Source organism: Ahaetulla prasina, chromosome 2 (assembly GCF_028640845.1).
Source record: "Ahaetulla prasina isolate Xishuangbanna chromosome 2, ASM2864084v1, whole genome shotgun sequence".
Classification (NCBI taxonomy): domain Eukaryota; kingdom Metazoa; phylum Chordata; class Lepidosauria; order Squamata; family Colubridae; genus Ahaetulla; species Ahaetulla prasina.
Window position 1 is genome coordinate 130,567,470 of NC_080540.1, and position 233,018 is coordinate 130,800,487.

At 39.0% G+C, this 233,018-nt stretch overlaps 11 protein-coding genes and 1 long non-coding RNA gene across 16 annotated transcripts; 9 read left to right on the top strand and 3 right to left on the bottom strand.

The window, feature by feature from the left end:
• Positions 1-4,225: 4,225 nt before the first annotated feature.
• On the top strand, positions 4,226-61,402 carry GRB2 (growth factor receptor bound protein 2). 2 transcript variants are annotated; one of them, XM_058169323.1, is made up of 6 exons: positions 4,226-4,333; positions 4,438-4,702; positions 46,452-46,549; positions 53,759-53,881; positions 55,124-55,292; positions 59,341-61,402. In XM_058169323.1, exons 1-6 carry the CDS (start codon positions 4,269-4,271, stop codon positions 59,524-59,526), a joined length of 906 nt encoding a protein of 301 aa, XP_058025306.1. In that variant the 5' UTR covers positions 4,226-4,268; the 3' UTR covers positions 59,527-61,402. The 2 variants fall into 2 exon arrangements, with proteins under 2 accessions (XP_058025306.1, XP_058025307.1); XM_058169324.1 differs by lacking the exon at positions 4,226-4,333 and adding an exon at positions 22,715-22,805 and having other exon boundaries at positions 4,340-4,702.
• Positions 61,403-65,316: 3,914 nt separating this feature from the next.
• SLC25A19 (solute carrier family 25 member 19) lies at positions 65,317-74,878 on the top strand. Its single transcript, XM_058167911.1, has 3 exons — positions 65,317-65,403; positions 73,695-73,895; positions 74,483-74,878. The coding sequence occupies exons 1-3, from the start codon at positions 65,317-65,319 to the stop codon at positions 74,666-74,668; spliced, it is 474 nt and encodes a 157-aa protein (XP_058023894.1). The 3' UTR covers positions 74,669-74,878.
• A 1,083-nt stretch (positions 74,879-75,961) lies between these two features.
• LOC131190573 (mitochondrial thiamine pyrophosphate carrier-like) lies at positions 75,962-94,332 on the top strand. The gene is made up of 7 exons (XM_058167912.1): positions 75,962-75,978; positions 76,931-77,120; positions 84,367-84,537; positions 86,505-86,688; positions 87,204-87,458; positions 88,963-89,032; positions 90,849-94,332. The coding sequence occupies exons 1-7, from the start codon at positions 75,962-75,964 to the stop codon at positions 90,958-90,960; spliced, it is 999 nt and encodes a 332-aa protein (XP_058023895.1). The 3' UTR covers positions 90,961-94,332.
• Positions 94,333-96,112: 1,780 nt separating this feature from the next.
• On the top strand, positions 96,113-99,978 carry LOC131191736 (uncharacterized). Its single transcript, XR_009153570.1, has 3 exons — positions 96,113-96,576; positions 97,064-97,190; positions 97,630-99,978. It is a non-coding gene; the product is annotated as an uncharacterized LOC131191736 (long non-coding RNA).
• A 499-nt stretch (positions 99,979-100,477) lies between these two features.
• Positions 100,478-108,288, top strand: MIF4GD (MIF4G domain containing). Its single transcript, XM_058170168.1, has 5 exons — positions 100,478-100,580; positions 101,050-101,159; positions 102,475-102,630; positions 105,716-105,808; positions 106,443-108,288. The coding sequence occupies exons 1-5, from the start codon at positions 100,499-100,501 to the stop codon at positions 106,668-106,670; spliced, it is 669 nt and encodes a 222-aa protein (XP_058026151.1). The 5' UTR covers positions 100,478-100,498; the 3' UTR covers positions 106,671-108,288.
• Positions 108,289-112,441: 4,153 nt separating this feature from the next.
• Positions 112,442-117,378, bottom strand: MRPS7 (mitochondrial ribosomal protein S7). The gene is made up of 5 exons (XM_058170167.1): positions 117,226-117,378; positions 116,486-116,677; positions 114,975-115,038; positions 114,017-114,184; positions 112,442-113,159 (listed from the first exon to the last, which is right to left on the bottom strand). Exons 1-5 carry the CDS (start codon positions 117,300-117,302, stop codon positions 112,938-112,940), a joined length of 723 nt encoding a protein of 240 aa, XP_058026150.1. The 5' UTR covers positions 117,303-117,378; the 3' UTR covers positions 112,442-112,937.
• Positions 117,379-120,042: 2,664 nt separating this feature from the next.
• Positions 120,043-154,701, top strand: GGA3 (golgi associated, gamma adaptin ear containing, ARF binding protein 3). Of its 4 annotated transcripts, none has more exons than XM_058167662.1 (17): positions 120,043-120,131; positions 128,025-128,109; positions 129,384-129,459; positions 130,834-130,932; positions 131,526-131,649; positions 132,797-132,900; positions 134,338-134,418; positions 135,517-135,654; positions 135,812-135,893; positions 141,111-141,227; positions 142,401-142,694; positions 145,294-145,361; positions 146,507-146,823; positions 148,388-148,614; positions 151,214-151,383; positions 151,816-151,926; positions 152,672-154,701. In XM_058167662.1, exons 1-17 carry the CDS (start codon positions 120,092-120,094, stop codon positions 152,780-152,782), a joined length of 2,244 nt encoding a protein of 747 aa, XP_058023645.1. In that variant the 5' UTR covers positions 120,043-120,091; the 3' UTR covers positions 152,783-154,701. The 4 variants fall into 4 exon arrangements, with proteins under 4 accessions (XP_058023645.1, XP_058023647.1, XP_058023646.1 ...); XM_058167665.1 differs by lacking the exon at positions 120,043-120,131 and adding an exon at positions 125,366-125,873; XM_058167664.1 differs by lacking the exon at positions 151,816-151,926.
• Positions 154,702-154,973: 272 nt separating this feature from the next.
• On the bottom strand, positions 154,974-175,285 carry NUP85 (nucleoporin 85). Its single transcript, XM_058167666.1, has 20 exons — positions 175,269-175,285; positions 174,350-174,724; positions 173,663-173,756; positions 171,761-171,923; positions 170,112-170,182; positions 169,695-169,738; positions 167,214-167,283; positions 166,085-166,206; positions 165,443-165,577; positions 164,719-164,841; positions 163,924-164,055; positions 163,366-163,472; positions 163,037-163,120; positions 162,594-162,659; positions 160,874-161,025; positions 160,673-160,790; positions 158,909-159,009; positions 158,060-158,211; positions 156,841-156,927; positions 154,974-155,283 (listed from the first exon to the last, which is right to left on the bottom strand). Exons 2-20 carry the CDS (start codon positions 174,380-174,382, stop codon positions 155,182-155,184), a joined length of 1,956 nt encoding a protein of 651 aa, XP_058023649.1. The 5' UTR covers positions 174,383-174,724; positions 175,269-175,285; the 3' UTR covers positions 154,974-155,181.
• Positions 175,286-187,783: 12,498 nt separating this feature from the next.
• On the top strand, positions 187,784-195,684 carry SUMO2 (small ubiquitin like modifier 2). The gene is made up of 4 exons (XM_058166974.1): positions 187,784-188,040; positions 190,277-190,408; positions 192,797-192,868; positions 193,780-195,684. The coding sequence occupies exons 1-4, from the start codon at positions 188,020-188,022 to the stop codon at positions 193,840-193,842; spliced, it is 288 nt and encodes a 95-aa protein (XP_058022957.1). The 5' UTR covers positions 187,784-188,019; the 3' UTR covers positions 193,843-195,684.
• Positions 195,685-197,763: 2,079 nt separating this feature from the next.
• On the top strand, positions 197,764-215,895 carry JPT1 (Jupiter microtubule associated homolog 1). Its single transcript, XM_058166973.1, has 5 exons — positions 197,764-197,919; positions 206,400-206,545; positions 207,689-207,783; positions 210,186-210,207; positions 214,853-215,895. Exons 1-5 carry the CDS (start codon positions 197,864-197,866, stop codon positions 215,017-215,019), a joined length of 486 nt encoding a protein of 161 aa, XP_058022956.1. The 5' UTR covers positions 197,764-197,863; the 3' UTR covers positions 215,020-215,895.
• A 3,291-nt stretch (positions 215,896-219,186) lies between these two features.
• Positions 219,187-225,665, top strand: NT5C (5', 3'-nucleotidase, cytosolic). The gene is made up of 5 exons (XM_058166971.1): positions 219,187-219,524; positions 222,210-222,310; positions 222,392-222,452; positions 225,074-225,188; positions 225,278-225,665. The coding sequence occupies exons 1-5, from the start codon at positions 219,339-219,341 to the stop codon at positions 225,418-225,420; spliced, it is 606 nt and encodes a 201-aa protein (XP_058022954.1). The 5' UTR covers positions 219,187-219,338; the 3' UTR covers positions 225,421-225,665.
• ARMC7 (armadillo repeat containing 7) lies at positions 225,648-230,200 on the bottom strand. The gene is given in 5 exon segments (XM_058166970.1): positions 225,648-226,066; positions 226,068-226,393; positions 228,249-228,392; positions 228,483-228,584; positions 229,832-230,200. Coding segments are annotated over 5 exon segments (717 nt in total). The 5' UTR covers positions 229,854-230,200; the 3' UTR covers positions 225,648-225,943.
• Positions 230,201-233,018: the final 2,818 nt, after the last annotated feature.

Sequence of the window (233,018 nt, forward strand, 5' to 3'; positions counted from 1 at the left end):
GCTTCACTTAGCAATATCTAATCAAATTCAGCGTCAGGGTGAAAAATGTCATACTAAATCATGTCAGCAATTTCCTGATAAGTCTAGCTTTCCTTACTATTGTTTTGTGTTTAATATGTTATGCCTCATTTATGCTTGTAAAGTGAAATGATATTGTAAAATATATATCCAAATAACACTAGAAGTTTTGTAAATTGTTTCGCTCAATAAACATTCTTGCCTTCATTCTTCTCCCATTGTTCTCTCAAGCTTGTTTTTATATGTCTGCTTACTGTTGTTTTTAGTGTAATGCTAAAATGTCTGAATAGTTTAATTCTTGGAAGCCCATTTAAGACAAAATAGTCAAGCTGTTCTTTATTGAAAGCATTTTGGCTCAGGTAGATAATGAACTGTCTTGGTATTGTATTATTGTTTGCAGAACAATAATAAAATTTAGATTTGTAGACCTGGTTTTCAAGCATTATACTATTGTAATTGATGTATTAATGCCAACAGGTAGCAGTCACAAATCCATCAAGCAACCACTAATGCATTTTGTGTAGTAGAAAGTGAAAAAAAGAATTATCACCTGAGTTTCTTCAAAGTTTTTAGAATATCAGAAAAAGAGGAGGATTCTGCCTTGCTAGAGAGGAAAAAAATCATAACCTTCTCCCAAGTTTTCTGTTATACAACAGAAGGGAAGAGAAAGAGCTGTACCTAACTTGGTATAAGGATTTTGATTGGATTCTCACATTGCATAATAAACCATAAAGTATTTTGGGTTAACTTGATGAGTGAATCCATTCAGAAGAAGCAGGATGATAGAATGGATATTTTATACAACACAATAAAGTATATTGGGGTTGGATCTAAGAATAATATCTGTGACTGAATTTCTTTCCACCTTATTTACAGTTTGTAGCTGTGACTTGTTTTAAGTTAGTTTCCCAGAGGCCAGTCTACAAATGGTGGGATTCAAAAATTTTTTACTACCGGTTCTGTGGGCATGGCTTGGTGGGTGCAGCTTGGTGGGCATGGCAGGGGAAGGATACTGTAAAATCTCCATTCCCACCCCACTCCAGGAAAAGGTTACTGCAAAATCCCATTTCCTCCCAATTAGCTGAGACTTGGGAGGCAGAGAATAGATGGGGGCGGGGCCAGTCAGAAATGGTATTTACCGGTTCTCTGAACTACTCAAAATTTCCGCTACCGGTTCTCCAGAACTGGTCAGAACCTGCTGAATACCACCTCTGCAGTCTACTCTGCAGTTTTTAATCAGGTAAGAAATAGCAGGAAAGTAGCAGGAACACTCTTAGAAGCTTTGCACATTGCATGAAACTATATATGTTCCTTGGTTTACTAAACTGTACTTCCAGCTACTGTGATTTAGAAACCATAGATTGTATTTTACTATTTGTGATTGATCATCATAGCTTGTTCAACAAACTATGGTTAAAACCATGGCTATTTATTTAGAAGAATGATTTCCAGGTAAAATGTGTGTTTGCATGAGTTGTAGTGGTGAAGAATAGTGTTGGGATTGTACAGTTTTCCCCAGTTCTGGTTTGGAAAAATACTGTATAGCTAATCACAATTTATATCCAATTTGTATCATATCTATAATCACGAACACATTTTTATTTTAGACATATTCCAGATTTTGTGTGCTTTTATATAGAATGACTGTTTACCAGTGGTGGGATTCAAGTAATTTAACAACTGGTTCTCTGCCCTAATGATTTCTTCCAACAACCAGTTTGCCAAATGGCTCAGAAAGTTAACAACCAGTTCTCCCGAAGTGGTGCAAACTGGCTAAATCCCACCACTGGCCCTCAATAATTTTAGACCAATCATTCTCTTTCAGCCTTGCGTACCTCACAGGGTGGTCATTGTGGGAAAAATAAGCAGGAACAATAGGTGTATTGCCTTTCTGAACAAAAGGCAAGTTATAAATAAAATTTATAAAATAAATACTGAAGAGAAAATGCTAGTACTGTAAAATGCCTGCTACTTGCAACTTTATCCTGAAAGACAACCCTTTTCTCTTTCTACACTTATTTGTTTGAACTTTGAACCAAGCGCTCTTTCTTCAAAGTTATTTTGTCTGTACTGAATGGAGATTAAAGCAATAAATACATTTAATACATACACAAATACATACATCCTATTTGTCATTGTGGAGAAACTATTGAAGCAGCAGTAATATTTCAGTTATAAAAATCCTATGAAATGTTTTGAAATGCTGTTTGACTTCCCTGCATTATAGTCTGGACTAGAGGACTTTGAACATCACTGAATGAGTAATGCCCACTGGATGTAGTATGACTTTATTCACAGTAAAGAGGGAAGTTAGTTGAATAGATCAGTCCTGAGACAGAGTTTGGCTGAGACAGATTTGGGATGGATTCATGCTACCTCATGAACAGTGGAGGTATGGATGAGAGTCACTAATCTGTGGCTTTAACTTTACATATGTTTATGGAAGGAACCAAGAAGCACATATTAAGAAAATCAGGATGGAGTATGCCATATTTCAAGAGCTAAGTATTATTAAAATGGTAGGAAGTAATGAAAAAAGCCTGCCTTTTTTCTATGAACTGCCTCACTCTGCCTCCTGTTTTTTAGCATTTGAGCTTAATTCTGCAAAGCTGGGAGAACTTCAGTGTTCCACTTAGTAAAACCAAAGTTGCTATGCTAGTACTGCTGAGATAGGTATTTCTCGTCACTCAGACCCAGCAGAGGATTTTATTGGCTTCAAATTTTGAATAGTAGTATAGCAATTAATGCAGGGGTGAAATCCAGCAGGTTCTGACAGGTTCTGGAGAACCAGTAGTGGAAATTTTGAGTAGTTAGGAGAACCAACAAATACCACGATTTTGCAATATCCTTCCCCTGGAGTTGGGAGGGAATGCGAATTTTGCAGTATCCTTCCCCTGGAGTGGGATGGGAATGGCAATTTTGCAGTAACTTTCCCCTGTCACGCCCACCAAGCCACACCCACCAAGAACACCACGCCCACCAGAACCAATAGTGAAAAAAATTGGATTTCACCACTGAATTAATGTAAAAAAACACTATGGCATAGTGTTTCAGAAAGAGCCTTACTTTTTACCTATGGAGTCAATTATGCATCCTTTAAAATAAACAATTTGTTTGAAGGGGGTGTGTCTGTAAAAGTTTATTCAGTAATAAATGGGTTAGTTTGTAAACTGCCGCAATATAGTTATGGTTTATGTTTATCATATTTGAATATTCTGTTTTTCATCCCATGCAATAAATCCAAGGATGTGTTTTTTTATTGTTTGAACATCAGATTTCAAACAGAAGTAAGCTAAAGGTTGTTTGGTAAATTGTTAAAAGTAACTGGGCAATTCGATCCATACTTCTCTTTTCAAAGTATCTTTTCATTTTTAAAGTTCTGGCACAGCTGTTCCTTTTTCTCAAAGAATACTTATGTGCAAGACCAGTTGCGGCTCTGGGAGGTTGGGAACAATATTTTTTCCGACCAGTGGAGGAATGGTGTGGTAGAGGAGGATAGCACGATAAAGTTTCGTTTCTCCTCTTTTTGAAAGCAAGCTTTCCCCCCCATTGTAGTTGACTGTGAAAACTGAGCACGATCCTGTGTTTCACTTGAAAATAAACGGATTCGACTGCCCCCCACCCCCAAATATTCCCAATCCTCAATTTAGACGATTCTATTCAGGACGTACCCTTGGCCTTTAAATAGCAAAAGGAACGCCATGTACTGGCGGGAGGGCAGGAATAAGACCATGGGAGGCGTTTTATATTTTAATTAATTCTGTAAAGCTAGACTTTTCGGTGGAGAGTTGGAATCTCTTCAGAACAGGAGAATACGTCTTGCTTTTGGGTCGGGTTGACTTCAGCGTTTCCCCTTAGAAACCTCTCTACATGTGTGTTGCATGTGTTTGTGTGTATAAAGTTAACATTTATCTCGTCAAAAGATAATTCTCTTCAAAGAGAACTTCCTGTTTCTGCATTCAAGGCAGGGAGTCGGGTTTTTTTGTTTGTTTTTTGGCTCCCTGCTCTAAAAGAAGCGTCCCTTCAGCAAGAGAAGCCGGGCTTTATGCGTCGGCTCCGCTTCGGAAGGCGAGCAGTACCAGCTGCTTGCAGAGCGAGGAGGAGGAGGAGGCGGGGCTTGAGCAGGCCCGATTTCTTTCCCTATCCTGTTCTGTGGCTGGAGGGAGGGGAGGGGAGAGGGGAGGGGAGGGGTGTAGTGGGGGGAAGTCTTGGGTCCGTCCTCTCGGAAGGGCTGCTATTGGCCGTAGCGAATGCCAGTCGACGCTTCCTGCCTGCGCCGGGAGCCGAAAAGAGAGGTTGCAAGAAAGAGGAAGCGGTAAAGCTGAGCTGAGCCGAGAGGAGGGAAGAGGTGCAGGGCGCGGTCCCTGTCATTGATCCGGGCTACTTCCCTCAATGTTCCCTCTCTTCCTTCCCTCTTAGGGCGGATTGGCCCTCGCTTGTTTCCCTTGTCTATGCGAAAGACCGAGCCGGAAGTTCGGGCAGAAAGGGCGGCGCGGACGAGAGGCAAAGCTTAAACCGGGCGTTCCCGGAGAAGGGCTTCGAGGGAGGGAAGAGAGCCGGAGAGAGCGCCTTTTCCTCTTCGTGGCCACCCGAGAGCGACCCCAGCATGGAAGCTGTCGCCAAATACGACTTCAAAGCCACCGCAGACGATGAGCTCAGTTTCAAACGGGGAGATATTCTTAAGGTAAGTAAGGTAAGGCAGGCGAGGGGAGGGTGGTTGCACAAAGAAGGCGAGGTTGCCCTCTTCAGGCTTTCTCCGAAATGGTTTTTGGTCTCCAGAAACTCCGTCACATCATTCCCGAGACCTTTGCTTGTGTCGCGCTCCCCGCCTCCCCACACGTTGAATTTGGCTTTGTTCAAAGTTGATGTAGAAAATTGCCTTTCAGGTGGTTGGCTTGGACTGTTGTTTCGTGTCAAGGTCGGGTGGGTGGTCGAGCCTGCGCTAAGGTTTTTTGTTGTTTTTTTTAAATATATAAATGCGACTCTGCTGTGCGATACTGCAGGTTTGGGTTAGTTGTCAGTTATTTCCTTCCCATTTTAAATGTCTTGTTTCCTCCTCGCTTTGGTAGTGTCAGATCCCCTGCTACTAAGCGAGAAAGAGTTCTTATGCTCCAGGGTGGGAGAAGAGCAGCAGTTTTTACTTTGTATCAGGACTGCTTGGAAATATTCTGCTGCTGCCCTGAGCTGTTTGTATTCTTCTGGGGATATTATTTTTTTTCTTGTGTGTGTGTGTGTGTGTGTATGTGCATCTATCAACCGGAGGTAACATTAATGCGTCTTGGAAAGAAAGCTTTGTGGGTGGACTTCAACTCCCAGAATTCCCCAGCAAGGGTTCTTGTAGTTAAGGGTTCTGAGCATTGAAGGCCGCCTGTAGACTGGGAAGTTGCCTTAGCTGGGAAACGCTGCCACAGTTCATGGAAAGTAATAGTGTCCTGTACTACTGCGCCTTTTACCCCATAAACACATTGCAGCTTTCTTTATATTTTTTTTCTTCTATTTCCTTAGAATTACTGAGGAAAGAAGGGATCTTGGAGATCTTTATTAAAAAAAAAGCTACTCTGTTTTTCTTCTGTGTTTCCTCAAAAAAAAATAAAAAATCAGACAGAATCAGGTTATAAGTTCAGTTAATAAAGTAAAGGAATGTGTTATTTGCTGTGCAAACTTCCAACTTCAATTTGAAGTCTTAGTATTTTGTTAAGCTTCTAATAAAACAATGATAGTTATTGAGCATCCAGGTACATTTAGAATATAGTATGTTTAACCTTTTCTGGAATATAGTTCATAGTTTTTATAAGTATGTAAAGTCTTGGAACAGCTTGTAGTTAACAAAATACAACTATTTTATTATGCAGCAGGACAATAAAGTAGTTTTAATTTAAAAATATGTGTATTCTATCTAGAGGCTATAAGGTGACTAAAAATAAATGGATATGTATTTGAAAAGTTAAATCAGGCCTGCTTAAGCTCTAGGATGGGAGATTTATAATGTCAAACTATAAATGTCTTTGGTCCTCCTTTGTATTAGCAAATGATAAAACTCAGATGCCATATTTGAGGAGCAAAAAAAGCTGGAGGGCTTAAAGAAATTAGATTAGCCTTATTTTTCCTGGGTGCATGTTGGATTGAATTGTAAATATTAATGTGAATAGTTTAGTCACTAATTATATTTGGAACCTCCTTATTTTTTTTTACCAATGACATATTTATTAATATATGATCCTGACATTAAGTGGTTTTCAATGTTAATAATTTGGTACATCTAATTCAGGTGAAGTGGGGAAGGGAAACTAATATCCATAGATTCTTTCCAATATGGTTAACATTTAGTAAGGGGATCAAATCATAGGGAAAACCCCCACGGTGCCTTGAAGAATGGTATTCCTTTCAAGTTCCTATTTAAAAATGATCCTTGCCTGCAATGTTGGATATAGCAGCACAGTTGTTGAATAATTTTTAAAGAATATGCACTGAAGCCTTACTTCATCTCATATTTCATTGCTCCCTTGGTTTCATGGAGGAAACACTTGGATCCAAAAATAGGTGTTATATGGTTTATAAAACTGGCATTGAAAATAATTAATTCTACTGAATTAATTCAATTTCAGATTCTAATTCAGCCATGATCTAATTTCACAATATATCTTGAGGGGATGCAATTTAAAAATAACCTGGTTCAAACTATCAAGTTAGTTTTATAGTCTGATAACTGAATTAGCAAAGTTCTATATTCATTAGTACTTCAAAAGAAAAATATTTTATAGGTGTTAGGTTTTGATGTGTTTCTGTATCACAATTGGAAAATATAAAATTCGTTCATCAGTACTAAATGGGAGCACAGTTGAAACCTAGATATTTTTGTCTGACGTGCATTCAAGGTTTTTTTTACTTTCATCAATTCTCAAAAAAAATGTTTTGAAATATGGATGGATAGATTTTGGTGAAAATCAATAAAATATTAATGAAACCCTTGTCTGAATTGGTTCTAAAGTTAGTTATACTTATTTCCTACTAGACTTAATATCTGTCAGTTTAATAATTTTGGCTGGATCCAACACATTTATCATTATGCTTCACAGTTCTTATTATGTAATTAATATACTTAATGTAAATTAATGAACCTTTCTGTTTCAGATCACGATTTAGGCAAGAAGTTTGGAATCTAGCAAGTAATTACATATGTTGTGATATTGTTCTCCACTCCATCAGTCTTTTATTAAACATGTCTTGGTGGGAACTGACAATAGGATACATTCCATTTCATTCTTATTATGCATATGAAATGATTTCCACGTAAACATATTTAGATTTTGGTATTTATTAAATTTATTTTAATATTAAGTATGCTGTATTTTTTTATCAATCTATTGTCTTTTTGCTTTTTTTTTTTTTTTACATTTATATCCCGCCCTTCTCCGAAGATTCAGGGCGGCTTACATTGTGTAAGGCAATAGTCTCATTCTATTTGTATATTTATATATAAAGTCAACTTATTGCCCCCCCCAACAATCTGGGTCCTCATTTTACCTACCTTATAAAGGATGGAAGGCTGAGTCAACCTTGGGCCTGGTGGGACTAGAACCTGCAGTAATTGCAGGCAGCTGTGTTTAATAACAGGCTTCTTACAGCCTGAGCCACACCGCGGCCCTAATAGTTTTCTATTAACTAATAAAATATATCTATAAAATATTGGAATTATAAAGAGAAAGGCATAGAAGTTAACATATTTGGATTTGCAATCTTGCTAAATTATCCTTTCATTTCTCATATAGCCACACTGAAGAATATTGATGAATATATACAGGTGGTCCTCAACTTACAACAGTTTATTTAGTGATCGTTCAAAGTTATAACAGCATTGAAAAAAGTGACTTATGACTTTTCACGCTTACGACCATTGCCGCATCCTCATGGTCACATGATTTACATTTGGATGCTTGACAACTGGATCATATTTATGACAGTTACAGTGTCCCAGAGTCGTGATCAGCTTTTGCAGACTTCTGGCAGGGAAAGTCAATGGGGAAGCCAGAATCACTTAACAACTGTGTTACTAATTTAACAATTGCATTGATTCACTTAACAAATGTGGCAAGAAAAGTAGAATGGGGAAAAACTCACTTAACAAATTTCTCACTTAGAAACATGAATTCTGGGCTCAGTTGTCATAAATTGAAGACTACCTGTATTAACTATATTCACATTATTTTAATTATAATGCGCCATTGTCAGTATGTCTCCAAAATGGTACCTTCAAAAGAAATAGGTTTGTATTGCTCTTCAACACTTGCATGAGTAAAAATGTCCTTCCATAGTCTTGGGGAAGAAAACAAAATGCATGTTCTTGGACAGATTTTCAGTAAGCCCTCTTTACAAATGTTATCTGTCACTGCAGGAAATGCACATATTCAGTTCTTGGCTGTTAGTTGAACTGCAACTGTTACCTACCTTGTGGTTATGTTCTGAAAGCAAATGTGCTTTTAGTTGAAAATTTGTAAATTTGTTCAGCTCTGTGTTTGTATGTGTGAGAGTATAGTGTGATCAATTTTGCTTCTCACTGAAAATAGGGAAATTTGTCTATTCTCAATCAACTGTCACAATATAGTGCTATCTGGCAAAGAAAATAGTTTTTTAATTTGCCTTACAAAAAGTTAGAGACTATTTTTGTATTGTTCAGATGGCATATTTTATACTTCTTCCAAGCAACATTAACCTAGGCATGCTGTTTTACATAATTTGTTGTATTTATAAACAACGTCTGCCAACTAGACAAATAGGTCAATACATAATAAAATCAAGAAAAATAAATTATACCATTTAATTTGAGAACAGCCTTAAAATGAGAGTGACAAAATTCATATATTAAAAGCCAGAGAGTAGGAACTCGGAACAAAACATCCTGTGTTTGTCTTATGTGGGAACTCGAAACTAGTAATTGTTCCTGTTTTTGTCCTTAGGCCACAAAATATATAACCAGTATGTTAAATTGAACAAAGGAACTGATGATCAATACTTTAATACTTTAAGTACTTTTGATTTATAAGAAGATGGGCTGCAACATTTTGTCACATCTAAAAGCTCAAGTATGTTCTGGATCATTTTCAAGACCCTAAAATGCATGGAATGTAGGTTGTGGATCATAACCTCTGTAGGATTGCGTTTAATCCCCAACTTGTCTGCCTTTAGAAGAGAAGGCAAGATACATATCAGATAACATGCTCCTAGTCACTTCCCTTTATATATTGCCACCTTATGGGAGCTAGAAAGCATGTCTTTTCCATGTCTGTTCCCTTGCCTATGGAACACCCTTGCTTCTACCCTCCTAACCTTCCAAAAATCAGTAAAGGCTTAGCTCTTCCCCTAAGCTCTGAGATAGGAGGAGGTGATTGCGTGTTGGAAACATAACGTGTTAGGTTTTTATTTTTAATATTTATGGTTTTAGTAGTTTTAGTATGGTTTTTATGTTGTTTCATTAGTGATGTTTTAATTCTTGATTGAAAGCTGCCCGGAGTTTGATCTCAGATGGGCAGCTATATAAATATTTCAAATAATAAATTTATTTTTTGCAAGATTTTTAATGTTAATATTTTAACTTTATAATGTTTCATTCTGTGGTCTATAAATGTTAACCTCTCTTCAATATTCTTTTGAGTAGAAAGCAGGATGTCAATTGAATTAAAAATAATTTAAAAATTTTGATATGTTAATATTATGCAAGTTCTGAGTTGCGGTGAGAAATGGTGAAACCTCCAAATTAGATATAAAACATGTTCATGACAACTTGTATCTGCAGATATAATGTTCAGTACAGGGAATTAAAAATTAGAAATACACTGTTTTTTTTAATCAGGGCAACCTGGTCTACCCAAATATGGGACGGAGTATAGTGATTCCTCTTTCGCCTTTCAGCCCCAATCCAGGAGCCTTCGCAGGCAGTCGCTTTCACGACAAACTATTTTTGTGTTAAATTTATATTTACTGACAAAGAAATAAAGGGAGACTAGTATAGATCTATTTTTATTCCTATATAGATCTAGTTCAAGCTATTTAGTTCTTATCAGCTAACTTGAAATAGATCTATATGCTATACTATTCTCCTATGGGGCTGAAAGGCAGAAGCAGAAGCAGTATGCTTCGTCCCATATTTGGGTAGACCAGGTTGCCCTGATAAAAAACAGTCTCCCCTGGTATAGGTGACAAAATGAAGAGAGCCCCTGGCTTAGAAGTTAATACATCTACCTAATATGTAAGTAGCTCAGGTTTGAATCCCAGAAGGGTATGGCTAGCTGACGAGAGCTAAATAGCTTGAAATACATCTGTACTAGTCTCCCTTTATTTCTTTGTCGGTAAATATAAATTTAACATAGAAATATACTGCTTTAGTACATGCAGATGAATACATCCATTTTAAAATGTGACGTTCATTTCCTGTGTATCTTGGATATTGTTGTATTTTAGAGATGAAAATAGTAGAATGCATATTCAGGTGTTTGTTGGGTCAATTTTTAACCATGCTGTCTTATTAGTTTGTAATTTGTATGTAGACTATTTTCATGATGCTTCTTTGGTAATATTTTAGCTTCTGTAGGCTGCAACTGAGAAGGCCAATAGGCTACCCGGTATTATTGCTTAAAACCTAATGTGCTTCTGGCAAATAAATTCTTACTCTGTTGGGATCTCTGCCAGCTGGCAACTGTTCAACTAAAAAGTGCATCGATATTGCTTATGGTTTGGCACATGGTGAAGAAAGGATAGATGTCCATATTTCCCCTTTCCCCTGGTTGATAAAATGAAGTCCAACCTTTATCTTGATTTAATATACTGTAGCACATCATAAGAATAGGCAACAGCTTATTTTCGAGGGATAAATGTCCTGTATTTTTACTACTTAGACAATATTGGCAGGGATGGAAAACATTGTGTAAAGTATTTAGTAGGCTGCTGATACTGGAGGTCTTGAAAATCCATGATTGTTACGTCGACAAACCTGAGCAAGAAGATGCATTGTTATCTAACTGAAGATATGTTGCTTTTTTTTTTAAAAAAAAAGTGGGGGGTTTGTGGTTTGGTTTTGTTTTTTGCATCCTTTTAGAAGGGGCATGTATATTAATGTTCACATTTTTAAATGGCATTCACATTATTTTTCAGTGTGCTTGTTCTGTTTCTTTTGAATCAGAAGTCAAATTGAATCGTATGTTTCCAAAGAATTGTTGCTGATCTTGCATTTTCAGTTCTCGCATAAAAACAATTTTGAAGTTCACTGTATAAGAAACATATTTGTGTAACATAAGATGAATGAGATCAGCAAGTAATAATATAGGGTTTTTTACCTAGGCTTCCTTTTCCATTTCACAGTGTGATTGTTGTTATTTGCTGCAGAGTCATGTTGAGGTTGGCAGTCTGATAAAAGCTCAGTTCTAAAAACAGCAAATTAAATACATCTCTTGTGTTTGCTAGATGGAAACCCTACACAGTAACTTGATTGTGGTGGATTCCTTAGTCATGTTTCTTAATGTCAAACATTCACTGTACCTGGGAAATTAACATCCTGGAGGTTAATTTAGCTTTTTCTCTGACATATTTTTGACCCAAAAGTTGCACTATATAATCCGCCTTATCATTTAAAATGTGGGAAAGAATATCTTAGAATCTTTTTTGAAAGTGCTTTCCCAACATAGCAATGGCATCTTTATTAATATTTAAGACTAATGAGCTGTGTTACACTAAACCATGATTTATTTAAGCACAGTTTATTGAATATATCATATTGGTTAAGCCAGAAGCCATGATTTACAACAAGTGAATAGGTTCCAACATTCTAAAATTATTTTTTATGGGAATGTTATATGAATAGATCACAATTATTTCTTGAATGCATATCTGTAGTTATTGATTATATGGTGAAGCATTTAGTTAAATGTATGGCTTGTTACAAATTTCACATCTCCATATTTCATAGTTTCCGTGGATTCATGTTTATATACTGTATATTGCTTAACATAGTGTAAGCCGCCCTGAGTCTTCGGAGAAGGGCGGGATATAAATGCAAATAAATAAATAAATAAATAAATATATTCATTTCTGAATCACAAAGTAATAAAAACTGAATTGTCATTAAAAGTTTCTGTAATGCCATATTGTTAAGTTGGAAATGAATAATGGAGTTAATAATTAGGGTTCTGCAGAGGTCTGGATTCAAAGAGCAAAACATGATTTGGAATGTGTAAGCATATTGCACTTCTCAGGAACACCTGAAAGCAGTTGTGTCTTTTCCTGAGATTGAGCACCTGCCGTGCAATCTGGGGACATAAGAATTTTATATAGTTAAAGGCCATTATGGCTGGTGTTACATGAATTCTGAATGACATTTCACCATTCAAATTCAGTTCATATTTTTGAAGGGTTTATGGAGTGACCACTCTAGGAAATAACAAAAACTGTATTAATTGGGGGTATAAGAGAGCCACTACTAATTGTAAGGAAGCATAAAATTAGTGAAAAATCTGCACCCATTTTCAAAAGAATTAACAGAATTTAATGTATAATTATTTAATGTATTTATAATAAAATTATTGGGAGGAAAAGATAATGTACTTACGTTATAGGACATTATTTCTCAACTTTGGTATTCATACCCTTGGTAGTATGCCAACATAAATGTAGGATTTGCTATCTCCCCAGAAAAGGGATGAAGATAGACAGATTACAACAGACAGATTACAATCGGACTGTTTCTGGGAGTCCAGAATTGTAGGAGAAGGATATTGCCAAGGGGAACAGATTGGCTTGTTGATCATAGGAATGACACTGACGAGAACAAAGGTGATGCCTTCCTGCTGTAGTCGTAATTAAAGCTACCATATGGGGCCTGCTGTCTCCTAGACTGGTTAATGTTGAAGGGAGAAGGACCAGAAGATGCAGTCATGTGGTTGGGTGCTTGTTAGCTAAGGGTCACTATGCTGTGTAGCTATTTTATTTTGGTTAAAACAATCTAGTGCAGAAAAATTACTTGATTTTGAATGAAACAATACTTTATTGCATTATTATTATTCCAAGTGCAGTATAGTATCTCTTTAAAAAAAAATTCAAATATGACATCAGATTCATTTGACTTTTAATTTTTTTAGGGACGTGATGACTCAGCTGTTAAAGACACTAAGCTTGTCAGCCGGAAAGCTGATAGCCCGGGTTCGAGACCTGAGTGCTGCGTGACATTACTCGCCCCAGCTCCAGCCCACCTATCAGTTTGAAAGCATGCAAATGCGAATAGATAAATAGGTACCACTTTGGTGGAAAGGTAACAGCGTTCTGTGCACCTTGGTGTATAGTCATGATGGCCGCATGACCATGTAAATGTCTTAGGATAATGCTGGCTCCCTCAGCTAAGAAACAGAAATGAACACCACCCCCTAGAGTCAGATACGACTGGACAAGGGAAACTTTGGATTAATTTGGGGAGCTTTGCATTATTTGCATATTTTGCAAGCTGGCATTATATGTGCGCAATTGTTGGGTTGGAGGAGCAGAACCGATAAGTATTAACTTAATGCCTGTGAATATGATCTCTATTCTTTGGTGATCCCCTATCCATATGCAGCTCAGCCCATCTCTGCCTCACTTTTGAAATGGTTTACTAGTGCTGACCTGTAGCTGAGCAGCATAGTTTATTGTAGTTTTTTCCCCCTCACATGATGCAGATGAAATGGATGGATGTTGTAAACATTCCTGCATGTTAGAATTCTTAATGTCTTTTTAACATGCTTCTCCTGGAGCTGATCAGTGACTGATCAGAGAGACAAAATACCATTCTTAACAAGTACACATCCTTTTAATAATGTTGTAAGCTGGTAACATCCCCCACCCGAATCTTGTGAGCCTAATAATTAGATATAGTCTCACTAGGCTTTTTTTTTTTTTGATCTTCCATCCCTTTTAATGTATTGCTCCAGGGATCAACATGATGATGCGGTACAACAGTGGTCCATGCATTTTATGGCATCTCTGCTTATAGTGGTATTTATTTTTTGGGGAGGGGGCTGTTTTGTAGCCATGCTCACAATGCCTCCTTGACCTGCCAAGAACACACCCCTCCCACTGGTCCTACTGCATCTGGCCTATTACATCCACTTGTATTTCAGATCACATTGCGGCCAAAGCAGCTCAATGATGCTTTATCATGCTTCCCCATTGAAAGCAGTGATTTCCATATGATCTTAACTCAAGAATCTGCATGCAAGTGATATAGGGCCCATTAGTGCACATGGGGGAGGTGGCCTGAGATGATAGCTTCTGACTCTTGTGAATATTGTGGTCCAATTGGCTGGTTTCCTGTGGGACCACTTCCTCCCTTCCTCCTCTTGCCTCTCCCACCCCTCAATCCTCTATAAGGAAGATTAGATTTCCAGGTTTCACAGTTACTTTTCTTTTCCTGTTGATTAATGGGGTGGCTATACAGGCAGCTGACTGGCTTGAAGTCATTGGAAATTGTAAATGAACTGAAGTGTAAGAACTTTGCTGTGTTCTGTGGCTGCCTGGTATTCTGTGACATTATGTCATGTCACGTCGTAAACTATTTTTTATTGCCCCAAACACGGAAGGGGCTGGATGCTGTTGCTTGCCTTATTATATTCATGAACATAACAGTTCAGTCTGAGAGGGGGTCAGTAGGTATGTCTGTAGGTATTCTGGTGATATGGCTATATGGCTATGTGGGTTTGAATGACCTGCCATCTTTTAGTCACTTTATGGTGGCATGATGCTTTATAAAATGGACAGTTGAAAGCAATAATGGGCTGCATGTTTTGCAATTGTTTTGCACTCAGTGCTTTAGGGATTGCAGTTCGTTTACAGAGGTTGTATGATTGACAGCCCTATGGAGAGAAAAAAAAAAGCAGAGCTATAGAGTGGCATTTGGTGGTGACTTTGCAAACAATCGGTTATATGAGCTGGAACTGGGCATTAAATTGCCAATTACCGACCTTGGATTTTGGGACAATAAAGCAGAGTAGGCAGTAATACACAGCAGATCCCTTCTGGCTATGTAACAAGAGCACACTTTGGGGGCAGTCTGATTTAAGGCCTCATGGTTTTCCACCAGCATCATCACAGGGTGAAATAAAGGTGTTGTGGTTTGTGTGGATTTGGCTTGTGGCTAGCAAGGTGAACAGTCAGATATAAACATAAAAGAAAGCCCTGGTTCTGCTAGTTGGCTTGGGGCACCAAAGGAGGAGCATCATCTTGGAGGTGGCTTATAGATTAATATCAGATCTCACCTCCCCCCATCTTGCTGCCATTCCCTCCATCTTTTAGCTATCGTATTTTGCATTTTTATAGCTTTGTAGCATTTTATTTACATAATTTTATTTTTTAGTATTTTAAGCCACCCTTTGGTAAAGATTGGCAGCCAATGAATTGGATGGATGGATGGATGGATGGATGGATGGATGGATGGATGGATAGATAGATCCTAAGTCAGATTCATTTACAGTTTCTTTTTAACAGCAACATGAAGAATTTCACTCAAAAACTATATTAATGATGAAGGTAATTATTTAGCTAGGAAGAACCTGCTGTATTATAAATGCACAAATGTAGCGTCTATATTTGGAAACACTGCTTCTTAAATTTTCAAATAACATCTCTGTTACCATAGCCCTTGTTTAATTTGCATGTATATTTAAAGTAGACTAAAATGACTCATAAAGTGCCTGTAGAACATTAGAATCATTACATAAAATCAAGCATCTTAAAATAATTGTAATTGCATTTCTTTTAGTATAGTGCTTCTCAGCCTTTCACATTTTATATTCCTGTAATCATTTCAACAAAGAACCTGGGTTTTACAGGATAGAAATAAACTGACACACAAAAAGTACAAAGTCCTATATTTACAGGCATTCTGAATCATATTTACCATTCAGTATTTTTTATTTGTCATATTTGTATAGCTGCACAAATCACATATGATTCTGGAGAGCATACAGCACTCAAATAAAATAAATCAATAAATACATTAAAAGGTCACAATTTTTAAAAAAAACTATCAAAAGACACACAAAATAGGAGATGATGATATTAACCACAGTATGGGAACCATCACAAAATCTCTCTGGTTTCCTGAGCCTCCAGGCCTGATAATATAGCCGTGTCTGGAGGGACTTGCACAAATTTTGAAGGGATGGAGCTAATCTCACTTCCAGTAGGGAAGAATCCACAACATGGATGCCATGGCAAAAAAGGCCCATCTCCAGTGATGCACCCAATACAATTTCCTGTAGCATGCCTTCTCTGCCAGACAAATGGGTTGGGCAGATGGTAATCCGGGAGAGGCAGAAAACTGTCCCGTGCCATAAAGAATTTTAAAGATAAAAACCGGCACCTTGAATTGGACCTGGAAGCAAACCAGCAACAAAGTAGAAGTATACCGCTTTAGGGCAGACATAACTTTACTTTTGCAGTTTGTACCATCTGAAGCTTCTGGATACTCTTCCATGGCAGCCCCATGTAGAGTCCTTACTCTATAATAATAAAGTAATAGCAGAGTAAGGCTTTACCTATGTATGCACTTGCAAGGCTGTAGGTTCCCCTAAAACCTGGGTTTATTTCTGAGAATGTATGTACTGAAACTTAGCTGGTTTCCAAGGGGCACTCTCCACCCCCACCTGTCTGCAGAGAAATAACTGAATGTCTTATTGCTTGAATAGGCCAAAACTAATACAAGAGGAAGGCTCTAAACAGGCAGAGGAGAAATCATATTGCTATCATATTTGTGGGTTTAGAAAGGGAGCTAAAAACTTGAAAGATATTATTCCTTTTATTTATCTTCCAGGCAGGTGATCCCCTGTGGTTTGGAGATTTGTAGACAAGAACTGCTTAAGAAAGGGGGAGGGGGGGAAGAAAGCACAAAAGCCCAGGAAGGAGGCAACTGACAGACCATCCACACTACCTGCCTTATGTTGTGGATTGCTAGGGAGTTGTAGTATTCTACCTGAATTGCCATGCTTGTGTGTATTGATGAAAATAAACCGTTTAATAGGGTTCCAGCAGTGCTGCTGGTCCTTAAAATGAACAGTGTGTTTATAGAGAAAAAACAAAGTATGCTGGAGTTATTGCAACAACTAATTGTAGAGAAAAGCTTTCAGCTGACTTACGTTATACTTGTATCATTATATTCACAGACATTTAATTAAATGTCTGTAGATTCAGTTTTGTGTGGATCTGCATGATACTTTTCTTAAATTTGTACCATAATGTTTCTAGATTGTATATAAGAGCTTGCCCACTCATGCAATTCACTTTGGGCGGTAAAAAATTACTCTGGAGTTATTGCTGAGTTAGCAGTTATAATAGACATCTAGTATGTCTGACAAAATCAACTTTAATTTTTCATGATAGCAGCAGTTTAATATTTAACAGTGTTAGTTTGAGAATTCAATTCTTACATTGTTCTCGGAAGTAGTATCAGTAAACTTGGGTAATAGAACACTAATGTGTTTTAAAATGTAGAATTCTAAAGGATCCTGCCATGTGCCTAGCATAAGGATAAACTCTTATGTGCTTAAAACAGGCAACTATTTCTAAATTGCTTGATTACCTTTTAGACCTTTTCAGGATTGTTAAGTATACCAGGAATTAATAAAGTAGTACATCTGGGTTACATAAAATTGGTTCTTTCTTTCTATATAGAGGTAGTTGATAAGCTAGGAGTTAGATAGGGCACCTAAGCAGTCAATACAGGTTAGGGTTCTGCAGCAATTCAGACTTGAATGCAAAAAAGAATTTCAGAGCATGCAGGAGAACACAGGTAATGCCTGTCAAACACACTTTTAAAGTGACTGTGTGGGGTTTGGGGGGAACAGATTGCAGATGCAGAAGGCAGCCACAAAATCAAAGGAAAATAGAGGCGTCTTTAAAGAGCTGCAGACAGGTTTTACATAAGTGGTTCCATGCACTCTGAAACACCTTCATGCACTTTAGTCCAAAGTACTGCCCAGCCCTCATACAAATAATGTCTGGTAGTTTGCCAATATAGCAGTAGCACAAACAAAATGGAAAGTATGAGGTAAGGTAGGCTAGGTACATAAACCTGGAACAGACGGTTAAGCAATTACAGCTACATTTTGAAAGACTGCAATTATTTTCAAGTTATTTTGTTTGTACTAAATACATCTGAGAGACTATTATTTTCCCCAGATTCTTACATCTAAATGAAGACTAGTATTTACTTAATTCTGTTGCATTATTAATTAACTGCATTTGTAATTTTCTGTGCAATATAAAAGGGGTACAAACATGTTGATCCAAAAATAGAAACATAACATCAAAACCAACACAAAGTAATTTTTTTATAATTTGATTTATATCCTGACTTTCTTCTAAAATGGTATGTACTCAGGACAGCATATATTGCATTCCCTACTCCATTTTTCCCCCCACAACAACAAAATTAGGTGGATTAGGCTAGGAAAGAGTGGTTAAGTCCAAAGTTAACCCAGTATGCTTTCATAATATTGATGGACCTGGAACATTGGTTTTTTCGGCTTTAATCACACATCTTATCTCGGCTTTTCAATCATTTTACTCTTGAAGAATCCTTAAAATAATTTTTGGATATTAGGGAAACTCTGCATAAAGACAGCAAAATATACAAAAACTACACTGTGCATAACTGTACAACGCAATCCACATGCAATGTTTACAGTTTACACCAATAGCAAAACAATAGGCTTGATGCGTAAAAATGTCCATCCTAGTATTAGCGGTGTGCAAAGTTAAAAATTTAATGGAACTCAGGTTGAGAAATCCTTATTTATTACAGGTACTCCTCGATTTATGACCACAATTGACCCCATAATTTCTGTTGTTAAGTGAGACATTTGTTAAGTGAGTTTTGCCCCATTTTATGATATTTCTTCCCTCAATTGTTAAATGAATCACTGAAGTTGTTAGTAACACAGTTGTTAAGTGAATCTGACTTCCCTATTGACTTTGCTGATCATAAGGTTGCAAAAGGGGATGTTTTGGGACACTGCAACCATCATAAATATGAACCAGTTGCCAAGCATCTACTGTATTTTCGGAGTATAAGACACACCGGAATGTAAGACGCACCTTAGTTTTTTGGGAGGAAAATAAAGGGGGGGGGTGGCATTCTGCCTACCAGGTATTCATTTGGCTAGCATCCTTAGCCTGGTCAGCTTCAGCACATTAGTTCACTGGTTTTGAATGCGAGCTTAAGTCCCTGGTTGGGACTTAAAATCAGCTTCTAATGCACAGCTGATCGTTGGAGGGATCAGCAATGTGAAAAGCAGGCGAAGCACGGAAGTTTGCTAGTGCCTCATTAGGGCTGGAAAAAAGTTTTGAAAGCACAGCTGATCGTCGGAGGGAACTCCAGTGAAGCTGGAAGTGGTAAGAGAAGCAGCAGTTGTTCTGGGTAGCCATTTTGGACACCGTGCATCACGTTTTAAGCCTCCAAACACATCGCGTTTTTAGGCGGCAATCGGCAGCAATGTGCTTTGGGGATCCCCACAGCCTTGAAGGACTCTCAAACGGAGCATTTGGAGGCGGAAAATGCGATGCATGGAGCCCAATAACACAATCTATTTTCGGTGGCAATCTCTGCAGGCAGAAAGTGGTCACATGGAGACTGAAGGGTGGGGGCCAGTGGATGGGCGGGGCTACATTTAGAGTATAAGATGCACCCAAATTTTCAGCCTCTTTTAGGGGGGGAAAGTGCATCTTATACGTCAAAAAATATGGTAGATTTTGATCATGTGACCATGGGAATGCTGCAACAGTCATAAGTGTGAAAAATGGCCATAATTCACTTTTTTCAGTGCTGTTAAAATTTTGAATGGTCACTAAATGAACTGTTGTAAGTTGAGGACTACCTATATTTCAATTTGGATCCACCACAACTATTAAAAGCATTGATTTTAACCCTTTGAGGCCTAATTACACACTTTACTGTAAACCAAAGACATTTCATTGAACGCTGGAAGGACCACATGACACCCAACACATATAAACTGGCTTCGAATGCAATCTCCTAAATCTTATATGTAATCTTTGATCTATCTTAAAATCATGAGTCATTTTCAGAAATACTTATAAATTTTCAGTCACAAATTCAATATTAAAATATTAAGAGAGTAAAATGAATGTGTTTATTGTATTTTTCAGTGGTAAGATCATTATCATATTGGAGAGTTATGTGCAACAATCTTAATTAAATTTAATTTTACACTTCAGCCTGTGAAAAAAGAAATTATATTCCCTCCTTAAGTCCCCTAATGCTGTATCAACCAGCTTTTAAAATTTTTGAAATTGACTTCTGTTTAAAAGTTACTTTTCCTTCTAGCCTGCCAACAAAGATCTTGCACTTCATATGAATTTTGAAATCAGTGAGGTGTATTACAAAACAGTTTTTAAAATGTATTTCCATCATTAGCTGTTTGTACACATTAGGACCTGCATAGAGATTTCAAGAACTGCCTCTTCTAAAATTTTTGGACATGGAGCATTATGTTAGATACAACTATGGATTGATATTACTAATATGTTTTTAAAATAATACATTTAAGCATGTTAGTAATGTCACTTCACTACTACATCTAACTCTATGTTCTGTCTTAAATCTTATTTTCCACATAATATAGTTATGAAAAAGAATTAAGGATGGTTTCATGAGAGTGACCAGTTTCCAAATATTTTTCCTCATTTGGTTTAACCAAATAGCTGTAATTTTGATGAGGTCTATAGTTTTGTTAGTAATGTTGCAGCTGCTTTGTTAGAGTCAGCTGCTATCTTGTGTATTAAATTGAGGATCAACATTTTAATTAAACTAAAAATTACAGAGGCATGATTTTTGCGTTCAAAATATACAAAGTTCTTATATTCACCTGTGACTTATTAGTATTTAAAATATTTAAATAGTATTTAAAATATTTCTAATAACATAGCAAATACAAATTTAAGTGAAATATATTTCATTTCTGTTGATTTTTGAGATTTATAGAAGCTTGTTGGCCATGCAATTATCATTTAGTGAATTAAGTTTAAGCAATAAAACCTTTGTTCCTTGCTTTTGTATTATTCACTTGTGAGTTAAGATTACATCTAATTTGTAAGAATCATAAGATTTCTAAGAAGCATCTATGACTATTTATTTGAACTACAATTTGCAGACCTTTTTGCTCTGTTTTATACCTCGGAGAAAATAAGAATGAGAAGATGTTCTTCCACTGGGCTTGTCTATTACAACAATAATGATGCTACTGGCCATAGGTGTTTGAATTGCATAGCTAGTTTTCAAAACTTGCTTAATCATCTGTAGGATTAAGTAGCCTTTTATTGATCTTGTGGGTTTAAGGTTTATAATTACGCTAGTCTACAAAGTTGGGGTACTACATTGCTGGCCCTTGAAAGTGCAACAAACCTGTTTGTAGAAAGGTGTTTCTAGAAAGGTGAAAAAATACTTACAGGTAGGCTTTTAATATATTTTTTCTTCATCTGTTTCTCTAACACTTTTGCAATATATTTTTCCAATTTCTAAATTATTTGTTTTACTGGCCCTTAAAATTGTATGGCATGGAAGTTGAATCTCTTGAAAATGTTTTTTTAAAATTTGCTTCTTAAAGCCTAAGTCATAATGTGTATTGATTTATGTAATTGCTGTCTGTAGTCATTGTTTTATGAAGATGAAATTCCTATTACATGGTTTGCCTATTTTTTCTCCAAAGTCTGCTGTAACAAAAAAGGACCTCTTCAGAAAATTTTTTTTTGTTTAATATGAGATGTGACCACTTCATAATATTCAAATAGTTTTCATAGAGGAGTTTTACATTGCGCACTCATTGTTTTGGAGAACGTTATCTCTAATCATAGCTGTTAAACAACTGAGCAACCGTATTGTAGGAAGAACTTTTCAAATTATTTTAGCATGAAATCTGCAGCAATTTTCTAAGTGATGGGCAGTCATTTTCCCTTTATCTGAATTATTCTTTGAAAATGAGTAAGAGCTTCATAAGTCTGATTGCCCAGACTCATTAGAAAAAGGGAGTACACATCTTTCTTTGCTCAAGGGCTCTACAGGGCTTTCTGTGGCATGCTGAGGCTACATTTCAAATGGGAATAAAGCCACTTTTTATTTATATATGTGTTTTATGTAGGCATTAATAGCAAAGCATCCTCCTAATGAAGTGTATTTTTTTTAATGGTGGAAATTTTTGAAAATCCTTCTTTCAATGTATGGAAATGAAGATTTAGCAATCTCTCCCAGATTCCTCAAAATCTTTGCAAGGATAACTTACAAAACGGGTAGTGATGTAAATCCAGAAGGGTGGTATGTGAAGAAATGCTAGCTGCAAAAGCAGTTTCTCAAGAATTAGTATCATTTACAAAAAAAAGTGTTTCTGATGAGTAATTTTTATAGATACTGACATGCCAAGAATTAACAGTTGAGCCTTTGTGAGATCCTAGATTATAAAAGCTTTTAAATGTTATGAAAACCAAGAGTGGAACAATATCTATTATCTGGCATTTGTTTCTGTTTGCCGTAATTTTGCATCTTCAAGCCATTTAGACTGCCTCTATATCTTGCCTAGATATTTTAACTAGATATGCTTTCGTTTGGCTCAGATTGTTTTGTTTTGCTTAGTTTAAATTGCTTTTTTTAATTGTTCCTTTCATCTTTCCTTAGCCATCTTGCAAACCTGAATCAGAATCAAAGTGATGTATCAGAATCAAACAATGTAGAATGTTTTTGCACACATATTCAGATGCTTTCATCGGTAAGCGAGCTATTAGGTAAGCAAACCTAATAGTTGTAAGGATGTGCTATATACTTTTTAGCAGCACAAACTTTTTCCTAACATTGACACCTTCCTATGATTTTCCAGAAAAGAGATGAAGGATTACTACTCTCATTTTTTAAATTCTGTAAGAAAGCATCAAAACATTTGTGAAAACTTAAACTTGTTGCATAAATATTTATGTATCATGAAAGTTTTTGCAGCAGGGGATGGCAAGGTGAGCTGCTATGCTTGAGAATTGGAAGTTTATATAGACAATTGTATGTGTATGTGCAGGATCTGTGGTGTTTTTGTGCGTGAAAGAGATTGTGGCTGTGAAAGATACATGTAGGCAGAGTGGGGGAAAATGAACAAACTCTTTAGAAGCACCTCGTGTTCTGCACATAAATAGACCAGAGATATGTAGGCAGAATAGAATGAGTTCCATAAAGGAGGGGTGTCTTTCAGATTCTGGAGGAGATGTAGGAGAGTTGTGTTAAATATGATCACAGAAAATGGGGATGAGTCTGGTAGCACTTTTCCCTATTACCCTGTTTCATCCAAAATAGGACATCCCCTGATAATAAGCCTAATCGGGCTTTTGAGTTGCATGGCAATAAGGCCAAGCACTTATTTCAGGGTTCAAAAAAATAGAAGACAGGGTCTTATTTCCGGGGAAACACGGTAATAAACTATACTAAAAAGCATGTGCTTTCATTAGCTGCAGCTCATTTCATTATAAAAGTATAGTTTTATAACTGATCACTTAATGATCACTCAAAATTGCAACAGACCCTGAAAATGGGATTTATGACCCAACTTAGAAGTTCTGCCGCACGTCCAGACAGTCATGTGACCACAATTTAGGCACTCGACTACTGGCCTGCATTTAAGGCTGGTTGACACATCCCACAGTCACGCAACTGTGATATACAACTCCCCTCTCCCCAGAAACTGACATTTACTTCTGGTTTCCTGCAAAAACCACTACACAACAAACAGTAAATTTCCTTAATGACTACCTCAGAAAAGGTCATAAAATCAGGTCCAGTCATGAGGCAATCCTCTTTACAACCGTCACAACTTATGACTGAAATTGTGGGCTCAGTTACGGTCATAGCCTGAGGACTACCTGTATGCACAGAGTGTGAGAAACAACCAGATTACACCCCATGAAGAAGACAGGTGACCAGACCAGAGGAACAGAAAACCTGGATGATCCATGACTTAGAGTATGAAGCAACTAAAGGGACACTGCACCAAATGGGGGAGAAAAGGAATGAAACCAGGATTGAAAAGGTAGCCTTGAACTGAGTAGCATTGCAAGGTGAAACCCAGATAGTTCAGTTAATTTGGGTGAAGTGGAAATAATTTCTCTTTGCTCTTTTGCAAGAGCACAAACCGACAAGGTAGCAAAGGAACACAATTAACTTTCCAAAAGTTATAAATAAGTAGTTGGAGGTGGTGGAAGGGAGTGGGTGGGTGAAAAAAGTTAGCTGGCAAAGAACTGTTAAGGTATTCTTGAAATGTCATTTTAGCATTTTGTATATAAACTCTGGTGGCTCAGCAGACTAAGTCTGTCTGTTATTAACACAGCTGTTTGCAATTACTGCAAGTTCAAGTCCCACCAGGCCCAAGGTTGACTCAGCCTTCCATCCTTTATAAGGTAGATAAAATGAGGACCTAGATTGTTGTTGGGGGCAATAAAAGTTGACTTTGTATATAATATGCAAATAGATGAAGACTATTGCTTAACACAGTGTAAGCCACCCTGAGTCTTCAGAGAAGGGCAGGATATAAATTCAAATTTTAAAAAAACCCTGTAAGCAGCTGTATATAAGGATAAATAGAAGTGATATTGAACTGCTGGCTCTATATGTGCCTGCATTGTTCTCTGTTCTCGCTTTCCTGCAACAGCAGATGAATGGAGTATAGTGTGAAAGGATTGTTGGGTGCAGTGTGTGTGAAAATAGAGAATTATAGGTAGTGAAAATTATCTAAAGAAAATGATTTCTAAGTAAATAATAATTATGCAGTTGTGTAAAAAGTACTCCCTCATAAGTATCTGATGAAGTTATTGTGAGCAGTGTTGCTTAAGTAATAATGAATTGGTTATTATATTGGTCAGGATTTGGAATTCATTGTACTTGGACAACAATATTGATCAGGTATTTTGCCTTATTTAAGTTTTGAATGTCATAAATGTTCTCTTAGAAATGCATAATTGGTCTTGAAGATTCAGATTTTGTGTTGGGTTGTTTGTTCAGTAAGAAAAACAATAAACAATAACAAGATAGAGAAAGCATGCAGAGCATGGTTTCTGAAATTCTTCTCAGCCCTTAAAAAATGGTATTGCTCTAGTCTACACATCATGACTGGGAATGATGAAGAAAGGGGGCTTATAATGGAGAGCTCCACAACTTCCAAACTTATAAAAAGCAGTAGCTTTATTGTACAATGTTTGTCAAGATTGGCATGTGGCTGTGCTTACTTTGATCCAGGCTTAATGGCATCCTTTTTTTTTGACTAACGCATTCTGTCTAATTTTCCTACAGCTGGTTGCATGCAGACCAGCTATGTTGATGGTGTAGACTGTAGACTTATAAAATAAAACTCCGCTAGATTTATGGAAAATGAAATAATAGTAGCAACTATTTTCGAGGAAAGATAAAACAGGGATTTATTTTTCCCAACAATTATTTCCTTGTTAAGTCTGCATGTTGGTCATTTAATTTAATTTCATCCATAAGCTACAGAGAATTATGATATGAAGTTATTGTGAAAAAAATGTGAATATGGTAATTGCACAACCGATCTCAGCATAACTCAGCTTTTAGGAGGGCTAGAAATTTCTTAAAATGTGAAAGTTGTAGTTTACTGTAAATACAATGTGTGGTAAGTTGATTAATACGTTGAAAAGCAGAGAAAATTGGGCCTGGGACTCTAAGCCTGCTGGTTCATCTCTGTTCGGGAATAATTGTCTTTTACTATATCTCACAAGGTGGCTCTGGGGTAAAAAAAAATCCTATAAAGTGGGACAAATCACATATATATCTTTGGAAGCAGGGAAGGGAGGTATACAAATTTGAACAAAATAATTGCTATGTTAAACATTCATCTACAGATTTATTTGCTATTCTATTTCTGTAACTTCCTCATGTTTGAAAGGCATTACCAAAAAAAAAAAAAAAGGGCCTAAATATAATTGTGGAATATATTTCTCCCCCATCTTCCTGCCTATGAATGAAAATGCAGTAACCAAAGACATGTGACCCTGATTTTTGACTACATGTTTAATTTCTATCAGAAAGTAAAAAATGATTGCATCAGTCTTTCTATGGCAAATAGATCACCAAACTTCCAAGTTAATGAAACTCGGGAATAGAAAGAAGCTGTTTACGTGGCAAGTTCTGACCCTTATTATTGGTAACAATTGTTTTATTTCTTAATTAAAATAAAAATATTTTTAATATGCCACTCTAATAGATACCATAAATCTCAGAGCACCAGTCAGTGCTAATAAAAGCAGTAACGTCAAATCTTTTTAAAGCTGAGCTCAAATTCTAATGGTTTCCTAAAAACATCCATATAGCTTTTTTGGCAGTATTACAGGAATGGTTTGCCATTTCCATTTTCCAGCCTAGAGCACTAAATTTTTAAAAAGAAAGAACATTGCAGAAGGCAAGCATAATGGCAAAAGCCAATGAATGGAATTTGGATTGGTGACAAAACTTGGATTGGATGGATAAAAGGGAATTGTGTGTGCAGAGATTATTACAAAGTTGGTAATGTCCATATCCATGAGATGTAATAAAATATATTTTAACTATTACATTAGATAACAAAAGAGTCAGGGTATTGGTGAAAAGAGACATGCTCTACTTAAACATCAAAGTATAAATGTTAATTTTATGTCAACATTTGGACTACATCTTGAATTTCCAGATTCTACCTGGTAGAAGGTAAAGTATGTATATCACCTCAGCAGAAGACATTTGTAATTTGTGGTTTACTTGTTTTTCTGTCTTCATACATATTGAAGCTGTGATAGCATGTAACTTCAAATTCTAAACAGGTGTAGACAAGTTGATGCTTCCAAATATTTTTAGCTATCATAGCCACAGTCCTTCTGGTCATGCGGCTTGGGGATTAGGTGTGTCATAATTCAAAGCATCTGGAAGCCTCTAGGTTGCCAACTTCTACTTCAGAAGAATAATTATGAATTTATTTAGGGGATTGATTTCTAATATCACTCAGCTATAGTGCTAAAATTGGCTGCAGAATCTTTGGACTATGATTTATGGTAGAGCCATTAAAACTCTTTACCAGGATTCATTTAGTTTGTAAACCAGGCCACTGTAGGGATAGCTAAAAAAAAAAAGTAGCAAGCTCATTTTTCTGCAATCTGCTTTACTCATATCATCTTTATCCTTGTCTCCCTTCTGTCTGAATTTTTATTATAGGTGTCTTAGGACAGGAGCCAGTGTTTATTGTTTATGCTAACTTTACTGTGCCGTCTACAGTGAAGACATGGTATAAAAATAATATTGTTCTGCAATGCAGACTTCGCTTGATAAAGCTACATGCTATAGTTCTTGTGTTGCTTCCTTTTAGCACATTTTGTTGCATCATTACTATCAATTTCATTGGTGATGCTCTCAGTTGATAAGAGCAGCCTATGTTGAAGCTGTAAAATCGTAAACCTGGAATCCAGCGTGGCCCTCATCCTAACAATAAGAGTATATGGCAATAACAATTTGAGTTCGAGAAGATGGACTGTAATTTAAGAAATGGACTTATGAAATTTGAAGGAATATACAAGTGGAAAAAATTTGAATTTGAGAAGATGGATTAATTTTAAAAATGGATTGTAAGAAGAAGTAATATGTGAAGTTGGTACTGTTTCTTTTCTTTTTTCTTTTTTATTATTCTTTCTTATTATTTATTATTTATTTTTATTGTGAGGGGATTTAAAGTTTTAATTTTTGAGGGTGGGAGTTTATGTATATTTTGTATACTTTAGCTTGTGATTGTTGGTCATAATACCCGGTATTTGCTCTGGGAAGTCCGGGAGGGGAGAGGGGGGGAAATGATACATGGATTGGTTATTAATGTACAGTAATGTTTGAAGATATGAAATTAAAATTTAAAATGATATTGGGGCTGCCCGACTGCCATTTCAGAAAGAAAAGGAGAGAGGAGTAGAAGGAGGGAAGAAAGTAGGTAAGAAAGAGTTGAGAAGGAGGAGGGGAATAAGAAGGTTAGATAGGGTGGAAGAAGGGAGGAGTGGAGAAGGAGGAGAGGAAGTAGTAAAGTGAAGGAGATGAAGGATGGGAAAATAGTAGAGGGTAGAGGGAGGTTGTGAAGAAAGGAAGTGGCAGTTGGGCAGGCCTGAATCAGTAATAAATAAAAATTAATGATTAATGATGGATAATAGTTTGTACATAAATACGATGTTGGAAAATGGAAATTAAAATTAAAAAAAAAGAGTATATGGCAATAACAATAGCACTTACATACTGCTTCACAGTGCTTTACAGCCCTTTCTACGCAGTTTACAGAGTCAGCATATTGCACCCAACAATCTGGGTCCTCATTTTGCCCACCTCAGAAGGATCAGTAATTTTGAAACTTGGGAGCTACAAGATGTGTGGACTTCAACTCCTGGAATTCTGAAAGTTGAAATCCATACCTCTTAAAGTTGCTGGGTTTGAAAAACAAACTGCTATGGATTTCTATGGAAAGTTGAGTTTTTCTTCCCTTGGGATTCCCTTGCCTTGCTGTATGACATGTAGGAGTGGGGGAAGAAAGTTGAGGAAATGACAAAAAGGGCACATCAAGATGGAAGATTGAAAACAAGTGTCTGGCCTCATCCAGGAGTATGTTATTATGACCCTTGCTTTCCTTGGCTTCAATCTCATTCATTTTTAGCATGCAGCAAGGTTGCCAACAAAATAATCTTTCAAGAATGTGGTGCTTGCCAAAAGATTATCCACATGTTATACCAGGGGTGAAATGCTCCCGGTTCGCACCAGCTCGCCCGATTAGGTAGCGATGGCAGCTGCTGGTTCGGAGGACCGGTAGCAAAAATCCCTGGCCCCGCCTCTGCTGAGCCGCACCATAAGCAGAGGTTGGATTTTTTTTACTTTTAAAAGTTTTTCTTCAGCCGAAACATGCCTTTAAAAGTAAAAAAAAAAAAAACCTCTGATGATCGCGGGGCTGAGCAGAGATCATCAAAACTCTTTAAAAGTTTTTTTTTAAAAACCCTCTCCAGCCGAAGGGGGGGAAAAAAAGAAAAAAACCCCAGGTTTTAAAAGGCTCCTCTGGCAATCCCAGAGGAGTTTCCTGATCCTCACAGGTTTTTAAACTCACTTTTTAACAGCCCCCACTTACAAGAGCCCCCACCCATGCCAAGCCAATTCCCCCTCCTCACTTACCTATAATTACTGCTCCTTTCCGGCTGCAACTGCATGCTTTCTTCAACTACTGAAGAAAAAAAAAAAGCTTGCTTTGACTTCCTGCTTTGCTGGCTGAGGAACTCTAGGATTTGAAGTCCACAATAAAATAAAATAAAATAAAATAATAAAATAAAATATTTGTGCAGCTTTCTGAGATTTGGTGTGTTTCTGTAGTGTTTCACTCTAACTACACAAACACACAAAATCTCAGAAAGCTGTATGTGGCATTTTGTGTGTGTGTGTGTGTGTGTGAGTTGTGTGTGTGTAAACTGTGAAAGTTGGTTTTTGAGCTTTTTGTGGCTGTGTGAAGTGTGAAGTGCAGCTGCTTTTAGATTGTGTGTGTGAGTCAGTTGTGTTGCGTTGTGTGTGTGTAAAGTGTGAAAGTTGGTTTTTGATACCTTATTGTTTTTTATACTTTATTATTTTTATTATTTATTGTTATTGGCCACGCCTACCCAGTCATCTGACCACCAAGCCACGCCCACCAATTAAGCCACGCCCACAGAACTGGTAGGGAAAATTTTTAGATTTCACCCCTGTGTTATACCCAGGGCGTTTTCAGTGGTTTGTCAAAACTACTCAACAGGCACCATGGAATGTTGTTGGAAACCACTGTGTAAACCAGAAACAAGCAGACTTGTATCTTTCATGTATTCTAAATTAATTTCCCCAAATCAGACTACAGATAGCCCTTATTTAGCGACCATAATTGGAACCAGCAACTTGGTCATTAAGCAAAGCAGTCACTAAGTGAAATCATGATTGTGCTTATGCTCTTACTTTACAGACTTGCAGAAGTCCCAAGTATGAGAACTGATCGCAAAGTTACTTTTTATCACTGTTTTAATTGAATGGCTGCTAAAGAAGGCAATTAAATGAAGACTATCTGTATTTTGTGGCTACAGCAGGGGGGGGTTGTAATCTTCCTCGCGTTGATGATGATGATTGCATTACTAGCCTAGTAATAAAATTACTGCAAGAAGAACAAAGTTTAAAAAACACCAAGAACCTAACAGAATAGACGATGTAAATGTTCTTCTGCAGTGGCAATATGCTAAATATTGCAACCTGGAAAGACATTTTCAGAAAGCTTTTTAGTCTGTGGCAATTTCCATGAACTGTAAAAAGTACTTCAAATTTTGCAAAAAAAATATAAATAAATAAATAAAAAACCGGAGTTCTCTTGGCTTCAGCGCATAGCCTACAAGATTGTTGGCGTCTATCATTTATAATCAATAATAAATTATTCATTTGAAGAATAATAAATTATTCATTAGGACTACTGATAGAAAAAGTCTAGAGAAAATCAGATCATCAGTAAGAGCAATGGGGAAAAGCCTGCCTGCTAATTGCTCCCTAGTTCTGCTTGCAATTTGCATTTGAAAAGCTGCATCTTAGATACAAATGTCCCTTCAATCTAAACCAGTGGTTCTCAACCTTTATAGTGCTGCGACCCCTTTAATACAATTCCCCACGATGTGGCAACCCCAACCATAAAATTATTTTCGTTTTGAATTTATCGTGCCTGAAGCCGTATTGGCTAGCGATCTGAACTGCTTGCAATTGCCTTGAGGACGGAGGCATTAAAGTGGAGACTCCTCCCCTATTAAGTTTATCGCGCCTGAAGCCAGATTAGGCTAGCGATTGGGAGTGATTGCCGCTGGCTTGAGAGGGAGACATCAGAGCAAAGATTTCTCTCTTTTTTAATTCATCGTGCCTGAAGCCGAATTCGGCTAGCGATTTGAAGAGTCTGCAGCTGGCTTGTGGAGTCAACCATTGGAGCGCGATTCTTCGACTCGCAAGTATACTTCCCATATTTCCGATGGTCTTAGGCGACCCCTGGCAAATCGTCAATCGACCCCCAACGGGGTTCCGATCCACAGGTTGAGAACTGCTGATCTAAACCATACTGGCTTGTTATATTGCTTGGATGGAGGACTGCCTTGAAGCCATACCTGAAATACAGAGATGGGGAGTTTCAAGCCATTTCCTGACTTCAGGGGTGAAATGCTCCTGGTTCTGACTGGATCTCGTGATCCAGTAGAGATCGCTGAACCACTGGTGACACCCGCTGCCCAGGTGTCATTACTTCCTGGTTTTAACCAGGAAGTAATGTGTTTTTTACCTTCTGCACATGCACAGAAGGTTTTGTGCATGTACAGAAGGCCTGCGCGCGGCGTGTAGACTTCCAAGCTGGTAAGGAAGGTAAGTAGATTTCACCCCGCGTGGCTTCCTCCGTGGCAGTGCAAGGCCTAAGGATGCTCTTAGCTGCATAGTTTTTCATACAATGGTGGCTAGAAAACATTATCTCCCATCTGCTGCCGCCAATGTTGATAGAAGAGGAGAAATCACGCCTGCAATTTTTCACTTCGGGATGCCTTAGGGCTCAACATTCCCACCGCTTTTGATTAACTTATACATAAAACTGGTGGATGAAGTCCTCCGTCAGTTGAAGTCCAGTATTATCAGTGTGCAGATGATCACCAATTACACATCTCAACCCTAGCCTGTGAAAGTGAAGCTACCAACGTAGAGTAGCTAGCAGGGGTTGGGTGGGGAGGAAGAAACTTTGGTCCAATCCTAGCAAGACTGAGTGGCTCTGGCTATTTGGGCTGTAGGTCTGGGTCACTTTTGGTCTTGGATGGGATTATGCTTTTCCAACTTTGAGAGCCCACTTCTCCATTCCCCCAGACTCTCAGCCACTGCTCAGAGAGCCCGTAGCAGCAGTGGCTGGGAGGACTTTCATTAGACCACCCTACATGGGGGTACCATTGAAAACTATCTGGAAGCTACAGCTGATCCGAAATGCAGTGGCAGGGACAGCAATAGGGATTCCTTGCTAGGCCCATGTTTTAATTTTACTGGTTACTATAATTTTCTAGGTGCAATTCAAACTGCTGATTGTCACCTATAAAACCCTTCACTATTCATTTGTTTGTTTTCTGAGGTTTTCGCGGGTGTTTGTATGTAGGTCTTTGGTTATTCGGGTTTTCTCCCGCGTAAAATTGGAAGTGTCTTGGCGACATTTCGACGAAGTCTCATTCGTCATCTTCAGGCTTCAGCTTCGTGCTTCTGGGAGCAATGTGTGATTGCAGCTGTTTCTTCCTTTTTAACTGCTAGAGGGGTGTGTCCTGTTTGGGTGGGGGCTTGGTTGTGCTCAGATTAGTCTGAGTTGCAGGGGGATTTGAGCTGGTGAGCTGAAACGAAATGACGAAACGTCGCCAGGACACTTCCAATTTTACGCGGGAGAAAACACGAATAACCAAAGACCTACACACACACACACACACACACACACATATTTTCAATATATATATATATATTCAATATATATATATATATATCCCTGCCCTGGTTATTTTAGGAACTTGCCTGTCTCCAACTGTTTCTGCCTATCTGGTATGCTTAGGCACAGAGGGTGTGCTTTAGGTCCCCTCACTTAACTGTTGCCATCTAGCAGGAGCAAAGAAACTTGCCTTTTCTATTGCAATTCCTGTCCTCTGAATGTTTTCCACACTTGTAAGCATTCTACAAGTATATTAAAATCTGGAACTGTTCCCAGACTAGAGGTTAAGATTTTTATGAAGACCCTCTTTTTTTCTGTGTGTGTGTGTGTGTAAGAGAGAGGGAGGGAGGGAGGGAGGGAATGGTCAAATTTCTTTAAATTGTGTGCTCCTAATTATTGTAAGCCTCAGCCTTTTTGATACTAAGCAGGCTCAAAATCCGAATAACTAAATACATACATGCACACAGAAAAAGTCACTCTGAGAAGTTAGGATCAACATGTTCTAGGAAGTATGTGTTTATAGGAATAAAATTGTAGCAAAGAAGCTTCTGTGTCAATCCTAAATCTTATTACTAGCAAAAACAGAGCTGTGTTGTTTCAGGCATAAACCAAGCACACAGTTGTTCCAGGCAGAAGTGTATTTGAGCACTCTTGTTTTAATTGCTGTGTCTTTTTCCTTGCATATTATCTTTCACATTCTCCTGTTTGGGCCAGTATAGTAGGAGAGGTCTTCACTGCTTTGACTGCTGTTTGTGCGATTTAAATGGCCTTTTGGAGGGAAGCACCAGGCTTATAGGAATACGTGGCGTGGCACCAAAGGATTCATTCTGGTCTAACTGCCTTAGAAAAATATGTGGAGAGGGAGCTTCATAGGAAGAAATTCCTGTGTGGGTCCATTGGACACAATCCTAAACACTTACTTTTACCGGAGATTGTGGTAAATAGTAAATAGTGATAAGTAGTGTTGTTTCAGTTTGTGGCAACTTCCATAGCCTTTTATTTTACTTTATAATTTGTTTCTACTAGGTATATTTGGGGGGAGGGGTTGAAAATTTGACAGAGAAAGAAATAATGATTCTTTTGCTCTTTCCTGTACCTTTACTTTCTAAGTTGAAAAGAACATTCTCCCCCCCCCCAATCCAAAAATGTCCTACCTTGAAATAAGGCCAATTTGGGAAGGATTAATCCTTCTGATTAGTTTTGCCTGTGTAAATTGGCACTGATAGCATTGCTGCCTCCTAGAAACATGTGCACAGAAATGTTTTTAAATGCTTTTTTTACTGCTTTAAAAAGAGGCTTGCCTTTAAGGCTCCTTGCACCACCACCCCCAGTCTACAATTTAGGGTTAGCTAGGCACATTAACCAAACTCTATCCCCCCTTGTCAAATTCCTACTGTATAAACTATGAATGGGCATGTTAGAGGGCCAGCCAGAGAGAAAATAGTCCTAGAGCTTGCTAATCTAGAAGGTAGAGATCTGATGTAAAGAGACTCGATTTAGGACTATGCCCACTCCTCTTGAAGGCAGCTGATGGGTTCAAATAAGAGTTTAATGCTGGAAGAGAAGCTTTCTTCCTCGTCCACTCCAATGCAGGTGGTGGTGGTGGTGATGCATGCCCCTCTATTAGCAAATATCTGGATGACCATTTGAGGGCAATGAAGAGTGATGTTTGCTGAGTCCGTGCCTGCTATCAAGTGGTTCAGATTTTAGCAGCCCACAGAGCTTGCTATAAATTGTAGTGTTCCTATAATGAAACCAAATGAAAGTCTCTCTCTTGTTCCTATTGAAGCAGAACAGGCAAATTGTTTGGGATTTTGTTCCTGGCAGCCCATGATCAACTTAGAAAAGATTGGCAGAATTTCTGAAACACAGCTGTTTCAAATTCAAAGCTAAACAACTTTCCTTTTCATGCAACATCCCTACTATTTATATACCATACAGAGGATAAAAAGAGATGGAATTTTGTTTTAGGAATTGCTGAAACGAAAGCATCATTAACTATAAATCTGTGGCATGTGTGCTTATTTTTAGCATAATGTAGACTGAATTACTCAACTACCCACTAAATTAGTCATCATTATTTCTATTTATTTGGGGGATTAAAAAATGACATATACATCTTATTGTATGTATAGCAGTTTTGTATTTTGTGAGTCATGGACTTCAACATTCTGAGCAAAAAAATAGTCACCTATAATGTTCATATGTATTTTAATGGTGAATCTGTCATTGATATAATATTTTAAGTAAAAATTGGCCACATTTGTTTTAAAGCTTCAAGCAAGGAGTGAAATGTTTTTCTTTACTTATATTCTTAGTTAATGTTGTCATGGTATTTGGTGTAGAGAATAAAAAAGGAACTCACTGGGGAAAATCATTGGAAAATAAGAGACTGAGCAAAAAGACCAGTTAACAGGATGAAGAATTTGTAAGCTTTGGCATCCTAGCTTTTAAAAATGAAATTATATTACTTTTTCATATATTTGACAGGATCAAAGCTTTTTAGGGATAAATGTAGAGAAAATAGAAGAAAATAGAAACAAAAGTACCGTATTTTTCGCACTATAAGATGCACCAGACCATAAGACGGACATTAGCTTTAGAGGAGGAAAACAAGAAAAAAAAATAGCCTCTGCCTCCCAACATCCCTCCTCCCAACGTTCATCTGGCTAGTATCCTTTCAGCAAACAGCCAACAGCCTGGTCAGCTTCAGCATGTTATCACAGCCCCAGCAGGTGGTTCGTCATGGCTCCTCTCTGTTGCGCCCACAATCGGTCAGCTGAGCTAAGCTGCTACCACTGGTGGGGAACGCTGGACACTTCACTGCTGAGCAGCTGATTGGCGGTTGGATTGGCCTCCCGGAATACCTCTGATCAGCTGTTCTAGGCGGTGGGGATCGCCTACTGCCACCGTTCGCCAACACATATCGCTGCCACCACCATGGTGATGGCAATTGGTAGGAATCCCTGTCGCCGAGAACAGCTGGTCAGTAGTATTCCGGGAGGCCCATCCAACCACCGATCAGCTGCTCAGCAGCAAAGGCTCCAGCGTTCCCGCCAGCAATGAATGGCAGCAGCAGTGACAGGCAGTGCTGCAATATTCGCTATATAAGACGCATAGACATTTCCACCCTCTTTTTTTGGGGAAAAAGTGCATCTTATAGTGCAAAAAATATGGTACATGTTATATAATATTAAAAACATGAGAGCAATTGAAACTAGTAAAAATGCTTTGAAGCATTTTTATTTTAAATAGTTTTTATTACATATATAGTAAGTACATTGAAAGAAAAAGATAAAGTAAACCAAGCATTATAGAATATATCTTTGTGTTGTCTACATTTCCAACATTTTTTTTTTTAAATCTGTGTCATTAAGGTTACAATTTACACTATTCGGTGTCCCTGCAATGTACTTTTCATTGGCATGATTTCTAGGGCTATGTGTACATAAATAAGAAAGCCTCATAGTTGAATTAAGAAGGACGAGTCATAGATTCCTCTAGAAAAATTCCTTCATTTACTTTTAGAATTAATTTGATTTGTAAATCACTTAATTGACTCTGGTAGCTCACAATAATTAAAGATCAACAACCAAATAGAAACAGTTTAAAAACAAATATATAAACATAAAAATATCAATAGAACCACATTAAAACAAAAAAAAATTGACCATAATCAGGAACCTTTGTAGAATCTCTCCATGGCTACCAGACCCCACCCAACGCGCACACACGCACACACACCAGCAAAGCCATGTCATCAAGGCCATTCTAAAACCAGGAGGATTCGGACCAATCTAAGGTTCAGGGGAATCATGTATCAAAGGGTGGGTATGATGGCTTCTTCTCCTGGATGGCTTCTTCTCCTTCTTCGCCGCCTCCTTCATGCCCCTCCTGCTGAATGGGACAGGTAGCTGTCATGGGAGAGGCAATCCCTTAGGTGAACTTTATCTTTTATTTGGATAAAGTCATCATGAATAAAAAAAAATTCACAGAAAGAGGTTAGTGATATAACAAAAAATGCACAAATATTTATTGCAGATATAATTGTTCTTAAAATACACTTTAAGATCTTTGGTGCCATTTGGATTGGTTGATCGGTACTACATCATATAATTAAGGACTTTGTTTTACAGGTCGCGATCTGTTCCTCCATAGTGTTATCCACATGAAATTATAGTCTGGCAGCTTGCAAAGTTAACTCTTTAATTAATTTAGTTCAGGTGATTGGCATTCGCTTAAGATTCATTTTCTCATGCTTATTTGATACATTTAGTTTTTACATTATGAAGGAATGGATTCTACTAGAAATTCTCCCAATTATTTTTTAGTAGTCTATATTTTCCAGTAGTATTGAACTGTAGCTTTAGTTATATTAACTGTTGTTTTAGATTTTGATCAGGAGTTAACGTCTAAGACCATGGAGCAAATGTTCAAAACACATCTGGCCTACTCAATGTCAATGTTTTCTTGGAATATTTTGAAACAATTCATCATGTCCTTCACATTATGTTCTAGCACTGTACTGTACTATCCTTAGAAAACATAACTCTTTTATCAAAGGGTGTTATCTTATTCATAGACAGTTAAAGGCATTTGACTTTCAGATTTGGGGGGCAATACATAATTTGGATATTCTATGTATGGTTATTTTGTGTAATCATATTTATTCTTACTTAAATACCTTTCTACAGTATTTGAATTGTTTTATATTTATACTACAGTCAGTATGATTGACTTTATGATAAGTGTTTAGATTGCTTTTAGCAGTAATTTCATAGTTGAACTTAATTGTAATAATAACAACATATTATCTCATACTTGGGTGCAAACCAGTGGTTTGTTGCCGGTTGCTTTTCTCTTTGTTTGATTTCAAAACAAAATATTGTATGTTCACTGAAATATATCATGTGGTGCATTTTTAGTGGCTCAGAAGAAACCAGTCTATTAAAAAAGAGGATGCTAATCTATGGGGGCTATGCTAATCTGGGGGGGGGAATCAAAAGGAGTCTGACATTGCATTTTTCAATTAGCACCTTTTATATAAAAAGGCACAAGCTTTTGTGAACTGCTGTTCACCATCAGATGCAATTCTATTTCTCAATAGCATTTCTGAGAAATAGTAATATGAGATCATCCATTTGCATCTGATGAAGTGAGCTGCAGCTCACAAGAACTTATGCCTTGTAATAACATCTGTTAGTCAGAAAAGATACTACCAGGCTCTTTTTGACTTACTACCTAGCTAGTGAAAGATTTCTCATTGTGTGCAATTGAAAACTTTCTAATTCATAATTTTGGACAGATCAGAATTGAAGGAGCTGGCAAAACAGGTTGACTGTTTTCAGTAATTATGGTGGGAGTAAACTTGCAATGCTGTTTTTTCTAAGAAATTGGCCCATTATCTGTGTTGTGCTTCTTTTGTCGTGAATGGAATGATTAGATAGAACTCTGGCTGTATATGGGTGAGGCAGATTGCAGTTATCTCATTATTCTGATCTCATTACGGTAATGACTGTTGGTTGGAAGAACTTCTTACAAAATCCTTTATTCGATGGGTCACAAAACTAGTTGCAGTGTAGAATATTCTTAGATTTTTTTTCTCTAAATGTTATTAAGTTTCGGCAAAGGATAAAATATGAAAAGCAAAAAAGGGGATAAAGAAAAAGAAAGATTAAAGAAAAAGAAAAATCAGGGGTGTAAAGAGAAAGAAAAAGGGAGAATTTCCAACATTGTTTGGTAAAATACAGATATACATTAACCTCTTACTCTAAAATCAATAATAATGTTATTTCTATAACCATAAACTGTTCTAACTGACAGATCCCAAAATTAAATGTTCATTTCGTTCCATTTCTAGTAAGAAGCCCAGGTTTGTTTCCAAATAGAAACAAAGTTAGACAAAGTCTTTTCTTTAACTATAGTGGAACTTTCTTAGATTTTAAATACATATACAGACACTTTGGTAATTTTCCTTCTGGATTTGCAAATTCATTTTTTGCTGCATATGGATTATTTGTGTTAACCATAAAACAGTTCATAGATAACATATATTTTCTATCTAGTCTTTGAATCTTTAATGCCCTTTGGAGCATTTTTAGACCATCACATCTTTTTAAACTTCATAAGTTTGTTATTTAAAATCAGATTTAAGGTTAACTTATTTTCCTGCTTTCTGAGCTATGAGTTTCATATCCTTGTAAAGCAAGATTACAAAAGGATTATAAACTTTGAATTTAATTGCAACAAGTAGCAAATAGTGGAGGATTACACAAAAGACCTATAATTAGTGGATCATTGACTTTCCCTCTGGTGACGATTGGTGGAAAGTACTGTTATGTAAAAGGCACTGAAGAGAGACAGAAGATAATGAATGTTTGTTACAATTGTGTCACAAAGGTTATCACTGGCTTATCCTGACATTCTGGGAAGTTGTACAAGTCTCAATGTCCACAGTGCACTTAAACGAATAGCATAGCATAGCATTGCATTGCATTGCATTGCATTGAATTTTTTTATTGGCCAAGTGTGATTGAACTCACAAGGAATTTGTCTTGGTGCATAGGCTAAGAAATGATAACATTAAAATTACTAGTTGCTAAACATTAAACTTAAACATTAATTTGCCAAAACTATTTCAACATTAAAATGAGGATTTGAAGTATATTATTGTAAGTATACAGTGTTGTAAGTGTATCAGTGTTGTAGTTACCGTAAGTACAGGTGGTGTACGCATATTCCTAATTTTTTAAATATAATCTTCATTATTCCTAGGAGAAAGAAGAGAGGACAGAAGTATTCTGACTTGCAGATTTTGACATAATATAAAATTAAAGAAATCTGTGCATTTGAAATTTAAAGACCAGTTTAAGAAACCCTAAAGCAAGAAAAAAAAATATGGGGTGGGGGGGAATTGTTTCAACACATAAAATGAGAAATTGACTTTTTGTTCACTTCCATCCACTTACTTGAAGGATTTTGCACTTAATGTAGTTGATAAACCAGGTATTCTATATTTTTAATATAGAATAGGAATTGAATTGAATTGAATTGAATTCTTTATTGGCCAAGTGTGATTGGACACATAAGGAATTTGTCTTTGGTGCATATGCTCTCAAGATATAAAATATCTTTTATATTAATTATGACTTCTTCCATGAAGGATTAGCTGACCAAAGCAATTTTTTAAAATTAACATTTAAAAAAAAATAAACCTGATGTAAAGCATAGAAGAAATTAAATCAATGGTATGTATGGGATATAACTAATTAGAGGTTTCTTTGCACTATTCCCTATATAAACACAGTATTCCTTGTTGCTGCTATTAAATGAAGATTGAGTTTGAAATAAGGAAGGATGTATTGTCTTCTGTTTCCGAGATAAAATCCCAAATGCTAGAGTTAGTTATAAACTGCTATTGCCTTAGGCTTCACTCAAAAAACCCACTTCTCTGTCAAAAAGATCTGTTTCCTCTTTTTAAGAAGCTGTTTATGGGGAAGTTCTTGGAATTTAACTTGCAGCTATGGGGAGGACTGAACTTTTAGAGTAAGCTTGCAGAAAAAAAAAACACAAAATAATACAGCTATGTATGAAAGGAGAGAAAAAAGGATATCCAATAAATGGCTTATTGGCTTTATTTGTAATACCCATAACAATTCAGGACTGTAGAAAAATAATTGAAAATAAACTAGTAGTCTTATTTTCCTTTTATAACAATTTCCAGTGCATAATCTGCTACTTGTTTGCGACAGACTTCATCTTGTTTTAAAGATCTGTACATCAATAAGAGAAGGTATGCTAAATGATTTTGTCTCTAGACTTGCCTCTGACTTCTTAAACTGTTGTGAAATAATGAAACTACTGATATAAATACAAGTCGTAATTCAGCTGTCAGGTTAAGTACTGTTATTATAGAAAGGAATTGCTTCCTGGCAGCTTTTAAGTTGTCTTATTATCAGCATTGGTGATATTTCCATTTAGGGTACTAATGAGAAGTGAGAGGGTCTCTTAACCCTCTAGAACAGGGGTGTCCAACTTGATCGCATCGCTGGCCAAATTATGACGTATCGCGATGCTTTTTGCCTTTGTAGAGCTGGGGTAGGCGTGGCCTGCTTTAGAGTAGAAAGATTTCCTTGTAGTTAATCGTGCCTGATAAAGAAATTCAAGTATCAGTTTAGTATGAGTGTGTGTATATACACACATGCATGCACACACGAATGCCTGTGGCAATGCAGGACAGTAGGAGCCAGGTTCAGAGTCCCATTCAACCAGGAAATGTCTTGATGTCTTAGGGTTGGCTGCAACAAATGGTTGCAAGGACAAAATTGGAGGATATGTTGCCCAGCTAGGTGGAACTCCTAGCCAACCTTGGTTGATCTTGAAAAGCTAAGCAGGTTCAGGTTTGGTTATGCCCAAAGGGATGATCACCAAAGAATAAACAACAATAAACATATAGAAGAGAGTCATAATGAAGTGCTTCCCTTCGCTGCCTCTCCAGGTATTCCACCCTGAAGTGGCACACAAAAGCAACAGATAAATAATGTTCCCTTGAACACTGAACTCTCAGATTTACAGCTGGTCTGTGTATTCAGGTCAAGAAGCTGAATCGACAGTCAGGAAACGTGCTTCCAAAAATCTATGATGAATAAAATGTAGAAAAAGAAATGTTCTGCCCATGAAAAACAGAAAGCTGTATTTGAAGTCATTCCAAAGCTCAACTCTGCGTTCATTTTGCATAAGGTAGTATTTAGTTCAAAGCATGTTGCAATTTGACATAGGAAGTATATCAATTTTGCTTTATTGTCTAAATCTGATATATTTTTTGTTGTAGCTGAATCTCTTACAGCATTGCTTGTGTTAAACTTTTGTTATGGTGTATATATAGAAGGCCTAGGTTTTCCTCAGGGAAGCATGTGCACCATTTCCAGCTTCAAAAAAGCATGGTCTCCTGGCGTCTTGGTTTCACCAGATGAGGAATGCCATTGCCTTTCCTGGCTGACTCTACCTTGCAAAAATCATGAAGCTTTTTTGGGAGATCTTAATCTAAGCATAGGGGACGCGGTGGCTCAGGGGCTAGGATGTTGAGCTTGTTGATCGAAAGATCGGTAGTTCAGCGGTTCGAATCCCTAGTGCTGCCATGTGACAGGGTGAGCTCCCGTTACTTGTCCCAGCTTCTGCCAACCTAGTAGTTTCGAAAGCACGTAAAAATGCAAGTAGAAAAAATAGGGACCACCTTTGGTGGGAAGGTAACAGCGTTCCGTGCGCCATTGGCGTTGAGTCATGCCGGCCACATGACCACGGAGACGTCTTCGGACAGCGGTGGCTCTTCGGCTTTGAAACGGAGATGAGCACCGCCCCCTAGAGTCAGCAACGACTAGCACGTATGTGTGAGGGGAACCTTTACCTTTTTAATCTAAGCATGTGATGATTCCTATTTATTTTAACATTCTCCTCCATTATTAGTTAGAAGACCACAGCATGGAAGAATAATGTACAGAAGCAAATATACAAAACCTATTGTGTCCAGAAATGGAATATTACTCCAATTATTCCTTTTCTGCCTCTGATCACACTGATCTGAATATTCTAACGATGGTCCTCAATTATTTGAAAATTAATCTTCTGAATTGGAAGCATTTTCTATTACTTCAGACAAAATTCTGTTTTTGCATTATTCCAGATTCAGAACACAATGTACCAGTTTGGTTTGAAGGATTAAGTTCTAAAAGTTTGCCTGACCACTCCCAGAATAAAATGTAGGCTGGGGAATTTTGGAAGGAAATATATAATGTTTCGTTAACATATACTTATCCAAACTACCTGAGAATATCCAACTGTGAGAGAAAGCCAAAGTGTAGTCTTTTGAAGTCTGGAGGGCATTCAAATTAGGGAAGGCTCCATTAAACTGCTCTTGTGTTGGGGCGAAGAATTCTTGGTCTTCGCTGTACAGTGGCTTGCTTATTTGAGATAATCTTCAGATTTCTTTTTCAGGAAAAGGAACATTTTCCAGAAACAATGAAAGGGATAAATATATTTTAAGTGACTACTGTAAATATAGAATGAAAGTAACTGAGCAGTGAATGATGGCATTTTCTCACTATATAAATGTGTGGAACAAATTCCATAGCTTATCCTTTTATTCGGTAACATCTTCCGAATGAATTGTATTGGCCATTCTTAGATCTTGGAAATTTCTGAAGTTCAGAGTCATTGGATAAATAGTTCTGGGAGGACATTGTCTAGGATCATAGATAGCTAACAGCCTTCCATCCACAAGATTCAAGAGCTTATTTACAGAAATCTCTCTCCCCCTCTCTGTGCAAGAGAGGGAGGGATCAAGTAAGAGACATTTGTGGAGAAGTAGAATGTGTTATATAAATCTGATGTAATTGCACATTGGATCATATAGCAGATAATGAGAGGTGGGGTTTGTAGATTTCATTCTTACAAGTTGAAATAATAAGAAGTGGGTAATTTCTAAATTCAGGATTACAAAACTGGGAAACTGCCTCTGTGACAAAGTTCATAAGCATCAGAAGTGATACACTGTATCAATATGTCTATCAAACCCATGTGAAATTTCCCATAGTTTGCTTTAATTCAGAGATATTGTGTATTGGCAATGATTATACCTGAAGGACTATATTAAAATTAAAATGAATGAGTTATTAGACCTTAGAGGATTAATGCTACAACTTAATATAAATATACTTGCAGAGGCCTGCAGAGAGTAGGGTAGTTTTTATTTACAGTTTTACAGTCTTAAATAATACAGACACAGAATAAAGTAATAATTGAAACAATACAATTATAGTCTTATAATTTAAAGTAAATCTTTGAACATGTGAACAGTGAGGAGTCTTCTTATACTCTTATATTTATGGAATGGTTTGTGCCAAAATAAGAAATACAAACCAGCCACTGTGGTTCAACAGAGCAGAATATTTGTAGCTCAGGATTGAACTGTGGGGTCCTTGGTGCTCTCTCAGCTTGGTTGTTTTCTTGCAAACGTTTCATTACCCAATTAGGTGACATCATCTTATTTTCTCCATGAAATAAAGAAAAGTTTAAGGAATTTCTACCAGGATTCTTGCTCAGTGATAAAGAACTGGTCCAAATGCAGTGATCAAAAGCTGTTGTTTTTAAAAGTAAAAATAAAAATCATTGATTGCACTCATATGTAGCATACCTATCAGAACAGCCACATTTCTTCAGGCAGTGATGATTAACCTTTTTTAGTGCCGAGTGCCCAAAGCGTGTGTGCAGCCAAACCCTCGAAATGCAATGCGAGTGCCCCCTGTGCATGCGCCTCACCCCCCACGCATGCATGCGCATCCCCTGTGCATATGCCCCACCCCCACACACCCCATTTTGATTTCCAGGTTGGTGCAGGAAGCTTTCCAGGCTCAAAACAGGGCATGTGGGGGCCTCACATGGTGCCCCCGTGCCCCGTTTTGGCTTCCAGGTTGGTTCAGGAGACCTTCTAGGCCCAAAATGGGGTACTGGGGGGGACGCGCGCATATCCCTAAAATACACAGCGAGTCCCCCCATGCACGCGCCCCATTCTGTGCATGCACGTGTGCGTCCGCCACATGTGCCGCCCCCCGCACATGTGCGGCAGAGACCCAAAAAACAGCTGGCTGGTGGGAGGTGAGCGTGCATGCACGGTGGGCTGGTGCAACGACTAGTGTGGCACACATGCCATAGGTTCGCCATCACGGTCTTAGGGCATTAATTTTAAAGGTTGCCGTTTCTTACTACCATGGGAAGAGAAAGACATGACTTGGTAAGAAATTTCTTCCCCAACTCAGAACCTGATGACTAGAGTCCTAAGCAATTTCATAATTGCTGTACATATAACTAAAGTGTAACTGCTAAAACTAGCCTAATTGGAGATCTTCCAACATAAAAGAAAGTGCTTCACTTCCCAATAATTTGTTTAGATTTACGGTAATTAGTGAGTTTTGCTCCATTAGAAGAGGTGTTGCTGACTTTCAGTGATAGCCATGCACCATCTTGCATATATGACACCCAAAGCATTCCTGAAATCCTGCAGCTGTGCATTTTTTAAAAAAGGACAAGTTTACTTTCTAGTATTCTAGTTTTACTTGTATGGGGCATGTCTATACTATATAAAAATTAATAGGAAATTGAAAGTATTAATAAGCAACTATAGGAAGCTATTTTGGGCACATTTTATAAGTGTCCTAAGTGGAGATAGAGATAAGAGTTCTGACCTATGACATGTTTAGAGCTTTTATCTTCATTGTTTATAGTCTCTCATTTTCCCTCAATACATTATAGAACTTTGTTCTACAAAGAACTCACGTTAAATTTTCAATCAAGTATTAATGCTCCATAAACCTATATTCTGTAGTTAGTAAGAGATTTTAATGAGAAAGAAAGACCCAGTATCTTTGGGACTGAGTACACATATAAGCGTTAATGTACCACTATACTACACTACAAACATTACTGTAGAACAGGGGTCCCCAACGCCCGGTCCATGGACCGGCACCGGTCCATGGCATGCCAGAAACCAGGTTGCACAAACAAGCAAAGCCCCATCCACGGGGTGCAGGCAGCACACGAAACCACGCCCCCTCCAGTCCATGGAAAAACCTTTCTCCACGGAACTGGTCCCTAATACCCAAAAGGTTGGGAGCCACTTCTGTACAAGAAGAGCAGGCAGAACTGGGGTGCAGAGTTAAGCATATCATAAGGTTAGAGTTTTTGCATTCCCACAAGTGCTCCAGGTCAAACCCCTCCTGAGTTCTGTTGATCCTTATTTAGCACCAATTTAGTATTGAACTTTAGTTGAACAGGTTCTTGTGTATGAGCTTGGATAAATGTTCTGTGCTTCATTGTCCTGATTATTTGCCTGTGACATTATCCTGGTTATTCAAACCTACACTTGACAGTATCTTTGAATTATTGTATGTGCTAGAACAGGGGTCTCCAACCTTGGTCCCTTTAAGACTTGTGGACTTCAACTCCCAGAAGTTGAAGTCCACAAGTCTTAAAGGGACCAAGGTTGTAGACCCCTGTGCTAGAATAAAAGTAAAGAACAAGACACATTCTCTATTTTACTTGTGTAATGATTTTTATATGGAGTATTATAATTTTTACATAATTACAAAATTCACATAATTTTGATTTCTGTATAAATTAACATCTTTTTTCTTCTTCTCAATGTTTAAAAGAAACTGTTAAAAAGTGTAACGGTTTGATGTAGACTTTTTATTGGTTTTAAAAAAAACATGGTGGGGGATAAGGACAATATTTGTGGGTGGAATTCTTACTTTTTTCAATTAGCAAGATATGCATTTACAACATCCCTTTGGGGCATGTAGTATAAGTGAATTGCTTTGTCATTTGAAAATACTCTGTGGACGTTTTAGGCTGGGGGAGAGGGAAGACTCTAGGCTTGAAAGAAGCATGTGTTTAAGACTGGAGCTGTGCAGCTTGATTGAGGGGTGACTATAACACAAATTTGTTCTACATCATAGATTCTTGGTATTAGAAACGCATATGTGTGTGATGTACTCAGTCTCTTATCCTCCTGGAATAATGAAACTGTGTTCTTATTAACTTGCTAATTCAGTGTTTCATGGTGAGTTTCAGAATAAAGGTTGACATTTAAACATCTGATTTATATTAACCAAACTCTTAAATGGTGAAACTGAAAGACTAAATATGGAACTGGCAAATTGGGTGTATACTTAATGATCCCATAAATACAATCTTAGAAAGTTATTTTCTCTCCTTTACTTCTGCCCATTTCAACAATTAGATTTTCTTTAAAACTAGCTGGCTATTAGGAAAATAAACCTGAAATGATGTGTATTGTTTGTTAGCATGTTATTCAGAAATAGAACCTCTCTTCTTTTCTCCTTTTTCCAGGTTTTGAATGAAGAATGCGATCAAAATTGGTACAAGGCAGAACTCAATGGCAAAGATGGCTTCATTCCCAAAAATTATATAGAAATGAAACCACATCCGTAAGTATTACTGTTTCCTCAATTATTTGGCACACTTACTGACTGAGCTGTCATGGGAGGAATAAAATTCTTTATTAAATTACAATGCAGAGAGCAATATAAAAGCATAGTAAATAAATGCATAGTTGCTTATAAATCTGAGACAAGGCTGACTAATGTACAGGTAGTCCTTGACTTACAACCACAATTGAGCCCAAAATTTATGTTGCTAAGTGAGACGTTTGTTGTGAGTTTTCCCCCATTTTATGAGCTTTTTGCCACAGGTGTTAAGTAAATTCACTGTAGTTTTTAAGTTAGTAACACGGCTGTTAAGTGAATCTGGCTTCCTCATTAACTTTGCTTGTCAGAAGGTTATAAAGTGGATCACATGATCCCAGGACACTGAATAAATATGAGTCAGTTGCCAAGCATCTGAATTTTGATCATGTGATCATGGGGATGCTGCAGTGGTCAAAAGTGTAAAAAAACAGTCATAAATTACTTTTCAGTTCAGTAACTTGGAATGGTCACTAAGTGAACTGTTTTAAGCTGAGGACTGCCTGTTATAATAATAATGAATAATTATTGTTTTATAAAACATATAGTTCAGTTACTTTGCCACAAACTTTGGATCTACCTTTAATTTAGATAAGCAACAGTGCCCTCAAAATATTTTGAACTCAATAACTGGTCACTTGATATGCTTGCTATGACTCATGGAAATTCTAGTCTAGGAGGGAATCTGATTTTCTACCATTAAAGCAGAAATTTTAGATGATAATTCCAGCCAAAAAATCATTTGAAAACACTTTTAAGTTAAAAAGGTGAGGATTGCATCTTCTGACTTGTATCTCTACATAAAAACATCTTCAGTCTCATGAGAAAAATTATGACCTAATGCATTACGCAATTTTTGAATAGAAGGTGCCATCAAGCTGAAGAGTGAAGCTAGTAACACAGTTGGTTGTTTACATTGCCAGCAGAGAAGTAGATCATGTGAAGCTGAGTTCCTTGTTAGTGCATTCATAGCTAGTATTGCAGAATCAGCAGTTAAGAGCAGGTTGTTTGCTTTTGCTGCAGTTATGGCTATTCATCCAGTACAATATTTGATTCTGGTCTAGTGACGGTGATGATGTAACTATTCAAAAGAAAGCCTGGCGGGGGGGACGACGACACATTTTTGTATTAAAATTCTTTCCTATGCTTATTTCTTTCCTTCATCAGTGACAACATTATTCTTGGTACGCCTACACAAAGCCTACAGAAAACCTTAGTTTCTCAGAAAGTTTGTGTGACACGTCAGCAGTAGCAAAAGCGTAGGGTGTGTTTTTGTCGTGATGTGAGTAGTGCAATGTAAGCATGCCCCTGGTCTCTGTATTCTGAAAAATACAGAATAATAGCAGCTTCACACTCATTAAACAATTAATAGAAATCACATTCATTATGGGGGGGGGGGAAATTAAACATATGGCCTGCCTAAAAAAATGATGCAGTAATCATTTCAAAGCTGTCAGTGAAAAATGATTCCAGGGGAGAATTAATATTGAGCTTTTTTTTTTTTTTGAGCTTTTCATTTTTGTTTTTACTGCTTATATTGCCTCCTTTGTTCCTTCTCATCTCTAATTCTCTTAGGTTTTAGGGTGCCCATTGTCCTGCTTTCCCTGCTACCGTTTTTCCACTCATTTCTGGCTGCCAGAAGTGTTGATTACTTTTAAGAAATACTGTACTATAACAACAACCCAGTAATTATCTGTTATTGAAGATGGAATAAATTGTAGAAATCGATATTTAAAATTTTTGTGATTAATATTTCTTATTTGTAGGAAGCTGTTTCTTAATTCATACGTAAAATGAAATCGAAACTGAATATTAAATTAGAACTAGGCATCTTTTTTTCTATACTTTTTCTTCAGAGGTAACATCAGAAAAATACAGAGCAATCAATGAAATCATCCTCTTTCCGTTTGTTTTTTTGCCACCTTCATCTTTTCATTCTCTACAATTCTCCTGAAATAATATTTTTTGGGAAGGGTTGCTTTCTAATTGACTCCTGGTGAGTGCCTGCAACTAATTCCTGCAATTATTTGGCAAGGTTTCTTTTGGGGGGGGGGAGACGGAGAGGTTTGCCATTGCATTCTTCCTAGGATGGGAAAGTGGGTGACTGGCCCAGGGTCACCCAGCTGGTTTCATACCTAAGGCAATACTACAATTTGGGGTCTCTGAGTTTCTAGCCTGGTGCCTTACACTCTCTAAATTATCTCTCCCCTTCCCTAAAAAACCTACTAATACCTCAATGATCCTAATAGCTCTACTGTAAAATCATATGACATCTAAATCCAAGTCTTCGCAAAGATAGAATAGCGTTTTGGCAGTGGAACAAAGAAGGTGGTAGACTCCATCCATTCATTGCACCTGCTCCAGCATCTATCTGGTTTAATTTGGATTACTTGTACTAAATGGAGAATGGGGATTGAGCGAACTAGCCCCTTCCAACTATTTGATTCAGTCCTACAGAAGAATAAGTCCAGAATAATATGCCCCCTCCTCAAAATATCTTTCAGTGTAACTCTAGAGCCTGAAAATCAATAAAGAAAGAAAAATGCTATCTTCAGAGAGCTTGAAAGAAACATGCACAGAAACATGAAGCAAATATTCCCTGGTTTTACAGGTAGTCCTCGACTTACGATCACAATTGAGCCCAAAATTTCTGTTGTTAATTGAAAAGTTAAGTGAATTTTGCCCCATTTTACAACTTTTCATGCCGCAGTCAGTCAGTGAATCACTGCCGCTGTTAAATCAGTAACACGGTTATTAAGTGAATCTGGCTTCTCCATTGACTTTGCTTGTCAGAAGGTCACGAAAGGGACACAGCAAGCATCATAAATATGAGTCAGTTGCCAAGCATCCGAATTTTGATCATGTGACCATAGGGATGCTGCAATGGTCATAAATATGAAAAGCGGTCGTAAGTCACTTTGTCCAGTGTTGCATAACTTTGAACGGTTACAACTAAATGAAACTGTAATAAGTCGAAGACTGCCTGTATTTTTTTTTTCTATCTTTCCCCTTTCAGATTAGTCCAACCACAGAAGAAGCTTTTGTAGGCTTAAGAATAAAGCTAGAGGTAGGGTCCTCCCTTCATTTCTGAAATTGGAACATGCTGGCTGGGGTTGATGGGAAATGAGAGTTCAGGAACACCCGAACAGCTACAAATTCTCTACCTCTGGGTTAGAATTTTGCTTCGCTTGTCAAGGAGAACAAGGGGTGAAGAAAGAGCAGATAGAAAAGGAAGGGAAATATTTTCCAGTCCTGTAGGAGACTCATGAACTATTCCACCGCACTCCAGAATGATTGTCTGCATCCCATATTCAGTAAACAATTGGAATGGCAGGGAATAGGAAAAGGAAACTGTAGCCACTTCTGCTTCTAAACATCTTGTCCCAGGCAATCTCTCAGGATCGTACACAAGCACATGCGCACATGCATGCTCACACATGCACGCACATTCTTCTATTATTAAAAGATTTTTCAGAAGCAACAGGCAGTTCTTGCAAAGCAGGGTCAGAGAGATTGCTCAGATTTGTTCCGTGGCCCAAGGAGGAAGGGACTATACTTGAAAGGAGACACTGGGCCAAATGAGAAATATAGATGGCCAAATGTGGCCAACATTGTCAGGTATCTGTTTTAGCTCTTTCTCAGATGATTCAGGAGGTGATTGCAAAGCACAAGAAATGGTGAAGTTAACAGAGGCAAACTACGTTGAAATTAGATTACAAAGGGACGGTATCTGTAGGGTGCCATGTTATCATTGTTAGCTAATTAAGCACTGTTAGCTAATTAAGCACTAATTAGTCAGTGGCTTTTCAGCCAAGGTTGAAAATGATTGCATGTGCATTAAAACCCCAAAAATATAAATATGTTCTTTATTTGCTTAATTCCAAAGTTCTAACAAAAAAGAAGAGCTCCCGAAAGGTAGACATTGCCTTCTTAATAAGCTTTGAGCAACTGGGTTAAAATTTGATATGAGGAAAAACAGATTTTAGGCACTACTATAAAAATGCTGAATGGATCATAAACTCAGCATCTTTTTATTTAACGCAATTAAATTGCAGTGAGTAATTCTTGGCTTTCAGTTAGTTTGCTTTGCTCATTGGTGAAATAGTGTGGTGTGGTTTTGAATTGGCTGACTCTAGTAATAAATAGCATGCCTAAAATTACATTCTATTGACATGCTTGACATGCTGAATGTGAAACAAATTGAGCCCTGCATAATGTGGCACCGTAGTGACTGACCACAAACAGATTCAGAGGTTCTTTGGTGGTGATTGGAATAAATAATAATTGCTACATTTTGGAGCCAAAAACTTAGGTCAGTGTGCATGCCGAGACATTTTTTTTTTGCCAGAGCTGTAAACACCCAATCTGTATATGCCCTTAGATTTGCTTAGACAACAGATCACACAATTAAGTTTATATATTTGCCAAATTATTTGATGGTTATTTGAAGGATCATCTCCTCCTGGTCACATCTACCAGAGTGGGGAAGCAAGAAATACTGTGGTTCCCCTCTCCTTCTTCTAGTGGGACAAAGAAGAAGAGCCTTCTCTCTGGTAGCTCCCTCCCTGTGATCCATAGATCATCCCTATGGAGATAAGATTGGCCCCCACTTTCATACTCTTTCACAATGCCCCATGACCTAGTTTTGTCAGCGGGCCAATGAACACAGAGTGGGATGGAGCCCATTAAGTGGCTTATTTGATTGACTTACTGTTGTTGGGGTGGTGGTGGTGGGTAGTTATCGCTTTTTATTGTTATTTCATATGAGATTTTTTTATCTTTGTAAGCTGCCTGGAGAGTGAGTCATGTAAACTTTTAAAATAAAATAAAGTAAAATAAAATAAACAATACAATTATTTATATGGGGGACCCGTAGATCGCAGTTCTTTTTTGTTTGTTATATATTTGCAAGAGATGAACTTTTTTTGCAAGGAAGTTTGTAAGAAAATTCAGTTTATTTCTGAAAAAAAGTAAACTATTACATGGAGCAGATATGAAAATAAACCCAGCTTTTTGGCAATTCCTACAGTTTGTAACTGTAAACAGAATGAACAAATGCAGTCCTCTTGATGACATAATGTTGGGAAGTAATCCACCAAACGTGTATTTTTGTTTATTTCCAATAAGATCCAGGTTTTTTGTAATTCTTAAATCTCTTCTGACAGACAGCAGCAGCATTTCCTATGGATATAATAACTTTTCAGCTATTAGGGTACAACACATATCTTCCCTAATTGTGGTCTCTAAAATAAACTTGCAAGCTAGTATTCATACCACCCTGTTAGAGATAGGAAGGGACAGAAGCTTCAGGCTGTAAAAAGTTCATGAAACAATTCATACTGCAGACTTTCTGATTTGTAGCTCAATCATTTTAATCAACATTGCCAACCCAATTTAGGTTAACCACTTATAGCTCAATACTGCAAGTGATGATTAGAGTCATTGAGCCATAGAGTTGGAAGGGACCGTTTAAACCATCAAGTCCAAACCTCTCCTCAGTTTGAGAATTCAGGTGAAAGCATCACAGGCAGATGGATATCTAACCTTTGCTTGTACGCATTAAGTGAAACAAACCACAGTCTCACTGGACCGTTGATCCCTAATCAAACTGCTCTTGCTGTTTGGGATTTTTCCCTAATAATCAGGATCCACTTTCCTATATTTTTAATGCCATTTCTTGTGCTCTTGATCTTTTTCTGTGGGATACCCCAAGTATTGAAAAAGTGCTGTCTGTGCGACTGCCCTCCTGGTAGTTTGAACTGGAAACAGTTAATCCCAAAACTAGCCTGTCAGAGCTCTTATTGTTAAAAGGAAGGTTATGTTGCAGTATAAGCATTTCAGTGAACGCTGTACTTTAATTGTTGATCTTAAAAAGCAGAAGCTATCTACCATTCCAATATCTTCACTGTTAATCCTAAGGCTGTTTGTTTTACCTGTTGTCATTGGTTTCATCACCTTTATACTTAATTTTGGATCCATTTTTTCATTTACTTTTATTGCTAGAGTTTTTAGATTCTTTGCATTTTTGGCAGTCCGTACTGTTATCAGCACAAAGCAGATTATTGATGTGTCTTCCTCCAGTTTTAAAGCCTCATTCATCCTTTTCCAATCCATCTTCCCTTGGTATAGTATACATAGAATACATAAATTGAATAAATAGGGGGGTAGTATACTGCTTGTCTCATTCCTTTGCCAACCTGGAGCCAACCTGTTTTGCCATGTTGGTCTATACTATGGGATCCTGATCAGTATACAGGTTTTACATAAAAACTGTGAAATGTTCTGAGATGTCCATTTTCCTAAGTACACTCAACATCTTGACATAATCAACACAACTAAATGAATCAATGAAACATATTCTAACTTCTTTTTGGTATTCTTTGCCTTTCTCAATTATCCAATGTGCATCAACCATAACATTTTGTCTTCCTTCACTTTTTCTAAAGCCAGAGTGAACATCTGTCATCTCCTTTTCCATATAAAGTCTAATCTGCATTGAATGAGTCTAACAATTATTTTGCTAGTGTTTCAATTAATATAATGTTACAATAGTTTGTACAATCAGTTAAGTCCCCTTTGTTTGTTTACTGCTATATAGATTGACCTCTTCCAATCTGTGCTCAACTGCATCATTCTTCAGATTTGCTGTCATTGCTCGGTTAGAACTTTTACTGATTCTTCTCCTTTTTCTTGCCACGTTTCTGTAGATTTTTCATTATTCCTTAAAATGCTGATTTGGTAATCACTGGACTCTTGATTATTACTTCATCAACAAAACTGATAAGATAGAGTTTATTGAAGAATTGAGAACATTTATTAAAACCAAGTATTATGCTGCAACTAGGCAAGAATCTTTTATATTCTTATAATTCAATTTTTCCTCAACTTTTAAAATATAGCTAAGGATTTTCTTTAACATTTTAAGGTTCCATTTGCATGCCATGCTGCCTCAGAATTTGTAAGGATACTAGATTATGAATTCTGAAAATGGCAGCGTATGCTTCTCAACCATTCCAACATTCTCAAATCAAACAGTTATGGCCTTTATAGCCATTCCAGAAAGAGTTTAGGTGGAGTCATTTGTCAGATTGCTGCTCTGGAACCAGCCTGTCCAAACTAGTTCTTTCCATGTAATTTGAATTGGGCTTAATGTTCAGTTCTGTGTTTGCGCAGGTGGTTTTTTGGGAAGATTCCTCGAGCAAGGGCTGAGGAGATGTTGGGTAAACAAAGACACGATGGTGCCTTCCTCATCAGGGAGAGTGAAAGTGCTCCTGGTGATTTCTCCCTCTCAGTCAAGTAAGTATTACTTTTGGATTGAATTTGATCTGATTTGATTGATGGCCTGGCTGCAGTCTTTGAAACGTCTGTTATTGGCTGGAACAAAGAAAGAGAGTGAGTTTTAAGAAGTTTCCTCCATTGCAAGGATGGCCGTATTAGGCTTTTATAGTCAAAAGCCTTCTAACTTACCGCAGTTCTGAAGATTTTTGGTTCGTGGTCCTCTTTGGATACTGACAAGCTAGACATTAGGAAGGGGAAAAAAGATGTCTCAGCTCACTGGCGATGAATTTAGTACTGTCAGCAACTCCCTAAAACTCCAGTGCTTTATAGGAGGCAGCCCTAGGATCCAAAGAAAATGCATTGTGTTAAAAAGTTGCAGATACATGCTACGTTTGCACCAGAGTATTCAGACTGTGTTTTGCCTTCAAGTCTAATGTGATCACTCGCACTGGAAATTTTAAAAAACTTAGCCATAGCTACATGCCTGTTTCTACCCTGTTTTCCCCAAAATGAGACATCATCCCCTGATAATAAGCCCGGTCGGGCTTTTGAGCGCAGGCAATAAGGCTAAGCGCTTATTTCAGGGTTCAAAAAAATATCAAACGGGATCTTATTTTTGGGGAAACATAGTAATTCAAGTGCCTTCACTACCAAAAGAGGCTTTCAGAATACGTTTTTTTGCTCCCAGTTTTGGGGCCTAACAGAAAAATAAAGTACTTTGATGAATCAACCTTCTGTCATGCAATGTTTTAAAATGTAAAAAGAAGGCATGAGGGGCTTTCTTTTAATATCCAAGCTTAATAGCCTGATCGCGCTTTTGTTTATCCACATTTAGAGATTGCCTGACTCCTTAGCCACTATGGATGGCTTAAAACAACACAAAGATAAAAAAAATTTTTTTAAAAAAAGGGGGACCTTGGCCAGCCAGACTGGACTCATTCTTGGATTTAACTGATTCAGCTTTTGCTGAATATTGAACACTGAACACAGATAATAAATGTGTGCTAGAAATGAGAATTTCAAGATTTGCAAAAAATAGAGCTTTCATTTCACACGATTTATACACTCTTATTTCCTTGACTTGTAACATTGACTGCTGGCTTGTACTGCCACCTCATGTTTAGAAATCCTCAAAACCCCAATGTGCATTTCCCTTGGTTGAAGATTAACCCTGTAGATGTGCAAGAAAAGAATATTGCTTTCCTGAGAGAAATGTTAAAGCAGTGAGTACATCTGGAATGTTCTTCCCCTTCTTTTTAGATTCGGAAATGATGTGCAGCACTTCAAGGTGCTTCGAGACGGTGCTGGCAAGTATTTCCTCTGGGTGGTAAAATTCAATTCTCTGAATGAGCTGGTAGACTATCACAGATCAACCTCTGTCTCCAGGAACCAACAGATATTCCTCCGAGACATTGAGCAAGTGCCTCAGGTAAGAATATTTTTGGAGTTTTCCTAATCACAATACTACTTTTATTCTTTATGAATACCTATAGGAAGGTCTTTTTTAGTGTGTGGAGATGTGTATGAAGGATAAGTAAAACCTTGGTGACTTACGAGGACAAATTGTGTTAGGCGCTATTCTGTTTTCAATAGTGACACTATTTTTAAAAGATATATAACCCATTCGTTAAACCAGACCCTCAAGGATTTCTAAAAATTATACAATGAAAAAGTACAACAGAACACCCTCTTTCTGAAATAGCTGATAAACTTTTGAGACATGCATGAAGCTGCCGAAGAGAAAAGTAGAAAGGAAATTCCCTTGCATGCACTATTTCTGTTGATGTTCACAGAGGATACAGCTCAACATGTTTGAATGGCTGGGCAATTTTTTTCAAAATTTGCCAAGTGCCAAGGAGATACTAAACTTGTCAATGTTTGTGGAGGAGAGCTTTCTACCTGGGGGTGCTGAGCAGTACCTGATTAGCAGAGCAAAGTTGGCTCCCAGAGTCCAGTCACAGAGGAGATGCAGGGAGGCAGCCACTTGGCTTCTGCCCTCTTGTCTGAGATTGCCCTGGGAAAATTGGAGGTTGAGGAGTCTGGGTAGTGTGGAAATGATGACAACGTGTAGGCAAGTGAGGCCCTTGGGATAGAGGACTTTGACAGCCAGTTGATTGCGGAGGCTGAAGCAAGTAAGCAGCTTTGTAGGAGAACCATCCAGTGTTTGGTGACTGCCCCATATCTGGTCAGTCTGCAGTACCAAAACCTGGTAGAGTATTGGGGAGGATGGGTTCACCCTCTGTAATGTGCCTCCCACGTACCAGCTGGGGCTTTAATCGCTGGCTAGAGAGACGCTTGGATGCAGGCAGGCTTCGGTCAGTGGCCGTGTGGCGTTTGGATAGGGTGGGCAGCGAGGTGCATGGATCGGGTGGGCAGCAGCTTGTGGCCGATCCAAGCACCACGCGGTCGCTGACAGAAGCCTGCCTGCATCCAAGCGTCTCTCTAGCCAGCAATTAAAGTGCGACCAGCGAGGAGCTTGGATCCAGTGGGCAGCGAAGCGTGTGTCAATCACCTCGGCCTGCTGCCCACCCAGCAGGACTGTCCGACCGCCTCCCACCCACTCTGAGTAGTTTCTATGCCCATAGCCAAGGCCACCCGGTCACATGAGCAGCTAGCCACGCTCACCCAGTCACATGAGCAGCTAGCCACGCCCACCCAGTCACATGACCACCAAGCCACACCCCAAAATAAGCCACGCCCACAGAACCGGTTGTTAAAAAATTTGAATCCCACCACTGATATAACCCAGTTCCTTCCCTCTTTTCCATTTCTTCCTTTATATAACATTAAAATCATTCATTTCCATTTCTCATTTCCCATTGTTTTTTAAAGTAAACCCAATTTTCCATTGCTTTTTCAGCTTAAATTTACATTTGTGTAGCAGATCTGTGGCCCTCCAGTTTCTGAATTATATTATCTAGTTGCTAGAGTTATCATAGCCAATGGTAACGGATGCAGGGACTTGCAATTCAATAACATTTAGTTTAGTTTACTTTATTGTCATTGCACCTCATACAATGAAATTAAATGCCATCATCAGTGTACATTATAACTATAAAAATAAAACACACACACACACTTCACATTCTATACAATTGAATTGAAAACCTGATATTGCATTAATATTGCACTATACAGTAGAATTCAATATAGCTACTGCCCTAGGATAGAAGCTATTTTTCAGCCTATTTGTCCTTGTTTTTATTATCCTGTACCATCTGCCAGATGGTAATAGTTCAAAATAAGGGTGCCCAGGATGAGATGGATCTTTAAGAATGTTTTGAAGGCAGCGGGAGCTATAAAGCTCTTCCAAAGAGGGGAGAAGGCAACCAGTGATCCTCTGGGCAATGACGTTACCCCTCTGGAACTCTGTCCTATCTGCCACTGGGCAATTGGCAAACTATACACAGGTGCAATAAGTTAAAATACTCTCTATGGTGCAGCGGTAGAAGGTCACCAGCAGTTTTCCATTCAGTTGTTGTTTCCTGAGAAGTCTCAGGTAGTATAATCTCTGCTGGGCCCTTTTGACCACTTCTGCAATGTCCCAGGTCAGGTCCTCTTTTATGATAACACCCAGAAACTTAAAACTAGCCACTTGCTCCATTGATAAGCAAGGACTGGATTACTGAACTATTTCTTCTATAACATCTGGAAAGTCATAGTTTTCTCATCTCTGGATTGCATGAATCCTCCTGATGCCATTAAAATTTTACTTGTACAGGTAGACTTCGACTTATTACCACAATTGGGACCAGAATTTAGATTGCTAAGAAGGCAGTTAAGTGAATCACACTGATTTTATTATCTTTTTTGCCACCATTTTTAACTGAATCACTGCAGTTGTTAAGTGAATCATACAGTTGTTAGGAAAATCCAACTTCATTGATTTTCCTTCTCAGAAGCAAACTGGGAAGGTTGCAAATGGTGATCACATGATTCTAGGATATTGCAATCATAAAAACATGTTGCCAAGCACCAGCGTTTTGATCATGTGACTGGAGATATTGCGACAGAATTGCGAGAATTACTCTTGCGTCACTTTTTTCAGTGCCACTGTAATTTCAAACCATCAATAAACAAATGGTTATAAGTTGAGGACTACTTATATAGATGTGTTTTTTTCAAAAAAAGGGTGCCCAGGATGAGATGGATCTTTAAGAATGTTTTGAAGGCAGCGGGAGCTATAAAGCTCTTCCAAAGAGGGGAGAAGGCAACCAGTGATCCTCTGGGCAATGACGTTACCCCTCTGGAACTCTGTCCTATCTGCCACTGGGCAATTGGCAAACTATACACAGGTGCAATAAGTTAAAATACTCTCTATGGTGCAGCGGTAGAAGGTCACCAGCAGTTTTCCATTCAGTTGTTGTTTCCTGAGAAGTCTCAGGTAGTATAATCTCTGCTGGGCCCTTTTGATCACTTCTGCAATGTCCCAGGTCAGGTCCTCTTTTATGATAACACCCAGAAACTTAAAACTAGCCACTTGCTCCATTGATAAGCAAGGACTGGATTACTGAACTATTCCTTCTATAACATCTGGAAAGTCATAGTTTTCTCATCTCTGGATTGCATGAATCCTCCTGATGCCATTAAAATTTTACTTGTACAGGTAGACTTCGACTTATTACCACAATTGGGACCAGAATTTAGATTGCTAAGAAGGCAGTTAAGTGAATCACACTGATTTTATTATCTTTTTTGCCACCATTTTTAACTGAATCACTGCAGTTGTTAAGTGAATCATACAGTTGTTAGGAAAATCCAACTTCATTGATTTTCCTTGTCAGAAGCAAACTGGGAAGGTTGCAAATGGTGATCACATGATTCTAGGATATTGCAATCGTCATAAAAACATGTCAGTTGCCAAGCACCAGCGTTTTGATCATGTGACTGGAGATATTGCGACAGAATTGCGAGAATTACTCTTGCGTCACTTTTTTCAGTGCCACTGTAATTTCAAACCATCAATAAACAAATGGTTATAAGTTGAGGACTACTTATATAGATGTGTTTTTTTCAAAAAAAAAAGGGTTCAATTAAATAGCCTTCATTGCTAAAGCAGCCTCATGCATATCAAAATCATATCTGCACAGTAAGATGATAAAGAGTTAATATTTCACTGCTCAATGTTTGTAGATGTATTTCATATTTTAGATACAACCTCAAGAATTCAAAAATGCTCACTTTTTATCATAAGACTTTTTAAAGCTGTAGTTGATTATAAAATTCAGTCTCGGCATTTTATGTATATCAGAATAAGCGCGGTATAGAAGTAAGACTTGATGGTGTTTCTATGACTGAATGAATTAACTCGCAAACCAAGACGCCATTTGTTGTCATCTCTCAGTATCAACAGCTTCAGATGTACTGACTGCAGGCTAGAGACCATAGTTTGTGTCACTAAATAAATAAATAAATAAATAAATAAACGAGCAATTTGGAGGCCTCAATAAATTAATCCCCTGTTCTCTTCTTTACAGCAACCCTCATACGTACAGGCTCTTTTTGATTTCGACCCTCAGGAGGAGGGAGAGCTGGGCTTTCGCCGTGGAGACTTTATCCAGGTCCTTGACAATTCTGACCCCAACTGGTGGAAAGGAGCCTGCCACGGACAAACAGGCATGTTTCCACGCAACTACGTTACCCCCGTGAACCGGAACATCTAGAGCAGATGGCTAAAGATTATTTAAGGAAAGAGGAAAAAACAGTACAGCCCGCATTCAGAATCTAACAGCAGCCAGAGATCTCCAGTCATCAGGCCATAAAACCGAGTCCCCTCAGGTCTGCATGAGGGGGAACACTTTTTTTCACTCAGAATGGAACTTTGTGGGGAGGGGACAGGAGAAGGGTCCAACTTATGCACCAAAACTTTTCTTTAAATTAAAATGGATATTAACAGATTTCTTTGGTTATTTCTGGGGTGGCCCTTTTTGTTCACTGGTCCTTTTTCCCCCCAACACCAGTGCATCAGTGTATGAAGTGTTACTGCTAAATGAAGTCCATGCTATGCCAGGAAGAGAGGAAGCTCTGATGGTATCTGCTATTCATGCATACAGTCTTCGGGAAGGGACTGAGAGAGGAAGCCAAATACATTAGCCAGTTTAAACACACACACACAAACACCAATTATGCTTCTACCTTCAGTGTTTTGCCTAAGATAAGGTCTTAATTTTTTTCCTCACTGCTTTTCAGTCTGAAAGTTGTTCAGCTGTGGAGCAGAGGGGAAGATGGTAAATAGGTTGTAGGATTTTTCTGAGAAAACCTGCATTACAACCAGATCGTGTTTTCATTAACCGTGACAGCTTTTAATTTTCTTTTTAATCGTGAATTTAAGCACGTTCTTCTGTTTTTTTAATTAGTGCCTTTTCCCTTGTTTAACAAAAAAATAGTTCACAATTTTCAGTTTGTTTCTGTTGTTATGTAAATACTTAAGGAATCAAAATGAGAGGAATGTAACTTTATTACATAAAAAGATCTCCATTTACCAGATGGAGCTTTAAAATATGTATAAGCATTTGATATTTTTCATACTAGTTGGGGAAAAAAGGCATATAATGTCCCAAAACTCACAGCCTGGGGTTCTTGAGCAAAAGAGAGAAAATAGCCCCAGTTTGGGGGGAGAAATGGCATATTTTACAAAACCTAGAGTGAAATTCCAAATTATTTTCCCCAAAGACAATAAGGCCTCAAGAAATTGGGCTTAATTCTAGCAAATGGTTGACCCTAATGCTTGGGGAGAAGCAGTCCACTCCCCTCTCAAGTTGGCTTGACTCATAGTTGCAATCGGTGACTATCTTTCAGCAGTTCCCCATTTTTCTACACCAGTATTACTGTAGCTGGAAGAATCATCTTTCTTACTCTCAAATCCCAGGAGGGAGATTGTATTCAACTTTTTATCCTGAGAAAACTCATAGGTGCCATGCATAATATTATGAATGACTTAGACTTTAAGACCAGGGATAGCAACCTGCAGAGCTCCTGTGCCAACCAGTTACCTTATTTCCTTTTGCTGAGCCGCATACCTGGAATTTCTCTACCTTAGTAACAGACCCCAAAACTACCACAGAGACCTTCCCTTACAAAAAAGCACTGTTCTGACCAGATCAGGGTAAGGGGGGACCCTGTGTTGGTGGGTGCCTTTTTATACTAAGTGTTACAGGTATTATTCCTGAAATGGACTCTGCCTTATATTTCCATTTCTCTCAGCAGGTGAAAAAAGAAAGAAAGCTACCCTGTAGCATATTAATTTCTCATGTTTTTCTTGCTAGCTGTCATTCTCTCCATTCTCCCCATCCCCACTTTCTTTTTTAAAATTATTGGAAAAGGAATTATGGCATTCTACATTTGGACCATTTGATTGTTTTTTCTTATTTTGGAATTGGTGTATATCATGCAGCCTTGCAGACATAATGTCTTGTGTGTATATATATATATTAAATCTGTGTTTAAATAAAACAGGCCTATGTACGTAATCCGTTAACGCAGCAGCAGCATTTGGTAGATAGTAATTAACTGTGAATAATAAATATACAACAAATTCTTCACTTGAATATCAGTGTCTTCTTTATTAACACTTACAATTAAATAACACATTTAAAGAATCGGTGGGGGTTTAATTATAGTAACATGCTGGAGATTATACTCTCAGAAATGGGAAGGACTAGATAAAAACTTAACTTTGATTTAAATTAAAATTATTGCTGTAGCTTCTCTTTGGAACCCATAAAGCAGGGAAAGCCGGTTGAGCATAACTCCTTGGTAAGCAAGAGTTGTTAAGTGAGTTTTGCTGCATTTTACGATTTTCTTGCCATAAGTGAATCACTCTTATAAGTTAGTAATACGGTTAAGTGAATTTGGCTTTCCCATTGACTTTGTCAGAAGGTCGTAAAAGGTGATGATATGACACCATGGCAGTCATCATAAATACATGCCAGTTGCCAAGCATCCGAATTTTAATCATGTGACCACGGGGATAAAACGGTCATAAATTGAAAAACAAAATCCTTTTTTTTAAAAGTGCCTTTGTAACTTCAAGCGTTCACTAAAAGAATGGTTGTAATCTGTGCACTTTCTCACCAGGGATAATTAGGGCCTGGGTGTATTTGTATGTTTATCTGTTGAAGGTACAAAATTAGTTTCTCTATTTGTTATCTTCTGCTTTTAGTGCTCAGATCCACAGCTCTATCTGCTTTCATCCAGAATGATTCCTTGCTGCACACAGCTATCCCTTGGTTTTTCATAGGTTTTCAAAGTGATTTTGCTAGAAAGAAGAGGCACTTTAGCAGTTTTATTGAATGCAGAGGACTTTCTATTCTGATAGAAATTTGTTATATCTAAGGACTAGTTTTGGAGGACAGAGGCATCATCTATTATGGACCTTTATGAAACCATGTACTGTTGTCATTCAGTCTGGGGACTTTTTTTTCTCAGTTAATCTTGTGGTTTAATCTCACTGCTACAATTTTAACAGAATGGCTCAGAAATTAAATGCATACCTTTTTTAAGGATTTTCCTATTTTTATCCAATTAAATTGTTTGTTCCTCAAATAATCAATTATTACACAGTATGTAATATGTTCTTTCAATATGTTTAATTCAACCAGTTTTCTGAATTTGCATAATATACCTAATCAGGCAAATAGGTTTTTTTAACACTTTGCACATCCATATAGATTGGTCTATTAGTGATTTTACCAGCTTTTTAGCTCTACTTTTTCCAGATTCAAAACAAAGACAATTTTGAGTTCAAAAAATCAGATTATAACCTTGGGTACAGTTTTCTGTAATTCCAAGGTAAAGGCTACAAATATTTTAGCTGGATGACCAAATGACTGTGTGAACATGACATGAATTTGTAAAATAGCCAATCACATTTTATCCAGTGTGTTTTGCACACTCAGCCCATGCACTTAATTTGTGGATCAGTTGCAATGATATATTAATTGAGTAAATCACACTCCAAAATTCAGATGGGCCTATCAGATAAAAACGTTGGAGAGGTTTTGAATTTAAATTTTGAATTTAAAAAGAAACTTTTAAATTTTGAATTTAAAAAGAAACTTTTAATTTGGCATCGTTACAGAATGGAATTTATACTTTTTTTTGTACTTTACCTCACCCCAATTCTAGATATGCTGCAGGCAAATTATAAGAGTAAAACTGTTTTGAAACAGTTCTTTCAGTTCACTTGATAACCTGCTACCGATGTGAACTTTGCTGAGTTCTGCTTGCAAATTATGTTCCATTCTGCATGCAAAATGTATTTTAGGCAAATATCACCTCTCTAGATGACATATTCATCCAAGCTTATATTTAAAAAGGAAAAACATGCACTTACCTGTTACTTAAATTGTTAGCTGTGCAGTAGAAAGCATATGGCTGACATTTAAATCTTGGCTGCTAGTGAGCCTGTGCTTCCACTACTCTAAATAGACACTAAGTAACCACAGCAACAACAAACTTGCAATATAGGCGTTCAGGCAGAGTCAGCCTTCTCCAGATCCCATCACTTAAATTTGTCGACTTACGGGACAATGGAAACGTGCCTTCTCAGTAGCAGCCTCAGCCATCTGGAACAGCATTCCCAGAGATACAAGGGCTCCCTCTCTCCTTGCTTTCTAGAAGTCTCTTAGGCTGGCTGTGGTCCCAGGTCTGGGATTGGGGTGGCTGTGGAGCAGGGTTAGGGAGTGTCATTTTAGTTCAGGCAGTCCTGAGGTTTTTAGTAGTGTTTTTAATATATGTATTAGACTGGTTGTATACTTCCAGAGTTGGATGGCCTTACTAAATCCAATTTTTTCAAAAAATCCTCATTCAACATTAGAAAAACATGAAGCGCTTTGATTAGATACATGTATGGGGACAATGATTGTAAGTCCCCAATCCTTGGGGATTCAGCCATGGGTACAGGTATACAGGTAAAGAGTGAGCCCAGAGTAGGAACCTAAAAGTTCAAGTTGTTATTAAATAATAATAACTTGAGATCAGGTCTTCTGCTGTGGCCTTTCCTGGTCTTTCTTAGTTGAGCAACAAGATTCTTGATCTCTCTCACTGTCACTGGTCCCTGCATTGCCCAGTTTTCTATAGTTTGGCTAGGACTTCCACTTTTCACAGAGTGTCCATGTATAGTTCCTGAAAATGTGCCTCCCAAGTCTGTGTGGGGATATGGTAGTCCACCATGGATGGACCATTGCTTTGGGAGCTTGATGTCATGTGATGGAATTGAGAGGGTTTGACTGCCTGAATGAGATCTCTCTGGTTGTTTCTCATGGCTTCCTTTTTCTTGCATGTCAGCAGTGGTTTATAGGGTCTCTTCTGTTGGAGGAGATCCTGTACAACTGGTGCTGTGTTGAATATACAAGCCTGGTGAGTGATACTGAGAGGGTTGTTGTTGTTGTTTGCCACTAAAACAGTCCTGTTCAAATCATGATTTGGAGTGGCATTATTGTTGTTTTGAGAGTGCATCATTACCAGGGGTGAAATATAAAATTTGTTTCTACCAGTTCTGTGGGCGTGGCTTGGGGGGGTAATGTGACTGGGTGAGCGTGGCCAACTTTTTTTAAAAAAACTTTTAAAAGCATTTTTTCTACAACCTCTTCGGCCGGAAAGGTTGTAAATGCTTTTAAAAGCCTCTGGTGATCCCAGCTGAGCTGCACACTTTGTTTTTACTTTTAAAAGCATTTTTTCAGCCGAAGAAAAAAATGCTTTTAAAAGTAAAAAAAACCCTCTGATGATCGCATGGCTCAGCTGGGCATGGAGGGGGGGCAGGGATTTTTGCTACCAGTTCTCTGAACCACCCGCCACCATTGCTACCGGATCGAGTGATCTGGTCCAAACTGGGAGCATTTCACCCCTGATCATTACCGTGGGTTAGATGTTGGTGGAGCTCTTAGATATGGGCGTTATAGTTTTCTAAAAGTGCATCAGGAGGCTCAGTTAATATCAGGACAGACTGTAGGCACCGTCAGTGATCTGAGGCCAATAGCTCAGTTATCATTTGGTTTAAATATGGGGCCATTTAGCTCGATGGTAACTTTTCCTGTTGGCATTACTAAGGGTTGGTAGCAACCCTCAGTATGTGTTCCTTGAGTGAAAATATTTAAATAAAGCAACATTGAGATATGATCACTATCAAACTTAGGAGTAACTCCTAGAGCTTTGACAAAAGGGAAAAGGTCCCTAGAAACAATTATATAGTAAATTGCACTCTTTCTTGAGCCAGATAGATAGGTTGGTTTGGCTAGATCAGGTGTCTGCAACCTGCGGCTCCGGAGCCGCATGCGGCTCCTTCATCCCCCTGCTGTGGCTCCCTGACGGCTGATCCACCACTGGCTGGCCCCACCCTTTGCTCTCTCCTCCCAGTCATTCCTCGCCTGGCCTGAGAAGGTAAGGGTGACGTGGGGGATGGAGACCAAGGTGTGTGCAGCACCAACAAGGGCTGGAAGAAGCGCCTGCGAGATATGGCAAGTACAGGGGTGCTTCGCTCCTGCTCTGGAATACGGAGCGAGTCTCCATCGCCCACCATCGCCTTTACCTTCTCAGGCCAGGTGAGGAGTGACTGGGAGGGGAGGGTGAGGGGTGGGGCCAGCTAGTGGTGGGTTCAGTGGACAGGAAGCCACAGCAGGGGAATGAAAGAGCTTCGTTTATCTGGGAACCTGAAATGACTCTTGATTTAAATATTGTAAAAAGCACCGAAAGAAGAAGAATATCAGCAAAAACAAAAACAAAAAAACCCACCAACCCTCGCCTGTTTTTGGAAATGGTTCAAGAGGGAACACACACACACACACACACACACACACGAGAGAGAGAGAGAGAGAGAGAGAGAGAGAGAGAGAGAGAGAGAGAGATGGAGGGAGGGAGGGAGATGAGAGAGGCATAGAGAGAGAGACAGACAGACAGACAGACAGACAGACAGACAGACACCTGTTTCCCACAGAAAACACCAGGAGCCACAAAACCTGGGTAAGCGTGGCTGGGGGGCGTCATGTGACTGGGTGGGAGGGAGTAGCCACATCCATCCATGTTTTGTTGTTCCTGGTGTTTTCTGTGGGAAACGGGCCCAAATGGCTCTTTGAGTGTTTAAGGTTGCAGACCCCTGGGCTAGATGGTCAAAGACCCCATTTAGAATGTGGTGGTTAACTTAAAGAATTTTTAAGCCACTCAGAGATCTGCAAGGTTCGATTGTTGATTCTCTGACCTATGTGTGAGGAGAAATCTGTTTTCTTCAGGATTGGGAGGGGTGACTTTCAGCTTTGTGTAGAGCAGGGGTGTCCAAACTTGGTCCCTTTAAGACTTTTGGACTTCAATTCCCAGAGTTCCTCAGCCAGCTTTGCTGGCTGAGGGACTCTGGGAGTTGAAGTCCAAAAGTCTTAAAGGGACCAAGTTTGGACACCCCTGGTGTAGAGGGTGTGACCATTAGAGCCCAATCATTAAGATTTTGTCCTAGGACTAGAAATGCATTTGGATACATCAATATTAGATCAGTAGCATATGTTTTCAGTTCAGTCCACAAGGCTTTGATCTGGGGTGTCTTGTCTCATTCGAAACGTATAAGCATTTATTATCTACAAGACACCATGATAAAATTGCATTAATACTGCCATGGCATATCTTGAATGGAAGGAAAGGCCTTGATATGGCACGAAGTGTAGTAGATACTAGGATGCTCAGCCCTCAGAGGATGCTGGAGATCTGAAGGGGAGGTTTAATAGAACTGATCCAGCATGAGTGCCCTTCTCCTCTGATGCAGCCTCCAGGGGTGTCCAATCACAAATATGCCAATAGAGGTAGTCCTCAACTTACAACAGTTCATTTAGTGATGGTTTAAAGTTACAATGGCACTGAAAAAAGCAACTTATGATCATTTTCCAGTTACAACCATTTGCCATATCTCAGGGGTGTCAAACTGGCCGGATGCATCACGCGCAGGCCATGCCCACCCCGACTACATGAAGGGAAAAAACATCACAAAATGTCATGTGACAGCAACATGACACTGCGAGTTTGACACCCGTGCCATGTCCCCATGGTCATGTCCCCATGGTCATGTGATCAAAATTCAGAAGGTTGGCAACTGACTCATATTTATGACCACTGCAGTGTCCAAAGAGCCTTTTGGGATCTTCTAACAAAGTCAATGGGGAAGCCAGATTCTCTTAACAACTGTGTTACTAACTTTAATGAAGTGATTCACTTAACCACCGTGGCAAGAAAGGTGATAAAATGAAGCAAAATTTACTTGGCAACCATCTCACCTAGTAACAGAGTTTTTGAGTTGAATTGTGGTCATAAATCGAGGACTACCCTATACTTTAATTCAAGCAATGCAAGCATCTTGCCTGAAGTCCTTCAGCTGATGTCACGGAGATACAGGGAATCGTACTTGCACTATTCTCTATCTTGGCTGGCTCAGCATGTATTCATCCGAACCCCTGGATTAAGTTAATAGTGTCAAGAAGGGATTTCTCAATCCAGTCTGGTCTGGAAAGATGAAGTTTCCCTTCACAAACAAAAACAAGGTTTGTGAATGGTGTTTAATCTAGGCTTGTGTTCAATGTTCAAGTTCAGGTGACTGTGGTAAACCATAAGGTGGTTTTTGGTTTTTGCCTTAGTGTACGCTATTATATAAAGCTAGCCACATTGTTCTGTATATCAGTTTATGGCTCAGTGGAGAAGATAGCAAAGTTTATATATTGGATTTTTTTGGCTTCTGAAGGCTTCAGGGATTTCTGGGTAGTGAGATAACTGAATAAGACATTTTTTGGGGGGGCCTCTCTATATAAGAGGACTCTAATGAGGAGTATATATGAGGACTATAATGCTGGGAAAGATTGAGGGCAAAAGAAGGGGACGACAGAGAATGAGGTGGCTGGATGGAGTCACTGAAGCAGTAGGTGTGAGCTTAAATGGACTCCAGAGGATGGTAGAGGACAGGAAGGCCTGGAGGAATGTTGTCCATGGGGTCGCGATGGGTCGGACATGACTTCACAACTAACAATAATATATGAGGACAGTGGGTAGATTTCTTCTTATAATGCTCACAATCATTGGGGGGTCAGCAGCACACAAATCACACACATACATTAACATACACCTCAGATTCTCTCTCCATCTCAGGGACTTTTCTCCCCATACATGATTCTGCCCATCCAATCTGAATTCCAAAGAAAGAGCTACTAAGAATGTTGCAGGAATAAAGTTGCCAGCCAGAAGGCAGACTTTTCCAAGAGAAGCCCCAACATTATGGAACTTGTTTCCTCAGGTAAGATGCCAGGCTCTACTCTCCTTGCATCCTGGAAAGCTCCTAAAAACATTTTGTTAAAGTGAACCTTTGGTTTATGATGTGATTATGGACAGGCATCTGAGCATGCTATGGTTTCTTTATTAAACTGATTGTTTATTATGAATATTTTTTCCCTGTTGTGCTTTGTCCACAGTCTTTTCTGATTGATATGGTTTACGAATATTGTATACTTCTGAAAAGAAATTTTACCTCCTCTCACAAATCTGTTTGCTATTTTATTTCATTGTTATCATGTGATGATACTTTGGGATCACCCCCTCCCCTCAATATGGCAGAGATTTATAGGCAAGTCACAGCTTCTCCCTTTCCCCTTCTTCAAAGCAGTCAATCCTTTGAAGCAGTACAACTTCTATACTATGTTCAGAGGTATGTTAGCTAGCTCAGGGGTCTCTGACCTTGGCCGCTTTAAGACTTGTGGACTTCAACTCCCAGAATTCCTCAGCCAGCTTTGCTTTGCTGGCTGAGGAATTCTGGAATTCTGGGAGTTGAAGTCCACGGGTCTTAAAGCGGCCAAGGTCGGAGACCCGAGCTAGATTGCCAAAATAGTTCACTGATTCCAGATCATCTATGAAGGATGTAGCTGCCACACCAGCATTACCTGGTAAAAGAGGCAGAGTTCATATATTACCCTGATTTATTTAATAATGGTTTGATGAGTGACACACAAAAATCTGGATTTCTAATTATTCTAAGATAGTTTGTTTAACCATACCTTGTGTCAACTTTGGAAGTCATACTAGGCCGTAGGCTTCCACGCTGCCACTTTCCCATGTGTGGGAAAATAGGAGGGGGGGATTTGGTAGAAGGGGCCATTAGACATAACATTCTTCCTGCCGGTCAAGGTCAGGCCAAGACTGCATCTGGAGGAGTGGTTGGAGTGATGTCTCGAGATGGGACGGTTGGTGATTGGAGCATGTGATCGGCAGAGGGGTCAAAGGGGTGGTGATTTTGGAGTTTGTCTTAATGAGGAAAAACCCGGATCCCCAGATTCGGAATTTATCCAGTTCTGCCAGTTTACCTATGCTAGTAAAAGAACTTTGAAAGATGTTTGCTTCGGAGTCTTTTCTGCAGGAGGGGGGTTTTCTGGAAATCTGACACCTTGTTGAATAATGTATTAATATAACACATTACTCCACAGACTGATAATTTTGAACTAGTTTAGTTTGATGTACGAATTCAGCAATGTGATTTTGATTTGCACTTTCCCCCAAACTTGGCATCTTCAGATGGCATTGGATTTCAACTCTTTCTTATAACATCAGATCTTATTAAAATCAAACACAGTTGAAGAGTACCAGGTTCAATTACACAAATTATGCATAGCTAAAAAATACTATTTTTTACCCAACCTGGAGTTACGAATAAAAACACAAACTCTGATAAGGTAGGATTGGGGCTGCTTGTTGAAGTAGCTTCACCGGGTAATACAAACGATGGAAAACGACAGAAAACGATGGACGTCGGTCCATCCTCTTGTAGGAATTTAGCACCCACCCCCCTCCTAGAAGAATGAAATATTTTAGAAAATATTTAAAAGGCAGAATATATTTCCCTGGATGAGAAATGGAGAAACATGTTTTAAAGACAAAGGAGCTTCCTGACTCCCCCCCACCTTTGTCAATGGGCCATTAAAAGCCTCAGCTAAGCTCACTCATTCTCCCCACCTTTGTCAATGGGCAATTAAGGCTTCAACCAAGCTCACTCAATCCCCCCATGATTTGCAACACAATACAACTGAAACTCACCACATGGCAAGGCTCAAGCAAGCTTGAGAGACAGCCAGCAAGGCTAGCTAAGACCCCCACCCCCTGGGAGTCTGACAACCAATCAGGATACTCTTCCTGTGCCCCAGAAAGGTCAAAGCTCAGAAAAATCATAAAACCAGGGAGCACACAGGATCTCAGCCCTTTTCTGTTCAGGAACTCAAGCCATGTGATCCTGACCACCATTAAACCATCTTTCCAAGCAGCCTCCATGTTTCCAGTGTCTTTGTCCCCACTTGGAACTGAACCCAGATGGATATTTCTTCCAACAATTGGCACCCCAGATGGGACTCCAAGCTAACCTAACCAATGGACCTGGCCCAGGTAAGCCTCCCTTGCTAGCAGCAGACCCATTGAGTCTGTGGGTAAGTTTTCCTGGACCTTGGCCATTTGGAACTAGGTTTTAAAGGGGTTTTGAGTGTTGAGCTCAAAGACTGCTTGGAAAGAAGGTGAGTACCTCTAAATTTTAATTTTAAAGCATGGAAAAGCATGGGAAATATGTGTATGCCTGCATGTGTGTGAATGAGAGAGCCCTTCTCCCAATCACAGCTGGATCTTGCTTCCTCTGTGCATTTCCTAACCGCAGAAAGACCAAAAGTCTGGAGAGCATGGGGGTTTTGCCAGAGCACAGGACCTTCTGTTAGGGAAGGAAGAAGTGTGTGTGTGGGATTCCACCTAAGGAAACAGTCTGATTCCACCTCTTTGAGCAACCTCTAGCCGCACCTCTGCCTACTGCTAGCTCCACCGAGCCGTGACCGGTAGGATAGAGAAAGCAAGGGGGGGAAGCCAAATGTGGAACTTTGTGTTTTCAAGGAATGGAAGCTGAGTGAAAGGAAAAGAAGTGTGAAGGGGGAAAAAGAAATATATAGGAACTATCGGTGTATCTAAAAAAGAAAGCAAAGCCTAAAGTGGTGCATGTAGAGTGAGAGGAGGTGCTCGTACCTGCTGTAGGGGCAGCAAGGTCCTCCGGGATCACTATTTTTTTTATTGGTGATCTTCAAATAAGAGTTCCCTTAAGGAAGGGGCCCATACTTCGACAGAAGGGAGTCGGAGTCCTTCGTGGATACCTTTTTTTCCCAAAACTGCGGGAGTACCTGGCTATGACAAAGTGAGCCTCACATTCCGAGGATCATGGGAAGCGTAAGCTCGAGGGTAGAGGGAAATCCCCTGAGAGACATGCTTGGGGCCTGGGACGCCAGGCAGGTGCCAGTGTTGACTGGCATGCGAGAAAAGAAATTGAAGAAATTGTGTAAAAAATGGGCTTTGCTAAGAGATAACACCAGGAAGACAAATTTGGCTAAATAAAGGTACTTAAAAGAAAAGGGAAATATATAAATAGGAATGTTTGGTTTTTTGTTTGTTTTGTTTGTTTGTCTGTTTCTTTCTTTGTCTTCTATGGAACCACGTGGTATGTCTGTTAAGATTTGTGCCTTCCCTAATTTTAACTGAGATTTATGGCGGGAATGATCAGTGTGTGTAAATCTCAGAGTTTTGTTTTCCTCTCTTTGTCCTCCTTGTTTTTTATGTGTGTATGTCTGTCTTTGTGGGCCCTCCAGGTAATTGTAACTAAAATGTATCTGATCTCTAGAGACAAGAATTTTAAATTGTTAGGGAAAAACAAAAACAAAAGGTTGAAACAATGAAAATGGGGAAAAGAGAGAGAGAGAAAAAAGAAAGAGCCTTTACCCTGTTTTCGTGTGGCCACCGGGAATAGGGTACAGAGAATTTTTTATTTCTGCTTTTGTCTCCTTCTCTCTCTTTATCTTAAAGTAACAACTCAAGTTTATAAGGAAACGTTTTAAGTTCACTTACAAGAGAGAGAAAAAAAAAATTCAGTCTTGCATTTACTGTGTGTTTAAATGATTTTACCTGTTCATCCTCTTCCTGAAGCATGTGAATCCAGTTTTTTCTTTCTCATCAGTTGTGTCTCCATTTTGTTGAAACTGCATTACCTTTTAGTAACTGCAATATTGATGTGTTGTTTCTTTTCAAACTCTGCCTGCAAGATATCTACCCCCCTCCTTTTTTAATCCTGTTACAATGCCTTTCCTGAGAAGATTACCCACAAAAGTGGGGAGGAGATCCTGTTCTAATGTCTTTCAGCCCTGAAAAGATGACTCTGCAACTGTGGAAGCAGAGCACATGGTTCCAGATGCTGCCCCCAGAGGAGACCTTCCATTTGTTGGAGCCAGGAATTGAGTTTGAATCCAGCCCCCACTGAAAGTCATCACAGCAACCAGAGTGGAGCAGACCTTCCAAGCCTGACTAACCAGCCTTATTACCAAGCATGCTACCCAGCAGACATGAAAAAAAGGACCCTGAGATGTACAAGTAAAGACTAAAAGACTCTTTTCAATTCCCAGAAGACAACTGGAAAGACTATGGGGGAGGTGGAAAATTCATTGTAAGGTTTTCTTTCTTGTCTCATTTACATTGTAATCAGTCTAAAGTACTCATGTAAGGATTGTATTTGAGTGGCTGCCACAGTTAGTTCTGAACACCTGAGATTTCTGTCTAATGGTAGGGAAATTTGTCCAGCATGTTTGTATTGTTTGTATTGCCTGTATTGTAAAAGTAGCTGCATACACAGGCACACACAGAGAGAAACACCATTCAGAATTAGACTGAAACTATTCCCTTCACTTACCTCCACACAAGACTTTTAGGTTGATTTTTGCTCTGTGGCACTAAAAGCCCAAGGAGTCAGATCTCCCTGCTAATTCCATAGGGGAGGGGCATCCCCCTCAGGCAATTCCTCTCTTGAAGAGATAGCAGAAAAAGTGATATCCAAAAACCAAGCCCTGACTATGACTCACAAATGATGCTGCCCAGTTGCCCAGTAAAGCAAGATATGTTGCACTGGTGGTCTCATGAGTAGAAGTCCCAGGGCTCATTGTGTGTCATTTAAAAAAAAAAGAAAGAAAGGAAAAAGCCTGGATTGCACACTGATTAACCTCAATTTGGACTGGAAAAAATCTTGGATAGACTAAAGTAAGCCAGATGAGGGTTGTTTGAAGGTTTGCTCCAGGATTTTTTTTAAAAAAATATGTTGGCCCCTTTAAAAGACAATTAATCTTTTCCTATTCTAAGCTTTTGGGAACATGTTGTAGTCTAATGTTTTCCCTTTCTAATTGGCACATCATTTGGGATGAGCCTTCTGAAATTCGAGGCAAGTATTGTGTGCGCGCGCGACCTTCCAGGTGATAGAAGTTGCTGGAAGGCTAGGTGGGGCCTATGCCTATTCTAAGGTAGCAAAGTAATTACAGGTCCTTAATTTACTACTTACAAGTGAGGCCAGAATTTAGGTTGCTAAGCGAGAAATTTGTGAGGTTTTGCCCCATTTTATGACTTTTCTTGTCACATTTGTTAAGTGAATTGCTGCAATTGTTAAATTAGTAACACGGTTAAGTGAATCTGGCTTCCCCATTGACCGCTTGTCAAAAGGTCACAAGAGGGGATCACATGACCCCGGGACACTGCGACAGTCATAAATATGAACCAGTTGTCAAGCATCCAAATGTAAATCATGTGACCATGGGGATGCTGCAGCGGTCATAAGTGTAAATAATGTCACTTTTTTCAATGCACTTGTAACTTTAAACAGTCTCTAAATGTACTGTTCTAAGTCGAGGACTATCTGTATTTACATATTTCCTGGAAATAGTGATTATTTCCAGGTAAGTAAGTGTATATCAGAGAATACCATGACCTAAGACATACTTTCTGATGATAAATATCATGGCCCTAAGATATTTTGGAGTCTTAAATTTTCCACATAAGTATTAGAAAGTTTACTCATGCTGTCATTTTTCAGCTTCAGATAGAGCAGCTTTCCTCTAGAAATCCACATGCGAAGTATCATGGTATCTGGCAGGCTGCTGGTAAGATTTTTCAGGAGGAAGGTATCACTGCATTTTGGAAAGGTCATGTCCCCGCTCAACTTCTTTCCATCACATATGGGGCTGTCCAGGTGAGAATCAAACAATAATTTATCTATTCAGCCTGAAAACTGATTATTTTCTTAACTTCCAGAGTGATCTGTTTAGCTGCCTTCTTGTGTTTCTTTTCAAAAACTGACTTTACTTTTTGTAGAATTAATATGACACAATTGAGTTGTTAACGTGGAATGTTATGACTCTGGGACTAAAGATTTATTCTTAGCAAAATTTGGGATTTCATATTAACTTTTCTTTGTGTACTTTCTGTTCAGGAACTCAAGCCATGTGATCCTGACCACCATTAAACCATAAACTAACTATATTAACTGAATCCACACAACCCATTGAGCCATAAATTAGACAACTATGCAACTCTACTGATACTTGCACACTTCCATTCTAAATCCTATATATAAAATAAGCGAAAAAATGAATCAGTTTAATAATTAGTAATTAATTAATTACTTCAGAGATGCAAAACCAGAATTGTTGGACTATGTGTATTAACAGAAATTATTCTTTTAATAATTTAATAATAAATTATTCTTTCCTTGTGTGATTGGTGGCTCTCCTAAATCAAATATGTACATTTCTGATTGTTTTGGTTTTCTTTTACAAGTTTGTCAGCTTTGAATTTCTGACAAAGCTGGTGCACCATGGCACGCCTTATGATGCCCGTGACTTCACTGTGCACTTTATCTGTGGCGGTCTGTCTGCTTGTGCTGCTACTGTGACAGTTCAGCCTCTTGACACGTTGCGCACTCGCTTGGCTGCCCAAGGAGAACCGAAGGTAAGAGATGGATGAAAGATTTTCCACCCCCCCCATCCCACCCCCTGCGCTTCCAGATCAATTCTGCTCTTGCTACCTGGAGAATAGTCTGGTTCCTTACTTTACATCAACAGTATTTATTTAATACTAGTTTATATGTTTAATCGGGAGAGGAGTTGAGGGTACAAAGGGTGAGGAGTGACTATAGATTATGACTTATGTTGTATTTTAATTTATGATTGTTAATTTTATACTCTGTACTTTGTTCTGGGAAATCTTGGGGGGGGGGAGAGAGGTGGGGGAGGGAGGGGGAGCGGGTGGAAGATGAAGGATTATTAATGTACAGGAATGATTGAAGATATGTAATCAAAAAATATAGATAATTTGAAATGAAATCGGGGCTGCTCAGCTGCCATTTCAGAAGGGAAGGGAGAGGGAGAGAGGAGCAGAGAGAGCAAAGAAAAAAGAAAAAAATAAAGAAAAAAAACAGTGTTTATTTAATGAAATGACACCATTCTGACTGGTTTCCAACTTGCTTAGAGTCTTAGGATGTCTTAGACATTAAAACATTTATTATGGCATAAGCTTTCATAGGAGGGACTGTCTTCTTTATGTGTCACAAGATTCTTGGTTGATCTGTCAGGGAATTGTCAGGCAAGGTTAGGAGGAGTGCTTGAGGCTGATGAAAAAATAACAGAGTCCCAAAAGCTGAGGGTCACGTGACAGGGACGAGTGAGGGGAAGACTTTGATAAACAGCTGCATCTTGAGAAAAGCTATAAACCTGATAGGGAAGCAACCTGACAAATAGGCAACCACCATCCATCAAGATTTATAGTATATGAGAATTAGATCAATATGACTTGTTTACCAAAACAGAATTCTTTTGCCTTAATATGTTTGAATCTAGCCATTTTAGTGTGCAGTATTCAGGTGCAAAGTAGAAGAGGTGTTTCAATCCCAGGATGATCACGGTCTCTTTCTCTATCAGCAGCTCTGTAAAAGAAATTGCTTCTTTTCCTGGTCTGTCACTGTTCACCCAGGAAAATATGTGTTTTAATTTAAGAAGCTCCTTATTCTGATACATGTTAAATTTCCCCTCAGATGTTAAGTTTCCTGTGGGAACAGTCTTTGCTTCTCTTACACAAATTTGAAATTCTGTGCTCAGAAATGCTTTCTTTTGCACAGAAAAATTATTATGCATGCAGAATAACCTATGCAAGTCTATATAGTATGGTGCATCATAGGCATCATAGAAACCGTACTTTGCATAATAGATCATTTTGCTTTTCATTTGAGAAGGCAGCTGTGTGGGAGGAGCAAAGAGTACCATGGTCATGACAAAAAGGTGCAGGGCCTCTGCTGCCAGAGATCTATGCCTGGCACATGGGAAAGGGGCTTCCCTGAAATCAGTCTTTAGGAAATCCGTAGAGATGCTTCTCTCTCTCCCTCCTCATTCTCTCTTTCTCTTTCTCTCTCTCTCATATCAAGCTTTTAACTGGTTAATTGCTTTTATTAATGATTTTATTGTGATGTGTTTTTGAAATTTTATATTCTTAAAAAAAAATCTTTGCCAACTTGAGTGCTCTTCAGAGCAGAAAAGTGAATAATAATAGCCATACTGCTAGGATCTTCCAAAATATTAAAACATCCTATGTTCTCAATGAGTATGAAGGCCAACAACAGCTAATGAACTGATAGCTGTGATTTCACATGTTGTGCCTATGATAATAACACCTTTGAGAACATCAAACAACAACATCTGCCTATCTCGGGTCCTTGGGAAGGATTCAATAGGTGAAGAAAAATGCCAAATCCAGTCTAAACATACAGTGATGACCAGAAGTGCTAAGGGACAGATAGATAGCCAGTTCGGGTAATTAGCAGGAGCTGCACCCCTTAATAGTTGGAGTTTTGTGACAGCATAGCTGAAATCTGGCTTTCCCATTGACCGCTTGTCAAAAGATCACAAGAGGGGATCACATGACCCGGGACACTGCGACAGTCATAAATATGAACCAGTTGTCAAGCATCCAAATGTAAATCATGTGACCATGGGGATGCTGCAGCGGTCATAAGTGTAAATAATGTCACTTTTTTCAATGCACTTGTAACTTTAAACAGTCTCTAAATGTACTGTTCTAAGTCGAGGACTATCTGTATTTACATATTTCCTGGAAATAGTGATTATTTCCAGGTAAGTAAGTGTATATCAGAGAATACCATGGCCTAAGACATACTTTCTGATGATAAATATCATGGCCCTAAGATATTTTGGAGTCTTAAATTTTCCACATAAGTATTAGAAAGTTTACTCATGCTGTCATTTTTCAGCTTCAGATAGAGCAGCTTTCCTCTAGAAATCCACATGCGAAGTATCATGGTATCTGGCAGGCTGCTGGTAAGATTTTTCAGGAGGAAGGTATCACTGCATTTTGGAAAGGTCATGTCCCCGCTCAACTTCTTTCCATCACATATGGGGCTGTCCAGGTGAGAATCAAACAATAATTTATCTATTCAGCCTGAAAACTGATGATTTTCTTAACTTCCAGAGTGATCTGTTTAGCTGCCTTCTTGTGTTTCTTTTCAAAAACTGACTTTACTTTTTGTAGAATTAATATGACACAATTGAGTTGTTAACGTGGAATGTTATGACTCTGGGACTAAAGATTTATTCTTAGCAAAATTTGGGATTTCATATTAACTTTTCTTTGTGTACTTTCTGTTCAGGTAATGAGTTAATTTAAGTAATTTGAAATATTAATTCAGAATCTCCATGCTTACACAAGAGTAATATCCTATTTTCTTTTGTCCAGACTTTGTACTCTGTCAATCCCTCTCTTAGAGGCCAAAAAACTCTTTGCTGTATTTTCTCTAATTTCACTTTCCTGCTACAACTTTTCACCCCACATCCTGAAATGCAAAATAAAATCTGTTAATTTTTGCCAAATGATGAGAAGCACATCAGATGCCTCTTCTTGTTTTGATTATTTAATGATAACCTATCTTGGATACTAGTTTGTAAACTGATGTAATTCTGAGGAGTCTAAATTGTTCTTTCTCAGATATTGGGTATGTTCACATAGAATGCTAATTCAGTATAAATTGAGGCAGGGTTTACTCAATTATTAAGGTTCAGCTATTGTAACATTAAACCATAAACTAACTATATTAACTGAATCCACACAACCCATTGAGAGCCTTTCATAAAGATAATCCTACCCCCATGCCTCATGCCTCTCCTATGTTGACCAGTCCAAGGCTTTGAAGGGCAGGATTAATTAGCTTTGGAGCAGGGGTGAAATCCAGCAGGTTCTGACAGGTTCCGGAGAACCGGTAGCAGAAATTTTGAGCAGTTCGGAGAACTGGTAAATACCACCTCTGGCTGGTTCCAGAGTGGGGTGGGAATGGGGATTTTGCAGTATCCTTTCCCCACAAGTGGGGAGGGAATGGGGATTTTGCAGTATCCTTCTGGAGCTGCACCATGCCCACAGAACTGGGTAGCAAAAAATTGGATTTCACCACTGCTTTGGAGTGCTTCCCTCCATTTCTAATCTCTTGGTTTTTCAGGTAATATTAGAAACTTAGTGTGTGGCAGCTGTGCTGGTGTCCTCAGCAAAACCCTGACCTATCCCTTTGACCTGTTCAAGAAGCGACTGCAAGTGGGTGGCTTTGAACAAGCCAGGGCGGCCTTTGGGCAGGTGAGAGGGGATTTGGCTTGTGGAGATCTGTCTTGTTCCTCTTTCCTCTCTTCCTCTTTTTCTATGCCAAATATATCAGGCAGTAGGGTGTATCTGCTGAAACAACCCCTTTTATGCAATATCTAAATGAAGAGTTCTGCCTCACCTGCTCTCCTACCCTTATTTTAGTGTTTCTCAACCATGGCAATTTCCAGATGTGTGGACTTCAACTCACAGAATTCTCCTCAATGGCCATGTGGGCTGTGGGATTCTGGGAGTTGGTCCACCCACCTGAAGTTGCTATGGTTGGGAAATACTGCCTTTGATGAAGACATTACTAGAAATATGTTCTGACCACCACTGAAATCTTGTAGCTTTGATGCTTGTAGCCTCCAAATGTATGCTGGATGCATTGCTTGTAATGGAGCCATTGCTGCCCCCCTCCCCCAGCTATTTCTAGATGAGAACCTGGAACCAATGCTTTCCCTCCTCCCCTTTGTTCCTGTTTCATGCAGAAGGATGGCGGTTTATCACATTGTGTTTTTGCTCAGCTTTTATTTATTTATTTATTTATTTGATTTCTATACCGCCCTTCTCCCGAAGGACTCAGGGCGGTGTACAGGCAAGAATAAAACAGACGGTACAATATACAAATTTAAAATGCAGTTAAAAAACTTATTTTAAAATTGGCCTGAGAAGTAAAATATATAATAAGCTAAAAAACCCCATTTAAAATTAATTTCTAAGAATTTAAAAATTTGTTAAAATCAATTTAAGCCAGCCCCGCGCGAATAAAAAGATGTGTCTTCAGTTCGCGACGGAATGTCCGAAGGTCAGGTATTTGGTGTAAACCCGGGGGAAGTTCGTTCCAGAGGGTGGGAGCCCCCACAGAGAAGGACCTTCCCCTGGGGGCCGCCAGCCGACATTGCTTGGCGGACGGCACCCTGAGAAGTCCCTCTCTGTGAGAGCGTACGGGTCGGAGAGCGTACGGGAGGCATGTGGTAACAGCAGGCAGTCCCGTAAGCTTGCAGTTGAATGAAGTACAGTTTGTGCAAACCACAGTTGCCTGTACTTTAAACAGAGATGGGTTTTGTTATAAACAGAGCCTAGTAGTTTTAAATTGTGTGTGAAGAAGAGAGGAAGGGGAAGTGGGAGGACCTGAACTCAAGGCTTCTCACATCTTGTTCATGTAATAATAAGGCACAACTTAGATTTGCCTCTAGTTGGTGCCCCCTTATTCTACCTTCTTCTTTCAAAGTATTGAACATACACCCTTTCACAATAAAACTGTGTTATAAACGTTTGTGCTGAGTTTCTTTTTTGTTCAACTAGCCAGTTTTTGGTGGCTTTTTTTCTAAATCTCAATCCATAGCTCTTAAGTATACCGTTCCTGATTCTTTTTCTCATTTTCTGTCTGGAGACCAATATGCATAATCTGGCTACATTTCAGGGTCAGTTTCCATGAGAGAGCACAAACATAAATACTTCTTTCCACGACTTTTCCCCATGATTACATGAGACTGAATCCAACGTCCTGTTATGTAGGAGAAAAGACTTTGTACCCAGCCTGAATCTCTGCTCTGGCTCACTCACTTCTTGTGTCTGCAGGTTCGAACGTACACTAGCATCATGGACTGTGCTCGACAAATAATCTTGGATGAGGGACCCAGGGGATTCTTCAAGGGTCTCTCCCCAAGCTTGTTGAAGGCTGCTTTCTCTACTGGCTTCACCTTTTTCTGGTATGAGCTCTTTTGCAATCTTCTGCTAACAATGCAAAACTCCAGTGGTTCCAAGAAGCAAGAAGGCTAATGTAAGCAAGAGTTGCTGCCTGCCTCCAGTGGATGTCCTTGGAATGTAATTCTGGCAGCTGCAGGCATCTTCGTTGGGGACTGAGGGGTGAGGCAGGGCATATGGGATTAGAGAGTCGAGATAAGTGACTCTTTGCCCAAGCCCAGGATGCACATTGCTCATTGATTTGGTTCAAAACAGAAAATGGTGGCTACCACAACACCTGCTCAGGTTGTCTCTTTAGTCTGCAGCTGCAGCATTTGTGAGTCTTGATGAGGTTCATCATCAAGGCCTCTGAAGATCTTTGTTGCAAAGGTGTGTCTACTTTTTCTATTGTTTCATAACAGAGGGTTTGAATCAGACCCCGCTTCACATATCAAAATCCCCTTTTGTGACCCTGGAAACTTGGTACCCTTAAACAGAACCATATATTGACTAGTGGATGGCCAGACTCCTCCAGCATGGCCATTTTGCAATGCCTGTGATAAACTGGAGATCCTGGTATTCAGTAGTGCCGATGGGACATTTGCTTAATAGACAACTACCTGCCTTGGCCATTCAACCCCGGTTGCTATTGTAAAAATGCAATAGCTGTTTTGTCAGCCATTCTCTTGCCTCTTGGCTGAGGTTCTTGCAGGCCTTGTGATTTTGCAGTGTTGCATTAGTGAGTCTGTGGAAATTGTCTGTTGCCAAAATCCTAAACAAAATAGAGGAAGCTCTGCATGCATATCTTTCCCTTCTGTGTTAGCAGGGCCATTAGTGTTCATGGTTCCTCTTGCCCTGTCCATACATACCGGTAAATATATTTTGCCACTACTCCAAATTAAAAATAGAGGGCAAGCATACAAGCGGCCTGTAAATTAGACACTTGTATTTTTGCACTATCAACTTCTTTCTTACTAAAACACACATGCTGGATCTAAATTCTTAAGAAGTTTTCATTTTAAACTTTTTCATTTTGAATCAAAGTGATGAAAAAATAGTGTTGACTATACAATTATTCAGTTTCATTTTGTGATAGGATACATCTTTTAAATTATTGTAATGATTTTTCTTAAACAATGTTATCCCCGATAGCTTTTTTTTTCCAAGAAAAAGCTCTGGAATAACAGTGGATACTTTTTTTCAGCAAACTCTTAACATTTAGTGAAAAAACAGTTGAAAAGGACCATTTGCCTGGCTGAATTTGGTCAATTTTACATATGATGAAAGCTATAGAGAAAATTAAACTATTGGTGCAATCTTGTCGAAGATTACTCAGAAATAAATCCCACTATGCACATTTAGAATTGCAGCCTTTACTTTCCAAGTCATGGATAGATTTCTCAATTTCCTGGTACATGCTCTGTATTTACAATTCAAAGTTCACAGTAATTGGGTAAGTAAGTTTGCTTTAAGGCTTTGTCCTCACGAGCTGAATATTCTTGGACTAATTCAGTTTTGCCTGATATAAAATACATGAGTTTTCATAGTCCCAGTTTCACACACAGAAAGAAGCTGATTCTCTGTTCCCTGCCCATTTTCTATGCACTTATCTGTAAAATGTAAATGTAAAAGCATAAAAATAATATATATATATTTATTTAGATATTTTTGTACTCTATAACCTTTGCATGGTATCTGGGGGAAAAACAATGACTGCAACCTGATAGGATAAGTACAGTTGGGAAATCACCAAATTTCTTACAACAATCAAGTTGATTTCCACTCCATTTCCACTCAGCATAGGACAGACAATCCACGTTCAGATACACTGTTAAGTTGAAGGTACTGTAGTAATACACAAGAACACTCCAGTTTGCTATATACCTGATAGATATATAAACAAAGCTTCTGAAAAGAGAGAGATTTTAAAAAAATAGATTTGTTTCCAGCAGTATCTGCAAATTCTTTTTATAAAACCTCCAGTACTGGCAGGATGGATTTTAATTCTTTTAGTATCAAATCATGCTGAATTAGTAGAACCAGAGCCATTGATGTTTGGAAGCACAGAGACTGCAAGCAGGAAAGTTTCAAGTTACTTTCTTTTGCTTACCTACTGGGTCAGGTTGTTCCTTGTACTCTTATCTGTATTTATTTTCATAAGAGCTGTGAAAGTCACATTCCAGCTACATTGCATACCCTTGGAAGGGCCCTGATTTGTGCAAACTTTGACTTATGTACCCTAAGAACAAAGGTTGCTTGTATTTCTATGAAATGTTTGTTTTGGACAGGTGGGTTCTCTTCCCAAAATATTCATAGGCCTTCTTTTGTTGTCTAAGATTGGAATTGCTGATTCAGATTCTTTCTAAAATGCACTTAGGGTAGGCTCCTTTCTCAAAAGGCAAACAACAGGTTCACCAGAAATGCAGCAACAACTGTCCTTGACAGTTTTTTTAATTATTATTTTATTTATCAAATTTTGACTCCTTAATGAATCTGGATAGATTACAGACAAAAAACAATAAATATGGATAAGAACACTACTGACTAGACCAGTGTTTCTCAACCTTGATAACTTTAAAATGGATGGACTTCAACTCCCATAATCCCCCAGCCAGCATACTCCCAGAATTTCACCTCTGCCCCAGCATGCTGGTTGAGGAATTCTGAGAGTTGAAGTCCACCCATCTTAAAATTGACAAGGTTGACAATCACTGGACTGGAACAACACCGGTTATGAATTAACCATAACTAAAAGGGGTTCCACAATCACTTTGCCCTCAAGGGCTCTTGTGTCTTTCCCCACCTATACAATAGAGGCATTACCTCATGAAACCTGTCTTTCTGTCAGAATTACCTTCTTTTTAAGCAATGCAAACTAGCAAGCTTAAAAGGCAAGCATGTAGTCACAGAAATCCAAAGAAAGAAGGAAGACTTCACATTTGTGGTCTCCAAATATAAGCTACTGTAGGTCACTTATCTTTCAGTTCTCCTCTATCCTTTAGTGCCTCCTTCAATCTGCTTCCTCAAATACATTAATTTTAAGATATTGTGCCTTATGACAGTGCCAAAAATCAGTGTACACTTTAATACTTCAGTGTTTACAAGGCAGCATAACATCAATAGGTCGTCAGTCTTTCCCCACACCTAAAAAATCGTTGATGGTTATTACCTGGGCACCTATGCCAATGAGAACTCAAGACAGATTTGTACTCCTAGTACTGTAATCTAAATGATCTTTGCTGACATCTAGGGTTGTGCAAGGTTTCAGAGTCCATTACTGAGATTTTTGTTCACTCCCTGTGTTTAACATGAATGCTTAATGTATAACACTGTATCTGTATTTTTCATATAAAGAGTTATTTTTTGTGGCTGAGACAGTTTGGACCATCCAGTTTTCTAGTCCATAGAACATGTGTCTATCTTGAAAGAAAAATAAATATATAAATATATTTGTCATAAATTTGTGGATTATTTTTTTTCTTTTTGCAATCACCACTCTTTGCTTCTGAGAATCCAATGGAGAAGTAGCATGTAAACATCCCTTTTCATTTTACTGCACCTAAACAGTACCTAAGAAGGACTTGGGAAAGGCAGCTGGTGTTTGGCAGGGAAATGATATTAATGCTTTTTATAAACAGTGCCCTTAATGTCTGATTATTGTATTTGGGAGTCCTACAAATAAAAAGATATCATTTGAGAGGCTGCAGGTGTTGGAAACCTGAAGGGGAGGAAGAGGTCAAGTTCAACATTGATAAGATTGGGTGGCTGTGTGGTTTTGTGCCCCTCCTCCAGAAATAGGGATTTTATCTTTAGTCCTGAACTAAGTTGCACTTGCTTATTCAGGGCTTGTGCATAGCTTTATGAATGCACAGCTTCTGCTTGTGGCTGAAAAATTTTCACACAAATCCATTCTGTCTCAATTGTACCTCTTTAGAAGCCACCCATGCTTTAGTCACCACGCCTAGGCTACTGCAACGTGATGTACATGGAGTTGCCATTCAACTCCAGCTGGATATGAATGCAGTGACACAGGCAATTATGGGCCTGCCTCATGTTGTTCATGTAGCACCTTTGCTCTATGAGCTGCACTGAATATTGGCAGGTTCCAGAGATATCCACCATTCTAAATCCTATATATAAAATAAGCGAAAAAATGAATCAGTTTAATAATTAGTAATTAATTAATTACTTCAGAGATGCAAAACCAGAATTGTTGGACTATGTGTATTAACAGAAATTATTCTTTTAATAATTTAATAATAAATTATTCTTTCCTTGTGTGATTGGTGGCTCTCCTAAATCAAATATGTACATTTCTGATTGTTTTGGTTTTCTTTTACAAGTTTGTCAGCTTTGAATTTCTGACAAAGCTGGTGCACCATGGCACGCCTTATGATGCCCGTGACTTCACTGTGCACTTTATCTGTGGCGGTCTGTCTGCTTGTGCTGCTACTGTGACAGTTCAGCCTCTTGACACGTTGCGCACTCGCTTGGCTGCCCAAGGAGAACCGAAGGTAAGAGATGGATGAAAGATTTTCCACCACCCCCCATCCCACCCCCTGCGCTTCCAGATTAATTCTGCTCTTGCTACCTGGAGAATAGTCTGGTTCCTTACTTTACATCAACAGTATTTATTTAATACTAGTTTATATGTTTAATCGGGAGAGGAGTTGAGGGTACAAAGGGTGAGGAGTGACTATAGATTATGACTTATGTTGTATTTTAATTTATGATTGTTAATTTTATACCCTGTACTTTGTTCTGGGAAGTCTTGGGGGGGGGAGAGAGGTGGGGGAGGGAGGGGGAGGGGGTGGAAGATGAAGGATTATTAATGTACAGGAATGATTGAAGATATGTAATCAAAAAATATAGATAATTTGAAATGAAATCGGGGCTGCTCAGCTGCCATTTCAGAAGGGAAGGGAGAGGGAGGGAGGAGCAGAGAGAGCAAAGAAAAAAGAAAAAAAATAAAGAAAAAAACCAGTGTTTATTTAATGAAATGACACCATTCTGACTGGTTTCCAACTTGCTTAGAGTCTTAGGGTGTCTTAGACATTAAAACATTTATTATGGCATAAGCTTTCATAGGAGGGACTGTCTTCTTTATGTGTCACAAGATTCTTGGTTGATCTGTCAGGGAATTGTCAGGCAAGGTTAGGAGGAGTGCTTGAGGCTGATGAAAAAATAACAGAGTCCCAAAAGCTGAGGGTCACGTGACAGGGACGAGTGAGGGGAAGACTTTGATAAACAGCTGCATCTTGAGAAAAGCTATAAACCTGATAGGGAAGCAACCTGACAAATAGGCAACCACCATCCATCAAGATTTATAGTATATGAGAATTAGATCAATATGACTTGTTTACCAAAACAGAGTTCTTTTGCCTTAATATGTTTGAATCTAGCCATTTTAGTGTGCAGTATTCAGGTGCAAAGTAGAAGAGGTGTTTCAATCCCAGGATGATCACGGTCTCTTTATCTGTCAGCAGCTCTGTAAAAGAAGTTGCTTCTTTTCCTGGTCTGTCACTGTTCACCCAGGAAAATATGTGTTTTAATTTAAGAAGCTCCTTATTCTGATACATGTTAAATTTCCCCTCAGATGTTAAGTTTCCTGTGGGAACAGTCTTTGCTTCTCTTACACAAATTTGAAATTCTGTGCTCAGAAATGCTTTCTTTTGCACAGAAAAATTATTATGCATGCAGAATAACCTATGCAAGTCTATATAGTATTGTGCATCATAGGCATCATAGAAACCGTACTTTGCATAATAGATCATTTTGCTTTTCATTTGAGAAGGCAGCTGTGTGGGAGGAGCAAAGAGTACCATGGTCATGACAAAAAGGTGCAGGGCCTCTGCTGCCAGAGATCTATGGGAAAGGGGCTTCCCTGAGATCAGTCTTTAGGAAATCCGTAGAGATGCTTCTCTGTCTCCCTCCTCATTCTCTCTTTCTCTTTCTCTCTCTCATATCAAGCTTTTAACTGGTTAATTGCTTTTATTAATGATTTTATTGTGATGTGTTTTTGAAATTTTATATTCTTAAAAAAAAATCTTTGCCAACTTGAGTGCTCTTCAGAGCAGAAAAGTGAATAATAATAGCCATACTGCTAGGATCTTCCAATATATTAAAACATCCTATGTTCTCAATGAGTATGAAGGCCAACAGCAGCTAATGAACTGATAGCTGTGATTTCACATGTTGTGCCTATGATAATAACACCTTTGAGAACATCAAACAACAACATCTGCCTATCTCGGGTCCTTGGGAAGGATTCAATAGGTGAAGAAAAATGCCAAATCCAGTCTAAACATACAGTGATGACCAGAAGTGCTAAGGGATAGATAGCCAGTTCGGGTAATTAGCAGGAGCTGCACCCCTTAATAGTTGGAGTTTTGTGACAGCATAGCTGAAATCTGGCTTCCATACTGAGAACAAAATTTGCATCATGGCTAAGGAAAGATGCTCCCCCCTTAAATTGTTTTAGATTTACAGGAACCTCCGCCACGCTGTAGTCAGCATGTACCAGAAGGAAGGGCTGCTGACTTTCTATAGGGGGCTGACCCCAACCATCATTGCCATTGTTCCTTATGCCGGCTTCCAGTTTTCCTTCTACAGTTTCCTGAAGAGGATGTACAACTGGATTGCTCCAAGTGATGAGATGAAAAAAGGTTGGTGCCAATGGTGGGGCTGGGCAGGGAAAAGCTAAGGCAGGTCTAAGCTGGGCTTAGAAAGTCTGCTGCCTCAAGGTTGGAAATCAGTTGGCGGCAAAATTATAAGTGTAAAATCAGTAAGTAAATAGGAACCCATTGAGAGCCTTTCATAAAGATAATCCTACCCCCGTGCCTCGTGCCTCTCCTATGTTGACCAGTCCAGGGCTTTGAAGGGCAGGATTAATTAGCTTTGGAGCAGGGGTGAAATCCAGCAGGTTCTGACAGGTTCCAGAGAACCGGTAGCAGAAATTTTGAGCAGTTCGGAGAACTGGTAAATACCACCTCTGGCTGGTCCCAGAGTGGGGTGGGAATGGGGATTTTGCAGTATCCTTTCCCCACAAGTGGGGAGGGAATGGGGATTTTGCAGTATCCTTCTGGAGCTGCACCATGCCCACAGAACTGGGTAGCAAAAAATTGGATTTCACCACTGCTTTGGAGTGCTTCCCTGCATTTCTAACCTCTTGGTTTTTCAGGTAATATTAGAAACTTAGTGTGTGGCAGCTGTGCTGGTGTCCTCAGCAAAACCCTGACCTATCCCTTTGACCTGTTCAAGAAGCGACTGCAAGTGGGTGGCTTTGAACAAGCCAGGGCGGCCTTTGGGCAGGTGAGAGGGGATTTGGCTTGTGGAGATCTGTCTTGTTCCCCTTTCCTCTCTTCCTCTTTTTCTATGCCAAATATATCAGGCAGTAGGGTGTATCTGCTGAAACAACCAGACTTTCCCCTTTTATGCAATATCTAAATGAGGAGTTCTGCCTCACCTGCTCTCCTACCCTTATTTTAGTGTTTCTCAACCATGGCAATTTGAATGTGTGGACTTCAACTCACAGAATTCTCCTCAATGGCCATGTGGGCTGTGGGATTCTGGGAGTTGGTCCACCCACCTGAAGTTGCTATGGTTGGGAAATACTGCCTTTGATGAAGACATTACTAGAAATATGTTCTGACCACCACTGAAATCTTGTAGCTTTGATGCTTGTAGCCTCCAAATGTATGCTGGATGCATTGCTTGTAATGGAGCCATTGCTGCCCCCCTCCCCCGGCTATTTCTAGATGAGAACCTGGAACCAATGCTTTCCCTCCTCCCCTTTGTTCCTGTTTCATGCAGAAGGATGGCGGTTTATCACATTGTGTTTTTGCTCAGCTTGCAGTTGAGGGGCCGGAATAGCTCAGGCTGTAAGGAGCCTGTTATTAGAACACAATAGCCTGCAATTACTGCAGGTTCAAGCCCGGCCCAAGGTTGACTCAGCCTTCCATCCTTTATAAGGTAGGTAAAATGAGGACCCAGATTGTTGGGGGGGCAATAAGTTGACTTTGTAAATATACAAATTTAAATGCAGTTAAAAACTTATTTTAAAATTGGCCTGAGAAGTAAAATATATAATAAGCTAAAACCCCATTTAAAATTAATTTCTAAGAATTTAAAATTTGTTAAAATCAATTTAAGCCAGCCGAATAAAAAGATGTGTCTTCAGTTGCGGAATGTCGAAGGTCAGGTATTTGGTGTAAACCCGGGAAGTTCGTTCCAGAGGGTGGGAGCCCCCACAGAGAAGGACCTTCTGGGGGCAGCCGAATGCTTTGGCGGGGCACCCTGAGAAGTCCCTCTCTGTGAGAGCGATGGTCGGAGAGCGTTGGGAGGCATGTAACAGCAGGCAGTCCGTAAGCTTGCAGTTGAGGGGCCGGAATAGCTCAGGCTGTAAGGAGCCTGTTATTAGAACACAATAGCCTGCAATTACTGCAGGTTCAAGCCCGGCCCAAGGTTGACTCAGCCTTCCATCCTTTATAAGGTAGGTAAAATGAGGACCCAGATTGTTGGGGGGGCAATAAGTTGACTTTGTAAATATACAAATAGAATGAGACTATTGCCTTATACACTGTAAGCCGCCCTGAGTCTTCGGAGAAGGGCGGGATATAAATGTAAAAAAAAAAAAAAGAATGAAGTAGAGTTTGTGCAAACCACAGTTGCCCGTATTTTAAACAGAGATGGGTTTTGTTATAAACAGAGCCTAGTAGTTTTAAATTGTGTGTGAAGAAGAGAGGAAGGGGAAGTGGGAGGACCTGAACTCAAGGCTTCTCACATCTTGTTCATGTAATGTGCTCGACAAATAATCTTGGATGAGGGACCCAGGGATTCTTCAAGGCCTCTCCCAAGCTTGTTGAAGGCTGCTTTCTCTGGCTTCACCTTTTCTGGTATGAGCTCTTTTGCAATCTTCTGCTAACAATGCAAAACTCCAGTGGTTCCAAGAAGCAAGAAGGCTAATGTAAGCAAGAGTTGCTGCCTGCCTCCAGTGGATGTCCTTGGAATGTAATTCTGGCAGCTGCAGGCATCTTCGTTGGGGACTGAGGGGTGAGGCAGGGCATATGGGATTAGAGAGTCGAGATAAGTGACTCTTTGCCCAAGCCCAGGATGCACATTGCTCATTGATTTGGTTCAAAACAGAAAATGGTGGCTACCACAACACCTGCTCAGGTTGTCTCTTTAGTCTGCAGCTGCAGCATTTGTGAGTCTTGATGAGGTTCATCATCAAGGCCTCTGAAGATCTTTGTTGCAAAGGTGTGTCTACTTTTTCTATTGTTTCATAACAGAGGGTTTGAATCAGACCCCGCTTCACATATCAAAATCCCCTTTTGTGACCCTGGAAACTTGGTACCCTTAAACAGAACCATATATTGACTAGTGGATGGCCAGACTCCTCCAGCACGCCATTTTGCAATGCCTATGATAAACTGGAGATCCTGGTATTCAGTAGTGCCGATGGGACATTTGCTTAATAGACAACTACCTGCCTTGGCCATTCAACCCCGGTTGCTATTGTAAAAATGCAATAGCTGTTTTGTCAGCCATTCTCTTGCCTCTTGGCTGAGGTTCTTGCAGGCCTTGTGATTTTGCAGTGTTGCATTAGTGAGTCTGTGGAAATTGTCTGTTGCCAAAATCCTAAACAAAATAGAGGAAGCTCTGCATGCATATCTTTCCCTTCTGTGTTAGCAGGGCCATTAGTGTTCATGGTTCCTCTTGCCCTGTCCATACATACTGGTAAATATATTTTGCCACTACTCCAAATTAAAAATAGAGGGCAAGCATACAAGCGGCCTGTAAATTACACACTTGTATTTTTGCACTATCAACTTCTTTCTTACTAAAACACACATGCTGGATCTAAATTCCTAAGAAGTTTTCATTTAAAACTTTTTCATTTTGAATCAAAGTGATGAAAAAATAGTGTTGACTATACAATTATTCAGTTTCATTTTGTGATAGGATACATCTTTTAAATTATTGTAATGATTTTTCTTAAACAATGTTATCCCCTGATAGCTTTTTTTTTCCCCCAAGAAAAAGCTCTGGAATAACAGTGGATACTTTTTTTCAGCAAACTCTTAACATTTAGTGAAAAAACAGTTGAAAAGGACCATTTGCCTGGCTGAATTTGGCCAATTTTACATATGATGAAAGCTATAGAGAAAATTAAACGATTGGTGCAATCTTGTCGAAGATTACTCAGAAATAAATCCCACTATGCACATTTAGAATTGCAGCCTTTTCCCAGACATAATGTCTTGTGGTTTATATATATATATATATATATATATATATATATATATATATATATATATATATATATATATATATATATATATATATATATATATATATATATATATATATATATATATATATATATATATATATATATATATATATATATATATATATATATATATATATATATATATATATATATATATATATATATATATATATATATATATATATATATATATATATATATATATATATATATATATATATATATATATATATATATATATATATATATATATATATATATATATATATATATATATATATATATATATATATATATATATATATATATATATATATATATATATATATATATATATATATATATATATATATATATATATATATATATATATATATATATATATATATATATATATATATATATATATATATATATATATATATATATATATATATATATATATATATATATATATATATATATATATATATATATATATATATATATATATATATATATATATATGGATTCTTCAAGGCCTCTCCCAAGCTTGTTGAAGGCTGCTTTCTCTACCGGCTTCACCTTTTTCTGGTATGAGCTCTTTTGCAATCTTCTGCTAACAATGCAAAACTCCAGTGGTTCCAAGAAGCAAGAAGGCTAATGTAAGCAAGAGTTGCTGCCTGCCTCCAGTGGATGTCCTTGGAATGTAATTCTGGCAGCTGCAGGCATCTTCGTTGGGGACTGAGGGGTGAGGCAGGGCATATGGGATTAGAGAGTCGAGACAAGTGACTCTTTGCCCAAGCCCAGGATGCACATTGCTCATTGGTTTGGTTCAAAACAGAAAATGGTGGCTCACCACAACACCTGCTCAGGTTGTCTCTTTAGTCTGCAGCTGCAGCATTTGTGAGTCTTGATGAGGTTCATCATCAAGGCCTCTGAAGATCTTTGTTGCAAAGGTGTGTCTACTTTTTCTATTGTTTCATAACAGAGGGTTTGAATCAGACCCCGCTTCACATATCAAAATCCCCTTTTGTGACCCTGGAAACTTGGTACCCTTAAACAGAACCATATATTGACTAGTGGATGGCCAGACTCCTCCAGCACGGCCATTTTGCAATGCCTGTGATAAACTGGAGATCCTGGTATTCAGTAGTGCCGATGGGACATTTGCTTAATAGACAACTACCTGCCTTGGCCATTCAACCCCGGTTGCTATTGTAAAAATGCAATAGCTGTTTTGTCAGCCATTCTCTTGCCTCTTGGCTGAGGTTCTTGCAGGCCTTGTGATTTTGCAGTGTTGCATTAGTGAGTCTGTGGAAATTGTCTGTTGCCAAAATCCTAAACAAAATAGAGGAAGCTCTGCATGCATATCTTTCCCTTCTGTGTTAGCAGGGCCATTAGTGTTCATGGTTCCTCTTGCCCTGTCCATACATACTGGTAAATATATTTTGCCACTACTCCAAATTAAAAATAGAGGGCAAGCATACAAGCGGCCTGTAAATTAGACACTTGTATTTTTGCACTATCAACTTCTTTCTTACTAAAACACACATGCTGGATCTAAATTCCTAAGAAGTTTTCATTTAAAACTTTTTCATTTTGAATCAAAGTGATGAAAAAATAGTGTTGACTATACAATTATTCAGTTTCATTTTGTGATAGGATACATCTTTTAAATTATTGTAATGATTTTTCTTAAACAATGTTATCCCCTGATAGCTTTTTTTTTCCCCCAAGAAAAAGCTCTGGAATAACAGTGGATACTTTTTTTCAGCAAACTCTTAACATTTAGTGAAAAAACAGTTGAAAAGGACCATTTGCCTGGCTGAATTTGGCCAATTTTACATATGATGAAAGCTATAGAGAAAATTAAACGATTGGTGCAATCTTGTCGAAGATTACTCAGAAATAAATCCCACTATGCACATTTAGAATTGCAGCCTTTACTTTCCAAGTCATTGGTAGATTTCTCAATTTCCTGGTACATGCTCTGTATTTACAATTCAAAGTTCACAGTAATTGGGTAAGTAAGTTTGCTTTAAGGCTTTGTCCTCACGAGCTGAATATTCTTGGACTAATTCAGTTTTGCCTGATATAAAATATATGAGTTTTCATAGTCCCAGTTTCACACACAGAAAGAAGCTGATTCTCTGTTCCCTGCCCATTTTCTATGCACTTATCTGTAAAATGTAAATGTAAAAGCATAAAAATAATATATATATATTTATTTAGATATTTTTGTACTCTATAACCTTTGCATGATATCTGGGGGGGAAAACAATGACTGCAACCTGATAGGATAAGTACAGTTGGGAAATCACCAAATTTCTTACAACAATCAAGTTCATTTCCACTCCATTTCCACTCAGCATAGGACAATCCACGTTCAGATACACTGTTAAGTTGAAGGTACTATAGTAATACACAAGAACACTCCAGTTTGCTATATACCTGATAGATATATAAACAAGGCTTCTGAAAAGAGAGAGATTTTAAAAAATAGATTTGTTTCCAGCAGTATCTGCAAATTCTTTTTATAAAACCTCCAGTACTGGCAGGATGGATTTTAATTCTTTTAGTATCAAATCATGCTGAATCAGTAGAACCAGAGCCATTGATGTTTGGAAGCACAGAGACTGCAAGCAGGAAAGTTTCAAGTTACTTTCTTTTGCTTACCTACTGGGTCAGGTTGTTCCTTGTACTCTTATCTGTATTTATTTTCATAAGAGCTGTGAAAGTCACATTCCAGCTACATTGCATACCCTTGGAAGGGCCCTGATTTGTGCAAACTTTGACTTATGTACCCTAAGAACAAAGGTTGCTTGTATTTCTATGAAATGTTTGTTTTGGACAGGTGGGTTCTCTTCCCAAAGTGTTCATAGGCCTTCTTTTGTTGTCTAAGATTGGAATTGCTGATTCAGATTCTTTCTAAAATGCACTTACGGTAGGCTCCTTTCTCAAAAGGCAAACAACAGGTTCACCAGAAATGCAGCAACAACTGTCCTTGACAGTTTTTTTTAATTATTATTTTATTTATCAAAATTTGACTCCTTAATGAATCTGGATAGATTACAGACAAAAAACAATAAATATGGATAAGAACACTACTGACTAGACCAGTGTTTCTCAACCTTGATAACTTTAAAATGGATGGACTTCAACTCCCATAATCCCCCAGCCAGCATACTCCCAGAATTTCACCTCTGCCCCAGCAAGCTGGTTGAGGAATTCTGAGAGTTGAAGTCTACCCATCTTAAAATTGACAAGGTTGACAATCACTGGACTGGAACAACACCAGTTATGAATTAACCATAACTAAAAGGGGTTCCACAATCACTTTGCCCTCAAGGGCTCTTGTGTCTTTCCCCACCTATACAATAGAGGCATTACCTCATGAAACCTGTCTTTCTGTTAGAATTACCTTCTTTTTAAGCATGCAAACTAGCAAGCTTAAAAGGCAAGCATGTAGTCACAGAAATCCAAAGAAAGAAGGAAAACTTCACATTTGTGGTCTCCAAATATAAGCTACTGTAGGTCACTTATCTTTCAGTTCTCCTCTATCCTTTAGTGCCTCCTTCAATCTGCTTCCTCAAATACATTAATTTTAAGATATTGTGCCTTATGACAGTGCCAAAAATCAGTGTACACTTTAATACTTCAGTGTTTACAAGGCAGCATAACATCAATAGGTCGTCAGTCTTTCCCCACACCTAAAAAATCGTTGATGGTTATTACCTGGGCACCTATGCCAATGAGAACTCAGACAGATTTGTACTCCTAGTACTGTAATCTAAATGATCTTTGCTGACATCTAGGGTTGTGCAAGGTTTCAGAGTCCATTACTGAGATTTTTGTTCACTCCCTGTGTTTAACATGAATGCTTAATGTATAACACTGTATCTGTATTTTTCATATAAAGAGTTATTTTTTGTGGCTGAGACAGTTTGGACCATCCAGTTTTCTAGTCCATAGAACATGTGTCTATCTTGAAAGAAAAATAAATATATAAATATATTTGTCATAAATTTGTGGATTATTTTTTTTCTTTTTGCAATCACCACTCTTTGCTTCTGAGAATCCAATGGAGGAGCAGCATGTAAACATCCCTTTTCATTTTACTGCACCTAAACAGTACCTAAGAAGGACTTGGGAAAGGCAGCTGGTGTTTGGCAGGGAAATGATATTAATGCTTTTTATAAACAGTGCCCTTAATGTCTGATTATTGTATTTGGGAGTCCTACAAATAAAAAGATATCATTTGAGAGGCTGCAGGTGTTGGAAACCTGAAGGGGAGGAAGAGGTCAAGTTCAACATTGATAAGATTGGGTGGCTGTGTGGTTTTGTGCCCCTCCTCCAGAAATAGGGATCTTATCTTTAGTCCTGAACTAAGTTGCACTTGCTTATTCAGGGCTTGTGCATAGCTTTATGAATGCACAGCTTCTGCTTGTGGCTGAAAAATTTTCACACAAATCCATTCTGTCTCAATTGTACCCCTCTTTTAGAAGCCACCCATGCTTTAGTCACCTTACGCCTAGGCTACTGCAACGTGATGTACATGGAGTTGCCATTCAACTCCAGCTGGATATGAATGCAGTGACACAGGCAATTATGGGCCTGCCTCATGTTGTTCATGTAGCACCTTTGCTCTATGAGCTGCACTGAATATTGGCAGGTTTCCAGAGATAATTCAAGGTGTTGGTTATGACTTATAAAGCTGGTGACCTGGATATCTAAAAGGCTTATCTCTCTTCCACAGTTTCAGCTCAACCAGTACAATTGGCCAGAGCAGGCAGGCATATTCCACCTGCTTGTGGAAAGCCTCTGCTCCATTTCTGATTTATCCTTTCTCAGATTTTTTTAAAAATTGGGACATCATATCCATAGAAAGGGAATTCTGATGTCCAATGACTGGTATAATGTTGTGTTCCTTCTAAATTCAGGTACTGTAATGTAGCATATTATAGTAGAGGATGCAGCCCCTGGCCTCTGGTGATTCAAGAAAAGCATTTCAGAATATGCAGCAGTAGCATTAGTGGAGATGTAGTGACATGTGAGAAGACCTTAATATTTCTGCATACATTGTGTGTGTGGGGAGAAACAAACCACAAAGGAATTTGATGGATGCAATATATAAATATATATATGTGTATGTATATGAATATATGTATGTATATATTTTATATATTTTGAGAGATTAGTAATCTACTAATTTATACTTAGTTTTAATTATGGTGGTCTCTAGTTCCTGAATTTCTGTCAGAATTTCTCCATGTTATATTACAACTCTCATTAATCCTCAGAACTATGCTGGTTTGAATTTATTAAAGTTGGATAAAGTTTACATATTGCCAATCTGTGCCAGTAATTGTTTCAGTTAGTATATATCACTCATGTGTCAATAGTAATTGGCTGTCAGAGCAGCACTCCAAATCCCTTACTTTGTCTCTGACTTTTTGTGTTTAATTGGTGTTCCTTATTTCTGGTTCAAGCTTTAATTGCTGGATCGCAGATTCTAGTACGGAAAGGCAACCAACCAAACAGGTTAACTCTTGCAGAATCCAATCTGGATCGGTCACCGGGACCACCAGATAGTTAGTTCTTCCGAGCCTTCGGACTCATTGTTGAAGCACATCCTGGAGCCCTCTGGTCCTGGTGACCGACCCAGATTGGATCCTGCAACGTTATCCCGAGAAAACGTAATACTTTGCCTTCATTCGTGAGGTTAACTCTCGGAAGCCTCTTCAGAACCTTGGTTTAAAGGAAGGTACCTCCATTTGCCAGCAGGAGGCGCTGCTTGCCGGTGTACTCTCACCGTCTTTCTCCCTCCTTCCACTCACCCTGGCGAGGAAATGACCTAAGAGGAAGCCTCCGGCTGTGCAAACAAGGGGGAAGGGGGGGGGGAAACGCACCCCACTCAGCAGCTGAGTTTTAGGAGTTGCCGTCGGACCCCAAAGTGAGTGAAAAGCCAGAGCGGCCTGCCTGCCGGAGGGACGCGCGACAGCTGCTCGGGTCGGGTCAGCTGGGCGCTTCTGCCGGTATCGGGGGGCCGCCGGGGCCAATAGCCGAAGGATGCCCATCCTGCACTTGCACTCCATGCTTGAGCTGCTGCCTTTCTTGCTGCTGCTGCTGCTCTTTTTGGTGGTGGGCTTTATTCTGATATACATCCAGCGACCCGAGCCGGATCCCAAAAAGGTTTAGGGATCCCGGGGGCGTTTTCCCGCGGCAAGATGCCGGCGCGTCCCTGCTGACATCGGAGGCGTGAAAGGCGAGAGAGCAGGTGGGTGTCCGTCCGACTTCTCCTTCTCCTCGCTTTCTCGGGTCTGCCTGAGAAACTGGGGGTGCGGGTCTCTTTAAGGGGGCGGGGCGTTTCCCTCCCCCCACTTGATAAATTGGCTTCCCTGCCTGTTGGAAGAACTGGTTTTAAAAGCACAGGTAATCCTTGATTTAACCACCACGATTGAGCCCAAAATGTATGTTTGCTAAGTGGCATTGAATAAGTGCTCCATTTTGCGACCTTTCTTGCCACACTTGTTAAGCGAATCCCTGCAGTTGTTAAGGTAGTTACACGGTTGCTAAGTGAATCTGGTTTCCCCGGGGGCTTTGTTTGTCAGAAGATCTCAAAAGGTGATCACGTGATTCCGGGATACGGCGGCAACCATCATAAATATGAATCACTTGCCAAGCAATTTAATGTTGATCATGTGACAGTGGAAATGCTGTAATGTTTGTAAGTGTGAAAAATGCTCATAAGTTATTTTTTTCAGTGCCATTGTAACGTTGAATGGTCACTAGATGAACTGTTGTAAGTCGAGGACGACCTGTAGAGCCATCCACCCACACTCAAAGTCTTTGTGGTTGCTTTGTGGGACTGTGTCAACCAATGTTTTATGGGTAGGTATAAAAAAGAAATGAAGAGTATCTCTGGTTTTGCTCCTTTCCAAGGACTTGGTGAACATATCTGTATCCTGTCCTGGGCAACAATATTGAAGTGGTTTGCCGTTAGCTTTTTCCTTTTCTCCAAAAATTACTTTCAGGAGTTGGAATAAAACCATATTTATCATTTATTTAATCTGTGTAGGCACCAATTTCAAATACATGACTCTAAATCATTTATTAGAGTCATTTACAATGTTAAAATGAATAAAAATATATACATAACGCAGCTGGGAAAATAATGAAAAGACATTAACATGATGAGGAAGCAGGCACAGAATCAGGTCTTCAAGGCTTTGTGAAAGGCTAGCAGGGTTGGGCCCAGTCTGATCTCTGGTGGGATGATGTTCCAGAGGTCGGGCATCAGGTAACAGTAGCTCTGGTTTATCCATGTCAGAACAATCTCAGAACAATCAGCAGCCATACTGACTGTTGACCGCTGTGCAGAGAATAATTCATCTTGAAACCTAACTAGAGGTCAAATGCTGTGAATAGGAGAAAGGTTGGTATGACTGCTCTGGTATGTGTATGTAACTGACTTATCAGTTGGGAATTCTCCATGCAATAACAAAGCTGGCTGTGCTCTCCCATTAATAGCATTGCTGTATAATGACAGCAGTTGTCGCAAAAAGGGAGTTGTCATACCCTTTAGTAAGTTCATGGCAGTGCATATTGATTGTCTATACATCGGGACTGTCAAACTTGCGGCCCAGAGGACAGATGCGTCATGCGCTGGCCACGCCCATACCTGATTTAGTGAAGGGGGAAATGGTCCCAATACGTCTTGTGACGCCGCCATGATGCAGCAAGTTTGACACCCCTGCTGTATATAGAGGCTTCTGTACCTCTAGCCAGTTCACCCATTTTACACAAGTAAGTTTTTTATTTTATCTTTTGTTTGATTGATTGCCTGCCTTTTTATTCAAGCAACACACCAACAGCTAGGTATCACACTAGACTCTACACACCTAAACTCTGTTTTTCCATACAGAGACAATAGTAAAGCAATAGATTCCTGTGAGAGAGACTGCCTTCCATAAAGTAAAAAATTGAGGCAAGCCCCCAAACCACTCAGAAACTCAATTCAGGGCACTAGTTTGAAGATTTCCATGGTCTGAGGGTCTGCCTGACTCCTTATGCATTTCTTTATATATTGACAAGTGACCCCTCGCAGATTCTGAAAAACAGAGATCACCATAAGAATGCCTCAGTTACAGAAAGGCTTGGTGTCTCTTTGATTATATCTTGTTGCTTAATTTATTTATTTTCTCAAACCTTTGGATTCTTTAAAAATCTGTTTTATTTTTGCTAAGGAATTCATACTCTGCTTTTCATCTCCTGTTTCAAATGATGACTTTTTTAAATTATGGACTTTTTTTGGGAAGCCATTTGAAAAATGGTTTATTAGTAATTCAGTATAATTATTTATGTTTAATAATAGCTGCTATGAAGCATAAAAACTAAAGAATATTAACAACAGTGCTTTTTAAAATAATTGCTGTGTTTTGATGATACCATAAAGCTATCCAAAAGCAGACCTTTGAATACTGCCTCCAACTATTCCTTTTTGGAATTGAGTTCACTGAATTAGACTGTAATTTGTTTAATTCATACTTTGAATATGTTCCATTTATCTCGGTTCATGCAACATACTAAGCCAGAACACCCATATTATGGCTTAGTGTGGTGTGTGTCTTCCTGTGCTATAGGACCTCCCTATTTTTCTCAGTTCACTGGTAGCAAACCTCGCAGGATTTTCTTATCACATTACTGAAAATCAAGAAGGCTCAAGCAGAGCATCTCATACTATGAAGCTGTGAATTCCTGGGTGAATCTGGGGGAGTTTACTTTTGTCTTTTTTAGGCTTGCACAAGAAAATGCTTTTCCAGAGAGAATACAAGTGTGATCTGAAAGACTTCCAACTTTGCACATGTTACTCTATCTCCAGCAGGTGGCAGAGGTTTACTTTTTCCTAGTGCTTTGTTTCCTTGAAGGGGGGCTTGGTGGGCAAGGGGTGATCAGAGTTATAAGTATGAAAAAGAGAAAATACTGGCTCGCCTTTCTTCTCTCGTTTTCTGTCTTTTCTTGGCCCAACTGGAAAAAGTCAGGGAGCAAGGCAGGCAAGGAATACTCCAGTTGTTCCACATTTGTCTTTAGTAGAAGGAGATGTACATGTTCAATTAGTATGATAGGAGCGGAAATAAGTGCAATAAGTATTATAAATTGCCTGTCAGCCTTTTGAGGGTGCTGACCCCAGCGTTCCTCCCTCTTAGCCAAACAGGCTGGAGCTGCTGATAGTTGCAATTTCGCAGCTTCTGAAGGATTACACAGATTCATTTGTTTTGGGGAGTCATGATACCAGAATAATCGGAAATTCCTGATATGATACCCTAATTCAAAAATGTTAAATGGGAAATACAGCGGTTAGGTAGCAGAAGAGGTACAAGCCAAGGTTTCATTAAGTTAAAGGAGAAGAATTCAAGACAAGGAAACATATTGATGGATGGATTTCAGGAATGGTACTTTACAAAGAATTGTTAACATTTGGGGGGGGGGGAGTAAACAAAGAACAGATGAAATTGAACAAGGAGAGTGAAACAGAGATACTTTAACTAGGGGCTTAGAGATGTAGGGACCAAGAAGTAGACTGCTCAAGAGTCCCCAATACCAGATGTTAACGAGGAAGTTAATAAAATATTAACACAATTGCTCTTCTTCTTTGAATATACCTTCCAACCTCTATTCTTTGAGTAGATTCTAGATCTCCAAAATGTTTTCCATGGTTTCCTGTCATGTCTTGTCAACTCAACTTTTGCCTGACTGCGCAAAAACTGAGGAATTTTGATGACTGAGCAGTCTGCTTGGCCCTGGATTCAGAAACTGTGCATTTGGCTTACTGGAGTAGGGAAGCCAATGATGTTAGATTGTTTTGCACACTGGAGCACCTTATTTTCAAATAATAGAGGAAGGAGAAATAGCTTTACAGGAACAGCAATTATTCAATTGGAGTACTAGCTGCCTGTGTTGGAAAAGAATCTTCCCCAGGTTTGTTTTTTTCTTCATTTGTTATCCAAGGGTTTTATTTCCTTTTAGCAACTCCAGTAGTACTGTTTTTCTCTTTGCATGGGTTATAGAGCCTCATCTAGGGAAGAACCAATGCACATTTGTCGCAGATCCAAAGAAACTGTTTATGATTTCTCCTCTCTCCACAGGTCCTGCTAACTGAGCAGCTTCCGTGACTAATAGCACTTGAAAGAGGGAAAGGGATGGAGGAGACAAGCAAAGATGACTATAAAATATATTCATTTGATTCAGAAGTTCAGCAGTTACTGAAAACAGCACTCAAAGGTTAGTGGCTCTTTCTCTGTCCCCCCACTTCGCTTTTCCATTTCTTCCTTGGCCCCCAAATACACAATCTTTATAGAGTTTATAAACAAATGAAGAGATTGCTGCCATGAGAATCTTCTGATTCCTTAAACTCTGCCCCAGAGGCTTTTTCTTCAGGAGCTAAAGAGGACACATGCATAGGTAAGATTTTTTCTGTAGTTTCACCCAATTGTTGACTAATCTAATCCAAAATACACACTTGGCATTTATTTTATTGAACTATTGGACACTGTTTACTTCAGCACACTTGTAGTGCATGCAAGTAGGAAAATCTGGCATATCCTAGTTCCTGTTTTTTGCCCGCTGAACTTTTTGGTACATGTTTCCAAGTTCACTTGGAATGGTATTTGATGTGGCACTGCTATAATTTCTGTCAAATAGATTTACATTTCTTTCGATCTAGAATTGATTGTTGCCTCTTCTTCTGTAGATCCCAGCAGTGTGGATCTGGAGAAAGTGGCCAATATAATTGTGGACCAGTCCTTAAAAGATTGTGTATTCAGTAAAGAGGCAGGGCGCATCTGTTATGCCATCACTCAGGTGAGAGATCGAATAGTCCTTCTTCTGAGAATTAGTAAGAAGTTTAATGCCATTTTCCACATTCAACTACGTTACACCTTGGATTCTGTTTGTCGATATTCGGCATTGTTTTCATACCTGTGAATGGGGTGGGATGATGTTCCTATTTCTAGTTTGAGATAGATTTGTATAATGTAATATAAGATAGTAATAACAATACAATAATGCTATCCTCCCCTCATAATATGGTATATACATAATATGCTATAATAATACAACATCATATAGTGTAATTAATTAATTCCATATAAAGGAGCCTGTAGGTTTCATTAAAACAGGGTTCTGGGCATGCCTGTCATTCAGGAGCCATGCTTCCTTTCCACAGATGGAGCTTGGCTTGCCCTGACCCGCAGAACATGTTTGGCATCCAGCCCAGAGGAGAGGATAGAAGCTGAATCTATCCCTTCAACTACAGCCCCTGATTTGGTGAGCAAAACTCATTAAATAACCCATTTAAGTTTTGCCTCCCTCCACATTTTGTGCCTCTAGAGGCTCCTGCTTCTTTAGGCATGTTTTGTCTTCCTATAGTTGGGGTTGAAAAGTGTGGGTGAGAGAGAGAAATGGAGGTAGAGCACAGTTCTCCTTTCCAAGCCCAGTTGCACCGAAATAGCAAAAGGCGGGAAGATTCGTATTGTATTCAAGTACATGGGACAGGATTGTACTACAATATCACAGGTGTTTTGTCACTTTTCACCACTGTACAAATGCTTACAAGATAAAAATCCTGTGCTACCACCAATGTTTCCTCAAGACCAGGAAGCAGATGTGCAAGACATGATATCTACTGGCTGGGAGGCAGTTTATAGGAAATTTCGTTGGCGTAACTTTAATCTAATTCTTCCTTTCCAGTCTCCTAATTTCATGACTTAAAGGCATAGGAAAAATGCTGGATTCTTCCTCTATGCCTGGGCCTGCTGAGCTGGGAGATAGTCCAAGCAAATCAAGGAGAAATTAACTTCAGAGGCCCTAATTGTACATGTCGGGTGCTTTCAAATTTCAGTTCCAGTAGGAATGGAGATGCATCTGGTGCATGTCATTCTCTTTTGACATCTGGGGATCACTAGTTCCCTTCACCATCCCTTTCCTCACTGACCCCTTTCTTGGTCTCTTGTTCGCGGACTGTCTGGGTCAGAGTTGTGTGCAACAATTGCGATGCTGTAGATGTGAGCGATGTAAAGGGAACACGGACAGCGATTTCTTTTGATTGCTTATAGCTTATATAGCTTTCCCTTGGAAAAGGTTAAGCTTTCCCTTAACAGCTTGATGTTTATCACAGGTGGAAAGCAAACAAACAGGCCAAAGTATCTTCCGGCGGTGCCTTCTCAACCGACTGCAGCAAGAGTATAAGGACCGTGATGAGTTGCGAGCCCATTCCCTCCAAGCCTGGATCTGCTATGTCACTTTTATCTGTAACATCTTTGACTACCTGAGGGTAAGGGGATCCTATTGAGAACACTCAAATGCCTCAGATCAACATTCAGAGTTGGCCTGGTATTGGTTCATGTCTTTTTTCCCCCAAAACTTACTTTAAGTAACTTCAGTATACAGTAGTCCACAACCTATGACAGGGGTCACCAACTTTTCGGACCTCAGGGACCACTAAATTCATAATTTTAAATCCTGTGGACCACTAATATGATCTGCCTAATGACTGGCTGGGTGGGCGTGGCTAGGTGGTGATGTGACTGGGTGGGAGTGGCCAACTTGATGTCACTCATGTCAAGGGCACCTTGCCAGCCTCATCTCACCCCTTCCAGCCACTCCTTGCCTGCCCACTTGGGCTCCTTAAGCCCCAACAGGAAGCAGTTAATAATAAATAATAATAATAATAATAATAATGATAATTATTATTATTATTATTATTATTATTATTATTATTATTATTATTATTATTATTTTATACCGCCCTTCTCCCGAAGGACTCAGGGCGGTGAACAGGCAGACAAAATAATACAATACATTACAATAAAAACACTATTTAAAAAACTTATTAAATAAAGCCTAAATTTAAAATACAATACAAAATATAAAATAAACCCCAATAAAATCCATGTTTAAAAACCCTATTAAGCCAGTCCTGCTTGGAAGAATAGATATGTTTTAATAGATATGTTGTAGTTGTTGGATCTAAGCAGCCACCATGAGAAAGAGTTGGCAAAACAGCTCAGTTCAAATTGGATCTGACCAAGGAGGAGGCTCAGCAGAAGCACCTCAGTGAGGACTACAAGCATAGGCTTTCCAAGCAGAGGAAAGACTTGCAGGAGTGCATGACCAGATATCGGCACCTGGAGGCTCAGTGGACTGAGATAGTCAGCCAGTTCCAGGCCATGATACAGTCCGTGTGGAACAATGCCCTCCGGCTCTTCGCCACCAGCGGCGCTTCCACCCAGCCTTCGCCCAAAGCCCTGCACCAGGAAACTGAAGCAGACCCCAAATCGGAATTTCTGCCCCCCTCCGACCCACACAAAAAGATCCCAAAGGGGGAGACTCTGTGCAATAACACAAGCGTTCATTGCAGCCCAGGGGCCGTAGTTTGAAGACCCCTGATTTAGTGCAATATAAAAAATGCAAATAATTTTCTGGATCACTAGTTCCTTCACCATCCCTTTCCTCACTGACCCTTTCTTGGTCTCTTGTTCGCGGACTGTCTGGGTCAGAGTTGTGTGCAACAATTGCGATGCTGTAGATGTGAGCGATGTAAAGGGAACACGGACAGCGATTTCTTTTGATTGCTTATAGCTTATATAGCTTTCCCTTGGAAAAGGTTAAGCTTTCCCTTAACAGCTTGATGTTTATCACAGGTGGAAAGCAAACAAACAGGCCAAAGTATCTTCCGGCGGTGCCTTCTCAACCGACTGCAGCAAGAGTATAAGGACCGTGATGAGTTGCGAGCCCATTCCCTCCAAGCCTGGATCTGCTATGTCACTTTTATCTGTAACATCTTTGACTACCTGAGGGTAAGGGGATCCTATTGAGAACACTCAAATGCCTCAGATCAACATTCAGAGTTGGCCTGGTATTGGTTCATGTCTTTTTTCCCCCAAAACTTACTTTAAGTAACTTCAGTATACAGTAGTCCACAACCTATGACAGGGGTCACCAACTTTTCGGACCTCAGGGACCACTAAATTCATAATTTTAAATCCTGTGGACCACTAATATGATCTGCCTAATGACTGGCTGGGTGGGCGTGGCTAGGTGGTCACGTGACTGGGTGGGCATGGCCAACTTGATGTCACTCATGTCGAAGGGCACCTTGCCAGCCTCATCTCACCCCTTCCAGCCACTCCTTGCCTGCCCACTTGGGCTCCTTAAGCCCCAACAGGAAGCAGTTAATAATAAATAATAATAATAATAATAATAATGATAATTATTATTATTATTATTATTATTATTATTATTATTATTATTATTATTATTATTATTATTATTTAATTTTTATACCGCCCTTCTCCCGAAGGACTCAGGGCGGTGAACAGGCAGACAAAATAATACAATACATTACAATAAAAACACTATTTAAAAAACTTATTAAATAAAGCCTAAATTTAAAATACAATACAAAATATAAAATAAACCCCAATAAAATCCATGTTTAAAAACCCTATTAAGCCAGTCCTGCTTGGAAGAATAGATATGTTTTAATAGATATGTTGTAGTTGTTGGATCTAAGCAGCCACCATGAGAAAGAGTTGGCAAAACAGCTCAGTTCAAATTGGATCTGACCAAGGAGGAGGCTCAGCAGAAGCACCTCAGTGAGGACTACAAGCATAGGCTTTCCAAGCAGAGGAAAGACTTGCAGGAGTGCATGACCAGATATCGGCACCTGGAGGCTCAGTGGACTGAGATAGTCAGCCAGTTCCAGGCCATGATACAGTCCGTGTGGAACAATGCCCTCCGGCTCTTCGCCACCAGCGGCGCTTCCACCCAGCCTTCGCCCAAAGCCCTGCACCAGGAAACTGAAGCAGACCCCAAATCGGAATTTCTGCCCCCCTCCGACCCACACAAAAAGATCCCAAAGGGGGAGACTCTGTGCAATAACACAAGCGTTCATTGCAGCCCAGGGGCCGTAGTTTGAAGACCCCTGATTTAGTGCAATATAAAAAATGCAAATAATTTTTCTGCGGATCACCAAAATTTTCTCACAGACCACCAGTTGGTGACCGCTGACCTATGACCATAACAGTCCAGAATTTCAGTCATAAGTCGTTGCAACCGTAAGTCAAGGCAACCTGTGACCAGAGCCAATTTTTTTTTACAATTTTTGTTGCGGTCATTAAGCAATAGAATAGAATAGAATAGAATTTTATTGGCCAAGTGTGATTATCTAATTATCAAATATCTAAATCAGTGAAAAATACCATGAGCTTTTTTTCTGCATTGCTTTTAGTTAACAATAGTTACTTGCTTAGTTTTTTTTAAAATCTCCAAGTGGTGTTAAGAAGTTGAAGATTGGGTGTGGGGGTTAAACATTCCAAAATGCTTATGAATGTGACAAGTCCACAATCTGTTAACAGGTCAACAATATGCCCATGATGGCATTGGTAAATCCTGTTTATGACTGCCTCTTCCGATTGGCACAGCCTGATAGTCTGCAGAAAGAGGAGGAGGTGAGTTTTCTTGGAACAAACAGTGTTAAATCACAGCTCGGGTGAATCATTAAAACTAAAAGAAAAGGGAAAGGTGGAATAAACTTGAATGAAGAAAGTCTTGTCTTATGGAGAGGAGTTGGGGATTACATGCAAGGAAGTCAAGGTGTAAAGTTGTCATGAATCAAGGGGTTACAGTGTATGTTAGAAAGTATGAATTGGTGTCAAGTAGTTTATCGTAGGTGCATATGAAAGTAGGGATCAGTTGGTTAGTGTCAGATGCATGTTACATTCCAATGAATTGGAATTCCAATGAAAGAATCAGAACTTTTGGATGCAGTTGCAAAATATTTTGAATCTACTATAAGAAGAGTACTGAAAAAGTTATTGAACCATTCAGAGTCCCAAGGAATGAGAATGGGTATTGTTTAATGAGAATATGTTTAAAACTATTCCTATATGCACCTGGAAAAAGAAACAATTGCCATAATCCTTGGCCAGAATGGCCACATCTAGATGGCATTACCTTGAAGACGGATAGGCCTTGAACTGCATTTATTTTTGTGGGTGGGTAATGGGCTGGAAGAGCCACTTCAAGGACATGTGTGGTAAGGCTCTCAATTCTTCAAGATGTTCATTGCTTTCTTGCCTTAAGGTGGACTGCCTGGTGCTGCAGCTGCACCGCATTGGTGAACAGCTGGAAAAGATGAACAGTCAGAGGATGGATGAGCTCTTTTCCCTTCTGCGTGATGGATTCCTTCTGCAGGAGGGTCTCAGCTCCCTGTCCCAATTGCTACTCCTGGAGATCATTGAGTTCCGGGCCACTGATTGGAAAATGACAGCAGCAGCCCAGAAGTATTATTACAGTGAGGTCACCGACTGAACACTTGAACCACCAGCAAACCCTGCATTCGCACTATTTTCACCAGCAAACTTTACACCAAAGCTGCAACTTATATAATGTTTTTTTTTAAAAAAAATATTCCTAACTCTTTTGTTATAGAACATGTGCCCTGCTCCTTTGTGCCAGGGAACTGCTGCCTAAAACTGAGGAGCTGGGAGAACACTTAAAAAAAAGAGAGAGAAGCAGATACTTGGCCACTGCTGCTCCTGTTGCATTGCACTAAATACTGGCTTGTATTGCGTCCTTTTGCAGGCTGGGCTGATATTTTACGCAGGGAGGTTTTCTCTCCCTTATTTTCAATTTAGCAACATAAATGGCAGGTTTTAAAAACTAGCCTAGGATTCATTTCACATAAACTTCAAAGAAATGCCAACTCTTTCAGGCCTGTATTGGTAAGTCTTTGTTTCGCTTAATATTTGGTAATTGGCCTGTTAATCCATTTTTGAAAAAGGAAAATAATTCTGTGGATCAAAGCTCAAGTGTTATTTGCTTCTTTGTAACCAAGCTTTCTCCAAGGGAACTATTAATCACTCTGGAACCCAAGCAGTGCCTAGACAAGACTAGTCTGAAATCAAAATGTTTCTTTTATCCTCGACTATAGGAAAGTAGTCTGACAAGGAGAAGTTAATAAGGGAGATTTTGATGGACAATCTTATCACTTCCAACCAGCATATAAAATGGCATAATCCAAGGAGGGCTCCTTTGATAGTTAAACTTTACCTACTTAGATGCAAAATCTATCACAATAAAAAGGCTTATTTTATGGGGGGAAAAATTGGATGAGAAAGGAGTTTTTCTCTCCTTTTTCCACGTCCCCCTTAAGCAAAACCACCCTGGTAATTAAACATGTACTTTAGATTCTTTAAAGGCTACAGAGTTCTCTCCTTGAATAAAGGGGAAAATCTTTTTATTAATGTGGATTTCTTCAACACAATGCCTTCCAGGTGTGAATTTTAACCCTATGGAAGTTCAAATCCAAAGCAACTGGTGCAGTACTGGGTTTCACTTACCTTTGCTACTGATTAGCAAATGTGAGTGAATGCACCAGGTCTGCACACAAGCAGACGCTTCTGCGCATGTGTGTGATGATGTGCAGGTGGGCAGAGCCACCCGCTACCGATTCACCTGAACCAGGTCGAACCGGTAGAAACCCACCACTGATCTGGTGGGCACAAGATTGTGGAAGTCCACCAGAATATAGTATGCCCTAAGAAGCTACTGCCCAGCAATTCTTGAGGCTTCAGAAGGATAGCTCTGGTTTCTAACTGACCCTGCAAACAGCACTTTTTTTTAAAAAAGAGGCTATCATTGGGTACTTTGATCTTTCTCCAAGTATAGGAAAATACTATGCAAATATTTTCCACTTCAGCTTTCTTCTGAGCTAGGTCAGATTTTAGCTAAGATGGCATCTTCTGCCTCCAGAAGATGCAAGCAACAGACTTTTACAAAGCCACAACAGAATTAGCCCTTTTGGGGAATAGGTAACAATTCATTTTATAACATTTCTCTCCAACAATACTTTAAACCAATGTACTGTAAATTTATCTTAAGAGAATTGGTTCTGTTTGGAACTTTTATAAAGTATTTTACACTTCTGCCTCCACTCTTTTTTTTTTAATTCTAAACCAAATTAAATCAGGGAATAATCATTAAGCTAGAGGCATGAGATGACCTTTCATCAGACAGAAACCATAAATGGTATCCTATGTGGAATCAGCAAAACATGTTGCTACCTGAAGTGCTTATTATTCAAGATTCTAGCCTTTCAATTTATTCATTTTGTCTTTCTACATCAGTGGTAGTCAACCTGGTCCCTACCGCCCACTAGTGGGCGTTCCAGCTTTCATGATGGGCGGTAGGGGTTTTGTCCGATACTGAAGCACTTTCCTTTTTTTTAATTTGACTTTTAAAAATTTTTTCATAGCATTATTTAAAAACATTTTCATTAGGTTTTCATAAAATTCTGAAAATATACTATTTGTATCGCCCGCACATAAGTTTAGTTCACACTATGCAAGTGAAACTTAATGGCACTATAGTGCGACCGCAAACAAAAGAGCCATGTCCCAGAATAGCTTGCGCATCTCCCCCCACCACCCAGCTGTAACAGACAAGCAGAGCTGGTAGCCGGCACCCCCTCAACCCCAATCCATGATGTGCGAGAGGCATACGCAGATGATGATACCCAGTGCATTACTGTGGAACCGATGGGCAGTTAGAAAATTTTACTACTAACAGAGATACAAAAATGGGCGGTAGGTATAAAAAGGTTGACTACCCCTATTCTACATCATCATGAAGGTTTCTCCAAGAATAGTATATTTACAACTCATATATAGTGGTATGTCAACCTTACGTTAGTTTTGCCATGGAAATGATATAAGGGTATCAGTATGTAGAACAACATTTATCCATTCACTAGTTTTATAATCTTTATCATTCTCAAAACATCATACAACTCATCTTCACCCTGTTCTGTATATGGAAAAATTAAAGGATCAGAAAGTATCCAATTAATACGTGGTATGTTGCTGAATAGATACAACTGGATTATGGGCTAGTTCAGTCATGTCAGAGGACAATCAAATTGTATTTCAAAGATAAATGGGTATCCTCCATTCCTAAGACACATCTGTATTTTTGTAAGTCACATTAATAGGGTTTCAGCATAGTCCCTTCACAAATTTATGTCTCTTATCACTATTAAGAAAAGAACAAAGGCTGACTAAAATTGTGAGGATATTTACTGTTCAAAGGGAGACATATGAAATTGTGAGAAATATGGGAAGTAATCAGAAAATAAGTTCTAAAGCTAAGCCAGCAGATCTGAAAACTGGCATAATGCCTAGGGCTAAGAGACTGGAAGTGGTCAGTTTACATTCCAATAGCAAATAAAGGGGATTTAACAGTGTGCAGTTATTATAAGGTAAAGGTTCCCCTCACACATCTGTGCTAGTCGTTCCTGACTCTAGGGGGTGGTGCTCATCTCCGTTTCAAAGCCGAAGAGCCAGCGCTGTCAGAAGACATCTCTGTGGTCATGTGGCCAGCATGACTCAACGCCAAAGGCGCACGGAACACTGTTACCTTCCCACCAAAGGTGGTCCCTATTTTTTTCTACTTGCATTTTTATGTGCTTTCGAAACTGCTAGGTTGGCAGAAGCTGGGACAAGTAACAGGAGCTCACCCCGTTACACGGCAGCACTAGGGATTCGAACCGCTGAGCTGCCGACCTTTCGATCGACAAGCTCAACGTCCTAGCCCCTAAGCCACCGCGTCCCTTTTGCAGTTATTATACACTATCACTAATTTGATATGCTACAGAAATAACACTTAGGAATATCCAATATAGATTAGAGTTCTACATGAAAAATAGATGCCAGATATTCAAGCTGGCTTTAGAAAAGGCCAAGGAACACAAGACATTATTCCTCATGTATTCCACATAATTGAGAAAGGCAAAGCATACTGAAAAGCAGTTAGTATGATTAAAGTGATTAAAGAAAAACTGTTGATTCTGTTAATTGTGCAATGAGCTTAGAAAAATAGAAATCCCAGAACATTTCACTGTCCTCACTGAGAAACCTGTTCACAGATCAATAAACCAGACACAAAATGGTCAGAACATGGTGAAACAGATGCTCTGGATTGGCATAAGAGTGAGGCAAATCTGTATATTCCTGTCTTTTTTATTCAACCTACATGCTGAATATTGAGGGAAGCTAGATTGGAAAATGCTATATATGTTTTTAAGAGACATTGGAAAATGCTATATAAGTTTTTAAGAGACATAAATAATCTCCATTATGCTAATAATACTATTCTGATTAGGAAAAATGCAAAATATCTACAAGTTCTAGCAATAAGGGTCAAGGAGCACAGTAGGAATCTGGAACTAAAATATAAAGAATACCAAGCTAATGACAACAGGTAGAACAGTCAACCTTAGAATTGACAGAGATAAGGAAGGTATCTTCTGCCTTTTAGGATCAGCCAAAAAAAATAAACAAAAAATAAGAAATAGGTTGTAGACTAGAGGAAGCCATGAAGATATTGGAAAAGATATTCAGATGTGTCAATACCTACAGAATAGTGCAGCAATGCTATTCCCTGTGATTTTAGGGAAGATAAAGGGGAACCTTGAAGAAGCAGAAGAATATTGACATTTTTGAAGGTTGGTTATTGGAGATAATTTCTGAGAATACCATAGCTAGCCAAAAACCAATGGATCATTGAATAAATCAACCCAGAGTTCTCATATGAAGCACACATGATCACAATCAAATAATTCTAATTTGGACAAATTATGTAAAAACCTAGTTCTGGAGAAGGTTCCAATGCTGGGAAAGATAGAAGGCCAGAGAAAACGACCAACACTCAGCAAAGTCCACTTAGTTACAGTGAATGCCATTGCTGTTTTCCAGTGCTGGAAAACCAGAACCACCAGGTTAGCAACAAATTAATACAGAGAAAATCTATGTGGCTACCAAGAGCTGAAACTAACTGGATGGCACATATTTAATCAATCACACATGAAATGCCTGCAGAAAAAGATTAAGGCACCAACATATTTATAGTAACAATTATATGCTTTTTCCATAATGAATACCTACAATGCAACTCCCCAGACTGGCCCTAATAAATGATTCATAGTATACACTTCATCCTTCATCTAGATTAGGGGTGTCAAACTCGTGGCCTGTGGGCCGGATGTGTCACGCGCTGGCCATGCCCACCCCCATTTTAGTGAAGGGGAGAAAAAGTTGTGATATGTCACGTGACAACACGTTAGACACCCCTGATCTAGATTCTCCAAGAAAAGAATTGCCTTGAAATTTTTAAGTTTGGCTTCCCATTCCCCAAATTAACTTATCATTGATAAGTTCAGAACACAACTGTCATATCCTTAGTAGCTAGTAGAGAAGATGGTTGATTCTATACTTGAAAAAATCTAGAAACTCAGCATATTTCAATTTTTGAGAAGGACTAAATATGATAATTCCAAGATAGCCCATAAAGGCACATTTTTAATTCAAGGAAAACAATATACTTTGTGGTAAGAGCTAGAGTTTTCTTTTACGGGAATGCGAATTTACCACTTCAGAAGGCCACCTATTACACTGGTTGACCATGGAACAAAGTTATGTCCAACCCTGAGAGATTTCTGGGGTTTTGAATGTATAAGAAACTTATTTCTGGGACCTAGTGACTGATGATTTTTACTAGAGGTAAATTATTTCCCCCCAAATACTATTTTTAGTTCCATCTATCCAATTCTGTTGCTAATACTACTTCAAATTTACTTTGATAATTTATCTCTAGGTATCACTCATGCTACTGAAACCACTCAGGCGCAGATGAAAAAAATCAAATCACCCCTAAATGCAGCCAAGCAAATTAATATTACTTAAAAATAAAAAGGGTTATAATCTAATGATTTATTATTTTCTTCTTAAAAAGTTCATTATTGCTGTTAATTCCTACACCAGGTTTAGGTCATGTGTTGTATATATTTTATTAATAAATGGAAATATTAAAATGTTTGGCATTCTTGCCTGCTACCTCCAGAAGGTATCAGCAAGCTTGAAATATTTCAATCAAGTAGAATTTGTGTGTTGTAGATAAGGGGCTTATAATTTAAAACCAGTACATGTTATTTAAATAGGAATGAAGTAGAATAAGCTATATAATAATTATGACACTGGATGCAGACAGATAAGACTTTTGGCAACCCCCCACCACTCATTGTTGTATTTTAAGGATAAAAATTGTGTCATTTATTTTGCCGATGAGATAACATATATGTAAACAGGGACAAATATTCATTCTACTGATCTCTCATTTATGTTATTTTCAGCAAAGAACCTACAATATTAAGGTTTTTCTTCACAAGGAACAAATCAGAAAGTAGTTTCCATTTTTACTATTTTTCAGCTGTGATTGCCTTCAATCACCTGCTTCTTTGTTAGTTTTCCAAAAAAATGAATGGAAATTGATGAACACAAGAGTTGGAGATAAACAATGATTTGTATTGATATCATTTGGGACGTGACATGCTCAAAACCACTCCCTATGTGAGCTTGAAAAGGGGGACCCTGATTTTCTTCAGCTCATATTCTTTGATGAGAAGCAGGCAATTTTCTGCTCAGATTAGTGATATGCAAAAAAAAGCATATGGAATTAAAACAACGAAAAGTTGTCTTTTCTGGTAGCAACAGTCTTCATACACTGGATCCAACAGCATATTCTTTACCCCCATCGATAATGAGCAAAGGCCCGATTAGCTTCTGCCATTTTGTGCAACTCATGCTTTTTTTTTATCACGTTGCCAGTATTGTTGGAGGCTTCCAGCAGCTCATTTGAGAGCTTTTCAGGCATTAATGTTCGCCTGTGCTTGTTTTCTCTGCATTCTGTGATCATCCACTTCATGGCTAAGAATCTCCGCCGACTAATCTTTAAAGGAGTTGGTACCTGAAAAAAGCAAAAGGCGGGGTTCAATATACTTTACTATCATAGCATCCTAAATAGATTTACAACAAACCTACGTATTCGTCTTCAAAAAAATGTTGAAATCAAGAGTTCTGTTACAAAACCTATTTAATATACTGTGTGAATATTTTGCATGTGTTATGGTTTGCTTTTGATGTATGCCACCCAGATACAAAACATGGAAAGCAACATCAGGATGGCCCTATAAATCAGTGCAACAGTTCTGGGACCTCAACTTAGAACTAAATTGGATGAAGACCGTCTTCCACAAAGTTATGAACTTTTCAAAATGCAAGAGGAAATTCTCAGAAATGTTTTGCCTTATAAATAAATATGCAGAAATGTATGCAAGAATCTGAGTCCACTGCAAATGATGCCATGCAATTTTAAGGCAACTCAAAAGAAAAAAAAATGCAAGTAAACTTTTGTCTCAATAAAATTTATGTCGCACAAGTTTAGTGTAGTGTAGCAGCAAACCTGCCAATCCATAGATGGAAACAGAAGTATCCTGAATCCCAATGGAACCATTAATTTTTATACTATTGATCTATTATAATTTCATATTTAAGTTACAAAACATGCAAACCCAACTAGCTGAGTTGGAGGAAATTCGATGTGCCTGACACCAGAATGTTAGTTCTTTAAAGGACTCATTACCTATTTTATAAGCCATCATATTGTTTGGTTTTGGCTTGGCTGGATAAATGATTGTGGTTTATAAGCTGGTATTTATAACTATGTATTACATGCAAAGTTGGTCATTGTGGCACAGTCACTAAACAATGGTTTTAAAAACTCAAGGCATTCCGTTAACTCGGCAATCTCTATTTATATCTTACCTGATACCTTTTACCTCCTCTTATGATACCTGTAAGCCCAATTACAGGTTGGCAGTTTTCAATTGCTTGATGGAAGATTTTGTAAGGGTTGCACTCAATTTCTTCTTTCATTTCCTCATCTGCTTCATGATATTTCTCAAGTTGCTTCCTTTTAATGGCCTCTAAAGTCTTAATCCCAAACAAAAGTAAAGGAAGGATTGCTCACTCAGCAATACAATTTAATCAACATAGAACTAATTTCCATCTGCAGATGAACACTAATCAGTGTTACAAAACACACTTTGTTTTGCACAGGGTATGCAACTTATAAATCCATGACATTTGAGAAAGATTCAAAGATCAAAACCCCAGCCTCTCCTTGGCTACTAGATGTAACAAAGATTTTCTCAACTCTCAAATCTATTGACTTCTAAAATTATATTGCCTATCAAAATGGCCTTAAAAAGCATAATTATAAATTAGAATGAATATACAGTGACACACATGCATACATTTATATGTTTGCTTTAGATAATTATATATACTGTACAGTTGTACAGTACATTCTATTTGTTTCGAGTTTTTCACTTACTTTTTAAGCACTTGTTATGGCTTTTTTTGATAATGTACTGTATCTTTGTTTTTTGTTATTTTTGCCTTTTTGTTTTCCTGTTATCTTTTAAAAACAGTAAAAATTACACACACAAAAAAAAGAAAATTAAAAAGGCCTTAGAAAAATTCTGACCCTGCTTCCTCAATAATTCTGAAAGGCAGGTTTAAAAATATGGTGCACAAACGCAGACCTACTTATAATTTATGATTCTTTTGACATTTGGCAATAAGCAAACCAAGGAAATAACTGAATATGCAATAGATTATTAAAAGGATAAGCACTTTTTTATATAACCATAAAATAGGATATTATTTCCTTCCCATATGGGCAATAATCAAGGAAAAGCATGTGAAACATGAACTGTACCTGATTCATGATGGTACGTGCCAAAAGTTTATTGCCTCCTTTCATCATCATGTTAATAAATCTGCTGTAATGACAAAACAGAAGTGTAATAGTCTTCAACTGAAACCATCTGTTTAATGATGTTTGAAGTTATGACCATACTGAAAAAATGACTTGTGGCCAGTCCTCAGACTGATGACTGTTGCACCACGTCCCCCCCATTACATAATCAAAAGTTGGGCACTTGGCAACCACTATGTATTTATTACAGTTACAGTATATACAGTTACAGTGTTCCAGGATCATATGATCCCCATTTCCAATGTTCCCATCTGGCTTCCAACAATCAGAGTGGAAATCTGGATTAACTTAATGACAATGTGGTGCACTTAAGAACTGCAATGGTTTATTTAATCACCATGGCAAAAAGGTCATAAATCAGGGCTGACTCACTTAACAACCTCCTTCCTTTGCAATGGAAATTCTGGTCCCAATTGTGGTCATAAGTTAAGGACTACCTGTACTACTCAGTCATCTAAGTATCATTCCATAACATAAAACTTTCATAATTAACTAATACTCTCCAACTAATAGTATTATTTGAAAACATAAACAAACAATTGGATGGATCAACAATGGCTGTGCAAACTCAAGATAATATTCAACACTAGGAAATAACAGTTGGATTGATTTGCAACATGATGAATTGGAATCTGATTTGGAACTTGAGAGGCTGCTGTCAGATGTGAAAAAGAAAGCACTTGGTTTGAAAAATGCACATTGCCACAAAAGATTAAAAGGATACTAAAAATTCTGAAATAATGGAATTGATGAAGGATGGACTGGACTTTCTTGGCAAGAGAAATGCTGTGTTTTTAAGGAGAATTTTTCAACAATGAATTTTATAGAGACATTTACAACAGAGACTAATGAACTTTGGAAATGGGATGTAATTGTTGGGAAAGTTCCCAATTAAAAAACTAAGGAAAAGTTTCATTATTAAGAACCAAATGGGGGTATTTGATCCTGGACAAATCAGAGATAATGATTGGGGTAATCTGTGGTAAATAAAAAACTGTTGTAAACTTTCTACAAGTAATTTAAAGGACACAGACTATTAACAGAAGGCCCTGAATTCTAACTTTCTGTTGTTTAACCTGTTAACTATTTTTTCTTTCAAATATATATAAAGTATGACAGGTCAATTGGGTTGCAAATAGATGTAGCAGCTTATAAATTTTGAACTTGCTGCAAACAATGTCAGTATTTAATTAGCAGGGATAATGTTTTTGTTTTTTTGACCTTTTTATTTCACTTTTTTAATGTTGTTTAGTTTTCTCTGTATTAATTTCTTTCAAATTATGTATTTTTATCTTTTGAATATATTATTAATCTATACATTTTTTATTCTTTTTCTATTTTTAATAATTTTTCCTGCACCATTTTTTATTTTTAGTTTGTACTCCTTTTATCACTATAAATGTAATTTTTTAATAAAATTAGTATTAAAATAGTTTTTAAAAAAATCAAACCTGATCGCAGGATCATAAAATACAGAACTGGTGACGCTGGATTCAGTGGCTTTTACAGGCTGGGTTGTTTTCAACTGCTGTTTCTTTTTTTCCTCCTCTGACATTTCCTCTGGAGATTTACGGCAACTTTCTTTATTCACCTCTGGATCAATATATGCAGGACTGTATCGGGTCCACCTGACTTGAGTCAGCCTACAAAGGATTTGATGAGTAGAAAACGGTTGCCAACACCAATATTTTCAACCTCCAGGACATAAAAATTTAGAATTCTCCATGTAAGCTCCCTTTCTCACATGCAAGCCTCCTTGGTCCAGTCTCTCGGGTACAACGCGATCACTTCAGCCCAACGTTTAGCCCGAACAAAGCGAGCGGAAATAAATACAGTTGGTCCCGATGAGTTTAGGCATTGCACGCTACTTGGCTGACCTTGAAAAACTTACAAGGGGAACTTACAAGGGGAACTTACAAAGAAGCCACGCAAACCGCTTGCAAAACATTGCATGATTGTGGCCACGTAGGAGATGAGGGTAAAATTTAATTTTAATTTCACAGAAGGCATTTAAAGATTTCCTCCCACCGTTTCTATGCATCTTCCCGCCCAGCATGCATGCTGCTTGGAGGAGCCCTAATGCTAAGTGTCATTCTGGTTAGGGAACCAAAATTAAACCCAACCCTCCTCTCTCCGTTGCATGGCGTCGTCTCAAGCCTTTCGCTTTCTTTGCTGCTCCTCCCTTCCTTACCCGGGGAGCCAGAGCTTCCGAGAGCCACGGAGCTGCTGGACCAGGCGCCCCACTTTCTCCACCACGGGGGACGCCATCTTCCTTCACGACCTCTTCGAGGGCTGCCCTAAGGATCGCCAGGGGGAGGAGCTCCGTTGCTCTGGAAACGGCCATTCGGGAAACGGGCTTTCCCGCCCCCCATTCCATGAGCCTTTGTGACGTAGACATTAGCGGGGAAGTTCTGCAAAAAAAGAGGGGGAAAAAACCACCCAGGCGGGCGATTCCTTCTTTGCTTTTTAACGTGCTTAAGCGGAGAGGGTGCTGAGGCAGCTGGATATGCTAACGTTCCCTACTTGGTGTATCTGTAAAAAAGTGCAGCAAGTTTTTTACTTGATTGTGTAATCGTCTCAATTTGTTGCTGAGTTAGTGAGTGGAAGAAACAATACGCTGGTTGGCACAATAAGGACGAGAAGGGTGAGAACTTAAAAATTGGGGCCAATAGCGTTTGCGTCCAAAAAAATGCTCATTGCCTAAAGAAACGGTTCTAGGGAAAACGCAACTGAGCCAAGTCGGCTGGGATGGAACTTGGAACTACAGCTCCCAAAATGCCAAGCGGCGGGACTTGTAACCCTCGCCTCTTCGGAAGGCGCCCTACTGTGACAGGTCGGGCCACGCTAGGAATAAAGACTCGTCTTTGCTAGTTTGCCCTATGGTTGCGGGGAGAGTTCGCTCTCGAAAAACCATGGAAAACTACAGCCCGTGCAAAATGTGTTTTGTAAGCCACCTTTTATCAGTTTTGGATCAACTATGCTGTAGTTGGTGCGCAGAGTGTACTTATTCCAGAGGGAGGTGAAAACGATGTGGTTTTGTCCATCACTAAAGGACTCTGGAAAGAGTGCAGAAAAGAAGAATGAATAAATGAATGAATGAATGAATGAATAAATAAATAAATAAATATGATGACTAAAATTACAAACAGTCCGAGAAAAATCTTGAACATAGAATGTTAACAAAACTTGGTTCTTATTTTTAGTTTTAGGAGAAAAAAAGGGAGTATGAAATTTTACTTTCTGCTCAAAATTAAAAATTTGGGGTTATCCTATAAATTTGAAAGGGGATTCAGGAAAAGAAAAGGCTTCACATGATACCCTATAGATTTATGGAATTCATGGCTACAGTATAAGCTGACTTGACACTAGCTGGAATGCGCTGGAAGAAGAACAATATGGCTACTGTACAAGCTGAAGTGTGTTAATCCCTTAGTTCAGATGGCTTTGCCTATTGACAAAGGTGGAGGGAAATGAGCGAGCTTGGCTGAGGCCTTAATGGCCCATTGACAAAGGTGAGGGGTGGCAGGAAGTTGCAGGGAGCTGCTTTGTCCTTAAACATGTTTCTCATCCAGGGAAATATATTCTGCCTTTTTAATATTTTCTAAAATATTTCATTCTTCTAGGAGGGGGGTGAGTGCTAACTTCCTACAGTATCATTGATTAGTATAGAAGAAAATGGGAAGGCAGTTGAAGACCATCTCAGAGGCTGGTCAAACTAACTTCTTCCGTTCTTCCCTTGGGTCTATTTGTCCCATAGAAACAATTGATTTTTTTAAATGATTTTTTTATTGAACAATTATATTATTTTAATATGAATTGGAAAGTTTTGTACCTGGAAAAACAGGCTGTTATAAACAAAAGGACAAGTAAGTATTGGCTGTCATAACCGAATAATAGCTACCAAATTTACAAATAGGATGTAGCATTGGCAGCCAAAAAAATTAAAGTGATAAATCTTGTTCTCATAGACATTTGTCTTGTATTGCTAAATTTCAGTCTTCTTTTTATTTTGTTCTAATCTCATTTTATTGTATTTGTTCTACCGTTTCCTTCCATTACTTTATAACTTTTTTAAATAAAGTTTTTTAAAATACTAAAGTGGGATAGAAATTTGTGTCCTGTAAAATTGCTGATAAATGCCACTGGTGGGAAAGGTAGACAATGGAGTTATGGTCTTAATAGCTGGAATGCAAAATTCCAGAAGGCATCTGATTAAAAAAATATTAATATTTCATGCAGGTGGATGGGTCCACGTAGGTTTTATAGAGATGAAGATCTATTAAATCTTTCATTGTCACAGCTCTTGTGTTACTGCAAGAGAGCCAGTGGTACATATTCCTGGGATCTCAACTTTTTGAGTCAGAGTGCACATTTGGAACCTTAAGAATGTATGACTGCAAATTCTCACAACACAGTTGCCATGGTAGGTGTGGCCAATCACAAAGCACCTCTATATCCGCAAACAAACCTCTGGATTACAATTTATTCTATTTTATTTTCCTAGGAATGTCTCTATATAGAAGGACAGCTTTATGTAAGCTGGTTTGCGATCTTGAAGAAAAATTGTGACCTTTTAGGATCGTTTCGTTATATAGGTGGACTTTTTTTTTAAAAGTATGTTAAAATAATCTGCTGAATTTGTCCTACAGTAAACAAGACTGATTTTTGATTTTTATTATCAGCTTTGGGGGTCTAATTTGCCGAGGGCGGAAGCAGAGATTTAGGGGAAATCTTTCTGCTTTTTTTTAAGTAGTATAATATTTTTTCCAACCACACCCGATGTACTTGAAAAGGCGACCGCACAAGCGAACCGGAGATGCGGGAATGTCAATCCTAGCAAGAGTAAGGACTACCTGGTCACAGAAAATGAGGCAGTGAGCGACGCCCGCCTCCAGAGGGCGCTGCGAAAGGACGGGAAGCGGACCGTCTCCTCGCCACCCCCTGCCTCTCCCGCCCCCGCCCCCCCACTTCCGAGGGTTAGGCGGTGCCTGGTCGGCTCGGCGCAGCCGTGGCGTAACCTGATCGGAGGGGGCGGAGTCTCCGAGCCAGCCGGCAACATGGCGGAGGCGGAAGGGGAAAGCTTGGAGTCCTGGCTGAGTGAGTAACCCTTGCCCTCTTTCCTGCCGCCGGGCAAGGGTGGGGGGGCGGCGGCCGAGGCGGCAGGAGTCTCGCCTTGCCTCGGAAGGAAGGCGCGTTAGGAATGGGTGACGGGCGGGTGAAAGGCAGCCGGGGAAGCGTTTGCACCGCTGGAGAGGAAGGCGAATGGGGAGGGGATCACGACCAGCCCTGTAGGGGAAGTCTGATCGGGTGGAGGAGGGCGACAGAGCGCCTGATCGGTTGAGCATCGGGGATCCGGGGCTGGAAACGGCGGCGGGACCGGGTTGAAAAGCTGTGGCGGTTCTGTTGCCTCGAAGGGTTCATCAGGTGGGCAGCCGGCTCTTAGGACTAAAGCAGGGGTCTCCAACCTTGGCAACTTTAAGCCTGGAGGACTTCAACTCCCAGAATTCCCCAGCCAGCTTTGCTGGCTGGGGGATTCTGGAAGTTGAAGTCCTCCAGGCTTAAAGTTGCCAAGGTTGGAGACCCCTGGACTAAAGGAAGCCCACGGAGAGCTCAGGGGTGCAGCTGGTTGTCATTTACCTCCGCCCACCTTGGCTTCTCAAGCTTTGGACTTCTTGCAATCTGGCCTTTTGGTTTCTTCTGATCCAGAGCTGGTGTGTTGTTCCTGCTAGCTATAGGAACTCCCTTAATAAATGAAACAGTTCCTCTTCTCTGGGACAAGGTGTTATTTACTTCTCTGGCAGTATGCAAATCATTATAATATTCCGTGGGTTACAAATTAGATCAACTGTATAATTTGGGCTAGTGGAGCTTATCCTTTAGGATAGACACATGCAATCCTCTAATTAAGACTTCAATTGGGACCGGAATTGCCATTGCTAAATGATGTGGGCATAAAGCGATGTGGTCATCCATCATGTGACCGCATCGCTTAGAGACGACATTCCAAGCATTCCTGATTGTTGTGATAACTCCAGTAGGGTAGGTCATTAAGTGGGAAGTGAAGAGAGTCTGCCTGTGCAGGAGTGCTTGCAGGAGGGTCAGGGAGGCCTTGTGAAAGACTTGTGATCTTTCCTGCCAACTTTCCCCCATTGACTTTGCTTGTAGAAAAGGCAGCAGGAAAGGTCGCAAATGGCAGTCATGTGATTGCAGGATTCTGCAACCAGTCATAAGTGCAAGCTGGTTGCCAAGCCCTTCAGTTTTGTTCATGTGACTGTGGAGTGCTGCAATGTCTGGAACTTTGAGAACCAGTCATAAGTCCCTTTGTTCAACACCATCATAACTTCAAATAGTCTCTGAACGAATGGTTGTAAATCAAGAACTACCTGTATTTTTACAGTACCCTTTTTAATTTGTTTACTTCAGAATATACCCAAATCGCATTTTCTCCCTTCACTTTAACTTGTTATAAAAAGATCCCATTTCCTGAAATATATACTTTATTTTTACTATCCTCTTATTCATCTCCTTTTTCCATTCACTTATTTGTAAGTTATACATTAGTACTGATTTTGGCCTTGTTGCAATTTTCTAGTGTTGTAATTTCCTATCTAGCTCTTCTCAGAGTCTGTTGTGCAGTTTCTAATCCTTTTTCCCCCCTTTCTACATTGAACTGCCAGTGAGGTGTTATGCTTTGTCTGTTGCAATAAAACAGGCATTTCAATACACAATATACACACTCAGTTAAAAAGAAACTCTGAGTTGTATTGGCAATAGATGAAGGCTCCTGCGGTTTGGCTCCATTAAGAAGTGATTTGTTTTTAAGAGGGGGAAAGTAAAATATTCTATGTGCATTTTCTTCTGTTAAATAACTACAATATTTCTCTTGGGCTTTCTAAGGGTTTGCATTTTCAAGTTTTCTAAGTAAATTCTGTTTTATTGTTCAGCATAGAAGGGGGCATGGTGGCTCAGCGGTTAAAGACACTGAGCTTGTCAGCTGGAAAACTGACAGCCTGGGTTCAAAATCTGAGTGCCTCACAACAGGGCGAGCTCCCATTCCTGCCCCAGCTCCTGCCCACCTAGCACTTCAAAAGCATGCAGATGGAAGTAGATTAATAGGTACCACTTTGTTGGGAAGGTAACTGTGTTCCATGTGCCTTTGATGTATAGCCATGCTGGCCACATGACCACGGAAAATGTCTTGGGACAGTGCTGACTACCTTGGCCAAAAAACGGAGATGAGCACCACAGAATCAGCTATGACTAGACAGGGAAACCTTTATCTTTACCTGTTCAGCATATATTCAAATTACATCATTTTTCCAGACATATTTTAAATTGTAAAAATGGCATAAGGATGGAGAACGAATGGATAAGAGGTTTAAGAATCCAAGAAGAGCTTTGGTTAGTCTGACCAAAGTTTTGTCTGGTTCAGCATTCTATTTGTCATAGTAGCTATAGATACTTCTGCAAAGCCAACAAGTAATACCACATGACAGTACCTTTTTCAATTGTTACTCCCAGTGACTGATAGCTTTACTGTTATTAATCCTGTAGATAATGGTAGACTTTGAAGTGCATTGCCTGCATGCGGTATGTCCTTAGTTTGCTCCAAATGGTTTGCATACATTATGTCAAAGTGAAAAAAGATTAATGCTGTTATTCTCATATAGCAGACAGAAGTCTGGTGCTGAGAGATAATTGTTTGCAGGTTAGTACTTGAATGGGAGATCAAATCACCAGATAATAATAAAGCTGTAGGTTAAACAATTCTGGGGAAAAAGCAATTGCAAACTGGTTTTGCCAAGAAGAAAACCCTGCATGGTTTTTGTCCAGGTATTCACCAAATTGGCATTCTTAACTCAAAAACTGCTTTATCATTTTTAAGGCTGCATAGCAAATGTATTGTAAAAATGGAGTTGGAAGGCATGAATTTACATTGTTCAACCTTAGCCAATATTTTTATCACTCCTTTTATATATTGTGTCATGGGTAACCGGTAGTGATTGATTACGATCAAGTTCCTTTATTTGGTAGGCCTCAGGAGGCGGATACTGGAACACCAGTATCATTTATTGGACCAGCTCTGACCTGCTTTGAGTTGACATAGAAAATTTACTTCCATTAATTTTGATAGGAACAAAGAATAAATTTAAGAAAATTCCACTTGATTAAAAAAAACTTTCTAGTTCCCACACCAGTCTCTCTCTTTCCTCTTAGGATTCTTTTATTTTAATCCCTCCTTTATCACAGGTAGTCCTCAGTTACAAACACAATTGAGCCCAACATTTCTGTTGCTAAGTGAGATATTTGTGAAGTGAGTTTTGCCCCATTTTACGACCTTTCATGCCACAGTTGTTAAGGAAACCATGGCATGGTTGTTAAGTGAATCTGGCTTCCCCATGGACTTTGCTTCACAAAAGGTCACAAAAACTGTTCATATGATCTTGAGACACTGCAAACATCATAAATATGAACCAGTCGCCAAGCATATGAATTTTGATCGCATGATCATGGGGATGCTACAATGAAAACGGTCATAAGTCACTTTTTTCAGTGCCATTGTAAATTTGTAAGTCGAGGACTACCTGTATTTTTATAAGGGGGCAAACATGCCATATACTTCTTCCTGTTTATCCCACAACAACAATCCTGTCAGGTGAGTTGGCTTGAGAGAGTGTAACTGGCCCAGTTACCCAGCTGGCTTCCATGCCTAAGGTGGGACTTAAAATAGCAGATTGCAAGTCTTTTTTAGTTCAAGTCAAACATGGAAATAGGTATTAATGCTTTGCATAATCTAAAGGATTATAATGTATATATGTGAACCAGTTAGCACAAATAAAGATCACAAATATACATATTTTCTGAAGAAAATACTTGATGTCAGAGTCCAATACAGATGAATATCTGTATTGGACTCTGAAGTCAAGTATTAATTGTTCTTTTACTGCTGCTAGTCTGTGTTGCCCACTTTAAATATTTCATTTTTTAACAAAGTGTCCTTTATTTGGATTTCTAATTACTGGCAAATAATTTTGGATTGTAATTGGAATAGGAATTCACTAGACTAAAAGCGAATGAATGTTTTTCATATTTTCATAACTTCATTTTTGATAACTAAATTATGTTAACTAAAAATGATTACATAATTTGCTTTGGCATTCCTTATTCCTTGCATCTACCTTTTAAACTATTAACTAGAAAATAATTACTGACTTCAAAGTTTAAAGAGAAAAGATGTATAAAGATGCCCAGTTTCCCTACCTTACCATACATAGTGCCTTTTAAACCAATTTTGAATTCTGGTTCACACTTTTTCTGTGTCGGAAGCAACACTCCAAAAAAGCTATGGCTGTGAAAAAAACAGAATGTCTGATAATTAATTGCTTATAAAATAATTTACCTCATTTACAAAATTAATAAAATCTCCTAACATCAAATATTCTGCCTCTCACCCACAAACCACTGTGACATAAGACACATGCCCACATTTTCCTCCTCTTTTCCAGCAGAAGCAGCCAAGAAGAAGAAGAAAAAAAGCAGAATGGAAATTGGGTGAACAGTTGCTGCATTGGAAGGCAAGAGAAAGATGGGAGGAGGGGAAACTAAACTGGACGGAGATGGGAAAGGAGTAACTGGACAGGGAAGGAAATAAAAAGAGAGAAGCCATGCTTTAGTGTTATGAAAGAGTTACATTCACCAAACAGTCTTTCTCAAGTCATCTTCAAAGCTGTCCAGTGTTTTCAGCAGAACTGTTTCCTATGTACTAGAGCTTCTCTTTATATAACTGAACATAGTTATTTTGTCCTGACTTCCGGTTCAGAAAACATGTAGATGATATTGTTACACATCCAAAACCTGTTGCTGTGACCACTAAAGCTGTGTGGAGGGAGTATACAGAAACACTATGGTATTGTTAAAACAAAAACCCTTTTGGATTCATTGCATCCATGTTGAAATTTTAAAATAAATAAGCAAATAAAGAACAAAAGGAGGTAAAAAAATTGTGATCCCTTTAAATAATTTTTCTGGCATAGACATGATATCTGCTTGGCTTTTTTGTGCCTCCAGTTAATACTAATTTCATTCACAATTATTCTTTTAAAAGGCCCAGGATTAGGTATATTTGCTTTTCTTGTGGCTGTTTCTTATCGTTGTGTTCTTCATGCTTAAAATTTAATCCCATTAATCTGTGACTTTTGCTGCCATCACCAAATTGTTTCATGGTGTTTAAATTATTTTTTCTCCTGTATTTCATGATATATATGAGGCAATATAAATAGGTGAATTTGAGGGAAGATACAGAACAACATAATAACTTAGTTAATGTTCAAACAAAGACTTGAACTAAACGTAACCATTTAAATCACTTAAATGATTTATAATGAGATTCTCTTAATATCACAAAATAACTATGGGCTGTCAAATCCTTGCTTTACCTGAATTAAATATATACTCATAAACCTCTCACTTTGACAGATGGAGATTTTCTAGGACTAGGATTTGAAGTTTTCCTCAGACACTGTCCTTCCACCCACAGCTCCCAAATCCCTCTCTTCTGTTTTCATCTCCTGGAATAAAAGCCCTGCCTTATCATGAATTGACTCAATTTCTCCTAAATGATCACATTCTGCAGACTTGATACAGTACGTCTCTGTTCTGCATTCATGGTCTGATTTTCAGTGCCAATTCTCTTTTGAAACCACAGTTACTTAGAATTGGTTTCTTTTTTATTGCAGGTGTTCTGCATTTGAACATGAAATGTCAATTATGTTTCGAGTTTAGGACTGACTACTGCTCAGTCATCTTTTTTTAATTTAGGAACGCACCTTTTAATCACAGGTATCTGCATTATAATTTGCTTGCTCATAATATTAAATATTTCTTGTTTTACCCACAGTAATATAAGGTTTGTGATGATTATAGCTTTTCCCTTTTTTGGTACATAATGGACTTCTTATTTCCTATAAGTTCTCAAGTTTTATAGGGCAGGTTGATATTGTCTAATGGATATCATTCAGTATAGAAAAAAATCAAATACCGGTAGTAGATAAGGTTTCTGTAGGCCAAGGCTAAACTCTTATGATACAGGGATCTTGGAGTGTTCCAAAAGATCCCTCCTGACGGGAATCTGTTTAAAAAAAATACGGAGATTTTCTGGATTTTAGCAAATCTCACCAGAGATTGATTACACTTCCTGCGAAAGTCATTGGATATGTTTTATGGGCCTTGCAGCTACATAGCTTCAGATGTTTTCCAAGCCTGTTTTTAAATCCACACGTCACAAAGATTTCTTGAGTTTATGTGCCAGGTTGGGTGATGATAAAAAAGATGTTAAGCACAGGATTCTGTAGTGGCATGTCTAATGTGTGCCTGTTCATTCAGCCAAGCTTCCATTTAAGCAGGCAGCTGATTACCTCGATCCAGGATTTTTTCCTTCGTATATTTATTTTTTACAAAACGTTTATCTTGCCCCAATTGATTGACTCAATGCCAGTATGGCATTCACATGACATAACTAAAAAAAATGGTCAGCCAGTCACCATCAACTTAATTAATTAATTATTTTCAGGTGGAATATCCTGTTTGTATTGGTGTTGCCTCTCCTACTCGCTACACACTAGGAGCCCCTAATTTTTGAAAGTCCATGGTCACGTATACAATTCTGAAGGTGTTGTTTGCATGCATTCTCTCAAAATTGATCCTACCATGGCAGTTCTATCAAAATCCTGGGCTGTAGCCACCCACAGTTTTATTTTGTAAAAGTGCTTCTGGAGGTTTGATTGGAGTCATTGAAAATTCAGGTTATGCTTGAGGCTAGTGCTTTGCTTTACAACATTCCAGCATTCATCCAACATTCATTTTTTAAAAAATTAAAATTACTGGGGGGAAAAGAAAATGAAGTAGGGAAGAAAGGCTGGTTTCTCCGGGAAACATTTTAATAGGTGTATTGATACCCCTCAGATGCCAGCTGTGACAATAAAAATCCTGGAAGCACCTGGTGGTGGTTTTTTTTTTTCTTCCTCTGTACACATAATAGCTCTTTTTTAAAAACAAATTATCTCAGATAACTTCCAACTAGTTTTCTATATCTCAGAGAAAGAAGTTTTGAGGGAAGTGATTTCTTGCTAATATTTTTTGTAGGCGGGTACATGTGTGTGTGTGCTGTGGCAAATGCTGTTGAATGTTGAGTAAAGCACTGAAAGAAAAGCGCCTCAGGACACATGGAAGTCAATGTGAAACACTTCATTTTCAAACATTTGAAGCAGTGACACCCTCTGAAGGGCTTGCATCACTGCCTTGGGTGCTACTTGGGCAGCCTCTTCATGCATGTTGATGTTCAGCTGGTTTGCTTTGATGGGAAGAAAATGAAGCAATCAGTTGCACATCCACAGGTGTTTGGAAAATGGGGAACAACTTCTAAATCAGCTGTGTGAGCTGATTCAGGCAGCTGATTCACTATTTCCCTTTTTGTTATATTTATTACCTGCCTTTTCTCTAGAACAGCAGCTCTCAACCTTTTGGGCACCAGGGATCAGTTCTGTGGAGAGGGGTTTTTCCACGGACAGGAGGTAGCATGGTTTTGCATGCTGCCTGCATCCCATGACTGGGCTTTGCTTCTTTGCGTGGCCTAGTTTCTCTCATGCCACGGACTGGTGCCAATCCATGGACTGGGGCTTGGGGACCTCTGCTCTAGAAGCTCAAGGGGCTATACATAGCATCCTTTTCTAGTTTTTGTGATTGATAGTTTGGACTAAAAGACAGGCACAGGGTCACCCAGTAAGTTTTCATGATTATCATGGATTTGGAGCTAATATCCCGGTTCTTAGTCACTATGCTATATTTTTGTTTTTCCCCAAGGCCTTTCTGAAGGAGAAAGGGAAATAAGTGTACTGGCATATTACTTACCAACCACTTCAAGTCAAAAGGAGGTTTCGAGATTATTATTTCTTAAAACCATCATTAACACCTTTGCTTTTTCTTTTTAACCAGACAAAGCCACCAACCCCTTGAATAGACAGGAAGATTGGGAGTATATCATCGGCTTCTGTGATCAGATCAACAAAGAACTTGAAGGGTTTGTATCCAAAATGATCCAGACTGCATCACGAGGTTTTATTGAAGAAGGAATTTTTTGGAAAGCTGCAAGATTTGATCCTTAGTTTAATACAGTTCATGTGATATCATCAACTTAACAACCATTAGTTTAACAATCATTCAAAGCTAGAACGGCACTGAAAGAAGTGACCAGTCCTTATACTTAAAGTTGTCGTAGCACACCATAGTCACGTGATCAGAATTTGGGCTCCTGGCAATTGGCATGCATTTATGACGGTTGCAGCATTCTGGGATCCTATGATTACCATTTGTGTCTTTCCCAGCCAGCTTCTGACAAGCAAAGTCAATGGGAAAAGCCAGATTTGCTTAACAACCGTGGCAAAAATGGTTGTGAAAACAGGCACAAGTCATTTAATAGTCACTTTGCTTATTAACGATGGAAATTCCAGTTCTAATTGTGGTTGTAAGTCGAGGACCACCTGTGCTTTGCACTCTCAAAACACTCTGAAAACTGCAGGGAATATTTTTTTATAGCATGTGAGACAAAGCATCACAATTAATATGGCTGGGGGTTGGTTTTAAATTCAGGGATGTGTGGGATTTAAATGTTTCTAGGGGAAAAATAGATTTCTGTCGACAAATGAAATAAATGATAGAAGTTGGAATGACTGGAAAATGTTATCTTTCCAATATTGAGGAAATGAAGGGTGTTAAAACAGCTTTCTCCAGTCCTTAAAGAGTTTGCCTTGGGTTGGTCCAAGATGGCTGCCTTTTCTTTGCACAATACGTGAGAACCCTGCTGAAACAATAAACACAACCCTGGTAGAGAATTTGGAGGCCTTGTTTTGACTGCATCCTTGTCTATGTCATTTTATAAAACTACATCGGGTTTGGAAGTTGACATACCAATAATCGCTCTGTTGTTTTTGCATCATAAATCCTGGAAGTTCCAGCTTTCTTTTTTCCCCACTCTGAAGTGAGATTTAATGTTTGTATTTAAGAAGAGTACTTTGAAAATGAGCTTGCTGCATATTGCAGGGGTAGCTATGAAAATGAAACGTTTTCTATTGTTCTATATTTCCCAAACCTTAGTGTGAATAAGCAGAAGTATCTGAAATAATCACAGATTGTTTCTCTTGTTTAGTCTTAGTACTGTCTCTCTTTCTCTTCTATCTTCTCTCAAATTAGAGATATTTTTTTTTCACGGACAAAGAACAATGGTCGCCTATCTTTCTCTGTAGGTGACCAGGTACTTGGGGAATGCTATTTAAATTAGTAACCTATTTATTTCAGTCCACAGATTGCTGTTAGATTACTGGCTCATAAAATCCAGTCACCACAGGAATGGGAGGCAGTCCAAGCCTTGACAGTAGGTCTTCCTTACCTCTCTTTTGAAATTCTGGATTTGCATGCAGATTAATATCTTCATGAAATAGAATTATCAGTGGTGCTACAAAGAGTTATTTAGATCAGGGGTCTCCAATCTTGGTCCCTTTAAGACTTGTGGACTTCAACTCCCAGAGTTCCTCAGCCAGCTTTGCTGGCTGAGGGACTCTGGGAGTTGAAGTCCACAAGTCTTAAAGGGACCAAGGTTGGAGACCCCTGATTTAGATTAAGGAAAATTGTCTCATTGAATCATAAGCCTCTTCTGTGGCAAACTTTAGATTATTTTTCTTATTGTATTTATCTCTAGCTTTTTAACTATGGAACAGAGATCTCAATACTGGCTTCACTTAGTAGGAAATGTATAGGATTAGACTATTTACTTTAACATCTTGCTTACAAAAAGTTTTTACTCTTTATGATTTTGAAGTAAAGTATAAGAATATACACATTTGTGGTTATGTCTAAAGTCACTGACTTAGTTGGCATTAGCTAGGAAAGGATAGCCTGAACAACTATCTGTTAAGTCTTGTGGGCTGATACGAATTCAGTCCGCTTTCTTAAATGCACAACCTGGAAGGTCAGAAGTCAGTTCTTCCAGATGTAAAATGTGTTTTTTCCTGAGATATAGTGCATTAAAATGGTTTAATAATGTCTAAGTGGTATCTTCATTTCATATTGCTGAATTGAGTGACTTAATGGGCTATGTTCCATAACACGCTTAGCTATGCCAGTGAAGATGGATCACTGTTTATATAGTAATATTAAAAAATAGTCTTCTGACCCAGTAAATTAACTCTGAATGGGTTACATACTCTATTCTTTGGAGTTAGATTATTTCCACCTAATTGTCTAATATTACTGCATCCACGTTATTAACTTTTAGTGTCCACAACTGAGACGGTCATAGAGGATCCTCATAAAAGAGGGATTTCTCTGAGCGTTTCAATTCTTACAGATCTAGGCACAGTTCTTATGGCCATATCAAAATGTCATTTCACACTGCCTTCTCTGCAAGCTGTTGTTTGGAGGAAAAAAGTCAATGTTAGAGTTAGTCGAGGTGGCAAAAGCTATTGATGTATTTAAAGCTATTAGCAAGGGGAATATACCGGTGTTTCCATGCGCACTGTCTTTGGTCCTCTTCACAAGGAGGTCCCCAACAAATTATCCCTGAAGGAATGGGATTCTCAGAAAAAAACAATATCCACTTCTGTCTTACGTGAAACCCTTATGATATAAATACCATTAAGTGATTTCATAGGCAACTTATGACTTTTTGGAGACAAGTCAAAGGACTTCTTTCAGGTAGACCCATCCTGATTCGTGATACTTATCTCATGTCTGTTTGCTTGACTTTCAGGTGCTGGAAGCTTGTATGAAGAACTGTGGGCGCAGATTTCATAGTGAAGTAGGGAAGTTTCGTTTTTTAAATGAGCTAATAAAAGTTGTATCTCCCAAGGTTGGTATTAGTTCTGTTTTCTTCATTTGTATATGTAGGCGGATTGTTCATATCCCCAAACACAGTTTTTTCAGGCACATCCTTTAAAGATGCATCAGGCTGTAAATAATTGAATTGCATCTACACTTTAAAAGTGCTTCTCCCCTATTTGAGCTGTTTTTAGTATATAACACACAACTTGGTAGGTAGAAATATTGCAGAGATAGGAATCATTCAAGAAGGATATGTGCAATTCAGATAATTAAAGAATTTTACACTGAAGTTCTATGTGTTTTAAATAGAGTTCCATGTTTTTGGGATTGCGTTCCATTGGATTTAGTGATGCTTACTTTTGACACTTGTGCACGTGCATGCGTGCATACGCACACACAGAGTTCTCAGTTCACATAAGTTATTCTTGGAAATTTGTTTTGGCCAAGTAGTTGCCAAAACAAATAATCAGGTCTCTTGATGTACAGTTTCTTAAGCTATTGCATCTGAAACCAGCAAAAAAAAATCATTTGTAATGTAGATAAATTTTATGGCTCAAAAATGATTATTTCATTTAAGGGCAGAAAAACTGAAATCTTTTACCTTCTTGGGCATTCTTGCAGTACTTGGGAGACAGAGTGTCAGAAAAGGTCAAAATCAAAATAATTGAGCTGCTGTACAGCTGGACAGTTGCTTTGCCAGATGAGTCCAAAATCAAAGATGCCTACTACATGTTGAAAAGACAAGGTAAATAATTGTTTCTCCTTTGTAGCTTGATATAATTTTGTAATAGTGTAATAACAGGAGTATACAGTTATACGTTATATAGTTAGGAACCTTATCTATACGTTATAAAATAGTACAAAAAATCTTCCCTTCACAAAATGCAATGGAGTTCTCAGTGCTGTCGTAATGGAGTTCTGGATGGAGTTAACAGCTGATCTACACATTGAATACTAATTACATTTTTGCCATTTAGAGGTAAAGCTTCTTTGGAGTTTTAGATCAGATGTAGTGGTGGGATTCAGCCAGTTCGCACCACTTCGGGAGAACCGGTTGTTAACTTTCTGAGCAGTTTCTGAGCAGAATTGGTTGTTGGAAGAAATCATTAGGACAGAGAACTGGTTGTTAAATTATTTGAATCCCATCACTGATCAGATGATATACAAAATAACCAAGTTAAATGAAACATGCTTAATCTAATTCAACCTTCCCCAAATTGCTACTCTTTGGATACGTAGATTTACAGCTCTTATCATCCCTTAATAACATTACCTTGAGAATTGCGGGTCAGGTGATGAAAGTTCTAGTTGCACCAACCAGATACCATGAGGTTAATGAAGGATGGCCTGTATCAGATTTCCCCAACCTGAGCATCTTCCAGTCTGAAGATTTCAACTTTCAAAATTCCCCTAGCCAAGCATGGCCTGCCAGTCTAGAAAGCAGGAAGATGTGAGTTCAAGTCCCGCCTTAGCCATAAGAGCCAGCTGGGTGACTTAGGGCTAGCTAGTCACTCTCTCTCAGCCGAATCCACCTCACAGAGTTGTAGTTGTGGGGAAAATAGGAGGAAAAAGCTGTGTTGGGTATGTTCACCACCTTGGGGTATTTGTAAAAATAAAGTGGGAAGTCAATCAATTCTGAGGTTTGCAGTTCACACATCTGGCAGGAAGCTAGTTTAGGGGAAACTGATCTGGACAAAGAGAAAAAGTATGTTAAAGCAGAAATTTTGCATGATGATGAGTTGTAAAGATTCAAACGCAGTTGTCCCTCAGAAGGTGATCTGGCTACTATTATTCAAAAGCAGGAGGTTAGCAGGAGGTAGAAAGAGAGAAGCAGACTCAAGCCTTTCGGAGACCTTGGTATAACATTCCTGTTGTCTTCTGTTTGCTTTCAGGCATTGTCTTGTCTGATCCTGTTATTCCTGTGGAGAAAACCCTTATTCCCTCTCCGCCACCTCGTCCCAAGAACCCCGTGTTTGATGATGAAGAGAAATCCAAGGTAAACTTGAAGCTTCAGCTATAATAGTGTGCAACAGGCAACTTCCATTGGGCTGCTTTTCATAGGATAGAGCAGTGTTTTTCAACCTTGGCTGTTTAATAGCTGGCTGGGGTATTCTGGGAATTGAAGTCAATTTTCAAGTGGCCAAGATTGAGAAACACTGGGATAGAAAATGTAAAACTGGAATTTAGTAGCTTTCCTGCTCCCTCTCCATCTGCAGCTTTAAAAAATATTCAAGAGTGAATGTTTCTTATTTCCCATGAATGTTGTAGCACAACAACTCTGATTTTTGGAAGCAATTGCAGATACTTCTGGGTGCACTACAAAATGTCATGCTTCTTGATCTTGCTTGTTCCAAGTATAGGAACATTAAGAGTTGCATTTTTAAGGGTAAAGAAAACCTACTCAGGTGAAGTGTTCACAAATTCTGACCTCCTATGTGATAGAAATCTTACTTTTGTTCTGAACAAGGTAGTACGGTTTTCCCCTATTTGTGGATAATTTCTCTATTTCTTTGTGTGTGTAGAAAATGTTTCACTTTGGTCATTCTCAGAATTTAGGGCTGAATTGAATAGCTTAGATTGTTCGGCATCATAGTCATTCACATCTTACAGTTATGTACTATGAATATGATTTGTTTTTCTTCTAAGGAAGAAAAATGTGGAAGTGGCTGAGTCGAGTCATTAAAAGGTCATCCACACATCTTACTCTACTTTAGTTTATTTATTTAATACGTTAGCAGTCTACTGCTTCATAGTGCTTTACAGCACTCTCTGAGCGGTTGACAGTGTCAGTATATTGCCCCCAACAATCTGGGTCCTCATCTTACCAAAGGATGGAAGGCTGAGTCAACCTTGAGCTGGTCAGAATAGAACTCCTGGAGTGAACAGTGAGTTAGCCTGCAGTACTGCATTCTGACCACCTGGCTTTCTTGTTTTTTAGCTTGTTTTTTATTAAAGATAATTCCAAAGTTGAGTACAGTTAGACAGCCCAATAAAAATAAGTGGAATTCAAAAATTAGACTCATTGAAAGTTACAAGCATCTTTCTCCTGTTAGCAAAATCTTGCCTTCATTTACTTGTTATAATTCCAGGCCTCTAGATCTAACATTCTCCAGAAATTATGGCAACCCAGAAGTAGCTTTGTCAAATCCAGGGCTAACTCTAAAGACTTGGTTGTCCTTTTTGTTAATGAGCAAATAAAATACTAATAAAATAATATTCAATGGATTCAATGGGTTTTGCTGTTGTGTTTATAGGCCAAATTTCACCCTAAACAGTATTCCAGAAGGTTGAGATTAGAATACCAAAAGTCAGAATTTGATGCTTCAAATATGCATCAGATATAAGATCTTTAGGGTTTCTTTAATGAATTTTGCAATAGGAGGGGGAAAAAATGAGCCAGTGATTTTATTTACTTATCTTTTCCTTTTTGCAGCTTTTAGCTAAACTGTTGAAAAGCAAAAACCCAGATGATTTACAAGAAGCAAACAAGCTTATTAAATCTATGGTGAAAGAGGTGAGACTGAGCACTTAATAATACTGTAGAGGTGATGATTGCTTGGAATTTATTTTATAGATTGACATATTTTAGAATCTTTTTAACCCAGGCCATTAGTTACCATAAAATTAAATATGCTGACCCTCTAGTAATAAGATTTTTGTTTTCCTTATCACCAAATTCTTATCTCTGTGTGAAATTATATCAGACGGTTGTGTAACAAATGACAAGCTAGTCAATGATTTGTAGCTCCACTCAGCCTCCCAACTCTTAAATTAGAGAGTTAATAGGTTCTATTATCTTCGGTTCACTGGCTTACTTGTTTACTAATGTCTGTATCATATGACAGAGAGCCAGTTTGGTGTAGTAATTAAGGCACCAGGCTAGGAGACTGCACAGATCTAGTTCTTCATAAAGCCAGCTGGGCCAATCACTCTCAGCTCCAGGAAGGATTCAAACTACTTCTGAAAATCTTGCTAAGGAAACTGATATCTAATCTAGGTAGTCACCAGGAATCATCAGTGGCAACCCCACCCCCACTATCAAGTGACAAGATAGATGTGCTTCCATCAGTTGAATCAATGATTTATGCAATTATTTCATAACTTGGTACCCTGCAGATATGTTGGACTACAACACTCATTCCCAGCCAGCATGGAATTTTCCTTGCTAAAATATCCCCCCCACTTTTTGTTGTGACACTCTCACTTGATTAATGTGATGTAGTTTCTTGCTTTTATCCTTGGTTTCTCCCCCTCCCACCGCATATTGTATAGTATAGTATTTATCCTTTCCTTCTCAAATCTCTTAGCTCTATGACAGAATTCTTACCTTAAATAACTAAAAGTAATCTAGACAGATCAGTCAAAACTAAAATTTTCTGCTGTTTTATATACTGCTATGAACAGAACGATTCTTACTTTTTGTGTTAAGATTTGTCTGTTTACATAAAATATTCCTAAAAGCTTTTTTTAGAATCATGTCAAATAGCAGGGCTTTGTAGCCAGAATTCTAGAAATATGTGCTCTCTTGAGCTCTTCGATCAGCCTGCCCTGAATTGTAAGGTGAAATGAAAAGAATAAACTTAATTTTAGCTCTTTTGTTTCAAACCTGAAGGATGAGGCACGAATACAGAAAGTAACAAAGCGCATGCATACTTTGGAGGAGGTGAACAACAATGTGAAATTGTTGAATGAGATGTTGATCCACTACAGCAAAGAAGACTCTTCTGAGGCCGATAAAGAGCTCATGAAGGTTGGTATGAATATTTTCCTTATACAATAGCTAGTTCTTGTCCTATGAGAGAGCTGCCAGCATCCAGCCCAGATGATCACACTTTACTCACTCCATTGGTAGGTATTTTTTGTTTGTGGCTTAATCACCTCTTTTCTCTTGTCCTTTCTGCACACAGGAGCTCTATGACAGATGTGAAACCAAGAGGCGAACATTATTCAAGCTTGCCAGTGAAACAGAAGATAATGACAACAGTTTGGGTAACTAGGACTGTTTCTTTGTAGAGAAAGAAATGACTGTGTTTCCCCCCAGTAACTGACCAAAACACCCCCAGGCCACTGAAAAACTCCTCCTTCATTTTAAACATCTCTGGAGCTTTACAAGAGATTAACATTTTGGAAGGGCCCTTGCATTAAAAAGCAGCTGCACTCTCTCTTTATACTGCCTCTAATGAAGTGAAATTGCAATGGTAGAAGGAATAATCTTAAGGAAGAGCCACAACTGAAACAGTGGTTAAAAAAAAATCTGAGTTGGAGCAGAAGCATAATTTAAGTAAGCATCTCAGACACAACCCTTCCTAGTTCTCATCAAGAACCAAATGGGGAGGGGCATTCAGACCTGCAAGATCTGTTATTGTAACTCAGGGGTGTCAAACTTGCTTCGCCACGTCATCACATGACGTATTGCGATTGTCAATTTGCGAAGCTTCCCTAACCTGCTCCTGAGTTACAATAGGCAGGTGGCTTTTTTAAAAAAAAATAATTTTTATTTCCATTTTCCAACATCATATTTATGTACAAACTATTATCCATCATTAATCATTAATTTTTATTTATTACTGATTCAGGCCTGCCTGATTGCCACTTCCTTTCTTCACAACCTCCCTCTCTACCCTCTACTACTTTCACATCCTTCATCTCCTTCACTTTACTACTTCCTCTCCTCCTTCTCCGCTCCTCCCTTCTTCCACCCTATCTAACCTTCTTATTCCCCTCCTCCTTCTCTACTCTTTCCTACCTACTTTCTTCCCTCCTTCTACTCCTCTCTTCTTTTCTTTCTGAAATGGCAGTCGAGCATCCCCAATATCATTTTAAATTTTAATTCATATCTTCAAAAATTACTGTACATTAATAATCAATCCATGTATCATTTTCCCCCCCTTTTTTCCACTTGTATATTCCTTCAAATTTCATAAGTCCATTTCTCAAATTACAGTCCATCTTCTCGAACTCAAATTTTCATCACTTATATATTTCTTCAATTGCCATAACATTTAATGTCCGTTCTTCTTACAGTCCATTTTAAATTAGTCCATCTTCTAAAATTCAAATTTTTTTCACCCACTTGTATATTCCTTCAAATTTCATAAGTCCATTTCTTAAATTACAATCCAGCTTCTCAAATTCAAATTTTCATCACTTATATATTTCTTCAATTGTCATAACATTTAATGTCCAATCTTTCAATACTACTCCATCAATCAAATATCATTTCGAATAAAATCTCTCAAATACAATATTTCCAGCTTAACTTCATAACTTTTACTATCTATAAACGTATCAATTAAAACAAATAATCATTTAAACTACATCCACAATATAACAGTAAACAGTTAAAATCATTACATCCACATTATCTAAATTCATAAATTTTACTTTCCATCCTTCACAAATAATATCATCCCATAGATTTATACCATACAAATAGCAAATAACGAAAATCCTATAATTTATATCCTAAACAAATCAATTCCAAAAATTAACCATAATCATCATATTCACATCTTAAACATTCCTCCCCTCTCCCATTCTATTTTCCATCATTTCCAAACCAATTAACTTAGCATCTAACAACAAAGGATTCCCACTCTTTAAAACATTAATATAAAAATGTCTCGCTTTCATAACTGAATTAAGAAAATACTTTCTGCCTCTAAAATTCACTGACAAACCCATTGGAACTTCCCATCTAAAATATATCTGATGTTTCTTAAACTCATCCACTAAAAAAGCAAATTCTCTTCTCTTTCTTAACATTTTAGGAGGAATTTCCTTCATCATTTTTATATCTTGTCCCAATATTTGAAATTTATTTTTATAAAAGGCTTGCAAAATTTCATACCTAACCTTTTTAGTTGTAAAATAAATAACCACATCCCTCGGTACTCTATTTTGTCTTGCCCACCAAGAATTAACACGATAAATTCTTTCAATATTAATCTCAAAATCTTCTGGCTCCACACCCTTTATCTGAGCAAAGGCTTGCGTAAAAATCTCTTTTAAATTTTCCTTCCTATTTTGCTTCAAACCCCTCACCCTTATAGCATATTCCATTAATCTATATTGTAATATTACTCTTTCTTCATCTGCCCTATCTACCTTTGCCTGTATATCTTCCATCTTATTATCTAAGTTCCAATTGTTTTGATTCTTTTGAATTTCCTCTATTTTCCTTTGCAACTCTAAATTAGCTTTATTAATTTCTTCAAGATCATCTTCCATCTGAATACAAGAGCTTAATATTTGCGCAATTGCATCCTTTACCATTTTCATTTCTTTCTTCTGCTCTTCCACCACTTCCTTAAAATCCAACATCTCTTTCTCTATTTCATCAAATTTTTGATCTATTACTAAAAAACGACTCTCCAAAAACTCCTGTAAAGAATTTCTTAATTCCTTTTTGATTTCTTCTTTTAATTTTTGAATCTGAACTGAAGAAATTTCAGTTTTTAATGACTTTTGGTACTATTTGCTTAAAAGCCATTTTTTAAAAATATAACCTAATAACGGATCAAAAAAAAAATTAAAAAAGAAAAATTCAAAAAACTTTTCTTCTAAATCACTATAATCCCAAAGAAGAAGAAAAAATATAAATCATAAAATTCTCGTTTCTTCCATTTAGTCAGTATCTTCTTATATATCTTCTAATTCGACACTAGTTGTTAGTAAGCATTTCTTTAACTTTCGTTTCCAGCACACACATTCCACAAAACCGCCATTTGCTTTCTTCTCTCCTATCTTCACCACAAATATATCCTCAGGGGCTTGCAGTCTTCTTAGAAACAAATGCTAGAACTCCAGTTTCTGCTCCGTCCACGTTACAATCCATCATAAATCAATTCCTGCCATGGAAATTGGACGCTACGTTTTGTCTGCCATAAAAGGCAGATGCCGTCCCCCAATCTGGAGCTTTCCAGGCTATGGAAGGAGAGCTCCCCGCAAGCCTCAGAAGCTTTTTCTGTGGCTTTATTTGGGTGTCTCAACTTCAGCCTGAATGCTCATCTCTCCCTCTTTGCCTGAGGGAAGAGATTTCCAAGCTGTCGAACCAGTTTTACGATGTCCTGACAGCTCTACAGACTAGGGAGTTAGCAGCCTAATCAAGGCTGCTTCTCAACGAAGCGGAGCCATACCGGAAGTTCTCAATAGGCAGGTGGCTTTTGTTAGGGCATCAGTTGGAACTCTGACAGCGACTTTTTCCCCCTTTGCTAAACCAGGGGTGGGTGTGGCCAGCGCATGATGCATCCAGCCCACGGGCCATGAGTTTAACACCTGTGTTGTAACTTTATAAAAACCAGAAAGTTAACCTTCATAACTTTGGTTTCGTTACCTGGTCAACATTGAAGGGATGACAGAATTATAGAATGAAAAGCCATGAAATGGTGGTTACTCTTCTTCTATTACTAAATTACGCAGGTTCTTTTACAAAAGCCTTAGCCAGGTCTACGAATTCAGTGAACAAAGCGCTTACAATTGATAAGGAAGAATATCTTCACTTGTTATTCACTGCTCACTGGACTCATGCATTTTACGGTCCATTTTAGCCAATTTAAATTGCCTTCTATCAACCTCATTTTCCACTTGGTATAAAGTTATGTCACTGATATAAATTTCATTTTGTGGCTAGAAAATTTGTTTCAGCATCAGCTAACTATATAAAATGTAAATGTATATTTAAAAAATGGTGTGTGTGTGTGTTTGTGTGTGTTTGTATGACTTCCCTATTTTTTTTTTAAAAATGAAGCAATTTGTTCTAAAGTAACTTAAGTGTGATGCTTAAATTATGAGCTTGCACATTGCTTGATTAAAATGGTAGGTTTTTTTATATACCATAAAAATATATACCAACACCACCAGTGTTGGTGAACCTTTTCGGCACCGAGTGCGAAAACAGGAGCGCATGTGCCAGAAACAGGAAGAGCAGCCACCTGGTGCGCATGCGTGCACCAGGAAGATGATCTACTGGTTTCCAGCGCACATGTGCACTGTCCACCTGGTGTTCTGGTTTCTGGCGTGCATGCACGCGCAGAGACCAGCTGGCCAGTGTGCATGTACATGCCGGAAACAGGAAGTGCAACTGCCTGGTTCACATGTGTCGGCCGGGAAGATGATCTTCCAGTTTCCAGTGTGCACATGCGCACCTGGTGGCTGCTCTTCTGGTTTTTGGCATGCATGCGTGAGGGAAGACCAGCTGGGTGGTGTGCATGCACATGCTGGAAACTGGAAGATCATTTTCCCAGCGCCCGCATGCTCACTGGGTGGCTGCTCTTCCAGTTTCCGGTGCTCCCGCGCATGTGAAGACCAGCTGGCTGGCACATTGGAACCTTGAAGAGCAACGGGTGACAGCTCGCGTGCCTGGAGAGATGACTCTGCATGCCACTTCCGGCAGGCATGCCATAGGTTGGCCATCACGGCCATAGATGAATATTTGGAGCTAATGCTATAGGTGCTAATTATATTCAATCATACTTAGTTTCAGGAAGCTGCTTCGTTAAGTGCCTAAACCGCAAGAATTAAGCAGAAAAAATATTTAAATGAAACTAAATAGCCGGGATAGCTCAGGCAATAGAGAAGCCTGTTATTAGAACACAAAGCCTGCAATTACTGCAGGTTCGAGCCCGGCCCAAGGTTGACTCAGCCTTCCACCCTTTATAAGGTAGGTAAAATAAGGACGCAGATTGTTGGGGGGCAATAAGTTGACTTTGTAAAAAAATAAAAAAAAAATAAAAAAAATATACAAATAGAATGAGACTATTGCCTTATACATTGTAAGCCGCCCTGAGTCTTCGGAGAAGGGCGGGGTATAAATGTAAACCAAAAAAAAAAAAAAACTTAGTTGGCAGCGTTGTTTTTAATATACCAGTTTTTCATAACACATTTCTGAATATTCAAAGCCTAAACTATGAAGCTAGTCAGCAGGGCATACTGTTAGAATGGCACGAAGCAGATGGACTGATTATTTGTTTGTTTACATGAATCACTTTAGGCAATTGTAACCTGTGAAAAGAAACAATAGTCATAGCAGTAATGCAATATAATAATACACATACCTGCAATATAAAATTATGGGAAGAATTATGGCACCAAGAGCTCAATGACACTTATCCCAAAGATAGGTTGATAATGTTTCTAGACAGAAGCAGCATTCTTGAAACCTCAGTGGGTTATATCCACGCTATACGTTTTTTTTTTTCCTTACAGGAGATATTCTTCAGGCTAGTGACAACTTATCACGAGTAATAAATTCCTACAAAAAAATTATTGAAGGTCAAGTCATCAATGGTGAAGTAGATCTTTCAATGCTGCCTACAACAGAAGGTGAATTGTATTTCTCAGAAGATACTTAGTTTGTTCCTTTAATGACTCTGCTTCTTTTATGTAATATTAAAATAGTATACAATTTGGAAGGAGGTTTTTTAATATCCGTAGTATAAATGCACATCAGAATCAGTCATACTGAAATACTGGCAAAAGAGCATTTCAGGCTCCTAAAACATTATTACTTCCCATGTAATGGCAAGCCTTAAACCCGAAAACTTCAAAGGGAAATCTCAGCCTAAAAGCCTTGAACTACAAGCTTAGGAAGTTACTTCTATCAGCAATGACCTCAATTACACTAATAGATTTTTCCCAATAGGTTGCTATTTAGACTGATAGATAATCATAATTATTTTAGACAATTTAACCTTTAGTGTTGTCAGCTTGTATTTCCCTGGCTTTTTTTCTCTGCTAATCTTATTGCTTACAGAGACTCTCTTTATAAGTCCATATTCCTGCTGATTTAAAATAACACTGTTGTATTGATAAAGTTAATTTTAGTTGTGAGATAGGCAGATTTCAAGCTTTGGAATTTCTTTTTATTGGAATCCAAAGGTTTCTGCAAAATAGTAATGAGTAAGGGAACTAGATATCAAATTATGTAATCTATGAGCTATGGTTGTGCTGTTGTATATAAAATGTATATGAAAATTATTACCATTGGATTTTGATCTGTTTTCCTCTTGCCATTATTTTAATCTATGGAAGTTTCAACTGTTAAAACCCATTAGCCTTCAAGGTGCACTAAGATTTTTTTGGTTATATTTGTCGTGTTTTGCTGGCTGTTTTGAACTTGAATATTCCTAGCCATATATATAATAATAGGGCACATTTCTCAGTAATGGTGAACGACAAGGAATAGGTGTGAGGTACAAGAAAGAGAAAGAGCTCATTCCCAGATCAGGCCAAAACGTGGCAGAAGATAATGCAACCTAATATACTCTTGGCATGGAAGTTTCAGTTGCTTTTTGGAATTAGGAAGCCCTTGTCTCTTGAAGAAATGGACAAGGCTGGAAACCTGCCTTGAGTGTTGACTCTTGATTTCTTGGACAGGGGTCCAAATATTAAAGCAATGCCCTTGTTGCTTAAAATCAACTATCCAATATTGTGATGTATTTGCTGAAAAGTGTTGTATCCTTTGGCATCTTTTTCAATTCTCTCCTTTCCTTCCAGGAAGCAATTCTGCCGATAATGTCAATACCCTCATTGATTTGGGGGAATTGGAGGTTTTGAATGTGCCACCACAACCACCACCACCACCACCACCACTCCTTCCATCAGCCTTGAGTGCAACACCAACCCTCACTCCAGCTCCAGCCTTATCAGAAATCCCCATCCTCCCACCCCCGCCTCAGGCGACTGGTCACTCCCGGAGTCATTCAATCGGCCATGCTGAATCCATTGCTACTCAGTCAACTAGTGCAGCCAATTCCCTCTCTCTGCTTGATGAGGAACTTCTGTGTTTAGGTCAGTTGGATGCGGTTTGATGGTGTTTAATGTGGAGCTAGGGAGCTGCTGCTGTGGATACTTCTTCCCCAATCTGGAAAACAGACGGTCTTTGTCAGAATCCATTAAATAAGCCTATTTTCTGGACTAGGTTATCGCTGAGAGCTAAGAAAGACAGCATAGGCAACATAGTAATCTGTTTTGACCGCTGCCACCGTATTGAGATACGAAAGACTGAGAGAGATGGAATGCCATAAGCTAAATGGAAACGTTATGATTCCTCTTTTCCCAACTGCTGTATCTACATCAGGCATGTCAAACTCGATTTCATTGAGGGCCACATCAGGATCGTGTTTCACTTCAGGGGGGCATGGCCAGCTCGACATTACTCGTGTTGGGGGCATCTGTGGTGGCCCGAGTGCTCTGCTCGTGAAAACGGAGTCGCGGCCCTCCTGAGCTCCGTTTTTGCTGACAGAGGCACTGCGGGCCAGTCCTTCGTTGTTCCAAGGGCAGCCCCGTGGGCCAGATCTAAGCACCCCATGGGCCAGATTTAGCCCACAGGCCTTGAGTTTGACATCCCTGATCTACAGTAATTGGGTAGTGTCCATGGATAGCGTATGTACGTGTGTATTTAATAAATATATATATAGGGTTCCCATCTCATAATAATAATAATAATAATAATAATAATAATAATAATAATAATAATAATAATAATAATAATAATAATAATAATAATAATGCTTTAATTTGTATACCGCCTTTCTCCCGAAGGACTCAGGGCGGTGAACAGGCAAATAAAATACAAACAGAAACATACACAATAATTAAAACAACCCTTAAAAAACTGATTCAAATTTGCCAGAAAATTTAAAATAACATTACACCCCATAAAAGTACAGAAATTTAAAACTCATCAAAATTCAATTAAAATTTAAAATTTAGAATTTAAAATCAGGCCAGTCCAGCCATACGAAATAAATAGGTTTTAAGTTTGCGGCGAAAGGTCCTAAGGTCAGGTAGTTATCGAAGCCCGAGGGGAAGCTCGTTCCACAGGGTAGGAGCCCCCACAGAGAAGGCCCTCCCCCTGGGGGCCGCCAGTGACACTGTTTGGCTGACGGCACCCTGAGGAGTCCCTCTCTGTGGGAACGCACCGGACGCTGGGAGATAGAGGCCAGCAGTAGACGATCCCGTAAGTAGCCCGGTCCTAAGCCATGGAGCGCTTTAAAGGTGGTAACCAATACGTTGAAGCGCACCCGGAAAACAGCAGGTAGCCAGTGCAGTCTGCGCAGGATAGGTGTTACGTGGGAGCTCCGAACCGCTCCCTCAATAACCCGCGCAGCCGCATTCTGGACTAGCTGAAGTCTCCGGGTGCTCTTCAAGGGGAGCCCCATGTAGAGAGCATTGCAGTAGTCCAGACGAGAGGTAACGAGAGCATGAGTGACCGTGCATAGGGCATCCCGGTCCAGGAAGGGACGCAACTGGCGGATCAGGCGAACCTGATAAAAAGCTCTCCTGGAGACGGTCGTCAAATGATCTTCAAAGGACAACTGACCATCCAGGAGCACGCCCAAGTTGCGTACCTTCTCCATCGGGGCCAACGACTCGCCCCCGATGGACAGTCTGCATCTGCAGCTGACTGTACCGAGGTGCCAGCATCCACAGCCACTCCGTCCTGGAGGGATTAAGTTTGAGCCTGTTCCTCCCCATCCAGACCCGTATACACTGCTCTGGGCGACTCACAATTAAAATGGAATATAAAACAAAACAGAATAAAAAAACAATAAAAATATCATAAAAATGGCATTTGAGAAGAGTCATAAATGCTTAAATTAGTCATGAAACAAGCTCACTCATTTTATCCAAGCTCTGGGCTTAAAAGCAAAGTCAGGTTAGCCTTAGGATTGGCGTGGGTCTAATTTCGGAGGGGTGTTGTGATGTTCTTGAGGACAGGCACCATGGCAGAAAAGGCTTTTCTGCTGGGTCAAGACAATGCCCTCTCACGAACAGGATCTGGAATATACCTCCCCTGCATAGGCAGATTACACTGGGGTTTTTTGAGAAAGCATGCGATAGTATTTATTTGTTTGAATGAGCTGGGAGCAGTAAATTTACTCATACTCTTGGAAGAACATCTGTAAGTTGCCCTGCTTGCTTCTGCTCCTGGTTGTTGAGTAACAAATGCAATCTAAACAATAATAATTGTGCAGTATTTAAAGAGCAGTTAAAAAAAAAGATTAAGAAACGGCTGTGTGAATTGGCCCAATGTCTATTTTTTGACAGGTTTTCAAAGAGTCGCTGAGCCGAATGTAAGCATGACATCTGTCAGGGAGAGGGTGATATTACAATTAACTCCCCACCCCCACCTACCTCTGTCCTTCATCTCACAACACAGCACTCTTGGATACAGTCTTAGAGAACGAGGGTTTGTTCAAGACTCCACAGGATAAAATGTACCTAAACTTGGATTTGTACTTGGGTCTCCGCAACCTAAATGCAAAATATCACATGCTTCTTTCTCACGGGAACCTCATCAGCTTACTTAAAAGTTTTTCCCTACTAACACGTGACTTGCGTTTATCGCTTCCCATTCCTAATACTATTTTTCCCCCCAACTCAGGCCTCAATGACCCTGCTCCAAGTGTAGTAAAAGAATCAACTGAAAGCAATCAGTGGAACCTGCTCCAGGTATTTTGTCTTCTGTACTGTACTAGGTTTTAGGGCTGTGCAGCCGTTTAGATTCAATTCCAAAGAGATGCACTGAATTTGGCAGGCAGGTAAATATAGAGTTGTTGGATGCGAGATGGGCAGCGAATACATTACGTCATAAATAAATAAAAGACAATACCTATCTGCAGTTCTTTAAAGCAACCACACTTTTTCCTGCGGTTTGTGACTATAAAGCAGGGGTGTCAAACTCCTGTCATCACGGCGGTGTCTTGTGACATATTGGGACTTCCCCCCTCCCCCTTCGCTAAACTGGGCGTGGCTAGTGCGTGACACATCCGGCCCCTGGGCCGGGAGTTTGAAAGCCCTGCTATAAAGGGTTACAGATAGATGCCCTCTTTGTTCCTTCTTATGCTCAGAGGCACATTTTTGAATTAAATTTGAAATGGGGCATAACTTCCTCTGTTTATAACTTCAGAAGATTTTTAGGAAAGTATCTGGAATGAATCTGCCCTAAACAGAATTGTCCTTTATTTTTCTGGCTTATTCTATTAGAATAATGAGGAGCATCCTATTTTCTGTAGGAGATACGGAGCAGATTTATTTTCCATAAGGATTTCTATAACGAGGCAAGCCATTTGAAATGGAGAAGAGCCTTTTTAAAACCTGTTGGGCCCTTGGCCCCCTTCTCCTCATCCTTTGTATAGAGCAGGGGTGTCAAACTCAATGCATGCCTGTGGGGTGCTTAGATTTGGCCCATGTCACTTGTGTCGGGGGCGCCTGTGGTGACCCGAATGCTCGATCAGTGAAAACAGAGCTCGGGAGGCTGTGACGGCCTCCTGCAACCCTCTGCCAGTGAAAACGTAGCTTGGGAGGGCTGTACGCAGAGGGTTGCAGGAGGCCGTCGCAGCATCTTGAGCTCCATTTTTGCTGGCTGAGCGCTGAGGCCACCACAGGCACCCCCGACACGAATGACGTCAAGCTGGCCACGCCCACCCTGGCCACGCCCACCCGGTCCCTAAGGTCAAACACAACCTTGATGCGGCCCTCAATGAAATCGAGCCTGGTATAGAGGAATATGCCCCACCTGATAAAGGCCATTCTAGAGTGTGATAACAGAAGAGAGGTGAAATATTGCAGTGGTACATCTCTTTCCTGTGTTGCAGAATGAGCCAGTAGATCTGGACTTCTTGAATCCAAAGCCAGTTTCTGTTCCTTGCAACTCTGCAGCGAACCCGCTTCTCTCGTCTGTGTCACAGCCCGGATGTGGAGCATCAGTACCTCTTCCTTCTACCTTCACAGCCCCTCAGCCTGTTTCCAGTATCTCTGCTCCTACCTCAACCTCTTTCATCTTCTCTACCGGACCTCCACTTGGCCCTTTAAGTACAATGCCTGTAGCTTCAGGCTACTTTGGCTCAGCATTGGGAACGAATGAATTGCACAAGATAGACCCATTAAATCATCTTCTAGAGGAAAACAAAGGGTAAGGGGGTTTTGTTTTGGTTTTTTTAGCCTGTTCTCTCTGCTTGATAATGGCTCTTCCTCTCTTTTAAATTAAAAATGGGGAAGGAGGGCAGTTTCCTTTAATGTCAATTTTCAATATTTGGAACTATTTTATTAAATGGTTCCTTAAAACAAGCCTCTGGGCTTGGCACATAATTGCAAGCACTGATAGTACTCAACTTATAACCACTGTCAGAACCAGAATGTTCATTGTAAGTTGGTGCAGTCAAAAGTGAGTTGTCACATGCCTGGACTCAATTTTGCAACCATTTTTACCATAGACGTTAAGTGAATTACATAATGGTTAAGTGATTTTTTTTGTTGGAAACAGGCTGGGATGGTCACAAATTGTGAACATGTGACCACAGGAGCCACGACCAGTCATAAATGTGAGCTAATTGCCAAGCTCCCAATTTGCATAAGTGGAGGACTACCAGTATTCCTTGCTTAACATCCACTCAATCAGTGATTATTTGAAGTTACAATGGTGCTGAATGAGAGGGACTCAGAGCCGTTGCAGTGTTCCCATGATCATGTGATCGAAGCGCTTAGAAATTGGCTTACGGTTACATCAGCACAGCATTCTGCGGTCATGTGAGCGCCATCTGCGACCTTTACTGCCAACTTCTGACAAACAAAGTCATTGGGGAAGCCAGCAGGAGGTCACAAATGGTGATTGTGCAACTGCGGGATGCTTAGATCATGCAGCGTTTCCCTAATGACAACTGGGATTGTCAGAACTGTTGTTGCATGTCAGTGACATTGTACCTTATGACCACTTCGTTTAGTGTTGGAGTTCCTGGTCCCAAAAACCATTGGTAAGCAAGCACTACCTGTAATTATGAAACTTACAAACAGATGTTTATCTACAGTAGATTTCTGGGTGGCTTACAGGCAACTTGAAAAAGACATACTATACAATCGTGATTGTATTGCAAAAATAGAGGCATAGAAACTGGCAAATAAATTATATAATGTAATGCGCACATAACATGTTTAGGCAAAATCAGCCCCTTTTGCTATTTCACAGCATGCACTTGGGTAAAACGATCATTATTTAACTATGTATCAAACTAGCCCAGGTAAATTAATATTGAAACCAAATTTCAGAACAAGACAAAATCTTGATAGTGTAAGTGGGATCCCACATATAACATAATTGCCATTATTCTAGTGCTGTGACTTTTTATTGTTCCTGTTAACATGGTTCAGCACCTGTGCTACTGGGAAGATTGTGGGGATCAATTCTCCATCCATCTTCCTTGCCAGCTAAGAATATGATGCAGATACAATACATGAGCGCAGTTTTATCTTCAAAGGGCCACTTTCTGTTACAGGAATTGATACTAGCCATAAGCATTTCCAATGATTTGTCGTCCCCACCTCCCAATGGGAACGCAGGGTGACCGTAGGTGTCCTGTCTATATTTTAAATTTAGTTTCAAGCTGCCTTGAGTCCAGTTTGGTGGCCTTATACATTAAATAAATCAGTGTTACTATTAGCCTGTGCGTAGATTTGGTAATTATCTGGAATCCTTCTTTCAGGTCTTCAGCTCCAGCAGCCGTAACAGCCTCTACAGTCCCTGCTGCTACTTCTGCTCTTCTGGCCTCTGCTACAGGATTGCCTCTGGCTGGTCCAGGAGTCCCTCCAGTTCCCTATCCAGGAAGTCCCATCTTCCAATCAGCCCTATTCCAGCAACAAGGAAGTCCCTTGAAAGGACCTGAGATCTCCTTGGCCAATGTCCATGTTCCATTGGAATCAATTAAGCCAAGTATGGGTCATTGCTGGCCAGTATCTGTTTAATGGCGAAGTAAAGAATGCATATTTTTATTCTCTGAAAAAATAACGTAGTTCTTCACTTCCCTTCGGTCTGTGTAGATGTGATGTCCTTCATTCTATGTAATGAATTCATGGATTATTGGTTTTTTTTACCTGGTTTATCTTTTTAGTTTCCAAAAACATAAGCCTCTTATCATGGGAGCAAATGCTGGAAATAATCCTGCATGTACTCCCATGCCTCTTTATTGCAGTTTGACCCTAAATGTCTGTTATAGGTTTTGGTTTTTTAAATTTTTTTTGCTGGAACAATTTTTTTTTTATTTTTTATTTTTATACCGCCCTTCTCCCGAAGGACTCAGGGCGGTGAACAGGCGAATAAAATAATACAATACATTACAATAAAACACTATTTAAAAAACTTATTCAATGTAGCCTAAATTTAAAATACAATACAAAATGTAAAATAAACCCCAATAAAATCCATATTTAAAAAACCCTATTAAGCCAGTCCTGCTCGGAAGAATAGATATGTCTTAAGCTCGCGGCGAAAGGTCCGGAGGTCAGGAAGTTGTCGAAGTCCTGGGGGAAGCTCATTCCAGAGGGTAGGTGCCCCCACCGAGAAGGCTCTCCCCCGGGGGTCGCCAGCCTACACTGTTTGGCTGACGGCACCCTGAGGAGACCCTCTCTATGGGAGCGTACCGGCCGGTGGGAGGCATGTTTTATAGTAAAGTGATGCTATTTTTGAGGTAGTTCTTCTATCCGTTTAGAGAAATTTAGAAAAATAAGTGTTGTCCAGCTAACGTTTTTGCAACGTTTATCCTTAAATTTGTAATCAGTGAGAGCTATTTATTGAGGACGATGGGCTAGAGACATGGGAAGAGTGCCTGGCCAGTGTCACCAAATTAGCTGCTGAATTTGGTTTTGTGGCAGCCTCTTTTCTCTTGCAGTGACACTAAGGACTCTTTAAGCATGACATTCTAAGTCCTTGAATCTTAACACTCAACTGAAGAATTATTTCTTGGATTTATGCAAAAGGCTTAGTGCTTTTTTTTTTGTTAGGCAGACTATGCTACCTCTCCATGACTTTTTCCAACCTTCTCCATCCTATAAGTGGATCTTATTTTAAAGATAGTGGCACTAAGGACACAGGTTCAAATCACATGCAGCTACTCGAGATGCCCTACCCCACCCACAACACTGAACTGCATGCCTCTAGAGTCATATTTTGATCGGTTGATGCCTATTCTTGGTTTAGGCCCCTAGCATTCAGGCTGATGGCTACCTCTGGACTCTTGGATAAAATAACAATAGTAATAGTACCTAGACTTATATACCACTCCATAGTGCTTTTACAACCCTCTCAAAGTGGTTTACAGAGTCAGCATATTGCCGCCAACAATCTGCGTCCTCATTTTACTGATCTTGGAAGGATGGAAGGCTGAGTCAACCTTGAGCCAGTGAGCATCAAACTGCAGGCAGTCGGCACAATTAGCTTGCAATAATGCACCGCTAGAGCTCAAGACTATATGAGATTAACATACTGCTGGATTGATTACATACCATTTCTGTTTACTTAGGACTGGAGAATGACCCCAAGCCATAACAATACTGGGGGGTTGCCTGGCCAAGGAGGGAGAACAGTATTATATATATAGTCCTCAACGTATGACCACAATTGAGCCCAAAATTTCTGTTGCTAAGCAAGACAGTTGTTTTTTGTTCCGTTTTATGACCTTTCTTGCCACTGTTGTTAAGTGAATCCCTACAGTTGTTAGGTGAATGTGGCTTGTCAGAAAGTCGCAAAAGGTGATCATATGACGCCAGGACACTGCAACCCTCATAGATACAAGCCAGTTAACAAGCGTCTGACTTTTGATCACATGACCATGGGGATGCTACAACGGCTGTAAGTGTAAAAAAAAAAAAGGTCATAAGTCACTTTTTTCCGTGCCGTTGTAATTTCGAACGGTCACTAAATGAATGGTTTTAAATCGAGGACTGTGTGTATAGAGGGCACAGGGAATGGCTTTTAAAAGAGGAGGAAAAGCTGCTCTCAAAGCAACAGGCAAATAAAAAGGGTTTAGAAAGTAACTTGAGAGTTCGTTTCAGACTAGCCTCTCCCTGGTTCATATGAAGATCAAGGGGGACAGTGGGAAGCACTTCGAGATTGCAAGATTCTGTTATGACTGTTTAATAATAATAGTCCTGACCTACATGGCATTGGTTTCTTAGTCTAGTCGCCCCCATAGGACCGACAGGCATGAGAGGAAAGCATGGGCTGCTGTAATCCTTATAAGATGAAGACTTTATGGTGATTAGCATGTCTGCTCTTCAGGAATGATATGCGTTCCTCAAGGATGAGTGATAGCATTGACATCTAGTAGGGGAGGGGGAAACGTAGATCCCCATGGAGGCCCCGGCTTTTATTTTTTTAAAAAAAACCATCTGACTAGAACTGGCTATGGAATGCAAGTTTGAAAGCTCGGTTGCAACTTCTGTTACGGCACAGTCACCCTGTCCAAGTCCATACTGTTTATTCTATCGATGGCATGTTGCTTTTCCCCCATGTAAACCCTCCCTTCGCCTTACAGGTAGTGCTCTTCCGGTGACTGCTTACGACAAGAACGGTTTGCGTATTCTGCTGCACTTTGCAAAGGAGTGTCCTCCCGGGCGGCCTGATGTGTTGGTGGTGGTGGTATCGATGCTAAACACAGCACCTCTTCCTATCAAGAATATTGTGCTACAAGCTGCGGTGCCAAAGGTGGGGGAAAGAAGCTAACAGTTGACCAAGAACCAACTGGAGGAAGAGTGTAGAATGCTTTTATTGGTGCAGTCAGAAGCTAAGATTTCCCAGCAAGGAATCCTTCTGGATCATGGGGCTAAATCAAAGATAGATACTCCTAAGGAGAAGCAAAAGTCTGTGTGTTACCATTTTGCAGGCTTCTTGTTCCCAATCACTGCCTTAGGACATCTTTGGATAATGTAGAAATCCACTGAATCTCAGAATTTCCTCAGCTGATCCTAAATTAATTACATGAAGGCAGTTACACTAGACAGCTGAGTGGTTTGGCCTTCTCTTAGAAAATATTCCCATTTTTCTAAATACGTTTACGATCAAATGTGCTAGGTGTCTAGTACTATCTCTCCAGAAGAGGCATTGTGTTAACTTTTGTTTTTGGTGTTTTCCTTACAGTCCATGAAAGTAAAGTTGCAGCCACCTTCAGGGACAGAGTTAGTTCCATTCAATCCCATCAAGCCACCAGCTGCTATTACCCAGGTCATGTTGCTTGCAAATCCTAGAAAGGTGGGAAGACTTGTGTTCCAGATCCTTCTCCTCCTCCTCTTAAAAGATATAGTCATTTTCCTTATACTGGGTCATATTTTGTATGTCTCACCCCTGTTTTCTTGGACTGATGTAATGGGTAGCAAACAGGCTTCAATACTTTTCAAGGTTAGGATAAATAAGAAATAGAGCATGAAGTATTATTTAATTCTGCTAGACCTTGTTTTTTTCCCCCCCATGCTTCGCTCAGACAACTTTGAGTAAATCTGTGAAATTAGGGGACATCTCTCTCAATTTTCTGTAACATCACTGGAACTGTTAATGTCACAATAATGATGTTAGGCTGAAAGTGTGTGAGGCTTTTTTTTTAGCTTTTTCATTTTTTTTAGGGGTGGGACTATAAACAGAAAGCCCCTAGAAAGTGATAGTCCTTTACATTTTCCTCCAGAGAAGAGGCCAAAATCATGCTACTGATTTCTGCAGGCCATATGGTAGAATTTTCATCAGCGTACCTATGGAACATTTGGGGAGGGGATGGGCAGCAGATTTAAAGGTGGAAAAATTATCCCACAAAAATCAGTCCTTTTATCCAAGAATCGGACACAACTGAGTGGAAGAAAAAAAATCTCAAGAGTACTAGGATACTCAAGGGCTCCCCATCCCGACTTAAAGGCTGATGTGGCATGCATCGTGTACTCTTATATGTGTTCTTTTACTCTGTATTCTGTGGCTGGCTGCTATATTTGGTTTTCCTTTTTCGTTGCAGGAGAAAGTGAGGCTGAGGTATCGACTGACTTTCACATTGGGAGACACGCCCAGCACCGAAGTGGGGGAAGTAGACCAGTTTCCTCCAGTTGATAATTGGGGAAAGCTATGACCCAGAGCTATTTCATGGGGACTGGAATGAATGCGACATGACCAAGGCACCGGCGGTATCAGTGATATTTAGCTTTGTTTACATGTCCCGTCCACTCCACTTGTAGCCGTAGTCCAGGATGTTTCCTGCACTCTGGGATGACAGTCTGACGCGTAAATGCCAAGTGTAAATTTGTGGGAACAGCCAGGAACAGAGACCTGGTTGGTATCTTTACCTTGGCCAATCCAATTCTATCTTCCACTTCATTAAAACTTGAAATGTAAATGTTCTAGAGAATTTGATAAGCAGAAATTGAATATACTGGAACATTATTTCAGTTGGGCTAGAGGTCTACCAAGGGCTATGATGCCTTTGCAAATTCTTTTGGGGTAGAGTCCTAATGACCTTCCTGTACCCGATTCTTTTTACCTCTGTGAGATCAGAACTAGGATAACCTTTAGGCTTGCTGAGCAATAAGATACATTTCAAAAAATGGTGGTTTTTGCCATGATCAAGCACTCCATTTACAGAATATCTGTTCCAAGAGCCAGCAGAGCCCATACAGATATTTTACACTTGCCACTTGAGAACATCAACAACATACAGGTCTCAAGTGGCTGCCTTCTAATTTTATACTTGTAGCTGATTTGCTCGTGTGCTTTCCCGGTAACTGCTGAGTTTTGTATGCACACAGCTCTATGTTTTTCCTCTGCGTACACAATTGTCTCATTTTTGTGAGTTAGCTACAATAAAGATCCACATATAGTTTGTACACTGCTCAAGTGGGAAGCATGGAGTGATGGAAATACAAATAGTATTGAGAAGGAGCATCCATTCAGGTGCAGTTGTTAACTGGGCTCAAAGGAGAAAGTGAGGGAGCGAAGGCACCATTGTTAGTTAAAAGTATATGTATATTAAGCTATAGGAATGTACCAGATCTGCAGACCAGGGAAAAGAGGAGCCATGGCCATGCATGTGCAGGGCTGATACACTCCAGTTTTATTCTTTTTAGATAATAGGTGGGTAAGTGCAATTGTCTATAGGAAGCGAGATCTTTTGTTGAGACAGGCAGGCTTTTCTAAACAGTGATAGACACAATACGGTTCAAAAGCCATAGAGGGAAGTCATTGCTTTGAGTAATTACTTTCTCCTGTGTGTAACACAGTTTTGGTTTAACTATGTGCTCATCTGGAACAAATCGTTTTGTTCTCTAGTGAAGAGAAGGTCCTGAAAATCTACTCTATGCTACACTATAACCGAGGATTTTTTTCTGTGGGAGTTTAAAATTTTGCAATTAAAATTTTGGTATTAAAGAGAATGTGGGACGATCAGACCTCCGTTAAAATGGCTGTGACTTCTTTGCGTTAAGATTCTGTAGACAAGATACAGTTAACAGTCACAACAGAAAGAACCTCATTGGCTTTTGAAGGGATCCCGTTTCAAGTGTATGAGGAGATAGACCTTGATTAGCCAAACTCATGGTATGAGGGCTGCATTAATTATGTAAAGCTAATGGGAACCCAGCAGTATTTTTTTGCTCTTGATCTCGTCCTAATATTATAGTCTCCCTATTATCAGCGTTTTACTTAAGCTTCTAAGTCTGCCCCAGTGCCATACTTATTTGTACAGAGCAGATTTCACTGTTAGAGATGGTCTGCAAATCACTCCGAGGAAACCACACACACACACAAAGCACAAGGGCTTTCTGCCAAATTGCTTTCATGCTATTAGCAGTGCCACTCTGTCCATGCTGTATAATCCAACAGAAAGATCTCATAATCTCACTGTGTGGAAATGTACTACAAGCTTTAGAAATTATTTATGAATGTTCCTGTTCAAAAGGTGAAGTTGCAGCTTTCTATCAAACACTCAAGATTGTAAATATATCTCGGAAGCATTTGTTATTCTGCACGCTCAATAAAAATACTTTCTCTACTCTGCTTTAGCTACCTTGCAGCCACTTCATACTAAAATGTATTTTTTGTTTGAAAATTATTGGAATTAACGACCTGTTTCTTTACGGTAGCTGTGATGTAAACAGAAAGCTGTATGGCTAAATATCAACTACTATATGTACCCAGACAAATATCTTTTGGTTTGTTTTTAAACTCTTGAGTAAAATTTATTGCAAGGAGATCAGATTACCCCTGGGTATTTAAAACAAGCAAATGAAATGGTTTGTTTCAACTTGCATGAATAAAACAATTTGGGTTATTTTAATGACAAGATGGGATTTCCATTTTATAAGATTGTAAAAGTCTCTGTTTGCAAAAACTGAGTTTCTTTCTTGAAATTTACCACAAAAAGAATGATAAAAGAAATGCAAAATATGAAATTTATTTTTATCAAAATAATAACAACCCTGGTATGTACACTAAGTTAACAAAGTAAAATTTAAGAACTATTTTAATTTGCTGCTCTCATGATTCTTCCAGTGTGCCCTCTTTAATGATAGCTCTTGCTAAGTTTCGTGCCAGAGCAAGTCTTAGCATTTCCACCTTCATTATCTCTGCATCATCATCCTAGAAACAAGAAAAAAGGGGGAAAGAATTGAATAACATAACCTGAAATCAATTTTAGAAATATAAGAATATTTTATAAGTCAGAGCATACTTATACAGTCATGGCCACATTACTTCTTATATTTAGTATGTAACTCAGTAGAGTCCCTTAAAAGGATAGTCCAAAGGCTACTGAATTTTTCAGAGTTCTTCCTCCACGACTGGGGAAACAGTTCCATGTTAAATATTAATTTAGCATGATGCTATACATATTCAGATGGAATTTAAAAGTATTAACTTTAAGAATGAAGCTGCTTGCTCATCAGTCTGGAGGACGAACCCAAAATGTATTCATTCAGAACACATCCAAAATATCACAAGACGCTTCCAGAAATGCATTAAATTTATCTAGATTGGCTTCAGTCCACTCAACCGTGGAATATTCTGCACATCTCTAGTAGACATCAGTAATTCTCTGCCATTCCCAGAGAGCATTTGCAGCTATTTTTATTGCTTGGTCAGAACAATGAAAAGCACACACACCCTTCCCACTAGCATCCTGAAATGTAGAGAAGCAATGCTGGGAAGGGCTTTTGGTAACACTTTCATACCGTTAGAAACAATATTTTATCTTATGCTCCTTTCCACGGGTTTCAGGGAATCAATGGATGAAACACAACCAGGAAAAGCAGGCATTAGAAGTAATAAAATTCTGAAATGGAAAGGATTGTCCCCTTGATTCAAAGGACAAATTTTCTGTCTTGATACACCACTAAATCTTATGGGGAATCTGTTCTTTAAGCACAGAACATACCACTTTTTCCCAGTGTCAGTTTTCACTAAAATGTACATTTGTAACAAAGCAATTTAGTCAAGTTAACAAGATCAAAGAAGTTACAATTAACTTCAGTGTATCCTTACGAGTATGCACAAATGTACATAAGGAAAATATACAGAGATTAAAGCATATAATTGAGTTAGTGTTGCAGAATCTAATCTGGGTCGGTCACCGGGACCACAGGTTTTGTTTTATGAGCTTTCAAACTCATGCTGGAGCCCATCCTCAGGGGACTTCTCTTTATGCTCTGGGGCCTGGGCTGCTCTCTGTGTGGTATTTATATGGTGGCTGTTGTGTGTAGCTTTTTAGATGTAGATTGGGTTGTTGATGGCTGGCTATTAAGTCATGGCTGTAATTTCCTTGTGCTGCCAAGCCCCCGCCCCAACCTAGGTACTTGGTAAGCTGGAGGTAAATCAGCACTCCTGTTGATGGGTGTGTTACCATATAAATACCACACGCAGAACAGCCCAGAGCAAACAGAAGTTCTCTGAGGATGAGCTCCAGCATGAGTCCAAAAGCTCGGAAGACAAAACCTCTGATCCCGGTGACCAACCCAGATTGGATCCTGCAACATACATATATTCACCTTCATTTGTGACTTAATGTTCTCCTCCAATGCACTGATCTCAACAAAAACAATAACTTCTCTAAATTACAGTGGGGCTAAATCATGCTCTGTCCTCACATCCAGAAATTTTAATATATCAGGCCCTTAAAACAGCATACTTAGATAAGATTACCTGGAGCTTCTCTTTTTTTGGCTCTGATGCCATCACATCTTCTAAGCATTTCATCAATTCATATGTCTGATCAGCAGAAAATATCACCTGCAGAAAATTGATTGTAAACTTCATTTACTGCCAATTTCTCTCCCCACCCCCCATTTATTTTTGGAAGTGGGATTTTAAATTTGATACCCTGGCAGGTTTGAACTCTAAGAATGTATGGTTATCCCATTAACAGCTAGAGAGAATTTTGAAACTGAGCAATTTTTAAAATCTTTTTTTGGTCTATGTTTAGCTGTAAGAAAAATTCAATGTAGCATGTATAAACTCAAGGTGGCCGCTGTAAATATTACAAGGCAGGACCAAATGAAGATCACTACTTACATTATTCATCTACTCTTGAAAAAGATTACATTAAACTATGTTGCTGGAAAACACTCAATTGAGAATCTGGCACATAGAAATTAAACTTGAATAAAATCATGAACTTCATTTTAGAGCAGGCATCAAACTGAACGGACCCTACCTATCTGTAGGAAGGCTAAGCTCTTCTATTTACAAGCCCCTTTTTGCAGGAGTAAACAATCAGACTTTACAGTTCTCTCTCTTTAGATCAACATTTTTGTGATTACTGAGACTTGTGCTCAACCATCATTATTTGAATTTTGGTAACAACATAGCACTGAAGCTCTTAGGATCACACAATTTCTGGCTCAATGTTGTCTTTCTTAGTTTAGATTAATACCACTGCCTAGTTGGTATCAATTCATGTTGTATACAGGAAGTCCTCCACTTACAATCACAATTGAGCCCAAAATTTATGTTGCTCAGTGAGAAATTTGTTAAGTGAGTTTTAACCCATTTTATGACTTTTCTTGCCACAGTTGTTAAGTGAATCATTGCGGTTGTTAAATTAGTAACATGCTTGTTAAATTAATCTGGCTTCCCCACTGACTTTGCTTGTCAGAAGGTTGCAAAAGGTAATCACATGAACCCTGGACACTGTGATGGTTATATGTATGAAACAGTTGCCAAGCATCTGAATTTTGATCACATGATTGCTGCAAAGGTTGTAACTGTGAAAAACGGTCATATGTCACTCTTTTCAGTGCCATTGTAACTTCAAATGTCCCTAAACGAACTGTTGTAAATTGAGGACTACCTGTATTGTATTTTGACACCAACTCCCATCAGTTAAACAAAAATACATAATCCACAGAAATACCACACTTGCCTCTTTATGTTCTAGGAGAGGAAGTGCATCGGTCAACAAAGTCATCCAGAAGGAGCAAGGAGCAATACGAGCTGTCATCAGCATTAATAAGAGTTTGGCTGCTGCAAAGAACTTCTTCTCCCCATACATACGATGAAATTCACGGTACTTTCCTGTAAAAGACGTTAAGGCAGTCCTTTCACATTTAGAACACCCATCAATTCTCAATCTTTGATCCTACACAATTGCAAAAAAGTTATTCCTGTATTATTTCTTTATTTATTATGCTACAAAATTGCTCTGGGTGGCAGCAAAAGACAGAAAAAGCATTTGTAACTATGATCCGTTTAAATCAATAGCTCAAATCCCATTCATATCAAAGAAACAAACTGATAAATCATTACTGGGTTGTGTTTAAAAGTATCTGCAATGGTTTGTGCTAACTATGACAGCTTGGAAATAAAAGTCTAACTTCTATTTGGAAACTAAAGTATATCTTATTAACGCAATAGTCTTTGAAAAGGCAAGAAAAAGACACTGATATAATCAAAGTAAAATGTTTAGATCAAAGACTGATTCTCAATCCTATGGGCAACGTACTGTCCCTGCCCAGCATAGTATCTGAGGCTTTGAAACCCTCCTTTCCAGTTCAGGAAAAAGAGGAGGGATATTTGCAAGGTTGGTGTTTTTTAGTTTTGGAAGTTTTAAGTGGGAAGTGGGAACCTCTAAACTGTAAGCAAATGCTTCAAAAATAAAGGATTAAATAAGTTCTAGTTCCACCCACTCTAAATAGGTTCCAGTCAAAAAGAGAAAGTGTGACTCCCAAGCCAAACAAAATAGAACCCTATGTCAAAAGATGGAATCACTCACCAAGAAACGTTAGTCGGTCGCTAAGCAACATGGATGGACCCAAGTTGTCAATGAGGTCCAAATCTGAGAAAGTACCTCTTTCACAATATTCTCTCAAAAATCTAGATAACAATATGGGCAAAATAGCAGATTAGCACATACAGCCATTAGTATGTACTGTATATCTATTAATTCTTTATAGAAGTTCCTTCCTTCCTTCCAAGGATTATAAGAATTTAGATGTGAAGCATTTCTCAAGTTCTAATCAAGTAATATGTTTTTATCTGCATGAAATTACAAAACATTTCCCCTAAATTTTATACATTAATTCCCTTCTTGTTCATTAGTCCAGGGCCAGAGTGAGGATTCCAAAGAATAGGAGTGTGGAAAAGAAGAAGCGAAGGAGACATAACATTAGCGATTCAGTTGCCAGTCCCAACTATGGTAACTGAGGATTAGCTGCAAAACATTTTAATAAAAACAGCAGCAATAATTCTCTGAAATGTAAAATGGCTTTTCTTATATATTAAATACTCATTGATGGAAATAGACATATTAACTGGTATCAATTTTTTGCCTATTCCATTTCATCATTCTAACTGTTTAGAGTGTACTTATGAGCACAAAAACCACACACACAAAAAAACCCACAAAAAAAGTGAGAACTGGACACCGAACTGCTGATCGGTTCAAAATTGGGAAAGGAGCCCGGTAAGACTGTATACTGTCGCCCTGCCTATTTAACTTATATGCAGAGCACATCATGAGAAAGGCGGAGCTAGATGAATCAAAAGTTGAAATTAAGATTGCTGGAGAAATATCAACAACCTCAGATATGCAGATGATACCACTTTAATGGCAGAAAGTGAAGAGGAACTAAAAAGCCTCTTGATGCGGGTGAAAGAGGAGAATGCAAAAGTTGGCTTGAAACTCAACATTAAAAAAAACTAAGATCATGGCATCTGGCCCTCTCGATTCCTGGCAAATAGATGGGGAAGAAAAAGAGGTAGTGACAGATTTTATTTTCCTGGGCTCCAAGATCACCGCAGATGAGGACTGCAGCCAAGAAATTAAAAGATGCTTGCTCCTGGGGAGGAAAGCTATGGCAAATCTAGACAGCGTACTAAAAAGTAGAGATATCACCCTGCCAACAACAGTGCATATAGTCAAAGTTATGGTTTTCACAGTTGCAATGTATGGCTGTGAAAGTTGGACCATAAGAAAGGCTGAGCGCCAAAAAATTAAGGCCTTTGAACTATGATGCTGGAGAAGACTCCTGTGAGTCCCTTGGACTGCAAGGCGAACAAACCGGTCAGTCGTAGAGGAGATCAACCCTGACTGCTCTTTAGAAGGCCAGATCCTGAAGATGAAACTTAAATACTTTGGCCACCTAATGAAAAGGAAGGACTCACTGGAGAAGAGCCTAATGCTGGGAACGATTGAGGGCAAAAGAAAAAGGGGACAACAGAGAATGAGGTGGCTGGATGGAGTCACTGAAGCAGTAGACGTGAGCTTAAATGGACTCCAGAGGGTGGTAGAGGACAGGAAGGCCTGGAGGAACATTGTCCATGGGGTCGCAATGGGTCGGACACGACTTAGCAATAACAACAACAAAAATGAGCACAAATAATCCAACACCAATGATCAAAATATCGTCATTTATTAGGATTGCCAAATTCAAAGGGAGTATTGTCTCTAGCAATTGTATTATCCTAAACCTTTAGATAGCAGTAGTAATTTGCTGTTTCTGCAACTTAATAAGAATCCCGCTTCCCCAAATCCTACCTGTCTGATATGAGGGTAGCAAAAGCAGCATCTTTGGCTCGGATGCTCCAGGATAGTGCTGAGCCAAGGCGATTGTTCCGGACTGCCTTCATGGACATGATTTTACAGATGCTACGAACTGGGATGGGAAATGATGGAAGCATACTTGGTAACTGATTCTTTAGAAATGATTACATTAAAAAAAGTTTTAGGGAGAGTCACCTTGTTCAGTCATCGTTCTCTGTTCACAAATCCTCAGTACTTTCAGGGCTTTATGCTCCGTATCCAAGGAAATCCGTTCAATATGATGCTCCAGATATGCTTTACCATATTCTGGACAATAGTCAAAATAGTCAACTGCAAGTTGCCATAAGCTGTAAAGATGGAACCATAAATATTGAATTGCCTCTTCTGCACAGAGTAACTGCTTCAGCCACTAGCCTACACAACAAACACTAAAACAGTGAATCTCCTATTAGTTGTGTACATTTACTTTAGAGTTCCTTTTGCCTAACTGCTTTTAGAGAAGCTTAATATCAGTAAGAAATTAGTTGGAAAAGCCTTTTAAAATTGAGAAATTAAGTCAATATAATGCATGCACATTTTGTTTAAACAATCCCCCCCTTTTTAATTCAACAGATTAAATAAAACAGCCAGTCTGAGAATAACATCTAAAAGATTTGAGGAAAAAGGGACATATATGTACAGTATATGTATATATTACTTGAGCAAGGTCACTGATCTATGATAAATTTTTGGCCAAGGGACTTTTGTGAAAAATCATTTAATACTGGTTAAATAAATGATGAACTTCATAATGCTGCTTTCCCTAAAATATTAAGAGAAGTCAGACATCAATATGGAAGCACTACAGACATAATCAGCCTATCTGGTTCCCACAGAGGGAACAGAAGTAAAAAATAGGCATTCTTTGTGGGAGAGTTTTGTCGTTTTGTCCAACGTTGGTATATAAATAAACCATTATGTTTATTTATACCAGATACTTAATGAAATTTTGTTTTATCATTCCAGCTAATTGAGAATTAGATATGTTTCTCTATTCTTTAGTAGCAGGAGATTCTAATTAGTGCTAAAAATAACAACCCATTTTGTTCTTTTGGATGGTTGTAAGGATGATATCAACTAGCCTTAAGCATCAAATATTAGGAATTCAAATAAAGCTGAAAACCTTCAATCCAGAGAAACAACTAGTAAATAAAAAAAGTATTTGCACATAAAACACTTTTGATATTTAAGTGATAGAAATGTTAATATATTATTTCAATTTCATTCAGCAGGGAACCGTTAGTAAATTAGAAGAGAAATTAAATATTTTATTCTTATCTTGAAGCCATTTGGGAAAACTATCCAAATACTGCCTTGCCTTCATTACAGATGTACCATATGCATCATTTAAAACAGGCAGATTCTATTCTTCTAGATTAGATAGTCTTCATTATTCACTTCCAATCCATTTGCAAATAGATTTCCCTCCCTTTTAAATCAATGGGAGAGAATGTATCACTGCTTGCTCTAAGATGTACAAGATTCCATGCCAGTTTGGAAGTGCAGTGGAGGTTGTAGACTTAGGATATCCACGATCCCACTTTATGGCACTTTTTCAGGGGAGAGGTAGGTACATTTTCCAGTGTCCATATCAGCTTTCTTTATTTGAAGTCAGAGCCCATATCCAACTTCACAAGAGGAAATATGACACATCAAAAGATGCTTGCGACACTTTCCCAAAGAGTAGAATTGTAGGGCTCCTATTCTTATCAGGACCGATGACTCTTTGTGAATCGTTTTTTCCCCCTTGTCTTTTTATCACTGGCAATACAATACTATATTGTATTACTATACTATTTACTATACTATACTATTGTATTACTATACTATGTCTCTAGATGAGTGAGTGTGTATAAATATAAACAAAAACTCTTACCTGTGATGGGCAAAGAGCCCAGAAGCATATTCTAGCAGGAGGTATTCACGCATATTGGAACCAAAGCTTAAGAAATAACATAATATATCAATTTTTCTAACTGACATATAATATTTCTGACCTAATTTCTTTCAATATCAAATATTTTAAGCCCCAGTAAAAAAAATTAATTAGAACAGAAATTAGTGGAATATCATCATCAGAAATAGAAGAATTATTTTCAGTTCAGTCACACATGCATTAAATGAGATTCACTCAATCTCAGCCTTGCTTCTGTAAAATGGCAATAATACTGTCACTTCTCTTTCAGGAATTACCACAGTAATGTATATGGAATCCCTATGGACAGTTTGAAGGATTACATAAATTATTCTTAAAAAAGGAATTTAAAATTAAGGCAGTTTTAAAACTGAGCCCGATAATGAGAAGAAAGGGAAACTTACTAAAGATTGTGGGACTGGAGTAGATTACAATGGTCCAAGAGATCTGTCAGATGAGCTACAAACCACCAGTTGCTCAAGGCAATGCTGCAAGTACAAAATCAGAAGGAATCTAGGATTGCAGTATAACACATGATATAAAATGTATTTATATTCTCAGAAAAACAATAACCCATATTTTATACTTGCAGAATCCTACTTGTTCACTGCATATTTTTGCCACGTTTTATTTTTAAAAGCTTTCCGGCTTTTTGGTTTGTATGTTGCTTTGTTTCAAATCATGACGTCATATACAAATCAAGAATTCAAAACACAAAGATGACAAAAATCACCTGCATTCTTTAATCACTTGGTGGATATCAAATTCAAAAGCTGCCAATAAGATGCTGTCTAATGGTTCCGGGCTGCTTTCTCCTCCCAGAAACATGTCCAGGCTGGACTGTGGAATACATAAAGATGTAAAACACTGAGGTTGTGTCTAGCTATACCAGATATGTTCTCTCTCAGTAAAGGACCACCAAGATTTCCCAAAAATAACAGATTACTTAAAATATCACACTCAACTGCTTTTTTAATTGGGATTGGCTATTTTCAATCACTGGGAAAATCAGAGCAGTATTAGCATTTCCCAAATCAAAGCTAGCACATTGATACCATGTTCTGATAGCCTGTTTTGATAAGACTGAACTTAGTCCAATACAATGGGTTTTCCAGGATTTGCTACTTTGTAAATGGCATGCAAAACTATCAACCTTCTACCTAAAAAGGCACTACTCAGACAGACCCTGAAAACTGCATCATCTTTCCCCTGTACAATGTATAATCACTTGCCTTCCTACTGGGTGGCAAAAGGATGGAGGCAACTCTGCTTCAGTGGCAAAATATATCACCTGTGCATAAAGATGGAGTTCCACGTGCTTCACGGTAGGATGGCAATATAACAGCCGGGTCACAAGAAAATGGTACCAGGTTGTCATTAGCTCTTTCTTTTCCAAAATAGCATTCTCATCCCCAAGTAGGATCTAAAAAAAATGAACAGGAGTCCTTAAGGATTCAGCTCCCATCAGCTCAGGGTTTTAATACAGTATATAGTATGCCAATTGTGACCTTATCAGGCTGAAAATGATCAACTATGCTTCTGCTATCTAACAGCTGGATAAATGTAATTCACGTGCTTACCAAACATCTGTACTACAAGTAGTCCTCATTTAACAACCATTCATTCAGCAACCATTCAAAGTTATTGTAGTGAACAAATGGTAGTTACAACTGGTCCTTGTAACTACAAGTTCCAACCTGTAGCACACCCAGAATCACACGATCAAAATTTGGGTGCTTGGTAACCGCTTGGCCAACAGCTAAACTGCATACAGAAAGACATTATATTCCAAATCCCATCACTGGCTGACCAGATCAGGGGTCACCAACCTTTCGGACCTCAGGGACCACTAAATTCATAATTTTAAATCCCGAGGACCACTAATATGATTTTTTTTAAAAAAGATAAATAGTATTTAGTGCAATATAAAAATGCAAATAATGTTTCTGCAGACCACCAAAATTTTCTCACGGACCACCAGTGGTCCATGGACCACTGGTTGGTGACCACTGGACCAGATAACCTCATTCATAAGACCATATATACACACACACACACATATACATACACACATACATACACACACCTTACAAAGAACTTCCATGTGAGAATTAGATGCAAATGTTCCATCTTTCAGAAACCTCTCACATTCCTCATGCCAGTGCTGCCATTTCAACTCCATCTCTGTCAAAGTCTGGTTACTGCTAGGCTGCAAAGGGATACATAATGAGAAGGTTTTTGAAATTCTTATTGCAGTGTTTCTTTTACTGATTTTCCATAAAAACAAAACTGTTTTGGTGTTACGTTTATCAAGGGTTTCAAGAGATTTGTGCAGAATAAAAGATAAAGTTTATCTAAGGAATGGAATAATTAAATTGGAATTTGAAAGAATACATAGTGTTACAGATATTTCTACAGTAGAGCTTTTAGATATGTTTAAATAAGAGCAGGATAACATGCTGGTGACAAGTATCTATCTTTAACTTATAGGAATTTAATTTTCACTACTTAAATTCTTTCCAAATATGTTGGTTCAGGAGTACAGCCAATCTACAGAAACAGCATTCTTCTTAATGCACTGTCAATGATTTTATAACATTATTTGGCTGATGCAAGATACTTAGCTTCATAATAGTATGAGAAAAATGAACTAATCCACCTGGAGACCTTCAACCACTTAAAACAAGAGTACTGAAAACTGAGTAATACAAACCAATGATCAGACTCAGAATTAAGCAAGTTTTGTATGTTTTTGAAAATATATTTTTACTATATCATTACAGATCACCCAGAGAAAACTGCAAACATACACTGAGAACAGGCATTTTCTTCATCAGCTCATCTAAAACTTTGCACATGTGCACTGAAGTGGGATTGGTAATAGCTTCTTTAGAAAGTAATTGCCGAGCCTCATCCATTCTACCTTGAAGCACATAACCAGTTACCTGAAAAATATAAAAATGATTTCACATATTAATACTATTATCCAAACCATGCATGTATGGTTACACTGACACATACTACCTCATAAAAAAGAGATATAAAACTGCAACTTAAGTAAAACAGGTTTAAAGTGCTCTGTCAGAAATAAATATGATGGTTGAAAGGCCATTTTTCCTGTTGACCAAAAAACTATGGATTGTTACTACACAGAGCTAAGCACTAATACATTAAGCTCCATTCTAGATCTACATAAATTGTAAATACAAAGTTACATAAGGCAGCCTTACAATCAACTTTTAAGTTGATTTTGATGGGAGAGTTTCTTGCAAACCATAGATACTACATAGGTGGCTCAAACACTATAAGCTTTTTGTCATCATTGATTCAGTGTAATAACTTGGGGGGAAAAAAACTTACATTTTACAGTGGATTCAATTAAACAGCTTTCTGAGCAAAAATGAAGCACAGCAGCTGGACGCTACTGCTTCCTGGATAAAAACATGCCTTACCACATTCCAGAAATTTTCATGTTTTGCTGGATTCTCACTCCTCAGAACCTCGCAAACCATGTTGTCTACTTCACACACATGAAGACGGACCCAATCAAGCAGGTGACATAACACCAAACCCGCTGGGGGGAAAAAATAAAGATACATGCCTATGAGCCCAAAGAACTGTCTGAGATACTATTTTTATAAGATATAATCCCATTTCTATATGCTTTGCACTGGTCCATTGCAGGCCACATCACAAATGTTATTTCCTATGCTGATGGTATCATATCATAGAGAAGATGTAGTTATGATTATATGGTGGGATGATATTGTACAAATTTATCTGACAATTACAATTATGGCACCTAGAAATTAGCTGCTGAATCAGAGCATGATAGGAAGTAGTTCAAGACAAAAGTCTCCAGGACGATGCAATGCTGCTCCCGCTTCCTTGGTCTCTTGCATGCTGGTGGGGGAGGGCTCCTCAGTTTGCAGTGGCAAAAACCAGACCCAGAAAACCAGGCCTGTGAGCTGCTGCAACCTGGGCTCAGCCAAATAACAGATCAATGCATCATTCATCCTTTTTGCGATACACTGTAAACTTCCAGTTCTCATAGTACAAATAGATTATTTTGTTGCACTAGGTCAGCAACCAAAATGAAAAGTGAGCATCAGAAATTAATCATTTCTCCACCCCAGTAACATTATGGTCTGTCAGCAGCAATAGCCTTTTACTCACAACTGTTGCAAACAGTTTTGTTTTAAATAACAAAGGAAAAAGCCATTGTCTTCAATATGAGAAATGTGAAGGCAGGGAGGTATTTCTTCCTCAGCTCAGAAAGACATTATGAAGATACCTAATTAGAAAAGCAGCACATGAATTCTAAGAGAATATGTGAAAAACATAAAAGTAATCTTGATTTCATTATAAATCAAAATTCAGTGTTGAATTTATATTTACCGAATACCAAATTTACACACACACACACACAAAGTTTGTCGCGAAAGCAACTGCCCACGAAGGCTCCTGGATTGGGGCTGAAAGGCGAAAGCGGAAGCAGTATGCTCCGTCCCATATTTGGGTAGACCAGGTTGCCCTGATAGACTGATCTCACCAGAAGGAAAAAAAAACAACAACATTTACCTGGAGCAGCTTCAATAAACATGATTTCACACAGATTCCAGATCAACTCCATTGCGGACAAAACAGAGACCTAAGAAAGATAAATATCAATTTACTAGAGATTTCCATTATAAAGCTTTAACCTTAAACTCTTCCTAACATAAAAAATAACAGTCAAAAATGTGAATACTTAAATTGAATTTTCTGCAAATAGATAGGGTATTTTTAAAATAAATCTTTTAGATTATATTATTTACAAGCTGAAGAGCCATTTTGGTGTAATGGTTAAGGTATTGGGTTAGAAACCAGAAGACTGTACATTCTAGCCCACCTTAGGCACAAAAGAGCATATGATGGCCGTCGCCAGAGGAGCTTTTTATCAGGTTTGCCTGATACGCCAGTTGCGTCCCTTCTTAGACCAGGATTCCTTATGCAGTCACTCACGCCCTCGTCACTTCCCGTCTGGACTACTGCAACGCTCTCTACATGGGGCTCCCCTTGAAGATCACCCGAAGGCTCCAACTGGTTCAGAATGCGGCCGCGCAGGTGATAGAGGGAGCGATTCGTTGCTCCCATATAACACTTCTCCTGCGCAGGCTGCACTGGCTTCCGGTGATCTTTCGGGTGCAATTCAAGCTGTTGGTCACCACCTTTAAAGCGCTACATGGCATAGGACCAGGTTACTTACGGGACCGCCTGCTGCTACCGGTGACCTCCCATCGACCAGTGCGCTCCCATAGGGAGGGTCTCCTCAGGGTGCCGTCGGCCAGACAATGTCGGCTGGCGACACCCAGGGGGAGGGCCTTCTCTGTGGGGGCACCAACCCTCTGGAATGAGTTACCACCAGGCACCCGCCAACTCCCTGATCTTCGGACCTTTCGACACGAGCTGAAAAAATTTCTGTTCCATCGCACAGGACTGACCTAATGGGTTTTAAAATGGGGTTTTTATTGGTTTTAATTGTTCAGCCAAGTTTGAATTTTCTTTTTAAACTGGTTTTAATTTTTGTATTAACTGTTTTACTCTGGCTGTAAACCGCCCTGAGTCCTTTGGGAGAAATTTAAACAATAAAATAAATAAATAAAACATCAGCTGAGTCACACTCTGAGGATAACCTCAGGCAAGTCTCTCTCTCAGCCCTAGAAAACAGGCAATGGGAAACCACTTCTATAATATTGCCAAGAAAACTGCAGCGACTAGTCAACAAATGACTCAAAGGCACACCCCTCCAAAAACACCAGCAGGCTCAGAATGTTCAAGCTCAATGTTTAAACTCTTCTGATGAGTATGAACTTCTATGTATTTATATTTTTTCATAACCTGGAGCAGAAAAGAGGGATTATCTTCCTTGGAAATGGTTTAGAAATTCATCATTAAGCAAAATTCCCATCTCCCTCAAGTGAGAAATGGAATCAGCCGAGAGCATATAAATCTATGAATCTTTGAAACAGTACCTACCATACTGCAATAGTAATACCATAATAATAGAATATGACATCAATTTTTCCCATAGTATATTCTCTGTTTCCAAAACTTTTAATGATTTTTTTACTACAAAATGTTTTAAATAAAACAAAATAGAAATAGCATTGAAATGGCATTCTAGGCAAAACAGGCTTCAATCTGCCCTATAGAACATAACTTACAATTTAGGATCATATTTATGACTAGCTGAAAGCAACTGTTTATTTTGTTAGTTGTAGGAACCATACCCATCCTTCTGCCAAAAACTTTTTGGATGCAGTTAGTTTAGAGTTAAAATCAATGGAAGAAATACATCTATAAGAAAAACAGATGCTTTTCCAAATGAAAGTAACTTTTAGGAATAAGAGCTGGAACAGTATAAAAGGATTATGTGTATATATGAATAGCCTTTTACTTAAGACATTACTCCAAAATCACCTACAAGAAGCATATTCATTCCCACAGGTGAGCAAAAACATTTTGAAAAGAGTAAACACAGATTGGCAAATGCATGTACATACAAACCTACAAGTGGGCAAATAACCAAGAGACAGAATTCAGAAAAATAACAATTTGGGTAATGTTTTAAAACATGCTTTACCATGTTTTACTACTTCTTCATTATCTTTGGAATATAAACACAATTGACTAGCTATCCAAATTTACATTAGCATTTATAGTTATACTTGGGATATTCAATTTTTGAAATTGGTTGGTATTATAAAAGACACATCAGTGGAATCTATAGATATGCAGAACAATTATTGGAATGTTACAAAAATCAAGGACTAAATATTGTTGGACAAAATAACAGAGATGATATAAATTTAGAACTACTATTAAGAAGTAGACACGTTCTTGAACAAGCACAATTTAATTCTAAGTAGATTGTGGCATTGTGCCTGCTATGGTAGATAACAAATATTCTACCAGAACTCCAAAATAAATTCAATGGGCTGCATCAAAACTAAAATAATGGAAAATCCTAGTAGTAATTTGTTCTCCAATACCCTATCAAAATAAAACTATACACATTACCTGAGTACTGTAGTGTATCTGCATTGCAGGATCCCGTGCAGATACTAAATCAAAGAAAAATACAGAAATCAATATTTATACATTGTTATTATTCAGTTCACCAAACCAAAATCATTGTTTATTCCAGCTCTACTATACATTGCAGGAAGATTTGTACATTGTTCATTTACTGTTTTTACTAGTTACATTCAAAAAACACTATAACTTTTCATCAGATGACTAAGCAATTATCATAGCAAATACATAAATCTTAGTGAGTTGGTTGACTGTTCATTTTTGGAACCAACTCTACAGCCAAATTTCATAAGCAGTTTTTCAAGTACTTGTTCAGACTATGAATCATTCTGATTTGTTTTAAAACAGTCTGTTGTAGATTCGTTCCAGAGGCTTCCATTTAATAAAAAGTAGAAAACTTACTAGCCATCTGATGTGAATCTTCCATGCAGGCTCTTATAACTGATCGATAGCTTTTGCTTACTCCAACCAATCTATCCAAAAAAGGAGAAGAGTTTGATTTTGTTTAAGCATCATGTCACCTCCTTGACAAATGCCAGGTTCTTTAGTACAAATAAGCAATATCAGATCCAAAAAGCCTCTAGACACTGGGATAGGACACCATGGCATCACTCAAATGGTTTGGGTGGGTATCAGTTATTATAACTGCACAGGTAGTCCTCAACATATGGCCATTATATTGCAATGATGCTGAACAAACAGTTACAACCTGTCCTCAGACTTCCAGCCTCCACAGCATCAACATAATAGCAATCTAAGTGCTTCGTAATCTGCTTCTGCTTACAACTGGTTGCAATACCCCACAATTATGTGATCAGCATTTGCAAACTTCTCTGCCAGATTCCCCAGAAACTCAATGAGGAAAGGTTGCAAGTTGCTGGAGTATATCTTCCTCCCTCACACATCCTCCTCAGACCCTTAGAATTCATGCTGCATCAGCCATACACACACCATCTCCAATGATCACTCTGCCTTCCTTGCACATCCCCGTGGACCCTCCCTATCCTCCCTTGCAGCCTTGAGCACCCTTGCTGAGTTTTGCTTCTATCGCACCCCCTTTGCACCCTCACTGACCCATGCCATGCCTCCCTTGTACACTCATGGATTGTGAACATCCTCCCCAACTGTAACTGTGCACCTTGCACACCTTTCCCAGGCCTTGCCTTCATAGTCTGGTGTCCCTCTGCATTTTTCACATCCTCTCCCCAACTCTTGTTGCACCTCCCTCAACTCCTACTTACCCTTCCCAAGCCTCACCTTCCTCGTACACCTACCCTAACTGGTGCTCATCTGCCTTGCCTCTTCACACAACCCTTGCACCCTCCTATACCTGGCAGCTGCCTCTTAAATGTCTGCCAGCTGCCTCTTAAATGCTTGCCAGCCTACTTGCAAACCATTTGCGACTTGTAACTTTCTGCTGGCTCTCACAGTAATTTGGTAGTGGGAGGTTGCCTTGCCTAATGATAGTAGGATTCAGTTAATGACAGTAACTGGGACTGCAGGTATTGCTTTCATCGCTGATACGACTATGCTTTATGACATTGCTCAGCAATGTAAATTGCCATCATAAATCAAAGGCTATCTATATTCTGAAACACATATTGAATGCTTCTTTTATGCCAATATTATTTCTGTAAAAATGTGACTTAAAACATTTTTAAGTCACATTAAAGTTACATTTCTTTAAGTTAAATTGAGTTAAATTCCTCCAAGTAATAAGCAGGAATGATCAAGTTATTGGAAACATATTGCTGCCTAAGAGGGGCATACCAATTACTGGAAGGAAGTTTCACGTATTTTTGCCACACGTATATAGCTTTGGATCATTTTCCTCAATAAATAAATGAACAAGTATAATGTTTTTGACTCATTTTGTTTAACTGGGCTTGCTTTATCTAATTTTACAATTTGTGTGGAGAAGAGGTCAACCTTTAGGTCACACTGATGCAGAAATATTGAAAATTCGAAAGTATTCCCAAACTTTTAAACACTTTTGTGCAGAAAGCACTGCAAAAGACTTTTAAAAACTCAGTAATACTTTAGATAATTACTGTGCAGTTCTTGACTTTCCAGCCTTTTCTTTCTCATTCTTCTGAAGTCCAACAAAGATCCCGTGTGATTCATTGAAAAGCTTCCGCAAAGTCTGAGAATAAACATCTTGATCTTTGCGTACCACATAGACAAAAGGACAGCCTGGAGTCTTCTCTTTAGCCTCTGAAACAAATGATGTAGAAATTTCTATTGTAACTATGCAGTAAATACTATTATTTCAAATGTATTAATAATTGATATTATATGTCAAAGCAAAATTTGAGGAAAATAATATATAGAGATTAAGTTGGTATCCTCATTGTTGGCTGTTAGAGAGACAGTAATTCTGTAAGGCCTTTAGGGAATACTCGTAGTTACATTCACAGTTTCATATCTATATTCTTATTGATATTTATATTTTTAGTGTTTTTATACTATATTGTAAATTGCCAAAAGCATTTTTGTTAAATGTGGTGGCATATACTCAAAATATTTATATAACCAAATAAAATAAACATGTAGCTTTAGTTATTATTAACAATATTCTAGAAAACACATATTACAACAAGTATAAGATATATTCCACAGGTAAATAAAGCAGAAATAAATAATCAAAGGTTTATTACACCATGCAGGCTTTTCTAATAAAATCTGTGTACTGCATAAAGAGACATAAATATTATGAGCCAAAACAAAAATGAGTAAGATCTAACATAAACAATGAATTTTACAATCAGTTAATAACATAATAGTAAATCTGGAGAATACTGATAATGGAACACCATCTATTTCTATGTCTTCCTTTTCTTTGTAATTTTACTTTTAAGAAACCTCTCTTCCATGCCTCAAATGCTTCTGTATCTTCCAATCAGAAATAGTCAAAAATTAGATACAGCACTATTGGCAGCAAATGGTGGTCCATGCCTCAGAATAGTCCAACACTGACCCTTTAACTGTCTATGGTAATATGGAGGCATGCCTGATGAGGAAGCAACCCTCTACTTCCATCAGGAACTGCTTTTTATGCTTTTTATGACTTGTCAACTGAGGTCGTAATAGAGGAATTTCCTGGAAAGAGAGAGTCCAAGAGAACTCATGCAACTATGGATAGTTTTTGAAGCAGCAAACGAATCTTGCACAGAATATCATTGTTTTAGCACACTGAACATAGAACTTTTAAGGTGCCTTGCAAACACCACATTCAAAAATTTTACATGTAGTTAAGAAAGAGCTGTGAAATTCTCATAAATTGCATCTCCAGTAACCAAACTTTAGTTAATTTCATTATGTCATACACACGATTAACCAAAAGTCAACCTCCCATATTTTCAGGAGGCTTAATGTCCGAATAATACTTTTAAAAATGCGACCTTCATTATTTCATCCTCCAAGATACACCAGACCACACTGTTATTATTACTAATTTATATGCTATCCAACTTCCAGGGACTAGTTTACAAATTGTTAAAGATATTTAAAAGTAAAAAATGATACAAGAAATATTTAAAAAGAAAAAAGACAGCAGAAACAATCTGGATGAAAATAAAAAGTAAGAAAAGGGGTATCATTAATACAAATACCATATAAGCAATAAAATTTTAAATTTATTTTTGGTAAACTTTTTGCTTCATATATTTTAATAATCACTTGTGTGATAAGGTGCCCATTTTATTTTTCTAATATTTATTTTCTTTTAAAGACGGAAGGGCTAGGTTTAGGGAAAATGTTAAAAAAGGAATGTAGTTAGCAGAAGAAAGGATATCAAAAAGAGGTCACTGACAACCATTTGCTCAAAGCTGAGAAAACTGGAGCTTCAGTTCATAGTTCCAACAGTTAATCTACTCCAATATTTTGCTTTAGTTTATTCATATCATGAGCATATTAAACAAACAAAACTGCATTTAATAAAAGACATTGCCAACCTGTTGGCTTAAACAAAGTTTCGCACACCAACATCTCTGTGGGTCCCCATGTAAAGCATAACTGTTTCTGGTCAGAGTTCACTCCTGGAATAAGCTGTTTAATAAAAAAAGAGAGAGAGAAAGAATTGGACAATCGTTGATATTGATGCAATCAAAAACTATTTAAGTCATCAATAAACATTTTAAAAGCATTAACTACAGCTGAAAGTATATACATTGCTCAGGGGCTAGGACGTTGAGCTTGTCGATCGAAAGGTCCATGTGAAATGCCGAATAACCTTTACGTGTTTTCACAGCTTACAATGCAGACAACCGCAACTTTTTTATATAAAGACGTTCAGATGTCTTTTTTCCGGACCACCCAAGGTCCTCTGTTTTTATCAGCTTTGCTTTTCCAACCGGTTTTGTTGAGCAGGAGTTGTCCTGCCTGGCATTGCCTATTTACGGCATCTCCTAGGATCCACGACTGCATGGAAGCAACCATACCAATAACAGGCCTTCCATTCATTCAGCGAGGGCTGAGTAGCGGGCCCTGCAGTGGTTTTCCGTCCCTAACGACGAAACCGCCGCAAGAGAAGCTTTCCCTTCCGACGGTGGAGGGCGCCTTCCTGCCGTCTCTAATTCTCCCCTCGGTGCTCCTCTACGACGGTTCCCTGAGCGCCATTCGCCAGGCCCCCTGAAACTCACCGTGACCGACGGCTCCACATCCAATTCCTCCATGCCGTCCAGCGGGAAAAGGCCGCGCTCCGGCCTCCCTCGATTTCTTCTCGGCCTCAGCGCCTCGGCGGCGGCGCTCTCAGCCAATCGCCGGTCGATGCAGGTCCCGCGCGCGCCCCCGAGCCGAAGGACCCTATTTTCCCTTTCTCCGACACTAGAGATAGGAAAAGCAGAAGTGTCCGTCCCGCCTGTTTTTTGAACTTCAGAGCCGACTGCTCGTATTTTCCCGTGCACCGATTGCGGGCAAGTTGTCGAGCTGGATGAATCTCTCGAAAATTGCTAAAAGATGAGCCATGGTTTCTTGCCGCCCAATTCCTTTACAGAAGCCCCAACAAGAAAATCAAGCTGCGGAATGAAGAAAAAAAAACACCCAACTTCCAAACCCAAGTATGGAAGCAACTGAATGATCTCTTCAATTTAATTTAATCTAAATGGATATCCTTTTTCAAAATGTCCGTGGCTGGAATAGAATTTACAAAATCAAGAAACAAATAAATGATATGAACCTGAAAAGCCGTACGGTAGCCATACATCTTTTGAACCCCTCTCTCTGTGCTCCACAAGACAAATCGAACATATTTTGCAAAACAACGAAGCGAGATTAAGCACAGTTCAATTGTGTTGGGTCACTCCCCAATCCAGCAAAAAAGAAAAAAGCAGCAAGAAACAGAAAACTATAGCTTCTCCTATCTTTCTCGCTCAGATCCATGTCCTGAATGCTTGTGAAAATTCCATTCCATCCCCTTTAAATAAACCTCCTTCAACCTGCAGCGAATAATAGTTCATCCAAATCGTCTTCTCACAACCCAAAGCTAATACTTGCTTGCAAGAAGACATTTGAGATCTCTCTCTCTCCCTCCCACTTTTTTCATACAGTGCAAGGGTTTACCGCAGGAATTTCTTCGCTTTCAAATTAATTCGTTGAGCCACTCTGCTCCATCCCAGCAATGCCGGAATTCTGGAATTGTTTTCTGCTGGACTGACACTTCCAACTACGGCCAGAGGGGCACCCGAGTTTCAATTGAAACGCATTATTATGTACACGTGACTCCATCATTCACGTTTCTTTTCCCGCCTTTGTGGCTCTCTATCAGAGTGCCTGGCGGGTTATGAAGTTACTGGTACAACGCTCAATGTCAAGTTCTTGCGGTGATCCTCGGTGCCTCTTTCGTAAAAAGTGTGTGCTTGATAGGATTCGGATTGGAATCTAGGCGCGGAACTGCACATGGGAGACTGGCGCATATCGAGAGCAAAGGCTTTTATTCCCAAAGCTAAATTGACTGACCGGAAAACTGGGGAGTTGATGCTACCCCACAGCGAGTGGATTTTCTCAAGTACTTGCCGATGAATTGAAAAAAGAGAGAGCTTTTCCATCACGATGGCTGATAGTTTTCCTGTAGCAAGAACACTAAAAGCTTCGCTACCGAGGAGGGGGAAAAAACAAATTGAAAGAATTCCTGATCGCAAACCTGCTACCTTTCTGATTGGTTTTGACTTTAGACAGCCAGTAAAGCTTATTAGGAATTAATTGTTACATTTTATTCCTGACATTCTTCCAAGGTATTCTGAATTTCAATTGCATGCAAAGGGTTTTTGCGTTGCGCTGGTTCAGTTTTACAGATAAACTATCGTGCGTTTTAATGATATATTGTATGATAAAAAACTAGCAAACTTTCCTGGAGAATATCTTTGACTTGTTTGAAGAGTAGGGAACAATCTCAGCTGCTCAGGAAGGAAGATGTTAAATTCATATCAAATTACAAAATGTTAATAGAGTCTATATGATAGACCTGTAAATATCCTACTGCCCCAGAATCTGGATTACTGTTTGAATGCTTGTATTTTAATCACTTCAGCTTTGGTTCAGATAGTGATTCTCTCTGAAAAGTACATGATTGGGAGAGCTCAGGCAAATTGAAATAAACACATCAGAAAAATGAGTGGATATAAATCTAATTTTTGTTAAAGATTTCACTGCATACCCTGGTTCATTATGAGGAACTTGGTTCATAATACTGTAATATTCATTTCTGAGCAAACCTGAAATTGTATTTAAGTATCATTTTCTTCAAAAATTAAAGATATTGTTCACTACAGATATAATTAGGAGCAAACTTCATTACATCATCTCTGACTAAACATGCACAGGTTCATTTTGGGTAGGCAGCATTTTGCTCATTTTTGTCAGGTGGATCATTTTATTTCAGAGAGAAATGTTCCTACACAGTATCAATAATGTATGTCTAAAAGTTAGATCTTTTGAGTGCCGTGAAACTCAGATATACAGTATCTAGAAGTTGAGCTGTTAGCAGTTAACTTTAGTTTGCTGTAACTTTAACTTGTAGCAGTTGCGAATTTCACATTCTAGACATTTTTCAAATAGCAACATTTAATCAAAATACATGTGTGACAAATTATGATACATGTCTTTACCTTATGTGCATCTATGCATGAAAAGCAGTAGATATGTACTACATACCAGAAGTCAGCATATGAAAATTGGCCTAATCCTTTATTCAACATCATTGCTTCATGAAGATAATGGTGTTCAGGTATCTAGGAAGTCCAAATAACTTTTTGGAGAAAACATGAAATAATGATATATCAACCAAATGAATGGATTGCCATTTCCTTTTAGGAGGAATTGGGGGCTGTGGAGACTTTTTAGGAGCTCTATAATAATCCTGCAGATGAGGTTTAGTTAGCATGTCGTACTCTGAAAAGAGGTTATATGATCACAAAGCATATTGGGAGGGGTACACATCTTCAGTGGATGGGTCAGCATACAATATTTATGCCAGACACGGGATAAACTAGAAGTCTGTATTATGATTTAAATAAAGTTAGAAGTGTTCTAGTTTGAATATATATTTTATAGAAATCAGAGGAAAAATGGCAACAGAACCCTTCTGAGCAAATTTATCCAGCTAGTTCTTCAAGGTTTTTTTTTAATGTCTCTAAAGATGTATATGTTTATGGAAGGAAAGGCTCAGAGTGCTTTGAAGATGTCTCCAGTTTGCTATTGGAAATATCCTTAGAATCTTGTCTGTGGCTCCAAAATTTATGCAGATTTAGAAGTTTCAAATAATAAGTATGAGAAAATAAGAGCCAGTTTGGTGCACTAGTGGTTAAGGCATCAGGCTACAAACTGGGAGACCATGCCAGAAAGACTTATGCCAGTCTTTCTCTTTCAGCCCTAGAAAGGAGGCAATGGCAAACCACTGCTGCAAAACCTTACTAAGAAAATTGCAGGGATTTTGTTCAAGAAATTGCCAAAAATCAACATTAACTCAAAGCCTCCTCATTCAGAAAAATACAAAATTTGGGTATACGCTTGAGGGTTGTTTAGTTTATAGAAGATGATGGTTAGGATATTTGAGTTTAACAGGATTTTTGTTTTTGTTTTCTATGCTACATTTGCCTTTATTTATTATTGTCCTCAGTCTCAAATTCATACATGTATGAAATAATCTTTCAGGGCAATACACTATGCATCTGATCAAATCAGCCATAATCAATAAAATATTTTTGCTTATGTGTTCATTGGTTGGCTGGTTTCATACATTCTGTTAACTCAAAGCCAGCAAACCACATGATATTGCTTGAGCAGACTCATTCTTAATAGCCCCCACCCTCCACAATAGCCCACAGCAGATGTCAGCACTTAAGAGATAAAAAGATGGCTAGGTCTAGTCAAAAGCAAATACCCTCAGAAAAATATGTTTCTCCATTTCTCATCCAGGGAAATATAATATTCTGCCTTTTTAATATTTCCTAGAATATTTCATTCATCTAGGAGAGGGGTGGGTGCTAACTTTCTACAATATTTATATACAGTATTATTCATTTAATTTAACATGTTTTCCATTGCCCTGCTTATTCATTGTTATTAGCCCCTTATGGTAAGTAAGATATAAACTTGAGATTTTAACTCAGTATCTCATAACTGAGATTTCATTCCTAAAAAGGAATGCTTATTATAAACAGGGACTTGGACTAGATAAGCTCTAAGGTCTCCTCCAAGAAAAGGGTCTGTCAAGTGGTCAAACCTGTTGGGCAGCTCTATCCTCTACATTTATTTGTTAAGCAAATTGATGGTTAGAAAGTTGCTATGGAAACTAATTTTGCTGATTGAATTCAATTGACTTCCCAATGGGTCCCAAACATCTAAAAGGGGCGGTGGTTTCCCTTGTTTCCCAGCTGGGGATAATGTGAATAAGCTATTGACCTTTGGAAAAAATACATTTGGAATGAGAGATCATTCTTAATCATGCTATGACATGGTTTGCTGAATTTGGTTGACTGGCTTCATACATTCTGTTAACTCAAAGCCAGCAAACCACATGATACTGCTTGAAGTACAAATTAGGTGTACAGCCTGAAGAAAGAGCTCCTCTATGCTCAGCGGCAGGGGTGGCCTTTTTAGCACTTGTAAGGGAAACCACTGACTTCCAAGAAATTAGATTACATTGCAAAGGTGGTTGTTTTTTTAAAAATCAGAGAAGATGACATCTGTTTTGGAAAAAAAAACCCTGCATAAAAGCATTCACATAGTCACAATGAATTGGGCTCAATTAAAAAAGAGAGAGATACTTGAATTTCTCCTGGACTGTTTAAATTGTACATTTATTTATACATAGCCTACTGTATATGTCTGTACATGAACTAAGTATTATAAAAATCCTGGTAACTTCTAAGGCCTTTCAAAAGTGGTTGATTATATCCACTTGATAAAAATGGAATGTACAAACAAAATACCTGTATATCACAAATAAAATACCTGTACAGGTAGTCCTCAACTTACGATCACAATTGAGCCCAACATTTATGTTGCTAAGCAACAAATTTGTTAAGTGAATTACTGCATTTTACAACCCTTCTTACCAGAGTTGTTAAGTGAATTACTGCACTTGTTAAGATAGTAACATGATTGTTAAGTGAATCTGGCTTCCCCATTGATTTTGCTTGTCAGAAGGCTGCAAAAAGTGACCACATGACCTTAAGCCACTACAACCATTACACACTTTTTCCAGTGTGTTGTAGCTTCGAACTGTCACTAAACAAACTGTTGTAAGTTGAGGGCTACTTGTATATCACAAAGTTAGTTCATGTATTGCATAATTCATAGCTTGCTTTTCCACTGTAAGTAAGCTTAATTAGCTGGATCCATGAGATGACATACAGAACATAAAGCATGTTTGACAAATACAAACTAGAATGGCTAGTTTCCTATAATACTGCATGTTAAGTTGAAATTAAACTAACAAGTTACTTCAACAATGTAGCAATAGGACTGGCTTTTTGTTAAATAGATTCAATCTCCAAAACAAAAGATACTCAATGGCTTGTTCTTCCCTTTTTGCAATTTTTATTTTGGTTAATATGTTTCTTTGATCTTCCGAAGTACAATGAAAATGGGCATGGAAGATTAAAACAGAAGCTGTTTGGATGACAGCACAGTCTGCATTTTTAAGACTGGTGACATTAAAGTGCAATGAGTCAAAAAGCAACACATTTCTGGACGCAGATGTACATTCAGTACTGTTATCATTCAGGATGTTCAAAAATGATCAAGTATAAAAATTATCAGTTTTTCTTTCTGTATGTCTTTTTTATATTTTCTGTTATTTTGCACTGAAATATAAATATATAACTAATATATTAGTACTTTCACAATCTTCCCAGTAACACATGGCATTCTTTTCTAATTTTTATTAATGAAGTTCCAATAAAGCTCCTTACAAAACAATAACTAAACAGTTCATTATTGACATCAATAATTCATAATTAAGATAATTAAGAATTACTGATAGCAATACACGCTGCACAGCTAGGAGGTGTTATGTAACTCATGTTTTTTAGCTTCTGGTGTAGCTCAGTTATGTAGGATTCACATAGTGGTTTGATGAGTTCTGCAAACCCAGGAAATGGAGTAAACCATGTTTAAGGTAATAATAGGTAAATGGGCAAACAAAATCAATAATTATCAATGCTGGATTTCTCTATAATACTGTGCTGAGACCTGTAAAAATTGGATCATTGGCATCTTTCATTCATCACAAAGATAAGGTCAAAAATCTAGCAATTTTTTGTGTGTGTTGGGATTTGGTGTGCTACTTTTAAGGGGTCAAAAGAGTAATATGTCTTGCAAATTCTTAACCTAATTGAAAACAATATATGAAATGGATTCTTCCCTATTCACTTTCAGAGAGCAATCTTTCACATGCCACAAAGCTTGTGTGGCCTTCTAACTGACATGTTGTGTATAGTTATAAGCCAGGGGTGTCAAACTCATGGTCTGCAGCCCAGCTGCGTCACGCACTGGCCATACCAACCCCCATTTTAGCAAAGGAGAAAAAAGTTGTAATACATCACATGACGTGACATTGCGAGTTTGACACCCCTGTTATAAGCTGTATATACATTGTAAATATTAGTTGGAAATGACTTGTGGCATATTTATGGAGTTGCAAAGCAACTGAAGACAACTTCATCCTATACTGGATTTGGGCTGTTGCCGATATATGTAATGTACAGCTAAGTCCTTAACATGAAACTGCAAATAGGTACTTAAATAATATAATTAAATGTCTGAGAAATGAGATTACAGTATCCTTTCTTCATAATTATAAGAGTTTGTACAGTTCTATTGACTGCAAACTAAACCAAATACCTGCATTTTTATTTTTATTTGCCCTTATTATTTTAATTTGCTTGGTTCATTTTTTAGGAAGTAAAATTGTTACCATCTAAAACATTTATTTTATTTATTTATTTATTTTGTCACAACAGTATATATAAGCATAAGCATGAAAGTAACTATATAATATAGAATAGAATAGAATAGAATAGAATAGAATAGAATAGAATAGAATAGAATAGAATAGAATAGAATAGAATAGAATAGAATTTTTTATTGGCCAAGTGTGATTGGACACACAAGGAATTTGTCTTGGTGCATATGCTCTCAGTGTACATAAAAGAAAAGATACGTTCATCAAGGTACAACATTTACGACACAAATGATGGTCAATATATCAATATAAATCATAAGGACTGCCAGCAACAAAGTTACAGTCATACAGTCATAAGTGGAAAGAGATTGGTGATGGGAACTATGAGAAGATTAATAGTAGTGCAGATTTAGTAAATAGTTTGACAGTGTTGAGGGAATTATTTGTTTAGCAGAGTGATAGCGTTCGGGAAAAAACTGTCCTTATGTCTAGTTGTTCTGGTGTGCAGTGCTCTATAGCGTCATTTTGAGGGTAGGAGTTGAAACAGTTTATGTCCTGGATGTGAGGGATCTGTAAATATTTTCACGGCCCTCTTCTTGAATCATGCAGTATACAGGTCCTCAATGGAAGGCAGGTTGGTAGCAATTATTTTTTCTGCAGTTCTAATTATCCTCTGAAGTCTGTGTCTTTCTTGTTGGGTTGCAGAACTGAACCCAACAGTTATAGAGGTGCAAATGACAGACTCAATAATTCAGGGGTGAAAATCAGCAGGTTCTGACAGGTTCTGCAGAACTGGTAGCGGAAATTTTGAGTAGTTCAGAGAACCGGCGAAAACCACCTCTGGCTGGCCACAGAGTGGGATGGGAATGGAGATTTGCAATATCCTTCCCCCTGGGGTAGGGAGGGAATGGGGATTTTGCAGTATCCTTCCCATGGAGTGGGGTGGGAATGGAGATTTTGCAGTATCCTTCCCCTGCCACGCCCACCAAGCCACACCACACCACGCCCACAGAACCGGTAGTACAAAAATTTGGATTTCATCACTGCAATAATTCCTCTGTAGAACTGAATCAGCAGCTCCTTAGGCAGTTTGAGCTTACTGAGTTGGTGCAGAAAGAACATTCTTTGTCGTCCTTTTTTGCATATATATAAGCATAAGTATGTAATAACTATATTAATTGGATATAATGAAAGGAAACAATAGGACAGGAACGGTAGGCATGTTTGTGCTCTTATGCATGCCCCTTACAAACCTCTTAGGAATGGGGTGAGGTCAATAGTAGACAGTTTTTGGTTAAAGCTTTGGGATTTTGAGAAGAGACCACAGAGTCAGGTAGTGTGTTCCAAGCATTAACAACTCTGTTACAGAAGTCATATTTTCTGCAATCAAGATTGAAGCGGTTAACATTAAATTTAAATCTATTGTTTGCTCTTGTATTGTTGTGATTGAAGCTGAAGTAGTCTTCAACAGGAAGGACATTGCAATAGATGATTCTATGAGTTAAACACAGGTCCTGTCAAAGTCGGCGGAGTTCTAAGTTTTCTAAACCCAAGATTTCAAGTCTGGTGGCATAAGGTATTTTGTTGTATTCAAAAGAGTGGAGAACTCTTCTTGTAAAATATTTCTGGACACGTTCAATAGTATTGATGTCTGAAATGTGGTATGGGTTCCAACAGGCGGGCTGCATTCAAGAATTGGTCTAGCAAATGTTTTATATGCTCTGGTTAGTAGTGTAGTGTTTCTGGAGAAGAAGCTACATAAGATTAGGTTTACAACTCTTAAAGCCTTTTTTGCGATGTAGTGGCAGTGGGCTTTGGCACTTAGATCATTGGATATGAAAACTCCAAGGTCTTTAACAGGGTGGGGGTCATCTGTAAGGTAATGTCCGTCGAGTTTGTATTTAGTGTTTAGATTCTTTTTTCCAATGTGTAAGACAGAGCATTTGCTGGTTGAGATTTGGAGTTGCCAAGTTTTTGACCATTCTGACGCAGTCAAGGTCTTTTTAAAGGGTAGCTATATTGTTGGTAGTGTTAAATAGTTTGACATCGTCAGTGAAAAGAACACAATTACTTTTAATATGGTCACAGAGATCATTAATGTATAATATGAAGAGTGTTGGTCCAAGAACACTGCCTTGGGGAACGCCGCTGTTGACAGGAACAGGATTTGATAGGGCACTGCCTATTTTGACCACTTGTTGTCTGTTAGACAGAAAAGCAGATATCCAATTGTGACATCCTTGTCACAATTATTTTGACCACTTGTTGTCTGTTTGACAGGAACGCTGATATCCAATTGTGACATCCTTGCTAAACCACACACTAACAAATCTAAAGTTTGTAAATCAGATGATGAGTTCAAGTTCAGAGTATTTGATTTTAGAAAATTGGGCTAAGATGGTGAAATTAACCATGATTAAACACTGCTCAGGTATAAGTTGGTTAAAGCCTCCTGAGAGGTGGCATGTGGCTAGTCCAAGTGGTGGTGAATGTCTCTTTGCAGATTGGGGTAGTACTACCTGCTTTTATTGATTAATTTATGTGATGCCCTTTTGCTTTGAAGGAGACAGTGGCACATCCCTGTGTCAAGAGGCCATCTTTGCAACCCAACCATTGTAGATAACTCATCCAGTCTCCAATCTTCCCTTCTGGAGAAAGATTGTTGAGAGGGTAGTTGGCATGCAGCTTCAGAGGGCCCTGGATAAAGCAGATTGGATCTTTCTCGGTTGGGGTTCAGGCCGGGTTATAGCACCAAGATGGCATTGGTCATGCTTGCTGATGACCTCTGAAGAGTCTGGGATGGGGTTGGTACAAGTGTTCTGAATTTCTCAGCAGCTTTTGATACTATCAACCATGATATCATTCTGGACAGAACTGCAAGGCATGGTTTTCTGGTGGTTCTCCTTTCTCTGTGGCTAATTCCAGCTGGTGTTGGTGGGTGGTCGCACGCTAGGTCTCCACAGCTTGGGATGCCTCAGGAATGCCCTCCACTTTAAGGTCCACAGGAAAGCAATGGGTGTGTCACCTGATGGCACCTGATACAAAATCATCAACATGCTGGTGATATTCAGTTATACAGCCTGGGCCAGGCAAATGATGCTGTTGCAGGCTGACCAAGTGCCTGGAAGCTGTTAGGGTGTGGATGAGGATGAGCTAACTTCAGCTCAACCCTAGCAAGATGGAGTAGTTTTGGGTTTTGGAACCTTCCTGGGTTGGGTGACTTCTCAACTCTCTTTGAGGAGGGTTGCATTTCCCTTGGCCAAGCTGGTATGCAATTTGCAGCTCCTTTTGGACTCACGACTCTGCTTGATGAAAAATGGCAGCCATGGCTAGGGATCCTTTGACCAGATTCATCTGGTGTGTGTGAATTGTGCCCTTGCTTGGGAGGCCTTGCTCACAGTCGTTCAGACTTTACCTGGCAATGCATTTTATATGAGGCTCCCCTTGAAGACCACTCAGTGATCCAGAAAGCAATAATGGACACAGTATTGGGTACCCATGTTACACCTTTATTATGTGAGCTGCACTGGTTCCCAGTTTTTTTCTGGGTACAGTTCAAGTTGCTGGTTATTATCTTTAAAGCCTACTTAGCATGGAACCTGTTGATTTACGAGACTATACTTCCCTAAAATAGCCACCTGTCCCACTAGATCAGATACGGTGGGTATGTTCCAGGTCCTCTCTCTGAGATTTTGCCATCTAATGGTACCTGGAAATATGTCTTTGCCATGGATGTCCATGCCTTCTATCTTGTGGAAGGGTGGAGGCCTGTCGAAGATTTGACAGGCCCCTATCCTTTAGACTTTTGAAAGTCTCTGAAGCTGGCTTTTTCCTAAGGCTGTAAGAGTTTATGGGTAAAAAAATATGGAGGGAGGTTGGCTGTGCCTGCTGTGGAGCATGCCAAGGGGCATGATTACAATGCAGGGTTTTTGTTTTATTGTTTTCATTGTTTTCAAGATTGATTGTTTTATTTACAGGCTATTATGTTGCTGAATCTCCTTTAACAAGTGCTATCAAAATTTAATTGTTCAGTTTTTACATGTGATTATGAAGCAATGAGATCCTGCCTGTTTAATCAACATACGTATACAGGTAGTCCTACAATCATTCATTTATTGACTTTCAAAGTTACAATAGCACTAAAAAAAACCTGACTTAAAACTGGTCCTCACACAACCGATGCAGTATCTGCATAGTCATGTGATTAGAATTTGGATGCTTGGCAACTAGCATGTATTTACAATGGTTGCGGCATCCTGGAATCATGTAATTGCCATTTGCAACCTTCCCAGCTGGCTTTTGACAAGCAAAGTCAATGGGGGAGCTAGGTTTACTTAATGACCACATGATTCACTTAACAACTGCAGTGATTTGCTTAACAACCATTAAAAATGTAAAATTGGACACGACTCACTTAACAAACATGCTGCTTACCAAGAGAAATTCTGGTCTCAGTTGTGCTTCTAAATAAAGAACTACCTTAGTAAGCTTGTGATTTATACAATTCAATTTCCTGAATTTCAATCACATTCTGCAAGTTTTTCATATATGCTGAGTTTACACAGCAATCCAAGTTTTAAGCACAGATGGTTAAAGTGAAGTTTAGCATGTTGGGGGAATATAACCACAACATAAGGTAAGATTAAACAACAGCCTCCCACAAGGCTCTGTTATAGCAGCTACACTATTCAATTTATACGTATCAGATGTGCTGGTGGAGATGCAAATTCAGATTTGCTGAAGATTTGGCCATAGCAGTACAAGAAAAACAAATGGAGGTGTTGTTTGGACAGTCTCCTGTCCAAAGATCTTAAAATCTGGGGAGATTCTTCATTGGCTGTAGGCTTACTCCCAGCACCAGCAAAACGGTACCTATGTGCTGCCACTTAACAACAAACTAGCATATGAAGCCTCAAAGGTCTACTTAAACAACTTACTCCTCTATAATCGCCATCCAAAGTACCTTGGGGTAACATTGGACTGGACTCTCTCCTATAAGACATATCTAGAGAATACGGCGGCAAAAATACGGCAGGAAATTATGTGGAAGTAAATGGGGAACTTTAGCTGCCAGCCTCAGGTCATCAGCATTAGGGTTGGTCTAATCTGCAGCAGAATACTATGCCTCTGTATGGCTTAACTGCCATACTAGTTAAGTTAGAAGTCAGACTGAACAACATCATGAAGATTATAAGTGGATGTATTAAAGCCACTCTGACTTGCTGGCTCCCTGTTCTGAGCCATAGAGCACCGCCAGCTTTATGAAGGTAAGATGCATTAGTGAGAGAATAGAGAAAAATTATGAACAACTCACTCCTATAGATGAACCGCCAACCTTCCTCATTTATCAGCCAGACTCAAATCCAGGAACTTGCCCACTAACTTTAACATAGATTCCCAATGGCAAGCCAATGGGTTGCTGAATAGGAAGACATATAAATGACCCCACAAAAAACGTGCCAAGCTTTGAACCAACACATCAGCAATGGACGATCCTGAATAGGATTTCCTCCTCACACAACATCTGCCGGGACTCACTATATAAATGGGGCTTAGTATCCTTCCTTCAGTGTGACTTACGAGTCCAACATCAAACTAGATCAGGGGTCTCCAACCTTAGCAACTTTAAGACTTGTGGACTCCAACTCCCAAAGTTGAACTCTGGGAGTTGAAGTCCACAAGTCTTAAAGTTGCCAAGGTTGGAGACCCCTGCTGTAGATCACATTATGACAAGTGGTGAAATCCATTTTTTACTACCGGTTCAGGGGAAGGATACTACAAAATCTCCATTCCCATCCCACTCTAGGGGAGGAATACTGCAAAATCCCCATTCCCTCCCCATTCCTAGGGGGAAGGATATTGCAAAATATCCATTCCCACCCCACTCTGGGGCCAGTCAGAGGTGGTATTTGCCGATCCTCAGAACTGCTCAAAGTTTCCGCTACCAGTTCTCCAGATCATGTCAGAACCTGCTGGATTTCACCCGATTATGACTGAATGTAAGCTGAGGGCATATATCGGTCCAGCATCTGATTTTATATTTTTTTCATACAAATGATGTTGCGCTTCAAGGGTTAGATGGTCTAGATAGTGGTATTTGAACATAGATCTTTTAAACATATTTTATGTTTTGCTAATCTAGGTGAAATATTAATATATATTGCTAGTCCCTGTATGTGATGCCATATGCTAAATAACATGATGTATTTTTGTAGCATAACAGAAAAAAAGAGTATGACCTGACAAGTTTACTATTCCCATAGTGGAACACAATCTAGGCTATGTGGGTGGGTAACCATACCTTGTATTACTTGGGCGAGTCAGTAGTTAACTTTTGTGGTTTCAAATGGGGGACATAAAACGGAGACATTGAGAATAAATAAACTTAGTCCATTAACCAATTAAAGCCAATTACAAGGCAAACACATTATCTGCAATCTGTAATTTACAAATAACACAAAGTTATTTAGAAGACCAGAAAGGGTGACTTCTCCAACCTCACAGGCCCGGCGGCCATTTTGAAAAGACAATGCCCTCTTCGCGAGCGAGAGTAAAGCTCCCTGCGCCCAGCAGGGTGCGCGCACGTTAAACAGGGGCGCGGACGATGCCCCTGGGTGCGCGCACGCACTCCGGCTTTATCCTCGCGCCGCCATTCTCTTCTGAGTTATGTAACGGAGCTGCGCGCTCTCGTAAGGCAAAGCCCAATGGGGAAGCGGCTTAAGGGGGAGGGGAAAGCAGAGCGTGCGCGCTCTCGCAAGCCAAGGCGCGGTCCCGCGGCATTGCGTGCGCGTTCATTCGCCCCCTCCCCCAGTCTTTCTGTCTCGGCCGTTGCGGTCGCTTTTTCATCTTTCCGTCTCCCCACTTGCTCTGAGGTGCTTGGAGAGGAGCGGACCCCGCCGACTCGCTATGGCTGACGAGAAGCCCAAGGTGAGCGAACGAGCGAGGGAGAGAGAGAAGGGCTGCGGGCCGGTACGAGGGAGGCGGGGGGGGGAAGAGGAGGAGGAGGAGGAGAAGGGGGAGAGCGCAGCGCAGGCTCTGCCGCGCCGGGTCTTGCGCGCCATTTTCCTCCCCTCCCCCCCTCCTCCCTGTCTCGGTCTGGGCTCTTTCCGGAGGGCGGGGGAGGAATAAGGGCCATCTTTCGAGAAAATATAGGGCTTCCTCCTTTCCCCCTTGTGGGAATCGGGAGCGCTCTTGACTTTGCGGAGCGATGAGGCTGCTTCGCCTTTCGTGGGATTTCGCGCTTTCCCTTCCCACGCCTTCCTTCAAAAAAAATGAAAGAAAAAGATAGGCGCTAGTCCCTGTTGTGCCGGGCGCCGTCCGGCAGTTTATACGGATTGGGAACGGGGTAGGCCTCTTTGTGTTTTCCTTTTTCGCAGCCGCTCTACGCGCTTCGTGAGCCGTCCAGTAGCAGGTAATCCCTCCCCCAACCCCCCTCCCCCTTTTATGCCAGCGATAACCGATGATCGGCTTCTCCTCCTCGTTTTAAATACGACTTTGGAGGCGCCAAAATGTTGGTGGTTTCGGAGAGCGCTCTTTCTCTCTCTGGGACTCGCGGAAGGCCCGGGAGAAAAGGCTTTGTCGCTGAAGGAGGTGGAAGAAAGGAGGCTTTTCCGAAGGAGACGGGATTTATGAGGTTTGCTTTGTGCATCGCAGAGTGTGGTGCGTAGGGAGGAGAGATCGGGGCGGTCCGTGTTTTCTGGGAGATGGGAGAAGTGCTCCGCCGTGGGAGCGAGTGGTGATTTTGAACAGAAGTGGTGACATGCGAGTCTGCGGGGATGGGTGAGGGAGAGGAATTTTTAGATCCATTGGAGGGAAGCCATCAGATTTCTTGATGTGGAGCTCTGCATGCTGTGAACAGAGACGTAAACAGGATCTACAGAGGCAGGGGATGCTTTTTGGAGTTCTCTGCACCGTCTTTTTCTTAAAGAAGGGTTGTACTTATGCTAAATCTTTTAAACTGAAATGACAGTGTATCTTTCCCTTTTCCCTGGGGAAGCATTGCAGTTGGCTAGAAAAGTTTTTAGCTTTTGTTTTTTTTTTTAGAAAGGAGTGTAAAACATCTTTGCATAAAGGCTATTTGCAGATTTATTGATGCTACTCCAATTATTTGGAATTTTTCCCTTACTTTTCCGTGGTGCGTTGTCTAATGGAAGTTTCAGAGTTTTAAGAACCATGTAGAAGGTTTTCGGGCCTCATTTGAATCTTTTATTAGAATGTTAACATTCTCAATCTTAAATCTCATCAGAATTAATAAATTAGGCTTATTTTAAGAGGTAGTAATATAAAGCATTTGGTTAAAAACAAAAATCGGGCTAGTTTTATGTGCTTCCCTTAAAGAGCATAAAATTTATGGACTGTGTTTGAGAACTGTGTACATTAAATATATTAGAGTATTGCTTAGCTTAATTAAAAAATGGTATTGGCAACCAGTGCACTAAACTTAAAAATCCAATGAATAGTTACAGCTTTCCATTGATTGTTTAATTCTTTAAAGCTCAATGATGCTATCTTTAATAATTCCCTTTCAAAATGTCCCAAAGGTGTTATTTCCAAAAGGCAGTTGTACTTTCTTGGTTTTTTTCTTTGAACATGTTTCACTTCTCATCCAAGAGGTTTCTTTAGTTCTAACTCAAAAAAACCAAGAAAGTCCAGATGCCTTTTGGAAAAAGCACCTTTGAGACAAGGATAACCTGGATGATTGAGAATCTACGTAGATGCTCCCCTTAAAAGGGGAAATAACTAATTTTACTCATTAACAATGTCACTCTGGTTTCCAAACAGCCCTATGTATGTCCACCATTAAAGATTTGTTTTATGAGTTCTGTGGAATTTATTCCCATATAAGTGTGTGTGACTTAATGAATCTTGTTAATTTAGCACTGCTGTATATCCACAGTAGTATGTTAATCAAATTAACTCATATTGTTTAAAACATGAAGCATGGGATTTATTGTAATTATCTGACATGACCTTTTGTTGTTCTGGTAATACTTTACTGAATTTTGTTTAAAGTTGATAACTAGCTTTTATTTCTGAATTTAAGAATTATAATGGTTAGTCCTTCAGTAATCCTACAACTACAAGATGTAATATGAATATTGAACTTGATGACATTGACTATGTGAAGTAAATTGCTTTTAATATTCTGTTCCCCCCTTTACAGGAAGGAGTGAAGACTGAAAATAACGATCATATTAATCTGAAGGTTGCAGGGCAAGATGGATCTGTGGTGCAATTTAAGATTAAAAGGCATACACCACTTAGCAAACTAATGAAAGCTTATTGTGAACGACAGGTGAGAAGCCATATGAAATATATTTTGAACCATTTTAAAACTGATTTGTAGGATATTAAAGCTCTGTAATTACAATGAATATAGCGTTTAGCATTGTATTAAAACACATCTGGTTATACTTCTTGCTATTCAAGATAAAATAGCAAAATAAAATCTTGTTATCTTGGTTCAGTGTACAGTGAATTCCATCTAGAGGCATAATTTAATAAAGATACCGTATATGAGTTAACTATCTGGATCACCACCAGATAGTAACAGAATGTCTTTTGTCTTTTGCTTTCCCTTTCCTGCGTGCAATAGTATGTAACTAACCAAAGGTGGAAAAGAAGTTATCTCTTTTTTTAATGAAGGTTTTCTCAGTGCTGTGTATTCTCTTTTATAATTATTAGATAAAAGAAAATGTGATTATGGCTCCATTGCAATTGGTACCTTAAACATAATCTGGAAAAATATAGCACCTGTTCCTTGTTGTTTCGGGGAGTTACCAGGATTTGAGTTTCACTTGAGAGAAACATTACCTTTTCAATCATGGTATAAAGAAATAGAATTATGGGTTATCAAGAAATATGGGACCATTTACTATAACAGTTTTGAAGACTTTCTGTATTTGTGCATTCCTAAACATTAAAATTATATTCAGTGGAGTTGATGCTGCTAAACTACAATTCCAACATAGTTACTTTGATGAATGACATTATTATTTAATCAGCAGATCTCTAGCTTCTGTATTAGAAAAATATATTTATTAGGAATATAGTCTACTGGGGCCAAGTACTCACATAAAGCAGCTTGGTATAAAGAAAGTCTCTACTGAATCATATCTGTTAGAATGAAAGTTGATAAAAGATCCCCCCCTCACTCCCCCTTCTGAGTTTGGGAGGACAGATGGCACAAATCTGTATTTTGTTGTGCTTTGTTCTATAAGAATAAATTTCCTATCAGAGGATTGTCCTTGACTGATAATGTACAGTGTGAGGGCAGAAATGGCCAACTTGTATCTTGTTGAGTCTGGTCCTTGTAACAAATTCTGATTGCACAGTACAGTGGATCCAGGAAGGATTTTTAACTGTTTTTTGGAGCAGATATTTTAAACTCTACGTTTATTTTGAGTCTCAAGTTGGTTTAACTAGGCATCTGGTAAAACTTTTTCAAATAAAAGGTTATTAAAAAGCAAAATGTGTACTGCAGCTCACTTCGTCAGACTCATAGTGTGACTAGACTGATGCAGAAAGGAAACTAGCCACTCTGTACATGAAATGAGCTGCAGCTCAGAAAAGTTATATCTTTTAATAACCTTTGTTAGTTGGAAAAGGAGCTGGCACAGAATTTTTGTCACTATAGACTAACATGACTGTCCTATAAGATAGTCACTGAATATGAGTGCACTTTGGCTGAGTTGCTGTGCAATGCTTGCACGAAATTTTGTATTTTGTATTTTTTGTATTTTTGTATTTTTCAGTTACCAGAAGTCATTTAAAATCAGATTATCCAGAGATTATGGAATACTAAACAATATTGCAAAAACTCTAATTAATGGATCTCAGTTTAGTAGACATTGTAATTAATAGATAAAATATACTTAAAGGGATTTACTGTGCTAGGGTACTGGTAGCGACTCTGGGGGAAGCTAGGAAGATGTGATGAGGGGTAATGGGTTATGCTACTGTGAGAGCTGCACCAGGCACGTACCAGCCTTGGTTTGCTTAACAGTTATATTACTCACTGTTAGGGTTAGGGCAAGGGCAAATGCATTATGGACATTCAATTTTATTGGTCTTCCTCCTCATTCCCATTCATAGATTAAATATATGAATTTACTATAATTGGCTTTATTCATTCAACTAAGTCTCAGTTTCTTTCATTCATGGGTTATTAGCTAAGTTACAGTAGATGGTTTTGCATAACATAGTTTGTTATGATGTGTGAAGTATGCCGGCAAACATTCTTCAATATTTATAAAATTAAAAACAAAATGTCTGTTTTTAAACAATGTATTTAAACAATGTGAACTTATACAGAATATTATACAAAAATGTTTAGTTTTTTGAGAGGAAGATCATTTTCAACTTATAAATACAGTACTACTAAATTTCATAGCATTACTAAAGTGTAATGCTATATCTATGCATCAGTTTCCTCAGTTTAGGAAAGTTTATTTGATGATTATAAAGTCTTAATAACATGGCTGCTATCATTTCTGAAAGTTGGTCCTGAGCTGCCTTAATCTTGGGTCTCAGTTGATTCTGAGGTCACTGACGAACACTAATGCTGAATAAACTGAACAGCTAATCCATTTTTAATAATTCAGATAGGAAACAGTATGCAGTCTTAGAAGAATTCTGGTTGTTTGCTATTTCAACTGCATATTTTATTTTTGAATTTATGTAGGGTTTGTCAATGAGGCAAATCAGATTCCGGTTTGATGGGCAACCAATCAATGAAACAGATACACCTGCACAGGTAAAAAAAAGTCATTAAAGTACTTGCTGGTGTGAAAAAGTAAAATTTGGGTTAGAAGTATAAATCCCATGAAATGTTTTAAAGGTAATTCTTACATTTTTCTTTGTACCTAAACATTGCTTACATCTGAAAGATAATTGAAGTACAAATGCATGAAAAAATTTGTACCACTAAAGACTTCATGCAGCAGTTAAAAAACAGCAATGCTGCAATGTCTTTAAAAACAGGTTTCCTTTTGTGACATGGCTTTCAAGTTGAGAATGGGATATTATTTCTTCCTATTAACAACTGAAAATCCCAATTAGTTTAGACCTAAAAAGTAATATTAATGTCCGTAATATCTACCAAGGGAAGTACTAAAATTAACTCTGTATAATAAAAATCTATTGACTTGTATCTAAAAATGCTTTTATTCGATGAAAGAAGCCTGCTCTGAATTCTGTCAGTTCCTCTGCCCTGCTTATAGTAGAGGTATTATTTTTGGCTATTCCAAAGAGACTTTTAACTGAAAGGAACAGCTTTGGAGCTTTACAAGGGCTTCAGTTAAAGTAAGATTCAAGAAAGCCCCATTGCCTAAATACAGATTTTACACTTATGCTTTCTTGAATTCAGCCTATTAAGCGATAAGCTGACCAAAATCATATAGCATAATAAAATGTCTCTTTCCAAATAGAGTTGAATTTGGGGGGGGGGGTGTTAATGAACAGAAGAAAATGGAATATTAGATTTGCATTACTTAGCAATCCAGCTACAAGCTGATCCCTAGTTACGTTCTTTTTCTTTATACTCTTGGGAGTGTATGAAAAACTAAAGAAAACTTGTTATACTTATATCACTTACTTCACTTTTCATGTGATAACATAATTTCACTTATCATACTTTGAACTGACTTAAATAATTTTTCAATACAGTTGGAAATGGAGGATGAAGATACAATTGATGTGTTCCAGCAGCAGACAGGAGGCATGAACTAAAAGAAAGAACCAAACTTCCTTTCCCACAGGCAACATATTCACAGTTAGAAAAAAAGAGACCTGATTCAGCCACATCTTGACTACTGCAGTATAGCTTTCTCTCTTCTTTGATTTCTTTTCTTATTCCTTCTATTGTACATAAAGTAACTGGTGTATGTGCACAGACATGCATATTTTTTTTAACTAAATAGCCAATTGTATGTTTTGATCAACATCATATGGAGAAAGGGTGGTAAAAACAATCTGGTCTGTGAAAACATCCCATTTCTCCACTAGTGGCATGCTCCTCTAACTTTGATCTTTATATTCCAGTAAGTTATTTTTGCTCTCATTGTTGGAAAAAAACAAAAAAAAACCTTACATACTTCGTTTGATTGGACAATTTCATTGTTTTTCTTTTATCGTTGTACAACCAAGGACAATTTTATAACTTTTTTGTACGTAGCTGTTACATGTAGAGCAATCTGTCTTTAAGTAGGGGTAAATTACTCTAAAACAAAAGTTTGATCTTGGATAGTTTTCCCTTCCGTCTTGTTGTTTAAATAAACTTCTTGTTTAAAATAAAACAGCTTATTTTTCTGTGCTGCTGTCATCTCAGCCTAGAACCAATCACCTGATAAAAAGAGATAGAAACTTCCTTGCTGTTTCATCAGATTTTAATTTTAGTTTTTATATTTCTGCTGACAGTCTAGACAAGTTTTAAATTACCAGTTACAGGGAGGCTTACTGTATGTGAAGGGCACAGTAAATATCACTTCCTGCAGTGAAAAATTTGGCAAGAAATTAGGGTTCTAATGTAAATTGCTAGATTGAAATGCTATGTTTCTTTTTTAGTGGAAATGTTTGGGATTGAAAGCAACATGTTCTTCCTTTGTAAATGTAAAATTGGGCAGTTATTTGGGAAGACACGATACTGTGCCCAGTGCAGCTGATCTGCAGTCAGATTCTTGTGCTCTTGTATAGATAAGTTATGTGATTAGCTGATCCATATGACTTTTCAGGACCGAAGAAGGGGAGTGCAAATGGAAACCCTATCCCTGCTTGTTTTAATATTTGGGTATCAGAGAGGCATAAGGTACTGAGGTTATAGATGAAGCTAATAATCTTAAGGGACTAAAGGGAAATAGTATGAGAAATATTTGAGGTAATTCTTCTGCAGTTTTCAAACAGGCAACATAGAACTGTAAAATCAATATATATCTTACCTAGTTTGGCACATCAGATATCATAATAGAAAGCGATGTGGAAAACAAATATTTGTTATAGTAGTGGAACTTGGTTAACTACTGGTGAAGTAAAATTACTATATTAACAATAGGATAAAAAGATACATTTAATAATTCTCAGTTCTTGACTATCTTATGCATTATATTTCTCATCAAGTGTACAGCATTACTTCACATCTATTGGGATGTGTCTTTTTAATACCTAATTGGGGTACTGTTGGTTTTTGTCAAGCTTAGAATTAGTAATGTAGGTCCAGTACTGGTCTAGAACACTAGCGGTAATGTGAAAGGCCCATTCATTTATATTTGAGTTTGAAAGTTGCCAGAAGTCCCTTACTCATGGTGCAGCTCTGTTGCACTTTATGGTTAAATTGCTTTGTTCCTCTTGGTTTGGAGGGACTTCCATAAGTACAGTGCCAGGATCGCAGAAATAAGACATGCCATGTAGCCAATAGTTTAGAGCAATTTTCTGTAATATGTTGATAGTTAGACATCAGGTTATATGTGTCCTGCTTTTATTATACTTTTAAACAGAAGAAATTGTCGGGCTAGTTACGTAATGCCATGATTGTATTTGGAACACATAATCTACAAAATAAATTTTTTACAACCCTTCCCCATGATGTATGGTAATGCCCTCTAATATATACCAACTGTTAACTTCTGTAAGACAATTTCAGAATTTGAGGGGAAAGTTTAATCTTAACAATTTTCTAAATTTCCCTGGTGGGACCTAGGAATTCATTCAGTATATTTTAAAAATACCTCAGTCTTAAGGAGTTTACTGAATTGCTTCAAATAAGAGGCGATGGCTACATTATGAAATTGTGTACTTTCCTTGTTGCAATATAATAATAAAATAATATTTTTGTTCCAAAAATGGTGCTGCATATCCTATTCTGCTTTTGTGCAGTTCTGGTTTTCAGAATTCGGAAGCAAATTCATACTGCTTATATAATCTTATCAGTATCTTATGTCAGTATCTGTTCTACCAAGTTTAAGAAATGTATTAGTTTATGCAGCATAACTTCAAAGTAAAGTACATGCTGGATAATGAATCAAGTCACTTTTATTATGTTTATAATTTGCAACCAAGCACCTGCACTGCTGAGTTTTCAGTTCTGTTCTCTTGAGCACAGAAGGAAAAGAATAAATTATAATGTGGGGATTGTATGTTGCAAAAATCCATGATTCAAGATGATTGTATCACTGAAATCATCTTTTGCCATAATGTGGTTTGTTTGCATCTTTCTGTGGATCTGGCTATTGTAACTTGTAAAGATTACTGTTTAACATGAAAACCATGACTTAGCATAATATATGAATCTATTTTGCCTTTCTCATCTACCAACACTTTTCCCCCTTTGATTCCTGTAAATACAAATTTACCCAAAAGGGCAACAGAAAATTTGGTAAGGCTAGTCCATGAATGTGGAGATTTTTATCCTATCTAATATCTCTGTCTTTTTTTGCAATCAATTTCACTGAACACTTTATTAGAGATACTAAACTTGAGACCATCACGTAACAGCTTATTAATTGTTCAGTTACACTGAGTGGTGGTAGAACATGGAGTAACAGTACTTTGAAACGGTAAAGTAATGCACTTGTTTTCAGTTTCTGTTGATACATTTTTTATTATACATAGACACGTATGTCTGATGCTTTTCTGTTCAAACACTCATCAGGTCTCTAGGGTATAGAGCATAACATGTTTAGATGTAAATTTTGAAATATGGATAACTTTGCTGAGGCACAATAATATTGCAGGTATTCACATTTCTAATCAGAAGTAAGTCCTGCTGAAGTTATTGGGAATGACTCCCTGGTAAATATGTTTGGATTACGGGGCAACTAGTAGAATACATACTTTAAACATTTAAGGAGGTTTTTTTTAAACAGTCTCAGGTTTTTTTTAAGGGACTTTTAAAACAGCTTCATATGTAGAATGAGAACCGTTTTCTCTGGTAGAAAGTGCCATTTTCTAATACCTTTCTGAAAAATTGCTTTTGTTTCATGGGTTTCCTGCCATTTACCTAGTTTTTTCTCGGATATCACATCCAGATTGATCCACACATCAGTACAAGATACTTGTGTATTTTTCCCGTTCATGGTGTACAGCATATAAACCATGTGGGGCTGAGGGCATCCATTCTCTAGGAAATAATGATTTGAGGTGCCCTGATAAAGCAGCGATTTGGTAGAAGTATGTTACATGATATATATTTTGTGATATATTTCGTATTTTATTGCACTGGCGTTAATTTTCATTTGATTCCACCCGGATCCCAAGAGGGATTAGAGAGCCCTCGCCGGCGGGGCTCGTTCAGCTATGCCACTCCCTTTGACCGGATCTCCTCCAACTGCTACTCCATAAAGAAAGACTGAGGTTGCAAGTTGTTGCTGCCTCATGTGCAGTCTAGCCAATGCTAACCCATTTTTATCTAAATGACAGCTTCGTCGTTAAATCGCATGCCAAGAAGCGGGACAGGGAGTAGCGACCAATGGACGCGAAGTAACAGTAGCTGTCGACGAATCGACTTCCAACGACGGTGGCGAGTAAATGTTGCTGGGCTCGGAGGAGGAGCAACGTCCGGAGTGGCACGAGGCTCCCTTAATCACGTCAGGACAGGGCGTTTGAACTATCCAATGAGGCGAGCGAAGGAACGAACCCTATAAAAGAAGCTGCCAGCGCCGAGTGGCTACTGCAGTTGTAGCCGGCAGGAGCTGAGCGCGGAAATATCATCTTCCGCTGGCCTCGCACCCGGGCGGTTTCCTCCAAGTTCTTCCCCATCATGACCACCACCACGACTTACACGGGGATGGACCCCAGTGGCCGAAGTAGCTCCAGGTTCGTGGGTGGGAAAGTTGCTTGTTCGTTCACTGTTCCTTCGCCCGAGATTCCCCCCGTTTTCTCCGGGAAGGAACCGTGCGGCGAAACGCCCTGGATTTCGGGGAGGCGAGCCGTGCTGGGGCTGGCTCCAGAGATGCCCTCGATTCCCGTCTCGGAGAGAGGCGGAGAAGAAACCGCCCTCCCCTCCCGCCAACCCTGGGTGGGATTCCTTCTCCTGCAGGGAAGGGCTCCCTTTCTTGGGATCGGGGGGCCTGCGGATAACGCTTCCCACCGCCGGCTCCTGCTCCCCTGGCCGCTGGAGGGGAGACGAAAGGCCGGAGGGGCTGTTGTCACACCGGCGCTCCCGCCTGCCGGCACACGCCCGGCGCCTTCATCTGTTGAGTCGGCGAGACGCGAGCAAGCTCTCCTTCCTTGTTATCCGTCTGGAAGCTAGCTAGGCAGGCAGGCAGGCAGGCAAGCAAGCGAGGTGTCAGCTGCGCCCTGCTTCCGCCTAGGCCTTGGGACTCAGCTGATCTGGTGGCTTTCTCGCCCCCTTTGTAGGTGTCGGTAGTCGGGAGCGGGGCCTGTCGGGGGGAAGAAAGAAACCTGTAGCGGCCTTTTCCGCCGTCTGCTCTGGGGGCTCGGGAGGGGTGGTTGTGTCTGCCCGTCGTATCTTTCTGGCTTTCCTTCCCCTTAGCGACAAGGCTGCGGGATGCTGGGGGCGTGCTGGCAACTCTAGGCGATGTTCCTCAGCACTGAGCGCCCTTCGGCTCTGGTCGGAACAAAGGAGACTCTTTACTCCGGGTAGTTGAATTAGAGGCTTTCAGCCCTTCTCTCTCTCTCAGCCCCGGCACGGTTATCGGCTTATCTTTTTTGTCTTGCTGCTCAATGTCTTAGTCTGGCTAGGCTTCCACTACTAAGTGGTTCTTCTCGCTGGGTGGGGCTAGCTACACTTCTTTTGTCTTGCATCTATCGCTGCCTCTCTCTACCTGTTAACTCAAGCCTTGGGAGCTGGGATTAGGTCAGCAACTTCCAAGCATTCTTTGAAAAGCTGCTTCCTCCTCGGGTCCAAGTTCTGCCAGTCAGCTCAGGTATAGGTACTTCAAACAAGGCTGGTTATAAGGGGTAAAGGTATGTGCGTGTGTACGTGTACTAAGCTTATTGTGTATTATTACTCTAAAGGGATTGGAGTTGAAATACAATCGGGGCCCGGTGATTATTTGTAGTCTCTTAATACAAGATGAACTTGCTATGGTGTGCATGTTGCAATGGTTACCCTTGGGATTATGGGAGAGTTGGAGGGTGAATGTTTCAATTTGGATATTTATTTTTTTAGGTAGCCAATGCATGACTTGTTCTGGAACAAAGAAAGGTTGAAATAATTTTTTGAATTCCCGTGTTATAGTAGTGTGCAACAAAAGAACCATGGATGTAATACCGTAATTATACAGAGTGTCTCTAGTCTGAAGAAATGTCTCATCAAGTTTTCATACAGAATTGCCTTAAAATTGGCTTCCCCTGCTATTATGTTGTCCAAAAGGCCATAATATATTGCAAAAGTGAAGAACCTCTGTCCAGATGGTGTGCAGCAGTAACAACTATAATTGGTATGGAAGGTAGTCAGAAATGGTGAGAATTGAAATCTAGGGATGACTGGATATTAGAGATTTTCCCATACTGATTCCTGAGTAGGGAGGAATGTTTGTGCAAATTTCCATATGTATTGGTAGGGATGTCCAGGTTCAATGGCAAACCGAATAGACCTGGAAGAGACTTTGGAGGTCTTCTATTCCAACCCCCTGCTCAAGTAGGAGAGTCTATGCCATTTCAGACAGGTGACTGTGCAGTCTTTTCTTAAAAACCTCCAATGATGAAGCACTTACAATTTCTGAATCCAAATTGTTCCACTGGTTAATTGTCCTCATTGTTAGGAAGTTTCTCCTTAATTCCAGGTTGCTTCTTTCCTTGATAAGTTTCTTGTCTTGCCTTCTAGTGCTTTGGAAAATAAATTGACCCCCCTCTTCTTTGTGGCAGCCCCTCAAATACTAGAATATTGCTATCATGTCACCCCTAGCCCTTTTTTTCTCTAGACTGGCCATACCCAATTCCTGCAACTATTCTTCATATGTTTTTCTCTCCAGACCCTTAATCATCATAGTTTCTCTTTTTGCACTTTTTCCAAAATCTGCAGTCTTCGGACACTGCCAATAATCTGAAGCATCTGTTTATAGGTCTTTTGGATAGTGAGTCCAACTATTATGTGGTGCCAAGCATTCCCCAATATGGTTGGTATTAAAATGGCATTGAAATGAATCAAGAAAATTGTAATAAATGTTCTTGGGCTCTTGTAAATTGTGTGTTCAAATGTTTGTGGTCCTACTTGGCTTTCAAAGAATAATAGGCCTCTTATCTATAGTGCTGCTATCATATTGGAGCTAACTGAAGCAATAATTGGGTGAAAAGCAATTGTGGGTGACAAATAGGATGAAAATAGCTCTAGGCAACGAAGCCAGAAAATATTTTATTTCTACCATGCATCCTACATTTTCATGAAATGACATAATATGAGCAAATAGGTACATCAATTGTAGATATATGATAAAATCCAATTTTACCATATATCTACAACTGGATAGGGTGAGAATTGTCTACTCTTTGTTCTCTGATTAAGATCGCTTCTGCTGATAGAAACATCATTACATTTTACTCATATAATTAATGCCGTAAAGTAGAAAGTTCTGTGGAAACATTTGCAAGACTCGATTGTTATTTAGTAAAATTCAGTCTAGAAATGTTTTCTTTCTGGGTCTGGTGATCATTATTAAGCTAATCAAATTTATTAAAATATATATAGTATAATATAGCCTTTATTGTCATTGTACATCATGTATACAACAAAATTGGTTATGTAATCGATAACCTTTTTACAACTTGCAGTTGATATAGACCAAGTTTGTATTTTTGCCTCTAGAGCAGGGTTGTCAAACTCCTGGCTCAAGGGCTGGATGCGTCATGCACTGGCCATGCCCACGCCCGGTTTAGCAAAGGGTGTATGTGTCCCAATACGTCACATGATGCTGCCATGACGACGTGAGTTAGACACCCCTGTTCTAGAGGAATAGTGCATAAGGAATAACCTTTCTGTTCCATATATATCTTCAGACTATCCAGCCAGTTCTACTTCAGCATGAAAAGTTTTACAATAAAAAAGGATTGAATCTTGAGATTTCTATATTTTGAGGCTCTCAGTATACCAGTTTTCACTAATGAAGAATGTGCACTTCCATCAACTGCACATATAGGGCATTTTTTTTCAGTGTGTTGCTACAAATGGTGATGGAAACCTGGATTCATATACATATGGTCTTTGACCTACGACCATTTTAGTGACCCTTTGAAGTTACAGTGACACTGAAAAAGTGACAGTTTTTCACATGATCGTTGCAGCACCTCCTTGGTCACGTGATCAATTGGTTTGGCAACTGGTATGTAGTTATGACAGTTTCAGTGTCCTAGAGTCATGTGATCACCTTTTGCAACCTTCTGACAAGCAGAGTCAAAGGGGAAGCCAGATTCACTTAACCGTGTTAGTGCAGTGATTCCCTTAAAACTGCAGTGATTCACTTAAATGTGGCAAGAAAGAACATAAAATGGAGCAAGATCCACTTTCTTGCTTAGCAATGGAAATTTGGGATTCAGTTGTGGTTATAAGTCAAGGACTACCTGTATAGAACCTGTTGCTTTTTGGTTTTCTTTCTGTAGAATTCCACCACTTGTACACAATTTGCTTTTCCCGTTCCCCGAGTGGCCAGTATCCCCAGGGCTTGGACCTTCGGCTGATGTTATGCAATGCTAGGTCCGTAGTGAATAAAGCCCCTCTGATTTATGATCTTATACAGGGGGGGGGGCTGCGGACCTTATGGGCATTTCGGAGACTTGGTTGGGCATTGAAGGGGGGGTTCCCCTGGTGGAGATGTGCCCACCGGGTTTCCGGGCATTTCATCAGCCGAGGGCCCAAGGTAGGGGTGGCTATTAGAGAGAGTCTGGAGCCGATGGAGGCCACTGTTCCTCAGATAGCCGGTTGTGAATCCCTTTACGTGAAGTGGGGGCGTAGGATGCAGGTGGGCTTGTTGATCACATACCTGGCTCCTTGCTGCGTGGCAACAGCCCTGCCCGAGTTGCTGGAGTTGATAGCCGGGATGGCAGTTGATACCCCTAGGCTTATGGTCATGGGGGATTTCAATTTGCCATCAGCCGGTGTGTCGTCGACGGCGGCTCGGGAGTTCATGGCCTCCATGACGGCCATGGACCTGACCCAATTAATTGACGGCCCCACCCACGTCGGGGGAAGCACACTGGATCTGATTTTTGTCTCTGGACAGTGGTTGAGTGATCTGGAAGTACGAGAATTAGTCATTGAACCTTTGTCATGGTCAGACCACTCTCTCCTTCATCTGGACTTTCGGACCGCCGCTCCACACCGCAGGGAGACGGGACCAATATGCTGGTTCGTCCCAGGCGACTGATGGACCCGGAGAGATTCCTGATGGGGCTTGGGCCGCTCCCTGGCGATCTGGCCCACGGCTCGGCTGAGGAGCTTGTTGGGAACAGGCCGCGGTGGGTGCTTTGGATCGTGTCATGCCTTTGCGGCTTCTGACCCGGCGTAGGTCTCAACCAGCTCCTTGGTTTTCCGAGGAGCTGAGGGAGATGAAGCGCCGGAGAAGACGCCTAGAGAGCGCGTGGAGGTCCAGCTGTTCTGAAGCTGACCGAACACTAGTTAAGTCTTTTACTCAGACCTATCTAGTGGCATTGAGGGAGGCCAAGCGGGCCTATGTCTCTACCCTCATTGCGTCAGCAGAGAACTGCCCAGCCTCCCTGTTTAGGGTGACTCACTCCCTCCTTCATCAGGAGGGTTGCGATGACCCCTTACAGGGTTGTGCTGAGGATTTCAGCAGGTATCTGTTTGACAAAATCGCTCAGCTTCAGGACGGTTTGGACCAAAATTGGGTAGTTTCGGGAGAGGTGACGGAGGCTAGTCTTGTTGAGACCATCTGGGAGGAGTTTGATCCTGTGGCTCCCGAGGACATGGACAGGTTGCTGGGGCGGCTGAATGCCACCACATGTTTATTGGACCCGTGTCCCTCCTGGTTGGTGCTGGCCACCCGGGAGGTTACACGAGGCTGGCTCCAGGGGATTGTCAACGCTTCTTTGAGGGAGGGTGTTGTTCCCACCGCCTTGAAAGAGGCGGTGGTGAGGCCCCTCCTCAAGAAGCCCTCCCTGGACCCAGCTGTTTTGGGTAACTATCGTCCAGTCTCCAACCTTCGCTTTGTGGTGAAGGTTGTTGAGAGTGTGGTGGCACACCAGTTACCCCAGTACCTGGATGAATCTGTCTATCTAGACCCGTTCCAATCCGGTTTCCGACCCGGGTACAGCACGGAGACAGCTTTGGTCGCATTGGTGGATGACCTCTGGAGGGCCTGGGATAGGGGTTATTCCTCTGCCCTGGTTCTCCTAGATCTCTCAGCGGCTTTTGATACCACCAACCATGGTATCCTGCTGCGGCGGTTGGGGGGATTGGGAGTGGGAGACACCGTGTTTCGGTGGTTCTCATCCTATCTCTCCGACCGATCGCAGACGGTGTTGGCAGGGGGGCAGAGGTCGACCTCGAGGCGCCTCCTTTGTGGGGTGCCACAGGGGTCGGTTCTCTCGCCTCTTCTGTTCAACATCTACATGAAGCCGCTGGGCGAGGTCATCAGTGGTTTTGGGGTGAGTTATCAACTGTACGCGGATGACACCCAGCTGTACATTTCCACCCCTGACCACCCCAATGTAGCTGTTGAAGTGTTGTCTCGGTGTTTGGAGGCCGTACGGGTCTGGATGGGGAGAAACAGGCTCAAGCTCAACCCCTCCAAGACTGAGTGGCTGTGGATGCCGGCATCCCGGTACAGTCAGCTGCAACCGCGGCTGACTGTTGGGGGCGAATCATTGTCCCCAATGGAGAGGGTGCGCAATCTGGGGGTTCTCCTGGATGGACGGTTGTCTTTTGAAGATCACTTGGCGACCGTCTCCAGGAGAGCTTTTTACCAGGTTCGCCTGGTCCGCCAGTTGCGCCCCTTTCTAGACCGGGATGCCTTATGCACGGTCACTCACGCCCTCGTCACTTCCTGCCTGGACTACTGTAACGCTCTCTACATGGGGCTCCCCTTGAGGTGCACCCGGAGACTTCAGTTGGTTCAGAATGTAGCCGCGCGGGTGATAGAGGGAGCCACTCGTGGCTCCCATATAACACCGATCCTGCGCAGGCTGCACTGGCTACCTGTGGTTTTCCGAGTGCACTTCAAGGTGCTGGTTACCACCTTTAAAGCACTCCATGGCATAGGACCGGGATATCTTTGGGACCGCCTTCTGTTACCACATGCCTCCCACCGGCCGGTACGCTCCCATAGAGAGGGTCTTCTCAGGGTGCCGTCAGCCAAACAGTGTAGGCTGGCGACCCCCAGGGGGAGAGCCTTCTCGGTGGGGGCACCTACCCTCTGGAATGAGCTTCCCCCAGGACTTCGACAACTTCCTGACCTCCGGACCTTTTGCCGCGAGCTGAAGACATATCTATTCTTTCGAGCAGGACTGGCTTAAATAGGGTTTTTAAACATGGATTTTATTGGGGTTTATTTTATATTTTGTATTGTATTTTAAATTTAGGCTATATTGAATAAGTTTTTTAAATAGTGTTTTTATTGTAATGTATTGTATTATTTTATCTGCCTGTTCACCGCCCTGAGTCCTTCGGGAGAAGGGCGGTATAAAAATTAAATTATTATTATTATTATTATTATTATTATTATTATTATTATTATTATTATTATTATTATTATTATTATTATTATTATTATTATTATTTATCAGCTAAGATGGCCCAGAATTTTAATATTCAGCCCTGATCTTATTTTAAATTTAAGAATACGCTTGGTTTGTAATAGTGCAGCGTACGATCAATCCAAAAGATTTATTGTTGCTATCATGCTTTTTATGACTTAGCTTAAATGTTACCATACTGAAAATGACTACTCCAGTTTTCCAGCCTTTCTTTTGTACTCAAGGAATTATTAAATGATTTTTTAAAAAGTTTATGATTAAAAATTTAATTACAAAAAACCATGATGATACTGAGTCTAAAAGCAGCATATACACCTGCTTGAGCATTACTATAGACTACAACTTATGTAGTGGAAAAAAAGTATTGGAACATACAGTAGCTATCACCACAATGATGCAGGGTACTATGATTGTATGATCCCAGAGATATAATATTCTGGAGGCCATGGGAATTGGAGAGAAGGAAGTCTTATAGACATCAAGGAGCCTTCTCCCCTCCCCAATTCAGTTTATTTTTCCTGTGGATCCCATGCTATAGTCTTAAAATTATAAAAACTTTGTGATAGTATAAACAGTCTCATCTGCAAGAAGGAAATGGATACTGAGGTCATCTGAATGGCTGGAGATTGCTGCTAAAAGTGAATATAAAATGCTAGTGCATGCATCTAGAATGTTGAAAGTATGTGGAGGGTGGATTCACAAAATGACTACCATTGGCTGGTCACAAAAGGACTGATATAATAGGCATGTCCACTCACAAACATCCACATTTCAGAAGTTGCATTAGCCCTATCTCCCAAGATGGTCTCTATCATCCACTAAGACCATTTTGGGCCCCAAAGGCACTCCTGGACATAATTTGGGTACTAAAGGTAGTTTTTTGTTTTACATCATGACAATTTCTCTGTTAAAAGGGGAAAAAATAAGATGTAAGATTATATCGACTATCTACTAAACACCAAGGAGATGTCTGGGATTCTTTGTCTTCTTTTTCTAAGTTGTCTGTCTAAATAAGCTTCACAACAGAAATAATTCTGGAAACACATCTTTGTTTTTAACCAAGCCTTTATCTATGGGATATTGGCTTATTATATAATCTGAAAATAATTATCAATGTAGTCAGTGTCTACTTAGCTCTATGTTTATTGGAATTACCTATCATGTGCACATGTAGCTCAATGCTTCAGAAAGAATGTAGAAAGCTGCCCTCTATACCTGGTCCATTTGTCCATCTAGTTCACCCTGCTGGATCTGGGATCTGCAGCAATCTTTGTAAATGTTTTCCTCTTTTCATTTGTTCTTTCTCCTTAGTCTTCTTAATCATATATTTTAAACAGTAATTTGTGTGAAAATGTCTTAACTGTTTTTTGTTTTGTCTGAAAAAAATTAGGGTGATAGGCCCTTAGCTCTTTCCTTCACACATGATTGTACGTCAGTATTTCAGTCATTTGGTTGGAGCAAAATGGAATGTATGGTTCCTGGCCATATCTTTCTAATACACTGAGAAACAATCTAAGTGTAAAATGAGTGGTAAAATGAATACACTACATTTTATAACATATATGTAAGGGCTCCCTGGTACTATTGTTTCTTAATACAACTAAAATGCTTTATTCTTTTTCTAGGGTTCTTCGACCCCCAGGTGGTGGTTCTAATTTTAGCGTAGGATTTGATTTGCCAAAAGACCAGCAAGGAGGAAAAAGGAACAAGATGGCATCTTCCATCTTTGGGACTCCAGAAGAAAATCCACCATCTTGGGCTAAGTCAACAGGTAAAAGATTCCTTTCTTAAGGCAATTGTGGATACACCAAAACAACTAGACACAAGAACAGTTTTTTCCTGAACACCATCACCCTGCTAAACAAATAATTCCCTCAACACTGTCAAACTATTCACTAAATCTGCATTGCTATTACTATTAGTCTTCTCATCATTCCTATCACCCATCTCCTCCCACTTATGACTGCATGACTGTAACTTTATTGCTTGTAGCCTTACGATTTATATTGTTTCCTAGTATTTGATTGCTTATTTATACCCTATGACTATTATTAAGTGTTGTACCTTATGATTCTTGACGACTGTATCTTGTCTTTTTATTTACACTGAGAGCATATTCATCAAAGACAAATTCCTTGTGTGTCCAATTACACTTAGCCAATAAAGAATTCTATTATATTAAATATTTAAATTTGTATTTAGCTCTTCTATTAAAAATAGACACAATATTGCAGATGAGATGGGCTTAAATAATTTGAACTGTTTCAGAGGATTTATATTTCTTCCTTTTCTTCCTAACAATCTTGATCTTTAATTCAATCAGATGTTGTGGTAGAATTTGGTCTTTTCTCTTTTCAAAAGTTTTGCCTTCTCCCATCCCAAAAGCTTCTTTGAGGCTTTGGTAAATCCAATGAAGTGATTAGCGTAATTAGGTTCTTCTCATGGTTTATGATTTGTATTTCCACATCAATTTTCAAAACTTTAACCATCTTCTTTTCTATATTCAGCAGAAAGTCTTTATCTGTGTCATTCTCTTAGTTGTCATTTGTGTTTCCACTTTAGCAGCCTTCTTTGTGCAAAAAACCCACACTTTGTTTTTATTATTTACTGTTTCTGGCTGTAATATTTCTACATCAGACAAAATTTGTTTCACATCTGTCACTCCTTCATTAATATTTTGATCATAGTCTGTCCATAGTAGCATCACCATTCCCAGCATTGTAGTTGCTCATTTCTGACTCCTTTCTTCAATTTCCTGGGACATTTCAGATGTTGTAAGCTAATTTCTCCCCTTATTAGAATGCTTGCACTTATTAAAATGTGTTCACATACACTGTTTTAAATGCTAAGTGGCTGAATGCTCTCTATTATGCTTTGCTGTACTTGACATATCTAATCCAATGATAACTTGCAGCCAAATCCACCGAAGTCGAGGATAATTCTGAAGCAGTTGGCTCTGAAAGAAGAGGTTCTTCTGATGCAAACTCTGGTGACTATGTAATTCCAAAGGTAAGCGTTGCTTTCCTTTTAATCATGAATATATTGCAATGGCTAGTTATTGTTCCTGGTAGCACATCCCTTGTTCTGTCTTGAATTAGTGTATGTTCTTACTATGACTGCGTTTTAATACTTTTATCAACAAGATGAGGAATGGAGAATCTTTGGTCAACAAATGTTGCTGAATTACAAGTGTAAGCTTTGCTCCCCATTGAGCATACTGGCTTTGCTGCTGGGAATTGTAGTTCTGTAAAATCTGGAAACCACAAGTTAGTCCATCCCTTTTTTTAAATATCTGTTTAGGTGGGGGAATAAAACAGGAAATCTGTGTTCTGCATGTACTATGCAGCATAACTAAAATGATACACACTTTTCAATTTGTGAGAAATGGTTTTAATCTAGAACTCGCTCTCCTGTTAATACAGGTGACCATTTATACAACAACATCCCTATAATTTATGAAGTCATTTATCACTCCTTGCACTTTTTAATGCTTGCTATATTTTGCTTTAAATAAACAGATAGCTCACATTAACATTAGCAAGAAGAAGAAAAAATTGGTTGTGTTTTGGGACTTATTAGGATCTGACTTTGGGGAACAAAAAGTAGAAGTGGTATATTGGTCAATTAAATGTTACTTTGCATCCGTCTAAACCATTAATTTTTGATAATGCCATTGTACAACATGCCTCTATAGCAGGGGTGTCAAACTGGATTTCTTTGAGGGCCAGATCAGCATTGTAGTTTTCTGTAGGCCAGCTGGGTTTTTTTTGGCCTGGATGGCCTGAAGCATTTTAGGGCCAAAATGCCCCCACACTTGCAAAATGCCTCAGGAGGCCATCCAGGCTGAAAATGAGCTGCACTCCATTATGGCTGCCAGAGGCACCCTGGGCCAGATTTAAGCACCCTGCGGCTGGATTGGCCCTTTGCGGCCTTGAGTTTGACATCTCTGCTCTATCATGTACATTTAGCTACCTGAATTGATAAACTCATTATAATTGGCAACATGTTTAATGTTCCTCAAATTAGAGTATGTAATTAAGAATTTGAGTTAGGATTGTTATCAGAACATGGGTCTGTTGCCAATGATACTATAGCTTTTCTGAAACTAGTGTTCCTTTGGTTATAACAATTTCTAGTTGTTAACAATTTATACATTTTAGTATTTCTGTGAACTCTTCAATTCTTTAATGAATCATCTAACATAAAAGTAAAAAAAATTGCCATCATTCTCTCCACTATTCCAATGCACTGATCCAGAAACTGTGAAGGGTAGTTGCTGGAGAAATAGTGAATATTATCTAAACTGAATCTGTATATAATATATTTTCATTATACATTTAGACTTTATCCCTTCTTCTGTTCAGTTTTAAAATGTTGATTAAATCAAGTTTGTGTATGTTTTATTTAAAGCTACAGTAGATTGCTTGCTTTCATTACATAGTTCTTTTTTGTAATTCCTATGAAAATGGTTTTATATGCTAATTCAAACTGTTTCAGCAATGCATTATGAAAATGTAATATATAGATTGATTTCTCTCTATTTTTAAGTTATAAATATTACATTGTTGGCATTAAACGAATGTTTGCTATTCCAGCTTCAGGGCAATACATTAAAATTCCTTGAGTATAGTTACTTAAATGGCCTGACCTAGAATTTTTTTATACAAATCCTATAAGCAGCAAAAGTCTAGTATTGTGTATCTTGTAATTCCCAGACAATACATTTGAAAAAATGTATAAAGGCAGAAGAACTCCCTTCAGGAAATCCTTTCCTGCTTTCAGTAGTGGCGATGGTGATTGCATAGCTATGAAGAGCATATCTTTGAATGTAGTACAAGTAGTCCCCATTTAGTGACTGTTTCATTTAGCAACCATTTGCAGCTGTGACGATGAAAAAATAATTTTACAATTAATCCTCTTATTTATGGCCGTCACATGTTGTAAAGCAAAGGAAAACTGAAGTAAGATCATAAACAGTTTCACTGAGTGATTGCTTTGCTTAATAACCAAATTGCCAGTTCCTAAATAATTGTCACTAATTGAGGATGACCTGTACTGTACTTAGGGAGTGTTTGAATGATCCACTGATTTCGAATAGCCTTGGTTGCTCTCAAACAATTGACTAAGAAGATAAGACCAAAGCATAAATTGTACCAAGGCCCAAGGACAAGTTATCTAAATGTCAGCATTCAGAAATACTTATTCTGTAAATATAAGTAGCTTTCCTGTCTGGCTCAAGTTTTAGAATTAGTAGTCTAAGATTGAAAAATATATGTCCATTTTATATTGTATGTATAGAACCTCTAATTGCACTTTTGGTGCTGTGTTAAAAGTTAAGGCATTCAACTGTAAACAATCTCTTTGATAATTAATAGTTACAAAACTTAAGAAATAATTTGTTTTGTTTGCAGGGTGTGGAAAGTGAGGCTCCTGGTAAGTATCTCCCCCCCGCACCCTTGGTTCTAAGCTTTTTAAAAGTTCTTCCCAGCTTGAAGAAGTATCACTGAATGAATGCAAGAACTGTAGGGGAGGCTTAAAGAATAAATTTATTAAGACAGTCTGGAAAGAACTCTAAAAGATTGGTGTTGTCACACTGCAGTGCTGCCTCTCAGCTCTGTGGCTTCTTGGTCTTTTATTAGGTAGAAATAAAAGATTTGGAGAAATGCAATAGGTTATTTGCATGTTTTAAAATGTAGTATATTGGAATCCTTCCAAAAAGGAACCATTAGGGAGTTTAATAAGCTATGTTTAAATTAATCCTGCAATGCTTTCAGTGGTAGAATAGCTGAATATATAGTCCAATCACAGTGGAAAAGGATGGTAGTCTACACTAAATCCAAAGCAGCACAGCCATTTTTATGACCGAGTAGATAGAATGGAATTAGCTCAGTTTTCTATCAAGCAGAACATTTAGTTATGAAGTGTAATGACTTAGGCACTTGGGAGCTTCATCAGATGTGAAATAGCACACCTTTCCTCGGGCAGGCAGTTACCATTACTCACTTAGTCTCCCTACAGGCCTAATCTTAGTTGTTTTTTTATGTATGAATGCCTTTCCAAAATGATTGATCTTCAAAATTCCAGCAGAGAGATTTTGCCAATTTCTCGCCTCAAACCAAACATGCTTGACTTTGTTTTCTCTGTATCCAAAGTCAAAATATTTCTTACAAAGCTGTATAATCTGGCATATCAAGCTTAGTTTTTTAAATCAAGGTTAAAAGGGCAACCTTACTTGGTTATGAATATGTAGGATCAAATTCATATCTCATCTCAATATTAATTTCATAGACATAGTTACAACTCAAGAATGTGATTTTAAGTGCTATAGGAAGGGCAGTTCTATATCATTGACCACTAGGCATTACATTAAGACTTATGGTAGAATGGAGAACATTTGGAGAACATTTATTCGGTCAATATATGGTCAGGGAAGAGCTAGGAAGATGGACTGCCAACCTGCTCAACTTGAAAAGAATGGTATTGTATGGTGTGCTAGATTCCAGAAGAGATGATCACTTGAAGAATCTTCCTTCCTTAAAGATGACATTATCAGTGGTCAGATGTTATTTTGCCCTCATACCATGGTTTGGGAAGGTTTATCCAAATGAAACTTAATAAAGATCTTAACTTTTGAAAAAATTCTTTGCTATGAATAATTATATATATTGTTCACTGTATTCCATTATAGAAAGGTAAAATTGTTTTTAAATTGAAAGGCAAAAAATATGATGAGAATGTAAACAATTGTATTTTTTAATGTGAATAACATAATGGTAAATGTGGCTTACCATTATTATAGCTCAAAAATAGTACCTGTATGTTTTGAGCATCTGGAACTTGCAATTCACATCACCTTCATCCAATGGAAGATTAAAGTTCACCCACTTATTGTGGTGATTTCTGTTTTACTAATCTATTAAGTATCCATAAATATCAAAGTTTGCTATTCATGTTTCCTAGTCTCTTTGATTTCCTTGAGCCTCCTAGCAAACTCAGGGGGCTGGAAAAAGGCGTAATTTTTCTTCACAGGTTTATGAAGCTTCTTTAGACAGGATCTTCAAAGCATAGTATGAGGGAGACTTGATTATAATAAGTTAGGTAACGAACTAAATATCTGGTTTGGTGTCTGATTAGGCTGCTTAACAAAAAAGTGGAATTATCTTAACTCATTACAGAATTCTTTAATGTGTAATATTAATATTTCATTTTATAGTCTGCTTAGATTCCTTGAATGATGGAATTATGTGCCCTCAAGTTGATGTCAATTCTTAAAGCAGGTTTTCTCCGTGGTAAACTGTCGTTCCGAAGTCTTCCAACAGTGCACTCATTACCATTGTAACTGAGTCCATCCAGTTTGGTGCTGGTTGTCAGCTTTTTCTTCTGCTTTCCCCAACCCAATGTCAGAATCTTTCCAAAGAACTAGGTTTTCACATGTTGTATCCAAAATAGGACAATTTATGCCTTGTGTGAGATCTCTGGGTTGAAATGTTCAGTGATCCATTTGTTTGTTTTTTGGCCATTCACAGGAATCTTTTCCAACACCAAAATTCTTCAGAGGCTAACTTTAGCTTCCATAGAGTGTTGCAGGGATTAATGTTGCTTCCATTATTCTGATCTTTATTAGATATAGACACATCATGGTATCTGAATATCTTTTCCGTCCATTTTTAAAGTATATTTATCTATTGATGAGTTTAACAATGCTAAAAGATAATACAACTGAAATCAGAAATAGAAAAGAAATACAAAATGCAAAAAGGAAAGGAAAAGAAAAAATATTTAAGTGACTCTCAATGTTGCTTGCAACAAGTGCAGGCAAATTTATTATTTCACCATCTCTATAAGATCACATACATTTTATTTATTTTTATAATTATATAAATAACTCAAGGAGTTGAACATACTAATATGCCTTCCTCCTCCTATTTTCCCCACAATAAGAACCCCATGAGGCAGGTTGGGCTGAGAGTGACTGTCCCCAAAATTACCCATTCAGTTTTCATGCCTAAAGCAGCGGGTCTAGAACTCATCACCTCCTAGTTTCTAGCCTGGTGCCTTGACTACTAGACCAAACTGGCTCTATCCAAAAGTGTTTAGAAAGTGAGGTCAGTGTCCATCAATGCTCTACCACAATTGAAAGCTTGATAGTTTCTCTCATCTGCAAGTATTCAGACATGCTGCTATCCTGTGGTCTCCTTGTGAGGAGCAAGCATCTGGAAAAGTGAAAGAGGTTCCATTGAATCAGATCTATTGGGAGTTCTCTTCCAGAAATGTCTTACCTCACTTGGAAGTCCTGCATCTGAATACCTTTTTCAAGGCGTTCATGGCTATTCTACCAGGTGCTAAACTTATATGTATTTCTTCTCCTCTTGTCCTTTTACTGTAGTTAGTTGATCCCAAAAGGCAGAAGCTATCAACCACCTCAGTGTCTTCTTCATCAATTTTAAGACTGACAGTTATGCCATCATTAGCTTGGTATTCCTTATATTTAAATTTAGTCCAATTTTTTTCCCACTGTGCTCCTTCACATTTACTAGCAGAATGAAAAAAACTCTTCAAAAAGCTACCCATATTGTCCCATTTTACTAGCTGTAGAGCAAAGCAGCATCTATACTCAGTTTATTTGAAGAGAAATAAGACATGATTTAGGCTTTCCCATGATTTTAAGAATCATTAATAATTTAATCATAATTTTAGTCATTGTCTATCCACTGCAGGATGAAGGCCTCTTCTGCATGTTTTCAACCAATACTGTCCTGAGCTTTCTTTGGCCAATTGGGCCTGCAATACTTACTAATGTCATTAATCCATCTTGTTTTAGATCTCTTTTGTGGATGCTTTTTATCAAGTGGGATCCATTCTATGACTGCCTTGGTCCACCTGCCATCAGTTCTTCTTGTTATGTGACCAGCCCATTTCCATTTCAATTCTTTTACTTTTTTGATATTGTATACTTTCTTCTATATCCCCCACACTATTTTATATGAACAAGCAAAAATGATTTAGATCTCTCTTCACTTATGAGCAACTGCAACTGAAATTGCATTGGTGCCACAATTTAATAGAGATTTTAATAAGAGGTGAGCCATTCATTCCACCTTAACAAGTAAATATTTGTCCAAAATTACCTGAGGTCAAGTACAGCTTCAAAAGTTTGTTATGACAAAGTATACAGCTGTAATCTGTTATTTTTTTAGCATCAGCTTGAAAGACCAGATGTAGTCATTCGTTGCCACAATTTTCTCTCTCCTTCAGTCCTTAATATATTTACCAGTGTTAGATCTGCTGGTTGCATTCAGTTTTATAACACAGTACTAATCTCTGCTACATAAAATGTTCTGTTTGATGGATGTATTTTACATTTCCTTGAATCAAGTAAATGCTGGAAACAAGTTTTTTGTAATAATACCACACACTCACATATGCTTTCTTGGTTAATATTAGGTAGCTGTGAATTTTTTTTTAAAAATCTGTTTCAGAGTGGCTCTTTAACAAAAAGTGCTGTGACAAGGTGAACCTATTCACAGAGGATCACAATAAGTTAGACGTTCAGCATTGCTTTCTTTCAGACAGTGTCTGCATAAATTAGTCTTGCAATAGATAGCAGTAGCAGCAAGCTTGTCTAAGTGGTTTACAGAGTCAGTGTACTGCCCCCAACAATCTGGGTCCTCATTTGGAAGGATAAAAGGCTGAGTCAACCTTGAGCTGGTCAGGATCAAATTCCTGGCAGTGGGCAGTTAGCCTGCAATACTGCATTCCAACCACTGCGCCACCATGGTTCCTATTGCAGTTCTATTCTAACCACTGAGCCACCACAGCTCCTATTGCAGTTAAGCTTATGTTTATCTGGAAGATAAGAGATTTCAATTAATGTTCCTATTCCTATAAGAATTATTATTTGGGTTCTGAAAAAGACAGGCATACATATAGCCTATGTAGGTTCAGCACAGTAACCTGTGATTCCTACTTACTTTAGGAGTTCTGAGGGCTTCCTTATTTCTTGCCAAAAGTGAAACATACTCAGATTAGAGAGTGAATGTTTCTATTTCTATACAGCCATTGTCTTGTTTTTTCTCAGAAAACACAGAAGAAACTGCTTCAGGCTCAAGTGAAGAAAAGCCCCTGCCAGCTGCGCCTCTTCCTAGCCCAGAAGCTCCAGTACCTGGGAGGAATCCTAGCCCAGTAGCTCCAGCACCATCCAGGAGAAATCCACCAGGGGGGAAGTCTAGTCTAGTGCTCGGTTAAGCTCAATTTTCCTTCACTCCTTAATACTTGGAACTCGTGTCTGTCATCTTTGTTTTTCTTCCATGCTTGTGAACTGCACAACTTGAGCTTGACTGTACTTCTAAAACTACCATTAAAGGAGCACTTTATGTACTTCATATTTTTTTTGTTTTGTTTTTTTCAGCCAATCTTTCCTCAAACTTCTTGTCTTGTCTCTCTTGAGTCTAACAGAAGTGACATGTGTATTTTTTTTTTCGTAATGGTAGACAGTGGTATTTGCTATACAGCCCATGGCTGACAAAATATTTCTGAGGTGTATAGTAGTGTCTGAAACTAAGCTGGATTAATTCTGAGTGTGCTAAGTGGCATTTTTGTCCTAAAATTTGTAGAACAGTCTTAGTTGACTTAGAAAGGTTGGAAACTGGGATTGTACAGGTAGTGGATGAGTGACAAATGTACTCTTTCTGTACACAACTTTGCAACATATTTTTCCAAGGTACCATTTAATAATTGGTAAACGATTTGAAGCCCTATTGTGCACTGAAGAACTATCAAGTTGTGATGCTAAAAATTAACCATTCTCCCTTCAACAAGTGGGATCTTGGTTTAGTTATAACAGGATGAGATCAGTGCTGAAGATAAACCTAAAGATGCGAGATTTTGACTGTTCTCTGAATATCAGGTCCCATTGTAAATGATGATGAAATGCATCTTACAAAAGTAAGTATTAATTGGATAAAATTTTGAAGACACATTCCCCGCCCAAATGACTCCAGTACTATGCATGATCATGCTAGTGCTTAAACAGAAGGTGGAGAAACTCAGCCTTCTAACTGTGCATTGTACCTTGAAAGCTGGATTGTTGCTAAAAAAAATAAAAAATATAGAAATTTTGAATCTGTGTCCGAGCCTTATTTTCAAATTTACTTGGTTTGCTGCTTGGATAATTTCTGAAAGGAAAAACCAAAAGAGAAAATGCATGGACTTTTAAAATTGTTTTATAATACAGACATTGTTGTATCAATGGAAATAATGCTGGTGTGCAGCTAGAGCCTTTCTCACTTATTGGCATGGTCAAAATAATGTGTTTCTACATTTTGTACCAAATATATCTCTGCATACAGGTGTGGAGGACACATTTTTCTGGAAAATAGAGGGATTTTATGGCAATGTTTCTCATATCCTTTTAAACATTAAATAAACCTAACCTACATGTTCTACTATTACCATGTGAAAAATCCAGAGTTTGTAAGGGTATCGAAGAAAATAAAGTAGGAAAAAGGATGAAAGTTCCACAATTCAGAAAGTTCTTTTCCTATATCCTAGCCACACAATTCAAGTAATGGGATGTAGAAAAATTTATGGAGTGGTCATCTTATATAAAAAGGTAAAGGTTCCCCTTGCACGTATGTGCTAGTCGTTCCCGACTCTAGGGAATTATATAGGATATTCTTTATAATAAATCATATTATATAGGAGAAAGTTACTGTGTTAAGTATCCCAGTGCCAAGCTTTTTTGAAGAAAAATATTTCCGATACTTTGTGGTTTGCTTTGGGTCCATCAATTCAGTAATCCCATCTAATTCTCAAGAAACCAGACTTCCCTGTCATAGAATCTGCTGTCTGGAATAGCTTTCCTCCAGAGATTAGTACAGCCCCATCTTGCTTGCCTTTAAAATCCTTTTTTTCATCTCCCAAACTTTGGGATAGACTAGAGCCGTGATGGTGAACCTATGGCACGCATGCCACAGGTGGCACATACAGCCATCTCTGCAGGCACGCAAGCCGATGCCCAGGTCACCTCCATTGCGCGGCACCCCTCCCCCACTCGGGCCCCATTTTTGGTTCCAGGAGGCTTCAGGGAAGCCTGCTAGCACCAAAATGGAGTGTGGGGGATGCGGCACGCCCCCTCTCCCCTCATTTTGGTGCTAGCAGGCCTCCCTGAAGCCTGGGACCAAAAACGGGGCGTGGGGCAACACCTTTATTTTACTTTTAAAAGCATTTTTTTACAACCAATTCGGCTGAATAAGTTGTAAAAAAATGCTTTTAAAAGTAAAAAAAAGAGGCTCTGTCAATCAGGCAGCTCAGCTGGGATCGTCAGAGCCTTTTTTAAAACTTTTAAGAGCACTTTTTAAAAGAAGCGGGAAGCGGGCGACCGGGCATTGGTTGGACATGGGCGGGGGCAGGATTTTTGCTACTGGTTCTCTGAACCACCCGCCACCATCGCTACCAGATCGGCCAATCCGGTCCGAACCGGGAGCATTTCACCCCTGCTCTAAAGTGCTAGGGATTAACTAAAAATGTACGTTCTAGTGTTGAATAAAATATTATAAGATAATGTTTTGTGTTATCTAAAAAGGCTAAATGAATACGCTGTGGACACAAAAGTACAGGTAGTCCTCGACTTATGACAACAATTGAGGCCAAAATTTCTATTGTTAAGTAAGACATTTGTTAAATGAGTTTTGCCCTATTTTACAACCTTTCTTTCCACAGTTGCTAAGTGAATCACTGCATTGATAAGTTACTAACCCCTCTTGTTAAGTGAATCTGGCTTCCCCATTCACTTTGCTTGTTAAAAGGTTGCAAAAGATGGTCACATGATGTTGAACAAAGGTCATAAGTATGAACTAGTTGCCAAGCATCTGAATTTTGATCACATGACCATGGGGATGCTACAAAGGTTGTTTGAAAAATGGTCATAAGTCACTTTTTTCAGCGCTGTTGTAAATTTGAAAGGTCACTAAATGAATTGTTGTAGGTCAAGGACTACCTGTATTGTACAACTGAATACCTGAAGGCTAAAAACAAGCAATAGAACCTGTGTTGAGATTGAGTAGGTGGTAGTCAATAGTTGCCTGCCTCAGTCTTCTCTTTGTTAAGTTAAACATGCCTAATTCCTTAGCTGTTCTTTACATGACATAGCCTCCAGATCCCTTGTTTTTATTGCTCTTCCCTGCACTCTTTCTAGGGTCCTAACATCACTTTTATACTGTGATCAGATATAGATGTACTACAGTATTCCAAATGTGGCTCAGCAGTGCAGTATAAAACAGTACTATCACTTCCTTTGGTCTTCATACTGTCCACCAACACCTCTTAATGCAGGTGTTGCAAGTAATATAGTTCACTGCTACAGCATGCATCATAGAACGTGCAAACTCTGACTATCTGGATTATGCAGAGGCTGTACTTTGGATATGACAACATTGTATTATATAGACTTTTTTTCCCCAAGCATGGCAACTTTAATTAGTATAGACTTCGACTCCCAGAATTCCTCAGCCAGCAAGGCAAATTCTGGAATTTGAAGTCCAAACATCTTCAAGTTACCAAGTTTGAAAAACACTTACAGACTAACAACGAAGTTGTACAGTATATTGATTAGGGTAAAATAATGCACTATTCTGTACCGTATAGCAGTGTTATTCAATCTTGACAATTTGAAGATGCCTGGATCAACTCCCTAGTTAGTTTTGCTGGCTGAGGAATTCTGGGAGTTGAAGTCCAGGCATTTTCAAATTGCCAAGGTTGAGAAACTGCTGTATAGGGATTCTTTCCTTGACTGATTCTTACACACATGGTTGACTAGATTGTGGCTCTGCGAATTTAACCTGTGACTTTTGCTTCAGTTTTTCTGTTAACTCAGATAACTCTGGTTTCAGATGAACCCATCTAAAAATTATACGAAATCAGAAAAACACGGTTGACTTTAAAGATCAAACCCAGTCCCAGACCTTAACAAAATCAAAACTGCAATATCACGAAATAAATGTTTAGCATCTGCTTTAAGTCTTAATTGTTTACCGGTTAATACCAGCAAGTTTTTTAGGTAAGAAAAAAAATTAGTCAAACGAGTTTTAGGATTTAAACTGGGAAATCTTTACCTTTTGATGCTGCTAGTTACACAAAGTATCCTTGCGTTCCCTTGAAACTAATCAAGGTCTTATATATATGATATATATAATGTCGTCTGGTGGGATAATGCGATCTTAAAAAGGATCAGTAAACGAGACTCCTGTCCTGAAGAACAATGCAAACAGAGCGAGGCCAATTCCCTTCTGTCATCGATGAAGGGGCTCGGATTTATTCCTGTCCCACGAGGTTCTCGGCCGTTTCTTGCCTAAGCAGAGGGTCGAACTAGAAGACCTTCCAACTCTGGTATTCTGCTGCTTCCAGCTTTTTCCGCCTTGATTTGCGACCCTGCACTTGTAAAGCTCCTTCGCCTTTCCGTACCGCGACTCCATTCGGCCGGAAAAACCTCGTTTCTTCCTCTCCTCTTCCTGGCCTGACTTGAGGACTTAGGGGCGGCGCCGCAGCCTCTTTGCCGCTTGAAAGACATGGCCGGCGGCGGAGTTCCCTTGCTCCGTGTCCTGGTGGACATGGATGGGGTCTTGAGCGACTTCGAGGGCGGGGTGCTCCGCGACTTTGTGGCTTCCTACCCCGGGGAGCCTCACGTGCAACTGGCGCAACGAAAGGGCTTTTCAGTGCTGGATCAGTATCGGCGCCTGCGGGAAGATCTAGGGGTGAGCTTCTGGTAGCTGGATCCCGGGACAGGAGGAACGCTAGATCTCCTTCCCCCGCCATTTGGTTATTCCTGCAGCTAAAGGAGAACGGGCAGAAATACTGTACAGGGCAGATCTCAGGTTTTCTCCTTATATGAAGCGTCTAGCATTTTTTTAAATCCGTAGTTTCTGGTCATGTTGAGATAAACATAGGAACGTTAAAGCAGGGGTTCCCGACCTTGGCAACTTTAAGACTGGTGGACTTCAACTCCCAGAATTCAAAGCTGGCTGGGGTATTCTGGGAGTTGAAGTCCTCCAGGCTTAAAGTTGCCAAGGTTGTGGCCCCCTGCGTTAAGGGGCTTTTACAAAAATAAGTAGATCTGCTTTAAAAATGATTTGGAAGATTTCCTATGCAAGCCAAACACAGACCTGGTGTTCCTTAATGCTGGCCCAACTTTGTCAGGTTCCCACATCTTTTTTTTTAAAGATACAGTTGTTTTAAGGAATCATTCATCAATCCACCTCTTAAAGAAGTAGCTTTTTTTTTTTAAGCTAGTAAAAGACCGCAAAAGTTTGAGCTGCTCTATTGAGCGCCCGATTACTGCAATATACAAGGCCCAAAACACTTTTGCCTATAAACAAGTACTGTACAACTATAATAGTATTATGAGGCAGGGAAGAGCATTTCTGCAGTACAGGTAAAGTCTGCAGCTTTAAAGTTTTAAAATAAAGTTTTAGCTGAAGCATTGTAAATCTGCTTCATGTTGTGAGCTTTTAATTGGTGGAGTGCTTAAGAGTGCGTCCATGTGTACTTTTTAAAAGCATAGTAGGATATATAAAACTGTACTCTCGTTTGAGAACTGATAAAAGCTGTTGCTTCACTGTTGGTATTATTCTGCTGTAAACCTTTCCTTCTAACTTCAGCAGGTGGCAGCCTCCAGCTCTCTTCTCTGGGTTTGAAAGGCTGAGCAGTGTCATCTGTTTAGGGTTTAAATCAGGGGCTCCCAGGGCTGTGATTAAACTGGGAAGACACCACAAAAGGTGGAAATGTCAAACCACTTTTCAAAATTGTCCAGGAGTTGAGGGTGACTTTGCTTTTTATTATTTCCTCCTTTCAGGTCACTGGGGAGACATAACCTTGGTGTCAGTTTTGGAAGGCAATTTTTTCTTTTCTTTTCTTTTTTTTCCACTTAACTGCCACATATTTTATCTGGGGAAGTTGCGGGGGGGTTGTTGTTGGAGCGGTAAAAAGTTATTCATAACAACATTCCGTATTCAAGGACATCCTGCGTCTGATGGAGACTGCCTGAAGATTGTATCCAATCAAATGTGAAGAGTTGATTGGACAATGTGATGAACTTGTGGGTGTGGGGCAGGGCTGTGAACTGTCAACTGGGTGTGAAAAACCTGGAAGCTTTTAGTTTCAGGTTTTCCCAGCTGTGCCAACATGACATCTCTAATAAATTGGAACTTTGAGGAACCTTGGGGGTGTTCCTTGGAACCCTGACACTTGGTTCTTAGGTGGTCTCCCATATCTCCATTTCTGCCAGGAGCTTCATCATTTACCTTTATACTGAAACAGGAAGAGAAACCAGAACAGGCTTGTAATAAGCTTCCTTCCTGAAGCTTTCAAGACCACAAAGTAAAGGAGTTTGAAATTATATCCTGAACGGCAATCTCTCTCAAAGTCAGATGTTTTGTCAAAATTAACACAAAAACTTTTGAGAGGAAAGAAGTATACCTGTTTTTTGTTCTTAGCTGGGCATCCCTTTGGTAGAAGAACCACACAAATTGCTGGAGGTACCCCCTTTATACAATATCTGCCCTCTCCCTCCCAGCAATCCTGGGCTGTTTTCTCAGAGAAAGGGCAAAGGAAAGAGACAGTTTCCTTTCTCACCTATATGACCTTGATGCAGATCACCGATACTCTATAATCCTGAGAAGTTGAATCAATACTCTATAATCCTGAGAAGTGGAATCGGTAATTATTTGAACAGCTGGCTGGCAGGAACCAAGTCTCTGCATTTTTGGGTATAAGTGGCATTACTTAACAATGAAAGTGAGGAATTCCCTTCCCCATCATAGTGTTGTGTGTCAATGCAGCATGATACATCCCATACATGTGTTACTAAAAAGAGATGATCTCAATTTCGGCGAATTGAAAAATGTGTAGACTTCAGCTTCCAGAATTCTCCAGCCAGCTTCAGTTCTGGGAGCTGAAATCCACACATCTTCAAGCTGCCAAGTTTAATAAACACTGCTATGGCATGTTATCTATGTATGCCTAGTCCTTCCACTGCTTATTCATTCTAATAACAAAGCAGTTATAGTTATTTACCTAAGCAGTGATTTGCAAGGTTTGAGAATCATTTTAGTGCCATCCCTCAATTACAACGTTCTTCACTTTACTGAGTTTTTGAGTAAGGAACAGATTCAAGAGTATAAACTTAAATTTATTTGAAAAAGAACGAATGAGATAGAAATATAACAGTCATGGTAGCTATTTTAAATGATATCTTGCACCAATGACCCATTCTTAATTTCTTGCTTTAAAAAACAGCTTGGCCTTTAGTGCTACTTACCTGATACCTTGGAACATGGTTTGAAATGAACTTAAAACATGACATCTAGTTTCTTTATATGATCTTTAAAGCTACCTGAATTTTAAACATTAATTATCTTAATTCTAAATATGTGATTTTTTAGGACAAAATAGCCAAGGTCTATGAATCACCTGGCTTCTTTTTGAGTCTGCAGCCCATCCCAGGGGCTATTGAAGCGATGCATGAGATGATTCAAATGCCCAAGTAAGGACCATTTGACATTAAGAACACTTTGGCATCAGCATACATTTTCTTCTTGTAATGGAGAATATCATGTCTTTTCAGCACTGAAGTTTTTATTTGCACAAGTCCTTTACGGAAATATGAATACTGCGTTTCAGAAAAGGTTGGCAATTGTCACTCTTCTTTCTTTCACTCTTAACATGCGAAGCACCTATCAATCATGATGAGGGATTCAGTATGTTTTAAAATTCTTTTCTTTCTTTGGCTTTCTTTCTCTGCCTCATCTCTGGTCAGTGGCTAATAACAAGACAATGTCAGAGCAGGTTTGGATGGCTTTCATACCATGCCTCAGCTTTAGTTCTTCTGAGATTACAGAAAAGTTCTGCCTTAGTCCAGGATACTAAACTCTTAAGAAGATTACTAGCCATTAAAATCCAAATCCTCCATTGCCCTATACAAACTGAAATCTTGCCAGTACAAAGCCACTAAAGAGTCAGATCCCTTTGAAGGAAAAAAAAATATCAAGTATATTTACTCTTTAATAAACAAAATATATACTTCATTCATCAAAATATTAATATGGTACTAATCAGAAGGGTGGCTCTTTCAAATCAGCACAGGCCATCTGGAAAGGCTACTGCTATCTTTATTTTAAAACTTGTAAGTGGCATTTTAGAAAGGATTATATTGTCCAATAGTTCATACATATGTAATTATACATATGCTTCTTATGAAATATGCATAGTTAAGATGCTGAAGCTTAAAAGCCTATTTTATCCAATTCATGTAGTAGTTTCCTAAGCTTGTCGCTGCCACCTAGATATGAAAGACTTGCTTTATTCTCTATTGTCCATAATATTTATCGATTTATTATGATGTTTTATGCCGCCCACCATCAAAATTATGAGGATAACAGACAAGTATCATAGACTAACTATATAGGAATAATTATTATCTGGAAATCAGTCTTTAAAGAGCTATCTTTCAAAGCTTGGAAAAAATCTGCCTGAAAAATCAAGGAAAGCCAGTTTGTGTGGCTCTCCAATTTTTGCTGTATTGCAGCTTCTATCACCACTAGCCAGCCCTGCTCATTATAAGAGATTAGAAGAGTTGCAGGCCAGCCTCTGGAGTAGAAGGAAAATTTAAATTCAAGAATGGGCTGACCTGATTTGAGTGTCTGTAGAAAAACATCCCCCTCCCATGCCCCAGAGCATCCCTATGGAAGAGGCAATTGGGTAACAGCTTTAAAGATGGCTGATTGCTCTGTTCTAAGCCTCATCCCTTCTTAGTTATGATCTAGAGCAGAGATTTTCAGGATTTGGGAAATCCAGAAGCCACCTATTCCCTAGCCTTGTTAAGAATATAGTGAAATTAAAGGCTAAAACAGTGGCATGTTGCAATTCTGATAATAAACAAACACAGTATTCCTGAAAGACAGTGCTAGGCAACTACAGAGTCACAAAACACGCTCATAACTTTAAGAGCAAACCTGCTTCTTAGCAATGCAATTTTCTACTTTAGGCCTAATATTTATATATGGCTAAATATTTTTACAACCTCCAGCCAAAAAAGTCCTCCATTCTTGCTTTTTATAATCACCTATATCAGGGGTGTCAACAAGCCAGATGTGTCCACAAGCCAGATGTGTCACGCGCTGCTCATGCCCCCCCCCCCCGTTTTAGCAAAGGGGGAAAAAATTGTGATACATCATGTGACAAAGTGACGACGCATGTTTGATACCCCTAACCTATATGGTTGAAAGAGACATTTTGGAAAACCAAAAAATAATTTACATTTGTTCTGGTATGACCCATATCTGAGTAATAATACATAAGATTGTGTTTTAATTCTCACATAAAAGAAAAATAACTATGTTAGGGTTGCTTTTTGACAACTTTGTTCTCTTAATCACTATAAATTTTAATCACCTTTTTTGTGAACCATATAGTGAGAAACTTTATTCAGGGGGGGGGGGGGAAAGAGCACTAACCTGATGTACTTTTGCCATTAAGGACAATTTTTCATTTTTTAAGGAAATTTAAAGGAAAGGAAATTTTAAAAGAAATAGGATGGGCATGCTGCAGATTCCATTAGCCAAAGAATGTTAGCTCATGGGGACTACAAGACAAGCTTTTTCTGCAGCAGCCCCTGCTCTGCTCCTCCTTTTGGAGATTAGAATGGCCCCAATCCTGTTAGCCTTCTGTACAACTTTAAAGACCTTACTGGCTATGCTCCTGAGCCTGGGGTGTTACATGTGCCAAGAGCCCCGCCTCCTGGCTATATTGTTAACAGGCCAGATTTCTTGTTCTGAATGTACTCAAATTAGACGTTTTAATGATTTTTAGAGTTTTAATGGCTTTTACTGTTTTTGTTCTTTTAAAATGTTTTACAACTTTAATTGTAATATAAGTTTCTGAATTGGGAGCCAGTCCAGAATGATTTGCTGAGATGGGTGGCTATAGAAATCAAATAAATAAGCAAATAAATAAACAATAAATAAGCAAATCAATCACCCAGATCTGTTTTTGGAGCCAGATTACCAGCCTATGCTTGTTTACTCAAAAATAAGATTTATGTGTTCATGAGTGTGTTCATTGAAACTTAAGAAACCGGTAAACATGTAAAGATTTACAATGTAGTGCTTTACAAAATGAGCAAAGAATTTTGGCCGTTTGGAGATTATCAGCAGCTTGAGATACAGTCCAAACATTCTGTCTTAAAGCTACATAGGATAAGTCTACTAAGTACCTTTCTTCTAATAACTACTTTCTTATCACTTGGCAGTACATATGGGTTGCGCAGCACTTGGGTCCTAAATTTGTGGATCGACTAATTCTGACTCGAGATAAAACAATTGTTTCAGCTGATCTGCTCATTGATGACAAGGACACCATTAAAGGTATAAGGATCTGTGCTACCACTTCAACTTTTCATCTAAGTGCTGTATTATATGGTAATATTTAAATGTCCCTTTCCAATTCTTCTCAGGGGTAGAGCCAAATCCAAGCTGGGAACACATCTTGTTCTCTTGCTGTCACAACAAACATCTAAAGCTACAGCCTCCACGGAGGAGACTTGAATCTTGGACCGATGACTGGAAGGCGATACTGGAGAGCAAACGCTCCAAGTGAAGCATAAAGAAAAGAACATTTATTTCAGTCACCATCAAAGGCTCTGGGAAGTATCTGCTGATCACCAATCCCAACTGGAAATAGAGATAGGCCCTTCAAGTCAAATGATCCATATGGGAATAGGATTATATCTTAATTCTAAATGCGCTTGAATGATTTGAGTTACTAAAATGTTAAATCCCTGGATGGAATGTTTGTTATGTTTGCCAATTAATTAAATGAACAAAAGAGCTCTAAAAATGTAAGACAGCTCTTTGACTCATTATCTCCCCCCACCCTGCTACTTACTGAAAAATATACTCAGTCAAAGAACATATATTTCTATTCTCTCAACTCTCCTCTACAAACAGTCTAGAATATTTACCAAGGCTTTTTAGCAACTAGTTTATGGCAACTGGTTCATATTTCTAAATAACCTGAAAATGAATTGAAAAGCACATCAGAGTACGAAAGGAACCCATCTGTTCCAAAAGTCCACTGTATGCTTCCCAAAGGAAACTCTCAAGACTATTTACAGCCATTTTTAAAGCAGAATACCTGTCACAAATTCTTTCTCTTTTCCTTTGGAATGTGTGTCAGGAAAGAATCCTGCTCCTAATTCAGGGAGGATCTTGTTGGCTGCCTCCTGGGCTGCATTCATCCTTGGGCAGTGGGATCCCAACTGCTGTGTGCCTGGTTAGGCTCCTGGCCTGCTCCACCTGAAAGGGGCTGCAATAATCCTCAAGGAAAATAGTGGCCAGGTTTTTCAGCCTTTTGTTATTTGAGAGGGAGAAGCGCAGCATGCATTCGATCACAGGGAGGGTGGTGATCTCTTGGCGGGACTGGGCTGTGGACAAGTACATCAGAGTTGTAACTGCAGATAGGACTGTCTCTTCGTTGGCACTGGCCAGACAGTTGACAACAGCTGACACTCCACCAGCCTCTAGTATATAGTCTTTGTTGATTTTGTCCAGGCAGAGATTACACAATCCTCCTGAAAAATAAGAAGGTAAAGTGGTTTGGTCCATTTCATCTTAATAATAATGTACATTTCGGTAGTTCTAAGACAACTTGGTCTCTTGTTTCTATCTGTAAATGGTTTTGGGCTAAATCTGATACAAGTACTGTACTGAACTGCTCTTTGGTGACCATTTGAACTTACAATGACTATAAAAAAGTATGACTGATCCTTGGAAGTTGTAGCCATCACAGAATCGTGCGGTTATGTGATCACGATTCAGGTGCTAGACAACTATCACACATTTACAATTTAAAATGTCTGATCACCATTTGCAGCCAGACAAGCAAAGTCAATGGGGAAACTGACAGTCACAAGCCATGGTCACATGATATTCCTATTTCTAAACAACTAAGGGTAATTCACTGCACCCAGAACTGATGTTTTAAGTTGGTGTATTCATGTGATGTTTCACTTTACAACTATTGTTTAGCAAGAGTTGCCAGTCCCAATTGCAGTTGGTACCTCAGATCTACCTACAGTATATAGCAGGCATGTCAAACTAGCGGCCCGCTGGCCAGATGCATCATGTGCTGGCCCCGGCCCCGGCCAGTTTAGCAAAGGGGGGGGGGAAATCCTGATACGTCATGTGTCACCGCCGTGATGATGTGAGTTTGACACCCCTGGTATATAGTATAAGTAAACTTGTAAGCTATTTATATGAATGCTGTCCATCAAAAATAGTTTTCAGGAGGTGCAAAAACATCTCTGCATCTGCAAAATCCTTATACTGGGAAATTTGAATGAGCAAGCTGAGAGCTAAATTGAGAACCATTACTCACTAGTCAGAGTATGGTCATACCTACCGGTAGAACCAGTCATAAATACTGCCCTGTCAGGTGGGAAGACACGGCAGAGAAGAACCAAATTTTCTCAGTTCAAATGACCAATTATAACAAAGATACATTCAGAATCTTAAAAGTCAAAAAAACTGCTTGTAGGTTTTATATACAGGTTATGAGTTTGTACAAATGTTGTGGAGAAAGAACAGAACAGTACACCTCATGGATTAGAAATCTATAACACCAGAATTATAAAATATTGTACACATTTAGAAAAACTTGTATTTGCAAATTAGCCTATACATTTGGATATTTTTTTTTTGGCCAAAAGGAGGAAAGCAGGTAAGAGAAATGATGCAGAGTTGACAAGCACCCTCTAACAGCCATTATAGTTTATGTTTTAACTATTTTGACATTGCCAAAAGTTCCTCTATGCAAAAATTATTGTTGAATACATAGTTTCTCCTTTAAAAAAAATCCTACTTATTTTTTAAAAGTTGAAATCTTATAACATGCAGATGTTTTATTAAAAAAACTAAGTAATCTACATTATTTAGTTTCAACCACTGAATTTTGTTTTGAAAACCTTTTCTTTAAAATAAACGGTCAGGCTAATCTCAAACAACACTAGAAACTCTACTTTGCAACAGTCATTGTGCAAGAGAATGTTATTTTATACTACTGTTTTCAGCTGTACTCTGACTTATGTTTGCTGGTGTATTTTACTAGTTCTTGCCATCATTTTCAAAATTTATCTTCTGTAATATCCTACCCAGTTCTTCAACCTACTTGCATGCCTTTGCCAAAGAGATCCAAGGATGAGGAAACTAGCCCTCCCACGTCTCTGATCATTGGTTATGCAGAGTAAGGCTTCTGCAACTTTTAGTTTAGCAATAAATTACATAATTACAGGTTCTTCTTCACAGCTTAAAGCAATGACAAGAGTTGAACACTGCAATGGAATAGGCTAACATACTAGCTTCTCCTATATCCTATAACTATTGAGAAATGATTCTATTTCATGGAAAATGTTGAAATCCAGGCCTTACCAAGTGCAAATTCCACAAGATTGTCATTGTCCTCTGTGAGCATGTCCAGAAACAAATCCAAGACCTTGAGCTGCCGCAGATATTCATAATTTTGGGGGTTATAAGCAAAATTGGCCAGATTAGCCAACACTTGCTCTTTGGCATCTGCAGCATAAATAAAAGAACTCTTAATATTAAAAAAGCACCTGTAAAAGTCAATGTGGAAGTACGAACTGACCAATAAATTACACTCACCTGAACTATCTGTCGCTTGGAATTCAGTGACTAAGGCCTGCAAGTATTCAAGCCGACTCAGGCCTGCCAACTCCTTCTGACTTTGGGACATACCGGTAGATGCTAGATAAATAGAAGACAAAACAGTATTAAGAACATCATCTGGTGTTATGGCAGGTATCAATACTTACTATAAATGTATGCATTTCAATTATCCCAGTGTATATTATTTCATTCCCACTTCAAAAATACCAGAATGGTATATAAAAGCATTGCTAGGTAACTGTGCACAATAACACTCTTAGAATAATTTTGACATATTTTTGATTATAATGCTTCTCTTCCAGCAAGTTCATGTGACTGATAGCATTTGTTAGATTTATTTTATTTTTATTCTAATTCTTTTTGCTTTTGTTTAGGATCCAAATTTAATTAATTTCTACAGATTTAGATTTATTTAATATCTTAATTAAATCTTCCTTCCATCTGGATCACAGTAAATTTGCCAAATCTTTGCATATAACACATTTTCCCTAAACTAGCTGCACTGTTGTAATATAAAGAAGACTAATTCTGCTCTATCACTATTTTAAAATATGATCGTAAATGTATGCTTAAGAGAACTCCGGTATTCCAACGAATCACAAAAGCCATGTGTCAGGCATTTGCTTATACTCGTAAAGTTCAAGTTACAAAGATGTGGGGTCACTTCAGGAGGATTTATTAACTTGTTCTGGGAATAGCCACTGATGGCTATTCGTTTCCTTTAATAATACCCCATTTAAAATGCAAGCATTGTCACAAATTTTATTTATTTATTTATTTGTATCCCACCTTTATTATTTTTACAAATAGCGTAACTCAAGGTGGTGTTTCCTTTAACAATATCCCATCTGAAATGCAAGCATTGTCACATATTCTATTTATTTATTTGTATACCGCCTTTATTATCTTTTTTACAAATACTGTAACTCAAGGTGGTGAACATATTCAAAACATCTTCCTCCTATTTTCTTTACAACAGCATCCCTGTGAAGTGAGTTGGGCTAAACTAAAGGAAGAATGAGTGACACAAAATCACCCAGCTGGTTTTCATCGCTAAGGCAGAACTTGAACTCAAGGCCTCCCGTCTTCTAGTTATCCATTTGTTAGCTGATTGTTAATTTGTTAACATTGTTTCATTTTCAGCTCCAAGTTTTAACATAGCAAGTTTTAATAACAGCAATATACCGCTTCAGAGCGCTTTACAGCCCTGTCTAATCAAACATTCAAAAAACAATAACAAAAAGGATTCGGTTATAATCTAACTATGTTAAGACCCAAGGATCTTATTTCTTCAATCAGGCAACAAAGCTAATACAAATATTTACCTTCGTTTGCATATTTTTTCATATAAAAAAGGAACCACGCAGTAATCAATACTACATTCGTGAGTGTAATGCTAATACCATGGTCTTCGTCCAAATGACGCCACGAAAAAGTCCCTAAAAGGAAACGGAGCCACAGCTTCTCCCACCTGCTGGATTACCTGAATTTTCTAACTATGCGCCTCAATTTCCATCAAGCCCTTGGAGTGGGCGGGGGGGGGAGGGAAGAGGGGGAGGAGACAAGAAATCAAAACAATATCCCAGCAAAAGACCTGCAGACTTAAAGTTAAAGCGAAACAGGAAGCCGGAAGTTACGTTTAGGGACGAGAGGAAAGGTCGTCCCCAACGGCATAGAGAGCCTCATCCCCTACGCCTTGTAGTTCCGCGTTTGGTGCGGGATGCCTCTGAAAGATTCGGTAGGCGGAGCCTCTGCAGCTTCCCCGGGCCCCGCCTCTTCTCGGGGTGGAGCGGAGGCTGGTCTCTAGATCGGGGCTCCAACTTGGCAAGTTTAAGACTTGTGGACTTCAACTCCCAGAGTTCCTCAGCCAGCTTTGCTTTGCTGGCTGAGGAACTCTGGGAGTTGAAGTCCACAAGTCTTAAATTTGCCAAGGTTGGAGACCCCTGCATGATGATGGACGCTGCGGGAAGCATCGCTGATGCTCGGGGGACGGTTGCTTCCGTGCACGGTTGGCGGGTGGCAAGAGGCGCCCCGACGCAGTGGGAAGAAGTTGTAGACCCGCGATGTTTTGAAAATAATGTTTCATACGTTTTTAGGAGTAAAACCTCTTGAACCAATCGGATTAAAAGCTCAACTTTCGCTGGAAATTGACCGGGATATCTATGGTGATTCTGAATCATCATCCAGCTCGGGCTTGTCCCAAAGGTGCTTTTTTCAAGAGGCAATTGGACTTCATTGGTTTTTCTTTGAAGACGTTTCACTTCTCATCCAAGAAGCTTCTTCAGCTCTGAATGGATGTTGGGGAATGGAAGGATTTATACTCTTTGCAGAGAGCTGGTATTTTGCATTCTTTTAGCGAGTTGTTTGAACAGCCCTGTCTCAACAGAGGGTGAGGGATAGGACATCATCTATCTCCAGTCTACAACACAGTCCTTTCAAAGTTCCAAGAAGGCTCCACACCAATTTGCACCACTCAGGTGACTCTGATGACCCAGATAAACCTCCAGGTGGTCTCAGCAATTCTCTAAAATATGGGTGTCAAACTCACGCATCACATTGCCGTCATGTGATGTTTTGTGACATTTCCCCTGTCACAGAGCTGGGGTGGACATGGCCTGCATGTGACACATCCAGTCCGTGGGCCGCCAGTTTGACACCCCTGCTCTAAAAGAATGCAAATGACCAGCTCTCTGCAAAAAGTATAAATCCTTCCACTCCCCACCATCCAGTCAGAGCCGAAGAAGCTTCTTGGATGAGAAGCGAAACATCTTCAAAAAAACAACAACCCAAGGAAGTCCAGTTGCCTCTTGAAAAAAAGCATCTTTGGGACAAATTCACTGAGAGGCTATTGGAATAAAAGGCTACTCCTGGAAGCCACTTATTCCAAGCATGACTAGGCAAGGGGTCGCATCAAGGTGTCACTCTAATGCACGTATTTGGGAGCAAACTCCTTGGCGTAGCAGAAAGGGCTGAAGGTATATAGGATGGTGCTGGGAGGAGGTCTAAAATAAGGCTCCTTCATTAGAGCTTAAGCTTCTGGGAACTTAATATACCTGTACTTTCTTTGGCAGCAGTTTAGTTGACAATGTCCTTGTGGGTTTGTATCACCGTATTAATTAGGTCCCAGTCCTGCTTAGTTTTTTTACCACCACCACCCCATCCTCCCAATCTGATAATTGCAGTCCTCTTACTCAGTTTAATTGGGGGTGGGGGGAGAGGAGAATAGAAGAAGCATTCTTTTCTTGCTTTATTTAAAACGCCCCCCTCTCCACCATCGCCACTCCTTCCTCACTAGGCATATTTTGTTGATGAGCCGTGAGGGGATAAATCTGGCAGTTTTAACCCATGGAGTTTTCTCCTAGATCCAAAGTGTCAATATTTTGAGGTGAAACACTAGAAGGTACACTGCAGGGGCATCAGCAACTAATTTTGGGGGCAGGGGGAGAACTGGTCCAGGAAATATCTAATTTTGGATTTCAGCTAACATAATTTTTCAAAATGACTTTTTTTAGATTTCACATAATTACAGGAATACAGTCATGCTAGGAATTGTACCATATAAAGAGTTACTTTAAATAATTTAAATAGTCAGTGGATGAGAAGTTCTTAACTCAAATTTTTCCTTTCTCCTTTAAATTTTATTCAAATTCAAACCTTTATTGTCAGAGTACAACATGTGTACTATGACAGGGGTCACCAACCTTTCAGATCTCAAGGACCACTAAGTTCATAGTTTTAAATCCTGTGGACCACTAATATGAATTTTTAAAAAAAGATAAATAGTATTTAATGCAATATAAAAAATGCAAATAATTTTTCTGCGGACCTCCAAAATTTTCTCACGGACCACCAGTGTCCGCGGACCGCTGGTTGGTGACCACTGTACTATGAGATTGGCTGAGCCTCCTTTTTTGCACCCCCCCAACACAATACAACTTACAGTGAAAGACAAAAAGAAAGAAAGAAATCCCTATCCCAGTGAATCCTGCTAACAAACACCCTATCCTATTGCACCATGTGAACTTATTGCACGTTGTGCCGCAAGTCAATTGTATTAAATTGTTGTAGTTATTTTTCATTCAGGAGTCTGACAGCCCATGGATAAAAACAGTTCTTTAGCCTGTTTGTGCGGCTGCCTATGCTTCTATATCTCCTTCCCGATGGAGGAGAATAAAGAAGTGCTGACCAGGGTGTGAGTCGTCCCTGAGGATTTTCCTCACTCTTCTAAGGCAGCAAGCCCTAGCGGTGTCATCTAGCGGTATCAGGGGACAGCCCACAATGTTTTGTGCTGTGCTCACCACCCTCTGTAATGTTTTTCTATCCACGGCTGTCAAGCCAGCATACCACACCATAATCCACTGAGTGAGGATGCTTTCTATTATGGACCGGTAAAAAGTGGTCATCAGTTGTTGTTCCCCTCTGTTTTTTCGCAAGACTCTAAGGAAGTGGAGTCTCTGTTGGGCCTTTCTGGCCACCTGGGTCATGTTGATCTTCCAGGTGACGTCTTCACTG

Coding starts and splice junctions, on each gene's coding strand:
- GGA3 (XM_058167662.1), top strand. CDS start 120,092: ATGGCGGAGGCGGAAGGGGAAAGCTTGGAGTCCTGGCTGA. Junction 130,933..131,525: donor TAAAAGTTGTATCTCCCAAG/GTTGGTATTAGT, acceptor GCATTCTTGCAG/TACTTGGGAGACAGAGTGTC. Junction 135,655..135,811: donor CCGATAAAGAGCTCATGAAG/GTTGGTATGAAT, acceptor TTCTGCACACAG/GAGCTCTATGACAGATGTGA.
- JPT1 (XM_058166973.1), top strand. CDS start 197,864: ATGACCACCACCACGACTTACACGGGGATGGACCCCAGTGGCCGAAGT. Junction 197,920..206,399: donor AGTGGCCGAAGTAGCTCCAG/GTTCGTGGGTGG, acceptor TTCTTTTTCTAG/GGTTCTTCGACCCCCAGGTG. Junction 210,208..214,852: donor TGTGGAAAGTGAGGCTCCTG/GTAAGTATCTCC, acceptor GTTTTTTCTCAG/AAAACACAGAAGAAACTGCT.
- SLC25A19 (XM_058167911.1), top strand. CDS start 65,317: ATGGCAAGTACAGGGGTGCTTCGCTCCTGCTCTGGAATACGGAGCGAG. Junction 65,404..73,694: donor CCTTTACCTTCTCAGGCCAG/GTGAGGAGTGAC, acceptor GAGTCTTAAATT/TTCCACATAAGTATTAGAAA. Junction 73,896..74,482: donor TCACATATGGGGCTGTCCAG/GTGAGAATCAAA, acceptor TTCTTTTACAAG/TTTGTCAGCTTTGAATTTCT.
- NT5C (XM_058166971.1), top strand. CDS start 219,339: ATGGCCGGCGGCGGAGTTCCCTTGCTCCGTGTCCTGGTGGACATGGAT. Junction 219,525..222,209: donor GCCTGCGGGAAGATCTAGGG/GTGAGCTTCTGG, acceptor GTGATTTTTTAG/GACAAAATAGCCAAGGTCTA. Junction 222,311..222,391: donor GAGATGATTCAAATGCCCAA/GTAAGGACCATT, acceptor ATGTCTTTTCAG/CACTGAAGTTTTTATTTGCA.
- GRB2 (XM_058169323.1), top strand. CDS start 4,269: ATGCCAGTCGACGCTTCCTGCCTGCGCCGGGAGCCGAAAAGAGAGGTT. Junction 4,703..46,451: donor AACGGGGAGATATTCTTAAG/GTAAGTAAGGTA, acceptor TCCTTTTTCCAG/GTTTTGAATGAAGAATGCGA. Junction 55,293..59,340: donor ACATTGAGCAAGTGCCTCAG/GTAAGAATATTT, acceptor TCTTCTTTACAG/CAACCCTCATACGTACAGGC.
- NUP85 (XM_058167666.1), bottom strand. CDS start 174,382: ATGGAGGAATTGGATGTGGAGCCGTCGGTCACG. Junction 169,739..170,111: donor AGATTCACATCAGATGGCTA/GTAAGTTTTCTA, acceptor TCTTTGATTTAG/TATCTGCACGGGATCCTGCA. Junction 163,121..163,365: donor CAAGTGATTAAAGAATGCAG/GTGATTTTTGTC, acceptor TTGTACTTGCAG/CATTGCCTTGAGCAACTGGT.
- LOC131190573 (XM_058167912.1), top strand. Junction 77,121..84,366: donor TCACATATGGGGCTGTCCAG/GTGAGAATCAAA, acceptor TTCTTTTACAAG/TTTGTCAGCTTTGAATTTCT. Junction 86,689..87,203: donor AAGTGATGAGATGAAAAAAG/GTTGGTGCCAAT, acceptor TTGGTTTTTCAG/GTAATATTAGAAACTTAGTG.
- MRPS7 (XM_058170167.1), bottom strand. CDS start 117,302: ATGGCGTCCCCCGTGGTGGAGAAAGTGGGGCGCCTGGTCCAGCAGCTC. Junction 115,039..116,485: donor TTTTATGATCCTGCGATCAG/GTTTGATTTTTT, acceptor TTGTCATTACAG/CAGATTTATTAACATGATGA. Junction 113,160..114,016: donor GAGGAGGTAAAAGGTATCAG/GTAAGATATAAA, acceptor TGCTTTTTTCAG/GTACCAACTCCTTTAAAGAT.
- SUMO2 (XM_058166974.1), top strand. CDS start 188,020: ATGGCTGACGAGAAGCCCAAG. Junction 188,041..190,276: donor TGGCTGACGAGAAGCCCAAG/GTGAGCGAACGA, acceptor CCCCCTTTACAG/GAAGGAGTGAAGACTGAAAA. Junction 192,869..193,779: donor AAACAGATACACCTGCACAG/GTAAAAAAAAGT, acceptor TTTTCAATACAG/TTGGAAATGGAGGATGAAGA.
- MIF4GD (XM_058170168.1), top strand. CDS start 100,499: ATGGAGGAGACAAGCAAAGATGACTATAAAATATATTCATTTGATTCA. Junction 100,581..101,049: donor ACTGAAAACAGCACTCAAAG/GTTAGTGGCTCT, acceptor CTTCTTCTGTAG/ATCCCAGCAGTGTGGATCTG. Junction 102,631..105,715: donor ACATCTTTGACTACCTGAGG/GTAAGGGGATCC, acceptor ATCTGTTAACAG/GTCAACAATATGCCCATGAT.